At 43.2% G+C, this 288,358-nt stretch overlaps 6 protein-coding genes across 9 annotated transcripts; 4 read left to right on the forward strand and 2 right to left on the reverse strand.

The window, feature by feature from the left end:
- Window positions 1-12,234: 12,234 nt before the first annotated feature.
- Window positions 12,235-20,059, forward strand: LOC115201047 (pyruvate dehydrogenase (acetyl-transferring) kinase isozyme 2, mitochondrial-like). Of its 2 annotated transcripts, none has more exons than XR_003879674.1 (6): window positions 12,235-12,515; window positions 12,621-12,719; window positions 13,458-13,571; window positions 13,819-13,928; window positions 18,170-18,244; window positions 19,971-20,059. XR_003879674.1 is itself a non-coding variant. In XM_029764274.1 (6 exons), exons 2-5 carry the CDS (start codon window positions 12,684-12,686, stop codon window positions 18,212-18,214), a joined length of 261 nt encoding a protein of 86 aa, XP_029620134.1. In that variant the 5' UTR covers window positions 12,235-12,515; window positions 12,621-12,683; the 3' UTR covers window positions 18,215-18,244; window positions 19,971-20,059. The 2 variants fall into 2 exon arrangements, 1 of the variants encoding a protein (XP_029620134.1); XM_029764274.1 differs by having other exon boundaries at window positions 13,819-13,884.
- A 12,159-nt stretch (window positions 20,060-32,218) lies between these two features.
- LOC115201048 (unconventional myosin-Id) lies at window positions 32,219-170,887 on the forward strand. The gene is made up of 22 exons (XM_029764275.1): window positions 32,219-33,004; window positions 67,521-67,729; window positions 68,393-68,486; window positions 81,354-81,519; window positions 81,616-81,669; window positions 82,230-82,325; window positions 83,209-83,325; window positions 83,777-83,980; window positions 84,285-84,430; window positions 84,729-84,843; window positions 85,019-85,189; window positions 100,061-100,131; window positions 101,791-101,865; window positions 102,058-102,190; window positions 102,524-102,690; window positions 104,646-104,853; window positions 126,192-126,415; window positions 126,936-127,074; window positions 127,388-127,492; window positions 127,910-128,023; window positions 137,542-137,696; window positions 170,532-170,887. The coding sequence occupies exons 1-22, from the start codon at window positions 32,910-32,912 to the stop codon at window positions 170,686-170,688; spliced, it is 3,015 nt and encodes a 1,004-aa protein (XP_029620135.1). The 5' UTR covers window positions 32,219-32,909; the 3' UTR covers window positions 170,689-170,887.
- A 6,292-nt stretch (window positions 170,888-177,179) lies between these two features.
- Window positions 177,180-183,160, reverse strand: LOC115201049 (cyclin-dependent kinase 5 activator 1). The gene is made up of 2 exons (XM_029764276.1): window positions 182,838-183,160; window positions 177,180-180,692 (listed from the first exon to the last, which is right to left on the reverse strand). The coding sequence occupies exon 2, from the start codon at window positions 180,426-180,428 to the stop codon at window positions 179,520-179,522; it is 909 nt and encodes a 302-aa protein (XP_029620136.1). The 5' UTR covers window positions 180,429-180,692; window positions 182,838-183,160; the 3' UTR covers window positions 177,180-179,519.
- A 4,734-nt stretch (window positions 183,161-187,894) lies between these two features.
- On the forward strand, window positions 187,895-193,807 carry LOC115201051 (26S proteasome non-ATPase regulatory subunit 11B). The gene is made up of 13 exons (XM_029764277.1): window positions 187,895-188,061; window positions 188,899-189,000; window positions 189,287-189,483; window positions 189,666-189,723; window positions 190,069-190,263; window positions 190,625-190,769; window positions 190,884-190,944; window positions 191,058-191,120; window positions 191,295-191,420; window positions 191,511-191,546; window positions 191,718-191,769; window positions 191,900-192,042; window positions 192,170-193,807. The coding sequence occupies exons 1-12, from the start codon at window positions 187,971-187,973 to the stop codon at window positions 192,040-192,042; spliced, it is 1,269 nt and encodes a 422-aa protein (XP_029620137.1). The 5' UTR covers window positions 187,895-187,970; the 3' UTR covers window positions 192,170-193,807.
- A 3,644-nt stretch (window positions 193,808-197,451) lies between these two features.
- LOC115201052 (vesicle-fusing ATPase) lies at window positions 197,452-247,136 on the forward strand. The gene is made up of 22 exons (XM_029764278.1): window positions 197,452-197,583; window positions 217,808-217,893; window positions 218,415-218,514; window positions 220,990-221,029; window positions 222,418-222,584; window positions 222,901-223,008; window positions 223,299-223,374; window positions 227,623-227,778; window positions 231,351-231,550; window positions 233,789-233,954; window positions 234,890-234,964; window positions 235,246-235,433; window positions 236,219-236,314; window positions 236,647-236,803; window positions 240,057-240,190; window positions 240,280-240,346; window positions 241,981-242,060; window positions 243,156-243,290; window positions 243,455-243,568; window positions 245,386-245,441; window positions 245,549-245,614; window positions 245,735-247,136. Exons 1-21 carry the CDS (start codon window positions 197,572-197,574, stop codon window positions 245,568-245,570), a joined length of 2,235 nt encoding a protein of 744 aa, XP_029620138.1. The 5' UTR covers window positions 197,452-197,571; the 3' UTR covers window positions 245,571-245,614; window positions 245,735-247,136.
- Window positions 247,137-247,290: 154 nt separating this feature from the next.
- On the reverse strand, window positions 247,291-287,130 carry LOC115201053 (proto-oncogene Wnt-3). Of its 3 annotated transcripts, none has more exons than XM_029764279.1 (4): window positions 286,588-287,130; window positions 254,457-254,698; window positions 251,181-251,446; window positions 247,291-249,780 (listed from the first exon to the last, which is right to left on the reverse strand). In XM_029764279.1, the coding sequence occupies exons 1-4, from the start codon at window positions 286,665-286,667 to the stop codon at window positions 249,301-249,303; spliced, it is 1,068 nt and encodes a 355-aa protein (XP_029620139.1). In that variant the 5' UTR covers window positions 286,668-287,130; the 3' UTR covers window positions 247,291-249,300. The 3 variants fall into 3 exon arrangements, with proteins under 3 accessions (XP_029620139.1, XP_029620142.1, XP_029620141.1); XM_029764282.1 differs by lacking the exon at window positions 286,588-287,130 and adding an exon at window positions 263,236-263,353; XM_029764281.1 differs by lacking the exon at window positions 286,588-287,130 and adding an exon at window positions 261,450-261,548.
- Between the last annotated feature and the right edge of the window lie 1,228 nt (window positions 287,131-288,358).

The following is a 288,358-nucleotide window of genomic DNA, read 5'->3' on the forward strand; positions in this document are numbered from 1 at the left end:
ATATCATTGCAATGATAAACTTCATGGAACACCCATATACTTTTTTGAGTGTTTACATGTAAACTATTGGAACTAGCCGTTGAATATGTTTTTAACCTCTCTCGGGTATGTGGGACGATTTCGTCCCACCTACGTAACAGCTACTGAAATTCCAGTGGCGCGATTTTTGAATCGTTAGAAATACTATTACTTCAATTTCTCAAACATATGACTATTTTACAGCTATTTAAAGACAAGAATCTCGTTAATCTAACCCCACTGTCCGATTTCAAAAAGGCTTTACAACGAAAGCAAAACATTAGATTATGTCAGCAGAGTGCCCAGCCAGAAAAAATCATACAGCCATTTTTCAAGCTAGCATATCATGTCACATAAACCCAAACCACAGCTAAATGCAGCACTAACCTTTGATGATCTTCATCAGATGACACACCTAGGACATTGTGTTATACAATACATGCATGTCTGTTCAATCAAGTTCATATTTATATCAAAAAACAGCTTTTTGCATTAGCATGTGACGTTCAGAAAAAGCATAACCCCCGCAAACTTCCGGAGAATTTACTAACAGTTTGCTAAATTACTCACGATAAACGTTCACAAAAAGCATAACAATTATTTTAAGAATTATAGATACATTACTCCTCTATGCACTCGATATGTCCGATTTTAAAATAGCTTTTCGGATGAAGCACATTTTGCAATAATCTAAGTACATAGCCCGGCATTACAGGGCTAGCTATTTAGATACCCACCCAGGTCAGCCTCCACCAAAATCACATTTCCTATAAGAAAAATGTTCTTACCTTGCTTGTTCTTCATCAGAATACACTGCCAGGACTTCTACTTCAATAACAAATGTTGGTTTGGTCCCAAATAATCCATCGTTATATCCAAACAGCGACGTTTTGTTCCTGAGTTCTAGAATGCTTCTTCACGGTCTTGCGCATGGCGCATTGGCGTGTCAAAAATGTCTAAATATTCTATTACCGTACTTCGAAGCATGTCAACCGCTGTTTAAAACCAATTTTTATGCCATTCAACTCGTAGATTAGTGATAATATTCCGACCGGGAGTATGCATTGAGCCTAAACAGCCGAATAAAATTTCTCCTCAGAAGCGACTCATGCACGCGCATCATTCAAAGGTCCTCGGAGCAGCCACTTACAAAAGGTGATAATGTGTTTCAGCCTGAGGCTCCCTCGTAAACCTTCAGGTTTTTCGCGGGCTCTGAGAGCCTATTGGAGCCCTGGGAATTGTCACGTTACAGCTAAGATCCTTACTTTTCAATAAAAAGATGCAAGACGCACGACTCCTTGTCAGACAGGGTACTTCCTGCTTGAAACCTTGTCAGGTTTTTGCCTGCCATAGGAGTTCTGTTATACTCACAGACACCATTCAAACAGTTTTAGAAAATTCAGAGTGTTTTCTATCCAAACCTGAACAATAATATGCATATTCTAGCTTCTGAGTTGGTGTAGGAGGCAGTTAAAAATGGGAACATATTTTTTCCAAAATTCTCAATACTGCCCCCTAGCCCAGACAGGTTAAAACAGTAAGTTTGCACACATTTTCACCACTTTTCTACTAAAATGTTAAAGGATAAGTATATATGGCATCTTTGGGCATTTTATTATTTATGGAGATATGGCCATGTGAACTATGTCCAATACGCCCCAAGTAGCTGGTTGGTGGCTGTACAAAAGCCCTCAGAGTGGAGCAGCATACTACTAAGATGAACTTGATCAACCAAGTTGATTTTACCCATTGACTCTCTCTCAATACAACACACTTGTCACTAATTATCAGAACTGCCTACTAATTGGTTGATGATGTAACTGGAAACACTTATGCTCCTCTATCTTTTTGACTGCAAAACATAAAAATGTGCTATTTTCACATACAGTGCATTCGGAAAGTATTCAGCCCCGTTCCCTTTTTCCACATTTTGTTACCTTACAGCCTTACTCTAAAATTGAATAAATATTTTTTTTACTCACACAATTCCCCATTATGATAAAGTGAAAAACAGTTTTTAGACATTTTTGTAAAAAAAAATGAAAAGTAATAATAACTGAAAAACCTTATTGACATAAGTATTAAGACCCTTTCCTATGAGAAGCAAAATTGAGCTCAGGTGCATCCTGTTTCCATTGATCATCCTTGAGATGTTTCTAAAACTTGATTGGAGTCCACCTGTGGTAAATTCAATTGATTGGACATGATTTGGAAAGGCACACACCTGCCTATATAAGGTCCCTGTCACGACTTCCGCCAAAGTTGGTCCCTCTCCTTGTTCGGGCGGCGTTCGGCGGTCGAAGTCACCGACCTTCTAGCCATCGCTGATCCTCTTTTCATTTTCCTTTGGTTTTGTCTTGTCTTCCATCACACCTGGTTCAATCCCATCAATTACATGTTGTGTATTTAACCATCTGTTCCCCCTCATGTCCTTGTCGGTGATTGTTTATTGTAAGTGCTTGTGCATGTCTGTCCTCGTGTGCGTCGGGTTACCCTTCCCTGTGGCTTAGTTGGTAGAGCATGGTGTTTGCAACACCAGTATGGTGTGTGCAATGCCAGGGTTGTGGGTTCAATTCCCACGGGGGGCCAGTACAAAAAAAAAAATGCATGAAATTAAATGTATGCATTCACTACTGTAAGTCGCTCTGGATAAGAGCATCTGCTAAATGTAAATGTACCCATTATTTGATTGTTCTGTTTTCTGGTGGGTTTTTGTTATTAAACTGCACCGCTAGGAAACAGTTTTTGTTCTCCTGCGTCTGACTTCTCTGCCGCCAGTATGCACTCCTTACAGTCCCACAGTTGACAGTGCATGTCAGAGCATGCTGTGGGGCTGTTTTTCAGCAGCAGGGACTGGGAGACTTGGTAGGATTGAGTGAAAGATGAACAGAGTAAAGTACAGAGAGCTCCAGAGCTCTCAGGACCTCAGACTGGGGTGATGGTTCACCTTCCAACAAGACAACAACTCTAAGCACACAGCCAAGACAACGCAGGAGTGGCTTCGGGACATGTCACTGAATGTCCTTGAGTGGCCCGGCCAGAGCCCGGACTTGAACCCTATCGAACAGCTCTGGAGAGAAATGAAAATAGCTGTGCAGCGATGCTCCCCATCCAACATGACAGAGCTTGAGAAGATCTGCAGATAGGAATGGGAGAAAGTCCCCAAATACAGATGTGCCAACCTTGTATCGTCATACCCAAGAAGACATTGAGGCTGTAATCGCTGCCAAAGTTGCTTCAACAACGTACTGAGTAAAGGGTTTGCATACTTATGTACATTTTATATTTATTTTAAATGTTTTATACATTTGCACAATTTTTTTAACCTGTTTTTGCTTTGTCATTATGGGGTATTGTGTGTAGATTGATGAGGGAAAAAAAACATTTAATCAATTTTAGAATAAGGCTGTAATGTAACAAAATGTGGAAAAGGTGAAGGGGTCTGAATACTTTCCGAATGATGTTGGGGGGGTGCTGGAGATGATGAATATGAAGTTGAATATTTTCCTTATTTGAGATGCAGTATATTGGTTTAATAGACTCATCCTTATCACCTTTTATGTTACACAACCTGCTAATGCCTCTGCCTTTTTGCAGAACCACACAAATCCAACCACAAGTCCTTAATAAATACACTATATATACAAAAGTATTTGGACCCCCTTTCAAATTAGTGGACTCCAGCTATTTCATCCACAGCTGTTGCTGACAGGTGTATACAATCAAGCACACAGCCATTTAATCTCCATAGACAGACATTGGCAGTAGAATGGCCTTACTGTAGCGCTCAGTGACATTCAAAGTGCCACCATCATAGGATGCCACCATTCCAACAAGTTAGTTCGTATAATGTTTGATCTGCTAGAGCTGCCCTGGTCAACTGTAAGTGCTGTAATTGGGAAGTGGAAACGTCTAGGAGCAACGAGTGCTGAAGCGCGTAAAAATCGTCTGTCCTCGGTTGCAACACTCACTACCGAGTTCCACACTGCCTCTGGAAGCAACGTCAGCACAAGAACTGTTCGTTGGGAGCTTCATGAAATGGGTTTCCATGACCGAGAAGCTGCGCACAAGCTTAAGATCACCATGCGCAATGCCAAGTGTTGGCTGGAGTGGTGTAAAGCTTGCTGCCATTGGACTTTATAGCAGTGGAAACCCGTTTTCTGGAATGATGACTCACGCTTCACCATCTGGCAGTCCGACGGATGAATCTCAGTTTGGCGGATGCCAGGAGAATGCTACCTGCTCGAATGCATAGTGCCAACTGTACAGTTTGGAGGAGGAATAATTGTGTGGGCCTCTTTTTCATGGTTTGGGCTAGGCAGCTTAGTTCCAGTGAAGGGAAATCTTAACACTACAGCATACAATGACATTCTAGATGATCCTGTGACAACGGTTTGTGGAAGGCCCTTTCCTGTTTCAGCATGACAATGCCACTGTGCACAAAGCAAGGTCCATAGAGAAATAGTTTGTTGGGCCTCCCAAGTGGCACAGCGGTCTAAAGCACTGCATCGCAGTATTGAGGCATCACTACAAACTGGGGTTTGATCTCAGGCTGTGTCACAATCGGCCGTGACCGGGAGTCCCACAGGGCAGCGCACAATTGGCCCAGCGTCGTCTGGGTTAGGGGAGGGTTTGGCCTGGGCTCTTTTGTTGGCTCATCACCCTCTAGCTAGTTCTTGTGGTGGGTTTTGGAATGAGATGTTCGACAAGTAGGTGTCCACATCCTTTTGGTCACGTAGTGTATGTGAACTTTGGAACTGTCTCTGTCATCTGCTTATTGGAAACGACTGCAAGGTGGGAAATTGCCAAAAATACTTCTTTAGACATGCCCTAGTTGTGTGTGAAATTTGGTGGCTCTATCACAAAGTCCAAAAAGTTTTCACGCAGTCAAAATGACCTCAATGTGGACCCCATGAAGGTCTAAAGAGTTTTTCATTATGATAACTATTGTTTATATTATCTGTGGGGATGATTTATTGGGTAGGTAACATTATAAAGTCATTGTTATATTGTTTTCATTGATTTTACCAGATTTTCTTCAAACAGGAAATCCAGATGGCAAATATATTATTAAAATGGCTGCTCGGGTTGACTGACAGGCTTCCCAGACTGTCTCCAATCTTTAAAATGTTCCTTAAGTTATCTAGCGTTAGTGTACCAAGTTTTGTACTTGTATCCTAAAATGGAACAATTATTTCACCTATCTGCTGGACTAATCACTGAGCTCTCAACACTTTAATAAGTAATTTGCGTCATCTATTATAAGAAAACTACACTAGTATACCAAACAATAGGGACACCTTCCTACTATTAAATTGCACCCCCTTAATCTGTCAAAATAAAATGTATTTTTCAGATGATGATATACAGTATTTTACTCCTTGGTCTATTCCAATAATCCAATATCTTGCTATTCACATATTTCAAAAGACCATTATTTTAGTAGCTCATTGCTGCTGTCATCTGCAGAAGTTTATTTGGATAAGTTGATCATGAAAACCAACAGCCGTTAGTCATCTGACTCACAAGAGACCAGTGCTGTCTGGGCCGTAGCCTAGAAATTGCAATGTGCAAAATAACAGATGCGTTAAAAAACGATCTGGTCAGGCTTATTGTGAATTGATAATGTTTTGGTTGTGGTCTCAGGTGTGCTCATGTGTATCCTCATCAACAGTAGTCTCTCTCTCTCTCTCTCACACACACACACACACACACACACACACACACACACACACACACACACACACACACACACACACACACACACACACACACACACACACACACACACACACACACCCACAGTCTTTCTTTCTCTCTCTCTTTCACAAACACACACACATGGCCACAGTCTTTCTGTCTCTGTCTCTCTCTCACACGGCCACAGTCTTTATCTCTCTCTCTCTCTCTTTCTCTCTCTCTCTCTCTCTCTCTCTCTCACTCCCTCCCTCCCTCCATCCTTTGTACCCCCATCCCCCAAAAACAACAAGCAAAAAAACGTATATGACCACTGACAGACAGCAGATTCTGTACTGTTGTTCACCTTCCTAATTACACTTATGAATTGTTCACAAGTAGCACTTCAACGATGCACTCTGTTTAGGGCATAGCACAACATGATGTTGGCATGTCAGTAATGCCCTCTAAAGGTGAATGTTGGAGCGGTCCCCCACACAGCCTCATCCATCCACAATGCAACAGGAACTGATTGATCTCATTAAGTGGCTAAGTGGTGCTTTGGTCCATTTGGAGTAGTGGTTGTTCAGTTGTGCTAAGTAGGCCATCAGCTCCTCCAGTCAGGGGTCACTAAACGACCTGTTATTTACAATGGGGACTGCAGCCTGGAATGCAGCCAGGACTATTTTAATTGTACCTTTATTTAACTAGGCAAGTCAGTTAAGAACAAATTCTTATTTTACAATGACGGCCTACCCCGGCCAAACCCTGAATTACTATGCAAGAATATATTAGCCATTAGGTACTAGTAATTACATCGTTACTCATAAGAGCAAGGGTTGTAGATTAGAACATAAAGCTGGATGATGTTCTTATGATCACCACATGGGGGTGTATAATCATAAGGGGAAGTGCTTTACATGGCCTTTTCACGAGTGACTAAGACTACATTTTTAACAACACAACTGTATTTAGGCATTGACCATGAGTTAGTAAACTGCTGCCAAAATGAATACAGAAAAGTTCTACAGGCATAGGTGTGGCAGAATAATTTCACCAGCCGTGACTTGGCTGAATCTCGTGCACCATTCATAGTTATTGAATCACACTCAAGCATGTATGTTTTCCAAATGTAGCTATCTAGATAGTCATTTGATTTGTCTCAAAAGTTAAGTTAAAGCTGCGCAGTCCTTCAAAAGTTGTCGATTCATCTCTATTAGTCTTTTATTGTGCCTAGAGCCATGTCTTCTATCCTCTGAGTGAGTTACTCTATGAATAGTTCAACAAGTGTGTATAGTTAGGCAGTTGATTCTCTTTACAAAACAGTTATAACAATGTTACAATCATCAGTATTTCAACATGTGCATATAGCTAGTTAGGCAGTTTATTTTTTTTATCAGTGGCGACCCGTCATTCAGGGTTTTGATCCCCACATTTTTATATGTGTCACATATCACTTTACAAACAATGTAAAATATATATATCTATTATTGAGTTAATAAAGCCGCATACAAATATGGTCTCTTTTTTGCTTTCTTGAGTAAGGCAGCTCCAAAATGCAAGTGCTTCAGCCCAGCTCAGTGCTTTCTGTGGTTTTGGGGCAAGCCAGCCGAAAATATGGAGCATTGCGTCGTGATACAGTAGCTTTGATTGGACTGATCATGTCAACATCATACTTTCAAAATCTTAGCTAGCAGTCATCATCATGAATCAAGTTGACAATCTACTGGCAAATCCGTTTTAATCCTTGTCATATGAAGATAAATATTGAAGAGAAATTATAGATAAAACGTATCGGTGTTCATTGGCCACTGAACATAAACATGACACAACAAGTTGAAAATCGCAAATTCAACAATGAGTGGTTTGGAAGGAATCAGTGACAGTGGCTAGTTGCAAGCATTGCAAAGCAATCACTAGCCTGCTATTCAGTGGAGTGGCTGTGTGGTCCCAAATCTGGGATTAAGTGTCTCTTTACCAAGTTTAAAATGATAAACATTCAACATTGACCATGCTGTCAATGAAGCATGATTAGTGCCGTGCTCAAAACAACTGTTAACTCAGAACTGCAAAACTTGACTTCAGTGAGTTCAAGACAACTGGGAAGTTGGGAATAAATGAGAGCCGACTGGGTAAATACGTTTTGAATGGTCATCCAACTCGGAATTGTAAATCCGGCCTCTTTCTAGAGGTACGACCTGACGATCAATGACATCATCATGATTTTACCTTGTTTTTTTCTGAGTTCCCAGGTGTTTTGAAAGCACCATAAATCCAGAGAATGGCAGACTTTGATGACAACATTTGCCCACAAAGGACCGCCGTGCCACCTTCCTGTTCAAGTGAGCACAGCGCAACACAACAACTCCAAAAATATCTTGCATGCTACTGGATAAATGATGTAATATGCCAGGGAGATATGTATAATGTAGCTAAGAAAGTAATACTAAGTGTATGTTGTGTAGTAAGATGTTAGTAGATTAGCCCATGTGCCTCACCCTAATAATTTGGGATTGGAGATGCTTAATGTGAGTATGGAAGGAGAGTTTACAGTCTGGCCAGACACCTAGGTATTTATAGTTGTCCACATATTCTAAGTCAGAACTGTCCAGAGTAGTGATGCTAGTCGGGCGGGAGGGTGCAGGCAGTGATCGGTTGAAGAGCATGCATTTTGTTTTACTAGCATTTAAGAGCAGTTGGAGACCACGGAAGGAGTGTTGTATGGTGTCGAAGCTCATTTGGAGGTTTGTTAACACAGTGTCCAAAGAAGGGCAAGATGTATACAGAATGGTGTCATCTGTGTAGAGGTGGATCAAAGAATCACCCACAGCAAGAGCGAAATCATTGATATATACAGAGAAAGGAGTCGGCCTGAGAATTGAACCCTGTGGCACCCCCATAGAGACTGCCAGAGGTTCCGGACAACAGGCCCTCCGATTTGACACACTGAACTCTGTCTGAGAAGTAGTTAGTGAACCAGGTGAGGCAGTCATAAGAGAAACCAAGGCTGTTGAGTCTGCCGATAAGAATGTGGTGATTGACAGAGTCGAAAGCCTTGGCCAGGTCGATGAAGATGGCTGCACAGTTCTGTCTTTTATCGATGGCAGTTATGATATCATTTAGGACCTTGAGCGTGGCTGAGGTGTACCCGTGACCAGCTCGGAAACCAGATTACATAGCAGAGAAGGTACGGTGGGATTCGAAATGGTCGGTGATCTGTTTGTTAACTTGGCTTTCGAAGACTTTAGAAAGGCAGGGCAGTATGGATATAGGTCTGTAACAGTTTGGGTCTTGAGTGTCTCCCCCTTTGAAGAGGGGGATGACCGCGGCCGCTTTCCAATCTTTAGGAATCTCAGACGATACGAAAGAGAGATTGAACAGACTAGTAATAGGGGTTGTAACAATGGCGGTGGATAATTTTAGGAAGAGAGGGTCCAAATTGTCTAGCCCAGCTGATTTGTAGGGATCCAGACTTTGCAGCTCTTTCAGAACATCAGCTGTCTGGATTTGGGTGAAGGAGAAGCGGGGGGGGGGGGGGGCTGTCACGTTCTGACCAGTAAAGGGGTTATTTGTTATTGTTGTTTGGTCCGGACGTGTTAGGGGGGTATTTGTTTTAAGTTGTTTGGGGTTTGTTAGTATATGTGTTTATGTAGAGGGGTGTTTGGTTAGAGTATTCCGGGGTTTTTGGGTTATGTTCTATATTTCGTATTTCTATGCTCAGTCTATGTTGTGTATTTCTTTGTTGGCCTGGTATGGCTCTCAATCAGGAACAGCTGGACATCGTTGTTGCTGATTGAGAGTCATACTTAGGTAGCCTGTTTTCACCTGTCCCTTTGTGGGAAGTTGTTGTTTGCGTAGCTGTGTGTGTAGCCTGTAATCCTGTTCGTGCGATCGTTTTCTTGTTTTGTTTATTTTGTGTTCAATAAAAGTCACTATGAGCACTTGACCCACTGCGCCTTGGTCCACTACGTTCGACGGACATTACAGGGGCTTGGGCCAGTTGCTACGTGGGGTGAAGAGCAGTTGGCCGGGGTTGGGGTAGCCAGGTGGAAAGTATGGCCAGCCATGCTGAAATTCTCGATTATCGTGGATTTATCAGTGGTGACAGTGTTTCCTAGTCTCAGAGCAGTGGGCAGCTGGTCCAGAATGGCATGAGCTGCTGGTCCAGGATGGCATGAGCTACTGGACCCACTATGCTTGTACAGAGTGATGCACAAGGTCCGTGAAAACTCCTGCCTTTTTAGGGAGTTTTTCCTAGCCACCTTGCTTCTACATCTGTGTTGCTTGCTGTTTGGGGGTTTTAGGCTGGTTTTCTGTATAAGCAGTTTGTGACATCTGCTGATGTAAAAGGTCTTTATAAATACATTTGATTTCATTTCATTTGAAGAGAAAGGAGGTGCCTGATGAAAGCTGTGGTTTATTTGATGTTCACATCAGGTACACTAGATGTAAGAAGCCATTCTCATGTGGCAAAATGTATTAAAACAACAATTTGTTTGTATTTGCAGTCAACTATTTGTACTCGTGTATTTTTTGTAAAACTGACAGCAATCTCATAAGAGAACAGTCTGTATCTGTAATCTGCAGGCGACAGGTAGCATACATACATAAAATGTTCTCTTACAGAAACATATGATGAAGAACAGCAGGGTGCTCAAGACAAAGGAGATGATTGTGGACTACAGGAAAAAGAGAATCAACGGGCCTGTAGTGGAGCAGGTTGAGAGCTTCAAGTTCCTTGGTGTCCACATCACCAACAAACTAACATGGTCCAAGCACACCAAGACAGTCGTGAAGAGGGCACGACAAACCCTATTCCCCCTCAGGAGTCTGAAAAGATTTGGCATGGGTCCTCAGATCCTCAAAAGGTTCTACAGCTGCACCATTGAGAGCATCCTGAATGGTTGCATCGCTGCCTAGTACGGCAACTGCTCGGCCTCTGACCGCAAGGCACTACAGAGGGTAGTGCAAACGGCCCAGTACATCACTGGGGCCAAGACTCCTGCCATCCAGGACCTCTATACCAGGCGGTGTCAGAGGAAGGCCGTAAAAAATGGCAAGCGGTACCGGAGCGCCAAGTGTAGGTCCAAGAGGCTTCTAAACAGCTTCAACCCCTAAGCCATATGACTCCTGAACATCTAATCAAATGACTACCCAGACTATTTGCATTGCCCCCCCCCTTTTACACCGCTGCTACTCTCTGTTGTTATCATCTAAACATAGTTACTTTAATAACTCTACCTACATATACCTACATATGTACATATTCCCTCAACTAACCGTTACCCCCGCACATTGACTCTGTACGGGTACCCCCCTGTATATAGTCTCGCTATTGTTATTTTACTGCTGCTCTTTAAGTACTTCTTACTTTTATTTCTTATTCTTATCCGTATTTTTAAAAACTCCATTGTTGGTTAGGGGCTCGTAAGTAAGCACTTCACTGTAAGGTCTACACCTGTTGTATTCGGCACATGTGACTAATAAAATTTGATTTGATTTGCTCTGGATGTTCTTTACCATTCGAGCGGCTAGATGTTCTTTACCATTCGGCCATCAGATTTGCCACCAATGCTCCTTATAGGACATATCACTGCACTCTATAATCTGTAAACTAGCATCTCTGTTTACCCAACGCAAGACCCACTGGTTAATGCTTATTAATAAAACCCTCTTAGGCCTCACTCCCCCCTATCTGAGATACCTACTGCAACCCTCATCCTCCACATACAACACCCATTCTACCAGTCACATTCTGTTAAAGGTCCCCAAAGCACACACATACCTTGGTCGCTCCTCTATTCAATTTGCTGCAGCTAGCAACTCGAACGAGCTTAAAAAAACATTCAAATTGGACAGTTTTATCTCCATCTCTACATTCAAAGACTCAATCATGGACACACTTACTGACACTTGGCTGCTTCGCGTGATGTATTGTTGTCTCTATCTTTTTGCCCTTTGTGTTGATGTCTGAACCTAACAATGTTTGTACCCTGTTTGTGCTGCTACCATGTTGTGCTGCTGCCATGTTGTATTGCTAACGTGTTGTTTTCATGTTGAGTTGCTTCCATGCTGTGCTGTCATGTGTTGCTGCCATGCTGTGTTGTTGTCTTAGATCTCTCTTTATGTAGTGTTGTGGTATCAGGAGACAAAGGGCTGTGAGACAAGGATTTAACTCTGGACACATGAAAGGTGGAATGTATACAGAGGGTACGGGGCAACAGAAGACAAACAGCAGTGGGGCTAATGACCTTGGAGATGGGAAAAGGGCAGATAAACTGGGGGGAGAGTTTGCGAGATTCCTCCCGGAGGGGCAGATCCCAGGTGGATAGCCATACATTCTTCCCGAGTTGATACCGGGGAGCCGGGGTCTGGTGGCAATCCGCTTGTCATCGATACCTGGAGGTGGTCTTGAGGAGGGCCGACCGGGCTCTCCTCCATGTGCGACAACAGCGGTGGACAAACATCTGGGCTGAAGGTATGCCGACCTCTTCTTCTTGCTCAGGGAAGAGCGGGGGCTGATACCCCAGGGAACACTCAAAGGGTGAAAGGCCCGTGGCAGAGCAGGGAAGGGTGTTGCGAGCGTATTCGACCAGCACAAGCTACTGGTTCCAGGTGGTGGGATTGGTGGAGTGTAGGCAGCGCAGAGGAGTTTCTAGGTCATGGTTGGCTCGCTCTGACTGGCCGCTGGACTGGGGGTGGAACCCGGAGAACAAGCTGGCTGACAACCCAATGAGGGTGCAGAACGCCTTCAAGAACCGGGACTAGAACCGTAGGGCCCACCTAACTTGCCTGGAATTGAGGCACTTGGCGGTGCAGAGGTATTCCAGCATTGTCTATGTGCCCTCCTATCTTGACCACATGTTTGAGCTTTTCAACGTATGGCACATTTTTAATCTGACCATGTCTATTGGTTCATTTTCCAGAACGCCATAAGGGCCACAATTGAGAACCATGAAGTCAGCAACAGTCTACCACCCATTCAAGTCATGGTGGCCATTGGAGGAGAGGACCTGTCAATTAAGGTATGGTATATCCTTATTTAAACCTGTTGTGTAAGAGTTGACCCTTACTCATTCTGTGTTTAATGTTAAACCAAGCCGCTAATCCCTGATAAGATTAACACGATTCGGCTTGCTTTGCATTCCATACTCAGAGCCCATAACCTAGTATTGCAGTAACTTGATCTCAGCACTGCTTGTTCTTTTGGAGATCTGACGGTGCACCTGGCAGTGACATAATACAATACAGGGGAAACTGAGGGGCCTTGTTGTCCGGTTACCTTGACGATATGCAGAATAAATGACTTGGCTTGGCCTATCGTCAGGCAGGCCGTTGAATTTGAGCCAATGGCACAAGGGGCACCCACATGTCTTCCTTGCAGCATCTCTGTCATTTTATGACTGACCATTCCTCCAATGCCGGCTACATGTACTCTACGGCCCCCACGCCAGAGATGGGCAAGCACTCGCAGACACCATTAGTGAGTGTCTACACTCTTTGCCAAGTCTATTTCATAGACCAGGGTCGTATTCAGAAGGGTGCAACGTACTGAACATCGCAGATAGAAATGGCAAGAAATAGAGCTGACATGATTCCTTACTCTACATGTCAGAGAGGCATGTCTGTCTCAGTTCTGCACAATATATTTCTATCCAAAACATTGAGCCCAGCCCAGTCTTCCAAGTGTTTTCACTCACCCCCATGTTTATCAGAGTATTGAAGCAGCCATGGTTTAACCCTATTGTGTGTCACATCTCCAGGCTGGCTTTGGTTACTGCCTGCCCATCTCCCGCCTCTACGCTCAATACTTCCAGGAAGACCTGCAGCTCTACTCTATGGAGGGATACAGCACTGACACTGTCATCCACATGAAGGTCAGCTACTGTACATCATTTACATTTGACATTTTGTCATTTAACAGACGCTCTCATCCAGAGCAACTTACAGGAGCATACTAAGACAATGGGACTTATGTAATTCTCATAGAAATCATCTTGCTATGGATTCATTTCTGGAAACTCTGAAATACCCAAACACTCAAATTGTGTCATTTCACAATTGTGTATTTCTCCAGATGATTAAAACACAATGCAATCCAACCCAATCTCCTTCCCTCCACAGGCCTTGTCCACAGACTCTGTGGAGAGGCTCCCGGTGTACAACAAGACGGCTCTGAGGCACTACAAGGTGAGCCAGGAGGCAGACGACTGGCGTGCAGTAGCGGTGCGTGGGTAAAATCACTAATGAAGCAAGAAAAAAAGGCCATATTACAACCTTTGTGTTATTTGCTCTATAACCTCTTAGTTCAAATGCCTTGCGACTGTGATATATAGGCCTGAGGCCTGAGGCTGAGATAATAACAAGACACAGTGGCAGAATAAATTCAACCACACCTTTGTTTCATCACAAAAGTGGAGAGCAACCTCTGTCCGGTGAAGTCCACAAAGCATATTGCATGTAACAAACAGTTACATAACCTAGAGCATGGTTAGGTTAGTTAATGTTTTCGACATTTTCGGACCACTAAACAACTATTGATTTAGAACCACGGAGAGTTACCGCAAGTCACAAAGAAAACAGGAGCCGCCTCCACTATTCCAGCACCATTTCAACTTCAACATTTCAACATCATCAAATCACTCTGTCATTCAGTACACACTTACATGTTTTGCTGTCCTAGGCTACCTGACTAAAAATCTTGCTCGCTAGCATAATTTCCTTTTGTGGGCAACGTTATCTAGTTAACATTAGCCTTCTACATCTAGCTACATATTGAACTCCCATCCTTTCAGGCCAGGGGTGTCACGTCCTGACCAGTAAAGGGGTTATTTGTTATTATAGTTTGGTCAGGACGTGGCAGGGGGTATTTGTTTAGAGTGTTTCGGGGTTTTTGGTCTATGTTCTAGGTTAGTGTTTTTCTATGTTCAGTCTAGTTTTCTACTTATATGTTTAGGGTTTGTTGATTGACCTTCAATTGGAGGCAGCTGTTCCTCGTTGCCTCTGATTGAAGGTCCTATGTATAGGGGTGTTTGTGCTATGGGGGTTTGTGGGTAGTTGTCTCCTGTTTTGTGTCTGTGCACCTGACAGGACTGTTTAGTGGCGTTTGTTGTTTTGTATACGTGTTTCTTTTGTTTTTCCTTCTTTTAATAATAATAAAGAAGATGAGTATACATGTTCCCGCTGCACCTTGGTCTAATCCTTACGACACCCGTGACAAGGTGCACAATGCATGAATTTATGGTTAGATTGGAATCGGCATTAAAATCATTGGTCAAAACGGAGATTTAAGTAAAACCACAAGTCCAAATCCTTATCTCCATCCATGGTTAATTTAGGAAAGGGACGATTTTAGCTAGCTGGCTAGCCACCGGAGTACAACAGCACAACGAGATGCACAACGAGTTTCTGTCGGTGACATATGCTCTCAATGCGATGTGATTGGAGTGAAGCCAAGACCATTCATAGTTGAGCTCACTCAGTTTAGCTCAACGCTGATTGGCTATATTTTATTATTTTTTATTATCAAGGGAGTCCAAATGCTCGCTGGCTTCCCTTGCATTCAATGCTACGGGCAGCAACAATGTCATATTATTTTGGACCAGACAGTATCAGATAGATAGCCTACACATAGAGACAGAAGGGTGCTGTTTCGCTCACTTGGATGCCTTCTCTGGTGAGATTCATTCAGCCTTTTGCGAATTGAAGGAAAATTATGAAACACAGAGAGACGAAAGATAAATGATTTTCTTTTTTTTTCTTGACATCCATGAACACATGCCACTGCTGGCGTGTGCCCAGTAGAGAACCCCTGGACCTGACCAATTACAGGGTAGCCAAATGAGGATGATGGCGATGCCACCCTGGTTTTGACTGAGGCCTGCCAATCTGTATGCTAACCCCCTTCCCCCAGCAGCAAAGGCAGACAGCTGGATGATGATAATGTGTTATCCATCCAGGTTTTGCCGTTAGCACGTATTCTGCTGTCCTAACAATGATGCCTGCTCTTCATGTTTGGCTTTTAGAGTGTAGATTGGGGACATACGGAAGAATGAAGAGTGAAAAGGCGTAATGGCACTTTAAAAAAGGAAAAAAATCTATAATCTTTGTCCACCTCATGAGGGTCTTTATGGGAGTGTCAGATGTTGATAAAATGCACCCAGGGCCCACATCGGAGGGTGTCGGGTGAGGAGGCCTCAAAATCACGCTTCATTTTGGGGGGAGAGATGTGGCAAAGTGGGTCTGAAGACCCAGACATTGTGCCCAGTACATTACTGAGTCGGTGTAGTGTGACAGTGGAAGAGTGGGAATATGTAACACCAGGGTAGCGTTCATTACGGCATAATACATAGAACGTTCAGGTAGAAACATGTGTAGAATAGCCATGCTTTTTCTATTATGTCGACTAGAGAATCATGGCATCTCTATATATTACATTACTATCTGCAATATTCAGAACATGGCGTCCTTCTGAAAGTGACCCAAGTCGAAAAGACAAGGCAATGACCTCTCTACGAGGCTCTTTATGTACTGTTAATGGAGATGAGGTGTAGATGTTTAGGTTGTTAGAAGTCAGATGAACCAATAATTGAATGTCCTGGTGGGCATTAGATCTCCTCTCTGAATCACTGACTGCCAGAAAATGTCACCTCAGCCTTAGGTGCTCAAAGAAAAAATGTCCACAATCATCAGTCGTGATAAGTTTATTTACTGGAAACATGTTAATTATTAACAATGTAGTATTCAATCTATGAGAAGGGTGCTATTTACTAACTAGTGTTATTGAATGCAGTCTATTTCATTGATTCTAAAATAATATTGTTAAGTACTGTTCTACAATGTGTCTTGATGGCTGCATGAGTGTTGGTCCTGATGCCTATATTGAAATCATCACTTCATACTTCAATATGTAGTATTATTGAGTTGAAATAAAAGTGATCGGCAGACAGCCAGGTTGTGGTTGTCCTGAGTTGGTCCAATGCCAAGTATGGGAGAGGTGGCCGCTACAGTGGGCCCAGAATAAACAAGTGGCTGGGAAAAATCATAGGGTTCAGTGACTCTCTCTCACAGCCATGGCTACTTTCAGAGTCCGTACACAGGACTATTAATAGATTCCCTCTGTTAACTTTTATAATGCTGTGTCCTATGTGTAGCATGTACCAACCTGCATTGCTGCCATCTATGTTTAGCATTAACACTGCATTACCATACACATTATCCCCAAAGTGATGCTCATTTGACATAGCAGACACATTTACCAGCATAGGGATTTCTTATTGAGGAAGCCCATTGCCTGTCTTGACCAAATGGAATCAAGGGTGGCATAGTCAAGTGAGGCTTATTTTATAGTTAGTCTCATATTGCTTGTGCCCTCAGCCAGCCTGTCCATATAAGGCAATCAAACCTCTGTTTACATACAGCATTCCAAACTAATGGACCCTCTGCAATTTCAGATACCGCCTGCATGTATGTGTGACATTTCTGTGTGTGGGGGGATTTAGCAGACACTTTTATCTAAAGCAACTTACAGTCATGCGTGTGTACATTTTTTGTATGGGTGGTCCCAGGAATCGAACCCACTGTCCTGGCATTGCAAGCACCAAAGCAGCATGCTCTACCAACTGAGCTACAGAGGACCAGGTCTTTAATAGCATTACGTTCAAACAGTGTTGTTCAACCGTAGAGTCTCAATGTGTGTTATTTCTGTACATTTCTTTTGTATGTTTTTAGCTTTGCCAGTCAAGTCATCTTATCAGTGGCATCATGAAACAAGTAAGCTACCAAATGGGGATGCATATTTGATAGGTAAAGCTGTATTGCCACTATGCCCTCAAACATCATATGCAGCTGCATCCCTCAGTCTAGCAAAGCATAGGAAGTCCCTTTTTTCTCAGGTATTACAGTGCTGAGTGAATTGCTAACATTTCAACATGTAAAAACTGGACATTTTAAATACAGAGGAGAGGAAATGTGAAATAGTACCACTTGTAACACTCGCACTAACGCGATCTATGTTTTAAGTATCAATGTGTTTAACACATGTTTTGCCCACATATGATTGAATGGAAAATGCTGGTAGTGTTTTTAGATTCATACTGCGGCCTATGTTGCTGCTCTTAATTGTGCCGATGCTGGCAAAACATTGTGCCCAGCCCATAGCTTCAGCCAATCATATCTTGCATGTGGTTTTCACATGCGCTGCCTACCCCATTACCTGCTTACCTAAGGAACATCTCTCAAACCTAACCCAAAAAGATTAACCTTTTCCTTCGAATACTCATTGCTGATTTTACCTTTCAGATCGGTGTATCAGGTTTATTTCATTTAATGAACAGCATCATATTTGTGGCTATATATTGATCTATTATATTGATCTTATATTGGTAGTATCTGTTTTGTTCTGATTCAATTTCAATTTAGCCCCATTAGAAGAAGTTTAAACTGTCCTTGTTGATTGTTTGTCTGTTTTCACCAGATGGTTGCCTTAGCTGTGGCTGTGTTTGCTATGTTATCATCCTGAGCAGTGGGCTCAATAAAGAATGCCAGTTCTGTGAGTATCATTTACTCCAAGTGATGTTCAAAAGGATTTCAAATTGCGCTTTGGTATATACAGTTGAAGTCAGAAGTTTACATACACCTTAGCCAAATACATTTAAACTCAGTTTTTCACAATTCCTGACATTTAATCCTAGTAAAAATGCAATATCATAGGTCAGTTAGGATCACCACTTTATTTTAAGAATGTGAAATGTCAAAATAATAGTAACTGTTTAACTTGGGTCAAACGTTTTGGGTAGCCTGCCACAAGATTCCCACAATAAGTTGGGTGAATTTTGGCCCATTCCTCCTGACAGAGCTGGTGTAACTGAGTCAGGTTTGTAGGCCTCCTTGCTCGCACACGCTTTTTCAGTTCTGCCCACAAATATTCTATAGGATTGAGGTCAGGGCTTTGTGATGGCCACTCCAATACCTTGAATTTGTTGTCCTTAAGCCATTTTGCCACAACTTTGGAAGTATGCTTGGGGTCATTGTCCATTTGGAAGACCCATTTGCGACCAAGCTTAACTTCCTGACTGATGTCTTGAGATGTTGCTTCAATATATCCACATAATTGTCCTGTCTCATGATGCCATCTATTTTGTGAAGTGCACCAGTCCCTCCAGCAGCAAAGCACCCCCACAACATGATGCTGCCACCCCCATGCTTCACGGTTGGGATGGTGTTCTTCGGCTTGCAAGCCTCCCCCTTTTTCCTCCAAACAACGATGGTCATTATGGCCAAACAGTTCTATTTTTGTTTCATCAGACCAGAGGACATTTCTCCAAAAAGTAAGATCCATGTGCAGTTGCAAACCGTAGTCTGGATTTTTTATGGCGGTTTTGGAGCAGTGGATTCTTCCTTGCTGAGTGGCCTTTCAGGTTATGTCAATATAGGACTCGTTTTACTGTGGATATAGATACCTTTGTACCTGTTTCCTCCAGCATCTTCACGAGGTCCTTTGCTGTTGTTCTGGGATTGATTTGCACTTTTTGCACCAAAGTACGTTCATCTCTAGGAGACAGAACGCGTCTCCTTCCTGAGTGGTATGACGGCTGCATGGTGTTTATACTTGCGTACTGTTGTTTGTACAGATGGACGTGGTACCTTCAGGCGTTTGGAAATTGCTCCCAAGGATGAACCAGACTTGTGGAGGTCTACATTCTTTTTAGCTGATTTCTTTAGATTTCCCCATGATGTCAAGCAAAGAGGCACTGAGTTTGAAGGTAGGCCTTGAAATACATCCACAGGTACACCTCCAATTGACTCAAATGATGTCAATTAGCCTATCAGAAGCTTCTAAAGCCATGACATCATTTTCTGGAATTTTCCAAGTTGTTTAAAGGCACAGCCAACTTAGTGTATGTAAACTTCTGACCCACTGGAATTGTGATGAAGTGAATTATAAGTGAAATAAGCAGTCTGTAAACAATTGCTGGAAAAACTATTTGTGTCATGCACAAACTAGATGTCCTAACCGACTTGCCAAAACTATAGTTTGTTAACAAGAAATTTGTGGAGTTTTAATGACTCCAGCCTAAGTGTATGTAAACTTTCGACTTCAACTGTAGAACTGTTATACATTGTGTATTAGATACTTCCTTATTTTTTCTAATGTTAACTTTGGATGGAAGTTCCAAACACTCCTATGTATATTTATAATGAGACTGGCACCCTGCTATAAAACTTACAGAGGTTTGCTGAATGAACAACACAAAGAAATTCTCTTAATCTTCCAGGTTGAGTTTAAGATTTTGAAGTTTGAGGATCAACCTTTGGCGATGCAATTTGCTGCTGTCTACAAGGTAATGCAATTTTTTTTGGGGGGGGGAAATATAAATAACATGTTAAAACATTTTTTTAATCTAATGTAAGAATCAATCTTCGCTAGCCCCATACAATAATGCAATGTAACAAGATTCATTAGTTATTCATTGGTTATTTAAAGTGGAACTGACAGCGTTTTAACTACTTTGCAGATATGGAACAAACAGACAATCATATTAGTCAAAAATATCAAATTCCCAGTTTATGCTACAAAACAAACTTTTTAAGAGGTTTTAAAAATAGGTTATATTTGACATTATAAACTGGGTGATTAGAGCCCTGAATGCAGATTGGCTGACAGCTGTGGTATATCAGGGGTATGACAAAACATGTATTTTTACTGCTCTCATTACATTGATAAACAGTCTATAATAGCAATAAGACACCTTGGGGGTTTGTGGTTTATGGCCACCATATAAACTTACATCAGTAAAGAAATACAATTTCTATGCTAAATAACATGTATTTATTAACTGAAGGGAAGATTATATAATTACTGTCACACCCTGATCTGTTTCACCTGTCTTTGTGCTTGTCTCCACCCCTCCTCCAGGTGTCGCCCATCTTCCCCATTTATACCTGTGTTCTCTGTTTGTCTGTTGCCAGTTAGTTTTGTTTCGTTAAACCTACCAGCGTTTGTTCCCCTGCTCCTGTCTGTTCTTGCGCCTGTTTTCTAGTCCTTCCAGGTTTTGACCGTTCTGCCTGCACTGACCCTGAGCCTGCCTGCCGTTCTAAACCTTGCCCCACCTCACTGGATTATTGACCCCTGCCTGCCCTGACACTGAGACTGCCGTTCTGGACCTTTTGCACCCTCTCAGGATTACTGACCTCTGCCTGCCTGCCTGCCTTTGACCTGTCGTTTGCCTGCCCCTGTACTAGAAATACATTTTGTTTCTTTGACACTGTCTGCATCTAGGTCATACCTGATAATTAGAAAATGAACACAAACAAACAATAAATCATTTTCCTCAAACTCCCACGTCTGTCCGGTGCACACTAGCACCAGTCTGAGGTCCTTCTACACCTGCTCTACACCTGCACCTCCAGAGGAGTCAGGTCTGGTTGCTGCCCAGTGAAGGTATTCAGCCATGTTGGTTCCGACCTGTCTATTACAGAATACGCATATAGGATGCTTGTGCGAACATTTTTTCTCCCAAGTCGGTACATTGGTGGTGGGAGCAGCATCGGAATGCCACCTTTTTTTTAATATCTGGCGGAGAAAGTCATAAGGTTTAGTAGAAAGTCAAAATGGATAAACTTCAACTGTATCTACAATACAAAATGTTTGATACCACCATACAACAATATCACAATGCCTGTGTATGTATGTGTCAGTATCTTTGTATGTGTCTCTTCACAGTCCCCGTTGTTCCATAAGGTGTATTTTACCTGTTTTTTATCTGATTCTACTGCTTGCATCAGTTACCTGATGTGGAATAGAGTTCCATGTAGTCATGGCTCTATGTAGTACTGTGTGCCTCCAATAGTCTGTTCTGGACTTGGGGACTGTGAAGAGACCTCTGGTGGCATGTCTTGTGGGGTATACATGTCAACATCTCTTACAAAAACAAGTAGTGATGAAGTCAATCTCTCTTCCACTTTGAGCCATGAGAGACTGACATGCATGTCATTAATGTTAACTCTCCTCTTTGTGGCACCTGACCACACGACTGAACAGTAGTCCAGGTGCAACAAAACTAGGCACTGTATGACTTGCCTTGTTGATAATGTTGTTAAGATGGCAGAGCAGCGCTTTATTATGGAAAGACTTCTCCCCATCTTAGCTACTGTTGTATCAATATGTTTTGACCATGACAGTTTACAATCCAGGTTAACTCCAAGCAGTTTAGTCACCTCAACTTGCTCAATTTATACATTATTCATTACGAGATGCAGTTGAGGTTTAGGGTTTAGTGAATGATTTGTCCCAAATACAATGATTTTAGTTTTGGAAATATTTCGGACTAATTGATTCCTTGCTACCCATTCCAAAACTAACTGCAGCTCTTTGTTAAGTGTTGCTGTCATTTCAGTTGCTGTAGTAGCTGACGTGTATAGTATTGAGTCATGGCTTTACTCAAAGCCAGTGGCATGTCATTAGTAAAGATTGAAAAAAGTAAGGGGCCTAAACAGCTACCCTGGGGAATTCCTGATTCTACCTGGATTTTGTTTGAAAGGCTTCCATTAAATAACACCCTCTGTGTTCTGTTATACAAGTGACTCTTTATCCACATTATAGCAGGGGGTGTAAAGCCATAACACATTTGTTTTTCCAGAAGCAGACTTTGATTGATAATGTCAAAAGCTGCATTGAAGTCTAACAAGACAGCCCCCAGAATCATTGTATCATCAATTTCTCTCAGCCAATGATCAGTAATTTGTGTAAGTGCTGTGCTTGTTGAGTGTCCGTCCCTATAAGCAGGATGAAAGTCTGTTGTCAATTTGTTTACTGTGAAATAGCATTGTATCTGGTCAAACATCATTTTTTCCAGACGTTTACTAAGGGTTGGTAACAGGCTGATTGGTCGGATATTTGAGCCAGTAAAGGGGGCATTACTATTCTTGGGTAGCAGAATTACTTTAGCTTCCCTCCAGGCCTGAGGGCACACACTTTCTAGTAGGCTTAAATTGAATATGTGACAAATAGGAGTGGCAATATTGTCCGCTATTATCCTCAGTAATTTTCCATCCAGATTGTCAGACCCAACTAAATTGAGATGGTTTGGGATGATTCTGACCGCAGAGTGAAAGAAAAGTAGCCAACAAGTGCTCAGCATATGTGGGAACGCCTTCAAGACTGTTGGGAAAGCATTCCAGGTGAAGCTGGTTGAGAGAATGCCAAGAGTGTGCAAAGCTGTCGTCAAGGTAAAGGGTGTCTATTTGAAGAATCTCAAATATAAAATATATTTTTTTTGTTACTACATGATTCCATATGTGTTATTTCATAGTTTTGATATCTTCCCTATTATTCTACAATGTAGAAAATAGTGAAAATAAAGAAAAAGCCTTGAATGAGTAGGTGTTCTAAAACTTTTGAACGGTAGTGAACTTGGATGTGTAGTGTCAGCGTTTGTTGCTGGCATGTCACACCTAAGTTTGTTTTTCCTGCCAATGAAAAGGTAATTAAAGTAGTTGGGAATATCAGTCGCTTTTGTGATGAATGAGCCATCGGATTCAATGAATGATGGAGCAGAGTTAGCCTTTTTTCCCCAAATGTCATTTAAGGTGCTCCTAAGCTTTTTACTATCATTCTTTGTATCATTGATTTTTGTTTCATAGTATAGTTTATTTTTATTTAGTTTAGTAACATTATTTCTTAATTTGAAGTTTGTTTGCCAATCAGTTGGGCTGCCAGATTTATTTGCCATATCTTTTCCCTCATCCCTCTCAAACATACAATATTTCAATTCCTCATCAGTCCAAGGGGATTTACAGTCATTTTCTTAATGGGTGCATTCTTATTATTAACTGGAATAAGCAATTTCATAAATGTGTCAAGTGCAGCGTCTGGTTGCTCCTCATTACACACCACAGACCAGCAAATATTCTTAACATCATCAACATATGAATCACTACAAAACTTATTGTATGACCTCTTAGACACTATATTAGGCCCAGCGGTTGGAATTTTGGTTTTCCTAGATATGGCTACTATATTGTGATCACTACATCCTATGGATTTGGATACTGCTTTACATTTTTCCAGCATTAGTAAAGATGTGATCAATACATGTTGATGATTTCATTCCTGTGCTGTTTGTAAATACCCTGGTGGGTTGCCTGACAACCTGAACCAAGTTGCAGACACTGGTTAAAGTTTGACGTTTTTTTTTCTTGATTGGGCAGCTTGATGAGAGCCAGTCAATATTTAAATCACCCAGAAAATATACTTCTCGGTTGATATCACGTACATTATCAAGCATTTCACACATGTTATCCAGAAACTGACTGTTAGCACTTGGTGGTCTACAGCAGCTACCCACAAGAATGGCCTTAAGGTGAGGCAGATTAACCTGTAGCCATATTACTTCTACAGTATTTAACATGAGACCGTCTCTAAGCTTTACAGGAATGTGGTTCTGGCCACAACACCGCCACCGTTGGCATTTCTGTCTTTTCAGTAGATGATATAACCATGTATTGCCACCACTGTATCATCAAAGGTATTATCTAAGTGAGTTTCAGAGATAGTCAGAATATGAATGTCATCTGTTACAAGCAAGTTATTGATTTCATGGACCTTGTTTCTCAGGCTGCATATGTTAATATGGACAATTCTTTTGCACTTTTCTGGGTTGCTTGATTGTTTTTAATGCTTATCAGAAGTAGACTTGCTCATGTTATTTATATTGTAGCTGATAGTGCAGGGTGAGCTGCACAAAGTGGTGTTCCTACTAGGGCACACCGCCTCAGTGCTAACAGTATAACTGTAGTTCATAGGCTCATGATTACTGCATACAATTGCTATAGGATCAACAGAGGTATTCAGGGCAATTAGGGGGACATAATTTAAGTTACTTACATTGTCAGCCAACACCTCTAGGATAATGTACATTTCATGTAGCATTATGATGACTCATAACAATGGTTGGGATTAACTGAGCTGGTCTTGCGTCATTGATATATCATTGTTTCAACACAGCCTTGAAATGCGTGGACAGAGTCGAGGAGCCAAGATGATTTGGATGGACTCCGTCATTCCTGTAGAGTATCTTCTGTTTCCAGAAGGTGTCAAAGTTATCTATAAAAGTTATTCCAGCAGAGCTACGGTAATCTTTTAGCCAGATGTGTAATGCCAGCAGTCTGCGGAATCTTTCACACCCGCGGCCCAACGATGGTACTGGACCTGAAATGATTGGCAATGTTTTGGAGTCTTTAAATACTAAAATCAGTGTCTTTAAAATACATTTTCAGATGTTCCGAGCTAGCCCTCCTGATGTCGTTTGACCCCACATGGACTACAACAGCATCAGCTCCCGGCATCTGCCGTAGAACAGTCGAAAGCAGCCTTGTGATGTCCTGTACTCGTGCTCCTGGGTAGCACAGGGTTTTTGCACTGGGAACCGAGATGTTTCTCACCATAGAGCTGCCGATGATGACAGCTGGTGATGTTGAATGGGCCGGTCTCTCAGGCAACCTCACGGTCTGATGAGGGTGGGAGCTCTGAGGATCTGAACCCGAGGTAGAAGCCACCGGAGAGGGAGACAGAACAGAGGACTAAGATGCCTCCGGATCCGATCTCGAATGGAAAGCCCCATTTGAGACTGCTGTGTTTCCCTCTGTACGTATTATAACAACCTGTGTGTTACTGTCAAACCTTTTAGTTTCAGGAGATCCAGGGCAAGAAGTATAGGCAAGAAATATATGACTTTTAAAAGGTGACTACTTTTTGTAGATTAAATGTTTGTAAATAGTAGTAGTCTGCAGTCTTTTAGTAAAATGGCTACCATGGCCCACAGTAGCCAAATCTGTGGGGGCTCCATATCTAAATCTTTTGAGGGTACATACATTTACTTTTGTGCCAAATTTGGTGTGTTCATCTCAAAATAGGACATCTGCACTATAAATTGTATTACTGTCTATGGCCATTTCATAAGATGACTGCCACGCCCCCAAAGAGCCACATTTTTTACATTAATATTTTATTAATTTAGAGGACGCTCTTATCCAGAGAAACTTACAGTGGTGATTGTATACATCTTCATATATGTTTTCATACTGGTCCTCCGTGGGAATCAAACCCACAACCCTGGCATTGCAAGTGCCATGCTCTACCAACTGAGCCACACAAACCTGGGGTGGCTCCATATCTACATCTTCTCAGGGTCCATAAACATACCTCTGTTCCAAATGTATTAGGGACCTTAACCCTAATTGCTCTTCTAAGTTACTTTAGTGTCTGCTAAATAGACTAAACTGTAAACATTTTACATGAATCTATCGCCGTGCCAAATTCTGTGCGAATTTATCACAAAATGCACAATTGTTCCAGATATTTCTGTCAGCTTGATGAAAAGATTTGGGGCTATGCACAGACCTTTTTGGGGGCATTTTATTTGTATTCATTTATTTAACCTTTATTTAACTAGGCAAGTCAGTTAAGAACAAATTCTTATTTACAATGACGGCCTACCAAAAGGCAAAAAGCCTCCTGCTGGGACGGGGGCCTGGGATAAAAAAAAACAAAAAAACAATATAAATAGAAGACAAAACATAGGGCACCCCCGAAAATTTTACCAAAACTGTGGTCACATTGTTGCGAAATAATTCAAAAAAAGGGGAAAGCGGCACAATCTTAGAATCTGATGAGTAAAGTATAGCAAAAGTATTTTGAAACGGAATAAGTACTGCACTTATTTAACAATAACCAACACAGTTCCAGTCAAGATAGAACATTGTAAGAAATACTGTAGGCTTCCATTACTATATCCAACCCAACTCCGAATGTTGCCTGTCATTACAACTATAAATGGTGATGCATTTTCAAAACACAAGATAAGGCTACAGAATAAACAATGTTTTACAGCTGCATTTGGAGCTGAATGTCATGTTAGCAGCCAATATCAACTAGGAATACAGTATATTATGTCACTTCTCAGGAGTCCAGAGCAAGCAAAATCATATGGGCTACTTGTAGTGGAATATTCCTCCTATAGTTGGGAGATGACTTAGAGTATTTGGGGGGGGGGGGGGGGGTAAATTTAGCCACACTGATACTCTTAGTCATCTCCCAACTATTCCCCTATCTCCACCCCCTCTCTCTGATTAGCTGGCTGATTATATTTTTTGTGGAAAAAATTATATCAGACAAACAGACTAATTTATACTAGCTGCATGGCTAGCTGGCTAAGATCAAGATCAGGCTAGATAGATTTATTATTATTATCATTACTATTATATAGTACACATTTCTCTCTAACTTTTGACATGCAAAAGTTATGGAATATTATTTATCTGAAGACATCAAATGTTTTGTGAGGAAAACTTTTTGTAAAATACATACATGTATCAGATGATGATGAAATTGTTGACTGTAAGATGTGTTGTCCACTGTAAATATATTCCTGACTGGAAAAATGTACTAGGATCAAAGGTTCCTATCAAATTCCATGACAAATGAATATGTGTCATTTTTTACCCGGCATAATGCAAACTTGGGGTAGTAATGCAAAAACTCCTTTTACTCAATTATTTAAAAAGGAGAACTAACAACTAATAACAACAAGGTAACTAATGTAAAACATACTGTGCCCTTAAAACCTATATAGGTTCATTAAGAACTTTTGTGAAAGAGTACAGTTTGAAAGATATGGCAAATGAAAATCAAACCAGGATGGACATCAGAAATAGATGAGAGAGGTTGAGGGTAGAGGAAGGACAGGAGTAAAAACAAACAAAATAGAACTATTTTAAAATAGACTGTGTCCATAAAAGGCATATAGTATGTATAAGCTGGAAATACAGGCCTAAGTGTGGTTGTTCACTAGTTTGCTCCAATTGGTAGGGGTGTAGTGTAATAAAGGAAAAAATATATTTTAAAAAATATATGTATTTATATGTATGTACAGTTAAAGTCGGAAGTTTACATACACCTTAGCCAAATACATTTAAACTCCGTTTTTCACAATTCCAGACATTTAATCCAAGTAAGAATTCCCTGTCTTAGGTCACTTAGGATCACCCATTTATTTTTAGAATGTGAAATGTCAAAATAATAGTGGAGTGAATGATTTCTTTCAGCTTTTATTTCTTTCATCACATTCCCAGTGCGTCAGAAGTTTACATACACTCAATTAGTATTTGGTAGCATTGCCTTTAACTTGGGTCAAACATTTTGGATAGCCTTCCATAAGCTTCCCACAATAAGTTGGGTGAATTTTGGCCCATTCCTCCTGACAGAGCTGGTGTAACTGAGTCAGGTTTGTAGGCCTCCTTGCTCGCACACGTTTTTTCAGTTCTGCCCACACATTTTCTATAGGATTGAGATCAGGGCTTTGTGATGGCCACTCCAATACCTTGACATTGTTGTCCTTAAGCCATTTTGCCACAACTTTGGAAGTATGCTTGGGGTCATTGTCCATTTGGAAGACCCATTTGCGACCAAGTTTTAACTTCCTGACTGATGTCTTGAGATGTTGCTTCAATATATCCACATAATTTTCCTGTCTCATGATGCCATCTATTTTGTGAAGTGCACCAGTCCCTCCTGCAGCAAAGCACCCCCACAATATGATTCTGCCACCCCCGTGCTTCACGGTTGAATTGGTGTTCTTTGGCTTGCAAGCCTCCCCCTTTTTCCTCCAAACACAACGATGGTCATTATGGACAAACAGTTCTATTTTTGTTTCATCAGACCTGAGGACATTTCTCCAAAAAGTACGATCTTTCCCCATGTGCATTTGCAAACCGTAGTCTGGCTTTTTTATGGCAGTTTTGGAGCAGTGGCTTCTTCCTTGCTGAGCGGCCTTTCAGATTATGTCGATATAGGACTCGTTTTACTGTGGATATAGATACGTTTGTACCTGTTTCCTCCAGCATCTTCACAAGGTCCTTTGCTGTTGTTCTGGATTGATTTGCACTTTTCGCACCAAAGTACGTTCATCTCTAGGAGACAGAACGCGTCTCCATCCTGAGCGGTATGATGGCTGCGTGGTCCCATGGTGTTTATACTTGCGTACTATTGTTTGTACAGATGAACGTGGTACCTTCAGGCATTTGGAAATTGCTCCCAAGAATGAAGCAGACTTGTGGAGGTCTACAATTCTTTTTCTGAGGTCTTGGCTGATTTCTTTAGATTTTCCCATGATGTCAAGCAAAGAGGCACTGAGTTTGAAGGTAGGCCTTGAAATACATCCACAGATACACCTCCAATTGACTCAAATTATGTCAATTAGCCTATCAGAAGCTTCTAAAGCCATGATGTCATTTTCTGGAATTTTCCAAGCTGTTTAAAGGCACAGTCAACTTAGTGTTTGTAAACTTCTGACCCACTGGAATTGTGATACAGGGAGTTATAAGTGAAATAATCTCTCTGTAAACAATTGTTGGAAAAACTACTTGTGTCATGCACAAAGTGCAATGTATGTATGTGTGTAAGTATGTATGTATGTATGTATGTATGTATGTATGTATGTATGTATGTATGTATGTATGTATGTATGTATGTATGTATGTATGTATGTATCTATGTATCTATGTATCTATGTATGTAAGTATGTATGTATGTGTATATATCTGCAATATTAAAGCTGATCTACCCCCTAAAAAAAATTTAAAAAAGGAGAAATGAAAACGGTGATTAATGAACATTAAAAACAAGATAAATACTTAATTAATTACATGTATTTTATTGTTGTAGCAAAAAGAAAGGTCAGTTTGACGAGTGCAATGTAGTGAATTCCATAGGAAATACATACGGGTCATATTTGACCCACATAAAGTATGAAAACTTGGGGGAGTGATGCAAAAACTATTTTTACTTCAAAAATAACAAATTACAAAACTAAACTATGATGTCAAAGACACATTATTTAAGGAATTCCTGGAATATTAGATGCTGAAATTTCAAAGGATTTGTTTTCTGGCCAAACAGATGGAAAAGGGGTCTTAAACATCTACCAGAAAAAGTCTTAAAAGGTATTAGAAATACATCAAAACACAATAATATTGAAGTAAAGTCCCCTGCAAACTACACTGAACAAAAATATAAATGCAACATGTTTCATGAGCTGAAATAAAAGATCCCAGAAATGTTCCAGTTGCATAAAAAGCTTATTTCTCTAAAATGTTCTGCACAAATTTGGGCCATGTGAAATCCCATAGATTAGGGCCTAATGAATTTATTTCAATTCAATGATTTCCTCCTATAAATTGTAACTCAATAAAATCTTTGAAATTGTTGCATGTTGTGTTTATATTTTTGTCCAGTATAATATCAACACATATTTAGTTTTGAAGAAATTATTTGCCCTCAAAGTGTAAGAAACATTGCCTTGTGCCTTGTAATCCCATTACAAAACCCCACATCTTTAAGATATTTTCTAATTTCTCTCCCTCATGAGGAAGGAGGATACTGAAAGTTCACAGTAGTAACAAGTAGAGGTAGACCTACCAATTTGTTATAGTATTTTTACTGATATCAAGTTTGTTTATAAATAACTATGTGATTAAAGCTCTTAATTCTGTAACCAAATCGGTAAAGGAATTACTATAATTTAATTAGCTACAATGGGAAATCGTAGTAGTCATAAACCACAGTTGGGTCAGCTGCTACTGTCCTCCAACTGGCATACTGTTATATTCAGCTCATAACTGTTTTTTTTCCTTATTTTGTCATCTGGTGGTCAAAGTGAGACTGTGAAAACAGTCTGGACTCTCTCTCTCTCTCTCTCTCTCTCTCTCTCTCTCTCTCTCTCTCTCTCTCTCTCTCTCTCTCTCTCTCTCTCTCTCTCTCTCTCTCTCTCTCTCTCTCTCTCTCTCCTCTCTCTCTCTCTCTCTCTCTCTCTCTCTCTCTCTCTCTCTCTCTCTCTCTCTCTCTCTCTCTCTCTCTCTCTCTCTCTCTCTCTCTCTCTCTCTCTCTCTCTCTCTCTCTCTCTCTCTCTCTCTCTCTCTCTCTCTCTCTCTCTCTCTCTCTCTCTCTCTCTCTCTCCACTTCATGTCACCTCTCCTGGCTATTACTGACACCTACCACCATGATACCTACCCTTTCCATTTACTGTAACAAGAATCCTCACCCACTGAGCACCGACCGGCACCGGACATCCATGGATGTTAAAAAGTACTTGAAATTTGGCCAGTCCTCCCTGGCCGACCCATTTATAGACGTCTATGTTTCATAAGTTTGGACAGAAAAGTACAGTATAGCACAGTACTGCACAGAACAGTACAGTAAAGAAAAGTACAGTACAGTAGAGCACACCACAGTAGAGTATTATGTACCGTATTATACTGTACTGAACATATCTACTTTACTGTACCCTACTGTACTGTAAGGAACTCTACTCTGTGCTGTGCTGTGCTGTACTGTACTGTACTGTGATGTCCAAACTTGTGAAACATAGACGTCTATGATTATTTCAAATTTGGTCTGGTCCGGAACAACCAAATGTGGTCTTGTTTGGGAGCAGAGATCAATACAATAATAGCCAGTGTGTAGAATAATAACCAAATATGTAAAATAAGGATATTGCATATTTCTACCTTTGTGTACTTATTCAGGATACATCACCATAAAGAGAATAATATTCATAGCCATAGTTATGCATTTTTGTATAGTACAGATCAGGGACCCATGATGTAATTCTGTTCCCGTAATTCTGGTACCCGATGTAAATCCACTTCGACTACTCTAGTACAATATCCAAACAATATGTGTCATGTCAAAGCTGACACCCCATTCTTTCTGCAGACATCTTTTAATCTTAATTCAAAGCTGTGGTTGTACAAAAAAAACTGAGGGAGATTTCACCCAAATTCTGTTACCAAACTTTGCATTTGCACAGTTATTCCAGTAAATGTGTTTTTGTGAAGATTTCTGTGTGAAGTAGTCCTTGTGCATAGAGTTGGTTTGTTAAACTTCGAAATCAAGGTTTTTTTTTTTTGGCAAACATTTTAAAGTGAACAATCTGATTCAAAGCGTAATTCCTTCCAGTGAAACTGCCGAGAGGCAAAAGGCATCAGCGAAAATACTTCCCGCCTGTGACGTTCAGAGTAAAATGATGTGTTAGTTGATACTGTATGTCAGTGAGACAGGCCTTCTGCATTTGAATATGATTACAGTACAGTAGTAAGATATTATAAATGAATACCTCTCTGAAACACAAGATGGCATACTAGCGTATACAGTTGCCATTAGTAGGCAGATTGCAGCAGCATCGGTGAAGTGATAAACCAGATTGTACAGCAGCGTCAGCTGTCTCTCATAAACCTAATCTATTCAGTTTATTTTGGAAGTGTTCAGTAGGCCTAAAGTGTTTTTGTCATATGTTCATCCTCATCATATATATGATATGGTCAGTTTGTGGTCCAAATTCTGTGACAGGGAGTTGAGTTAGTTTAACAATTTCTAACCTGTTATATCTTTATTAGGCTATGTCTTTTTACATCTTATTCTTTTTTTGACACACACAAACTACCCAATGTCACACATGGTAGGCCTGCATGTAAGATGCATTGTAGGCTATGAATGTTTCCTTATATGGTATAATTACAGGGCATCATTTGAGGCCCTGACCATACCCGAACTCGTCAAAATGACTCGCCATCCCCGAGTAATGTATTAAACTGTTCATTATTGGTCTTGGGGGATCTGTGTGATATTTTCAAACTTACACACGCGACAAGTTCAGAAGGAGGAGCGTCAGGAGGAGGGTAGGATTATATTCGTATGTATAAAGTCGAGACGAGAAATTCAAGGAAAGGGCTCTAATGGATAGGCGTTAGTGTAACCATACTTTTTCGCCGAAAGCAACAAGTCTGTCTGGATGTGAATGCATATTCTGGAATAACCATTACTTTTTCAAACCGGGTAGAGTATTGAGATCAAATAATTAGATATACGTTTTGCTGTTGGTTTAGTTTGGCTGTTTTGTGTCGTTTCCTAGCATGCTTATTTGTTCAGCTTACTCAAAATGAGTAAAAAAAATAACAATGTATGAACGCGTACTGCTTTTTTAAATGAACGAAGACAATGCTCGTCGATCATTCAGCGCTTGAATCGGTGGACTGACTAGCTCACCATCGTTTACCTGGTGTCGCGGAGGAGCACTCCGCTTCAAAACAGTGAAGTTGTCTTTTACAACAACAACAAATATTTTTCCCTGACCCGAATTTTTTGGGGACCAAAATACAACATGGCAGAACACGAGAGTCTGGAGTTTGGAAAGGCTGACTTTGTTCTTCTGGACAGCGTTTCTTTGGAGGAATTCATGGCTAACCTAAAGCTCAGGTAGGCAGTGGCGTCAATGAGACTATATATATATATATATAGGCGCAGCCTAGCCTACTGTAGTCTACTGTAAGGACCAGCGTGGTTCATTAAAAATCATGTTACCTTGTATGAAGTATGCTTTTGATAGCATTAAGCCTAAATAATTATACTTGTTATATTTTTATTATATTGGACCCTTGAGTTTAGGACTGAGACTGACTAATGTATGAGTGGTTTCCAAGCACCGGAGGTGCTTGAGTGCTTGCTGCTCATTTTGACAGGTCAGAGTTACAATGTTATTTAGAGATACATTATTACAAAGAACTGTTTCACTTGCAGTGCAACATTCTTACACCACACCTTACAAGAAAATGGTATGCGTTGTTTAGGTTTAGCTTGCTTTGTCAGACTGCCGGTACCACAGCCCTTAAGCTACTATTGAATGACTGTGTAATTGGAATGGAATTCGAATTCCATTATGGAGTGCACATCTAGCAGAGCAACTTTTCTTTGTCATAGATGTCCCAGTTATTCATTGTCATTTCACTGATGGAACAGGGAACAGCAGTTTTATTTCTTGGCCTTTACTACAGGAATGTCGTATCATGTGAGAACTATTCCTCATGTTTTGTTTGCATACATTATTATTTTGGCCATTCATCCACTGCAGGTCAGACAGCACAATGGGCATTGTTTTCCTATTGGAACCTGTTCTGACAGGACACTGAGATGCATTCCTCTGAGATGTTGTCTTTGTCAGACTGGTAATTCTATGAGCCATGCTGTGTGTGAGTGGGGCTCCACCCAGAGAATCACAGTGCTCCCATTGAAAAAGCATCATCTGAACAAACAGATCGCCCTAGGCTATTTTGCATCATGAGTGGTTTCAGTGGGTTGATGCCAAGTATGGTATGTAGTTTGGGAAGGTGAATGTGAGAGAGATTTGAAGTCACTCACTGCCCTGGCCCTCTGTGCTTGTCCTCTGCTGCAGCTGCATGCAACTTTGCATGTGGTTTCTGACACCCCCATCTAATGTCAGGGTGGGGACGTGTGGATGGGAGGCTTTTTTTATGTAAATGTAGGCCTATTCCTGTTTGACTTTAATATGGACATTTGATTCTAGTAGAATTCTCCCAAATGCTTTTCTGACAATACAGTGAAATGAGTCTGAACAATTGCAGGGTCGTTCCACCTCCAAAAACACAAGAAAGAGGATTTCGACACCCACCATCTCAGATTGTTCTGAAATCGTTTTTGTTGTTAGAAACAGGTAAAATTAGCATTACTTCAACATTATTTTGTTGAAATGTAATTTGAGCTCTAAGAAACTAATTGCACCCAAATTGGCTATTTTCATTTATGGGATTCATATAATATTCAATAAATATAGTAACAAACATTTGATTTGGACCACACTTTTTTTTCTAACAATGACTTAGACATAAGGAATCCAAAGAAATGGTCGAAGTCGAACCACAACAAAGTCCCACACCAATCCCACCCCAACAAAAAGTATATGGTGTCAGTTTGTCTGTGTCTGACAAGTAGTATGGAGCTGAGGCTCGGAGTATTGTTTCTTCATCCAATATAACTTATTCTTTTGTGACTTATTTTTCCCCTGTTCAGAGAAATTAGTCATTGAAGTTGTTAGGTATATGTCCCATCCAGATATTGCCAATTTTCTTTGTCCCCCCCCCCCCCCCCACGTCAATGTAAAGGAATAAACAGTCTATGGACAACTCAATGATGTTACTAATAGATTATTATTTTTTTTTGGGGGGGGGGGGGGGTTCTCGTCAGACACAGAACTGATGCTATATCCATGTGCAGCGTTTTACCATTTCTTTGAATTCCTCATATCTTACTCATTGTTAGAAAAAAGTTTCTGGCAAATCGGTTGTTAGGTTGTATAATGAATGAATATTATATGTATGAGTCATATAAATTAAAATGGGCAATTTGGGTGCAATCAGTTAGCTTCATTTCTCAGAGATCAAATTATATTTCAGCGAAATAATGTTGCTAACAACAACAAAAAAACAATAAAAAAAAATCTGAGATGGTGGGTGACATGGCTTGCTGAAATTACCCTGTAGTCTGTTTTCCTGAGCACCTCTTGCCTACATCTGAGAGGAAGAGGCGAAGCGAGAGGTTTCTATATTTTTTATTTTTGTATGCATGTCAATGAGAGCGTGTTGCATTTGGTCAACACTAATGTTGCTACATGAGGCTTATCTGATCAAATAGAAGTTTCGTAATGGTTAGGTTGTTACGAATGCTCTGATATAAGTGGACACACGTGGCATTTTGTCAACTTAAAAAACCCAGACTTTATATCAGTGTTTTGCCTGTTGTCATAGAGATAGATAGAGGACTCATGGATACAACCCTTTTTAGCATGGACATTGCCATTGAGGGCTTCCACCATGGGTGGGGATTCCTATGATTTGGGAGCAGTCAGCCAATGAATATTAAAATGTACTGCTTTATAATTCTCAATGGTGCTGTCACAGACACAAAGATGAGTCCTCTATCTATCTCTATGGCCTGTTCTTTACACACGTATCTGCCCTCTCATTGGCTAGAGTGATCTCACCTGATCTCGCCTCCTTCTGCCTGTCTTCCATCTTTGAGGACATTGTTAGAGCGGTCACTCGAATATCTTGTCAATAAAATAGAAACTTTTACTACATCAAAGTGCAACTCACACTTATTGCTGACAACCATTTCAATTAAGGACACCTTGAGCTGTTTGATATATAGGAGTAATAGCAATGGGCTGAATATTAGTTTACATGGCCACGTTTTAGACTTTTAGGCTTATGGAAAGTATTTATAATGTTATGGTAATGGCTGAGAACCAGACTTCAGGATCTAGTTTCCTGAATATTAGGAATGTAGCTTACCAACAGACCTTCTTTTCTAGGTGGCCTCTCCAATTTTTGTATCTGCACAAATAAACAAATAACTTGACATCCTGTAATGGGTCTCATGTAATAACTAAGAAAGTGTTAAACAAATCAAAATATATTTTATATTCTTCCAAGTAGCCACCCTTTGCCTTGATGACAGCTTTGCACACCCTTGGCATTCTCTCAACCAGTTTCAGCTGGAATGCTATTCCAACAGTCTTGACGGGTTTCCCACATATGCTGAGCACTTTTCCTTCACTCTGGTGTCCTACTCATCCCAAACCATCTCAATTGGGTTGAAGTCGGGTGATTGTGGAGGCAAGGTCATGTGTTGCAGCACTCATCATCCTTCTTGGTCAAATAGCCCTTACACAGCCTGGAGGTGTGTTGGGTTATTGTCCTGTTGAAAAACAAATGATAGTCCCACTAAGAGCAAACCAGATGAGAGGGCGTATCGCTGCAGAATGCTGTGGTAACCATGCTGGTTAAGTGTGCCTTGAATTCTAAATAAATCACAGACAGTGTCACCAGCAAAGCACCCCCACACCATCACACCGCATCCTCCATGCTTCACGGTGGGAACTACACATACAGAGATCATCCGTTCACCTACTCTCACAAAGACACGGTGGTTGGAACCAAAAATCTCAAATTTGGACTCATCAAACCAAGGACAGATTTAAACCGGTCTAATGTCAGCTGCTCGTGTTTTTCTCGGTCCGCGCAAGTCTCTTCTTCTTATTGGTGTCCTTTTTAGTAGTGGTTTCTTTGCAGCAATTCAGCCATGAAGGCTTGATTCACGCAGTCTCCTCTGAACAGTTGATGTTGAGATGTGTCTGTTACTTGGACTCTGTGAAGCATTTATTTGTGCTGCAATTTCTGAGGCTGGTAACTGTAATGAACTTATCCTCTGCAGCAGAGGTAACTCTGGGTCTTCCTTTCTTGTGGCGGTCCTCATGAGAGCCAGTTTCATCATAACGCTTTTTGGTTCCACATTGACTGACCTTCGTGTCTTTAAGTAATGATGGACTGTCATTTCTCTTTGCTTATTTGAGCTGTTCTTGCCATAATATGGACTTGGCTTTTTTACCAAATAGGGCTATCTTCTGTATACCCCCCCCCCCCCCCCCCCCGACCATGTCACAACACAACTGATTGGCTCAAACGCATAAAGAAGGAAAGAAATTCCACAAATGAACTTTTATCAAGGCACACCTGTTAATTGAAATGCATTCCAGGTGACTACCCCATGAAGCTAGTTGAGAGAATGCAAAGTGTGTGCCAAGCTGTCATCAAGGCAAAGGGTGGCTGCTTTGAAGAATCTTAAATCTAAAATATATTTTGATTTGTTTAACACTTTTTTGGTTACTACATGATTCCATATGTGTTATGTCATAGTTTTGATGTCTTCACTATTATTCCACAATGTTGAAAATAGTAACAAATAAAGAAAAAACATTAAATGAGTAGGGGTCTCCAAAGTTTTTACTCGTACTGTATATACTGACCAAAAATATAAACGCAACATGCAACAATTTCAACGATTTTACTGTTCATATAAAGAAATCAGTCAATTGAAATAAATGCAGTAGGCCCTAATCTATGGATTTCCTCGACTCACCTGTACCCCCGCACATTGACTCAGTACCGGTACCCCTTGTAAACTCAGCAAAAAAAGAAACGTCCTCACTGTCAACTACGTTTATACACGTGTAAATATTTGTATGAACATAACACGATTCAACAACTGAGACATCAACTGAACAAGTTCCATAAACATGTGACTAACAGAAATGTAATAAAGTGTCCCTGAACAAAGGTGGGGTCAAAAAGTATCAGTCAGTATCTGGTGTGGCCACCAGCTGCATTAAATACTGCAGTGCATCTCATCCTCATGGACTGCACCAGATTTGCCAGTTCTTGTTGTGAGATGTTGCCCCACTCTTCCACCAAGAAACCTGCAAGTTCTTGGACATTTCGGGGGGGAATGGCCCTAGCCCTCACCCTCTGATCCAACAGGTCCTAGATGTGCTCAATGGGATTCAGATCCGGGCTCTTCGTTGGCCATGGCAGAACACTGACATTCCTGCCTTGCAGGAAATCCCGCACAGAACGAGCAGTATGGCTGGTGGCATTGCCATGCTGGAGGGTCATGTCAGGATGAGCCTGCAGGAAGGGTACCACATGAGGGAGGAGGATGTCTTCCCCATAACGCACAGCGTTGAGATTGCCTGCAATGACAACAAGCTTTGTCCGATAATGCTGTGACACACCGCCCCAGACCATGATGGACCCTCCAACTCCGAATCGATCCCACTCCAGAGTACAGGCCTCGGTGTAACGTTCATTCCTTCGACAATAAACGCGAATCTGACCATCAACCCTGGTGAGACAAAACCGCGACTATTCAGTGAAGAGCCTGTCTGGTCCAAGCCTGTCTGGTCCAGCGATGGTGGGTTTGTGCCCATAGGTGGCGTTGTTGCCGGTGATGTCTGGTGAGGACCTGCCTTACAACAGGCCTACAAGCCCTCAGTCCAGCCTCTCTCAGCCTATTGCGGACAGTCTGAGCATTGATGGAGGGATTGTGCGTTCCTGGTGTAACTCAGGCAGTTGTTGTTGCCATCCTGTGCCTGTCCCGCAGGTGTGATGTTCGTAGGTACCGTTCCTGTGCAGGTGTTACACGTAGTCTGCCACTGCGTGGACGATCAGCTGTCCTTCCTGTCTCCCTGTTTCACTGTCTTAGTCGTCACACAGTACGGACATTGCAATTCATTGCCCTGGCCACATCTGCAGTCCTCATGCCTCCTTGCAGCATGCCTAAAGCACATTCACGGAGATGAGCAGGGACCCTGGGCATCTTTCTTTTGGTGTTTTTCAGAGTCTGTAGAAAGGCCTCTTTAGTGTCCTAAGTTTTCATAACTGTGACCTTAATTGCCTACCGTCTGTAAGCTGTTAGTGTCTTAACGACCATTCCACAGGTGCATGTTCATTAATTGTTTATGGTTCATTAAACAAGCATGGGAAACAGTGTTTAAACCCTTTACAATGAAGATCTGTGAAGGCATTTTACGAATTACCTTTGAAAGACAGGGTCATGAAAAAGGGAAGTTTCTTTTTTTGCTGAATTTATATAGCCTTGTTATTATGTGAACTTATTCGATTAAAAAAAAAAAATTGTTTAGTTTATTTAGTAAATATTTTAAATATATTTCTTGAACTGTATTGTTTATTTTTTTTGTTTATTTAGTAAATATTTTATTAAATATATTTATTGAACTGTATTGTTGGTTAAGGGCTTGTAAGTAAGCATTTTACGGTAAGGTCTACACCTGTTGTATTCGGCGCATTTCACATGACTGGACAGCGGTGCAGCCATGGGTGGGCCTGGGAGGGCATAGGCCCACCCACTTGAGAGCCAGGCCCGCCCGCTGGGGATTCAGGCCTAGCCAATCATAATGAGTTTCCCCTCAAAAGGGCTTTATTGCAGACAGAAATACTCCTCAGTTTCATTAGATGTCCAGATCGCTGATTGCAGATGATCCCGCAGGTGAAGAAGCCATATGTGGAGGTCCTGGGCTGGTTTCATAGGGTCTGCGGTTGTGAGGCCGGTTGAAAGTACTGCCAAATTCTCTAAAACGACGTTGGAGGCGGTTTATGGTATAGAAATTAACATTAAATTCTCTGGCGACATCACTGGTGGACATTCCTGTAGCTAGCATACCAATTGCATGCTCCCTCAAAACTTGAGACATCTGTGGCATTGTGTTGTGTGACAAAACTGCACATTGTAGAGTGGCCTTTTATTGTCCCCAGCACAAGGTGCACCTGTGTAATGATCATGCTGTTTAATCAGCTTCTTGATATGCCACACCTGTCAGGTGGCTGGACTATATTGGCAAATGAGAAATGCTCACTAACAGGGATGTAAACAAATTTGTACACAAACTTTGAGCGAAATAAGCTTTTTCTGCATTTGGAAAATGTCTGGGATCTTTTATTTAATTTCATGAAACATTAGACCAACTCTTTACATGTTGCATTAATATTTTTGTTCAGTATATGGCTGCAAATATTGGCACATCTTAATAATGCACTAAATCGCAGATGTGGTACATTATTGTTCCCATGTTATTACACATCATTAAATACATTGAGCGAAAAAATAGACTGTAGCCTACAATTAGGAAAATATAACTCAATTGAATCAATCAATCAATCAAATGTATTTATAAATCCCCTTTTACATCAGCAGATGCAACAAAGTGTTGTACAGAAACCCAGCCTAAAACCCCAAACAGCAAGCATTGCAGATGTAGAAGCACAGTGGCTAGGAAAAACTGCCTAGGAAGAAACCTAGGGAGGAACCAGGCTCGGGGTGGCCGATCCTCTTCTGGCTGTTCCGGGTGGAGATTATAAGAGTACATGGCCATTAAGGCCAGATTGTTCTTCAAGATGTTCATAGATGACCAGCAGGGCTGTAGGAGTAAATGACAATTGGCTTTTTGAGAGAGCAGATGCTGTAGAGAGAGTATCGAAAACAACAGATCCGGTACAAGGTAGCACTTCTGGTGAACAGGTCAGGGTTCAATAGCCGCAGGCAGAACAGTTGAAACTGGAGCAGCAGCACGACCAGGTGGACTGGTGACAGCGAGGAGTCATCAGGCCAGGTAGTCCTGAGGCATGGTCTTAGGACTCTCTCCCTCCGGTAGGGGAGGGAGAGAGAATTAGAGGGAGCATACTTCAATTCACACAGGACAACAGATAAGACAGGAGAATATAACAGACTGACCCTAGCCCACCGGCACAGGGGCACTATCGCAGCATAGATACTGGAGGCTGAGACAGGGGTGGGTCAGGGGACACTATGGCCCCATTCGACACTGTGGCCCCATCCCCCCGTACAGGGTCAACCAGGCAGGATATAACCCCACCCACTTTGCCAAAGTACAGCCCCCACATCCCTAGAGGGATATCTTCATACCACCAACTTACTACCCTGAGCCCAGGCTGAGTATAGCCCACGAAGATCTCGTCCACCACAGAAGCCCGAGGGGGTGCAAAACCAGACAGGAAGATCACGTCTGACTCAAGTGACGCACCGCTCCTAGGTACGACATGGAAGAGCACTAGTAAGCCCATGTAATCGGGTCAGAGGCAGAGAATCCCAGTGGAGCCGGCCAGGCAGAGAGAGCAAGGGCAGTTCTTTGCTCCAGTGCCTTTATGTTCACCTTCGCACCCCTGGGCCAGACTGCACTCAATCATAGGATCTTCTGAAGAGATGAGTCTTCAGTAAAGACTTAAAGGTCGACCGAGTCTACTTCTCTCACGTGGATAGGCAGACCATTCCATGACAATTGAGTTCTATAGGAGAAAGCCCTGCCTCCAGCTGTTTGCTTAGAAATTCTAGGGACAATAAGGAGGCCTGCGTCTTGTGACCATAGCGTACTTATAGCAATGTACGGCAGGACCAAATCAAAGCGATAGGTAGGAGGAAGCCCATGTAATGCTTTGTAAGTTCTAAGTAATACCTTGAAATCAGCCCTAGCCTTAACAGGAAGCCAGTGTAGAGGGGCAAGCACTGGAGTAATATGATCAAATTGTTTGATCAAATTGTTTGGTTCTAGTCAAAATTCTAGCAGCCGTGTTTAGCTCTAAGTTTATTTTATGCTTTATTTGGGTAGCCGGAGAATAGAGCATTGCAGTAGTCTAATCTAGAATTGACAAAAACATGTCTGCATCATTTTTGTACAAAATGTTTACAAAGATGGTGGAAAAAGCTGTCCTTGAAATATTCTTCATATGTTCGTCAAAAGAGAGATCAGTGTCAAGAGTAACGCCGAGGTCCTTCAGTTTTATTTGAGACGACTGTACATCCATCAAGATTAATTGTCAGATCCAACAACAGATCTCTTTGTTTTTTGGGACCTAGAACTAGCATGAAACACAGGCTTCCAGGTAAAACATTTTAGGGCTTCAACATCTTTCATCGAAATGTACAGCTGTGTGTCGTCCGCATAGCAGTGAAAGTTGATGGGTTTTTCCGAATGACATCACTAAGAGGTGGAATACATAGTGAAAACAATAGTGGTCCTAAAAACGGAATCCTGATTTGTCAAAGGACAAACCATCCACGGAGACAAACGGATATCTTTCCGACAGATAAGATCTAAACCAGGCAAGAACTTGTCCGTGTAGACCAGTTAGGGTTTCCAATCTCTCCAAAAGAATGTGGTGATCGATGGTGTCAAAAGCAGCACTAAGGTCAAGGAGCACGTGGACAGAGGCAGAGCCTTGGTCTGACGCCATTAAAAGGTAATTTACCACCTTCATGAGTGCAGTCTCAGTGCTATGATGGGGTCTAAAACCAGACTGATGCGTTTAGTATACGTTAGTTGTCTTCAGGAAGGCAGTGAGTTGCTGCGCAACAGCTTTTACATTTTTTTTATGAATGGGAGATTCGATATATCCAAGATGGCGTAGCAGTTCAGACGTCCATTACCCTCCTCTTGTCGTGTCCCGTGTATATATATATTTACATATTTTTTCTTCACTTATCTTTTTACATTTTTTATTCTAAAAAACTCAACCTCAAAGCACTCTCCTGCAACCCGCCTCACCAAGTTAAAAAATAAATAATTATTTACCTCATCTGAATTCCACAACAGAAGCTAGCCAGAGGTTAGCCATTCTCACTGGCTAACATTGAAGTTCAGCTAGCCACGGTTAGCTGTCCTCAGCTATCCATTAGCTCGAAAAGCTATCGCCAGTTTTTGTACAGTGCGACCCAGGGCATACCGGACCTATTCTCTCTCCTTTCCCCGATTTCTACCGCAGGCTCTGGACATTTACACCTGGATCTTGCAGCTAGCTAGCTGCTATCTGAGTGACTATTGGCAACGTCGGTCACGGAATTAACACACATTATTACGGAGCTAGCCAGCTAGCCAGCTGAAGAGTTCCGTCAGCCACTCCTGGGCTAGTCCTGAGCTAGCCAGCTGAAGTGTCTCCTGGGCTACAACTCACCTATCCTGACCCGTTTTACTGCCGATGCGGAGCCCCATCGGATCTTCACGACTGGACCACCGACGTTATCTGCCCGAGGGAGTTATCCAACTGGCCCCTCCGTCGCGACGTAACCTGATCGCCCATCTGCGGCCAGCTAATCGTTAGCTGTCTTTTCGGCTGCGATCTGAATAGGTCTATCGGACACCTTTCTTGGGCCACTATAACTAACTATTTTGCCAACTTGGACAGGTCCCCCCTTCCACACGGAACCCCACTAACCCACAGACGGAAACGCACGAGGTGGCTAAAAACAGACCTCCCTCCCATCTTCCACCAGCTTGCTACCTATGGCCCGGCTAGCTGTCTGAATCTCACTGGACCCTTTGATCACTCGGCTAAGCATGCCTCTCCTTAATGTCAATATGCATTGTCCATTGCTGTTCTGGTTAGTGTTTATTGGCTTATTTCACTGTAGAGCCCCTAGCCCTGCTCATTATACCTTATCCAACCTCTCAGTTCCTCCACCCACACATGCTATGACATCTTCTGGTTTCAATGATGTTTCTAGAGACAATATCTCTCTCATAATCACTAAATGCCTAGGTTTACTTCCTCTGTACTCACATCCCACCATACCTTTGTCTGTACATTATACCTTGAAGCTATTTTATCGCCCCCAGAAACCTGCTCCTTTTTCTCTCTATTCTGGACGTCACAGACGACCAATTCTTATAGCTTTTAGCCATACCCTCATACTTATTCTTCTCTGCTCCTCTGGGGATGTAGAGGTGAATCCAGGCCCTGCAGTGCCTGGCTCCGCTCCTACTCCCCAGGCACTCTCTTTTGATGACTTCTGTAACCGTAATAACCTTGGATTCATGCATGTTAACATTAGAAGCCTCCTCCCTAAGTTTGTTTTAGTCACTGCTTTAGCACACTCTGCCAACCCGGATGTATTAGCTGTGTCTGAATCTTGGCTTAGGAAGTCCACCAAAAACTCTGAAATCTTCATCCCTAACTACAACGTTTTCAGACAAGATAGAACGACCAAAGGGGGCGGTGTTGCAATCTACTGCAGAGATAGCCTGCAGAGTTCTGTCCTGCTATCCAGGTCTGTACCCAAACAATTTGAACTTCTACTTTTAAAAATCCACCTCTCCAAAAACAAGTCTCTCACCGTTGCCGCCTGCTATAGACCCCCCTCGGCCCCTAGCTGTGCTCTGGACACCATATGTGAACTGATTGCCCCCCATCTATCTTCAGAGCTCGTGCTACTAGGTGACGTAAACTGGGACATGCTTAACACCCCAGCCATCCTACAATCCAAGCTTGATGCCCTCAATCTCACACAAATTATTAATGAACCCACCAGGTACAACCCCAAAGCCGCAAACACTGGCACCCTCATAGATATCATCCTAACCAACGTGCCCTCTAAATACACCTCTGCTGTTTTCAACCAAGATCTCAGCGATCACTGCCTCATTGCCTGCACCCGTAATGGGTCAGCGGTCAAACGACCTCCACTCATCACTGTCAAACGCTCCCTGAAACATTTCAACGAGCAAGCCTTTCTAATCCACCTGGCCCTGGTATCCTGGAAGGATATTGACCTCATCCCGTCAGTAGAGGATGCCTGGTTATTTTTTAAAAATGCCTTCCTCTCCATCTTAAATAAGCATGCCCCTTTCAAGAAATTTAGAACCAGGAACAGATATAGCCTTTGGTTCTCCCCAGACCTGACTGCCCTTAACCAACACAAAAATATCCTGTGGCGTTCTGCATTAGCATCGAACTGCCCCCGCGATATGCAACTTTTTAGGGAAGTTAGAAACCAATACACACAGGCAGTTTGAAACGCCAAGGCTAGCTTTTTCAAACAGAAATTTGCTTCGTGCAACTCCAACTCTAAAAAGTTCTGGGACATTGTAAAGTCCATGGAGAATAAGAACACCTCCTCCCAACTGCCCACTGCACTGAGGATAGGAAACTCTGTCACCACCGATAAGCCCACTATAATTCAGAATTTCAATAAGCATTTTTCTACGGCTGGCCATGCTTTCCACCTAACTACCCCTACTGCATTCAACAGCACTGCACCCCCCACAGCTACTCGCCCAAGCCTCCCCCATTTCTCCTTCTCCCAAATCCATTCAGCTGATGTTCTGAAAGAGCTGCAAAATCTGGACCCCTACAAATCAGCTGGGCTTGACAATCTGGACCCTTTCTTTCTAAAATTATCTGCCGAAATTATTGCAACCCCTATTACTAGCCTGTTCAACCTCTCTTTCGTGTCGTCTGAGATTCCCATAGATTGGAAAGCAGCTGCTGTCATCCCCCTCTTCAAAGGAGGTGACACTCTTGACCCAAATTGCTACAGACCTATATCCATCCTACCCTGCCTTTCTAAGGTCTTTGAAAGCCAAGTCAACAAACAGATTACCGACCATTTCGAATCCCACTGCACTCTCCGCTATGCAATCTGGTTTCAGAGCTGGTCATGGGTGCACCTCAGCCACGCTCAAGGTCCTAAACAACATCGTAACCGCCATCGATAAGAAACAATACTGTGCTGCCGTATTCATTGACCTGGCCAAAGCTTTTGACTCTGTTAATCACCACATCCTCATCGGCAGACTCAGTAGCCTTGGTTTCTCAAACGATTGCGTCGCCTGGTTCACCAACTACTTCTCTGACAGAGTTCAGTGTGTCAAATCGGAGGGCCTACTGTCTGGGCCTCTGGCAGTCTCTATGGGGGTACCACAGGGTTCAATTCTTGGGCCAACTCTTTTCTCTGTATACATAAATGATGTCGCTCTTGCTGCTGGTGAATCTCTGATCCACCTCTACGCAGACGACACCATTCTGTATACTTCTGGCCCTTCTTTGGACACTGTGTTAACAACCCTCCAGACGAGCTTCAATGCCATTCAACTCTCCTTCCGTGGTCTCCAACTGCTCCTAAACACAAGTAAAACTAAATGCATGCTCTTCAACCGATCGCTGCCTGCACCTGCCCGCCTGTCCAGCATCACTTCTCTGGACGGTTCTAACTTAGAATTTGTGGACAACTACAAATACCTAGGTGTCTGGTTAGACTGTAAACTCTCCTTCCAGACTCACATCAATCATCTCCAATCCAAAGTGAAATCTAGAATTGGCTTCCTATTTCGCAACAAAGCATCCTTCACTCATGCTGCCAAACATACCCTCGTAAAACTGACCATCCTACCAATCCTCGACTTCGGCGATGTCATTTACAAAATAGCCTCCAATACCCTACTCAACAAGCTGGATGCAGTCTATCACAGTGCCATCCGTTTTGTCACCAAAGCCCCATATACCACCCACCACTGCGACCTGTACGCTCTCGTTGGCTGGCCTTCGCTTCATAATCGTCGCCAAACACATTGGCTCCAGGTCATCTACAAGACCCTGCTAGGTAAAGTCCCTCCTTATCTCCGCTCACTGGTCACCATAGCAGCACCCACCTGTAGCACGCGCTCCAGCAGGTATATCTCTCTTGTCACCCCTAAAGCCAACTCCTCCTTTGGTCGTCTCTCCTTCCAGTTCTCAGCTGCCAATGACTGGAACGAACTACAAAAATCTCTGAAACTGGAAACACTTATCTCCCTCACTAGCTTTAAGCACCAGCTGTCAGAGCAGCTCACAGATCTCTGCACCTGTACATAGCCCATCTTTAATTTAGCCCAAACTACTACCTCTTCCCCTACTGTATTTGTTTATTTTATTTATTTTGCTCCTTTGCACCATATTATTTATATTTTAACTTTGAACTTTCTTCAAACTACAAATCTACCATTCCAGTGTTTTTCTTGCCATACTTTATTTACTTTGCCACCATGGCATTTTTTGCCTTTACCTCCCTTATCTCACATCATTTGCTCACATTGTATATAGTCTTATTTTTTTCTACTGCATCATTGATTGTATGTTGTTTTACTCCATGTGTAACTCTGTGTTTTTGTATGTTGTCGAACTGCTTTGCTTTATCTTGGCCAGGTCGCAATTGTAAATGAGAACTTGTTCTCAACTTGCCTACCTGGTTAAATAAAGGTGAAATAAAATAAAAAATAAAAAAAATATGCTGATAGTTTTTTATATTTTCTGGGTCAAGGTTTGGCTTTTTCAAGAGAGGCTTTATTTCTGCCACTTTTAGTGAATTTGGTACACATCCGGTGGATAGGGAGCCATTTATTATGTTCAACATACGAGGGCCAAGCACAGGAAGTAGCTCTTTCAGTAGTTTAATTGGATTAGGGTCCAGTATGCAGCTTGATGGTTTAGAGGCCATTACTATTTTCATGAATGTGTCAAGAGATGCAGGATTAAAAAACTTGAGTGTTTCCATTGATCCTAGGTCCTGACAGACTCCGGACAACTGAACTTTGGAGAAATACGCAGATTCAAAGAGGAGTCCGTAATTTGCTTTCTAATGAATGAACATGGAATTGATTTCAATATTATTTAAATATAGGCTTAGCCTATACTATAGGCTATTTATATTTTAATGCAGTCATCTCGGTTTTCATTTGAAGCAACTTTTATCCTTCGCTTGTTTGTAACAATTGCAAATACATTGGCAACTATGTACATTGCATTTGAATGGTATTCAGACCCCTTCACTTTTCCACATTTTGTTACATTACAGCCTCATTCTAAATTGATCAAAATTTCCTTATCAATCTACACACAATAGCCCATAATGACAAAGCAAAAACAGTTTTTTTGTTGTTGAAATTTCTGCAAGTGTGTGTGTGTGTATATATATATATATATATATATATATATATATATATATGAAATCAGACCCTTTGCTGTGAGACTCGAAATTGAGCTCAGGTGCATCCTGTTTCCATTGATCATCCTTGAGATGTTTCTACAACTTGATTGGAGTCCACCTGTGGTACATTCAATTGATTGGACATGATTTGGAAAGACACACACCTGTCTATATAAGGTCCCACAGTTGACAGTGCATGTCAGAGCAAAAACCAGGAATTGGGAATTGTCCCAATTGTCTGTAGAGCTCAGAGACAGGATTGTGTTGAGGCACAGATCTGGGGAGGGGTACCAGAACATTTATGCAGTTTTTAAGGTCCCCAAGAACAATAGTGGTCTCCATCATTCTTAAATGGAAGAGGTTTGGAACCACCAAGACAGAGCTGGCCAAACTGAGCAATCGGGGGAGAAAGGCCTTTGTCAGGGAGGTGACCAGGAACCCGATGGTCACTCTGAAAGAGCTGCAGAGTTTCTCTGTGGATGGGAGAACCTTCCAGAAGGACAACCATCTCCGCAGTACTTGACCAATCAGGCCTTTATGGTAGAGTGGCCAGACGGAAGCCACTACTCAGTAAAAGGCACATGACAGCCCGCTTGGAGTTTGCCAAAAGGTACCTAAAGGATTCTCAGACCATGGAAAAACAAGATTATTTGGTATGATTATACCAAGATTGGACTCTTTGGCCCGAATGCCAAGCGTCATGTCTGGAGGAAACCTGGCCAATACCATCCCTATGGTGGTCGTAGGTGTGGGGATATTTTTCAGCGGCAGGGACTGGGAGACTAGTCAAGATCGAGGGAAAGATGAATGGAGCAAAGTATAGAGAGATCCTTGATGAAAACCTGCTCCAGAGCGCTCAGGACCTCAGACTGGGGAGAAGCTTCACCTTCCAACAGGTCAACGACCCTAAGCACACAGCCAAGACAATGCAGGAGTGGCTTTGCGACAAGTCTCTGAATGTCCTTGAGTGGCCCAGCCGGAGCCCGGACTTGAACCCGATTGACCATCTCTGGAGAGACCTGAAAATAGCTGTGCAGCGACGCTCCCCATCCAACCTGACAGAGCTTGAGAGGATCTGCAGAGAATGGGAGAAACTCCCCAAATGCAGGTGTGCCAAGCTTGTAGCGTCATACTCAAGAAGACTCCAGGCTGTTATCGTTGCCAAAGGTGCTTCAACAATGTACTGAGTAAAGGGTCTGAATACTTATGTAAATGTGATTTCCGTTTTTCATTTATAATACATTTGCAAAAACTTCTAAAACCCTTTTTTTTGCTTTGTCATTTATAGGGTATTGTGTTTAGATTGATGGGAAAACCAATTTTATCCATTTTAGGATAAGGCTGTAACGTAACAAAATGTTGAAAAAGGTCTGAATACTTTCGGAGTGCACTGTATTTGTAGTCAACTTCCTTGTGAAGTTATCGGCGGTCACATAGAGACAGATGTTTATTTGATTCAATGTTTATCGGAGATCTTCTGTATGTAGGTAAAAAAAACGCATCTAACGATGGAGGCAATGTTCTAGGAGTGGTGCAACTTAAGTAATAATGGTTGTGGGGAAACAGCTGGGATATTTAATTATGCCCCTACGAAGGTTCTAATGATGAAACCCGGGCCCAGACTGCTTGTCCAGTTGACATTTACTTTGTTTGACTTGAAGTCGAGCAGTCTGGCCTCAGAGAGCACAGTGCCAAGGAACTTCCTAAATATATCCCCAGCAGATGCCCAATCTCTTTGTGGAAACGTTTTGTATGGAAACTGAAATTCCAGTAAAGGTCCTGGGAATTCTGCTTCAACGGACCAGTCAGCAGATAAGAGGCCGAATGTAAGCGAATCATGGCAGATTCTGGAACATCCTTATCTACACATCTCTGGTGGTGTAGCCCACTCAGTGTTTCCCCCATATTCATTTAGCACTAAATTGTTGCCCCCAAAAACACAATTTAACATAAAAACGTTTTCAGTGTAACCTCAAATGACTTTAAACAGATATAAAGTATTGTCACGGTTGTCGTCGGTGAAGGAGGACCAAAACGCAGCAGGTACGTGTATGCTCATCTTGATTTTTAATTACTCTCAAAAAATGAACATACAAAAATAACAAAGAAACGAACGGACGAACAACTACAAACAGTCTGGCCAAGCAAAGCTCAACACAGAACAATCACCCACAAATACCAAACACAAACACACCCTACTATATGGGACTCTCAATCAAAGGCAGATAGACAACACCTGCCTTCAACTGAGAGTCCCAACCCCAATTAACCAAACATAGACATACACTTACTAGACTCCACATAGAAATACTTAAACATAAACCAAAACCCGGAATTACTAAATCAACCACCCTTTTAACAAAAACACACCACCCTGAACCACATAAAACAAATACCCTCTGCCACGCCCTGACCAAACTACAAAAACAATTAACCGTATACTGGCCAGGACGTGACAAGTATGTAGAAAAAATAATGGAGCTATAAGATAAATAACTAACAATAACCAGAATAAAACTTTGACAGTCAGGGAATATTTTAAAATGAATTGATTTTGTTATAATGTTTGAGTCACTCAGATGGCGTATGCCGCGTTCTTATGCTATGGCAAAATGTGTAGAGTTGCAGGAAATTCGTTTTTAAAACTGCAACAAAAAAAAGTCTGAGGACAAGCGGAGGTCCTCTAAAATATTTGGTCGGATTTGGCGTCGTTGGCCACACCCACTACCACGCTATATGGAACTTTGGCAGTGTTGTTTTGGCTGACGCTGGGTCTGCAGGAAACCTTTTTGGCAAACCGCTGCCATTAAATGTCATTATTTTCCAAAACAATTGGGAGGCATTTTTTTATTCTTCCTGACAGGAGTCCCTGATACTGCAGATTAAATAGCTGATAACCACTCCACCATGTCAGCAGTTAAGACTGTTCTCTTCTCTCACTGACTCTCAAACCTACATCCTCATTCTAGATCTAGAGACATTCCTTGGAAAATGTGTACTTTTTTGTGTGAAAAACACTTATAACTAGCGTGATAGTGACCTTGCCCATCACCCCCAGTGGTGTTGGGTCGGTTAGACTAGGATGCACGTTTCTTTTGCCAGCCTTATCTGATGGTTTCCACCTAATCAAAACATGAAGATGGTGGTGACCCTTGTTGGGGACATCATGACTTAGTGACTACAGTATTTTTTTGTTTAGTATTCAAAGCTAATCTTATTCTATCTTTGTTCCAATTGGTTTGACCTTTGAACTCTTCTAAGAGGAGTTTGGGGGATTGGAACAGGAAGGAGCCAAGAATATGGAGCCTGGAGGAGGGCAAAGGAAGCAGGAAAGCTGCCTCTTCGCATTGGCATTTCTCTTTAACTGGCTTCACATTTAAATGCTTCCTGCATCTCCTCTCTAAGTCTGAATATTGGCTGACAGGTCACAATGTCTTGAGATTTAAAGTCATACTGAAGTTATGATGACAAGATTTAAAATAAGAATAATACTCAGAAGACAAATAATAAGATGAGAAATAGGCTCATATGATTTTCATCTACACTACACACAACTGGTGCTCCACTTCCTGCTCAGAGTGGGACTGCATCTGCATGAAAGCACCTCCCAATTCCTCAGGGAGAGTTGTTAGAGGCATCCCTGGCTAGGAAAGGCTTTCTCTGTGAAATTGTGTGTGTAAGACTGTGTCTGGCCTATAGAGCCCAAATGTTATGTACTTGTAGAGTATATCGCAGGGATTTTTCTGCTAAAGAAATACTTGGGCAGACCGAGCCTTGAAAGCGGTTTTTTCCGGGATGCCTTCAGTGTAAATTTAACCACGCCCCCTGCCACACCAACACCTAAGCCCCTTGTTGATCCAGAAAAAAAACTGTATTGTTCCAAACACAATTTTTTTTAAATGAACAAAATAAAAAAAGGTTGTTTTGAGATATTCATACATTTTTTTTTTGATTGTTGAATAAAACTACACACAAACTACCATTGAGCCCCACTGTAACCCAGTATCTGCTATGTATCCTAAGTATTTAACCACTATTAAAGTGCAGGACAAATAGGGCCTGGCAGCTTCTCCCGTTTTCAGGCGTATAAACGCTCATTTGTTGCCGTAACAGCAGATTGAATCGTCGAAGAGATTGAGGTACACCAAACATAGCAACCCGACTCCGTCCATGTGACTCTTTCCCTGCAGAGCAATCACTGGGATTAAAGTCTCCACGGTTTGGGTGCAGTGAGCAGAAGCAGACGGGATAGGTGAAAGGTTCTACTTCCTCTTTCCATGATACAGGATCGGCCTAATATACAACACCACACTGTCTCTTCTAGTATAGAGGAGAGTTTATAGGAGTCAGAAAAGCTATCTATTGTGGAATACATTGCCTTCGACCAAATCAAACCAAATTTTACAACAGGTGTAGACCTTACAGTGAAATGCTTACTTACGAGCCCCTAACCAACAATGCAGTTTAAAAAAAATCAAAATAAGATAAGAAATAAAAGTAACAAGTAATTAAAGAGCAGCAGTAAAATAACTATAGCGAGGCTATATACAGGGGGTACCGGTTCAGAGTCAATGTGCGAGTGCACTGGTTATTTGAGGTAATATGTACATGTAGGTAGAATTATTAAAGTGACTATGCATAGATGATAACAACAGAGAGTAGCAGCGGTGTAAAAGAGGAGGAGGGTGGGGGGGAAATGCAAATAGTCTGGGTAGCCATTTGATTAGATGTTCGGGAGTCTTATGGCTTGGGGGTAGACCATGTTCGATTGGAGTTAATGCAGTATGGTAGCACTTGGCCAAGGGTCTTTCTTGTGCCAGATCTTGCATATTTCTCAGCCTTTGTTCTTCCCCTGATAAAAACAAACTCCAGGAGAACACGTTGTCCTGACAGACATTGCTGAACCCTGGAGCTAAAAAAAGAAAATTGGCGATAACACGCCACATAGCCTCCAGGAATGTTAGAGCCTAAACCCTCATATTAAAGTTTTTTTTCCCCTTAGTGGTAGTCACTATTTAAAGACACAGAACTCGTCCCGTTTCTCTGCTTCTCACTTGCCGTTGCCCAGCTGAAAGTTCCTCTTGCCAAGAACAGCGAAGAAGGTGGATGGATGTTGATGAAAGCAGATGACTAGAAGGAAACTTCGACAATGTCACCCCACAAGATCATTGCAAATGTACAGGCAACTACCAAAATAAAGGAAACACCAACATAAAGGGTTTTTAATAGGGTGTTGGGCCACCTCGAGCCAGAACGACTTCAATGCACCGTGGCATAGATTCTACAAGTGTCTGGAACTCTACTGGAGGGATGCGACACCATTCTTCCATGACAAATTCCATAATTTTGTGGACGGTGGCGACAAACCGTCTCAGGCAATGCTCCAGAATCTTCCTTAAGTGTTCAATTGGGTTGAGATCTGGTGATTGAGACAGCTACGGCACAGTTGTCATGCTCATCAAACCATTCAGTGACCACTTGTGTCCTGTGGATAGGGGCAATGTCATTCTATGGGGCATATCCATTGGGAGACAAAATAATGTCTTCCCAGCATTTTTATACATGACCCTAAGCACGATGGGATGTTAATTGCTTCTACACAGGATCGACACCTGTGTAGAAGCACCTGCTTTCAATATACTTTGTATCCCTCATTTACCGAGTGTTTCGATTATTTTGGCAGTTACCTGTAGGATGGTAGCTGTATGCTCTTACGCCGAGTCCGACGCAATCCTCAACATTTTAGCAGCAAACTGTATTCGTCAGAGTTTCTGAACTAGACTACTGCCAGACATCTCTACTCCATTCCTCTTTTTCAGCACAATTTGGTAGTATTTTAGACCCCTCCCTAGCCTAGCATACAGTACTCCCCCTCCCTATTTCCTTGACTTTTGCTTCCTCAGTACCTCAGTATTCCCTACAGCATTATTTTCTAAAGCTGAAAGAGGTAGGACCAGCACATGGATAGCCTTTTCTGAAAAATGTCTCCTTCCTTTTTCTCTCTCACTCTCCAGCATTGAAAAGGCCAGTCTTGCCACAAGAATTTCCATACAACCCCCCTGTAATCTGAAACACATTACCGCCCGTACATAAACAGGGCTGTGCTTTTGGAGCCGTTCCCCTCCTAAAATAAGTCCCGCCAGGCTTCGCAGAGTCACAGACGTCTCATTTGTGGACTGTGTGCGTTGGCAGGCGGACGCTGGCCGTCCAGCGCCATGTTTGTGGTCCTTCTAATGCCTCCTCCCTCTTCCCCACTCTTTCGTTCAATTTTTCTCTCGTCATATCCCTCATACAGTTTATTGCTTTTCTCTCTCCATCTTTCTCTCTTTTTTCCCTTGCAATTCCTCCTGGGCCGCCCCCCCATTATGTTGCCCACTTCTTGATATTAGTCTATAATACAGTAGGATCATAATGTAACCCATCTTATGTATAGAGTGTGTACTAGTCATTCAGTAGATCGGTCTGTCTGGCATATGCTTACTGCCCAGGGCAGTGTGTCCAAGCTCTGGGAAGACCTTGATTGAATCTATCAAGATTTAAATCAGATTAGGCTTCCAACTAAGGTTGTTTGGCTCATGCTTTAACAAGGTGAACCACATCCTCCGTTACATCAACTTTCTGCTGAAAGATCCCGGAAACTAATTTACTTACAGTGGGGGGAAAAAGTATTTGATCTCCTGCTGATTTTGTACGTTTGCCCACTGATAAAGAAAGGATCAGTCTACAATTTTAATGGTAGGTTTATTTGAACAGTGAGAGACAGAATAACAACAAAAATATCCAGAAAAACGCATGTCAAAAATGTTATAAATTGATTTGCATTTTAATGAGGGAAATAAGTATTTGACCCCCTCTCAATGAGAAAGATTTCTGGCTCCCAGGTGTCTTTTATACAGGTAACGAGCTGAGATTAGGAGCACACTCTTAAAGGGAGTGCTCCTAACCGCAGCTTGTTACCTGTAAAAAAGACACCTGTCCACAGAAGCAATCAATCAATCAGATTCCAAACTCTCCACCATGGCCAAGACCAAAGAGCTCTCCAAGGATGTCAGGGACAAGATTGTAGACCTACACAAGGCTGGAATGGGCTACAAGACCATCGCCAAGCAGCTTGGTGAGAAGGTGACAACAGTTGGTGCGATTATTTGCAAATGGAAGAAACACAAAAGGACTATCAATATCCCTTGGCCTGGGGCTCCATGCAAGATCTCACCTCGTGGGGTTGCAATGATCATGAGAACGGTGAGGAATCAGCCCAGAACTACACGGGAGGATCTTGTCAATGATCTCAAGGCAGCTGGGACCATAATCACCAAGAAAACAATTGGTAACACACTACGCCATGAAGGACTGAAATCCTGCAGCGCCCGCAAGGTCCCCCTGCTCAAGAATACATATACATGCCCGTCTGAAGTTTGCCAATGAACATCTGAATGACTCAGAGGACAACTGGGTGAAAGTGTTGTGGTCAGATGAGACCAAAATGGAGTTCTTTGGCATCAACTCAACTCGCCATGTTTGGAGGAGGAGGAATGCTGCCTATGACCCCAAGTACACCATCTCCACCGTCAAACATGGAGGTGGAAACATTATGCTTTGGGGGTGTTTTTCTGCTAAGGGGACAGGACAACTTCACCGCATCAAAGGGACGATGGACGGGGCCATGTACCGTCAAATCTTGGGTGAGAACCTCCTTCCCTCAGCCAGGGCATTGAAAATGGGTCGTGGATGGGTATTCCAGCATGACAATGACCCAAAACACATGGCCAAGGCAACAAAGAAGTGGCTCAAGAAGAAGCACATTAAGGTCCTGGAGTGGCCTAGCCAGTCTCCAGACCTTAATCCCATAGAAAATCTGTGGAGGGAGCTGAAGGTTCGAGTTGCCAAACGTCAGCCTCGAAACCTTAATGACTTGGAGAAGGTCTGCAAAGACGAGTGGGACAAAATCCCTCCTGAGATGTGTGCAAACCTGGTGGCCAACTACAAGAAACGTCTGACCTCTGTGATTGCCAACAAGGGTTTTGCCACCAAGTACTAAGTCATGTTTTGCAGAGGGGTCAAATACTTATTTCCCTCATTAAAATGCAAATCATTTTATAACATTTTTGACATGTGTTTTTCTGGATTATTTTGTTGTTATTCTGTCTCTCACTGTTCAAATAAACCTACCATTAAAATTATAGACTGATCATTTATTTGTAAGTGGGCAAACGTACAAAATCAGCAGAGGATCAAATACTTTTTTTCCCCCACTGTACAGACACAATGACACATGTTGCATACATGTGGATAGTGATAAGAATGACACTTTTGAATGAATGATTTAAGGTGGTTGGTAGGAATCCCGTGTGTCATGTCATCCAGGAATCCTTTAAGTGTGAGTCAAACTGTAATTCCGCTGTGTGTTTGTAGTGGCTGGGGCGGACTGAGGTCATGTCATTCTCCAGTTCTTTTTGTTCCCTTTGTTCACCTGTTGGCTTTGTTCCCTGAGGCACTGTGAGGGATCTGGCTTTCACAGCCAGGTCTGAGATCAGTTCACAGCACTAGCATGACTCACTTCACACACCTCTGACTGGCCACCTAGCCACTCTTTATCATCATCTCTCTCTCTCGCTCCCCCCTCTCTCTCTCTCTGTTTCAACCCCAATAAAAATGTCCACTAATTATAATCCACACAATAATTCCCATTTCCTGTTGCTGCAGGATTATTTTCTTGCTGTGAGAAACTGGTCAAATTAAGATTCTGCATCTGTAACTTCTCCCTTTTCTCTTTATCTCCCTCGCTCCTTTTCTGTCTGTTTTTGTGCTTTTCCCTGCCCTCTTTTTACCCGTGACAGAAATCAGAGTGCTTTCCTGAAATAGCCTGCTGAGTAATGTCTGAGTCTATTTTGGATGGCCTTGTCTTTCTTTCTCTCTCTCTCTATCTCTCTCTCTCCAGCGGCCTGTCGTCATCCTCCTATGTGCTGGTTGCTGTGCCTTTACATTAGTGACTGGACTGGCCAACGTGTTAAAGTGCAAACGGGTTCCGCATTGGGCCGGCAGACAGGCCCAACAGCCAGCCAGCCATCCAGACTCCCATCCCCTCTCTGAAGTCTCTTTATTGACTTCTTGAAACTTAATCTGACTAAAACGAATCTTTTCTTCTCTCGCTGAGCTCCCCTAGCTCAGGATTGGCCTAGGAAGTAGCTGTGATCTTCTCCGTCAGGGTAGTAATAAAGGTCCGAGGCACAAAGGAACACTAGTGTCAGCCACCCGATCTCCTGCCAAGCTGTTTTACACCTGCCTCCCATTTGCCTAAGTATTCAGAGGCGGGCCAATGAAAGTGAAGTGCATGGGAACACATGCTAGTCATGCTAGGCGAAAACTCATGCGCTATTATGAAACATAAATCTGCAGATGTGCTGTCATTAGAGCAGAGGGAAGGGAGGTAGTGAGCTCACCCAGTCAGCCTTGCTCCAGCTGTGCTCCAGTAGCTACGCTACAGTACAGAGGAGGAATCCAGATCCACTCCTACAGTATATGCTTATAAAGATTGATTTGTCTGTGGGCCAAGGGCTGGGAGTGTTAAGTGTTTGAAGGCCCCTGGTCTTCCACAGCCAGGCAGACAGGCTGGAGTGGGAGCTATGAGCTGCTGTTTAGCACTAAGCAGGGTTTACAAAGCAGCGGAAAATCTCCTAATGCAGTCCCCAGATGTTTGACGAGCTGAAGGAGGAGGCCCATAGATGCATGTAGAAAGAGTGGGAGGGATTGATGCTAGGATTGCTTCATTCAGGTGTAATGGCCAGTAGGCCATCCAATAACATAACATTTTATATCAGATATACAGTAGTATGTACTTTGACTTGAAATTGTGGTTCAGATTATCAAAGTCTTTGGCGATGTCTAGATCTTGGATTTGTCAATTGATGCCTGTGACTAAATATTTGTTTTATATTTAGGACTTGACCAGTAATGAGTGTTTTGAAGTGAATATCTCTTCAATTTAATCAAACACTTCCAGAACTATGACTTCTTATACAATTGCATTGGCTGAAATCACCCAAAATGGCCTCAAATAACCCTTAACTACCAGTAGAAAAACTTTACTTATCCCTGAATCACCAGTTTCCATTTCTCTCATGAACTGCCCCATAAAAGTGTGAGAAAACCATAATCCCTGAATGGTCGTACCCAGCATGCACTGGGCCAGATAAGCTGTAAATCATGCTATCAGTCTAAACAGAGACAGCAGAATGCTGCTTGATGGTATAGTCACGGAGAGAGAGAAAAGTGAAACAGCCGGATATTATCCAAGTCTTAATTCCTGGAAGTCCCCAACAATTTTAAGCACTGATAACAGCCAGCCAGCACGTGTTGTTGGATCTCTAGATACAATTTTTGGCTAACACAGTGTCTGGCTGTGTCTAGAAACAACCCCTAGCCCTTTTACCCCTAGGCATCGTCTGTAGATAAAGAAATGATTGAATAGATCAGGGATGGGTAACTGGCAGCCCCCCTTTAGTAGGCCTGTGCATCAATTCCCCCTCCCCCACTTGTTTTCTTTGGGAGGGGGGTTGTGCATCAGAAGTTTTTCTCTTGTTATGTCAGTCACTGACAGTCACTAAATTCAGCCCCATGTCAGCTAAAACATGTTAGATTGGTAAGTATGGCTGTAACGTTAGACTTATTCCTACTGAACCGTTCGGTATGTGGAAATCGGTTCAGTCTGCACTGTGAACCCGAATGAATATTAAAAATAATAATAATAAAAAAACACTAGGCCTATAGGCTATGCCTACGCTGCATTGTATGCCATTACCTCATGAGTAAATCTGAGCTGAAAAAACATTCTAGGCTATTCTGTTGAAACAACCACAGCCTATGTGCGCATTCTAATTTTAACTGGCGGATTTCAAATTATTATTTTGTGAGGCGAACTCAAGTCCTTTTGTTCACCTGACCTAGAATTCCTTACATCAAATGCCGACCGCATTATCTACCAAGAGAATTGTCTTCGATTATAGTCACCGCCATGTATATCCCCCCCAAGCAGATACCTCGACGGCCCTGAAAGAACTTCACTGGACTCTATGTAAACTGGAAACCATATATCCTGAGGCTGCATTTATTGTAGCTGGGGATTTTAACAAAGCTAATCTGAGAACAAGGCTTTCTAAATTCTATCAGCATATCGAATGCGCGACACGAGCCGGTAGCATTCTGGACCATTGCTACTCTAACTTCCGCGATGCATACAAAGCCCTCCCTCCCTTCGGCAAATCTGACCAAGACACCATTTTGTTGCTCCCAGCCTATAGACAGAAACTAAAACAGGACACGCCCATGCTCAGGTCTATCCAATGCTGGTCTGACCAATTTGGATTCCACGCTTCAAGATTGCTTCGATCATGTGGACTGGGATATGTTCTGGGTAGCCTCAGACAACAATACGCTGACTCTGAGAGCGAGTTTATTAGCAAGTGCAACGGTGATGTTGTACCCACAGTGACTATTAAAACCTTCCCTAACCAGAAACCGTGTATTGATGGCAGCATTCACGCAAAACTGAAAGCGCGAAACACCGCTTTTAATCATGGCAAGGCGACTGGAAACATAACCGAATACAAATTCTCTCCATAAGGCAATCAAACAATCAAAGCATCAGTATAGAGACAAAGTAGAGTCGCAATTCAACAGCTCAACATGAGACGTACGTGGCAGGGTCTACAGTCAATCACGGATTAGAAAACGAAAACCAGCCCCGTCGCGGACTTCGTCGTCTTGCTCCCAGACAAATTAAACAACTTCTTTGCTCACTTTGAGGACAATACAGTGCCACTGCCAATTAAACAACTTCTTTGCTCACTTTGAGGACAATACAGTGCCACTGGCCTGCTACCAAAGCCTGTGGGCTCTCCTTCACCGTGGTCAACGTGAGCGAAACATTTAAACGTGTTAAGTCTTGCAAGGCTACCGGCCCAGACGGCATCCCTAGCTGCGCAGACCAGCTGGCTGGTGTGTTTACGGACATATTCAATCAATCTATATCCCAGTCTGCTGTGCCCACATGCTTCAAGATGGCCACCATTGTTCCTGTTCCCAAGAAAGCTAAGGTAACTGAACTAAATGACTATCGCCCCGTAGCACTCACTTCTGTCATCATGAAGTGCTTTGAGAGACTAGTCAAGGATCATATCGACTCCACCCTACCTGATACTTTAGATCCACTCCAATTTGCTTACCGCCCCAATAGGTCCACAGACGACGCAATCGCCATCGCACTGCACACTGCCCTATCCCTTCTGGACAAGAGGAATACCTATGTAAGAAGGCTGTTCATTGACTACAGCTCAGCATTTAACACCATAGTACCCTCCTAACTTGTCACTAAGCACGAGACTCTGGGTCTCGACCCCGCCCTGTGCAAATGGTTCCTGGACTTTCTGACGGGCCGCCTCCAGGTGGTGAGGGTAGGAAACAACATCTCCACCCTGCTGATCCTCAACACTGGGGCCCCACAAGGGTGCATTCTCAGCCCTCTTCTGTACTCCCTGCTCACCCATAACTGCGTGGCCATGCACGCCTCCAACTCAATCATCAAGTTTGCAGACGACACTACTGTGGTAGGCTTGATTACCAACAACGACGAGATGGCCTACAGGGAGGAGGTGAGGGCCCTCGGAGTGTGGTGTCAGGAAAATAACCTCTCACTCAACGTCAACAAAACAAAGGAGATGATCGTGGACTTCAGGAAACAGCAGAGGGAGCATTCCCCCCATCCACATCGACGGGACAGTAGTGGAGAAGGTGGAAAGTTTTAAATTCCTCAGCGTACACATCACGGACAAACTGAAATGGTCCACGTACACAGGCAGTGTGGTGAAGAAGGCGCCTCAGCGCCTCTTCAACCTCAGGAGGTTGAAGAAATTTGGCTTGTCACCTAAAACACTCACAAACTTTTACAGATGCACAATCGAGAGCATCCTGTGGGGCTGTATCACTGCCTGGTACGGCAACTGCTCTGCCCACAACAGCAAGGCTCTCCAGAGAGTAGTGCGGTCTGCCCAATGCATCACCAAGGGAAAACTACCTGTCCTCCATGACACCTACAGCACCCAATGTCACAGGGAGGACAAAAAGATCATCAAGGACAACAACCACCCGAGCCACTGCCTGTTCATCCCGTTATCATCCAGAAGGCGAGGTCAGTACAAGTTCATCAAAGCTGGGACCGAGAGACTAAACTGCTTCTATCTCAAGGCCATCAGACTGTTAAACAGTCATCACTAACACAGAGAGGCTGCAGCCAACATACAGACTCATCTCTGGCCACTATAATACATTTAATAAATTGATTTAATAAAGGTATCACTAGTCGTTGTGAATTTGTTAGATTACTTGTTAGATATACTGCACTGTCGGAACTAGAAGCACAAGCATTTTGCTACACTCGCATTAAAGTCTGCTAACCATGTGTATGTGGCCAATAAAATTTGATTTGTAGATGGCGAGTGGTGGGGCGAGTGGTCGGATCGATAAACCACAATTGGAGGATCTTCCATTATCGTTTAAATCTCCTGTTTGGGAACATTTTAGCTTCAGAGTGGATTGCATTGGCGATGGACAGAGATTTGTGGATAAAACATTAATAGTATGTTCTCCACTGCTCAATGAGAATAGCCCAGATCTCCTAACTTGGAGCATGTTAGGAGATGATCTAATCAGCGGAAGATGGAATTAAAGTGATGTAATAAAAAGTTAAATGGGAAGTACAGTGCATTCAGAAAGTATTCAGACCCCTTCACTTTTCCCATATTTTCTTACGTTACAGCCTTATTCTAAAATGTATCAAATCGTGTTTTTTTTCTCCCTCATCAATCTACACACAATACAAAGCAAAAAAAAAATTTTAGAAAGAAAGAAAAAATCTATCACATTTACATAAGTATTCAGACCCTTTACTCAGTACTTTGTTGAAGCACCTTTGGCAGCGATTACAGCCTTGAGTCTTCTTGGGTATGACGCTACAAGCGTGGCACACGTGTATTTGTGGAGTTTCTCCCATTCTCTGCAGATCCTCTCAAGCTCTGTCAAGTTGGATGGGGAGCGTCGCTGCACTGCTATTTTCAGGTCTCTCCAGAGATGTTTGATCGGGTTCAAGTCTGGGCTCCTGCTGGGCCACTCAAGGACATTCAGAGACTTGTACCGAAGCCACTCCTGCGTTGTCTTGGCTGTGTGCTTAGGGTCGTTGTCCTGTTGAAAGGTGAACCTTCGCCCCCAGTCTGAGGTCCTGAGCACTCTGGAGCAGATTTTCATCAAGGATCTCTCTGTACTTTGTTCATCTTTCCCTGAGGAGTATTTCTGTCTGTAATAAAGCCCTTTTTGTGGTGAAAAACTAATTCTGATTGGCTGCCAAGTGGGTGGGCCTTTGCCCTCCAAGGCACACCCATGGCTGCACCCCTGCCCAGTCATGTGAAATCCATAGATTAGGGCCTAATGAATGTATTTCAATTGACTGATTTCCTTATGAACTGTAACTCAGTAAAATCCTTGAAATTGTGGCGTTTTTGTTCAGTATAGCGATGACAAGCTAGAAGTTAGTATTCTAGCGTGAGAAGGCTTATGTTTGGTTGCTTTCCCTCCCTCCTCCTTGCTCCCGTGTCACTCGCTCACGGTACACACACCTCAAGGCTCCTCCTCCGCCTACTTTCCCTCGTGCTGTATCAGCTCTGGTTAATAAAGTAGCTTATAAAATTACTTCTCTGCTGCTTCCCTCACTCAGATCCGACCATGTCTAATACGGAACTGGTCGTCCTCGGGTCCGTTCGGAACGTGTCTCTATATTGAAAAATGTATTTATGCATATTTGTCCAGCTGGGAAAGCCCCAGGTCCATTTCGGAACAGGGCCACTTTTTTAAAAAACTTATATTTAGCCAAATAAACAGAAATTAATTAAAGTAACTGTTGGCATTTCATTTTCCCGCTGTACCGTAACCGAACCGTGAACCCAAAACCCCAATACGTACTGAACCGTGGGTTTGTTGAACTGTTACACCCCTATTGGTAAGTTAGTCTAGCGGCCAGCTCTCTAAACTTGTAGTAATCATGGTCAAATTACTGACCGGGGGGGGGCCCATTGATTTTGTTAGTCACTCTCACTCCGATATCATATTAAAAACTAACATTTCTCTCCACCCTAGAATTGCAGGAAATTAGCTCAACCAAATTTTGCTTAGGGCTGACTGTGGGTGTGGGTATGGATGTGGGTATGACTGTGGCTATGCAAAACCGCGAGCCACTGCGGCCCCTCATGATGAGTTCCGATTTATAATTTTTTTTTGTAGACCCCAACTCCATCAGTGTGTGTGGCATTGGGATGGTTATACGGACAGGATGAACTGACAGTCACAGTGTAGTAGACATTAACAAACAAGTTCCGAGCCAAGGGCAGGTCTTGAGATTGATTGTTTGTGGTCTAGCTTGTGGTGTAGCCCGTTTCTGTTTTGTACTGTATAAGGAGGCCCAGTCCCTATCACCTCTCTGACATGCAGTCAGTCACTTAAAATAGAGTTAACCAGTGTAAAAAGAAGAGAGCAGTAGAGGTCAAGTGAAAGCGACAGTCCCAAACTTTTGGCCACACCTTACTCTCGAGTCCTGAAATCTCTTTCTCTCCCTCTCCGACCTCTCTTTCTCAATTCAAGGTCTTTATTGGCATGGGAAGCATATGTTAACATTGCCAAAGCAAGTGAAGTAGATAATAAACAATACAAATTTACAGTAAACATTACACTCAAAGAAGTTCCAAAAATAATGAAGACATCTCAAATGTCATATGTGTATATATACAGTGTGTCTCTCTCGCTCTCTGCTCTCTCACTCTCTCTCTGGTCTCGCCCTCCCCCCCCGCCCCCTTTCTGCTCCGGGCCCAGTTGTGAGGGGAAGTGTATCTGACTGGCACGGTCCACAGCCTTGATCTCTTTCCAGCAGGACCCCTCCTTAGAGCTGCCGGGAAACGGAAGGAAAGGGAGGAGAAGGAGGGGAGGGGTTACCATAGAACCCTCCCACCCACCTCCAATTATTCTGAAGACCATAGCCCGGGACCCAAAGGCCCACAACGTTTCCCAACCTCCCAGAAACATCCACACAATGTTTAGCCTACACTCCCACTCCAGTCTGTTTATCTTTTTAGCCATCTCTCCGTTTTACTGAAATTCCCCAGAATGAGAACACACACTCCCACAGATGTCTCTCATCATAATACACACACAATTGAATCTGTTTTTGGACTGATGCCCTCTGATACCAACTACAGATTATGATGGAATAGGACGTTAATCATAATGTCTGTTTATAAAAGCCAGATATTGGGAAAACACTAGGTCATAGCTGGGATTTTACCAGACACTGTCTGTATTGTTGAAACTGGGTGGGACGTTGTTTTCCATGAATAATAATTTAGTTTAGTTGTACCGCAAACAGATGAGGATATTTCTTTGCCTATCATAGTTTTTTTTTCTGTTCCATATAGGTTATTATTGGGTGTGGATGGAAACCAAACCACAATGACAAAATTACACTCCCTAGTGACGTTCTCGATAACACTGAAATTCGGACAATATTTTCCCACGTCCCATCTGAAAGCTGGGCCTACAGTAACCTATTACGTAGATTCACCTTCAATTATTATGCTGTCAAGTAGTTGATTTTTCCTTCCAACTGAGATCACAGATAGATCACATCCAACTGGTAGTTCATTGTATACGTTCCCCCAGAAGCCATTGGACACGTGCACTTTAAATGGGCAGCCCTCTTTGTTGGCACAGGGTATGTAGGGAGGAGGAGGCCTATCTGTGCTTCTTAGACAAAGACCCCCAATTGACATCTGAACAATGGAGCAGGCAGTGCACACAGCAGCATTCCGCCCTGGAGGATGGCACAATGGCTCTTTCTCCAGTGCCAGTTCAAAGCCAGGGCAATTGGTTTTGCAGCAAAGGAGGGTAAAAAATAAAAAAATAAAAAAACGACATCGAACATATAAAATCCACATGGATCACAATGACACATACAGTTACAGAGTACAATGTGCTGGCACATCAAGTCACAGGGCTGACTCGCACCAGGGGAGGTGCCAGCATGCCAGGCTGCCAGCCTGCCCACCACTTCAACAGGCCCTGCCTGGGGGACACAATGCCACCCTGGGCACACGAGCACAGTGTCTTGGTGTCACCCATGCCCAGTGGTGCGTGGGATTGATGACATGAGAGCTGACACATAGCTGGGTGCAGAAGAATGAGCTAACCACCGCCTGTTGACCTGTCAGAGACTTAGCGGTGGCGTGCTTGTTTGTGGAAGTGGCTAATTGTAGTTTCTGTGTGTACTCTGTGTAGTTTTAAAGAAGCTCTTCATTTGTTCTCTGTTCTCATTTGAATATCTAAAGCCATCCTCTGCTCTCTCCGTTTTGTACAGTTCTAAAACAACCCGGGTTTATATGTTGTGGCTCTGCTCAACTGCTCTGTCAATGTTTTGTAGATCGCTCTGCTCTGTTTATCTTTTAGATATGGGCAGTATCTAACATCACCAATGCAGTTGCTTTGTCGGAGTCAGAATCAAACCGAGAACATTATGCTGAACCGCTATGTGATCATTTCACTGACGTTAAAGATTGTGGACAGAGATTAGCGAGCTAAAAATTCCACGTTCATTGAATGCCAAGGTTTCCAGGGACTCAAGGACATGGATAACCAGGGCTGTAGTAAAGTTTGATGTTGTTGTAAGATCGTTATAACCACTAACCGGGTCGTTATAACACTGTAAAAGAGGATCTGTCCTCAATGGCTGACCATGGCTAAAACAGGTTAAATCAAGTAAGTGCATCAATGCAGAGGGTCACTCTCAGGACAAGCAGTGATTCTGAAGGTGTATAGTAGATATGCTGTATTATATTGTTAGTGTAGGCCTCTGGAACCCAGGGACACCAGGTGGAACCCTGGGGCCGGAGCAGAGGTAGGCCTGACTGGGGTGGAGCTGAGAAGAAAGGCCCTATTCTTCTGTGTAGGGGGGAAGAAACCCTGGTCCACTCAGAGAAGGAAGGAAGTGAGGCAGGCTGCCTGAGGGCATAGAGAGAGAAGGCCCAGGTCAAGTCTCTCTCTCTCTCGTCTGCATAGCTCACTGCTCGAAGATCAGTGTGGCTCCTTGAGTGTAGGATTTAGAGTTGGGGCCCCACCATTCCTTTTGAGCACCTGGTCCCGTCCCATCTCAAAACCACCACCGACGCCCTCCTTGCCAAGAGGTCTATGGACGACCTCTTGGGCCTTCGCTACATCCTCCAACACCTCGACAACCCAAGGACATATATAAGGATATTGTTTGTGGACTTTAGCTCAACACGATCCTTCCGAACCTGCTACAGCACAAACTCACCCAGCTGATCGTTTCTGACTCCATCAGGATACAGCGCATTAAGATGGTGGGGGGGAAACATATTTCAGCACGGGGGCGCCGTGACGTTGCATGCTTTCCACCCTCTACTCACTCTACGCCAATGACTGCACCTCCAATGACACAGCTGTCAAACTACTCCGACGGCGACAGGTCCAAGTAACGTGGTGGCCTGGCGCAGTCAACAACATGGAACTTAGCACAGTCAAAACCGGGGAGATGGTGGTTGACTTCTGGAAATGACAAATCTGGTATCGGTTCTACACGTCCATCTCACCTCTTCTATCACTGTTTGGGTCTGCGTCTGACCGTTGCAGGGGCAAACTGCAGCGCTACGTCCAGTCTGAGGAGAAGGTCATCAGCTGTCACCTGCCCGCCTCCAGGACAAGGAAGTGTGCAGGTCAGATCATCGCTGACCCCGCCCACCCCGGACACCCCGTCTTCCAAAGACTCCGCTCTGGCAGACGGTTTAGGTCAATCATGACAAAAAGTAGCCCTCCAACTGAATAGTTTCCTCCCCCCGTGCTGTGGCCCTCATCAACCGGCCATCGGGCTCATTGGGATGAAGTGACTTTGCATTGGGCTGAACACTGCACCTTGCCATCAATGGCCTCTAATACTAATAACTGCACTATACTGCATTTGCACTATGTACACCTCTGCACAACACTGAATATGCACTGGATACATTCACCGTGGCAGCATCCCTCTCTCTGCTTAGATACAGTATATCCCCCTCTCTAAATGGTATATTCCCACTGCAATCAGTCTAAACTCCATAGTTTTATGTTTACTGTACCGATATATATCCAATATATATTCTGTATGATGTCTATGTGGAATACAGACGCGTGTCTATGTGGAATACAGACACGTGTCTATGTGGAATAGAGACGCGTGTCTATGTATTCCGTTTCTGTATTGTCTATTGCTGGCAGCACCTTCACACTAAAGCAAATTCTGGTTGTGTGTAAATGTACATGGTGAAAATAGTTGATTCTCACAGTGTACCAGACACATGGTCCTACTATATGTAACTTCTAGGCGATATGTTAACCCCACACGCACGCATCCCTCTAGGCTGCAGACCCCTATAGAACGCTATCAGTGTCTGACGTAAAGCGTTGTAGTGTTGAAGGGGGGATTGACGTCTAGAGAGGAATGCAAACATGACCTGGTATAGCCTGAGTCTCTGCTGCTTTTTGGTGCTAAAATGTTACTTTGGACTGTACTACTGAACTGTATTTGTGGTGCTGTTATTACGGTATGTTTTAAATAAGTGCCTTTTTTCTAAATAGTGTCCCTGTCCTGTAACAGTCGTATGACTCGGCGGTATGGCATCATGTTGTCAGGTGACGGTGAGTTCCCTGTGCTCTTTCTCCCGTGTGGCTGCAGGTTTGAGAAGGGCCGTATCTACACCTACATCGGCGAGGTGGTGGTGTCGGTTAACCCTTACCGCGCCATGAACATCTACGGCCGAGACACCATCGAGCAGTACAAGGGCCGGGAGCTGTACGAGCGACCGCCGCATCTCTTCGCCATTGCAGACGCAGCCTACAAAGCCATGAAGAGGAGGAACAAGGACACCTGTATTGTCATCTCAGGTAACGGGGGGAGCCCTCTAAACGGCCAACCAAATCACAAAGTTATTTGTCTAGTGAATAAATTCCAGCATATAAATACATAGTTAACATATTATAAGCCCTATAATAGGACATTCATAAGGGCTCATACATGCTTATAAGAAGTAATAGACGTGCATATAACACTGGTTCAGGTCAAGTCATGTCTTCCTGGATGCCAACTTAGATTTTGTTTGAAAATGTAGCTTTAAAGTTCAAACTTAATGTTCTCTCAAAATATCTTTGTAATGTCTGACTTTTGCTCTAATGTTTTCTGGCTGGAGTAATGTGAGATTGTCATTTAGGTGGAGAGTATTTTGGGGGAAATCGATATGACCCTATTTAGTTGAAAATAGCAGGGTCAACGTTGCCTTTTTTCTAAGAAAACAAGCAAAGTAACCACAAGCTGTGACGGCATGGTGAAGCTATTCGGTTGATAAAGCGCCACTTAGTGGTGAAGAGAGGAATATTCTGTCTCGAATGGCTCAAAACCCAAAACTCACCTCAAAAAAGCCCATGATATTGGAGATCCCATTTTAGAGGTTCCAATTGAATTCAAATCTGAAATGTCACATACACTGCAGTACAAAGCTATAGCAAATTATGGCACTATATAACAAAAATAATTATGTTTTTCCATTGCAGGGGAGAGTGGAGCCGGAAAGACGGAAGCCAGCAAATATATCATGCAATACATCGCTGCTATAACAAACCCCGGCCAAAGAGCTGAGGTCGAAAGGTGAGAAATGATTGCCATTAAGTTGCCATTTTAACCTTCTCAGAATGTCCCTTTTTTAAATCTGCATTATGTAACTTTTTGGGCGACCTGACCAAATTCGCATAGGAATGTGACCCACCACCTCAATTTGGTCTTATGAAAGCAAAATTTAAAATTGTGTTTTTTACATTGGATAAAAGTAGAGCTAGAAAATGACATATCATACACTGTAGCTGAGGAATAATGGAAAAGGAATTATGCTTTGGAAGTTGCTAAACTTGTAATCCCACTTTTGAGAAAATGGCCCTTGACTGTTTCGGTACACCTACTGGAGAGCTCTTCTTTGTCTACACCCATTCAGCATAATTTCACACCCTCTTAATCCTTAGCTCCACCCATCTCTTTAAGGATTCACATGTGAGGCCATGTACTAAACAGAGTGAGCTAAACAATTAACCATAATCCTAACCCATACTACAAGCAATACAAACTGATTGTCATAGCTAGCCACCATGCATGAATCTGCAGGTAGTTAAAGACACTACCGGTCAAACGTTTTAGAACATCTACTCATTCAAGGGTTTATCTTTATTTGTACTATTTTCTACATTGTAGAATATTAGTGAAGACATCAAAATTATGAAATAACACATATGGAATCATGTAGTCACCAAAAAAGTGTTAACCTGTTTGGGATAGGGGGCAGTATTTTCACGGCCGGATAAAAAACGTACCCGATTTAATCTGGTTACTACTCCTGCCCACAAACTAGAATATGCATATAATTATTAGATTGGGATAGAAAACACTCTAAAGTTTCTAAAACTGTTTGAATGGTGTCTGTGAGTATAACAGAACTCATATGGCAGGCCAAAACCTGAGAAGATTCCATCCATGCATCTCTAACGAAAATACAGCATCTCTGCTGTAACGTGACATTTTCTAAGGCTTCCATTGGCTCTCAGAAGGCGCCAGAAAGTGGAATGACGTCTCTGGGTGAAAAACAGCAGGAGTTTTTGTGAGTGGTCAGGCAGGGAACAATGACACTGGAGATGCGTGTCCACGAGACGACTCCATTTTTTTCTTTCAGTCTTTGAATGAATACAACGTCGCCCGGTTGGAATATTATCGCTATTTTACGAGAAAAATAGCATAAAAATTGATTTTAAACCGCGTTTGACATGCTTCGAAGTACGGTAATGGAATATTTAGAATTTTTTTGTCATGAAATGCGCTCGCACGTCACCCTTCGGATAGTGACTTGAACGCACGAACAAAACGGCGGTATTTGAATATAACTATGGATTATTTGGAACCAAAACAACATTTGTTGTTGAAGTAGAAGTCCTGGGAGTGCATTCTGATGAAGAACAGCAAAGGTAATCACATTTTTCTTATAGTAAATCTGAGTTTGGTGATGGCCAAACTTGGTGGGTGTCAAATTAGCTAGCCATGATGGCCGGGCTATGTACTCAGAATATTGCAAAATGTGCTTTCGGCGAAAAGCTATTTTAAAATCTGACACCGCGATTGCATAAAGGAGTTCTGTATCTATAATTCTTAAAATAATTGTTATGTTTTTTGTCAACGTTTATCGTGAGTAATTTATCGTGAGTAATTTAGTAAATTCACCGGAAGTTTGCGGTATGCTAGTTCTGAACATCACATGCTAATGTAAAAAGCTGGTTTTTTATATAAATATGAACTTGATTGAACAAAACATGCATGTATTGTATAATATAATGTCCTAGGAGTGTCATCTGATGAAGATCATCAAAGGTTAGTGCTGCATTTCGCTGTGGTTTTGGTTTTTGTGACATATATGCTTGCTTTGAAAATGGCTGTGTGATTATTTTGGCAGGGTACTCTCCTGACATAATCTAATGTTTTGCTTTTGCTGTAAAGCCTTTTTGAAATCGGACAATGTGGTTAGATTAACGAGAGTCTTGTCTTTAAAATGCTGTAAAATAGTCATATGTTTGAGGAATTGAAGTTATAGCATTTTTGAGGTATTTGTATTTCGCACCACGCTATACTATTGGATATTGGTGAGGCGTTCCGCTAGCGGAACGTCTGTCCCTAACAGGTTTTAAACAAATCTAATATATTTTATATTTGAGATTCTTCAAATAGCCACCCTTTGCCTTGATGACAGCAAGGATTATCCACACATACTTAGCAGCTCATGTTATAGACAGAAGCATGCTACATGGCAGACCAATCCGAACTCATCTCTCGGCATGTCCAGCCCACCCATTATCTCAGCCAATCATGGCTAGCGGGAAGGTTCCTGACTTTTTCCATGGCTAAACCAACTAGGCTCATAATAAACATTTTCAAAAATGTATTTACAGATGGCATACAAGTTTGTTATTAAGGCACATGAAAGTTCACATGTTTACGTTCAAATGCATCTCCTGTGACGTACACCTAGCTTCTTGAAACAGGTCACATGTGTTATAGATCTGTCATTCTCATTGAAAGCAAGTCTGAGAAGCAGTAGATCTGAAAATAATTGAAATTGGTTTTGAAGTTGCATTGGTATTCACTGCAATGTTGTAGTTCCCAGGGTATGTCAATTCTGATTAGCCAATAGGCTTTCATGATTTTGTAGGAGTTTCATATTATTAGTTCAGCGCAAGACTACCCACCTCGCCTCTTCTGCCAAATTCAAAACCAAGGCAGCCCTGAAGATGAGAGATTTGTTTTCACACGGCTAGCAGCTAGCAAGCTTTCTTTTGTTATCCTCTCTAGGGTAGGGGGCAGTATTTTCACATCCGGATAAAAAACGTACCTGATTTAATCTGATTATTACTACTGCCCAGAAACTAGAATATGCATATAATTGTTTGATTTGGATAGAAAACACCCTATAGTTTCTAAAACTGTTTGAATGGTGTCTGTGAGTATAACAGAACTCATATGGCAGGCCAAAACCTGAGAAGATTCTGTACAGGAAGTGCCCTCTCTGACCATTTTTTGGCCTTCTATACTCTCTTTATCGAAAACAGAGGATCTCTGCTGTAACGTGACACTTTCTAAGGCTCCCATAGGCTCTCAGAAGGCGCCAGAATGTTGAATGATGGCTTTGCAGTGTCTGGCTGAAAAACAGTAGCGCATTTGGATAGTGGTCGATCTGAGAACAATGAGACGGGTGCGTGCGTGCACGTGAAGAGGCCATTTTACATTTTCAGTCTTTGAACGAAAAAGACGTCTCCCGGTCGGAATATTATCGCTATTTTACGAGAAAAATCGCATAAAAATTTATTTTAAACAGCGTTTGACATGCTTCGAAGTACGGTAATGGAATATTTTTACATTTTTTGTCACGATACGCGTCCGCGAGTCAACGTTCGGATAGTGTCTTGAACGCAAGAACAAAACAGAGGATATTTGAACATGACTATGGATTATTTTGAACCAAAACAACATTTGTGGATGAAGTAGAAGTCCTGGGAGTGCATTCTGACGAAGAACAGCACAGGTAATCCAATTTTTCTTATAGTAAATCTGAGTTTGGTGAGTGCCAAACTTGGTGGGTGTCAAATTAGCTAGCCCGTGATGGCGAGCTATCTACTCAGAATATTGCAAAATGTGCTTTTGCCGAAAAGCTATTTTAAAATCTGACACCGCGATTGCATAAAGGAGTTCTGTATCTATAATTCTTAAAATAATTGTTATGTTTTTTGTGAACGTTTATCATGAGTAATTTAGTAAATTCACCGGACGTTTTCGGTATGTTTGCTAGTTCTGAACGTCACATGCTAATGTAAAAAGCTGTTTTTTGATATAAATATGAACTTGATTGAACAAAACATGCATGTATTGTATAACATAATGTCCTAGGAGTGTCATCTGATGAAGATCATCAAAGGTTAGTGCTGCATTTCGCTGTGGTTTTGGTTTTTGTGACATTATATGCTAGCTTGAAAAATGGGTGTGTGATTATTTCTGGCTGGGTACTCTCCTGACATAATCTAATGTTTTGCTTTCGTTGTAAAGCCTTTTTGAAATCGGACAATGTGGTTAGATTAACGAGAGTCTTGTCTTTAAAATGGTGTAAAATATTCATATGTTTGAAAAATTGAAGTAATAGCATTTCTAAGGTATTTGAATATCGCGCCTCTCGATTCCACTGGCTGTTGACTAGGTGGGACGATTTCGTCCCACATACCCTAGAGAGGTTATTTAAAAGGGTGCAAAAATGTAATCAGCAAGAAAAATAAAGCAATTGTCTGCTCGTTTATTGCGTCTTGGACAAGGGAATATGGATGTGTTTTACTGAAGGACTGGACTGTTTTCTCTCTCTGTTGTAAAACTGTTTGTCGGACATCAAGTGCATGGCGTCATTTTGAAACCGAGACATGAGAAAAACTCCAAGGATGAGGCGGACAAGCCTGAAGGAATCAAGAGGGCTGTGTCCAGTTATGAAAAGCAAACCAGTGGGTTTACAAATCTACATGCAGTCAAAAATCAAGCTACAGAGGGGAGCTATAAAGTTGGGCAGTGCATTGCTAAACATGGACAACCATTTACTAATGGGGAATATATCAAGGAGGCTTTCCTCAGTAGTTTGCAGGTTTTATTTGATGGATTGCCTAACAAAGACACAATCATCTCAAAGAAAGACATGCCTGTGTCTGCCAGAAATGTTGAAAGGCTCGTTACCGAGATAGTTGAAAATGTAATGGAGCGGCAAACTGCAGAGTTAAGATGCACCTGTGTTTAGTGTGGCTCTTGATGAGAGTGTGGATGTGAATGACATTCCACGTCTGGCAGTTGTTGCAAGATACTGTGACTCAGAGCAGGTACGTGAGGAGCTGCTTTGTCTCAAACTGTAACGGCTGTCGTATAGAGGGGACCAAGGCGCAGCGTGTTGAGTGCTCATAATTACGTTTATTTAAACTCAGAACACTAAAGAAAATAACAAAGAGAAAACGAACAGCTAACAGTTCTGTCAGGTACTGAAGTCTACACAGAACACAACTAAACAGAATTTAACTGCCCACAAACACACTAGAAAAAACCCCAACATAAATATGATCTCCAATTAGTGTCAGGGATTTCGTCGTCGCCAGACGATATGGCGAAATAATCGTCGGAAAAGGAGGACCAATATGCAGCAGGATTGTGTTGGCTCATCTTGAACATTTATTAAACTCCAAAATGAACATACAAAATAACAAAACGAACTCACGATATACCGACAATCTTCTCAGGCTCACATACGCTAGACAAGAAACAATCTCCCACAAATGACAAACACACCCTAATATATGGGACTCTCAATCAAAGGCAAAGAGAAAACACCTGCCTTCAATTGAGAGTCCCAACCCCAATTAACCAACCATAGAAACACACTCACTAGACTACACATAGAAATACATAAACCAAAAACCCCGGAAATACTAAATCAAACGCCCTTCTACCAAAACACCACCCCGAACCACATAAAACAAATACCCACTGCCACGTCCTGACCAAACTACAATACCAATTAACCCTTATACTGGCCAGGACGTGACATAGAGACAACGCGAACCAGCTGCCTCTAATTGGAGATCATCCCAAAAACCTCCAACATAGAAATAGAATACTAGAACAAAACATAGAAAACATAGACAAACCACGCAAAACACCCCCTGTCATGCCCTGACCTACTCTACTATAGAAAATGACATCTTACTAGGGTCAGGACGTGACACAAACCTATGCATGGTACTACTAAAGGGGAAGATGTAGCAAAAGCCTTCACAGATCATTTTGAGAAGAGAGGTGTCGATTATTAAAAACATATTCGCTATTTCAACTGACCGTGCCCCCGCTATGGTGGGGAAACATAAAGGATTTGCAAAGCTGACTGAAGATAAGATTGGCCACCCTGTGGTTAAATGTCACTGTATCATTCACCAAGTTAATCTGTGTTCCAAGATCAAGCCCGTGGTGCTAAGGGACAGCGCCTCTGTTTAGCGAGCTATGGAATTCTTCCGTTTGTGGGCAATTAGATATTCAATAGACACAATTAGTTGTAATGCACATATGGAAATCATTACTGGCACGCAGATCTTTAGAAATGGTAGGATAAATTGTAAATTGACACACCACACCAAAAAGTATGCCGACCCCATGCTCTACACTGTACTTTCTTGTTTTGCCACATAAACTGAAATTAGGCAAACTATTAGAATTTGAAAATGCGTCTTTTCCGGACGTTGAAATCAGGTTAATTTTTGGTTCTGAAAGAATCCGGTGTGCTAGCTCTGGAATAGATCGATTACATTGAACGACCTGGGATCCCCTTGGAGAGATTTGAGAACCACTACTTCACTATACTGTACTGTGCTGTCTGAGCTTGGGAAACATAGATGTCTATGATTGGTTCAGATTTGGTCCAGTCTGGACCGGACCAAATCTGAACCAATCATAGACATCTATGTTTGGACCAACTCAAGGCCAGTCCCTATTTCTATCCTTCCCGTTCTCAAGTTTTGTTTTTGCGTCTTTTACTTTAGGTTTTGTACACCAGCTTCAAATAGCTGAAAATACAACATTTTTGGTTATGGAAATATATTTCACAGCGGTTTAGATGGTACAATGATTCTCTATACTATAATTTCTTGTTTTGCCACCAAAAACAGAAATTAGGCGAACTATTCGAATTTTAGCAACCAGGAAATGGCGAAGTGATTTCTGTATAGTGCACCTTTAACAATCTGGGAATGCAGAAGTAACCAGAAATGATGGCCTGGGAGTGATACAACTGTAGGTAAAGGTATTGACCACCATATCAACAGTAGAATGCACTGGGAGTGTGCAAGTGTGAGAGAAAAAGAGAGCTTTGCCACAGGAATTTAGCACGTCATTGTGTTGAATATCTTTATAGGCCTTATTTGCTAAGGTACACATGCAGTTTCAATGTAAACAGCAAGCAAGGGCACCGCATGTCTTCCATATGAACAGTATCTCATATCAGGTCTTGACTAGTTATAATTTATAACTACAGTGACCCGAAGAGCAAATCTCTTGTATGCTTTGGTTGAAGCTCAATGTTAAATTCAAAATCTCCTTACCATCATATCTAAGCCAATTCTGGACATTTTTTTTATATTTATTTTCCGGGCATTGAAAATGTGTATTTTCCGAATGTTGAAATCGGGTTAATTTTCGGTTCTGAATGAATGTTTAAAATACTTTCTCAACTTTTTTTTTACTGTAATGTACTGCACTCTGCTATGCTTTACTCTTTTTACTGCAGTGGTTCTGAAACCTCTCCTTGGGGACCTCCAGACGTTTCAAGTTTTAATGTCACATGCACAAGTACAGTAAAATGTCTTTCTTGCAAACTCAAAACCAAACAATGCAATAATCAATAACAATGTATTACTAAAAAAAACACACAAGAAATACTGTATTAAATACACAATTAAGCATGCTATATACAGGAAATACTTTTAAAAGTCAGTTCCAATACCATATTTACAATGTGCAGGGATACTAGAGTGATGGAGGTAGATATGTACAGCTGAAGTTGGAAGTTTACATACACTTAGGTTGGAGTCATTAACTTGTTTTTCATCCACTCCACACATTTCTTGTTAACAAACTATAGTTTTGGCAAGTCGGTCAGGACATCTACTTTGTGCATGACACAAGTCATTTTTCCAACAATTGTTTACAGACAGATTATTTCACTTATAATTCACTGTATCACAATTCCAGTGGATCAGAAGTTTACATACATTAAGTTGACTGCGCCTATAAACAGGTTGGAAAATTCCAGAAATTATTTCATGTCTTTAGAAGCTTCTGATAGGCTGATTGACATCATTTGAGTCAATTGGAGGTGTACCTGTGGATGTATTTCAAGGTCTTCAAACTCAGTGCCTCTTTGCTTGACATCTTGGGGAAATCTAAAGAAATCAGCCACGACCTCAGAAAAAAAGAGTGTAGACCTCCACAAGTCTGGTTCATCCTTGGGAGCAATTTCCAAACACATGAAGGTACCACGTTCATCTGTACAAACAATAGTACACAAGTATAAACACCATGGGACCACGCAGCCGTCATACCGCTAAGGAAAGGAGACGCGTTCTGTCTCCTAGAGATGAACGTACTTTGGTGAGGAAAGTCCAAATCAATCCCAGAACAACAGTAAAGGACCTTGTGAAGATGCTGGATGAAACGGGTACAAAAGTATCTATATCCACAGTAAAACGAGTCCTATATCGACATAACCTGAAAGGCCGCTCAGCAAGGAAGAAGTCACTGCTCCAAAACCGCCATAAAAAAATCCAGACTACAGTTTGCAACTGCACATGGGAACAAAGATCGTACTTTTTTGAGAAATGTCCTCCGGTCTGATGAAACAAAAATAGAACTGTGTGGCCATAATGACCATCGTTGTGTTTGGAGGAAAAGGGGGATGCTTGCAAGCCGAAGAACACCATCCCAACTGTGAAGCACGGGGGTGGCAGCATCATGTTGTGGGGGTGCTTTGCTGCAGGCGGGACTGGTGCACTTCACAAAATAGATGGCATCATGAGGATGGAACATTATGTGGATATATCGAAGCAACACCTCAAGACATTAGTCAGGAAGTTAAAGCTTGGTCGCAAACCCTAACCCAAACCAAACCCTAACCCTAACCCAAATGAACAATAACCCCAAGCATACTTACCAAGTTGTGGCAAAATGGCTTAAATACAACTAAGTCAAGGTATTGGAGTGGCCATCACAAAGCCCTGACCTCAATCCTATAGAAAATGTGTGGGCAGAACTGAAAAAGCATGTGCGAGCAAGGAGGCCTACAAACCTGACTCAGTTACACCAGCTCTGTCAGGAGCAATTCACCCAACTTATTGTGGGAAGCTTATGGAAGGCTATCCAAAACGTTTGACCCAAGTTAAACAGTTTAAAGGCAATGCTACCAAATACTTATTGAATGTATGTAAACTTTTGACCCATTGGTAATGTGATGAAAGAAATAAAAGCTGAAATAAATCATTCTCTCTACTATTATTCAGACATTTCACATTCTTAAAATGAAGTTGTGATCCTAACTGACCTAACACAGGGAATTTTCACTAGGATTAAATGTCAGGAATTGTGAAAAACTGAGTTTAAATGTATATGGTTAAGGTGTTTGTAAACTTCCGACTTCAGCTGTATATGGGTAAGGTGACAAGGCAATAAGATATAAGATACACCTAGTAGCAGCAGCTTGTATGTGTGCAGGTGTGTAGAGTCATTTGCAATGTATGTGCATATTATGTGTGAGCGAGAAAATGGAATGTGCGTTTGTGTGTGTTGGATTGACAGTATGTATGAGTGTGTAGGGCCCTGTGAGTGTCCATAGAGACAGAGCAAAAATTGAAATAAAAGGTCAATAATGATTAAGTTTAAGTCAGATAGACCGTGTAGCTATTTTGTTAGCTATTTATCAGTTGTATTACTTGGGGATAGAAGCTGTTCAAGAGCCTGTTGGTGTCAGACTTGATGCACCGGTAACTCTTGCCATGCGGCAGCAGAGAAAATTGTCTATGGCTTGGGTGGTTGGCATCTTTAATGATTTTCCGGGCCATGTTTTCATACCGCCTGATATAGAGGTCCTGGATAGCAGGGATCTCAGCAGCAGTGATGTACTGGGCTGTCCGCGCATCCCTCTGTAGCGCCATGCGATCGAGGGTGGTACTATTGCCATACCAAGCAGTGATGCAGCCAGTCAAAATGTGTAACATGCACAAGATAAAGAAGGTGTAAACGGTACAGTAAAATGTTTACTTGTATAGTGGCGTCTTTTGTTTGCTAAACAATGAACCATAATTCCAACTCATAACATTACTACCCTGCATGTATATACAGTGTATTCGGAAAGCATTCAGACCCCTCAACTTTTTCCACATTTTGTTACGTTACTTTTTTAATCCTCAATCTACACACAATACCCCATAATGACAAAGCAAAGACATTTTTCAATTTTTTTTGCAAATATCTTGAAAATAAAAAAACGTATCACATTTACATAAGTATTCAGACCCTTTACTCAGTACTTTGTTGAAGCACCTTTGGCAGCGATTACAGCCTCAAGTCTTCTTGGGTATGACGCTACAAGCCTGGCACACATGTATTTGGGGCATTTCTCCCATTCTTCTCTGGAGATCTTCTCAAGCTCTGTCAGGTTGGATGGGGAGCATTGCTGCACAGCTATGTTCAATTCTCTCCAGAGATGTTCAAGTCCGGGCTCTGGCTGGGCCACTCAAGGACATTCAGACACTTGTCCCGAAGACACTCCTATGTTGTCTTGGCTGTGTGCTTAGGGTCGTTGTCCTGTTGGAAGGCGAACCTTCATCCCAGTCAGGTCCTGAGTGCTCTGGAGCAGGATTTTATCATGGACCTCTCTGTACTTTGCTTCATTCATCTTTCCCTCGATCCTGACTAGTCTCCCAGTCCCTGCCACTGAAAAACATCCCCACAGCATGATGCTGACACCACCTTGCTTTCCCGTAGGCATGATGCCAGGTTTCCTCCAGACGTGACGCTTGGCATGCAGGCCAAAGAGTTCAGTCTTGGTTTAATCAGACCAGAGAATATTGTTTCTCATAGTCTGACACTCCTTTAGGTGCCTTTTGGCAGATTCCAAGCAGGCTGCATGTGCATTTTACTGAGGAGTGGCTTCCATCTGGCCACTCTACCACAAAGGCCTGATTGGTGGCGTGCTGCAGAGATGGTTGTCCTTCTTTAAAGTTGTATGTGGTACAAATCACATTATTGTTAGATCACCTCCTCTAAGAGTATGAATTACAGTGAGGGGAAAAAGTATTTGATCCCCTGCTGATTTTGTACGTTTGCCCACTGACAAAGAAATGATCAGTCTATCATTTTAATGGTAGGTTTATTTGAACAGTGAGAGACAGAATAACAACAAAAATATCCAGAAAAACCCATGTCAAAAATGTTATAAATTGATTTGCATTTTAATGAGGGAAATAAGTATTCCAAACTCTCCACCATGGCCAAGACCAAAGAGCTCTCCAAGGATGTCAGGGACAAGATTGTAAAATTATAGACCGATCATTTCTTTGTCAGTGGGCAAACGTACAAAATCAGCAGGGGATCAAATACTTTTTTTCCCTCACTGTAGGCTGTTTGAGAAGGTTTGAATCCGTAGCAACCCGCATACACATTATTTGAAGTAAAATAGACAGTGGACCATTATACATTTTTTTATTTTATTTTACTTTATGATGATGATTTGAGAGCTATACTGTTTGATAAAATTTTGCAAAGAAAACCGGAACTATTCTGGATTAGAGATGAATAAAAACTTGAATGGCTATTTAGGAAAGATGTATTCCTGGTTGCATACGTTATCTCCAAAGCTTGGAAGATGCGACAAGATAAGTTGTATACTACAAATAGTTTTACTTGTATTTCTCAATTGTTTTTCCCTGCCGTATGAATGTATGTTTATTTGAACATACGTATTTTATTTTGCTACAGCAAATACAGTGTCTTAAAAGCCCATGTGGGCTGGGAATCCTGAAGATGCACGACACTATAATAATGAAATCAATCATCGCTTCTATAGTCGGTCAAAGCTGTCTGCTGGAAAACCTTGGTAGAGCATGGGTGGAGTAGGCATTGTGGTGCTCGTGAATTTACTTTATTTTCCAGCTTCAGACCATTGTCTACATCTCATTTAAAATGTACTTCGTTGTTTTTAATACACATATGGCTGGCACGCAACACTTGTAAGAAAGTCCCACAAATAGGGCTGTTTTTTTTTTATCCAGGCAAGTCAGTTAAGAACAAATTCTTATTTACAATGACGGCCTAGGAACAGTGGGTTAACTGCCTTGCTCAGGGGTAGAACAACATATTTTGACCTTTTCAGCTCAGTGATTCGATCTAGCAACCTTTCGGTTACTGTCCCAATGCTCTAACCACTAGGGTACCTGTCGCCCCTGTTTATGGCATTTTGGTGCTGAATATATTGCGCCTGACCCACTACGTATTCCCTGTAGCCATTTAACTAAGAAACTGTATTTTTATGTTTTTTTAAAGTCAATACTAACCCCCAACTCTCACAGTTCTGCCCTATCAGTCAGGAAACGCTACAGTCTGTATGGAGCTCAGATTTATGCGAGAGCCACAGCAGGCTGTGTCACGTGTGTGTGTGTGTGTGGGCCATGGCAGGCATGCAGCACAGTGTATGGGTGAGGAGCCTGTGTTCTGACATCGACACTACACAGCATCAATCATCAGTGCCAAAGCAGTCTGTGTGTTAAGTAGAGTTGTGGTATACTTCTGCGAAAGAACTTGCCGAGAAAATACATTTCAAACGACTATAAACATGTCCAGACCCAGATGGGCCCCATAAATGACAGACAACTCTAGGATTTGAGTGAGTAATGACTGTACAACTGAATCAATGTGAAATGAATCACTTCAATCTTAAAGCTGAGAGCCACATAAGGTGAAACAGCGCCACTGGTCACCCCAGGCGCATTTGTTTTTGTTTTGTTTATGAAATGGAGCAGAGGAGCACCCAGCATTGTGGTAAAAGAATCATAGTACCTACTCTGCTTTTCTATTGCATGTGCAAGGTTGTCAGAGGGGGGGAAAAAAACAGTGTTCGTTGTTAGAAGGAACATCTTTTGTTGTTGTAATATCGCAATCGGACGTGGCAGTTTTCACCGCTATGGATTCCAGCTGCAACTCTAGCTCACACTACTGTATTCATTCCGATCATTCGCTATAGGCCACCTTATTGTTTGTTTATCTCTATGGGCTAAGGATCAGCTGAGCTAGGCCTAGTATCAGGTAATAGGAGCCAGGGGAGCTGTTAGTAGTACTTTAAAAAGATGTGTTGCCTCTCTCTCTCTCCAGGGTGAAAAACATGCTGCTGAAATCCAACTGCGTCCTGGAGGCCTTCGGCAATGCCAAGACCAAACGCAACGACAACTCCAGTCGCTTCGGCAAGTACATGGACATCAATTTCGACTTCAAGGGAGATCCCATCGGGGGCCACATCAACAACTATCTGCTGGAGAAGGTAGGGGGCACTGGGGAGCAGTGAGATCACCTGTTATAAATAAATGGTCAATTATGTTTCACTCTGTCTGACTCAAACCATCTGTTTCTCTTACAGTCCAGAGTCATCTTCCAGCAGGAGGGGGAGAGAAGCTTCCACTCATTCTACCAGGTGTGTGTGTGTGTGTGTGTGTGTTGTGGTGTGTGTGTGTGTGTGTGTGTGGGAGTATAGATGTGTGTGTGTGTTACATGCCAGACTGATGCCACCATAAGCTGGTATACAGACCAGATGGGCCGTGGGTCTGTGACTGTGTTGATCATACAGGCTTTGTGATATCATAGGTGTTACAACTCTATGCTGCCATTTAGAAATATCCATACTTTCACCTGATTTAACTCCTCAAATACACATTCATCTTTCTCACTCCATAAACTCCCCCATTCTCAAGGTACTTCACCCTACATTGGTCAGGACACAATGTAGAGTTTCTTTAACTTTGCTCCATATTACTGTGGAGTTACATACTGTATGACTCACCGCAGCATTTGAAATCAAATGGTTTAGAATGTAAATACTGAACAATACTGAACAGTCTTCGACATGTCACTACTGACTCTGTCTTCCTTCTCTCTCTCTCGCGCTCTCTCTCTCGCGCTCTCTCTCTCTCGCGCTCTCTCTCTCTCGCGCTCTCTCTCTCGCGCTCTCTCACTCTCTTTCTTTGTTCTCTTCAGATGGTTAAAGGGGGCTCCGAGTCCCTCTTGCGTTCCCTCCACGTCTCGAAGGACCCCACAGCCTACAGCTACATCAAAGTAGGAGGCCAGGTCAAGGTAGGTTACCACAGAAGTATATCCGCTTTGACCCTTTGTATAAACAACCACAAAATGTCACTTTATTTCTCAAGTTCTAGACCGTGAACGTCACTAATGCTGAGTTTATTTGGTAACACTGTTTATTTTTACAGGCATAAATAAAACGCAAGCCCATGCTCAGCAGATGTGCACGGTTGTTTGAATTTCTGACCACGTGAGCAGCTATGTTTACAACTGATGCTTTCGTGTTGCATAACAAAATGTGCAGCTATTGCATGAATTCAAAGTAATATATTATGTACGAACATCCAAAGGGTGCCAATGATGTCATGGTTTTGAGTGTCCGTCCCTCTAAAACAAGCCTTTGTGAAATTTCTGGGAGCCGTATAATTCCAGCTGTTAACACCCCGCCAGCAAGCATCTCTGTTCTGCTGTCTCTGCACTTGAAGTTTAATAAGTAGGAACAAAACAAAGTTGTATAACAGCAAACAGCGTGAAGTCATGGAACAGAGCAAGGCCAAAACAGCTGAAGTAGTTTGTGCATGGTGTGCAATGCTCCCATTTTAATAGAAACAGTCCTCGGCTGATGCTCACACCATCCTGTCTTAAAGACATTTGTGGTCATCTTGTCGTTCCTACTTTATGACTTTGGCTGCTGGGAGGAGGAACATGTCAGGAATGAACTCATACTTGCCAAAGTGAGGAAGTGGTGTACAGTATTTGGCTGGTGTTACAGACTAGTGAAAAGTATATGTCAAGGAAATAATTTTTGGAATAAGTTTTACTTCAAAATGGACAAAATGTTGAACGTGTTTTGTGTGAAGGGAACAGAAACGTTCCTGTTGTTTCCAATTTGATTGTCTTACTCATCCATTTCGTCCCTTCTTTCTCCCCATCACAGTCGTCCATTAACGATGGTGCTGATTTCAAAGCTGTGGCGGACGCCATGAAGGTGATCGGCTTCACACCAGATGAAATCCAGACTGTTTACAAGGTCCTGGCCACTATCTTGCACCTGGTAATACCCCATATTGACTCCTAACTCCTGGCCTTCCAGCAGGGTTAGCATAGGTTAAAATGAAACAGGGTAAAAGGGTATACTCAGCAATATGACAACATCATATACTGAGGGGTGTCTCCCTGTCGTGTGACCAGTGTCCCTTTTAAAATGGAACAGGCTTGAATGAAACGGCATTGAATTGAAACAGTCCTGCCCTTATTTGTCCTATTCCATTTACATTTTAGTCATTTAGCAGACGCTCTTATCCAGAGCGACTTACAGTAGTGAATGCATACATTGCATTATTTTTTTATTATACTGGTTGCCCATGGGAATCGAACCCACAACCCTGGCGTTGCAAACACCATGCTCTACCATCTGAGCCACACGGGACCTACCCTACACCACTACCCTTAGATCCAATGCTATCACTGTGTTCCTGTATTTATCTCCATGTGACCTCTCCCAGGGGAACCTGACATTTGGTGTGGACGGCGACACAACGCTGATTGAGAACTCCAAGGTGGTGGCGGTGATCGGGGACCTGCTGGCCACTAAGGAGGAGAATGTGGAAAAGGCCCTGCTCTACCGCACCGTTGCCACCGGCCGTGACGTCATCGACAAGCAGCACACGACCCAGGAGGCCAGTTACGGCCGGGATGCCTTGGCCAAGGTAGCTACTGCTAGTACGCTACGTTAACCGATTCACAGTTAACTGTCAAAATGCTGACTCTTAGCTAAGCTAGCTAATGCTAACTCTCAATGAAAGTGCTAACCCTCAAAAAGGGTTTGTGAAATGGGCCCCAATGTTAGACGTGGTAGGCGTAACCAAGTTTTAAAGTACCCAAGGTATTATTATGAAGGCTTCTGGGTAAAATAGCAGCCAGTGTAGGTAGCTGACCTATAGTACCCTGCTGTCTCTCATATGATCTTTATCTACTGTTGTCTGCCTTGGTGTTGGGGCGTGTGACCCACAGGCTATGTACGAAAGAATGTTCTGTTGGATCGTGGGAAGGATCAATGATGTCATCGAAGTGAAGAACTATGACGCCAAAGTCCACGGGAAGAACACAGTCATCGGAGTGCTGGACATCTACGGCTTTGAGATCTTTCAGAACAACAGGTTAGGAGACGTTACCGCTAGAAATATTGAATGTATTTCAGCGTAGAATGCCTACTTGAGTAAGTCTCTACATCAATATGAAATATACTGATTTTAAACACAATGTCTCTGTCATGACACTTGTATGTAACACAAGTATAAAACCGGGGTCACAGCCATTCGCTCACCCTCTCCTCTGTCTGTCTGTCTGTCTGTCTGTCTGTCTGTCTGTCTGTCTGTCTGTCTGTCTGTCTGTCTGTCTGTCTGTCTGTCTGTCTGTCTGTCTGTCTGTCTGTCTGTCTGTCTGTCTGTCTGACAGCTTTGAGCAGTTCTGTATCAACTATTGCAATGAGAAACTGCAGCAGCTCTTCATTCAGCTTGTGCTGAGGCAGGAACAGGAAGAGTACCAGCGCGAGGGAATCCCCTGGAAACACGTAAGGCCACATCTTGGTTCCACTCCACTCATGTCTTGTATTGCCTCCAACAGCATGGTCAATTTGCGTCAAGTCATTCTCCTTCAGTTGATTATGACTATTAGGATCGTCTTACTCCCTGTGCTGGTTGTAATGATATACTGATCCCCTGTTTTCTCTCTGTGCCTGGGCATAGATTGACTACTTCAACAACCAGATCATTGTGGACCTGGTGGAGCTGCAACACAAGGGCATCTTCTCTGTGCTGGACGAGGCCTGTATGAATGTGGGCAAAGTCACCGATGAGGTCTTCTTACAGGGACTCAACAGCAAGCTGGCCAAGCACGCCCACTACACTAGCCGCAAGGTATGTTTGAAAACAATTGGAAATAATTTTCAATTCATGAATTGAATTTCAATTCATTGACTGAATTGAAAGTGGAATTTACCTTAACAATGTGGACACATGGATACTTTCAAGGCTTGTTCCCAGCGATTACCTAAGTAATTCTATTAGCCCAACAACCAGTGGTTTTAAAACATAAGACAAGACTGAGGACTGTATACTTTGGCTAGTTTAAATGATCAGCTCCATCAAATGCTGTTTAAAGGTCCAATGCAGCCGTTTTTATCTCAATATGAAATAATTTCTGTGTAACATTAAGTGCAATACTATGATTGTTTTCAATTAAAATGGTCAAAAAGAAACATAAATAGCTTCTTAGCAAAGAGTAATTTCTCAGGCAAAAATATTGCTATGATTGTCTGGGAGTGGTCTGAACGGAGAGAGGGAAAACTGAATATTGGCAGAGATGTTTGAAACTTTTTCTTATTGGTCTATTAACTAATTTACTGCATGGTGATGTCACCAGGTTGGCCAAAACTCAATCCCACCAAAACAGGCAACAATTCAGGCTTTCTTTTCAACAACTATTACACTAAAATGGCATTATCATAATTTTCACAATTTCACAGTATTATTCCAACCTCATAGTGTGGAAATATATATATATATATATATATATATATATATATAAAACATTACACTGGGCCTTTAAAGTCGAATTGGCATTAAAAACATTGTAGACCACCAGAATAAGCTGACATGTGGAATTATTTTAAGAAGGTCATAACAAGGATAATTTAGATATTCCATTTTTTATTTTAAGACCCCTTGAATTATAAAACTATTTATATAAAAAATGATTTGATGAAGCTTTGAATTTGGCCCTACAGCTATTAGTCCATACAAACACATTAAATAACAGATTCACTACATGGAACAACAGATAGTCCGGAAAAAAATCTAAAGGAAGTTTGTTCTGAAATGTCTGTCCTATACCTGAGCAATATAAGAAAGATCAGGAAACCATTTTTTATTTTTTTTATTTTAAACATGTATTTAACCCCTTATTTTTGGCACTTAACTATCTCCATATATACTGTACTTAAAATGTGTTTTAAATAACTGGTACTGGGGGACCAGACGAGTCTTGTGAGGCTTGTGGTCATCCTAGAGCAAAACAACCGACATGTTTGTAAGAGTCTCACCTTTCCACAGAGGGGTCATAGTAGTGTGTAGCCCAAACTGTTCGGATGCTACAGACAGAAGTTGGCAGATCAGCTGTACCGATGTCAGACGAGTCGCGTTCGGATGCTACAGACAATTTAGTGAGAAGACAGATTTTTCAGGGTGTCCCATGGTCTAACAAACATCGCTCTAGCTCTGTCACCTTTCACCGCAGACACAGAAGTGCAACATCAGGGGCTGCAGTGGATTGAGACGCATCCCCCACAAAAAAAGTATATATATATCTATATCTCTATATCTCTATATCTCTATCTGTAGCATAAACTGATGGATTTTGATGGGGATTGTTTTTATTATGCCAATTAGATTTCCGCGGGGCAGGAGAAAACCACTCTAGGTTGTTTAACAGGTTAGATGACTGCATTTTACAGGGTAGTATTTCACTCAGTGGACCACAAGAGGGCAACAGGCCCTCGTTTCTCTATCTAACTCGACACTTTGCTCCCGGTGATGTCACTGGCAGCCAATGAGAGTCAATGGAGCTGGCGTCTTGCTGCGCTGGCATGGGTGTTAGAGGGTAGGAGAAGAGAATGGAAGAGACTGAGGATCATAGCAAGAGAAACAGATATTCAGGTAAAGAGGAGGGGAGGGAGATGGTGCACGGTAAAGATGGAGGCCGTGTCAACTGACATCCAGGTTGTTTTCCCCCCAACATCTTAGAATCAGTGTTATGTGTCATCATCCTGGCTGTTGCTGACTTGTACCCTGTAAAGATTGTTCTTCAGGCAATGCTGCTAGCCAAGGTCTCATTCAGTCCAGTGGGTGATGGTATACAGTGTCTTCGGGAAAGTATTCAGACCCCTTAACTTTTTACACATTTTGTTAAGTTACAGCCTTATTCTAAAATGTATTAAATAGTTTTTTCCCCCCCTAACCAATCTACACACAATAACCCATAATGACAAAGAAAAAATAGTTTTTTAGAAAATTGTGAACATTTATTACAATAAAAATAAACTAAATATCAGATTTACATAAGTATTCAGACCCTTTACTTAGTACTTTGTTGATGCACCTTTGGCAGCGATTACAGCATCAAGTCTTCTTGGGTATGACACTACTAGCTTGGCACACCTCTATTTTGGGCTCTGGCTGGGCTACTCAAGGATATTGAGACTTCTCCCATAGCCACTCCTGCGTTGTCTTGACTGTGTGCTTAGGGTCGTTGTCCTGTTGGAAGGTGAACCTTCGTCCCAGTCTGAGGTCCTGAGCGCTCTGGAGCAGGTTTTCAACAAGGATATCTTTGTACTTTGCTCCGTTCATCTTTGCGTGCGGAAAATGTGGGAAAAGTCAAGGGGACTTGACTGCATCCCCCCTCAGGTGAATAAAGCGATTACATATATACTTCATAGACCAAGTCATAGATTATCTTGAGGACTGGCAGGCAGGTGGTTATCATACTATGTTTATTTTATTTTTATTTATTTTACCGTTATTTTACCAGGTAAGTTGACTGAGAACACATTCTCATTTACAGCAACGACCTGGGGAATAGTTTCAGGGGAGAGGAGGGGGATGAATGAGCCAATTGTAAGCTGGGGATGATTAGGTGGCCGTGATGGTATGAGTGCCAGATTGGGAATTTAGCCAGGACACCGGGGTTAACACCCCTACTCTTACGATAAGTGCAATGGGATCTTTAATGACCTCAGAGTCAGGACACCCGTTTAACGTCCCATCCGAAAGACGGCACCCTACACAGGGCAGTGTCCCCAATCACTGCCCTGGGGTATTGGGATATTTTTTAGACCAGAGGAAAGAGCGCCTCCTACTGGCCCTCCAATACCACTTCCAGCAGCATCTGGTCCCCCATCCAGGGACTGACCAGGACCAACCCTGCTTAGCATCAGAAGCAAGCCAGCAGTTGGATGCAGGGTGGTATGCTGCTGGCGATGTGTGCGCGTGTGTGTGCACTGGCCTCTGCAGAGATAACACACCTAGCGCTACACAGAGTCCCCATAGACTCCAGCGGAGAAGATTGACAGGCAGAGAACGAGAGAATAAAAAAATGGAACCTTTATTTAACTAGAGAAGGGGGAAAAAAAGTAGATTTGAATGCTGCTGCCACGTTAGTATGATGATGTGGATGTCTGTTCGCATAGCGTACTTACGCTATCATCTACAATCTGGTTAGACACAGTAACTAAGCTCTGTAACAATACAGGAACTTCTACTTAAAGACGCTTGACTCCTGATATTGTTATCAGTAAAAAAAAGAAAAAATCCACTCAAATGTTACTTTTAAAAGTTGGATTTATTGCGGAAGCATGACGTTATTGCAGCAGCGTAGCAGAGAATGCTCCGAGGCTCATCCCTGGTGCATTGGAGGGACACATTCTTTGGATTTACAGATTCTCCTCACCTCACGCCCCGTACTCTAGAAGCAGCTCTGATTGGAAAGTTTTGAAATGTTCATGGCTGCCAGGTTCAAAGTGACTCACAGACTCTGCGGGCCTGAAATACCTTTTTTTTTTAACATTGCAGTTCTTGTCGGGAATCTTCCAAAGTGAGTGTGGGAGTTGGAAGTGTGAAAGGGAATGGGGAGGGGAGGTAAAGATGGGATGAGGAAGAGATTGAGCGAGACCGAGCGAGGGAGTGAAAAAGGCAAAATGAGGGATGTGTGAGAGAGAGCGGGGGAGTGAGGAAAAAGGGAGGAGAGTGCGAGAAGCAGCGCTGTCATATTCGATTAGCCTGTAATAGGAGTTGCACTGTCTGTCAGCACTAATGTCCTCACCCTCTTTATATAAAGGACAAGTCCTGGAGCTGCTAGACACCAAGGTTTCTCTGTGTTCTCCTGGCTGACTGTCGCCCTGTATAAACTCTCACAACACACATAGACACCGTTGGCAAAGACCTCACACTCCAGATCAGAGAGAGAGAGAGAGAGGGTGGAAACGAAGCAGCGTCTTGATCAGTGGCGGCGTCTTCAGGCGCGTCTTGGCTTCAAAAACTCCTCCAGATCTGGTTGTTGTGTTATTGCTCTGAGTGTCTGATGAAAACATCCCTTTTTAAAAAATCCCTGTTATTGGTTTTCCAGTCCTGTTAGGGCTGTTAGATATTAATCAAGGGGTTGTTTGAAGCGGTGGAGCTGGGTTGTTGTTGTCGTCAGACCTCTCACTTAGATAAAACTACTGGAGGTAATTGATACTGTACATAATGGGACTGTTGTGGAGGGGGGGCGGTTGTGTCTTGCCTCTTCATAGTGTGAGACAGGAGTGGTCACTGACAACTGTATAATAGAACTTTTGAAGACACGTTTAAACAGGACTGCAGTTGTTCTTGCTCGATTAAAGTTAAGGAAACACTTCCCTGCTTCTTCGAGAACTCCCTGTTGTCGATACCAATACACGAATCTCTCCTCTCTGACTCATATGCCTTCTCTTCTGCACTTTATGAGGTTGTACCCCTGTAATACCACGTCTGAAGGCTGGTTTTAAGGGCTACTTTTCTACCACCTTTGCATGGGTCCTGGTCCTCTGCCGCATGTAGGACTTGTTGTCGTCTGCTTTCCTTCTCCGGGTCGCTTTGATCCTCCCAGATGTTTTTTTTTTTTTTTACTCCGTTAACTCTTTGCTGACACAAGCCTTCCTGCTGAGAGCGGTCGTCATGGCAGCCTGTACCCACCCCTCCCTTGCTCTCTCTCCCTCTATCGCTCCCTCTTCTCCCTCTATCGCTCCCTCTCCCTCTTCACCACCTCTCTCTTTCTCGCTCTCTCTCTCTCCGTACTATCACGCAGACACACACACATACACACACACTCACAATCTGTCTCCTCTCCCTCCGTGCCCCCTTTCTCTTTACTGTCTACCCTCTGATCCTACTATTTGCAGTCTCTGCACATGCCCTGTACAGTCGCAGCATAGGATGCTGTGTGTTTGTGTGCGTGTCTTTGCGTGTCTGTGTGTGTATGTGCCTGTATGCTTGCGAATGCATGCAGCGGCAGGCTGCCCCTAAGTGATTACCCTTTCATGCACCATGTGGTGGAGATGCTAATAGCGGGGTCCTGCTGTTCATTAGCTCTAATGTATTTACATTACAATACAACACAAGGACAGGGGGGGACAGGAAAGAGGTACGTCTAGAGTGGTCTCATGCATGTCTACGAGAGACCTTCAAACAAGCGCTTCCGGTTCCAACACATAGGCTTTTCACCTTCTGAATGCAGCATATTCTTGATGTCACGTTTTGAACTTCTCCTCGAAGTGGGTGCTTAGTCTCTGTTGATGTTTCTGTTTTTAGAGAATGCGGTAATGATAATATGAATGCGGGTCTAGAGAGGTTGTGTAGGGAGAGAGTAAATACCATGGTGCAGTGGGCGTGCAACAGCACCATTCATCTCCCTGGGTCCTGATTGGCTCCTGTGGTGAGTGAATGACAGGTTTGGAGCAAGTCAATTGGCCCGCGTGGCGCGTGTGCCCTGCAGGTGCCAGCTTAGTTAGCAGGCGGGACTGCGAGGCCCTGGTGGCGAACAGGATGGCGGGTGGAGGTGGCAGAGGAGAGGCGCTGGAGGGAGGGCAAGGTTTGGGCAGGAGGACGAGGGACAGCAGGTGCTAGGGTGATCAGAGGGGTTTCTGCTATAAAGCTGTTCACATTTACACGAGGCTATTGGCCTCATGTGACAAGAGTTGCGCAGAAAATTGGAGTTGGACAGATATGAATGGCCAACATGATCACATACGTTTTAAATCAAAGAATGTTCAGTGCTCTTGTGGACAGGTGCGGTGTCTTCTTCAAAAGAATGAATGTGGAACTATAAGACCCAAGAGCGCCGTGGCCGAAAGGCAAGGGAACTAATGCCAAAAATCTTCTCCATTCTCATTTCTCCCTCTCTCGCTCTGTCTCCCCTCGTAACTCTCTCGTTACCTCTTTTTCCCCCGTCACCTCATCCCAAATGTAGCTCTGTCCTTCTCTTTAATTTCCCTTTCTCTTTATTTTCTCCCTCTCTCTAAAGCCCCCCCTCTTTCTCATCTGAAATAGGCATTAGACTGGATAAAGAGTGAGGCAGACACGGACAGACACGTGGCAATAATGCTCCTTTGCACCCCATTATTTCTATTTCTACTTTGCACTTTCTTCCACTACAAATCTACCATTCCAGTGTTTTACTTGCTATATTGTATTTACTTCGCCACCATGGCTTTTTTTGCCTTTACCTCCCTTATCTCACCTCATTTGCTCACATTGTATATAGACTTATTTTTCTACTGTATTATTGACTGTATGTTTGTTTTACTTCATGTGTAACTCTGTTGTTGTATGTGTCGAACTGCTTTGCTTTATCTTGGCCAGGTCGCAATTGTAAATGAGAACTTGTTCTCAACTTGCCTACCTGGTTAAATAAAGGTGAAATAAATAAAATAAATAAAAATAGTATAGCTGGTAGTGTCTGTGGAGGGGGACGTATTGTCGTAGATGAGGACAAGATGGCTTCCAGTGGCCTCCGTCTGTCTAGCTGCCAGGATCGCTGTCTGTTTGGTCTGGCTGGCTGCACTGGGCCCTTCATGGATCAATTCCCTATCACAGTTCGACTGAAGTATTTCTGCTATGGCCGTTCCCATTCATTTCCAAGGCTTTGAATAGGAATTTGAATGCGTTCACACAGATTTACACAGTATAGAGATTTGTGTATTTTCCTCCACGGTTTTTGGCCTGTCAGGCGTTCTCGTTAGCAACATCCTCATTCCGGTCTTCAGGGACTTTCCCTTCTCTCTTCTTCCTGTGGTGTGTGTGTGTGTGTGTGTGTGTGTGTGTGTGTGTGTGTGTGTGTGTGTGTGTGTGTGTGTGTGTGTGTGTGTGTGTGTGTGTGTGTGTGTGAGCTCTCCGCTCGATGACTCATCCGCTTCGGCACTCTCTTCTCTCTGTTTCTCCTAACATCTTGGCTGTCCCTCTTTTATATAACACTCTGGCTGTCCCAATGGCTCTGGCTGTCCCAGGAGGCTCTGTATCATTGTACTCCGCTATACAGCCTGCAACCTCCTCGTCCTTCTAGCTCTAATCATATTGCTAATCATTTCTGCCTTGTATTTGAATGAGACTGGATGCCTCTCTCTCTGATGTCAGTGAACTATTTGATGGATGTCACTGCAGTAGTGGCGCTAATATCATGCTACTCGCTTGCCTTGTATGTCGCCATGCCACAGGTCTGCCTAGGGCGTCCTCTCTCTGTCACCAGACACACAAGTTGGTCTACCGTCGCACACCGATATACCACTGACACGGTCACACACATTAACACAAAGGTGCACACACGTGGATGGATGGATATACAGACACAAACAAACAGGTACACACACATACAGTCGGGTATTCACGCATGCCCACAGACAGGGAAATGACAGGTGGCAGAGGACTGCGGCAGACCTCTCTAAAGTTCCCGGCATGTTCCTTTTCTCTCCTCTCTGCACTCCACCACTGGCCTACATACAGCTAGCCACATCAGTTCCTGCGTCACCCCACACGGCTCATTCATATTTCACGTGCACAGATTGCCCCCTTCTCTCTCTGTCTCTCTAGCTCACACTCCAGTGGGAGAGAATAGCATGTATCCCACCTGACTGTGCTGGTGTTTTAGCAACCTTGTTTTCTGCACCAGTGGCTCTGCTGCTTCTCTCCCTCTCTAATGGGGATACAGTACAGGACGTTATATCTGGGGAAGCAGCTTCTCTGTCTCTAATGGGGATACAGTAGGTTATATCTGGGGAAGCAGCTTGTCTCCCTCTAATGGGGATACAGTAGGTTATATCTGGGGAAGCAGCTTCTTTGTCTCTCTAATGGGGACACAGTAGGTTATATCTGGGGAAGCAGCTTCTCTCTCTCTAATGGGGATACAGTAGGTTATATCTGGGGAAGCAGCTTCTCTCTCTCTCTCTAATGGATACAGTAGGTTATATCTGGGGAAGCAGCTTCTCTCTCTCTCTAATGGATACAGTAGGTTATATCTGGGGAAGCAGCTTCTCTCTCTAATGGGGACACAGTAGGTTATATCTGGGGAAGCAGCTTCTCTCTCTAATGGGGATACAGTAGGTTATATCTGGGGAAGCAGCTTCTCTCTCTAATGGGGACACAGTAGGTTATATCTGGGGAAGCATCTTCTCCCTCTCTAATGGGGACACAGTAGGTTATATCTGGGGAAGCAGCTTCTCTCTCTCTCTAATGGGGACACAGTAGGTTATATCTGGGGAAGCAGCTTCTCTCTCTCTAATGGGGACACAGTAGGTTATATCTGGGGAAGCAGCTTCTCCCTCTCTAATGGGGACACAGTAGGTTATATCTGGGGAAGCAGCTTCTCTCTCTAATGGGGACACAGTAGGTTATATCTGGGGAAAAAGCTTCTCTCTCTAATGGGGGTACAGTAGGTTATATCTGGGGAAGCAGCTTCTCTGTCTCTCTAATGGGGGTACAGTAGGTTATATCTGGGGAAGCAGCTTCTCTCTCTCTAATGGGGATACAGTAGGTTATATCTGGGGAAGCAGCTTCTCTCTCTCTAATGGGGATACAGTAGGTTATATCTGGGGAAGCAGCTTCTCTCTCTCTAATGGGGATACAGTAGGTTATATCTGGGGAAGCAGCTTCTCTGTCTCTCTAATGGGGTACAGTAGGTTATATCTGGGGAAGCAGCTTCTCTCTCTCTAATGGGGGTACAGTAGGTTATATCTGGGGAAGCAGCTTCTCTGTCTCTCTAATGGGGATACAGTAGGTTATATCTGGGGAAGCAGCTTCTCTGTCTCTCTAATGGATACAGTAGGTTATATCTGGGGAAGCAGCTTCTCTGTCTCTCTAATGGGGATACAGTAGGTTATATCTGGGGAAGCAGCTTCTCTGTCTCTAATGGGGATACAGTAGATTATATCTGGGGAAGCAGCTTCTCTCTCTCTAATGGGGGTACAGGACGTTATATCTGGGGAAGCAGCTTCTCTATCTCTAATGTGGGTACAGTAGGTTATATCTGGGGAAGCAGCTTCTCTGTCTCTCTAATGGGGATACAGTAGGTTATATCTGGGGAAGCAGCTTCTCTGTCTCTCTAATGGGGGTACAGTAGGTTATATCTGGGGAAGAAGCTTCGCTCTCTCTAATGGGGACACAGTAGGTTATATCTGGGGAAGCAGCTTCTCTGTCTCTCTAATCGGGATACAGTATGTTATATCTGGGGAAGCAGCTTCTCTGTCTCTAATAGGGATACAGTAGGTTATATCTGGGGAAGCAGCTTCTCTCTCTCTAATGGGGGTACAGGACGTTATATCTGGGGAAGCAGCTTCTCTGTCTCTCTAATGGATACAGTAGGTTATATCTGGGGAAGCAGCTTCTCTGTCTCTCTAATGGGGATACAGTAGGTTATATCTGGGGAAGCAGCTTCTCTGTCTCTCTAATGGATACAGTAGGTTATATCTGGGGAAGCAGCTTCTCTCTCTCTAATGGGGATACAGTAGATTATATCTGGGGAAGCAGCTTCTCTGTCTCTCTTATGGATACAGTAGGTTATATCTGGGGAAGCAGCTTCTCTCTCTAATGGGGGTACTGTAGGTTATATCTGGGGAAGCAGCTTCTCTGTCTCTCTAATGGATACAGTAGGTTATATCTGGGGAAGCAGCTTATCTCTCTCTCTAATGGATACAGTAGGTTATATCTGGGGAAGCAGCTTCTCTGTCTCTCTAATGGGGACACAGTAGGTTATATCTGGGGAAGCAGCTTCTCTCTCTAATGGGGATACAGTAGGTTATATCTGGGGAAGCAGCTTCTCTCTCTCTAATGGGGATACAGTAGGTTATATCTGGGGAAGCAGCTTCTCTGTCTCTCTAATGGGGACACAGTAGGTTATATCTGGGGAAGCAGCCTCTCTCTCTCTAATGGGGTACAGGACGTTATATCTGGGGAAGCAGCTTCTCTCTCTCTAATGGGGGTACAGTAGGTTATATCTGGGGAAGCAGCTTCTCTGTCTCTCTAATGGGGATACAGTAGGTTATATCTGGGGAAGCAGCTTCTCTGTCTCTCTAATGGATACAGTAGGTTATATCTGGGGAAGCAGCTTCTCTGTCTCTCTATTGGGGATACAGTAGGTTATATCTGGGGAAGCAGCTTCTCTGTCTCTAATGGGGATACAGTAGGTTATATCTGGGGAAGCAGCTTCTCTCTCTCTAATGGGGGTACAGGACGTTATATCTGGGGAAGCAGCTTATCTCGCTCTAATGGGGGTACAGTAGGTTATATCTGGGGAAGCAGCTTCACTCTCTCTAATGGGGGTACAGTAGGTTATATCTGGGGAAGCAGCTCCTCTGTCTCTCTAATGGGGATACAGTAGGTTATATCTGGGGAAGCAGCTTCTCTGTCTCTCTAATGGGGGTACAGTAGGTTATATCTGGGGAAGCAGCTTCGCTCTCTCTAATGGGGACACAGTAGGTTATATCTGGGGAAGCAGCTTCTCTGTCTCTCTAATGGGGATACAGTAGGTTATATCTGGGGAAGCAGCTTCGCTCTCTCTAATGGGGACACAGTAGGTTATATCTGGGGAAGCAGCTTCTCTGTCTCTCTAATGGGGATACAGTAGGTTATATCTGGGGAAGCAGCTTCTCTGTCTCTCTAATGGGGATACAGTAGGTTATATCTGGGGAAGCAGCTTCTCTCTCTCTAATGGGGGTACAGGACGTTATATCTGGGGAAGCAGCTTCTCTCTCTCTAATGGGGGTACAGTAGGTTATATCTGGGGAAGCAGCTTCTCTCTCTCTCTAATGGGGGTACAGTAGGTTAAATCTGGGGAAGCAGCTTCTCTCTCTCTCTAATGGGGATACAGTAGGTTATATCTGGGGAAGCAGCTTCTCTGTCTCTCTAATGGGGGTACAGTAGGTTATATCTGGGGAAGCAGCTTCTCTCTCTCTAATGGGGACACAGTAGGTTATATCTGGGGAAGCAGCTTCTCTGTCTCTCTAATGGATACAGTAGGTTATATCTGGGGAAGCAGCTTCTCTGTCTCTCTAATGGGGATACAGTAGGTTATATCTGGGGAAGCAGCTTCTCTGTCTTTCTAATGGATACAGTAGGTTATATCTGGGGAAGCAGCTTCTCTCTCTCTAATGGGGATACAGTAGATTATATCTGGGGAAGCAGCTTCTCTGTCTCTCTAATGGATACAGTAGGTTATATCTGGGGAAGCAGATTCTCTCTCTCTAATGGGGATACAGTTGGTTATATCTGGGGAAGCAGCTTCTCTGTCTCTCTAATGGGGTACAGTAGGTTATATCTGGGGAAGCAGCTTCTCTCTCTCTAATGGGGGTACAGTAGGTTATATCTGGGGAAGCAGCTTCTCTGTCTCTCTAATGGGGATACAGTAGGTTATATCTGGGGAAGCAGCTTCTCTGTCTCTCTAATGGATACAGTAGGTTATATCTGGGGAAGCAGCTTCTCTGTCTCTCTAATGGGGATACAGTAGGTTATATCTGGGGAAGCAGCTTCTCTCTCTCTAATGGGGGTACAGGACGTTATATCTGGGGAAGCAGCTTCTCTGTCTCTCTAATGGATACAGTAGGTTATATCTGGGGAAGCAGCTTCTCTGTCTCTCTAATGGGGATACAGTAGGTTATATCTGGGGAAGCAGCTTCTCTGTCTCTCTAATGGATACAGTAGGTTATATCTGGGGAAGCAGCTTCTCTCTCTCTAATGGGGATACAGTAGATTATATCTGGGGAAGCAGCTTCTCTGTCTCTCTTATGGATACAGTAGGTTATATCTGGGGAAGCAGCTTCACTCTCTCTAATGGGGGTACAGTAGGTTATATCTGGGGAAGCAGCTTCTCTGTCTCTCTAATGGGGATACAGTAGGTTATATCTGGGGAAGCAGCTTCTCTGTCTCTCTAATGGGGGTACAGTAGGTTATATCTGGGGAAGCAGCTTCGCTCTCTCTAATGGGGACACAGTAGGTTATATCTGGGGAAGCAGCTTCTCTGTCTCTCTAATGGGGATACAGTAGGTTATATCTGGGGAAGCAGCTTCGCTCTCTCTAATGGGGACACAGTAGGTTATATCTGGGGAAGCAGCTTCTCTGTCTCTCTAATGGGGATACAGTAGGTTATATCTGGGGAAGCAGCTTCTCTGTCTCTAATGGGGATACAGTAGGTTATATCTGGGGAAGCAGCTTCTCTCTCTCTAATGGGGGTACAGGACGTTATATCTGGGGAAGCAGCTTCTCTCTCTCTAATGGGGGTACAGTAGGTTATATCTGGGGAAGCAGCTTCTCTCTCTCTCTAATGGGGGTACAGTAGGTTATATCTGGGGAAGCAGCTTCTCTCTCTCTCTAATGGGGATACAGTAGGTTATATCTGGGGAAGCAGCTTCTCTGTCTCTCTAATGGGGGTACAGTAGGTTATATCTGGGGAAGCAGCTTCTCTCTCTCTAATGGGGACACAGTAGGTTATATCTGGGGAAGCAGCTTCTCTGTCTCTCTAATGGATACAGTAGGTTATATCTGGGGAAGCAGCTTCTCTGTCTCTCTAATGGGGATACAGTAGGTTATATCTGGGGAAGCAGCTTCTCTGTCTTTCTAATGGATACAGTAGGTTATATCTGGGGAAGCAGCTTCTCTCTCTCTAATGGGGATACAGTAGATTATATCTGGGGAAGCAGCTTCTCTGTCTCTCTAATGGATACAGTAGGTTATATCTGGGGAAGCAGATTCTCTCTCTAATGGGGGTACTGTAGGTTGTATCTGGGGAAGCAGCTTCTCTGTCTCTCTAATGGATACAGTAGGTTATATCTGGGGAAGCAGCTTATCTCTCTCTCTAATGGATACAGTAGGTAATATCTGGGGAAGCAGCTTCTCTGTCTCTCTAATGGGGACACAGTAGGTTATATCTGGGGAAGCAGCTTCTCTCTCTAATGGGGATACAGTAGGTTATATCTGGGGAAGCAGCTTATCTCTCTCTCTAATGGGGATACAGTAGGTTATATCTGGGGAAGCAGCTTCTCTCTCTCTAATGGGGACACAGTAGGTTATATCTTGGGAAGCAGCTTCTCTCTCTCTAATGGGGACACAGTAGGTTATATCTGGGGAAGCAGCTTCTCTCTCTCTAATGGGGATACAGTAGGTTATATCTGATGAAGCAGCTTCTCTCTCTAATGGGGGTACTGTAGGTTATATCTGGGGAAGCAGCTTCTCTGTCTCTAATGGATACAGTAGGTTATATCTGGGGAAGCATCTTCTCTCTCTAATGGGGATACAGTAGGTTATATCTGGGGAAGCAGCTTCTCTCTCTCTAATGGGGATACAGTAGGTTATATCTGGGGAAGCAGCTTCTCTCTCTAATGGGGATACAGTAGGTTATATCTGGGGAAGCAGCTTCTCTCTCTCTAATGGGGATACAGTAGGTTATATCTGGGGAAGCAGCTTCTCTCTCTCTAATGGGGACACAGTAGGTTATATCTGGGGAAGCAGCTTCTATCTCTCTAATGGGGATACAGTAGGTTATATCTGGGGAAGCAGCTTCTCTCTCTCTAATGGGGGTACAGTAGGTTATATCTGGGGAAGCAGCTTCTCTCTCTCTCTAATGGGGGTACAGTAGGTTATATCTGGGGAAGCAGCTTCTCTCTCTCTCTAATGGGGATACAGTAGGTTATATCTGGGGAAGCAGCTTCTCTGTCTCTCTAATGGATACAGTAGGTTATATCTGGGTAAGCAGCTTCTCTCTCTAATGGGGACACAGTAGGTTATATCTGGGGAAGCAGCTTCTCTCTCTCTAATGGGGATACAGTAGGTTATATCTGGGGAAGCAGCTTCTCTCTCTCTAATGGGGGTACAGTAGGTTATATCTGGGGAAGCAGCTTCTCTCTCTCTAATGGGGGTACAGTAGGTTATATCTGGGGAAGCAGCTTCTCTGTCTCTCTAATGGGGGTACTGCAGGTTATATCTGGAGAAGCAGCTTCTCTCTCTCTAATGGGGATACAGTAGGTTATATCTGGGGAAGCAGCTTCTCTCTCTCTAATGGGGACACAGTAGGTTATATCTGGGGAAGCAGCTTCTCTCTCTCTAATGGGGATACAGTAGGTTATATCTGGGGAAGCAGCTTCTCTCTCTAATGGGGATACAGTAGGTTATATCTGGGGAAGCAGCTTCTCTCTCTCTAATGGGGACACAGTAGGTTATATCTGGGGAAGCAGCTTCTCTCTCTCTAATGGGGGTACAGTAGGTTATATCTGGGGAAGCAGCTTCTCTGTCTCTCTAATGTGGGTACTGTAGGTTATATCTGGGGAAGCAGCTTCTCTCTCTCTAATGGGGATACAGTAGGTTATATCTGGGGAAGCAGCTTCTCTCTCTCTAATGGGGACACAGTAGGTTATATCTGGGGAAGCAGCTTCTCTCTCTCTAATGGGGATACAGTAGGTTATATCTGGGGAAGCAGCTTCTCTGTCTCTCTAATTGGGATACAGCAGGTTAATTCTGGGGAAGATGCTTTCCAGTAAAGAAAAATAGAGCATAGCACATCTGAAAATAGATACCCTTGATATTACAGACTAAAGTGGCCCATTTGTTTTAGCTCCTTTGCATAGGAGCTATTAGATTACTAGGCAGAGTCAAGTAAACTCACCTCCATGGCTATGTGAATGTATTCCTCCCTACTTCCCCAGGTTTGTTACTCAATTTCTTTCTCTCTCTCTCCATCCACAGCTCTCCCCGACAGACAAGAGTTTGGAGTTTGACAGAGATTTCCGTATCCGGCACTATGCAGGGGATGTCGTGTAAGTAACTGTATACAGTGGTGTACAGTGCTGTATGGCACCACCCTTTGCTATAAGTCATAGTGGTGGCAGAAGTGACATCATTACATTTCACTTTGTTGTTTAAATACCGTTGTTGGTTTCAATTTTCTGGGCTCTGTTATTTACTTAACAAATAAGGAATACTCAAAATGTGCACTTATTTTAATCAAAATACAGCTGTAGACAGAAGTCAAAGATCAAACATACAAATTATGTCTCTCCCGAGTTCTGCAAAATAGGAAAAGTCCAAGTTGCTTTAAATATGCTTGCAGTCAACCCATAGTGATGTAACTGTCTACGTCAACACCTTCTACTCATGAGACCAAGCCCATGCATATACAGTTATACAAACTTGCAGGAGAGAACAATAGTTTGTGTTTTCTAAGGGCTCAGCAGTAATTTTGCACTCCCCAAGTTGCTTTTATAGTGGGATGTCTGACTTGTCTCTTATCTCTTTCACTCCCCTGCAGGATTCTGTGTCTATGAATCTCTTTTAGCCTTGAAGCGCTTTCTCACAGACACCCTGTTTAGACTGCAATAACTCACACAGCTCTCAGACCATTTCTTGTAAGAGGCAAAGACTAGAAAATAACTAGGGAACAATATTAAACCTTATAATGAATATATATATATATTGCTAATCTGTAGTCCAGGACCCTATAAATGTAGTGGGGGAGGGGTCTTATAGCCCTACCCCTTCTATTAATGCAACATAAGCATAATCAATTATTATAATACATCAAACATTTGGTGCAGCCCCTGTCATGACCCTAAGGTGACCCCATCACCCTCATCATTACAAAAACATGAGATCATCAAACCCTATCATCAACCAAATCACCAGCTGTGTATGCTACAGTATGCAAGTCATCCTCAACGCCTGCATGTCTGTCCTGCCCAGCATCTTCTAGCTACATCCCCATGGTTAATATCGTTTTATTTTTATTTAACCTTTGTTTTATCAGGGAGTCATACTGAGACCAAAGTCTCTTTCACAGAACCCTGAATTACATGAATTAAAGAAAATACACACATCAATTATATGGCTTTAAAGATGAGATGAGAGCGGTATAAATACCATGGACTGTGACATCCACTCTGCCTGCAGCCTAGCCTAACTGGTTCAGGGAGTACTCAAACTTGAGACCTCCTGCGTTCCGAATGGCACCCTATTCCCTATATAGGGCACAAGTGTTGACCAGGGTCCATAGGGCTCTGGTCAATGGGTCCTGGTCAAAAGTAGTGCACTATATAGGCAATAGGGTTCCATTTGAGATACAGCCTGAGACTGTGGAGTCAGGCCTTTAATGGGCCAGTTTACTCCTGGGTCTTACTGATGGCTCCTACACTCCCACTGTTTTTCTGGAAACAGAGGATTTGTTCTCTAATTCTTCTGTGATTCATCCATTGTCATAATTTCTGAGAAGGGTTTAGGAGACGCTGTTGTCATTTTTAAGCACGGTATTTGGTGCTGTATGTTGTCTTAGTGTCTTAAAAAGATGATCAAAGTGTGTGTGTGTGTGTGTGTGTGTGTGTGTGTGTGTGTGTGTGTGTGTGTGTGTGTGTGTGTGTGTGTGTGTGTGTGTGTGTGTGTGTGTGTGTGTGTGTGTGTGTGTGTGTGTGTGTGTGCTACTGCAGGTACTCTGTGGTTGGCTTCATCGACAAGAACAAGGACACTCTCTTCCAGGACTTCAAAAGGCTACTGTACAACAGGTTAAAGTCAACACACACCTGCTATCCCCTCTCCACCTCGTCTTCACCTCGTCTCGCCCTCCTCCCTAACTCATGACCCCACTGTAGCCTTCTATGATGCACTGATAACCAATTTTTCCTCCCCTCTTTTTTTTCCGCTCCTCTCTTTCTCCCTCTCTTTTCCTCTTCCCCTCTCCTCCTCTCTCTCCGTAGCTCCAACCCAGTGCTGAAGATGATGTGGCCGGAGGGCAAGCTGAGTATCACTGAGGTCACCAAACGACCCCTAACGGCCGCCACCCTCTTTAAGAACTCCATGATCGCATTGGTGGAGAACCTGGCATGCAAGGTGAGGGGTGTGGCCACCGCCGGGCAACTATTTCATTGGCCAACAACAACATGACATTTTTTTGTTGAGAACATGTACTACTGACTTGACAGATCGAGTGCATCTCAATAGTCTAAAGGGGGTTTTCTCTCCTCATCTCGCCTCCTCCAAAATTACACAAATGTGAACTCACGGGATGTAAAAAAAAAAACATGTTGGATATCCTATAGGAATTAGCTTTCACCTGTCCAGTTGTTCCACATCTGTGCAAATAGAGGATAGGAGACTGAGGGGGGGCTGTGTCTCCTCGCTGTGTCTCCTCACTGTGGTCCCTCTGGTGGTTTGTGTGTACAGGAGCCCTACTATGTGCGCTGCATCAAGCCCAACGACGTCAAGTCGCCCCTGCTGTTCGAGCACGAGCGTTGTCGCCACCAGGTCGAGTACCTGGGCCTACTGGAGAACGTTCGTGTGCGCCGCGCCGGATTCGCCAACCGCCAGGAGTACCCCCGCTTCCTCCAGAGGTACGAGCTTCCACCTCATCTCCGGGTAGAAGGAGAATCAGGTCCCGCATTCAAAATGCATCTCAGAGTAGTGGTGCTTTAGGATCAACTCCCTCCTTTCCATATAGTCTTATTCATTATGATATAAAAGGCCTGATCCCCATCCTATAGCAGCATTCCTAGTCTGATGGGGACATTTTCCCAGAGCAAAATCATTGTGCAAAGTTCCAAAAATGCATTAAAACTCTTTATAATCTCGCAGTGGGATTTAATTTGAAGATTTTCTTAAACAATTCCCTCTTTGTGAATACGAGCCCCCTCCAACACAATGTTGGACACAAATACAGTTTCTTGGTAAACTAGTCTAAAGAAGGCCAGTTTTATTGCTTCTTTAATCAGAACAACAGTTTTCAGCTGTGCTAACATTTTTGCAAAAGGGTTTTCTAATGATCAATTAGCCTTTTAAAATGATCAACTTGGATTAGCTAACACAACCTGCCATTGGAACACAGGAGTGATGGTTGCTGATAATGGGCCTCTGTAAGCCTATGTAGATATTCTATTAAAAAATCTGCTGTTTCCAGCTACAATACTCATTTACAACATTAACAATGTCTACACTGTATTTCTGATCGATTTTATGTTATTTTAATAGACAAATAAATGTGCTTCTCTTTCAAAAACAAGGACATTTCTAATTGACCCGAAACTTTTGAACGTTAGTGTACATCAGTACTCTTACTAACACAAACTCGTGACTAAATGAATAGACCGGGGCTGGCCTTGAGTTTGATAAAGCAGAATCGAGTCACTACTGGACTAAATCATAGAGAGCTTTGCAGAGGAGAGGAGGGCCTTAGCATCATCATATCACCTTGTGATGAGCGCTATGCGACACCAATGTCACTGACGTTGCTGCAAGTCTCTCGCATCAGATTAGACTAGACGACACCGTAGACAACTAAATGCGATTCTGTCTCTCAATCATACATACGTGCGCACACACACACACACACACACACACACACACACACACACACACACACACACACACACACACACACACACACACACACACACACACACACACATACTCATGTTACATAATAAATTATGACAAAATATAGCAAGATATGACATTTCTTCTAAAAGTGTGTTATAACACATCTGGGAAACAGAGGAAGGTTCACATTTTGTACAAAGGGAGGATTTTTAATAGGATTTATTTTGGACTCTTGGCAGTTTAAATTAGGATTTAGTCCAAAACTGCGCTCGCACACAAGCTCCAAATGGTCCCAAACAAATGCAAATACACGCGCAAACACACCCTTTTTTTTTTTTATCCCTCGCCCCTAATTCATTCACAGCTGTCTCGCTCCCCACTGCCCTGCCCTTCCTCGGTCAAATGAGATGAGGTAATCGCTGTGGTAGTTAGCGGTGATAGTTTTGCGTAACGCACTTCTCCTCTGACTCTGTCCCTCATTTCCTTCACTGATGAATTTGGACTGTGTATTACATCATGCTTTGGCAGTAAAATGCCAGTGAATAACTAATGTAGGAATCGGTTGACGGGCCTGCTAGCAGTGTTTTGACCTCTCTCGGCAGTCCAATAATATCTTGCCACAGTGTCCTGTAATGTTGCCAATCTTTCTGTTTTCTCATGTATTTTGCTGGGCAGTTTTTATGTGAGTCACTGGCAAAGAACCAATCACTTCAACAAAGTGGATGTTTTGTAAAAGAAGAAGAGTGATGCAGACACAATTGGGAATTGAAGTCACAGTCATTTAGTCCAATGTGACGCACAGTTAACACACAGTTTGCAGTGTTTTTGGGCCCATGCAGCAATAAACCCAATTATTACGGCATTGCACGCACCATGCTCTGAACTATCAGAACCACGCTGGTTAGCGATGGTGCTAAAGTGTTTTTAGGCCCACTAATATTGGACCCTCTCTGCCTCCATTTTGCCCCCTCAGGTACAAGATGATCTCGGAGTTCACGTGGCCCAATCACGACCTCCCGTCGGACAAAGAGGCAGTGAAGAGGCTGGTGCAGGGCTGCGGCTTCGAGCACGACGTGGCCTACGGCAAGACCAAGGTGTTCGTCCGCACGCCACGCACCCTCTTCTGCCTGGAGGAGCAGAGGGACGAAATGGTTGGGAGAATAGTCCTCTTCCTTCAGAAGGTCAGTGTCAATGTCGTCACCTTTGACCCTCGGCCTGGTCTCCATCGCAACGGCCCTATGTCGAGTGTAAACATTGTATAGGTGTGTCTCCAGGTAAATCTGTTTAAAAAAAAATTAAAATCGACGTAAAAAAAACCTGCTTTAAATTCAATAGCGGACACGTATTATATTCAATATCCTATTGACAATGAGAAATGAAATGCCACTACTGTCACTAACATAATTCTATCAGGGAGATTGATTACTAGTCAAAGCTACCCATTCTCCAGTAAACTCATTATCTTGTTTCTTCAACACTCATTGTGTTCTCATTTAAATCCACTCTCTTTGCTTTTCATATGAATAACCAACTCTCGAGACTTGATATGCCACTGTGCGCTGAGATATTTTCTGAGCCTAAAATAACGCTGCGTTATTATAGCGTTAGCTCTCTCTCCCTCTCTGGGTTCTATCTGCCCGTACAAACCCAGCTCAGTAAATGAGCTAGAGGAGAAAAAAAGAGCAGAGGTCCACACATCCGCACTGCAGACTTCTGGGAAGCCGCCGGCATTCCTGCACAGTAAAAGAACAAACAAACTCTGGGACTGAGAACATAATGTTCACATAACCCTAAAGCCATTCAACCCTTATTATTGACCCCTTATAATAGTTGAAATATATTACAAATATACCACAGCTCCTGAGGTGCTATGGAAGCATTCAGAGGATTGAAAACGAGATATGGATCTTAATATAAACCATTAGCTATGTAACAGTGTGAATATGCTGGAGCCATAGGGAAAATCTATTTCGTATATATGTGCACCTTTTATCATAATGACAGTTTTATGACATTGATACAGACCAGAATGTAATCCCATGTTACTGCTCCATTACGACCGATTCTCCATTTAATGTTCTCTATGCTTTATGATTGGGATATGGATATTAGCTTTTCTACATCTTCCTCCCTTGATTGGCTGGTAAAGAAAGTCATGTGATTGTGTTGTGCACGAGAACGCGCCACTGACTTTCAGACGCCTCAGGTAAGAATGATGGCATGTGTCATAACATGTACCATTACACACCCATTAAGCCAGACTAGCCTAAGACGTACTCTATAATACTTCTGTATAGATGGAGGATTTTTTTTTTTTTTAGAGTGTAGTGTAGAATGCGGCCCTGTCATTTTGCTGTCAAAGCTAGCTGACCTTCTCAAAAGGTAATGCCCCCTCTGACTGACAGATACAGAGATCAAAACGTCCATTTGTCAGCATCTGACTGCTCTGTTTCATGTTTCCTTCTTCCGGTTTGGGATTTGAACCCCTATTTTATTCATTCACCTGGGAGCCACTCATACGATTGGTGACAGAATGAAGATTGACGGCTATACATTTACCGGCCATGTGATTGCTACTCAAATCGCTAGGAGTACAACTACGTTCCTTCCCGTTCACAACACCTTTCATTCGGACAGCTCTCTCCAAGGACTGGGCTGCAATATAACTGCCCGCAGACATCAAAGGGTTAAACCAACCAAATTGCTTCGATGTGGGATTGATTGTTTGGCCTCTGTATTGCTCTACAGGGCCCCGGTTGGGCTGCCCGGCAGACGAGCTCGACGTGTGTTCCTATTCGCTCTTAGGACTATCTCAAAGGATGTCGCCACTTTGATAACCAAGCACAAAGACGAGAGATGAATTCCAGATGTTCGACCCAAACAAGCATCGTGCGAAATAGAGGTTTTGGGGTTGAAGGAATGGTATAGGGCTCGCTCTGTCAAAAAGAAGAAGCACGCAGGACCACACACACACACTCCCGTTCACCACCCTCCACAAATAAGCAAAATAGACCTCTAACGACCTCTAGTGTATTTGACTCTATTTTCCACCCTGCCCCCTACACACACAGCTCATCGTCTGTGCCAAGCAATCCCCTTATCAGCAGCTGGCACACCACTGTGGCTTATGCCAACGGGCCCCACCATGCCAGGGGTGGCAGAACCCATGTCAGTACCTCAAGCTCTCTTCCCCTCCCCCTATGAGCCTCCTTCCCCAGACAACCACAATACCCTGTCATTGTCTGCATCCTACACATTAAGGAGTGAGGGATCCCATATATTACATTTGAGGTGCCCTTCTCCATACTTGGTTCTAGTACACAACGTGGCCTTTCACCCTACCGCCCCTTCGCCCCTCCTTGCAGCCTGACTCCCTCCCTCCCAGCATCCCCCCCCCCTCGAAGCCGTTCCGCTCTGGCTCTCTTCTCCTCCCCGAGGAAGCGGATAGAACTCTGGACTCGCCACTGACTGACTGCACTACATCCCGCAATTAGTTGTCCATATCTGCTCCACTGGACACTCCCTAGTGTGGACTGTGCAGTCAGTTGAACACACAACCATGCATCCAAACCACAATCAGAGCCTTATCCTCAGGAAGGAGCAATAGTCCCAATCTGAACCAACCTAAAGGGGATTAAATACTACAATCCAACACAAATACAGACTTCATGAATGATTCATAAGCTTCCCCCCTTCTTTTTAATGAGTATTTCATAAATGGAAGCCCAGCCATCCACATCGGTGTCTGTCAGGTCTGAGAGAGAGAGAGAGAGAGAGAGAGAGAGAGAGAGAGAGAGAGAGAGAGAGTTAAAGCGGCAATCCGCAGCTAAAACAATAAGAAAGCGTACTCATCGCTCCATAAAAATCTGATGGACGGGGCTAGAGAAATGCAACCATTCTCAAATTCCATAGACAGAGCTATGGATGCAAGGACTGACCCTCCATGATTTCAAAATGATTGTTTTTAACCAGGTTTTGTTTACATTTACTTTGTTTACAAACATATGGAGTAAAACAAGCTTATATTTTGGGTTCTGATGGGATACGACAGTCGAGCAACCCTCATGAGGCATTTATAAGTTATATTCTTCAAGAATCTATGGGTATATATCATTCATTTATAAGTCCAAAAATGGATGTTGCAACTGCAGATTGCCCCTTTAATTGCTGTTGTTTACATGTGTCTGGGCGACTGTGGGTTTATCAGTGAGACTGTAGGCTAGGCTAGCATTCGTCTTCTAGGCTAATGCTAGGCTATCTGCCTACTGGGCCAGAACTGATCCCCCTTCTATCTGCACGCTTCAGCAGTACGTAACCTGATCCTAATTCATCTGATGTAGGCATTATTAAAATAGCGTGTGAAGTGTTCTGTTACTTATGGTACATTTTACAAATGCATGGCACCTGCAAAACACCTACAATAGCCATCTCCCAAAATGGTCAATCTTCCAGACAAAATCAAAGGGAAACACGTTTCTCTTCTCACTCCTTTTTATCAGTGACTTTGGCTTCGCTTAGGGAGATGCTGTACCTGCACCCTCTGTTGTTGTGGAAGACTTTGATGATGAAGTGTCTCTTGATTAAACTGAGGGATTTTTCCCTTCCCGTCTCTCGGAGCTCGTCTGTGTTCACATCTTGTGTTCTTTGATGCTCTTTGTTTACCACTGTGCTGTCAACTATGCTCAGTAACCGTTTGAGTATTCTCTTAATGCAATTTCACACTGCCTCAACAACCTCCTAACAACTTCCCACTGTTAAAGAATGAAACACATTCAGGCACGTGTCCTTTGAATTCACTATCACTTATTTTTTTAATATTTGAGATACAATGCAACATAAATTAATACCGGCTTATATTTTATTCATAAATCCTGGTCTCTGCTTCCGAGAGTTGGTAATGTAATTGATTCTCACCAGAACAAAACGTTGCAGGCTATTTGAGTATAATAATTCACACTTGGATTCACTGCACTAACAACAAGAAGAGAAAGTAGTGCCGGGCGTTTTACACTCAAAACAATCCACTGACCTGACAGCAATGCATCTCCTCGACAGTGTGGAAGGATATGGGTAGACAGGGGGCTCTCGCCATGGCAACCAAGGTTTGGCTCCCAGCCAAGGTGCACTGTTTTCCTCTGATATGACCTTCACTTGCCATTCTCTCTACTTCCTCATAGAATCGCCCCTTTTCTTTCTATCCTCTGACATGTCTATTCATGTATAATGCAGTATGTTATAATTAACAGACCTGACTGTAAGATCCAAACATTAATTTCTAAAGGTTTATTTGTTTCAGTTAGTGGCTGACAATCCGTCCATGGAGGCAACCCAAATTGATAACAAATTCCAATGATTTCCATCAATATTTCTATCGATCAACATGACAAAGAGTATCCATAACTATTCTATTTTAACCTCACTTCAGTTCCCATATTCCTATTGTTAAAAATCCACACAATACATGAACCAAATGATGGAACATAATGGACATGCATAGAGGATGTTAGTCTAGAGAGGGTTTTATGAGCAAGCCACTGGCTGCTACCTTGAGCATGTGGTGATGGTGTAGTTGTTCACCCGAGCGCTGGATTGATTTATCCTAAAAACCCATTGGCCCAGTGTCTCGGCCCAGTGTCCCCAGTGCTTGCCTGAGGTGTGTGTGTGTGTGTGTGTGTGGTGCCCTTGATAAATTGTGTCACACACTCTGCTTGATGCTGTCTCCGCCCACCTCGGTGTATTGAGCATTTCACTGGATAACCAAATGTCCCTGGAGGACAAGGAAATAGTTGCACTCAGCATTTGATTGCAGTCAAGTGTGTCGCCCCGCCGGTCTTTCCATGTTTGATTTGTTTTGTGGATGACATGAAGGATATTTTGTTTAGCGTGTTTAGTCAGAGACTATAAATGGTATTGCCAACCCTTGCTTGTTTTACAGATGGATTGATGGCCTCTTTTTTTAGGCCTAAAGCAGTTGCAGCACTTAGTCTAGCCTATAGTGTATGGTTTACTATATTTTGTATTTATTTCTTTTACCTTTATTCTACTAGGCAAGTCAGTTAAGAACAGATTCTTATTTACAATGACGGCCAAACCCTAACCCGGACGACGCTGGGCAAATTGTGCGCCGCCCTATGTGACTCCCAATCACGGCCGGTTGTGATACGGCCTGGAATCGAACCAGGGTCTGTAGTGACGCCTCTAGCACTGAGATGCAGTGCCTTAGACCTGCTGCGCCACTCGGGAGCAAAGGTATACAGTATATCAATGAATATATTTAATCTTTGTTCTTCACATGTTCTGCATCTAAACCAAAGTCTTTCAAACTCCCTACACATCCAGCCATTGTCATGGTACAGGATATTCATTTAATCATCCACTCGCTGTTTATTATCTACGTATAGTCACTTTACCCCTACAAATTACCGCAACTAATCTGTACCCTTGCACATTGACACGGTACCAGTTCCCCCTGTATATAGCCTCATTATTGTTATTTTGTTACTTTTATATATATATATATATATATATATATATATATATATATATATATACTGCTGCCACTCGCTGTTTATTATCTATGTTACTTTTATTTATATATATATTTTACTTTTAGTTTATTTAGTAAATATTTTCTTAAAACTGCATTGTTGTTTAAGGGCTTGTAAGTAAGCATTTCACGGTGAAATGCTTACTTACAAGTCCTTAACCAACAATGCAGTTTTAAGAAAATATTTACTAAATAAACTAAAAGTAAAATATATATATATATATATATATACTGCTCAAAAAAATAAAGGGAACACTAAAATAACACATCCTAGATCTGAATGAATGAAATAATCTTATTAAATACTTTTTTCTTTACATAGTTGAATGTGCTGACAACAAAATCACACAAAAATAATCAATGGAAATCCAATTTATCAACCCATGGAGGTCTGGATTTGGAGTCACACTCAAAATTAAAGTGGAAAACCACACTACAGGCTGATCCAACTTTGATGTAATGTCCTTAAAACAAGTCAAAATGAGGCTCAGTAGTGTGTGCCTGTATGACCTCCCTACAACGCCTGGGCATGCTCCTGATGAGGTGGCGGATGGTCTCCTGAGGGATCTCCTCCCAGACCTGGACTAAAGCATCCGCCAACTCCTGGACAGTCTGTGGTGCAACGTGGCGTTGGTGGATGGAGCGAGACATGGTGTCCCAGATGTGCTCAATTGGATTCAGGTCTGGGGAACGGGCGGGCCAGTCCATAGCATCAATGCCTTCCTCTTGCAGGAACTGCTGACACACTCCAGCCACATGAGGTCTAGCATTGTCTTGCATTAGGAGGAACCCAGGGCCAACCGCACCAGCATAGGGTCTCACAAGGGGTCTGAGGATCTCGTCTCGGTACCTAATGGCAGTCAGGCTACCTCTGGCGAGCACATGGAGGGCTGTGCGGCCCCCCAAAGAAATGCCACCCCACACCATGACTGACCCACCGCCAAACCGGTCATGCTGGAAGATGTTGCAGGCAGCAGAACGTTCTCCACGGCGTCTCCAGACTCTGTCACGTCTGTCACATGTGCTCAGTGTGAACCTGCTTTCATCTGTGAAGAGCACAGGGCACCAGTGGCGAATTTGCCAATCTTGGTGTTCTCTGGCAAATGCCAAACGTCCTGCACGGTGTTGGGCTGTAAGCACAACCCCCACCTGTGGACGTCGGGCCCTCATACCACCCTCATGGAGTCTGTTTCTGACCGTTTGAGCAGACACATGCACATTTGTGGCCTGCTGGAGGTCATTTTGCAGGGCTCTGGCAGTGCTCCTCCTGCTCCTCCTTGCACAAAGGCGGAGGTAGCGGTCCTGCTGCTGGGTTGTTGCCCTCCTACGGCCTCCTCCACGTCTCCTGATGTACTGGCCTGTCTCCTGGTAGCGCCTCCATGCTCTGGACACTACATTTACATTTACATTTAAGTCATTTAGCAGACGCTCTTATCCAGAGCGACTTACAAATTGGTGCATTCACCTTATGATATCCAGTGGAACAACCACTTTACAATAGTGCATCTAAATCTTTTAAGGGGGGGGGGGGGGTTAGAAGGATTACTTTATCCTATCCCAGGTATTCCTTAAAGAGGTGGGGTTTCAGGTGTCTCCGGAAGGTGGTGATTGACTCCGCTGTCCTGGCGTTGTGAGGGAGCTTGTTCCACCATTGGGGTGCCAGAGCAGCGAACAGTTTGGACTGGGCTGAGTGGGAACCGTGCTTCCTCAGAGGTAGGGGGGCCAGCAGGCCAGAGGTGGATGAACGCAGTGCCCTTGTTTGGGTGTAGGGCCTGATCAGAGCCTGAAGGTATGGAGGTGCCATTCCCCTCACAGCTCCGTAGGCAAGCACCATGGTCTTGTAGCGGATGCGAGCTTCAACTGGAAGCCAGTGGAGAGAGCGGAGGAGCGGGGTGACGTGAGAGAACTACGCTGACAGACACAGCAAACCTTCTTGCCATAGCTCGTATTGATGTGCCATCCTGGATGAGCTGCACTACCTGAGCCACTTGTGTGGGTTGTAGACTCCGTCTCATGCTACCACTAGAGTGAAAGCACCGCCAGCATTCAAAAGTGACCAAAACATCAGCCAGGAAGCATAGGAACTGAGAAGTGGTCTGTGGTCACCACCTGCAGAACAATTCCTTTATTGGGGGTGTCTTGCTAATTGCCTATAATTTCCACCTGTTGTCTATTCCATTTGCACAACAGCATGCAAAATGTATTGTCAATCAGTGTTGCTTCCTAAGTGGACAGTTTGATTTCACAGAAGTGTGATTGACTTGGAGTTACATTGTGTTGTTTAAGTGTTCCCTTTATTCTTTTGAGCAGTGTATATATATATTTTTTACTTTTAGTTTATATATATATAAAAGTAACATAGATAATATGCATAGATAATAAACAGCGAGTGGCAGCAGTGTAAAAACAATTCATGTCAATTAATTAGAATCCACATAATAATTCACATTTCCTGTTGATGCAGGATTATTTTCCTGCTGTGGCAGGATCCTACATCTGTATGTGATTTGTGCTGGCCGGGCTCTCTCTACCCAAAATGCATTTCAAAGTGTCCTAATAAAGCCGTACCAATCTGTCCCACTTTGTCTGCCCGAGACGCCCCCAATTTGGCTTTGACGAGCTCGTAAATCTGGATCCCCAGAGCCATGGGAGCCTGTGGTTAGTACGACTCCATGATTGAGGGAGGGAGTCTGTTAAAGGGTGATCAGATAGCTTTATTGGAGAGGAGGGAGTTTCGGCCTTGTTATTGACCTGATTTACCCACGCTCCCCTGGGTGTCGTCTCCTCTCCTCTCTCCACCTTCCCACTCGTGATAATTCTACACCGTCTGCACCTCTGTGTTTTAAGCACAGCCAAGCAACAGTGTGTGTGGGAGATAGCCATGGGCATTTGAAATAATTGTACTATTTGAATAATATCATGATCATTTAGGATATATGGATAGTCGACATGTTTTATTTAAACTTTGTTTAAACTTGGATACTTGTTTTCTGCGCAGTAAGCAAGGCGGGGGATGGGCAGAGGCCGGTGGTGTGTGTGACCATAGAAATAGAATGAATAGAATGGTATTTGAACGTCCCTATCCCTGGCAATTTGACTGGTAAACTCATGGGAACACGATGCAATAATTTCCATGGTAATGTAGAATGTTCATTCAAATGATGTTAACCAGAGTCAAATACAGTGAGCTACAAAAGTATTCATAGGTTTCACCTCCGTTACTCGGTCGCGTCATGCCATTATTATGAACGTTCTAAAGCCGCGTTTTAACGGCGGCGCCATAGTGGTGCCCTAAAGTGGTGATAAACCTAGTCATTCTGGATGGAGGCTAATTACTGTTTCGTCTAAATTACACTATATTGCCTGGAAATACGATGACATTGCTAAAGTAGTCAAATATTTAGTAGGAAACTACTTTGCCAGCATTATAATTTCATCAAATTTACTTTAGACAGTTGGCAATGTTGTCATTAACTAACAAAGTTCGTCAAAAATAGCTAGCAATGCCAACGTTAGCTAGCTAAAATGAATGTAATCGTATTTCCAAGCCACTGTAATGCATTTTTTATGAAATCTTCATCAGTGCTCATTGACGATGCTCAGTTAGGCATCAGTCCAAAACGAATGTTCAAATAATATTTTGACGAATTGGAACTTTGACAATTTTTGTTGTTGTTTTGCTCTGTACTCTAGCACTTTGGATTTGAAATTATACAATGACTACGAGGTTAAAGTGCAGTCAGTCAGCTATAATTTGTGGGTATTTTCATCCATATTGGGTGAACTGTTTAGAAATTACAGCACATTTTGTACATAGTCTCCCCATTTTAGGGGACCAAAATGATTGGGACAAATTCACTTACAGTTTATGTGTATTAAAGTAGTCAAAATTGTAGTACTTGGTCCCATATTCCAAGCACGCAATGATTACATCAAGCTTGTGACTACAAACCTGCTGGATGCATTTGCTGTTTGTTTTGGTTGTGTTTCAGATTATTTTGTGCCCAATAGAAATTAAGGGTAATTAATGTATTGTCATTCTGGAGTCACTTTTATTGTTAATGAGAATAGAATATGTTTCTAAACAATTCTACATTAATGTGGATGCTACCATGATTACAGATAGTCCTGACTGAATCGTCAATAATGATGAGTGAGAAAGTTACAGATGCACAAATATCATAACCGAGGTCCAGATCTGGGGAAGGGTACCAAAACATTTATGCAGCATTGAAGGTCCCCAAGAACACAGTAGCCTCCATCATTCTTAAATGGTAGAAGCTTGGAACCACCAAGACTCTTCCTAGAGCTGGCTGCCCGGCCAAACGGAGCAATCGGGGGACAAGGGCCTTCGTCAGGGAGGTGACCAAGAGCCCGATGGTCACTCTGACAGAGCTCCAGAGTTCCTCTATGGAAATGGGAGAACCTTCCAGAAGGACAACCATCTCTGCAGCACTCCACCAATCAGGCCTTTATGGTAGAGTGGACAGACGGAAGCCACTCCCCAGTAAAAGACACATGACAGCCCGCTTGGTGTTTACCAAAAGGCAGCTAAAGGACTCTCAGACCATGAGAAACAAGATTATCTGGTCTGATGAAACCTTGATTTATCTATTTGGCCTGAATGCTAAGCGTCACATCTGCAGGAAACCTGACACCATTCCTACGGTGAAGCATGGTGGTGGCAACATCATGCTGTGGGAATGTTTTTCAGTGGCAGGGACTGGGAGACTATTCAGGATCGAGGGAAAGATGAATGGAGCAAAGTACAGAGAGATCCTTGATGAAAACCTGCTCCAGAGTGCTCAGGACCTCAGACTGGAGCAAAGGTTCACCTTCCAACAGGACAATGACCCTAAGTACACAGCCAAGACAATGCAAGTGTGGCTTCGGGAACAAGTCTCTGAATGTCCTTTAGTGGCCCAGCCAGAGCCCGGATTTGAACCCAATCGAACATCTCTGGAGAGACTGGAGAGACCTGAAAATAGCTGTGCAGCGACTCTCTCCATTCAACAGGACAGAGCTTGAGAGGATCTGCAGAGAAGAATGGGAGAAACTCCCCAAATACACGTGCCAATCTTGTAGCGTCATGCCCAAGAAGACTTGAGGCTGTAATCACTGCCAAAGGTGCTTCAACAAAGTACTGAGTAAAGGGTCTGAATACTTATGTAAATGTGATATTTCTTTTTTTTGTCTAAAAACCTGTTTTTGCTTTGTCATTATGAGTTATTGTGTGCAGATTGATGAGGGGAGACAATTTAATCAATTTTAGAATAAGGCTGTAATGTAACAAAATGTGGAAAAAGTCAAGGGGTCTGAATACTTTCCGAATGCACTGTATATACTGAACAAAAATATAAACGCAACGTGCAACAATTTCAAAGATTTTGCTGAGTTACAGTTCATATAAGGAAATCAGTCAATTGAAATAAATTCATGAGGCCCTAATCTATGGATTTCACATGACTGGGCAGGGGCATACTCCTCAGCACCCCGCCCTCCCCCCTCTGACGATCCCGCAGGTGAAAAGCCGGATGTGGAGGTCCTGGGCTGGCGTGGTTACACATGGTCTGCAGTTGTCAGGCTAGTTGGACGTACTGCCAAATTCTCTAAAACGACGTTGGAGGCAGCTTATGGTAGAGAAATGAACGTACAATTATCTGGCAACAGCTCTGGTGGACTTTCCTGCAGTTAGCATGCCAATTGCACGCTCCCTCAAAACTTGAGACAAATTTGCCATTGTGTTGTGTGACAAAACTGCACATTTTTAAAGTGGCCTTTTATTGTCCTCAGCACAAGGTCCACCTGTGTAATGATCACGCTGTTTAATCAGCTTCTTGATATGCCACACCTGTCAGGTGGATGGATTATCTTGACAAAATATAAAATGCTCACTGACAGGGATGTAAACAAATTTGGGCACGACATTTGAGAGAAATTATCTTTTTGTGTGTATGGAAAGTTTCTGTGCTCTTTTATTTCAGCACATGAAACATGGGACCAGCACTTTACATGTTGCATTTATATTTTTGTTCAGTGTAGGATCAGATCTATGGGATCAATATCATGCCAAATGTATTCACAAATGTAAATCACCAATCCACAAATGTAAATCGTTTTCCACAAATGTAAATCGTTTTCCATAAATGCAATTCACTATCCACAAACAAACACCTTTTGATTTGTATTTGTAAATCGATATATTGCATTATATATCTTTTTTTATAACTGCAGATATGCAGGTCATTTCCAAGGGCCATAAGTAAAATGACTGCCATAAAGAAAGCGATTTGTAGTCGGAGAAAAAAAGTTGATCCCATAAAAGTTGACTCCATTGATGCTGTTGACCCGGATCACTGGTTGCTGCGGAAAAGGAGGCGGTCAAAGGGGGTGAGTGTAACCGGTGTGAAACGGCTAGCTAGTTGATGCGCGCTAATAGCGTTTCAATAGGTGACGTCACTCGCTCTGAGACCTTGAAGTAAACTCAGCAAAAAAAGAAACGTCCCTTTTTCAGGACCCTGTCTTTCAAAGATAATTCGTAAAAATCGCAATAACTTCACAGATCTTCATTGTAAAGGGTTTAAACACTTGCTTGTTCAATGAACCATCAACAATTAATGAACATGCACCAGTGGAACGGTCGTTAAGACACTAACAGCTTACAAATTGTAGGCAATTAAGGTCACAGTTATGAAAACTTAGGACACTAAAGAGGCCTTTCTACTGACTCTGAAAAACACCAAAAGATAGATGCCCAGGGTCCCTGCTCATCTGCGTGAACGTGCCTTAGGCGTGCTGCAAGGAGGCATGAGGCCTGCAGATATGGCCAGGGCAATAAATTGCAATGTCCGTACTGTGAGACGCCTAAGACAGTGCTACAGGGAGACAGGATGGACAGCTGATCGTCCACGCAGTGGCAGACCACGTGTAACAACACCTGCACAGGATCGGTACATCCGAACATCACACCGACGGGACAGGTACAGGATGGCAACAACTGCCCGAGTTACACCAGGAACGCACAATCGCTCCATCAGTGCTCAGACTGTCCACAATAGGCTGAGAGAGGCTGGACTGCGGGCTTGTAGGCCTGTTGTAAGGCAGGTCCTCACCAGACATCACTGGCAAGAATGTCGCCTATGGGCACAAACCCTCCGCCGCTGTACCAGACAGGACTGGCAAAAAGTGCTCTTCACTGACGAGTCACGGTTTTGTCTCACCTGGGGTGATGGTCGGATTTGCGTTTATCGTCGAAGGAATGAGCGTTACACCGAGGCCTGTACTCTGGAGCAGGATCGATTTGGAGGTGGAGGGTCCGTCATGGTCTGGGGCGGTGTGTCACAGCATCATCGGATTGAGCTTGTTGTCATTGCAGACAATCTCAACGCTGTGTGTTACAGGGAAGACATCCTCCTCCCTCATGTGGTACCCTTCCTGCAGGCTCATCCTGACATGACCCTCCAGCATGACAATGCCATCATGCACAGAACGAGCAGTATGGCTGATTTCCTGCAAGACAGGAATGTCAGTGTTCTGCCATGGCCAGCGAAAAGCCCGGATCTCAATCCCATTGAGCACGTCTGGGAGCTGTTGGATCGGAGTGTGAGGGCTAGGGCCATTCCCCCCAGAAATGTCCGGGAACTTGCAGGTGCCTTGGTGGAAGAGTGGGGTAACATCTCACAGCAAGAACTGGCAAATCTGGTGCAGTCCATGAGGAGGAGGTGCACTGCAGTACTTAGTATCTGGTGTGGCCACCTGCTGTAGTGACTGTTACTTTTTGTTGTTGGTTTTTTGACGCCCCCCCTTTCTTCAGGGACACAGTATTCAATTTCTGTTAGTCACATGTCTGTGGAACTTGTTCAGTTTATGTCTCAGTTGTTGAATCTTGTTATGTTCATACAAATATTTACACGTTAAGTTTGCTGAAAATAAACGCAGTTGACAGCGAGAGGACGTTTCTTTTTTTTTGCCGAGTTTAGTTGTTTCCATTGTTCTGCAAGGTCCGCGGCTTTTGTGGAGCGATGGGTAACGATGCTTCTAGTGTGACTGTTTTCGATGTGTGCAGAGGGTCCCTGGTTCAAGCCCAGGTTGGGTCGAGGGACGGAGGCAATACTGTTGCTAAGTCTGATCCTACACCTAACCTCTTCCTTTTGCATGCCTCTCCTGGGGAAACGGTTATAGGTACCAGGAATATTTATGTCTGTGCAACATGAGACAGCGGATGGATTACAATCATTTACAATGTATGACATATCCTTCACATTTAGTGGCGCTATTACATTGGCCAGCTAATTCAACTATTTGTGTGATGAACGGGTGTACACCGCAATAGTGTTGCAAATATAGAGTAATCTAGGGCTTTCAATTATTTAAGTTGGACATACTATGGTTACACATATGGTTAACATATTATGGTTACCATACTATAATTTCTGCAGCCTTGAAAGTCAGGCATCAACATGGCCGAACGAGAGGCTGCCATCGATTTTATAGAAATCGCTTTCTATGGGTACCAACCTTTTTTCTATGAATACAAATGGCTTTCTACGTGTGCAAACTTTTTTTTTTATACGTGTGAGAACTTGTCTTTTTATTGTTGTCAAATTGCTGCCAAAAGTCAGATGACCTAAGCACTTCCAAATATGGAGTTGCAGGTTTGCCATATCTGTCATCTTTGCGCATATCTCTCCTATGTGCAAATCTTTATGGCAGTCATTTACTTAAGGCTCTTGGAAATGACCTGCATATCTGCAATTATTTAAAAAAAATTGAATGCAGTATATCGATATACAAATCAAAAGGTGTTTGTTTGTGGATAGCGATTTACATTTGTGGATAGCGATTTACATTTGTGGAAAGGGATTTACATTTGTGAATACATTTGGCATGATATTTATCCCATACAGATCAGCATTGAACATCAGGATGCACAACTGCAGATGTTTTGACTTCTAGAGCCTTCCTCAGGCAGCGTGAAAGCTGATCTGCTCCTATATGTATTATTTTGTAAATATTTTCTGTTAATAGTTCACTGAAGTTTATTGTAACGTACTGGCCGCCTACTTGTCTTTATTTCTTGGTTTTCCTTTGTGTTTCCAAGCCAAATCCGAGTTGTATTGAGGTAGGCTAACGTTACCCAGCTAGACAGCTAGCTAGTTATGCTTGCTAACGTCAGCTATGCTAGCGATGAGGGTGATAATGACTATCAAAATATACATACCCAGATACATAACTGGCAGTCTGGGGTCTAGCTACCGGTACACTCCCCACCACTGGGGATCAACTAACTCCAACCACCTATTTCACGTGATAGGGTATGCAAACCAGTTGTTGGCTGTGCATCCTTCTGGAAGCACGCATTGCATGGTCGATCCGTGTATGGCTTTTCCGTCTCAAACAGCCGTATGAAATCAGGTTGGGAGCTTCTTTTGAACACGAGTCGTTAACTCCATCCGACCACCTCGTAGTCTCTGTTTAAAATCAAAGTAAAGAAGGTAACTGAGGGTCCAATAGCCCTACAGTATATTGCTCACGATCACTTAAGCACATTTTGGGAATCTGAAAAACCAACCCCAGAATATATTCAGGTCCCTTAAGCGATATATTTAATACTCCATCTCCATTTTAATACATTATACGACAATATCTCATGCGCCTGCTTAAAACACACTTCCGTTCCTCAAACGTTTGATGAAATCGGAATTTGAATGGGGTCATCTTCTAACACTGTTAGCTAGCGGGGACCATCGGAGTTGGAAATTATTCCATTCACCATCATCCCTGCCACATGGGAGGGTAGTAGTTCATTACTGCACACTGTAGCAAAATGTCTTGTAACAGAAAACAAGTGTTTCTTATTGGACAAGTTCAGGTAGTACCTCCCAGTTTTCAGTCATTTTTGCTTCATTTGGTGCCTAATGAATACAACCCAGGGGTTGGTGGGAGTGATGGATGTGTGATTACACTGTGCATATTTCTATTTCTCATTTTAGTCATTTAGCAGATGCTCTTATCCAGAGCGATTTACAGTAGTGAGTGCACATATTTTCATATGTCTCTCTTCTCTCTTCCCTCCATTATTTATGAGTCAGCTAAGGCAGCGAAATGGAGGGGCAAGAGGAGTTTGAGGTCACCAGTGAGGGACAGTTCATTCTTGGCTGTCCTTCATTTATCTCTGTGTGATTGATCCACTAGACTAGAGGTGGCCTCTGAATGGACCGTAGTGTTACTGCAGCTGTGGTGAATCTTTAAAGTAGATTAGATTCATTAGATTTTGGATACTTAGGACCTCTTTTTGGCATTGTATTCTGTGTATTTGTACTTTGTAGGTTAAATGAACAAAAGCAAACAGGCAGAAATCAATGTTGTTTAGCTACAGTTGAAGTCGGAAGTTTACATACACCTTAACCAAATACATTTAAACTCAGTTTTTCACACTTCCTGATATTTAATCCTAGTAAAAATTTGCTGTGTTAGGTCAGTTAGGATCACCACTGTATTTTAAGAATCTGAAATGTCAGAGTAATAGTAGAGAGATTGGTTTATTTCAGCTTTTATTTATTCCATCACATTCCCAGTGGGTCAGAAGTTTACATACACTCAATTAGTATTTGGTAGCATTGCCTTTTACATTTTTTAACTTGGGTCAAATGTTTTGGGTAGCCTTCCAGAAGCTTCCCACAATAATTTGGGTGGATTTTGGCCCATTCCTCCTGACAGATCTGGTATAACTGAGTCAGGTTTGTAGGCCTCCTTGCTTGCACACGCTTTTTCAGTTCTGCCAACAAATGTTCTATAGGATTGAGATCAGGACTTTGTGATGGCCACTCCAATACCTTGACGTTGTTGTCCTTAAGCCATTTTGCCACAACTTTGGAAGTATGCTTGGGTTCATTGTCCATTTGGAAGACCCATTTGCGACCAAGCTTTAACTTCCTGACTGATGTCTTGAGATGTTGCTTCAATATATCCACATAATTTTCCATCCTCATGATGCCATCGAATTTGTGAAGTGAACCAATCCCTCCTGCAGCAAAGCACCCCCACAACATGATGCTGCCACCCCGTGTTTCACGGTTGGGATGGTGTTCTCCGGCTTGCACCCCCTCATAGCCTGGTTCCTCTGATCTAGAAGTGACAAAAGCATGGATACATTTTTCTGATTTTTGCAATGTTACGTAGATGGAAAAAAGCTGTCCTTGAAAGAGTCTTGATATGTTCGTCAAAAGAGAGATCAGGGTCCAGAGTAACGCAGAGGTCCTTCACAGTTTGATTTGAGATGACTGTACAACCATCAAGATTAGATTCAGATTCAACAGAAGATCTCTTTGTTTCTTGGGACCTAGAACAAGCATCTCTGAGTTTAAAAGTAGAACATTTGCAGCCATCCACTTCCTTATGTCTGAAACGCAGGCTTCCAGCCGAGGGCAATTTTGGGACTTCACCATGTTTCATCGAAATGTACAGCTGTGTGCCATCCGCATAGCAGTGAAAGTTAACATTATGTTTCCCAATGACATCACCAAGAGGTGAAATTTATAGTGAAAACAATAGTGGTCCTAAAACGGAACCTTGAAGAACACCGACATTTACAGTTGATTTGTCAGAGGACAAACCATCCAGAGACAAACTGATATCTTTCCGACAGATGAGATCTAAACCAGGCCAGAACTTGTTCGTGTAGACCAATTTGGGTTTCCAATCTGTCCAAAAGAATGTGGTGATCATTGGTATCAAAAGCAGCACTAAGGTCTAGGAGCACGAGGACAGATACAGAGCCTCGGTCTGACGCCATTTAAAAAGTAATTTACCTCCTTCACAAGTGCGGTCTCAGTGCTATGATGGGGTCTAAAACCAGACTAAAGCATTTCGTAAACATTGTTTGTCTTCAGGAAGGCAGTGAGTTGCTGCGCAACAGCTTTTTCACATTTCTTTTGAGAGGAATGGTCGATTCGATATAGGCCGATTTTTAGTTTTTTAAATATTTTCTGGGTCAAGGTTTGGCTTTTTCAAGAGAGGCTTTATTACTGCCACTATTAGTGAGTTTGGTACACATCCGGTGGATAGAGAGATGTTTATTATGTTCAACATAGGAGGGCCAAGCACAGGAAGCAGCTCTTTCAGTAGTTTAGTTGGAATAGGGTCCAGTATGCAGCTTGACGGTTTAGAGGCCATGATTATTTTCACCATTGTGTCAAGAGATATAGTACTAAAACACTTGAGTGTCTCCCTTGATCCTAGGTCCTGGCAGAGTTGTGCAGACTCAGGACAACTGAGCTTTGGAGAAATACGCAGATTTAAAGAGGAGTCCGCAATTTGCTTTCTAATGATCATGATCTTTTCCTCAAAGAAGTTCATGAATTTATCACAGCTGAAGTGAAATCTATCCTCTCTTGGGGAATGCTGCTTTTTAGTTAGCTTAGCGACAGTATCAAAAAGACGTTTTGGATTGTTCTTATTTTCCTCAATTAAGTTGGAAAAATACTCGATACTGCACGGTACTGTCTTTCCAAGCTAGTCGGAAGACTTCCAGTTTGGTGTGGCGCCATTTCCGTTCCAATTTTCTGGAAGCTTGCTTCAGAGCTCAGGTATTTTCTGTATACCAGGGAACTAGTTTCTTATGACAAATGTTTTTTGTTTTTAGGTGTGCGACTGCATCTAGGGTATTGCGCAAGGTTAAATTGAGTTCCTCAGTTAGGTGGTTAACTGATTTTTGTACTCTGACGTCCTTGGGTAGGTGGAGGGAGTCTGGAAGGGCATCTAGGAATCTTTGGGTTGTGCGAGAATTTATAGCACGACTTTTGATGATCCTTGGTTGGGGTCTGAGCAGATTATTTGTTGTGATTGCAAACGTAATAAAATGGTGGTCCGATAGTCCAGGATTATGAGGACAAACATTAAGATCCACAACATTTATTCCACGGGACAAAACTAGGTCCAGAGTATGACTGTGGCAGTGAGTAGGTCCGGAGACATGTTGGACCAAACCCACTGAGTCGATGATGGCTCCGAAAGCCTTTTGGAGTGGGTCTGTGGACTTTTCCATGTGAATATTAAAGTCACCAAAAATGTGAATATTATCTGCCATGACTACAAGGTCCGATAGGAACTCAGTGAGGAACTCTGTATATGGCCCAGGAGGCCTGTAAACAGTAGCTATAAAAATTGATTGCGTAGGCTGCATAGATTTCATGACTAGAAGCTCAAAAGACGAAAACGTTGGGGGGGTTTGTAAATTGAAATTTGCTTTCATAAATGTTAGTAACACATCCGCCTTTGCGGGATGCGTGGGGAATATGGTCACTAGTGTAACCAGGAGGTGAGGCCTCAATTAACACAGTAAATTCATCAGGCTTAAGCCATGTTTCAGTCAGACCAATCACATCAAGATTATGATCAGTGATTAGTTCATTGACTATAACTGCCTTGGAAGAGAGGGATCTAACATTAAGTAGCCCTATTTTGAGATATGAGGTATCACAATCTCTTTCAATAATGGCAGGAATGGAGGACTAAACACCGCCATATTTAGTTTTTCCTAACCTAGGTCGAGGCACAGACACGTTCTCAATGGGGATAGCTGAGCTAACTACACTGACTGTGCTAGTGGCAGACTCCACTAAGCTGGCAGGCTGGCTAACAGCCTGCTACCTGGCCTGCACCCTATCTCATTGTGGAGCTAGGGGAGTTAGAGCCCTGTCTATGTTCGTAGATAAGATGAGAGCACCCCTCTAGCTAGGATGGAGTCCGTCACTCTTCAACAGGCCAGGCTTGGTCCTATTTGTGGGTGAGTCCCAGAAAGAGGGCCAATTATCTACAAATTCTATCTTTTGGGAGGGGCAGAAAACAGTTTTCAACCAGCGATTGAGTTGTGAGACTCTGCTGTAGAGCTCATCACTCCCCCTAACTGGGAGGGGGCCAGAGACCATTCCTCGATGCCGACACATCTTTCTAGCAGATTTACACGCTGAAGCTTCGGCGTCTCAGACCCCGTAACGGGAGGAGTAGAGGCCAGAGAAGGCTCGGCCTCTGACTCCGACTCGCTGCTTAGTGGGGAGAACAGGTTGAAAGTTTGTCGGCTGAATGAGCGACACCGGTTGAGCATTCCTACAGCATTTCCCTCCAGAAGCCAGGAGAAAGTTGTCCGGCTGCGGGGACTTTGCGAGGGGATTTATACTACTATCTGTACTTACTTGAGGCACAGACGCTGTTTCATCCTTTCCTATGTAACTGATGTGAAATGGCTAGCTAGTTAGTGGGGTGCGCGCTTAATAGCGTTTCAATCGGTGACGTCACTCGCTCTGAGACCTTGAAGTAGTTGTTCCCTTTGCTCTGCAAGGGCCATGGCTTTTGTGGAGCGATGGGTAACGATGCTTCGTGGGGGGCAGTTGTATATGTGTGCAGAGGGTCCCTGGTTCGAGCCCAGGTAGGGTGTCTGAAGCTGGGCTTGCAGCACAGCTATCCTTGCCGTAAGGCGATTGTTTTCCTGTATATTATGAGTACAGCGACTGCAATTAGAAGGTATCATGTTAATGTTACTACTTAGCTTCGGCTGGTGGAGGTCCTGACAAACCACGTCCAGATAAAGCGTCCGGAGTGGAAAAAGTTGAATGAAAAAAAAAAGTAGAGCGAGGGGAAAAACTAAAAATATAAACAGTAATTAAAAAGTAAAAACCGTAAAGTTGTCAGGTAGCAACTACACTTTTCATCAGTGTAGTTAGCAACAAAATGCACAGCAGCACGCAAACAGATCAGAAGCTTCTAAAGCCATGACATCATTTTCTGGAATTTTCCAAGCTGTTTAAAAGGCACAGTCAATTTAGTGTATGTAAACTTCTGACCCACTGGAATTGTGAATTATAAGTGAAATAATCTGTCCGTAAACAATTGTTGGAAAAATGACTTGTGTCATGCACAAAGTAGATGTCCTAACCGACTTGCCAAAACTATAGTTTGTGAACAAGAAATTTGTGGAGTGGTTGAAAAACAAGTTTTAATGACTCCAACCTAAGTGTATGTAAACTTCCAACTTCAACTGTATATTTTATAACCACATAATCAACCTCCCCAGGTGAAACACTTCCCCAATATTTAATATGCTAATGTCAGAGACCGTTTTTCAAATCAACCACCGCCAAAAATACATACATTAAGGAATAAATTATTCATGATCTGCAGAATTGTAGCATATTAGAATTCATGTACTGTGTGACTAAGACTGATGCGCCACCATTGATATATAGTATATGAATTATATGACTGTAACACTATTGAGTTGTGCTTGAGTGTCAACATAAAACACAATTGAGACTGTCAGCACTGTACAGGGTCTGTGTTTGTTGTTTACAGTAAGTTAAATAGACTGGTATGGGTCTATGAATCAATATGAAGTAAAAGGGAGCATATGGCAGTGGTTTTAGTGAGGAAGGAGCAGAAGAGATGTCTCCCTAGGGTCCCACTACCATTTATTATTCATGTTTTATGGGGGGTGTTCCGGAGCGGTTGATAGGAGGAGGGGGTGTAAATGAAGTTTAGTTACGCCGGCTCAGGGCATTCTTTTCAATGAGAGTCCAACACACATGCTGTGCAGATTTACAGTAACATTTTATGATGTGAATCTTTGTTTTGGTTTTCTTGCTTCAGATCATAAAAACGTACATACAAGTTATTTTAGGCATTCTTTTCAATAAGACTCCAACATACACGCTGTTCCGATTAACAGTTACTAACATGAATGTGTCATTGAATTATGTGAGTCTTTGGTTTGCCTTGCTCGAGTTTATGCGTTTAAACGTACCGTATCTCATTTGAAGAGTGTCTGAGAAAACGTTGGTCTAATATAGGCTGTCTTCATTTATATGTTTCGTACTCTGTACATACATCCTGTTCAACTAATAGTTGTTATTGGGAGGTACAGTATCCATAGAGGTTTACTCATTTCCACTGTGTTAACCTATCCATTCTCTTCACCAGGTATGGCGCGGTACCATAGCCAGGATGCGATACCGGCGCATGCGAGCCGCCCTCATCATCCTGCGGGCCTACCGGCACTACAAGGTCAAGTCCTACATCAAGGACATCAACCGCAAATTCAAGAACGTGCGCTCCATGAAGGACCATGGCAAGCACGTCAAGTGGCCCACGCCGCCCAAAGTCCTGCGGAAGTTTGAAGAGGCGCTGCGGAGCATCTACAACAGGTAAACAAAGTGGCGCGCGCACACACACACACACACACACACACACACACACACACACACACACACACATAAAGGGGTTGTAGTATGAGTAATCCCACCTCTGTTCGGATAAAACATCAACCCTTGAACACGATGCACTGTAAGCCCTTTCATCAGTGTAGTACGAATTGTGTGGACTGGGTACAGTTTTCTACTCCAACTGGTTTCCTTTAAAGGTTTTTACCCATGTGTCTTCCAGCCTCAGGTCTGTGGTGGACATCGATTTTTTTTTTCCCCCGTCAAAGCCTCATTCAATACTTTCATCCGGAGAAAGTGAAATTTCACACTTGATGCTTTGAAAGCACAGTTTAAAGGCAGGATGTTTCATGTCAGAGAGAGTGCAGCCCCCAAAAATCCCTGTTATGCAGTATCATCACGTCAGAAATAGCCAATCATGTTATCAAGGCCATAGATTCTACAGTGTCAAAGTCGATATCTTGGCTCCATTGCTATTCCTGTGGGTGTTTCCATGCTGCTCTAGGTGGTGGGCGTGGACTCTGATCAAAGACCTTACTCCAGAGGAGAAGCTGCAGATCAGGGCCAAGGTGGCCACCCTGGAGGCCCTCAAGGGCCAGAGACCTGACCTGGGGCTGCAAAGGACCTGGGAGGGCAACTACCTGGTGAGTTGGATTGGCTAGGGGGGTTCTGACACTAGCTCTGAGCTCCTCAAAGGGAGAGGTTAGCGGTTGATGTGTGTGTTTCTGATGTTGTTTTTAATTTGAATGTAGTTGTAAATGTGTGTGCGTTTTTTGTCGGTGGTGCAGTAGTGGGGGTGGGGGGGGGGGGTGCGTAAGTGTGCGACGTGTGTGTGTGCGTTGTTGAACTGAAATGTAATGGAAAGAGGTTTGTCTTTGTAGAGGAGTTGATCGTCATGTCTCTCTCTCTCTCTCTCTCTCTCTCTCTCTCTGTGTGTTTGTGTGTGTGTGTTTTCAGAAGCGAGACAGTCCTGACACAGCGTCCTCCTTCACCTTGGTGTCCTGTGAGTTGCAGCGTAAGGACAAGTTCATGAGAGTGCTCTTCTCCTGCAATGTGCGCAAGGTACAGTAGGGTTGGGGACTATTACCTAACCCAAACCCTATACCACACACGCGGACACATACCCCATACAAAGAATAGAGAATACGATCACACCCTACACACACGGGCAGACTGGGACTAGAAATCGGCCCTGACATTTTTAACACACCAGACAATTATTTTCCTTGAGGCCCCAGATAATTATAATTTTGCGGGAAAAAAAATACAATAAAATGTTAGACAGGCCCACTGGTCCAAAAATGGACCAGCCATCTGGCATTTGCCCGACATGCCAGATGGCCAGTCTGCCCCTGCACACACACACACACATTCTCACCCAACTGTCCCTGAGTTTAGCCAACTCCCAGTTGTGTGTGTTGGCTGTGTGTGCGTGGGGTCTCCTGTGGGGAGACTGATAAGGGTCTTTGTGTTTCCCAGATCAACCGTTTCCACAAGGCAGAGGACCGGGCCGTCCTCATCACAGACCGCCACCTGTACAAGATGGACCCCCTGAAGCAGTACAAGCCTATGAAGAGCATCCCCCTCTACAATGTAAGAGCACCTCCCCTGTGTGGTTAATATAGTGTATTGTGTAGTTGAAATGAATGGAAATCTTACTTGCTGTGGCTCTAAACAGTCTAAAGGGTCTCTCAAAATCATTCTCAATTGATAATTGATTAATAGCATGGTTTGTGGAACAGGAAATGAAACACTATGCAGAGATAATGGAATAATTGCCCTTTTCACGTCTCCGTAGACTGATTTAAAGGAGATGAAATGGAATTTTGTTTTGTTTGAAATAATCGTAATTGTTATCAACTCTCGTCTTAGAGATGATCTTATCATACTACAGACGGAGACTGTTACTTGTCGCTAAGGCAACAAGGTTTAAATGTACAACTCTTCCCATCCTTTATCCACTGCATTAATGTTGTGTTAAAAAAAAACATTCTCACTGATTTGGTGGACGATAAGGTACACAGATCCTATGATCCTTGTTTCCCGGGGTTAAGTCCTCTGGGTTCTTTTTAGATTTACAGCAGAGTGTCCCTGCTATTTATTATATATATATTTTTTTCATGGCTTTTCATCACAACTCTGTTTATGTAACCTACAGTACACCTGAATTTGAACCTCTGTTCTCATTTTCAAGTAAGAGCCAAAGTGCGTCCCAAAGTATAATCTCTAGTATTGCAGTACAGGCAGATACTTCCAGCGGCTTATACCTTGAAAGTTGACCTCATGGATAAAGAGCAGAAAGGGGTAAAGAAAGGGAGGAAGTGTGTGCGTGGGGTGAGATGAGGCGGGGGTGAAGGAGAGATGGGGCGGGGGTGAAGGAGAGGCTGAGGAGTGAGAGAGGTAGTGGTAGCGAGGCAGAGGAGGGAAGAAAGGGAGAAGGTAGAAAGAGAGAAAAAAGAGAGAGAGAGCTGAGATAGAAAAGGTATCCATTCATCTTTGGCCAGATATTCCCTCCCTGTTCTTTTGATAAGGAACCACAGTGTTCAATCTGACAAACTGTCAGGAAAGAATTATAGGACGAACACCCCGGTCTTATCGTTGCATCTGTAATGGAAATGAGAAATGGAAAAGCAGGGCTAGGAGAAGAATAGAGCTGCCTGAAGGGCTATTGGCTATTGTTTACACACACATACACACACACACACACACACACACACACACATACACACACAGACACACAGACACACACACACACACACACACACACACACACACACACACACACATACACACACACACACACACACACACACACACATACACACACACACACACACACACACACACACACACACACACACACACACACACACACACACACACACACACACACACACACACACACACACACACACACACACACACAAGAGAGCCTGGAGAGGGAAAGCTGCTTGTTGGACACTCAGACTAATGCAGAAGGTAACCAGACAGTATCATCAGTATTGTTAAATGGTACAGACTGGGAGATATAGACTGAGTGTACAAAACATTAGGAACTCTTTCCATGACATAGACTGATCAGGTCAAAGCTATGATCCTTTATTTATGTCACTTGTTAAATCCACTTCAATCAGTGTAGATGAAGGGAGGAGACAGGTTAAAGAAGTATTTTTAAGCCTTGCGACAATTGAGACATGGATTGTGTGTGTGTGTCATTGAGGGTAAATGGGCAAGAGAAAAAAATGTAAGTGACTTTGAACGGGGTATGGTAGTAGGTGCCAGGCGCACCGGTTTGAGTTTGTCAAGAACTGCAACGTTGCTGGGTTTCCTGTGTGTCAAGAATTTCACTGTGGCTCAGTTGGTAGAGCATGGTGTTTGCAACGCCAGCATGGTGTGTGCAATGCCGGGGTTGTGGGTTCGATTCCCACGGGGGGCCAGTACAGTAAGTCGCTCTGGATAAGAGTGCCTGCTAAATGACTAAAATGAAAAAATGTAAAATGTAATGGTCCACCACCCAAAGGACATCCAGCCAAGTTGGCACAACTGTGGGAAGCATTGGAGTCAACATGGGCCATCATCCCTGTGGAACGCTTTAGACACCTTGTAGAGTTATTGCCCCGGTGAATTGAGGCTGTTCTGAGGGCAAAAGGGTATGCTAAGAAGGGTGTTCCTAATGTTTTGTACACTCACTGTATAACAAGATGTACGCAGAGGGGTAGAGAATGACATAACACACAATACAGATAGTATAGAACATTGTGTATAGTTACATGTATGACATCATGTATTGTAACTAACACACACAACATATTACATGTGTGCCATTGTCACGATGTGGCCCTTTGGGCTGTATATCGTGGCTCCCCCCTCTCTCACTCTCTCTCTCCCACCACAAGTTGTATGACTTTACGATAGGTCATAAATTCCTGGCAGAGACTCTCTCCCCTGGTCATGCAGAAAGACAAGGGAAATAAACCTATGGAACAAAGAGCTTCTCTTTGTTCAACTCCTAATCCCCAAAATTGGAGGACTAAACAATATTTATAATTTTCAGAATGGGGGAATGGTCCGTGGGTATTTAAAGAACAATCCTGTTGAAGTTGTTTTATTTTGTGACATCAGGAAGGACGGTAAGCACAGAATAACGGTAGCTTTGGAAGTGTACATTTCTCAGTTATTAGCTTTCTACCTGAATGTTGTGTAAAATATATGATTAAATATGAAACTATTTGTGAGAAGATGTCATGTTGGCCTTCTAAATTAGATACTTGTTTAGTTATAAAGTTTTAACTAGTCAATGGCCACACCGCCGTGAGCCCAGACATTACGTCGGCATCATGGACCGCCCTTTTCTCAAAGTGTATAAAACCCACTCCTGACGAAATTTACAGGAGACCAGTCAGTGTGTAGCGGTGGCTTACATGGCTGACAAATGGTTTAAAACTACAAGACCAGAAAACCAGACCGCGTGTAGTGTTGGCTGGAAATGGTTAAACTCTGAGACTATCGATCACTACAGAATAAGAGCAAGGAAGGACATTGTGACTTCTGGGGAAGTTAACCAGAGACTCTCTGATGAACTGAATTCCAACAGAGAAGACAACAACGACATACGGGCATAAATGATTTCAATGTCTGTATGTAGGCAGCAGCCTCTCTGTGTTAGTGATGGCTGTTTAACAGTCTGATGGCCTTGAAATAGGGGTGAGAGAACTGGTCGAGGTGAGAGAGTCGATGGAGACGTATCGTTGCTAGGGGAGACGGTGAGGCATGAAAAGGAGCCATTGATTACTGGAAGGTCGGATGGAGGGGAAAGGCAGTTACCGCCTGTTGATTAGCGAGCCAGCAACGTTGCTGCCCTACTAAACCTTGGCTACCCTTGTGCTTATTTACTACCCCTGCAGGAACCAAAGGCATTGATTCCATCCCAAATGGCACCCTATTCCCTATATAGTCCATAGGGCTCTGGTCAAAAGTAGTGCACTATGTAGGGAATAGGATGCCATTTGAGACGCAACCTCTATACCAGACACCATCCTTTGCTATCTACCTCTGCCGCTGTCATGCCAACTTCGCAATAGGCGTAGTTGTCATGGCGATTGTGCGGGAGGGCAGATCAGCTGATGTCTGGTATTGTTCAGGCATGTTCACAAATCGCCTGGCTGCTACATGTGTGCTGTCCACTTTACAATAAAGCTTATTGGTCTTTCCTCTCAGTCACTCTATTTCACTGTTTCTATTCCTGAACCCATCTTACTCTCTCTCTCCATTTCTCCAACCATGCATTCTTTCCCTCCTTGATTCCTTCTCTCCTAGATAGAATATGACTTATTTGTCATAGAGTACAGGAAAGTAGTGCAGTGTATGGATCCATTAATTTAGAGGTGCTAAATGGGAATGTAATGTGTTAGTAAAGATTGATTGCAGGCTGACTGCTGACCCCACAAGAGGCAAGTTGCCAAAGCTTGTCTCATGGACACATGGATGTACCCTTTACCTCCTCCTCCTTTCCTCTCGCTCTATCTTTGTTTTGCAGTCTATTTCTTTCTCTCTCTCTCTCTTTTTCTGTCTCTCTCTCTCTCTCTTTCTGTCTCTCTCTCTCTTTTTCTGTCTCTCTCTCTCTTTTTCTGTCTCTCTCTCTCTTTTCTGTCTCTCTCTCTCTTTTTCTGTCTCTCTCTCTCTTTTTCTTCTCTCTCTCTCTTTTTTCTGTTCTCTCTCTCTCTTTTTCTGTCTCTCTCTCTCTCGTTTTCTGTCTCTTCTCTGCTTTCTTGTCTCTACTCTCTCATTTTCTGTCTCTCTCTCTCTTTTCTGTCTCTCTCTCTCTTTTTCTGTCTCTCTCTCTCTTTTTCTGTCTCTCTCTCTCTCTCTCTTTTTCTCTCTCTCTCTCTCTTTTTCTGTCTCTCTCTCTCTCTCTTTCTGTCTCTCTCTCTCTTTTTCTGTCTCTCTCTCTTTTTCTGTCTCTCTCTCTCTTTTTCTGTCTCTCTCTCTCTTTTTCTGTCTCTCTCTCTCTTTTCTGTCTCTCTCTCTCTTTTTCTGTCTCTCTCTCTCTCTTTTTCTGTCTCTCTCTCTCTTTTTCTCTCTCTCTCTCTCTTTTTCTGTCTCTCTCTCTCTCTTTTTCTGTCTCTCTCTCTCTCTTTTCTGTCTCTCTCTCTCTTTTTCTGTCTCTCTCTCTCTTTTTCTGTCTCTCTCTCTCTTTTTCTGTCTCTCTCTCTCTCTCTTTTTCTGTCTCTCTATCCCTCTCTTCATCTCTCTCTCTATCTCTTTTCAATTTGCTTGTCAGAAAAAAGTCTGCCAAGCCCTCTCCCGCTAGAATGAACGATATACGTCTTTTGATAGGAGGTCAGGTGCCTGTCAGTCACAAAGTGAGCGATGACCGGGAAACACTACTGGTACGCAGAGGGGTAGAGAATGACATAACACACAATACAGACAGTATGGAACTCCCCTCCCGCTATGGTTGCAGTCAAAATTCTTTACACAGAGGGAGAGAGCTTGAATTCGCACGTCCCATATAATGTGGTAACAATCCACTAAGCCAATTTTTTTTCTGGCATGTTCATTTATTTTCTTTCGTTTGCAGGTTCCGACATTAACGATGGCCTGCTGGCCCGGGGCCTGTAAAAACATGTGTCGGTCGGGCCAGTGGATGTTGTCAGTCTTGCCCAATAGGGCCAGTAACTTTTCAGCACATTTTTGCATTCCAATTCAACATTTACCTGCTCTGTCGCAGTCTACCATTGAAAACCGTTGAAGACTACGCTCGTAAATGTCAAGCCATTTGTATTTGAGTAATATAATTGGCCATTTATTCAAGAACCACCACGCTCCCGCGAGTCACAACGTCTCGAGCAGTACATGAGTTGATGCCATCACACAGCGCACGCGAGTTTGAGATGTCCAGAGTAAAAAAAGTGGCCATCAATCTACTAGCTTATTTATTTTATGGAAAGTGATTTACAAAATGAACATATTAGCAATATGCTGACTACTGTTGATAGTCTGCAAAAAGAAAGCTATACAAATACACCTAGCTTTCGTATTGGCTAGCCTACTGTATCCATGTTATATCTCTTTTGGAACTTTTGTCTTAAAGGGGCAGAGTCCTATTTTCAAATATTCTCAAAATGACATACTTTAGAAGCAAAATTGAATGCAATTAATACAATGCAATTATTTCCATGACATAATTTTAAAGCAATTTTGGACTGGCCGTTCTACATACACTGAAAAAATATAGAAACACAACATGTACAGTGAGCTGAAATAAAAGATCCCAGAAATGTTCCAGACACACAAAAGCGTATTTCTCTCAGATTTTGTGCACATATTTGTTTGCATCCCTGTTAGTGAACATTTGTCCTTTGCCAAGATAATCTTTCCACCTGACAGGTGTGGCATATCAGGAAGCTGATTAAACAGCATGATCATTACAAAGGTGCACCTTGTGCTGGGGACAATAAAAGGCCACTATGCGATGTACAGTTTTTTCACACAACACAATACCACAGATGTCTCAAGTTTTGAGGGAGCCCACAATTGCCATGCTGAGTGCAGAAATGTTCACCAGAGCTGTTGCCAGAGAATTTAATGTTAATTTCTCTACCATTAGCCACCTCCAACACCGTTTTAGAGAATTTAGCAGTACATCCAAACGGCCTCACAAATGCAGACCATGTGTAACCACGCCAGCCCAGGACCTCCAAATCCGGCCTTATCACCCGCAGAATCATCTGAGACCAGCCACCCGGTCAGCTGATGAAACTGTGGGTTTGCACAACCAAATAATTTCTTCATAAATCATCTCAGGGAATTCTCATCTTTGTGCTTGTGATCCTCACCAGGTTCTTGACCTGACTGCAGTTCGGTGTTGTGACCCGACTGCAGTTCGGTGTCGTAACCGACTTCAGTGGGCAAATGCTCACCTTCTATGGCCACTGGCATGCTGGATGAATCTCAGTTTCAACTGTACTGGGCAGATGGCAGACACAAGTATGATGTCGTGTGGGCAAGTGGTTTGCTGATGTCAACGTGTGCCCCATTGTGGCGGTGGGGTTATGCTATGGGCAGGCATAAGCTATGGACATCGAACACAATTGCATTTTATTGATGGCAATTTGAATGCACAGAGATACCATAACCAGATCCTGAGGCCCATTGTCGTGCCATGCATCCGCCGCCATCACCTCATGTTTCAGCATGATAATGCATGGCCCCATGTCACAAGGATCTGTACACAATTCCTGGAAGCTGAAAATTGCCCAGTTCTTCCATGTCCTGCATACTCACCAGACATGTCACAGCTTCGCACAGCCATTGAAGAGGAGTGGAACAACATTCCACAGGCCACAATCAACAACCTGATCAAATGTATGTGAAGGAGATGTGTCGTGCTGCATGAGGCAAATGGTGGTCACACCAGATAGTGACTGGTTTTCTGATCAACGCCCTTATAATTTTTAAAGGTATCTGCATCTATCTGTATCTGTATAAATGCATCTATCTGTATTCCCAGTCGTGAAATGCATAGGTTAGGATTCATTTCAAAGATATTGAAATATGTGACTCACTGTCGACTTCCAAATTGCCTCTGGAAGCGACGTCAGCACAATAACTGTTCGTCGGGAGGTTCATGAAATGGGTTTCCATGGCCGAGCAGCCGCACAAAAGCCTAAGATCACCATGCGCAATGCCAAGCGTTGGCTGTAGTGGTGTAAAGCTCTCCACCATTGGACTCTGAAACAGTGGAAATGCGTTCTCTGGAGTGAGGAATTTGGGTTTGGCGGAAGCCAGGAGAACGCCACATGCCCCAATGCATAGTGCCAACTGTAAAGTTTTGTGGAGGAGGAATAATGGTCTGGGGCTGTTTTTCATGGTTCGGGCTAGGCCCCTTAGTTCCAGTGAAGGGAAATCGTTACACTAGAGCATACAATGACATTCTAGACGATTCTGTGCTTCCAAATAGGTGTTAACAGTTTGGAGAAGGCTCTTTCCTGTTTTAGCATGGCAATGCCCCCGTGCACAAAGCGAGGTCCATCCAGAAATGATTAGTTGAGATCGGTGTGGAAGAACTTGACTGGCCTGCACAGAGCCCTGACCTCAACCCCATCAAACACCTTTGGGATGAATTGGAACGCCGACTGCAAGCCAGGCCTAATCGCCCAACATCAATGCCCGACCTCACTAATGCTCTTGTGGCTCAATGGAAGCAAGTCCCTGCAGCAATGTTCCATCATCTAGTGGAAAGCCTTCCCAGAAGAGTGGAGGCTGTTATAGCAGCAAAAGGAGTGACCTATTCCCTATTAATGCCCATGATTTTGGAATGAGATGTTCAACGAGCCCCTGTCCACATACTTTTGGCCAAGTAGTGTAGGTCTACAGGTTTAATCAAAGTGTTGACACTGGAGTAGTCATCTGCTGTTTTCTTCAATCATACTTGTATTGCATATAGCTGAGAAAATGCCTCTTAAAAGGAAGCTTGAGACCTTTGGAAGTCGACAGACCCATACAGGATTCTTTTAAAAGTGCAGTCAAAATTAAAAATGTTCCCTGTGTTTTACAGTATATCATATTTTACAACAGCTGATTAAACTAACACTGTAAAAGTGTGGGAAAAATGTGATCAGTGTTATTTCCTTGCTCATTCAAAATACAATCTAGCATTAGAATGTACCGGAGGCCAACAAAATAGAGCTTGTTCTGCAAAAATGCCTTAACCTGGAACCCCCTGGCCCAGGGGAGCCTGGCTGGCTACTTTTTCTATTTGGCTGGCTACTCCAACTCCATGTGCTTGTGGAAAACACTGGGATTCGTCTGTGTTACGTAACGACAGACTCGTCTCCCTCAAGAATAGACCAGAGGTGTACCGAACAGGACACTCGCTGCAGTACCATCCGTATCGCTATGACAACTTGAACACTCATTAAAAAGAAACAAGGCTTGTTTCGATCAGTTAACCCATTCATGTACTGTAAATGTAACCTACTCCTCGTAAAATGCTTTCATGAACACAAGCATGTGGTGTTGGGGTATACCTGTTGAAATCATTTCTAACCACGGGGCTCATTTCGCATTATGTTTTTTTAGCTATTGGTAAAGCAGCTAGCTGTTGTTCACACCTCGATGCGTGGTGGCGGTGTCACATTTCCTTAATCTGATGGAGATGGAATAATGATAATTTTCTCCCAGTATGGTGCCCCTGCAGTTCTGGGCTGAGGGGATAATGTGTCTGACTCCCCTGGCTGTTTCCATGGTCTACACTGTGCTCAATGGTCCCTGGACTCGCGGGGGTAGGGGGTAGGAAAAAGGGAAGGAATAGAAAAAGAGTAATTCCAAGCAGATGCACAACATAAACTCTACTTCTCATTATCTTCCTTAGAGATGTTATGTTCGGTTAAAAAAAATAAAAATAATAAAAATAACATTATCAGGACCATTAACCCTTGAAGCAGACAAACATTACACACAGAACCTTGGGGTTTTACTTATCCATTGCAGTCTGTGTGAAGGACTAGGGCTGGGAATTGCCAGGGACCTCAAGATACGATATTATCACGATACTTAGGTGCCAATACGATATGTATTGCGATTCAATAGTGTGATTGTATTGCGTTTTTATCTTCCAAACATATTGCTCACCATATGTCTGCTGCAGAGGGACAAGAGAGGGCATGAGAAAATGAGTTTTGATCAGTTATGGAAATAAAAGTGCTGAAAACAAATTTCAAAAGATGGAGAACAAGCTATGAGTTTTGGTGCAGGTACACCAACTAGCACAAAAATAAGATTGCGATGTTGTCAAGACAATACAATATATCGTCAAAAATAATATCCCAATATGTAACTGTATCAAGTTTTTCCCCATCACTATATAGGACCATGTCAGAATTCCCCTGGTCCCTTTCCTTAGCAAGTAAATGACGGGTGACGTATTACAGTTTTGATTCAGTGTGAGAACCCCTAGTTTATTGCTGTGTCCATTGAGCCGTGCTAACTCAAACTCCCGTGGTGTTTGTCTGTATGTGTGTGCTCGTGCGCGTGTGTATGCTTGTCTGTGTGTGTGCTTGCCCGTGTGCGTGTCTGCGCGTGTCCTCTCTCTCTCTCTGTCCTCCCAGGTGACGGGGGTGAGTGTGTCCCCAGGTAAGGATCAGCTGGTGGTGTTCCACACTAAGGACAGCAGGGACCTGGTGGTGTGTCTACAGGGCATGGTGCCTGCTGGGGACAGCCGCATCGGAGAGCTGGTGGGCACCCTTCTCAGCCACTTCAAAAGGTAACCAGTGTGTGTGTGTGTGTGGCATGCATGTGTTTGTGTCTGCCTTTCTGTCTGTCTGTGTTGGACGGTCGGTCAGTGGGTAAGTCCGTGGGTGAGTCGGGCAGGTCTTTCTACTTCTCTTTCTATCTGCCTGCCTGCATCCTTCTCTGTCTTTACATGTGTGCGATGTTGTGTGTCTGTCTACAGTAAAATATACTGTATGTATGTGCTGGGAGCAAACTATGCAGTACCTCTCCTCTAAGCAAGGTCCAGTACCTCCTTGTGTGGTGCATTCTCCCAGAAGCGCATGGTGCAGACAGAGATTATCGTACAGACCAGCTGTGTCTCTCCCACATATTGCAGAGAGAAGTTCATTATTACTTACTGTCCCTTTGGTCAACCCCTGGAAAAACTACACAGGTAGCGGATTGGAACCGATATACTGCCCCATCTGATAGGGTACTGTACATATAAAATGATAGCATACTGTCCTGCTTTTAAAATGATCTTTAAGTGGATATAGGAGAATGGAGAAAATGGGCAAGGCATCACTGTGATCATATTACTGCTCTTTAAGTTGGGGCTTGTGTGATAATTCAGTAATGTATGATGGATCATTTGCGACATACATTATATTTAAGCTGATCTCTCGTGGAAAGATCCTGCGCGTAAACCGAGAGAATCTGCCGGGACTGAATGGGATGTGAGGATTAGAGCAGCGGTAGTTCCAGTGTTTGTGTGTTTCCTCACTGGTTATTTGGAGAAAATCCCGGTTTTCGCAGGTGTTTGCATCTTTTGAATTTCAGAAGGGGAGGGGACATTCGGCCCGTGACTTTGAAAAGAGAGAGGGTGGAGCTCCTCGTGCCACTTCTCTTAACATTTACGGACTCAGGACTTAATCGAGCAGCTGACCAATTACGTGAACTTTAGTTCTGGGTTAACTAAGATTATATTTGAGCCATGCTGCTTTATTCTATCCTTGGTCTAGTCTGAAACTGGTCTGATCTGTGAGTGAATGTGCCTGAACACGGCCCTGCTTCGATGCTATCATGTCTCATTGTATACAGTGACAGATGGCAAGGGTCCCTCTTAATGACTCTCCATGTGCATCCTATAGAAGCCCATTCATCACATTGAAACATGGGCACAAGAAAAGGCCACGCTGAGATACACCTGTGTGTGTGTGTGTGTGTGTGTGTGTGTGTGTGTGTGTGTGTGTGTGTGTGTGTGTGTGTGTGTGTGTGTGTGTGTGTGCGCGTGTGTGTGCGTGTGTCAGTAGATGTAGATTTAACCTTTATCTCCGCTTGAGAATGGTGCACAGCTCACACAATGAAGAGCACCGTAGCAGTTTACACCACACACAGGGACCTAGAGTCAATGGCTGGCTTTTTATCCTCCAAATGTACAGCATTAGAAAAACGGTGTGACCGTGCCATTGAGCCTAAGCCCCATTCCAAATAACTCCGTCTCTGCTTAGGTTCCAACTTACAAAATGGCATCTTATTTTCCCGGGGGTTTTCCAAATTTGTCCCCTCAAAAGTCTGCTTTTTAGATTGAATTTGCGACTCGACAAGTTTCTAAAAAAAATAGGATAGTAGGAGCCTTGTCAAAAGGCATCAGGGCCAAATCTGTTGAGAGTTAAAACAGACACTGCGAATTCTGCTCCACGTTAACCCTCTTATCCGCTGTGATGCGCCACAGTTGTTTAGAAACTCACAAATAGTCCAGAGGCTTTTATGTCCCCATGGCCTCACTTCCTCCCTCACTATTTTCCTTCTTCTTTCTCAAACTTTTCCCCTTTTTTTATCATTCCCCTATTGTCATCCCTCTTCTTTGTAACTCCCTCTCTCTCTCTTTGTACCATCTACCTCTTCCTCCCACCTATTTCCCTATATCTGTTTCTCTTCCCCACTCTCCAGCTCTGTCTTTCACTCTCTCTCTTGTTCTTTCTCTTTCTTTCTCTGTCCCCACCAATCTCTGTCATTCTCTTTCCCCCACCCCTCTGCCCCCTCATCTCTTCTGCCCCCTCCCTCTACTCCATCCCTCCCCCTCCTCTCTCCTCCTTCCTTCCTCTCTCTCCCCCCTCCCTCCATCTCAGAAGAGGAGAGATGCAATATTTAAGATGTGCTGCTCCACTGTGAAAGCTTGCATGGGTTCTAGTCTATATTTAGCCCAGACCTCTGCTGTATTGACGTGCACCCCACGCAGCTCGCACCAGGCAGCCACTGCTACTGCAGCACACCACACCACACACTCTTCACTCCTGGGACAGAGGGGGGAGAGACACTCTATATCTGTCACACACACATGCGCTCACATACACAGATGTGGATAGCACACACACACAAACACATACATACAAACACAGATATAATTTTTGATCAGCAACTCATTAGTCGAATTAGGGTCGTTGTCCTTTTGGAAGGTGAACCTTAGCCCCCAGTCTGAGGTCCTGACCATTTTGGAGCAGGTTTTCATCAAGGATCTCTCTGTACTTTATTCCATTAATCTTTATCTCGATCCTGACTAGTCTTCCAGTCCCTGCTGCTGAAAAACATCCCCACAGCATGATGCTGCCACCACCGTGCTTCACCATAGGGATGGTGCCAGGTTTCCTCCAGACATGACGCTTGGCATTCAGGCCAAAGAGTTCAATCTTGGTTTCATCAGACCAGAGAATCTTGATTCTCATGGTCTGAGAGTCCTTTAGGTGCCTTTTGGCAAACTCCAAATGGGCTGTCATGTGACTTTTACTGAGGAGTGGCTTCCGTCTGGCCACTCTACCATAAAGGCCTGATTGGTGGAGTGCTGCAAAGATGGTTGTCCTTCTGGAAGGTTCTCCCAGCTCCACAGAGGAACTCTAGAGCTCTGTCAGAGTGACCATCAGGTTCTTGGTCACCTCCCTGACCAAGGCTCTTCTCCCTCGATTGCTCAGTTTGGCCGGGCAGCCAGCTCTAGGAAGGGTCTTGGTGGTTACAAACTTCTTCCATTTAAGAATGATAGAGGCCACTGTGCTCTTCTGAAAAAAAATCCTGTTTTCACTTTGTCATTATAGGGTATTGTGTGGAGATTGATGAGGGGGAAAAAATATTGAATCCATTTTAGAATAAGGCTGTAACATAACAAAATGTGGAAAAGGGGAAGGGGTCTGAATACTTTCCGTATGCACTGTACAGTGGCATCAGTAATATTCATATCCCTTGACTTATTACAGTTACAGTTTGAATTTAAAATATTTTTTTTCTCACCCATCTACACACATTATCCCATAATGATAAACTGATAATGATAAAAGTTTTTTTTTTGTACAAATTTATTGAAAATGAAATACAGAAATAAATAATTTACATAAGTATTCACAACGTAAATCTACGCCCCAGTCTAAGGTTGTTTGCACTCTGAAACAGGTTGTCATCAAGGATTTGCCTGTATTTGGCTCCATTTATTGTATCCTCTATCCTTACCAGTCTCCCAGCCCCTGCCGCTGAAAAGCATCCCCATAGCAAGATGGTGACACCAACATGCTATGGGGTATTGTGTGTAGATGGATGAGAAAAAAATGTTTTTATCCATTTTGAAATCAGTCAGTAACACAACAAAATGTGCAATATAGTCAAGTGGTATGAATACTTTCTGAAGACACTGTACATTACGTTTACATAATATTCAGCTTAATGTTACCTGATAATTATTTCTCACTGGATCTAACACATACCTTGGTTCACACCCATCATAAAAATAGCCTCCATGTTAGTTATTCAGCGGAGACTTAATTTCTCTCTGGAATTATAACTGTGAAGGTAAATAAGTAACTCAGCCAAAAAGCAGCAATGCACAAACTCAGTATCCATTTCAAATCTATTTTAACCCTACTTACAGTACATGGGAACTTTTGTCTTTGTTGCCGTTTCGAAACTATAAATAGCGCTTCAGTGGAAACCAATCGAATGAGAAAATTCGAATGTGAGTTGTGTAAGTGTTCTAGATTGTTGTGTAACGCTGTGTTTTGATCTACTGGGATCTCAGTGAATACTGAATGTCCAGACAGTATTGACAGGGGCGATGGAGAGGGAGAGACTCTTATGTAGAGCCAAAAAGCATATGATGTGTGTGTGATGTTATTCTGGGCTCAGCCTAACCCTATGATGAGAAAGAAGGCATCAGAAGACACCAGTTTGTGGACATACCTACCTCCTCCTTCATTTATGTTTTCTCTTCCTTTGTCCTCTCTCTCCCTCTCTGCCGTGTCACTTCCTTGTTATGTGTTGCACACACTGGAGGTTGGCCCGGATTTGGCAGGGCAGCAGGGTTATGTGATCAGTTCAGAGAGAGAGAGAGACAGAGATACACGCATGTCTGTAAGTCGCTTTGGATAAAAGCTTCTGCGAAATGGCATACATTATTATATTATGTGTTGCTTCTCAGCTATGTGGCAGATCCCCGATTTTGCTCTGATACGTCCTCTGCTCCCATGGTGCATTGGGCTGTCCTCCTCATTGTCTGACCCCATGAAATCAGGGTTCTGTCCTCTTCTATTTAACTCCAGTATGAAACCTCTCTGTCAGTGCCAGTACATCAACATTTGAAATCGTTTTCTAAAGAATTGCATTTCTGAGCCACAGCAGCCGGCTGATCGAGCCGCTGTCCCTCTCCATCTTTGAAGGATGCGTGCGCTCAAAGACTTGATGTATTTCTTGTTTGTTTTTTGCTTTTCAAGCCCTTTTGAGATTCTTATGAAAAGCATTATAGAAATGTAATAAATGATTATTCATTATTATTGTCCCTTTTTTTTAATTCTGTGAAACCGATTTTTTAGATTTTGAAGCTCAGCGTTAATAGAGGAATCCGTGAGAAGATAAGTCGGGATCTGTTTTTCTTTCCGGAGAAAGACGATCCATTTAAGTTTGTGTTACAGTACAAGGGAAGCGTGAGGAATATTCAAATTGAAAGTGCTGCTCTGCGTGAACAAATGTGCCGTACTGCACTTTCCTGTGTAATTGGAGATGGCATCATCATCATCATTAAAGACACTAAAACAGAGAGACAGAGGCGGTGTGTGTGTGTGCTGCTAGCTGGTGATTTTCTCTCCCAATGCCATCAAGGTCACCCTTTATGCTGAATCCAATATTTCAGACTTGAAGAAGTCATTCTCCCCTCCCATCTCATCTTCTCCTTTATCTCTATATCCCTCCCTCTCACTTCCCCCTCCCTCTAACACCCTAACTCTCCAGCTCCCCCCCCCCCCTTGTTTTTCAGCTCTCACTCTGCCCTCCCCTTTTCTCCTCTTTCCTTCCTCCTCCTCTCCCTCCGTCCCTGTGCAGTGCTGCAGATGCAGTTGCCATAGCGACCAGCCAATCCATGTTTGTCTGATATTTAGTCCAATAATAACACTGCTGCCTGAGAATACTAACGACTCATCTCCTCTGGGGAGAGAGAGAGAGAGAGAGGGTGGGAGATGGATGGAGAGAGATGGAGAGAAGAAGAAAAACTGTGTGAGAGGGGTAAACAGAAGCTGTAGGAAAGGAGAGGGGAAAGGAGAAACAAGGGGGTGGAGAGTATTTTTAAAGCTCATCTTGTTTTAGCCGTGAATGAATCCGTCCCCATCGTTATACACTATGGATTGGATAGTATTCCTGTCATGTAAAACTATGCAGAGCACCAATTCCAGTCATCCATGCAAACGCTAATTTGCCATCCAAAAACATATGCAAAAATTGTTTTTGCTCCTCCTGCGTAAATGTTATGCAACATGTAATTCCCCAATATGTGTGTGTGTGTATTGTCACATACTCTTACATGTGGCTACAGTCCCCAAACACACATGCTCACCTATACATACACACTCAATTATTTTCTAGATTAACACACACACACACACACACACACACACACACACACACACACACACACACACACACACACTGTTTAAGCTGGACAGTAGAGAGTCCTGCTCTGTTTGGTTTATTTCCTTACCCTGCGGCCTGGTGGGGGTTGGTTGGTGGAGTGATGGAAGAGGAGGGGTTTAGACTGAGTGTGTGTGTGTGTGTGTGTGTGTGTGTTATGACTGAGTGTGCGAATGTGTTTGAGAGCTGGATCTGACCTACTTTCCCTCTGTGTCGATCCCTGCATCCCTGTGGTGCTCTCTGCCTGCCTGCGCGCCTGCCAACCAACCACTGGGAGATGCAGTGAGGTACAGGTAACGAGGGCTCTGCCATGCACATAGAGCAGTGCTGCAGCCCAAGACATCGCCTCCCCTGACTTCCCTTCCATACCTCCAGCCTTTCCACCTACCCCCACACAGAGCATGTTACTTATTATGCCATCTTGCTGCTCTCACTGGTCATAATGCGAGCCACCTACTCTCTGTCTCTGTATCCTTGTAGAGTAAACCAAGATGTAGCCCCCTGCTTGACCCTTACCCTCTACTTGTTTTCCTCATACTCCTTGGCCCCCCTCTTCACCTCCATCACCCCTCTCTCTCATCCCTCTCTTCTCCCCATTTGTCTTTTCTCCTGTCATCTCCAGCTTGGGCCTGATCAACATTATTATCTTGGTTCAATACAACCTAGTCCCCTAGCCCAATGTCTCTCGAACCCATGAAGCATTGATAAACTGGAATGAAAGGACTCGTCATTGACGTATTGATTTGATGGGATGACAAATTATGAGCTACTGTATGTGTCTTTAAAAGTGAGCGGTCGCCCCATGTGTAATTGTCACGTCCTGACCCTTGTAAGAGGTAATTTTCCATAGTAGAGTGGTCAGGGCGTGACAGGTGGGTGTTTTGGGTGGTTTTGGTTTTCTGTTTCTATGTGGGTTTTTCTAGATTTCTATTTCTATGTTTTTGTTTTCTATGTTTTGGCCAGGTATGGTTTCCAATCAGAGGCAGCTGTCTATCGTTGTCTCTGATTGGAAGCCATACTTAGGCAGCCTGTATTTCAGGTGTGGGTAGTTGTTTTCCGTTTAGTCAAGTGTACCTGACGGAACTGTTGGCTGTTGTTCTTTGGTTAAGTGTTTCATTAAAGAAAAGTATGAGCACTCTACACGCTGCGCCTTGGTCCCCTTTATACGACCCCTGTTACAGTAATGAATAACTTCTATATTTAGATAACCTTTATTTAACTAGTCAAGTCAGTTAAGAACAAATTCTTATTTACAATGACGGCCTACCCCGGCCAAATGAAATCAAGCCAAATCAAACTTTATTTGTCACATGCGCCGAATACAACAAGTGTAGACTTTAATGTGAAATGCTTACTTACAAGCCCTTAACCAACAGTGCCGTTCAAGAAGAAGAAAATATTTACCAAGTAGGCTAAAATAAAAAAGTAATAATAAAAAGTAACACAATAACGAGGCTATATGCAGGGGGCACCGGTACCCAGTCAGTGTGCGAGGGTACAGGCTAGTTGAGGTAATCTGTACATGTAGGTGGGGGCGAAGTGACTATGCATAGATAACAAACAGTGAGTAGCAGCGGTGTACGGGGGTGGGGGGGTGGTGTCAATGTAAATTGTCCGGTGGCGATTTATATGAATTGTTCAGCTGTTGAGGAGCTGTTGAGGAGCCTTTTGGTCCTAGACTTGGACGACGCTGGGCCAATTGTGCGCCGCTCTATGGAACTCCCAATCACGGCCGGTTATGATACAGCATGTAATCGAACCAGGGTCTGTAGTGACACCTCTAGCGCTGAGATGCAATGCCTTAGACCGCTGCTTTTCCTTCTCTCTGCTTGGCTCATCCTCAACAACCTATTGATTTCCGTAATGGTCCTTTAGCCAAGTCCAACCACCCTTGTGATTATACTGGCTGCTTCAGAAGACAAGAGAGAGACCAGGGGTGCTGGTTCATTGACGAGCAGACACGGTCGGCTATGAGTGTCACGATAGGCCTATTGAACAGAATGGAGAGAAAAGAAACTGGAGGAGGGAAGAGCCAAGCATGATTGTTTAAGACTGAAGGAGCCTCCTGCTGTGAAGCCATTGTGGCTCCAGCAGTGTTAAGACTCAGCCATCTGTGTACTACTATCAATGGTCCCTCAGGGAAAGTGCTCCCTTGCTTTGTCCACCACTGGCACACATCACCATCACTGACCCTATGATCCTTTAAAGAGAGGATCACAACACAGATCACAGCACAGGGAGGATGTGTGTGTGTGTGTGTCTTTGTCTAGGATGAATACTCTCTACTACCCTTGGTAATAATAGTCTCTTTACCCTAATGGAAGTAGAGTTGGGCTCACATTACTATGCGTTAAACCTGTGGCCGCTACACGTGTTCTGTTAACACTCACATTATCAATCCTATCGGTACGCATGTTGATATATGGTATACCAAGGTATTTAGAAATACCAACAGAATGATTTTCAATTCCATATATATTTTTTTTAAATGCGGGGGTTGGGGAACCCGGCCTTGCGGGTGCTGTGGGAGTGCGTTCTACACTGCTTATAACTAACTATAAGTTAATTTATTTGGCAGCTCTTAGATATCTCCAGCTCAGGGCTCCAGCTATGCATTTGGTTTTCTAACTTGCTAGCTAATCGGCTACCTTACTAGATCAACCTACTTGGTTACAGCAGAGACAATCAATCCCCTCCGTGATCAAGATCCCTGCTGCCTAAATTTGTGTTGTGCGATTAAAAATGTGTGTGCACTGCCGGTAACACCATGAGGTACAGGAACGGGATGGAAATCTGGATACCATCTAACCCTAAAGGAAGTCGTATGGAAGTGTATTGTTAGTACAGTTAGTCACTCCTGTTCAATTACTATTATAAGAGTAATTATAATATAAGAGTATTATAAGTACTCTTATAATTCATACCATATACTCATAAGCACATAATATACAGTAATATACACATAATCTCTTCTTTTTTTACGGTTCCCTTTTTCTTCTAAAGTACATTTTTGTATACTTAGGTGCAGCAGGACAAATCAAATGTTATTTGTCGCATGTGCCGAAAAGTAGACCTTAGAGTGAAATGCTTACTTACAAGCCCTTAACCAACAATGCAGTTTTAAGAAAAATAACTGTTTAGTAAAAAATAGATAAGTAAAACATTTAAAAAATATTGAATATTCAAAAAAAGTAACAAATAATCCAAGAGCAGCAGTAAAATAACAATAGCGAGGCTATATGCAGGGGGTACAGGTACAGGGTCAATGTGCGGGGGCACCGGTTAGTCGAGGTAATATGTACAGTGGGGGAAAAAAGTATTTGATCCCCTGTTGATTTTGTACGTTTGCCCACTGATAAAGAAAGGATCAGTCTATAATTTTAATGGTAGGTTTATTTCAACAGTGAGAGACAGAATAACCAAAAAAAATATCCACGCCACATTGGGTGAGGCGGGTTGCAGGAGAGTATTTAGAAGTTGAGGTTTAGGAAAATATTTAAAAAAGATATGCGAAGAAAAATATGTAAAAATATATACAAGGGACAGGACAAAGACAAAGACGTCTGACTGCTACGCCATCTTGGATTATGAACTTAACCCCTGGTTATATCGTTTTATAGATACACCTATAGATACACCTCTCCTGAATCGAACCACGTTGTTCGATTTCAAAAAGGCTTTACAGCAAAAGCAAAACATTAGATTATGTTAGAGGAGTATATCGTAAAAGTAGCCACATAGCCATTTTCCGACCAACCACATGCATCACAATTAACCAAAAAACAAGATTTTTTTCTCATCCATCTACACACAATACCCCATAGCATGTTGGTGTCACCATCTTGCTATGGGGATGCTTTTCAGCGGCAGGGGCTGGGAGACTGGTAAGGATAGAGGGAACAATGAATGGAGCCAAATACAGGCAAATCCTTGATGACAACCTGTTTCAGAGTGCAAACAACCTTAGACTGGGGCGTAGATTTACGTTGTGAATAGTTATGTAAATTATTTATTTCTGTATTTCATTTTCAATAAATTTGTACAAAAAAAAAACTTTTATCATTATCAGTTTATCATTATGGGATAATGTGTGTAGATGGGTGAGAAATTTTTTTTTTTAAATTCAAACTGTAACAACATGTGAAATAAGTCAAGGGATATGAATATTACTGATGCCACTGTACAGTGCATACGGAAAGTATTCAGACCCCTTCCCCTTTTCCACATTTTGTTATGTTACAGCCTTATTCTAAAATGGATTCAATATTTTTCCCCCTCATCAATCTCCACACAGTACCCTATAATGACAAAGTGAAAACAGGATTTTTTTTCAGAAGAGCACAGTGGCCTCCATCATTCTTAAATGGAAGAAGTTTGGAACCACCAAGACCCTTCCTAGAGCTGGCTGCCCGGCCAAACTGAGCAATCGAGGGAGAAGAGCCTTGGTCACAGAAAATGCATGTCAAAAATGTTATAAATTGATTTGCATTTTAATGAGGGAAATAAGTGGGTCATTTTGAGGATCTGAGGACCCATGCCAAATCTTTTCAGTCTCCTGAGGGGGATTAGGCTTTGTCGTGCCCTCTTCACGACTAACTGGGTGTGTTTAGACCATGATAGTTTGTTGGTGATGTGGACACCAAGGAACTTGAAGCTCTCAACCTGCTCCACTGCAGCCCCGTCGATGGGAATGGGGCATACTCGGTCCTCCTTTTCCTGTAGTCCACGATAATCTCCTTTGTCTTGATCACGTTGAGGGAGAGGTTGTTGTCCTGGCACCACACGGCCAGGTCTCTGACCTCCCAATAGGCTGTCTCGCCGTTGTCAGTGATGAGACCTACCACTGTTGTGTCATCAGCAAACTTTTTTTCACCTTTATTTAACCAGGTAGGCTAGTTGAGAACAAGTTCTCATTTGCAACTGCGACCTGGCCAAGATAAAGCATAGCAATTCGACACATACAACAACACAGAGTTACACATGGAATAAACAAAACATACAGTCAATAATACAGTAGAACAAAAGAAAACAAAAATTCTATATACATATAAATAGGCCATGGTGGCGAAGTAATTACAATATAGCAATTAAACACTGGAATGGTAGATGTGCAGAAGATGAATGTGCAAGTAGAGATACTGAGGTGAAAAGGAGCAAGATAAATAAATACAGTATGGGGATGAGGTGGGTAGATAGATGGGCTGTTTACAGATGGGCTATGTGCAGTGATCTGTGAGCTGCTCTGACAACTGGTGCTTAAAGCTAGTGAGGGAGATATGAGTCTCCAGCTTCAGAGATTTTTGCAGTTCGTTCCAGTCTTTGGCAGCAGAGAACTGGAAGGAAAGACGACCAAAGGAGGAATTGGCTTTGGGGGTGACCATTGAGATATACCTGCTGGACCGTGTGCTACAAGTGGGTGCTGCTATGGTGACCAGTGAGCTGAGATAAGGCGGGGCTTTACCTAGCAGAGACTCGTAGATAACCTGTAGCCAGTGGGTTTGGCGACGAGTATGAAGCGAGGGCCAACCAACGAGAGTGTACAGGTCGCAATGGTGGGTAGTGGATGGGGCTTTGGTGACAAAACGGATGGCACTGTGATAGACTGCATCCAGTTTGTTGAGTAGAGTGTTGGAGGCTATTTTATAGATGACATCACCAAAGTCGAGGAGCGGTAGGATGGTCAGTTTTACGAGGGTATGTTTGGCAGCATGAGTGAAGGATGCTTTGTTGCGATATAGGAAGCCGATTCTAGATTTAATTTTGGATTGGAGATGCTTAATGTGAGTCTGGAAGGAGAGTTTACAGTCTAACCAGACACCCAGGTATTTGTAGTTGTCCACGTATTCTAAGTCAGAGCCGTCCAGAGTAGTGATGCTGGACCGGCGAGCAGGTGCGGGCAGTGATCGATTGAATAGCATGCATTTAGTTTTACTTGCGTTTAAGAGCAGTTGGAGGCCACGGAAGGAGAGTTGTATGGCATTGAAGCTCGTCTAGAGGTTAGTTAATACAGTGTCCAAAGAGGGTCCAGAAGTATACAGAATGGTGTCGTCTGCGTAGAGGTGGATCATAGAATCACCAGCAGCAAGAGCAACATCATTGATGTATACAGAGAAGAGAGTCGGCCCGAGAATTGAACCCTGTGGCACACCCATAGAGACTGCCAGAGGTCCGGACAACAGGCCCTCCGATTTGACACACTGAACTCTATCAGAGAAGTAGTTGGTAAACCAGGCGAGGCAATCATTTGAGAAACCAAGGCTGTCGAGTCTGCCAATAAGAATGTGGTGATTGACAGAGCCGAAAGCCTTGGCCAGGTCGATGAATAAGGCTGTACAGTCATGTCTCTTATCGATGGCGGTTATGATGTCATTTAGGACCTTGAGCGTGGCTGAGGTGCACCCATGACCAGCTCTGAAACCAGATTGCATAGCGGAGAAGGTACGGTGGGATTCGAAATGGTCAGTAATCTGTTTGTTAACTTGGCTTTCGAAGACCTTAGAAAGACAGGATAGGATAGATATAGGTCTGTAGCAGTTTGGGTCTACAGTGTCACCCCCTTTGACGAGGGGGATTACCGCGGCAGCTTTCCAATCTTTGGGAATCTGAGACGATACAAAAGAGAGGTTGAACAGGCTAGTAATAGGGGTTGCAACAATTTCGGCAGATCATTTTAGAGAGGGTCCAGATTGTCTAGCCCGGCTGATTTGTATGGGTCCAGATTTTGCAGCTCTTTCAGAATATCAGCTATCTGGATTTGGGTGAAGGAGAAATGGTGGGGGCATTGGCGGGTTGCTGTGGAGGGTGCCGGGCAGTTAACCGGGGTAGGGGTAGCCAGGTGGAAAGCATGGCCAGCCGTAGAGAAATGCTTATTGAAATTCTCAATTATAGTGGATTTATCGGTGGTAACAGTGTTTCCTAGCCTCAGAGCAGGGGGCAGCTGGGAGGAGGTGCCCTTATTCTCCATGGACTTTACAGTGTCCCAGAACTTTTTTGAGTTAGTACTACAGGATGCAAATTTCTGTTTGAAAAAGCTAGCCTTAGCTTTTTGAGTGGGGCATGCTTATTTAAGACGGTGAGGAAGGCACTTTTAAAGAATAGCCAGGCATCATCTACTGATGGGATGAGGTCAATGTCATTCCAGGATACCCACGGCCAGGTCGATAAGAAAGGCCTGCTCGCAGAAGTGTTTTAGGGAGCGTTTGACAGTGATGAGGGGTGGTCGTTTGGTCGCAGACCCATTACAGATGCAGGCAATGAGGCAGTGATTGCTGAGATCTTGATTGAAAACAGCAGAGGTGTACTTGGAGGGCAAGTTAGTTAGGATGACATCTATGAGGTTGCCCGTGTTTACGGATTTGGGGTTGTACCTGGTAGGTTCATTGATAATTTGTGTGAGATTGAGGGCATCAAGCTTAGATTGTAGGATGGTCGGGGTGTTAAGCATGTCCCAGTTTAGGTCACCTAGTAGCACGAGCTCAGAAGATAGATGGGGGCAATCAATTCACATATGGTATCGAGGGCAATCCTGGGGGCAGAGGGAGGTCTATAGCAAGCGGCAACAGTGAGAGACTTGTTTCTGGAAAGGTGAATTTTTAGAACTAGAAGCTCGAATTGTTTGGGTACTGACTTGGATAGTAATACAGAACTCTGCAGGCTATCTTTGCAGTAGATTGCAACACTGCCCCCTTTGGCAGTGCTATCTTGCCGGAAAATGTTATAGTTAGCGAGGGAGTTCAGAGTTTTTGGTGGTTTTCCTAAGCCAGGATTCAGACACGGCTAAGACATTCGGGTTGGCAGTGTGCTAAAGCATTGAGTAAAACAAACTTAGGGAGTAGGCTTTTAATGTTAACATGCATGAAACCAAGGCTTTTACGGTTACAGAAGTCAACAAATGAGAGCACCTGGGGAGTGGGAGTGGAGCTAGGCACTGCAGGACCTGGATTAATCTCCACATCACCAGAGGAGAAGTAGGATAAGGGGACGGCTAAAAGCTATACGAACTGGCCGTCTAGCACGTTCAGAACAGAGAGTAAAAGGAGCAGATTTCTGGGCACGATAGCATAGATTCAAGCCATAGTGTACAGACAAGGTAGGATGTGAGTATATTGGAGATAAACCTAGGCATTGCGTAATGATGAGAGCGATATAGTCTCTAGAGACATTTAAACCAGGTGATGTCATTGCATATGTAGGAGGTGGAACAACATGATTGGTTAAGGCATATTGAGCAGGACTAGAGGCTCTACAGTGAAATAAGACAGTAATCACTAACCAGGACAGTAATGGATGAGGAATATTGATATTAGAGAGAGGCATGCGTAGCCAAGTGAACATATGGGTCCAGTGAGTGGTTGGGCTGACTGGGGACACGGCGATTCAGACAGTTAGCAGGCCGATGCTAACAAGCTAACAGTTAGTTGGCCGGGGCTAAACAAGCTAGCAGTTAGCAGACCGGGGCTGGCAAGCTAGCAGTTAGCAGACCGGGTTAGCAAGCAAGCAGTTGGCAGACCGGGGCTAGCAGTTAGCAGACCGGGGCAGGCAAGTTAGCCTTTAGGGGACGTCACGATGGGGGTAAGTCTGTTTTTCCCTCTTTGTGCGGTGACGTCGATAGACCAGTCGTGAAATTAGTAGGGTTCCAAGTAGCTCTAGGTAGCTAGTAGGCCGCGGTTAGCAGAATGGGCCTTCAGCGAACGTCGCGCCTGAGGGGCCTGTTGGAATCCTCGGGCAGATTATGTCGGTATTCCAGTCGTAGAGGATCGGCGGGGTTCCGTGCCCCGTACCGGCAGTAGAAGGGGTCCGGATAATGTAGCCCAGGAGTGGGCTTCGGTGGTAGCACAGGAGCCCTGGCCGGGCTAGCTTCAGGCTAATTGGTGCTTGCTCCGGGATGGAGACACTAGCCAGGAGTTGTCACCCGGGATTGCAGTTAGCTAGTTGCGAAGATCCAGATGAAAATGTTCAGAGTTTGCGGTAGGAATCCGGGGATATGGGGGGAAAAAATTAAATAATAATAATAGGTCCATTATGCTCTGGTTTGAGTCACGTTGTTCGAATGAGAGCTTTTCGAGCTAAAGGTTAGCTGATGACCGCTAGCAATGGTTTGCTGACTGATAGCTAGTAGGTAGTTAGCTGGCTAGCTTCAGTTGAGGGATTCCAGATCCGAAGTAAATAGAAATGATTTAGAAAAAAACAGATCCACGCCACATTGGGTGAGGCGGGTTGCAGGAGAGTATTTAGAAGTTGAGGTTTAGGAAAATATTTAAAAAAGATATGCGAAGAAAAATATGTAAAAATATATACAAGGGACAGGACAAAGACAAAGACGTCTGACTGCTACGCCATCTTGGATTATGAACTTAACCCCTGGTTATATCGTTTTATAGATACACCTCTCCTGAATCGAACCACGTTGTTCGATTTCAAAAAGGCTTTACAGCAAAAGCAAAACATTAGATTATGTTAGAGGAGTATATCGTAAAAGTAGCCACATAGCCATTTTCCGACCAACCACATGCATCACAATTAACCAAAAAACAGCTAAATGCAGCACTAACCTTTGACAATCTTCATCAGATGACACACCTAGGACATCATGTTACACAATACATGCATTCTTTTGTTCGATAAAGTTCATATTTATATATAAAAACAGCATTTTACATCGGCGCGTGACTGACTAACTATTTTCCCTCAAATGCATCCGGTGAATCAGCGCTACAATTTACTAAATTACTATTCGAAAACATTTTTAAAATGTAATATTGTCATTCTAAGATTTATAGATGAATATCTCTTGAAAGCACCTGTAATGCCAGATTTAAAAATAACTTTACTGGATAATCACACTTTGCGATAAAAGGGGATGCGATACTCAGAAAAATAGGCTACCGTTACAGGTCAGCGCCATCTTGGAACAATCGCATATCAAATTTACTCTTGTATACTATTGTCAATAATCCCTTACCTTTGATTATCTTTATCAGAAAGCACTTCCAGGAATCCCAGGTCCACAACAAATGTATTTTTTTGTTGGAAAAAGTTAATCCTTTACGTCCCAATAGCTTGTTCTTGTTAGCGCGTTCTGAAGGCTGCTCCAAAACTTCCGTCGGCTGCGGGACTTCTCTCTCAACAAAATGCATTTTTTTAAAATTTAGGTTCGTTCAAACATGTCAAACGTTGTATAACATAAATCTTTAGGGCCTTTTTCAACCAGAGCTCCAATAAGATTCAAGGGGGACGATTGCATTGTGTTTCAAAACGTTTCGAAAGGGGAGGGTAGCCAGGGGCGCCGGCGTCATAATGGTGATGGCCCTCTCCGTGTGACCACGTTCCACTGCGTCTCATTCATTCAGTTTTCACAGTAGAAGGCTCAAATCACTTTGTAAAGACTGGGGACATCTAGTGGAAGCAATAGGAAGTGCTCAATTAACCATTGCTCACGGTGTGATTTATAGGCAAGGTCCTGAAGTTGAGTCCGCAATTCAGAATTCCACATCCTGTTACGATCGGTCTCGGGGTTTTGACTGCCATATGTGTTCTGTTATACTCACAGACACCATTCAAACAGTTTTAGAAACTTTAGGGTGTTTTCTATCCACAAGTATTAATTATATGCATATCCTAGCTTCTGAGTTTGAGTAGGAGGCTGTTTAAAATGGGCACACATTTTTTTCAAAAATCGCTGTAGCGCCCCCTATCCTAGGCGACCGTCAAGAGGTTAATGATGGTGTTGGAGTTGTGCCTGGCCATGCAGTCATGAGTGAACAGGGAGTACAGGAGGGGACTGAGCACTCACCTTTGAGGGGCCCACGTGCTGAGGATCAGTTTGGCGGATCTGTTGTTACCTACCCTTACCACCTAGGGAGGGCCTGACAGGAAGTCCAGGATCCAGTTGCAGAGGGAGGGGTTTAGTCCCAGGGTCCTTAGCTTATTGATGAGCTTTGAGGGCAGTATGGTGTTGAACGTTGGTGTTCCTTTTGTCTAGGTGGGAAAGGACAGTGTGGAGTGCAATAGAGATTGCATCATCTGTGGATCTGGTGGGGCGGTATGCAAATTGGAGTGGGTCTAGCATTTCTGGGATAATGGTGTTGATGTGAGCCATGACCAGCCATTCAAAGCACTTCATGGATACAGATGTGAGTGCTACGGGTCGCTAGTCATTTAGGCAGGTTACCTTTAGTGTTCTTGGGCACAGGGACTATGGTGGTCTACTTGAAACATGTTGGTCTTACAGACTCAGTCAGGGACAGGTTGAACATTTCAGTGAAGACACTTGCCAGTTGGTCAGTGCATTCTCGGAGTACACGTCCTGGTTATCCGTCTGGCCCTGCGGCCTTGTGAATGTTGACCTATTTAAAGGTCTTACTCACATTGGCTTCGGAGAGCGTGATCACACAGTCGTCTGGAACAGCTGGTGCTCTCATGCATGTTTCAGTGTTACTTGCCTCGAAGTGAGCATAAAAGTAATTTAGCTCGTCTGGTAGGCTCATGTTACTTGGCAGCTAGCGCCTGTGCTTTCCTTTGTAGTCTGTAATAGTTTGCAAGCCCTGCCACATCCAACGAGCGTCGGAGCCAGTGTAGTACGATTCAATCTGTATTGACGCTTTGCCTGTTTCATGGTTCGTATGAGGGCATAGCGGGATTTCTTATAAGTGTCCGGGTTAGAGTCCCATTCCTTGAAAGCGGCAGCTCTACCCTTTTGCTCAATGCGGATGTTGCCTGTAATCCATGGCTTCTGGTTGGGGTATGTACGTACAGTCACTGTTGGGACGACGTCATCAATGTTGATGAAGCCAGTGACTGATGTGGTGTACTCCTCAATGCCATTGGAAGAATCCCAGAACATACAGTGGGGAGAACAAGTATTTGATACACTGCCAATTTTGCAGGTTTTCCTACTTACAAAGCATTTAGAGGTCTGTAATTTTTATCATAGGTACACTTCAACTGTGAGAGAAGGAATCTAAAACAAAAATCCAGAAAATCCCATTGTATGATTTTTAAGTAATTAATTTGCATTTTATTCAACGGATTTAAGTTTCCCTGCATTAAAGTCCCCGGACACTAGGAGCGCCACCTCTGGGTGAGCATTTTCCTGCTTGCTTATGGCCGTATACAGCTTATTGAGTGCGGTCTTAATGCCAGCATTGGTTTGTGCTGTTAAATAGACAGAAAACTCTCTTGGTAAATAGTGTGGTCTACAGCTTATCATGAGATACTCTTCCTTAGATTTCGTGCACCAGCTGTTTACAAATATACATAGACCGCCACCCCTTGTCTTACCAGAGGCTACTGTTCTATCCTCACGAAAAAGCTTAAAACCCGCCAGCTGTATGTTATTCATGTCGTCATTCAGCCACGATTTTGTGAAACATAAGATATTACAGTTTTTAATGTCCTGTTGGTAGGATATACGTACTGGTAGTTTTTCAATTTTATTATCCAATGATTGTACGTTGGCTAATAAGACCGATGGTCAAGGCAGATTACCCACTCGCCGTCAGATCCTTACAAGGCACCCAGACCTACCACCCGATATCTCTGTCTCTTTCTCCTGCGAATGACGGAGATGAGGGCCTTGTCGGGTGTCTGGAGTAAATCCTTTACGTCCGACTCATTAAAGAAAAAATCTTCTTCCGGTACGGGTTGAGTAATCTCTGTCCTGATATCTACAAGCTTTTTTCGGTCATAAGAGACGGTGGTAGAAACATTATGTACAAAATAAGTTACAAATAACGCGTAAAAACACACAATAGCGCAATTGGTTAGGGGATCGTAAAACGGCAGCCATCTCCGTAAAACGGCAGCCATTATCAACCCAAACACACCTGAAAAAAGCCTGTAATGATTCAAGAAGAATTGCTGGACTGTTCTGGATCTGAATCTCATCCAAAACCTATGGTGAGATCTGAAAACAGCAGTTGGTTGAAAAACATTGAAAAAGTTGGCCAAATTGCCAGTAGAAAGGTGCAACAAGCTCATTGGTGGTGTCACGACTTCCACCGAAGTCGGCTCCTCTCCTTGTTCGGGCTGCATTCGGCGATCGACGTCACCGGCTTTCTAGCCATCGCTGCTCCATTTCTCATATTCCATAGGTTTTGCCTTGTTCCATTACACACCTGGTTATCTCTGTTCCCCTCCATTGTCTTTGTGTGTAATTGTTTGTTTGTTATGTGGATTATTGTCAGGCGCTTTACTTTTGCTATGTTCCATGTTTTTGGCACGTTATTGTTTTTATGTGCTGTCATTTTTGGAACGGAATTAAAGTGCGCCTGTTCACTAAACTCTGCTCTCCTGCACCTGACTTCACCTCCCGTACACACCCTTGACAGATGGCTACAATAAGCATTTGTATTCAGTTATCTTGGCTGTGCAACCAAAAGCTGTGCAACCAAGTACTCGCTCCAGGCGGCCAATATTCTTGTTATTGCCATTTGTCTTTATTTTCTCAATTCAAATTGTAAACTTAGGTTGTTGAAAATCCAATAACGACGTGTGGTGACCCAACGTTTTTTATTTTTTTTCAACTTATTTTATAAGAAATAGGGAACAATTTTTTTTAAAGTGCAAGGGTGTCAATATATTTGGCCTCAACTATCAGTGTTAATTTCATCAACCAAAATAGTGACTCAAATATTCATTAAATAACACATTTTTGGTGGCAATTGTCAAGACTCTAAGTGACTAAATAAACCCAGAAAAAACTGCAACAAACAGAAACATGTTTTTCATTTCAGTTGACTAAAACGAGACGAGGCGAAATTATCTCTGAGACTAAAATCTGCCTACTAAATGGACTGGACAAGTGTTTTTGGAGAAATTGAGAGCTTTTCTGTGATAAGCACAACTAATATTAGCAGCAGAGATCTGCAGCACTGTTCTGTTCAGCAGTGAGAAGGATATGCCACATCCAGCACACACAGCCTACATCAGCTGGTGAACTGCGGGAGCAAGCGATAAGTGTGGGCAGACTGGCTCCCTTCGGTTCTGCCTCCAATTATACAGATCGTGCAGGCAACTCTTGCTTCCCCGTAGCTAACCAGTCACCACCAGCCTTCTCGTTAACTACCCTTTGCCTGGTTAAGAAACACATGCTGCTTTCCGAAATTTTAAACAATGCAGTATCGAGTTTAATAGTAAAACAAGAGTCTAGCTTTGTTTTTCTCTCCCTTGAGTATGGAAAAGTAGACTGTCTTTGAATTTGGCGTCTCGCTCAAGTTCCCATTTTCCCAACTGCATTTCATAGCCAGGCTCTGTAGCCAATGTAGCCAAGTCTCCTGCTTTTCCTCAGATAAAACGGCTTGAGAGATTACCGTTAAAAAGATATGACCCATAATGCCGGCACTATGTTTTTTCTTTCTGTAGTGCATTGGCAGGCCGCATTTTACATTCAAAAGCATATCGCAGGGCGTTCTAAAACTAGGCTACTTGCAGACTGGACTGTTAACCATTTGTTTAGGCTACACCTTGTTCAGTCATGTTGCCTCATTAGCTAGCTATAGGGCACGTTCAGCAGGACACATTTTGGAAAGAAATATGCTATGCAGAACAAACATGAATCTCTGACATGTTGAATAAGGAATAACGTTGGATCTATTCATGGCATATCTATCTGCAACTTTCGAGAATGTTTTGCAACTGAACGTGGCCCTGGTAACGTTGCCAGGAGCCTATATGTTAACATTTTGACTAAATGAGTTCAGATTGGTCTGCCATATAGAAGCCTTCTGACTATTTGAGCTCATCAGTCTGTGTTGGTAATCCTGTCAAACGCGGCTTTTAAAAAAATGTATTTTGTAGTGGAGCTGCATAAGTGTTCCTCTCCACTTTCTGGAGGATCACGTTTTGAAATCAGTGGAATTAGAGAATGATAGCTAAAGAGGTGGAGAAAACACCTGTCTCCGGATTACATCTTCAAACTAAGGGCAACTGTGGTATGGCATTCCTGACAGGGAGAAGCGTCCATCATGCATGATGATGTATACAGGTAAAATAGTCTAGCGTTAGCTAGCTACATTTTCAGATATTGCGTGTTTCTAATTTTACAGAAAGTGGTTTCATTTCAAGCTAAAGTGTACTGTTTGCTAGCTAGTGGTATTCATGCAGGGTAGTAATGACATGATTTGGCAATGTGTTCATTGTTGTTTAACTAGCTAAAATTAGCTGGCTGGCTCGTTATCTAATGTTACGTGACGTGTGTGATCTTAAACGTTGTTTACATAGCTAGGTTCATTTGTATCCCAGAGACGTTTGCTTTTCTACTTAGAGCCTAATGTTAGCTAGCTAACATTGAACCTGGTTGGTTAGCTCCCAGGTCTGTGGCATTGTTGGCACTGTTCATTGTTGTTTAACTAGCTAACGTTAGCTGCCTGGCTCGTTAGCTAATGTTACATGACGTGTGTACAACACCTGTTGATTATGGCCAAACAAACGTCTGCAAAAAAGCGTAATGAAATTGTTGCTAGCAGAGCTGGTTAGGCTCTTTTCATGTTATCCAATCATCGGCCAGTCAAGTGTTCTCTCCGAGAGCGAAACGAGATGGGTGGGGCTAAAGACTAAGACGGTGTGAACGATGCTGAATGGGTGTAGACAAAGAAGAGCCTTTCACTAGATACCAAAACATTCGAAGTCCATTTTCTCAAAAGTGAGTTTACAAGTTGATCAACTTTAAAAGCATAATTACTTTCCCATTGTTCCTCAAATGCAGTGTACGATATACCATTTTGTAGCTCTGAGTCAATACTTTTATCCAATGTAAAAAACACAATTTAAAATTTTGCTGCATAAGACCGAATCCAGGGGGTGAGTCACAAATTTGTTTACATCCCTGTTAGTGAGCATTTTATCCTTTGTCAAGATAATCCATCCACCTGACAAGTGTGGAATATCAATAAGCTGATTAAACAGCATGATCATTACACAGGTGCAATAAAAGGCCACTCTAAAATGTGCAGTTTTGTCACGCAACGCAATGCCACAGATGTCTCAAGTTTTGAGTGAGTGTACAATTGGCATGCTGACTGTAGGAATGTCCACCAGAGCTTTTGCCAGAGAATTGTATGTTAATTTCTCTACCATAAGCCACCTCCAACGTCGTTTTAGAGAATTTGCCAGTACGCCCAACCGGCCAGATAATTTGTATATATTGTTATATACATGTTTGTTTGTCATATTTCTGCTGTTGGGAAGAGAATCATATTATTCAGAAAGGTATGTTGGTAGGACAAGGCTATGTATGTTTGTGCACATGGCAGTCAGTGATTTATGTTTACTATAGGTTAATGAGGCAATACAAATGTGCTGTGACTGGCTCACTGTTTTCGTCATTTTGACAGTAAGTAGACTAAATCATTATTCAAGTGACAAAAATGTGATTAATACTTAATGATATTTTAGAGAAAATGACTAGATTAAATCCAAACATAACACTGCTGAATACACCCTTATTGTCAATTGTCAGTGAAGGGTTGGAATGAACACCTGCATAATACCTGTGTCCTTCAGGAGGAGGATAGGAGTGGAGTGGAGTATAGAGGTGAGGTGAGGAGTGGAGAGGAAGGGCGGCAGGTAGCCTAGTGGTTAGAGCGTTGGGCCAGTAACCGAAAGTTTGCTAGATGGAATCCCCCAGCTGACAAGGTGAAAATCTGTCGTTCGGCCCCTGAACAAGGCAGTTAACCAACTGTTCCTAGGCCATCATTGTAAATAAGAATTTGTTCTTAACTGACTTGCCTAGTTAAATAAAGGTTAAATAAAAAAATATAAAAAATTCTGTACCAGCTTGAAGAACCTCCACTATCATGACACATGGTGTAGAGATACATTATAGTATCTCTATAACTAAGAAAGGGACTTCTAGTATTATTGTCCTGTCCTTTTGACCCACCCTTCTCTCCACTGCTACAGTACATTAGGCGCTGAGCTAGGCTACACTATGGAGGCTTTTGGCTGTGATCAATGCTCTCCTTGGCAGTCGCACTTCATGGCTCCTGTGTGGCTGTTCTGTGTGTGTGTGTGTGTGTGTGTGTGTGTGTGTGTGTGTGTGTGTGTGTGTGTGTGTGTGTGTGTGTGTGTATGTCTCTCTCCCTCTTTCTCTAGCTTTCTCTCTCCCTCTTTCTTCATCTAAACCTCTTTTTAAACCTCTCAGATTGATTTTGTTCTTCCTCCTCTCCTCTCTAAGTTCAGCGGGGAATGTCTTTGATCAATAGACTTTTTGCTGCTAAGCCGTTTTCCCCAACATTTTTAGATGACCTACTTAGTAATCTCCCCAGTTAGAGTATATAGCTCTTCTTTTCATAAAAAAAAGAAGAAAGAGACAGAGAGGAAGAGAGGAATAAGGAAGATATCCGCAGGCGGATTTGCCGCACTCTCACAGCTTAATAAATATTGGAGGCGAAAGCCGGCTTCTGTAATGATTTGGTCAATAATAGCCTGGGATTAGGGTGGTTTTGAAGGGTAGCCGTTGCTGCATTTGAGCAGGTTTTAACTTGGGAGGGGTTCTTTGCCTCCTGGTGTTGTATTACATGTGGTTTACAGTCTAGTCTTCAGGTTCAATATTTATTATTTAATTTTTAATTTCACCTTTATTTAACCAGGTAGCTCATTTACAACTGTGACCTGGCCAAGATAAAGCAAAGCAGTGCGACAACAACAACACCACAGAGTTACACATGGGGTAAACAAACGTACAGTCAATAACACAATAGAAAAGTCTATGTACAATGTGTGCAAATGTAGTAAGATTAGGGCGGTAAGGCAATAAATAGGCCATAGAGGTGAAATAATTACAATTTAGCATTAACACTGGAGTGATAGATGTGCAGATGATGATGTGTAAGTAGAGATACTGGGGTGCAAAAGAGCAAAAAATAACAATATGGGGATGAGGTAGTTGGGTGTGCTATTTACAGATGGGCTGTATACAGGTACAGTGATTGGTAAGCTGCTCTGACAGCTGATGCTTAAAATTAGAGAGGGAGATATGTTTCCAGCTTCAGTGATTTTTGCAATTCGTTACAGTCATTGGCAGCAGAGAACTGGAAGGAAAGACGGCCAAAGGAGTTGTTGGCTTTGGGGATGACCAGTGAAATATACCTGCTGGAGCGCGTGCTATGTGTGGGTGTTGCTATGGTGACCAGTGAGCTGAGATAAGGTGGGGCTTTACCTAGCAAAGACTTATAGATGACCTGGAGCCAGTGGGTTTGGCAAGGAATATGTAGCGAGGGCCAGCCAACGAGAGCATACAGATCGCAGTGGTGGGTAGTATATGGGGCTTTGGTGACAAAATGGATGGCACTGTGATAGACTACATCCAATTTGCTGAGTAGAGTGTTGGAGGATTATTTTGTAAATGACATTGCCGAAGTTGAAGATCGGTAGGATAGTCCGTTTTACATTTTAATTTCTGTTTGAAAAAGCTAGCCTTGGCTTTCCTAACTGACTGTGTATATTGGTTCCTGACTTCCCTGAAAAGTTGCATATCGCGGGGGCTATTCGGTGCTAATGCAGTACGCCACAGGATGTTTTTGTGCTGGGGCAGTCAAGTCTGGGGTGAACCAAGGGCTATATCTCTTCTTAGTTCTACATTTTTTTTAATGGGGCATGCTTATTTAAGGCGAGGAAAGCATTTTTAAAGAGCAACCAGGCATCCTCTATTGACGGGATGAAGTCAATATCCTTCCAGGATACCTGGGCCAGGTCGATTAGAAAGGCCTGCTCGCTGAAGTGTTTAAGGGAGCGTTTGACAGTGATAGGGTTGGTCATTTGACCGCGGACCCATTACGGACGCAGGCAATGAGGCAGTGATCGCCGAGATCCTGGTTGAAGACAGCAGAGGTGTATTTAGAGGGCAAGTTGGTCAGGATGATATCTATGAGGGTGCCCATGGTTACGGATTTAGGGTTGTACTTGGTAGGTTCCTTGATAATTTGTCTGAGATTGAGGGCATCTAGCTTAGATTGTAGGACGGTCGGGTGTTAAGCATATCCCAGTTTAGATCACCTAACAGTACGAACTCTGAAGATAGATGGGTGGGCAATCAATTCACATATGGTATCCAGGGCACAGCTGGGGGCTGAGGAAGGTCTATAACAAGCGGCAACAGTGAGAGTCTTATTTCTGGAAAGGTGGATTTTTAGAAGTAGAAGCTCGAATTGTTTGGGCACAGACCTGGATAGTATGACAGAACTCTGCAGACTATCTCTGCAGTAGATTGCAACGCCGCCCCCTTTGGCAGTTCTATCTTGTCGGAAAATGTTGTAGTTGGGGATGGAAATGTCAGAATTTTTGGTGGCCTTCCTAAGCCAGGATTCAGACACGACTAGGACATCAGGGTTGGCAGAGTGTGCTAAACCAGAGAATAAAACAAACTTAGGGAGGAGGCTTTTAATGTTAACATGCATGAAACCAAGGCTTTTACGGTTACAGAAGTCAACAAATGAGAGCGCCTATGGAATAGCTGTGGTGCTGGGGGCTTCAGGGCCTGGATTAACCAGGGTATGGCTAAAGGCTATAAGATCTGGTCGTCTAGTGCGTTGGGAACAGAGAATAAAAGGAGCAGATTTCTGGGCGTGGTAGAATAGATTCAGGGGATAATGTACAGACAAGGGTATGGTAGGATGTGAGTACAGTGGAGGTAAACCTAGGCATTGAGTGACGATGAGAGCGGTTGCATCTCTGGAGGCACCAGTTAAGCCAGGTGAGGTCTCCGCATGTGTGGCGGGTGGGACAAAAGAGCTATCTAAGGCATTTAGGGCGGGGCTGGGGGTTCTACAGTGAAATAAAACAAAAATAACTAACCTAAACGGCAGTAGACAAGGCATATTGACATTAGGGAGAGGCATGTGCAGCCGAGTGATCATAGGGTTCAATGAGCAGCAATAGATGAGTCAGGGAGCCGTTTGGTAGTCGCTACTACACTAGGCGAGCTGGAGACACGGCGATTCAGAAAGCTAGCGGGCCAGGGCCAGCAGATGTGTCTTCGGCCTGCTGAAACCACCATTTTCATCTTTTCTCATCTATTCCTTCTCTCCTCTTCCCCCTTCTTTTGTATATCATCTCCTATCTCATCCTGTCTCGCCTCCTTGGCGGGGAGGTTTGTTTGCTTGTGTTCTGGAAGACGGGATTGGGGGTTGGCCGCAAGACATGTGTGTTGAATTTGGGAGGGGAGTTGGCTATCTATCAGACATGAATGGACCATTGGTCCGTCTCTACACTCTACTGACCTCAGCCCCTCCCCCTCACACAGTAGTAACCGGCAGAAACACCTGAACATGCTGTCCACATATATACACACACGCACACACAATCTCAGTATTGATCAGAGGAAGCTGGCAGGTTTTTATTTTAGAACTGCTGTTAAGGAAAGCAGGGGCAGAGATCTGACAAACAAGCAGTGGGAGCTCTTCTCCCTCTCCCATCCACATAAACAGAACCTTGTGGAGACCCTCCCTCAGGCTCGGGTGTGGTGTGTGCTTGTGCGTGCGTGCGTGCGTGCACTGTGGGCATGTGATGATCTTGGCACAGAACCTGTGCTCTTGTTGATCATCTGGCCCATCCTTGCGCCGTCTGTCTGCCACAAACACTCTATTCACATGCACTGCCCATATTTGCAATAATCTGCCAGTATTTGCGTCATACTACTACAAAACCTATCTGTCATTCGAAAGAGACTAAGTCCCTTAGGTCTAAATGTAACCTATATTATAACCTTATGTTGAGCACAAGTCCCGAGTCTTCTGCAAGTCAGGATGGCTTTGCTGAGTGACTTTACCTGTATATCTTAAGTATGGGAATTTCTCATACATTTTGCAGGAGGCAGGAGAGCTTGGCTCCATGATGAAAAAAAGACCTTTAAAAGGATGAGTCAATGGTGTTGCCTGGATGCAGATAGATTGCCATGTCGATTTCCCGACCTCTCTTCCTCTTCCTCCTCTCTATCCTCGGAGAGGCTGGGGTAGATGGGGCAGAAGATCTCTAGCGAAGAAAATACACTGTTACTGCGAAAGAGAGTAGGAAATAATAGATTTTCTAGTAGGAGAGTAGAGGCAGTGGTGTCTGAGTCTCTCCCTGGGGAGATGGCTTGACTAAGACTGGTCACTCAATATTGGATTGAGTACGTTTACATGCACACTAATAATTCGGTATCAAACCGATAAGGGCAGTAGGCAGATTATGCAATAGTCATGTAAACAATTCACTCTAAATTTACTCAATTTATCTTAATCTTATCTCAAAATTGAAGTACGCATACGCTGATTAATACACCTGGCATTCTGAGCAGTCTTTCAAATGATTAGGACATGTAAACACCTTAATCGATGCCCAGTGGTGTATTTGATCTGTGCATGAGCTAGCACCAGCCGATCGAGCCTCCCTCTTTAGCGCGAGTGAAGTGTGTTCGGAACAACTGAATGTATGCGTCTTAGAAGTAGTTTTCACACTTTATGTCCGAACTCAGAATCAAATATTCTTCCCAAGAATAACATGTTCGCTGTGGTAGAATGTTTATTTTGATTGTTATTTTCCAGCATTTATCAGAGTGCCATCAGGTAGCCTGATTTCAGATGTGTCCATGTAAACAGAATGATTAGGGAAATCATTCTTCTTGCAAATCATGTACTTTTTAATCAAACTATTTTATTAATCTGACTTTCCACAATAATCGCATTATTCGGTGCATGTAACCGTCCACAAATGACCATTTTTTTTCACAGCATTTTCGTGTGTACCAGGGATTTTACAAGGGATATTACATTTTTTAAACGTTTCTTAGTATTTACCACTTATAAAGGTGTCCAATACATTGTCTGTATATTCTATGCACAACGTCTGTCTGTGCATACTATGTGTATTTGTAAGCTTAACCCTGCTTGTCCTTCAAGTGAGCTGATAGCAGCCCCGTGGCTATGCTATCCTCTGAGACAGACAGACAGACGAGAGACATTTATCAGAGCTGCCGTCCTATTGGCTGTCAGTGCTGCCATGACAGATGGAGAGGTTCACATGGTTGCCGTGGTAACTCTGCACCGCCGCAGCCCTCATCGCTGGGCTACAGTAATGTATGTATAATGCAGACGAAGAAGTCTGGCATGGGTAGTTTGAGTTGATTGTTGTTGCTTGTGAGGCGTTGTTGCGAAACTAGACGTGTCAAGGTCACGCTGATTAATTTCTCTGGATTTAATACCACTGACTGAGTGGATGCTTTGGCTCCGGACGTTTCCGCGAATCACCAAGGGTGTTTTAATTAATTATGTATTTTGACAAACGGTGCGAGCGGCGGTTGTTAACAGTGCCTAGCGAGAAATGGTTTCAGGGTGAGAGGCAAGCATTTCTCTCTCCCTCTCTTTCAATGAGCTGTAGTTCTCTCTCTAGCACAGTAGCTCTAACTACAGTGCATTCGGAAAGTATTCAGTCCTCTTGACTTTTTCCACATTTTGTTGCGTTACAGCTTTATTTTAAAATGGATTGAATCGTTTTCTTTCCCGCATCAATCTACACACAATACCCCATCATTGTTATTTAAAAAAAACTGAAATATCACATTTACAGTGAGGGGGAAAAAGTATTTGATTCCCTGCTGATTTTGTACGTTTGACCACTTACAAAGAAATGATCAGTCTATAATTTTAATGGTAGGTTTATTTGAACAGTGAGAGAGAATAACAACAAAATAATCCAGAAAAACGCATGTCAAAAATGTTATAAATTGATTTGCATTTTAATGAGGGAAATAAGTATTTGACCCCTCTGCAAAACATGACTTAGTACTTGGTGGCAAAACCCTTGTTGGCAATCAGAGGTCAGACGTTTCTTGTAGTTGGCCACCAGGTTTGCACACATCTCAGGAGGGATTTTGTTCCACTCCTCTTTGCAGATCTTCTCCAAGTCATTAAGGTTTCGAGGCTGATGTTTGGCAACTCGAACCGTCAGCTCCCTCCACAGATTTTCTATGGGATTAAGGTCTGGAGACTGGCTTGACCACTCCAGGACCTTAATGTGCTTCTTCTTGAGCCACTCCTTTGTTGCCTTGGCCGTGTGTTTGGGGTCATTGTCATGCTGGAATACCCATCCACGACCCATTTTCAATGCCCTGGCTGAGGGAAGGAGGTTCTCACCCAAGATTTGACAGTACATAGCCCCGTCCATCGTCCCTTTGATGCGGTGAAGTTGTCCTGTCCCCTTACCAGAAAAACACCCCCAAAGCATAATGTTTCCTCTTCCATGTTTGACGGTGGGGATGGTGTTCTTGGGGTCAGAGGCAGCATTCCTCCTCCTCCAAACACGGCGAGTTGAGTTGATGCCAAATAGCTCCACTTTGGTCTCATCTGACCACAACACTTTCACCCAGTTGTCCTCTGAATCATTCAGATGTTCATTGGCAAACTTCAGACGGGCATGTATATGTGCTTTCTTGAGCAGGGGGACCTTGCGGGCACTGCAGGATTTCGGTCCTTCACGGGCGTAGTGTGTTACCAATTGTTTTCTTGGTGACTATGGTCCCAGCTGCCTTGAGATCATTGACAAGATCCTCCTGTGTAGTTCTGGGCTGATTCCTCACCGTTCTCATGATCATTGCAACTCCACGAGGTGAGATCTTGCATGGAGCCCCACGTCGAGGGAGATTGACAGTTCTTTTGTGTTTCTTCCATTTGCAAATAATCACACCAACTGTTGTCACCTTCTCACCAAGCTGCTTGACGATGGTCTTGTAGCCCATTCCAGCCTTGTGTAGGTCTACAATCTTGTCCCTGACATCCTTGGAGAGCTCTTTGGTCTTGGCCATGGTGGAGAGTTTGGAATCTGATTGATTGATTGCTTTTGTGGACAGGTGTCTTTTTATACAGGTAACAAGCTGAGATTAGGAGCACTCCCTTTAAGAGTGTGCTCTTAATCTCAGCTCGTTGCCTGTATAAAAGACACCTGGGAGCCAGAACTCTTTCTGATTGAGAGGGGGTCAAATACTTATTTCCCTCATTAAAATGCAAATCATTTTATAACATTTTTGACATGCGTTTTTCTGGATTTTGTTGTTGTTCTGTCTCTCACTGTTCAAATAAACCTACCATTCAAATTATAGACTGATAATTTCTTTGTCAGTGGGCAAACGTACAAAACCAACAGGGGATCAAATAATTTTTTCCCTCACTGTACATAAGAATTTAGACCCTTTACTCAGTACTTTGTTGTAGCACCTTTGGCAGCGAATACAACCTTGAGTCTTCTTGGGTATGACTCTACAAGCTTGGCACACCTGTATTTGGGGAGTTTCTCCCATTCTTCTCTGCAGATCCTCTCAAGCTCTGTCCGGTTGGAGGGGGAGCGTCGCTGCACAGCTATTTTCAGGTCTCCCCAGAGCTGTTCGATCAGGTTCAAGTCCGGGCTCTGGCTGGGCCACTCAAGGACAGTCAGAGACTTGTCCCAAAGCCACTTCTGCGTTGTCTTGGTTGTGTGTTTAGGGTCGTTGTTGGAAGGTGAACCTTCGCCCCAGTCTGAGGTCCTGAGTGCTCTGGAGCAGGTTTTCATCAAGGATCTCTCTGTACATTGCTATGTTCATCTTTCCCTCGATCCAGACTAGTCTCCCAGTCCCTGCCGCTGAAAACATCCCCATAGCATGATGCTGCCATCACCATACTTCACCGTAGGGATGGTGCCAGGTTTCCTCCAGATGTGACGCTTGGCATTGAGGCCAAAGAGTTCAACCTAGATTTCATCAGACCAGGTCGCAATTTTAAATGAGAACTTGTTCTCAACTTGCCTACCTGGTTAAATAAAGGTCAAATAAATAAAAAATAAAGACCAGAGAATCTTGTTTCTCATGGTCTGAGAGTCCTTTAGGTGGCTTTGGGCAAACTCCAAACTCCACCTTACTGAGGAGTGGCTTCCGTCTGACCACTCTATCATAAAGGCCTGATTGGTGGAGTGCTGCAGATATGGTTGTCCTTCTGGAAGGTTCTCTCATCTCCACAGAGGAACTCTGGAGCTCTGTCAGAGTGACCATCGGGTTCTTGGTCACCTTCCTGCCCAAGGCCCTTCTCCCCCGATTGCTTAGTTTGGCCGGGCGGCCAGCTCTAGGAAGAGTCTTGGTGGTTCCAAACTTCTTCCATTTAAGAATGATGGAGGCCACTGTGTTTTGGGGGACCTTCAATGCTGCAGAATCTTTTGGTACCCTTCCCCAGATCTGTGCCTCGACACAATCCTGTCTCGGAGCTCTACGGACAATTCCTTCAACCTAATGGCTTGGTTTTTGCTCTGACATGCACTGTAAACTGTGGGACCTTATATAGACAGGTGAGTGCCTTTCCAAATCATGTCCAATCAATTGAATTTACCCCAGATGGACACCAATCAAGTTGTAGAAACATCTCAAGGATTATCAATGGGAACAGGATGCACCTGAGCTCAATTTCGAGTCTCATAGCAAAGGGTCTGAAAACGTATGTAAATAAGATTCTTATTTTTAATACATTTGCAAGCATTTCTCAAAACATGTTTTCACTTTGTCATTATGGGGTATTGTGTGTAGATTGATGAGTAAAAAATGTAATTTTATCAATTTTAGACTAATGCTGTAACGTAACAAATGTGTAAAAAGTCTTAAACACACTTTAAAACACACACTTTTCAACACCCTTTTTTTGCAGACACTCACACCCTGACTCCCTCACAAATAACTTTTTCTTCCTCAACAAATTTTTGATTTGCCTCATTGATGATCTTAAAGAGGGAATAGTGCAAAATGGCCATTCAGACAGAAAACCCCTAACTAGATGTGACAAGCACTAAAAGCCAATCGGCTGGTGAGCCATACCAACAGTACAGGCACATGGATCGTTCCTGGGGTATATGCTACAATGTTCTATAGTATATATCTATGCCCATTAGCATCAAGCTTTAGGTCTTTTCCATGTTATGACGACGCATATCCACAACAGTGAAGGATGCGCAGTCAATTGAAGGTGAACCATGTCAATGTTTTTGGTGTAAAAATCCCTTTAGCAATTACTACATATCATACACCATACTTTCTCTCTCTCTGTTAAAATGGATGTACCAGCTGTAAGGTATGTACGATACATGCTTAACAAGGTGCATCAAAGCTGGGACCGAGAGACTGAAAAACAGATTCTATCTCAAGGTCATCAGACTTAAACATCCATCACTAGCACAGAGGCTGCTGCCTACATACAGACTTGAAATCATTGGCCACTTTAATAAATGGATCATTAGTCACATTAAATAATGCCATTTTAATAATGTTTACATATCTTACATTACTCATCTCATATGTATATACTGTATGTTATACCGTCTATTGCATCTTGCCTATGCCGCTTGGTCATTGCTCATCCATATATTTATATGTACATATTCTTATTCCATCCGTTTAGACTTGTGTGTATTAGGTAGTTGTTGTGGAATTGTTAGATTACTTGTTAGATCTTTTTTTTATTTTTTTTATTTACATTTTATTTAATCTCTTTTTCAAGAGAGACCTGGTCCAATAGCAGGAGGGGGAACAAAGTTTCAAACAAAACAATTTCCATACCCTAACACAACATTAAACAAAACTATGGACACACATACGGTACAACAATTACATATTACGTAAAAAAACACAAATGTCTTGACTAAAAAACAGCTGTCCTAAAGACAATTACACTATTTTATGATATTTACATCGACCAAGTGTTTAAAATCCACCAACGAGACTAGATCATCAAATGTTAAAATGTTCAGGAGAGAATTCCAGGACCACGGAGCTGAGTAACTAAAACGATTTCTACCATGACCTGTTCTAATTCTTGGTACTGTTAAATATTACTGCACTGTCGAAACTAGAAGCACAAGCATTTCACTACACTCGCATTAACATCTGCTAACCATGTGTATGGGACCAATACAATTTGATTTGATTTGACACGTTTTTCTTTTTATCTCTCTTTCTCCCTCTCTGCAGTGAGAAGAGGAAGCTGCAGGTGAATATCGCCAGTCCCATCCAGTGCAGTATGAATGGCAGGAAGTGCACTGTCATTGTGGAGCCCAAGATCAACCAATCGCAGCCAGACTTCACCAAGAGCCGCTCCGGTTATATCCTGGCAGTGCCTGGAAACTAAAAGGGCCACTCGGGGGCCACTCAGTCTGTGACAAGGACAAGTGACGATAAGGTGTCAAATGAGGAATATGTGAATCATAACTCTGTTTGTATAGAGCTCAATTGTGAACTAGATGGCATGATATGATACATGGGAGGGTTGAACTCTCAGAATGAAAGCCATGCCAAATTTGTAACTTTGAATAGATATTTATTTGACGTAACTCAATGTTTTTCAATAGGACATGTAAGATGTTTAATACATACACATGTTTTTAGTTAATTAGACAGACTCACACACATGCACAACATTAATTCACCAAAGAGTAGATTTTTTTTCCCCTCACTTTTCGATATCATGTTGACTTCACATGTACAACTGAGCTGTTTTGTCGGGGCATCGATCATTTTATGTTACGCTAGCTTTCGTTTATCATGATTGGTATCACATTATCCAGCATATCGTTTGAATAGAATATCTTGTTCAGCAATGTATATTCTCACGGCTACAGTGCCTTCAGAAAGTATTCATACCCCTTGACTTATTCCACATTATGTTGTGTTACAGCCTGAATTCAAAAATTGATTAAATAGATTTGTTTTCTCACCCATCTACACAAAATACCCCCATAATAAAAACATTTGAAATTTTAGCAAATGTATTGAAAATGAAATACAGAAATCAAATTTTACATAGGTATTCACACCTCTGAGTCAAGGCATGTTAGAATCACCTTTGGAAGTGATTACAGCTGTGAGTCTTTCTGGGTAAGTCTCTAAGAGCTTTGCACACCTGGATTGTACAATATTTGCACATTATTGTTTAAAAAATTCTTCAAGCTCTGTCAAGTTGGTTGTTTATCATTGCTAGACAGCCATTTTCAAGTCTTGCCATAGATTGTAAAGCTGATTTAAGTCAAAACTGTAACTAGGCAACTCCAGCGAATATTTGGCCTTGTGTTTTAGGTTTTCCTCTAGGATTTTGCCTGTGCTTAGCTCTATTCTGTTTATTTTTACCCTAAATAAACATCCTATTCCTTGCCAACGACAAGCATACCCATAACATGATGCAGCCACCACTATGCTTGAAAAAAATGGTGCTCAGTGATGAGTTGTGTTGGATTTGCCCTAATAATAATGCTTTGTATTCAGGACATAAAGTTTTTCTTTGCCACATTTTTTGCTGTTTTAAGATAGTGCCTTATTGCAAACAGGATGCATGTTTTGGAATATTTTTAATCTGTACAGACTTCCTTCTTTTCACTCTGTCATTTAGGTTAATGTTGTGGAGTAACTACGATGTTGTAAGACTGCCATTAAACTGTTTTAAAGTCACCATTGGCCTCATGGTGAACTCCCCGAGCGGTGTCCTTCCTCTCCGGCAACTGAGTTAGGGTTAGGAAGGACGCCTGTATCTTTGTAGTGACTGGGTGTATTGATAAACCATCCAAAGTGTAATTAATAACTTCACCATGCTCAAAGGGATATTCAATGTCAACATTGTTATTGCACACAGAATGTGTCCATGCAACTTATTATGTGTCTTGTTAAGCACATTTTTACTCCTGAACTTATTTAGGCTTGCCATAAAAAGGGGTTGAATACTTATTGACTTGAGAATTTTGAGTTTTTCATTTTTTATTAAAGTGTAAAAAAAAAAGTTAAAACATCATTATAATTTGACATTATGGGGTATTGTGTGTAGGTCAGTGACACAAAGTCTAAATGTAATCAGGCTGTAACACAACAAAATGTGGAAAAGTCTAGGGGTGTGAAAGCACTGTATGTTTTCATTATTTGTATCTAAAATGGATATTTGATGGAAAGATGTTTAACACAACCCTTGTTTTAGACTACAGATGGACCACAGCCAGTCCTACATACACACATTTTCCATTCCTTTTGTATTTCGGAACAAGAATGGGAGAGAATGTTGTCCTATGTACTTTAATGACGGAACAGTGTCAGAGGCAGAGATGAGAAGTGTGTCGTTCTTAAGTTAGTTTGTCACAGCGTGTTGAGTGGGATATGTTGAGCATATCCTGAACCTGAACGCCACGACATGCTCTGAGAGGAGCTTTAAAATATATATTTTAACCTCTTATTTCTATGCATATACTGTACAGATGTAGCATCATGTTATGGGTATGCTTGTCACTGGCAGGGACTGGGGAGTTTGTCAGGATGAAAATAAATATGAAAGGAGCAAAGCCCAGATAAAAGTTAGAGGAAACCCTGCCTCATTCTTCTGAATACCTAACCCTGGGATAATTTTATTTTTCAGCGGGACAATTGCACAAATGTTAATGCCAAAGACACACCAGAATGGCTTTCCAATAGGTGTTGAGTGTTCCTGAATGATCCAGTCTGTCATGACTTATATCGGCTTGAAAATAAGAGACTAGGCTGACAAAAACAATGGATATATGTTGCCCTAAGAGTTGTGTGAAGTTGATAGAATCTTATTCCAAATGTTTTACAGCTGTAATAGCTGCCAAAGGTTATTACACAAAGGCTTAACTCTCCGGTGTGAAGATATACGCAATCAAGACATCTTTGTGTTTTATATTTTATTTATTCAGACGATTTTCTATCATTTTCTTTGACTTTGGAAATGTGCAGTAGGTTGTGTAAATCAGTAGTAAAAAAAAACATTTAATTAATTGTTTTATTTAATTTTATGGCAGCAAAATGTGAAGACTGTGCAAGGGGTGTGTAGTCTTTCACTAGGGACTGTATCTCTCTGTCAGTTGGCATCATTTTCAGTTAAAATCTCCAATCAGTTTCAGAATTGCTGCCGAGTGCTAATTGCTTTGCAAATTGGCCAGGAAAATCGGTACATAATTAGTTAATTAGCGTGTCTCTCATCTCAACTAAAGAAATCTTCCTTTACCTTGCAGCAATGGCGTATGATGACCTTGTTCTGTTGCTTGATAAGGCACTTCAGACCAGAAAATGGCTGCAACCTGCTGGAAAATGTCCCTCTATTGGGGGAAAGTTGTAGGCTATGTATTGTGGATAGTATCTCTAATGGCAGGTGTTTTAATATGTGGTTAGTCCTCAGGGCTGCCTGTAAAACTTGCTTATTATAACTCACCCCATATCCTCTGACTGTTTGTGACTGTCTGTCACATCCCACTGAATTAGGTTTCTCTCGCTCTTCTGTCTCCCGACATGCCTGTCTTGTAAGGAAGGATACTTTTATCTGAGAACAAAAGCCCGGCTTGGCTGCCTCCTCTCCTCCCCTCTATTCTCTCTCCTCTCTCTATCACTCTATCTCCTCCTTCGCTCCATCACATCTCTTGGCACTCTGCCCGGGTGGGTAGACTGACACTGCAGGGCCAATGAGGAGTTTATTCTGAACCCCCCCCCCTACCCTGTTAGAGAGAGAGAGAGAGAGAGAGATATGATGCCCACTCTCCTCACTACTACATAAATAAGGCTAAATAAGGATTCTAATGGTTCACTGTCGTTCTGGGATGCAGCATGGAGACTGTTAATATCCTGAGTCATCTACTGTACATTCAGTACACATGGATAAAAAGTAGTCAGGTGAAAATAATTTACCTGTGCCATCACATTCTTTCAGCTTTACCCTTCAGTTTGTGATCTGTGTCTAGAAGGTGTTGTGCCCGCCGAATTCTTGTCCCTCCTTGGTTTGTGTTGGGCTTGACTTTTCTTATCCAAAGCTTAACCTACAGTACGGTAAATCCCCTTGATTGTTTGGTTTTTTGCTAGCCGGATAGCACTCTAGTGCCTTCAGAAAGGGAACCCAGTCTATAACATTTCATTGAGTTTCTTCTGTCTTCTGTTGGTAACCATTTTGATTACAATTGTAAGATGTGTACCCAATTCTCAGCAATTGTTTTCATTTTAGTGCAAAGATATCTGCAAATTGAGAATTGGGTAAAGTTGATAACATGTTGGAACATTGTTGTAATCTAGGGGGTGGTAACGTTGAGTTTCTGTAATGAGTATATATATATATATTCTAATTTCCTTCAATATATTCAATACACCATATATATATATCTATAGATACATTTGCTGATCAAACTATTTGCCTAATTTAATATTTTGTGTATTTATGTAATATATATCTATATATAGATATATATTATTGATAATGAATGAGAGTGTTTGGACCAAATCTGAAGGGTTAGGGTTAAATATACAAGGACCCACAGTGATTGTTATTTGATTGAATCATTTAATTAATAAACGTATTTGTTCCAGTGGAATGAACTTAATCTTTAGTTGATTTAGGACATTTGATACTGCTCAACGTGTGTGTGTGAATTTGTGTTTACAACCAGGAAAACGCATGCTTCAACAAGGTCTGCTGGTATGTAGGCTAGTCTGTGATGTTTTCTCCTTCTCCCAGCTGTTGTCTCTGTGCTGTCAGAAATATGGGGGAACCAAACCACACTAATCCGCATACTAACCTAGCAGCTGTTTCCCAGGATGCTAATCCGGCTGCTAACCTAGCAGCTGTTTCCCAGAATGCTAATCCGCCTGCTAACCTAGCAGCTGTTTCCCAGGATGCTAATCCGCCTGCTAACCTAGCAGCTGTTTCCCAGGATGCTAATCCGCCTGCTAACCTAGCTGCTGTTTCCCAGGATGCTAATCCGCCTGCTAACCTACCAGCTGTTTCCCAGGATGCTAATCCGCCTGCTAACCTAGCTGCTGTTTCCCAGGATGCTAATCCGCCGGCTAGCCTGGCAGCTGTTTCCCAGGATGCTAATCCGCCTGCTAACCTGGCAGCTGTTTCCCAGGATGCTAATCCGCCTGCTAACCTAGCAGCTGTTTCCCAGGATGCTAATCCGCCTGCTAACCTGGCAGCTGTTTCCCACGATGCTAATCCGCCTGCTAACCTAGCAGCTGTTTCCCAGGATGCTAATCCGCCGGCTAACCTGGCAGCTGTTTCCCAGGATGCTACTCCGCCTGCTAACCTGGTAGCTGTTTCCCAGGATGCTAATCCGCCTGCTAACCTAGCAGCTGTTTCCCAGGATGCTAATCCGCCTGCTAACCTGGCAGCTGTTTCCCAGGATGACGTCCCGACAGCTAAAGCCTCCTGCAGTCAGGTCAGGATGACGGCATCACCACTTCCCTGTCAATGAGAGCTATCTCAGAGGCATCACTAGCCTCCTGATGGACTAGTGGGTGGGAGGTGTGGGAGAGCAGGTTAGAGACTAAGTCAGCAGTTGTGTTATATTTCATACTCTTTGATTATATCGTCTTTGAGTTACCCCATATGGCCAATGGAAATCAAATGGAGGCAGATTGAATGGTCATTGACTTTGATACTATGATTAAAAAATACTGTATTATTTATGTCTCATAATCTTACAGTATGTAACTAGATTGATTCTCCTCTAAATTGGGGATATATGTCATTTTAATCTTCAAATTATTATTTAATGGATTTAATTCCACGGATTAGTCTGTTTTTAAATTCATAACCCTGGCAACTCTTAAATGATATACGGGCCATTGTGGGGTCTTGTAAACAAATAGTGACAAGTATGTGATATCATTGAAGGGTTCAACTGCAGATGAAGACACCACTCATTTGTGCATCATGAGCAATCAGTGCATTTTATTTTCCATCACAGTACAAAAATAAATTAAAGTAAGCAGAAACAAACTGGAAAAGGTTCAATTACAGCAAAGGCTTTTTCAAAATAACTAGTAGCCTATCAGTGTAGAGTATCCTCTTTTTCCACTTCCTATTGGTCATAAGAAAACAAACTTCACACATTCTTCTGTACAAATAAATTCTCTCACACACACACTCACTTATGCAGTCAATGAAATACCCTTTTGAAGTTCTTTAACACTGTTTCTTTTTTGTTCTACAAAGTACGCAACAAGATACAGAAAAAGAAGTCAACAGAAATGTTCTAACTATCACGTCTTTTTTCTCTCTCTTTTTGTAAGGTTTTTCAAGTCTTTTTCAAACAACTACTCAGTGATACAATTGAAAAAAATGGCACATTTAGTGAGTTGGGGCGAGAGAGTCAAGATTCCCCTACTTTTAACCCTTGACCCCATATGCCCTGCCTTTCCCCCAGAGCAGTAGCCTGTCCAAAGTGCGTGTCCCCCCCCTATTGCACTACACAACACACAACAACCCATTTCCCATTGCATTTCATCTCCCCATGACAAGGAACAATGCCACGGTACTGCTCCACAATACGTGTCCACTTGCACCAGTCATTTTTCTCTTTGACTCCAACTGATACAGCAGAGGAGAGAGATGATCATATCAACCAACAGTCCCTAAGAACAACCTTCTTCACATGAGAGAAGAGAATAGCCTTTTTTTCAGCGTCAATTATTTCTTTTTTTTAAACAACAAAAAAGTATTGTCCGCATATGACTGTCAACCATTTAGCATTTCCAGAAAGAAATTTGAGAAACAACTATGAAACAAAGCATGCATCATTTCTCACTGTTGCGATGATGAAAAGCATATACTCGTTATCAAAGTTATTATTTTGATTTGTTCGATTTAAAAAAAAAAAAATCCCCAAGGTCCAGTTTAGTATATGTATACTATTGACAACTTATTCCTGTTAAAACTGTGGATTCAATTCCACTTCTCTCTTACAACATATACTGTAGCAGTGGTTGACAGAAACACCTACCACCTCCCTTTCGTATTAGTTATTGGAGATGGAGGTGCTATCATTCTACCAGTTTCTAGCCTTTACAGTTATTCAATGGAAATGATAGCCATGTACCTTGACTGCTCCATTTGCTCTCACGTAGATGTAGTCATGGCTGTCATGGTGTTCCTATTGCCCTCTATGCTCATCCATTTCTCGGAGTGGCTTCAGCTGATTTGAAACCCTGATTATCTCCATGGAGGTCAACTTGGATATAACCTACAGTATAACCTAATCTCATCTCCTCCCCAGCTGAAAAAAATGGTCTTAGATTTGATTAATATTGGCATTGAGAGATTATTCCAGGGGAGACTACCTGTCACATTCTCTGATGTGTCACTTAGTGGTTCTGAGTGAAGTGGCCTGCCATTGGCTGATGGTTATGTTGTCTTGTTGATATGTGGAGCTGGGTGGTGTGTTGGGTTTGAGATTGCTCTGTGTCTAGGGTTCTAGGGTCTTCGTCTTTACTCAAGGTCTCTCTGATGTGGTAGTTACTTTGGCGATGGTCAGACTTTTTATTGGTTTTTAATCTAGGGTCAATCTATAGCTTATTCCCTGCAACATTCATTTGCAACGACCATCAATCTTCATTCCCACCAAAGATAAGCTCACCAGTTACTCACAAAACCCGTTCTTTCATATCCGGTTCTTTTAAACAGACCAATTTATCATTCATTCGTGATCTTTTGATTACAAGGGATGTGGCAAGATAACAGATAAATTAAGTTTCAATGAGTTATTAGATGGAAATCCACCCAATCACTCAACATGTGGGACATCTTTGATGTGTTTTCAGACCTACAGGATTTTCATCAAAGATATGGCACTAGCTAAACATTTGTTAAAGCTAAATGTCTTGTAGCAGAATATGGACCTTCATCCCAAAGTGTTTTTAGATACAACCTTTAGACAAAAATACAAAATTATTCCTTGGTAAACAAATAGCCTATTTTAGCAAGCATAGCTAAATAAACTAGTTTTCACTTTTCTCACAGCATTCTCTAATGCAGATGCAGTTGGTTTAATTACAGATCAAATGGAAAAAAGTAAAGTAATTATTGTCCTCGGAAATTCAAGAAAAATTGCATGGCACACGTGCATTAGTTTATTATTTCTAAGTAAAAATTAAAAGCTTTTTAAGAAAATCAATAAATAAGCCACCCTGGGCTTGAGCATTTGAAGAGGTTTTTTTTTCTGAGATGAAAATAAAGTAGGTCTTAACACGTAGTGTGATAATCAAGCCTTGTGTTTGATGTTGTATTTCCTCATGTCCTATTGTCTTCTGGTAAAAAAAAAGCCCACAATGCAATTCATGTCTGTTGTCAAGTCCTTCTGAAACAATCTTTCTCCACCAAACCCCTCTCGCCAAGTCACAAACAATAAAGCCACACCAACATGAATCCAGGTTCCGTGCCCCCACTTTTCCATTCAGATCAGATACTGTTTGCACTGCAGCAGAACTGTCGAGTCCATATCCTTCCTTGCAGTGGGGGTACATGGGTTTTCACTTCGCAGTCTAAAGAGCCAGCGTTGCAGCTTGTCTGTTGATGTGAACACTAGCCCAGTCACGCAAGGGTCCTTTACCATCCTGTTGTAGGCAGTGCATCTCAGACAGTCAGAACAAACAGCAGGTGGTTGGTAGGGTGCTGCAGCCTCAGTCCTCTCCACATTCATAGCTGTAGATTTGTGTTCCTTTTCTATTGTTTGTTTTTTTCCATTGTCGGTTTTGTATTTTTCAATGTATTTATACGTGTACGTAAGCAGAGAATGTACCCGAGTCTGGCATTTTTGTTAGGTGTCAAAAGTGAAGTGAAAATGCAATTCTCTTTCCTTCGAAAAATATTAGTTTGGTCTTCAGAAAACTTGAGATAAATAGGATTTTTACCATAAAATGTAGTAGTTTTTTTTCATCAAACTGTGCTCCTATGTCCCTCTTTCAGTGAACTGTTGTACTGTTAGCTCTCAAACATGCTTATAATCTAAAACTTTTTGGCTATATCTGAGCCAAATTAACCCTAAAAATGAATATCTTCCCATCAAAGCTTCCCCACTCCCCTCTTCCTACTCCCTCAACCAATCCCCCTCCCCCATTTTTAAATAGCAAACTGGAGTAGGCCCCTCCTCTCCCCTGGTTTCCCTCTCCTCCCCTGGTTTTCCTCCCCTTCCCTGAGCCCCGGGACCCTCACCGGTCCAGACCAATGAGCAAGCGGTTCCTCTCCTCCTCCTTCTGGCTTTCGTTCTTTAGGTCGGCAAACACCTGGGTGAAATAGTGCGGGTCCGAGTTGATCTGGAGCATCTTAGCGCTCATCAGGTTGATTATGGACAGGCAGCGGTCCCAGAAGGTCTCCTTGGAGCTCTCCACCAGGAAGGGCTTAAGCGGGTAGGAGATTTCATTGCCCATGTATGAGTAGGACAGGTAAAGGCAGGTTAGCAGCACGGCCTGCAACTCGTGCTCGTTGGCCACCTCGGAGGAGACCACGTCGCGGCACAGCATGTAGACAAACACCACGTTGGCCGGGGTGATGAACCCCTGATCTTGCCAACCCTGAAGAAGCAGCGAGCGGTCCACGCTCCGCAGCCACAACACCGGGTCAGTGGGGGGCAGGTGTTTCAGTCGGTAGCAGCGCCGGCACAGGAACTCACCCAGGCAGCGCAGGAGCTCGCTGGTGGAGGCCTGGACGATAACCCTCTTGGGCGTGCCGGGGGCTGCATTAGAGTTGGTCAGCGGGGCCTTCTTGACTGACGAGGCGGCATTGTTGGAGCTCTTGACGGGGGTCGGGGTGCTCTGGTCCTGAGCGAAGGTGGACAGGTTGGCGCAGGACTGAGACTTCTTCAGGTTCTCGTTGTTGAGATGGGTTACATTGTTCTGGTAAGTGGCGTTGGGCTGCACCTTCTTTGAGCTTTTTTTCTTGGCCGACACAGCCACGATCCGCTTCCATGGCAGAACGTTGATGAGCGAGTGACGCTTCAGGTTCTTGTCTTTGGCGTTCTTGCTGTTTTGAACGGCCGCGTAGTGGCCCACTGTGGCTGGCCCATCTTCGAAGAGGGCCGCCTTCCTGTAGCTGGGCGAGAGAGACAGCACGGTTCCCATGGTGACTGAGTAGCAATATCCAGGGGCGTTAGCCTCTCTGGGTTAGTGGATGACCGACCAGAGAGAACGGCGGGAGGTCCTGAGGATCTCAATGCTTCTGAGCTGGGAGACCCTGGCTACAAGCGTCAGTTCCTCTCAGGCATCTAATGCCACGGTAGGTCCTTATAGTACTGACAGGAAGGTACGTACTGGATGGATCAGGAGTCGGTCTGAGCAGATTCTCTCTGTGCACTTGGCTCTCCTTCTCAGCTAGGTGAAAATTGCCTGTGGAAAACAAAATGGTTCAATGTTAGCTAAATTAAATGCATGGCTTCAGTAGCTATTATCTACATTTTACCACTTTCATTGTGTGTTCATAAATGTGAGCAATATACAATGTATTTGATGTTGAGAATGAAATAGGCCTATCTTGATTGTGATAATTATAAATAAATGCAAAGATATTTCAATATTTCCTTGCTAATTGAAGATAATTATGGATTATTTGGCTGCAAGCATTGTTTGGCTACATTCTGTTTTGGTTGTGTACGTCGGCTGCTGTCCAAGGTCCTGAAATCGACTGTCTGTGTCGTCCTTAATCTATGTCATAAAATGCGATGCCGTGAAGGCTATTGTGTTGAGATATCTTGGTTGGCTCTAATAATTCACAGGAATTTCCATAACATTCAGATATGCTTTCATAAGCATGGACCCCCTCCCAGGCAAACCGGCAACCCAGGGACCCCCATAATACGTTAGCAAATAAATAAATAATCACGTCTTATCAGGTAAATGATAATGGCAAGGAGAAGTAATCCACATTTTGAAATTAATAGACTTACCCACATAATTGGAAGAGGAAGTGTAAACTCTAACATAGCCTATTAGCTAGAATAGGGGGTGATTGGAGAATTCAGATTTTTTTTTAAACACCTGAAACAACTTTTTCCTGCAATCTAGAGCCATAATAATTATGCCTAATTCTAGTAATTTAATTTAGTAATGAATTTTACATCTGAACATTTTAAAAACAGGACAAATCTGAGGGGGCATGTGCCCCTGTGCCCCCTATGGGCATGACACCTCTGGCACTGGAAGCTTAATCGCTGGTGCTTTTTCAAAGCCTATGTCAGATACTCCAGTAAGTGTCATTTGCTCAATATTAGGATTTGAGAAATAAAGAAATCATTAGAAGATATTTTACTATTTTCTACTATAGATATGTAATTCAAAATGTGTTTATTCTGTTGTTGATAGAGATATTCATAAAAACAATATGACCCTTAGCGGGCAGCGGGCCCTCGGTGGAATACGCCTGGTGTATACAGTAGAGTTTATATCGACAAGTGCTCGGTGGTCCAGTTTGAATGATCTAATTAGCTGTATTGTTTTGACTTGGTAAATGAAAAACAGACGGGTGAATCTAGGCATGTACCCTCGAATATTATGGTGCCTTCAAAGCACTCAGCAGTTCTGACAGCAAATAACAACAAGTTGGATTAGCAACTACACTGCTTGCTTGTCGACTATCCTCATGGTAAACCAAAGTAAACACATCCGAAGGGCCCCTATGCCTTTAATAAAAGAAATCAAACAACCGTCCAATTTATTCAACTTTTATGTCGGTCTCTACACATCCAATTCCTCTTGAATTATACATGGCCATGCTTTAATTCGATCGAAGCCTAACGAATGATGGATGTAACCATACTCATACAGTAGTACCTTCTTTTAAAATGGAAGCCTGAAATGTAAACACCTTTATGTGAAGGTCACATTTGCTATAGGCTACGAAATCATTGAAAATTGAAAGCGATGTTTGTAAAATGATATAAACGAATTATTGCTATGCACTGTTTCATAACTTTTGCATCTATTGGCTAGCCTAATAATAATAGTATATTGCTAAGGAGTCATGTGCGCTGAGAAACATTTCAATGAGATAAGATTAAGCCATAACCAAAACAACAACAAAAAAGTGATTGAGACTCAAAGATTTCAAGCAGATTTCAAGCAGGCTAGTCGATTTGTCAGAAAATCCCAAATATGTTTGGCTATTTTACTTGTTAATTGAAATATAAAGACAGTTTGTCTAGCTGCAAGCTTTGGTTTCAAGGCTGTTACATGTGGTTGTGTAGATAGGCTGCTGTCCATGGTTCTGAAATCGAGCGTCTGCGTCCTAATAAAGGCGCAAACTCGACGCTGAGTAATATGGAATTCCAACAAACCATTTTGACTTGACTCCTCATTATGGTGCATAGGGGTAGCCTCATGAAAATAAATATAGGATACTTCAAAATCTAGCAGTTTAGCCTATTTTCCCAAGTGATGTTGCCTATTCTCACATTTTGATGTTTACCATTTATAATTCAGTAGGTTATCATTCGAAATAGGCTACAATATTAGATAAATTATACAATCATTACTTACACTGTGATAGTTGTCCTCCAGTAAATGAAAAAATAATGGCACTGCAGTGATGGCTTCCTAAACAGTAGCAGCCAATTCATTTGATATTGTGCACATCAAGGTGAAAGCTCATAAACCATCTTGGAAAATGCAGATAAAAAAACATAACACAGTACAATCCAAGGAAAGAAAAGGCATTAATCAAGCAAAAGCATCCGCGCGCCTTGACGCATCCTAGTTATCGCCCGTCTCTGGTGCGCAGCCGATGGTAGGCAACTGTGGAATGGATGTTGATATGAAGATGTGCTATTGGTCCTCACCGCGAGATGCGCTTTCAAGGGTTGCAGTGCACTCCCACTGGCTCCCTGGTGTAAAAAGGGAGAAAGGCAGTGGCCGAGCTCTGTCCGTGGTGCTGTAATTTGCAACTCCGTCCAATCACAACAAAGCTGCACAATGCGCTCAATACTCAAATCCATTTCTTGAAAAACAGTGAATGGATTTTAGCATGTAGCCCAGCTGTTTTAATTACACAAGAAAAGTAGCCAATAAATAAATAAATATCCACAGTTATGAAAGCTATTTTTATTTATCAATAACCTACATTTTAGATCACATCTAGGTTGTCAAAATGAGTCGCATAAATCTAAATGTAGGGATAGCCTGATATAGCAAGGCAGCAACACATTTTTATTTGACATTTTGCAGGATGAAATCTCTTGAGATGCACCATCTCGTTTTAAGAGTGTCCAACTTATCATTGTTCAGACCTAGTAAGGGTATATTCATCTCCTTTTCACTTTTTTTCCATGAACAGACCACTTTGAATTAAATTGTGTAGGCCCAGTGGTGTAGTGGTGCCTGGAGAAGGGGGTGTACTCCAATGTTGCCAGAAATTTCTCAAATGGCCCACCCCGCAAAGGAAAGGCGCCCTGTGTGAAAAATTACTTGAGAATAGTGACATACACTCTGAAATTGGTCTTTCACAGTCAGGCCAACCAAAGCTGTACTGGGCAAGTGCTGAGTAGGCTGTGTAGGCTGTGTCAAATTCAGTTTTCAGTTTTTTCCAGATTTTCACTCTCAAAGTCACACCTTTTTAATAGAAGAACAACCAAATGTGATGTTCTAAATCGATAACAATGCTTTAAACACACCAGGAGATCACTTTTGAGATCTGGGGGAAGAAAAAAAACCGGGAAAAAAGCCCCAAAGAAATTTCTATTTTTGAGTTTAGTTACCCCTTAATTCAAGTGAGCAGGCACCAAGTACTGTTGTAGTGGTATTTCTGTAGCACATGAGAAGGAGTTTGCAAAACAAATGGCCACTGGATTGATGCAAATAATCATGATATCATTCTGCCAGGTAGGTATAGGCTACTTTGTCGCTAGTTAACATTTAATTGAGAAGGTTTTTGGGAAAGCCTTTCCATCTACCAGAAGATGGTTAGGCCCATCATTAGCTTAGCAAGGCTATATTTTTCCTGTTTGAAACCTGTACATTTTACTTCATATTATTATAAAGTCACCTAGTAAAATACTACTTGAGTAAAAGTAAAAAAGTATTTGGTTTTAAATACACTTAAGTATCAAAAGTAAATGTAATTGCTAAAAAATACTTAGGTGTTAAAAGTAAAATAATAATTTCAAATTCCTTATTTAAATATATAGATGTTTTAATCTAATAATTTACAGTATTTAACTAGGCAAGTCAGGGAAGTCAAATTCTTATCTACCAAAAGGCAAAAGGCCTCCTGCGGGGACAGGGGCTAGGATTAAAAATATAAACAAAAAATAAATATAGGACAAAACACACATCACGACAAGAGAGACAACACAACACCACATAAAGAGAGACCTAAGACAACAACACAGCAAGGCAGCAACACAACATCACAACAACATGGTAGCAACACAACATGGTAGCAGCACAAAACATGGTACAAACATTATTGGGCACAGACAACAGCACAGACAACAGCACAAAGGGCAAGAAGGTAGAGACAACAATACATCATGCAAAGCAGCCACAACTGTCAGTAAGGCTGTCAATGATTGAGTCTTTGAATGAAGAGATGGAGATAAAACGGTCCAGTTTGAGTGTTTGTTGCAGCTCGTTCTAGTTGCTATCTGCAGCGAACTGAAAAGAGGAGCGACCCAGGGATGTGTGTGCTTTGGGGACCTTTAACAGAATGTGACTGGCAGAACGGGTGTTGTATGTGGAGGATGAGGGCTGCAGTAGATATCTCAGATAGGGGGGAGTGAGGCCTAAGAGGGTTTTATAAATAAACATCAACCAGTGGGTCTTGCGACGGGTATACAGAGATGACCAGTTTACAGAGGAGTATAGAGCGCAGTGATGTGTCCTATAAGAAGCGTTGGTGGCAAATCTGTTGGCCGAATGGTAAAGAATATCTAGCCGCTCGAGTGCACCCTTACCTTATAAATTATGTCTGCATAATCTAACATGGGTAGGATGATCATCTGAATCAGGGTTAGTTTGGCAGCTGGGGTGAAAGAGGTGAGATTACGATAGAGGAAACCATGTCTAGATTTAACTTTAGCCTGCAGATGTGATATGTGCTGAGAGAAGGACAGTGTACCGTCTAGCCATACTCCCAAGTACTTATATGAGGTGACTATCTCAAGCCCTAAACCCTCAGGAGGTAGTAACCACACCTGTGGGGAGAGTGGCATTCTTCTTACCAAACCACATGACATTTGTTTTGGAGATGTTCAGAGCAAGGTTAAGGGTAGAGAAAGCTTGTTGGACACTAAGAAAGCTTTGTTGAAGAGCATTTAACACAAAATCCAGGGAGGGGCCAGCTGAGTATAAGACTATCATCTGCATATAAATGGATGAGAGCGCTTCCTACTGCCTGAGCTATGTTGTTGATGTAAATTGAGCATAACGTGGCGCTTAGGATCGAGCCTTGGGGTACTTCCTTGGTGACATGCAGTGGCTGAGACAGCAGATTTTCTGACTTTATACTGCACTCTTTGAGAGGTAGTTAGCAAACCAGTTCAAAGACCCCTCAGAGACACCAATACTCCTTACAATACTCCCACAAGAATGGAATGGTCTACCGTATCAAAATCTTTGGCCAAGTCAATAAAAACAGCAGCACAACATTGCTTAGAATCAAGGGCAATGGCGACATCGTTGAGGACCTTTAAGGTTGCAGTGGCACACCCATAACCTGAGCAGAAACCAGATTGCATACCAGAGAGAATACTATAGACATCAAGATAGCCAGTCAGTTGATTATTGACAAGTTATTCCAACACTTTTGATAAACAGGGCAAAATAAAAATAGGCCTATAACAGTTAGGATCAGCTTGATCTCCCCCTTTAAATAAAGGACACACCGTCGCTGCCTTCCAAGCAATGGGAAGCTCCCCAGAGAGAAGACACAGGTTAAAAAGGTCAGAGATAGGCTTGGCGATGATAGAGGCAGCAACCTTCAAGAAGAAAGGGTCTAAACCATCTAACCCAGATGTTTTTTGGGGTCAAGTTTCAGGAGCTTCTTTAGCACCTCAGACTCAGTGACTGCCTGCAGGGAGAAACTTTGTAGCGGGGCAGGGGGAAAAGAGGGAGAAGCATCGGGGATAGTCGCATTAGAAGGAGTGAGAGATGAGGAAATGTTGGATGGGCAAGGAGACATGGCTGAGTCAAATAGGAATCCTGACTTAACGAAGTGGTGATTAAAGAGCTCAGCCATGTGCTTCTTGTCAGTAACAACCACATCAAATTAAGGGACATGGGCAGATGTGAGGAGGAGGGTTATTCTCCAGGTCTTTAACCGTTTTCCATAACTTCTTGGGGTTAGACCCAGAGAGAGAGAGAGAACTAATCCTTAAAGTAACTAACTTTGGCCTTCCAGATAGCCTGAGTGCACTTATTTCTCATTTGCCTAAACGAGAGCCAGTCAGCCTGAGTATGCGTGTACTGAGCCTTTCGCCAAATGCAATGCTTGAGGTGGAGTAACTCTGCAAAATCACGGTCGAACCAGGGGCTGAACCTGTTTTTTAATTCTCATGTTCTTTATGAGGGCGTGTTTAACAATACCACTGAAAATATCAAAAAAGAAGGTCCAAGCGTCTTCGAAAGAGGGGATCAAGCTAATTCGATAAGATTTTACAGAGGCCAGTTCATGAAGGAAGGCTTACTCATTAAAGTTTTTTAGCAAGCTTCTATGACAAATCAGGACAGGTCGTTTCACTGAGCAGCCATTACGAATGCAGGCTGTAAAACAGTGATCACTAAGGTCTTTACAGAAAACACCAGACTGATACCTATCAGGATTATTTGTGAGGATAACATCGAGAGTAGCCTTTTCTGGGTGTTAATTAAGCAAACCAGAAGGCACAATTTCCTTTTTTATTTAAGGATAGCCAGGGGCACACTCCAACACTCAGACATAATTTACAAACAAAGCATTTGTGTTTAGTGAGTCCGCCAGATGACCAGGGATTTTCTCTTGATAAGTGCATGAATTTGACAATTTTCCTGTCTTGCTAGACATTCAAAATATAACGAGTACTTTTGGGAGTCAGGAGAAATGTATGGAGTAAAAAGTACATTATTTTCTTTAGGAATGTAGTGAAGTAAAAGTAAAAATTGTCCAAAATATAAAATAAAGTAAAGTACAGATACCCCCCAAAAATGACTTAAGTAGTACTTTAAGTATTTTTACTTAAGTACTTTACACCACTGATTATGAGGCATGTCTTACCTTGCTTCAAAGTAGCCTATAGCCCAAATTCCACCATAGAAACTTGGACGCAATTATTTATAGACATCCTCATATGCGTTTTCCTTTTCTATTAGTTTTCTTTCAATTTTCTTTCATTGTCTAGCAGCCAAAATTGGGATTAAGAAATGAGTGTATAGCGTACCCTCGCAACACAACTGTGTAGGCCTACACTAAATGCCGAGTGAAATTGTCATGACATTCTGCTCCTACAATTTATTTGATTGGGTGAGTCAGCACAGCAAAATATAATCTACTGTTTACTATAAATACTGAACTACAATCCCCAGAACGTATATTTGGCTCCCTCTCTGGTGATGTAGCTGCGTAGTCCTTTACGTATTTCCTTATGGCACTGTTGATTGTTGTAGGCAGGCAGCTTTTGAATCGGTAGCTAGCTAGCTAAGATGGCGGCTGCGGCAGTGGTTGAGTTTCAGAGAGCTCAGTCTCTCATTAGCACGGATCGTAACGCCTCTATTGATATTCTACATTCTATCGGTAAGTAATGATTGTGGGCGTTTAGACGAGAACGACTCGTATTGTTGTTGTATTTATGCACGATTTAAGTCACCGCAAAGTCCGTTTTATACACTGACAAGAGCCGGTTTGTGTGCGGTGCTGACTCACTGTGGAATCGTTGGGTTGCTTGCTAGATAGCTAGCAAGGTGGTCGTTGGATGACTAGCTAGCTGTAGTAGGCCATGATGATCTGGAAAGCCCAGACTGACTGCAAAGACGTTAGCTTGCTACTTATTATGTTTTTATGCAACATGTTTTGTAACTAACAGTTTTCACAATACAATTCAAAGTCGCTAGTTAACGTTAGGTAGCTAGCTAGTGTTGTTGGCTGGCTAGCTAGCCTTGTAATAAAAGCTAGTTAGCCAACTATAGTAACCAGTTAGCTAACTAGCTACTTCAATGAACTTGATCATTGAATTAGTCTTAGTTAGGTATGTAATTTTGGTGTAGACAATGTAGCTACTGTTAGACGCTCTAAAATGAGTTACTACGTTAGCTTGCTTACGTTGCCAAATGACCAGTGAGATCAAATCCACTTTTCTTCATTAGCTATCGTTAGGTAGCTAATTAACTACCAAACTGTTGTTGACAGTTCTGTAGCTAGCTTTGTAGCATGCTATTCCCTGTGTTGTAGTTGTCATCAAATTGCATTAGTCACAGGGCCCCAGTTAGCTGTTGACTTGCAACCCTAGTAGACCCAGATAAGCAGTAACTAAGACAGACAAGGAACATAGTAGTTAGCTAGGACTAGGAGATATACATTGTCAGTGTATGAAAAGATACAGCCAATCTGTGCATTATTTTCCTTGTCGAACAGTGAGGAGAGATATCCAGGACAGTGATGAAGAAGCCGTTCGGGTTAAAGAACAAAGCATCTTGGAGCTGGGGTCACTCCTGGCCAAAACAGGACAGGCTGCAGGTGAGACTTGACACAAACACCATATCTGGTCTATTAGCCTGGCTGCTGAACTAGACTAACTTGGGAGTGTGTAATCCATTAACTGCACAATGATTCACTGTATGTGCCATTGCTTAACTGTTCTGTAGTACCCAATAACAGATTCTTTCCAGTTGTGAAGCTAACATCACTATTTTGACAGACACAACACAACCTTGGATAGATAGGCTTATTGGGTAGACAAGATGTGCTTACTGTTGTCATTCATTTAGCCCTAATCTCTGCTGTGGTCATTCCTCTACCCCAGAGTTGGGGGGTCTGCTGAAGTTTGTGCGGCCATTCCTCATCTCCATCAGTAAGGCTAAGGCAGCCCGGCTGGTCCGCTCCCTGCTGGACCTCTTCCTAGACATGGAGGCAGCTACAGGCCAGGAGGTGGAGCTGTGTCTGGAATGCATCGAGTGGGCCAAGGTGGAGAAGAGGACCTTCCTCAGGCAGGCTCTTGAGGTAAGCTGACCCCCTTCACCTAGAAGACGAGCTGTTGTAGACGCTTTAGTTTGAAGACCATATGTAATTTAGTCTCTCTCAACACATTTCTCCATCCATCCCAGAGTGATATCATTCATATTTTTACACTATGATGTGTTTCAATAGCAATCAATGACACATTTCTCTTCCCCTCTCCCCAGGCCCGTCTGATCTCGCTCTATTTTGACACCAAAAGATACCAGGAGGCCTTGGCGCTTGGTGAGTAACAGTTCTATCTCTATGGACTGACAATATTATCCCTGCTCCATGAGCTCAGCATCTGTCTGAGCGTGGAGGGCTAAGCATTGGATATGTTCACCCATAGCTGTGTCCAAAGCTATGTAGCATGACTTAGTATCCCATTCACCCCGTCTCCTGGACGCCTTATAATGAGCTGTCAAACAGGTCGAGACTCATGACATTGAGTTGATCTTTAATATTCCACAACACACCAAGATTGTGAGCCACACCGGTATACTAAATATGTGTTAACTAGAAGGCACTTTAGATAAGTGTCAGCTAAATTACTATATGACCATTGTAGTATGTTTCTCTGGTGTTCAGGCACCCAGCTGCTCCATGAGCTGAAGAAGATGGATGACAAGGCGCTGCTGGTGGAGGTGCAGCTGCAGGAGAGCAAGACGTACCACGCGCTCAGCAACCTGCCCAAGGCTCGTGCCGCTCTCACCTCAGCCCGCACCACGGCCAACGGCATCTACTGTCCCCCCAAGCTGCAAGCCGCCCTGGACATGATGTCAGGTCAGTCCCAGTGAACGAGCCTCCATCCATAGCCCCCTACAGTTTCTAAGCCATTGAGGAACACTAATGGCAGCTTATGTTGTTATTTTGTCAGAAACAACAGAATGTTATACAACAGAATAGAATTCACTCTGAGCTCTTTTGTTCTACCAATAAAATAATCAATGAAGCTGTAAATTCCTCAGTAAAATGGCCTATGTTCACTGTGTATTCATTTACCAGGGATTTCAGTGAGTCAATGTCTTACACATTTGTAACACCCAGAATTAGTTTACTGACCCAAATTTAAGAAGAGCTGTGTGTTGAGGTGGCGAAGTGCCATGCTTAGTGTGGATGACTGACCATGCTTCCTCCCCTGCAGGGATTGTCCACGCAGCTTCGGAGAAAGACTGGAAGACTGCCTACTCCTACTTCTTTGAGGCCTTTGAGGGCTACGACTCCATCGACCACCCTAAAGCCATTACCGGTCTCAAATACATGCTGCTCTGCAAGATCATGCTCAGCCTGTAAGTGATACTACCTCCTAGCTGTGTCGCAGTGATATGAAGCATACAGGTATGGCTTGGGGTAGCGTTGATGTGTTCTGACTTGGTTGACCCTCTGGTGCTGGTCTCTTTCAGACCAGAAGAGGTGCAGTCCCTGATCAGCGGTAAACTGGCCCTGCGGCATGCAGGCCGACAGGTAAGAACCCGCCATTTGCGCATGTGGGGGTGGTTTTTCTCAACTTGCATTGTGTAACAAGTTTTGAAATTGGTTGGTACCTGGCTGACCATAGTCTCTACCTCCCTTTGCAGACAGATGCACTGAAATGCGTCGCACAAGCCAGCAAGAACAGATCATTAGCAGACTTTGAAAAGGTAACAAATTCCTTTAGCCCTCATTGTTGGTGCAATGGTTTTTTTTTTTGTCTTTCTGAGGACCTCTATTGTGACGGGCCCATTTGTATCCTCCCTTGTCTCACCTTCCCTCTCCTCCCCACTAAGCCTCTTTCTTTTCTCCCTCTCCTCCTATTTCCCCCCCTCCATCTCTAGGCCCTTACAGAATACAAAGCAGAGTTGAGGGACGACCCCATCATCAGAACCCACCTGGCCACGCTGTATGACAACCTGCTGGAAGGGAACCTTATCCGTGTCATCGAACCCTTCTCCAGAGTACAGGTATGTACATCTGGGGACGGTAAATATAGCTTGATGTTGGATTTCTAACTAACCACTCATATAATCCTTTATGGTGTTTTTCTCTTCCAGATTGAACACATATCAGGTCTCATCAAACTGTCAAAGGTAGAGGTTTCTGCTTTGCTACCTTCATTTCTTTGGTATTTGAGAAGGGGGGGGGGGGGGAAATCAGCAAGCATTTAGTCCTGTGATATAATATTCACACATCTTATGAATCCTATATGCCTTGATGTATTGTCAGTAATCAGTGGATACGTTCTCCCCCCCCACCCTTAGGCGGATGTCGAGAGGAAATTGTCACAGATGATCCTGGACAAGAAGTTTCATGGTAAATCAATTGTCTACTTGCTTGGTACATGTCTGGTATAAACTACCGTATCCATACCTCTAATTGTATTAGGCTTCTTCTGTTCAGTGAAATGTAATTTAGTCTAAATTGCCTGTATGACTCATTATAGGGATCCTTGACCAAGGCGAGGGCGTCTTGATCATATTTGACGAGCCACCAGTTGACAAGACTTATGGAGCGGCCTTGGAGACTATTCAGAACATGAGCAAAGTTGTGGACTCGCTTTACAACAAAGCGAAGAAGCTAACATAGGTGGGGCTCTTCAAGAGCGACACATGTTCTGTCAGATTGCATAACTCACTGCATCCTTCCAAACAGGAAAGGATGAGTTTTCAAACCACTGTGCTTACTGTAGATTTTGTGCATTTTTCATCCTCAGAACAAATGGCGGGACCACAGCAGCACAGTGGCGCGTGTGTGTGACCAGAGTAACGTTTTAAAGAGGGGACATGGGAGAGCGACCAAAAAAGTCAACAGGATTCCCGGTTCCCCCTCAACGGACAATTCCATCACCCCTCTAATTCTCATTATTTTATTTTTTTTGATGTTCTTTCAGGATTCTGTTAAAATCTCAACGGCCACAGCAGGCCATCAGGGAATATTGTACAACCACAATAAAAGTTTAAGAGAAATACATGTTTATCTCCTGTAGAATAAAGATTGGGCTTACAAAGCCTACAGCTGACTCCGTTGCCACAGGAAAAGGTGCAATATCGAGTGCCACCAACACTGCTTCTTTTACAGGCCCGGGACAAGGCTTTTGGTCAAGGTGGTTTCTTCATTTCTTTCTGTTCATATCTTTCTGAAGCAGATGGGGGTTTTAGCTAGTTGAAGGTAGGTTAAACATTGGGATGTCCCAGCAGTTAAATTTGCATGTTGACATATCTCTTGAGTCTTGTCCTGGAGGAAGAACTCTGCAATTTCCCCTTAGATGTGCCAGCTGGGAAGTCAAAAGGGGCTATACTGTAGGTATTCATGAAAACAGAAATTAGCTTTTTAGTCATAATTTAGGGTTAGCAGTGTGGTTGGGTTTAAAGTCTGATTTTTATGCCTAGCTGTGCCTGCTAGTGACCACTGCAGAGCTGCCTCCAGAACAAGATTCATTATGACAAATGCTAACCTGTGTTAAATTTAGTCAAAATAGCTCCCTCTAACTCTTGCTGTGCTCATCATATTCATGCCAAGAGTCAGTCAATTTCCCCTTCATGATATTTCAAATGGTTGTCAACATCACTTTATTTGGATTGTGTTTTGTTTTTAACTAAAATAAATCTGACACTTTTGTCCCCTTCATACAGTACATCGTGCAGAATGGATGCCATTTCGCACCACTAGTGGCCTCTTTTGTCCCTCTACTTTGCCTCAACGTTTGGCTACATTTATATAATTTAGGGGTGCAGAAGTGGAGATGTATTGATTGCCTCTGAGCGTCTGTCTGATCCCGAGTGACCGATTATCCATTGTTAGATCCTGGTATGCTAATAACCAAACAACAATTTGTATGGTTTAGATTTTTTTTCATTTGTCATTTTCAGAAATAAACATTTTTGTATTTTTAAGGATTTGTCTGCCTCTTGGAAAATATCACTGACCCTGGCAAAGTTCAATTGGGCCATTTTAGCCCTCTGATGTGCTCTTGTGCTGAGGTAATTTGGGTAGGATGTTGGGTGTTCCTTGTTAGACAAGTGACTTCAGTTGATTTGGACGCCAGTGTAGAAATAAAGGTCTAATAGACGAAGGCCTGCAAAGTAAATGTCTGCTGGGACTAGTAGCTTCAACTGGGTGGGGAAGAATGAACGTCTCCAGTTGCTTACTGGGTGAAAGTAAAGAAGGTCAAATCAAAGGGAAGATGTGTGGGAAGAATCCCTGTCAACTCTGGGATTGCCATGTTGTGAACTGCAATTGGAGGGTTATGAATACTTTGGCATTGTGTATTGTCTTTTCTCCTGTTGGGCAACTATTCCTGTGTTGGAAAATAGCCTCGTTCCATCAAAGGGCATTAAACCATAATTTCAATGACATCTTTGGATTGTTTTTTACAGAAGGCAATGTAAATATTTTATGAACCTGTTGGTGTAATGAAACGTAGTCATTGAGTTAAAAAAGGAAGGATCTGTATTCTGACATGGTGTTTATGCACTATGTAAGGCCATTATATTCCGTTTTAGCCCAGTCTTGGTTCAGAGGGTGCATCATTGCAGAGTTCATGACTTCTGCACCAGAGTTCTCCAATATTGTGCCATAAACCACTGAACTGACTTTCCCTCATTTTTTTTGTCAGTGAAGCATTTGAGTTTTTCAGTATGTTAACAAGAAGCAGTCACTAAACATTAGTGGGAGTCCCATTTCAAGAATGTCCACATCTACATATATCTGTTAGGTAGGGCCAAATGTGTAAAACCATTCATTTTGGGACAAAGTTTGAGGTGAATAGATGCAATACGCAGTACCAGTCAAAAGGTTGGATACAGCTACTCATTGAAGGGTTTTTATGTTTTATTATTTTCTACATTGTAGAATTATAGTGAAGACATCAAATAACACATGGAATCATTTAAGCAAAAAAGTGTTAAACAAATCAAAATAAATGTTATATTTGAGATTCTTCAAAGTAGCCAACTTTTGCCTTGATGACACCTTGGCACACTCTTGGCATTCTCTCAACCAGTTTCACCTGGAATGCTTTTCCAACAGTCTTGAAGGAGTTCCCACAAATGTTGAGCACTTTTTGGCTGCTTTTCCTTCACTCTGCGGTCCAATCCACCTCACACCATCTCCTTTTGGTTGAGGCCATGTGATTGTGGAGGCCAGGTCATCTGATGCAGCACTCCATCACAGCCTGGAGGTGTGTTTTGGGTCATTGTCCTGTTGAAAAACAAATTATAGTCCCACTAAGCGCAAACCAGATGGGAAGGCGTATCGCTGTAGAATGCTGTGGTAGCCATGCTGGTTAAGTGTGCCATGAATTCTACATAAATCACTGACAGTTTCACCAGCAAAGCACCATCACACCTCCACGGTGGGAACCACACATGCAGAGATCATCCGTTCATCTACTCTGCCTCTCACAAAGACACTGCGGTTGAAACCAAAAATCTTACATTTGGTCTCATCAGACCAAAGGACAAATTTCTACCGGTGTAATGTCCATTGCTCGTGTTTCTTGGCCCAAGCAATTCTCTTCTTCTTATTGGTGTCTGTTACTTGAACTCTGTGAAGCATTTATTTGGGCTGCAATCTGAGATGCAGTTAACTCTACTGAACTTATCCTCTGCAGCAGAGGTAACTCTGGGTCTTTCCTGTGGCGGTCCTCATGAGAGACAGTTTCATCATAGTGCTTGATGGTTTTTGCGACTGCACTTGAAGAAACTTTCAAAGTTCTTGAAATGTTCCGGATTGACTCACCTTCCTGTCTTAAAGTAATGATGGACTGTCATTTCTCTTTGCTTATTTGAGCTGTTCTTGCCATAATATCGACTTGGTCTTTTACCTAATAGGGCTATCTTCTGTATACCACCCCTACCTTGTCACAACAGAACTGATTGGCTCAAATGCATTAAGAAGGAAAGAAATTCAACAAATTAGGGTGACTACTTTGAAGAATCTCAAATATAAAATATTTTTAGATTTGTTTAACACTTTTGGTTACTACATGATTCCATATGTGCTATTTCATACTGATGATGTCTTCACTATTATTCTACAATGTAGAGCATAGTAAAAATAAAGAAAAACCCTTGAACAAGTAGGTGTGTCCAAACTTTTGACTGGTACTGTAAATCTACAGGTAACTTCCAAAATGAAAGAAACACCAACATAAAGTCTTTTAGTAGGGCGTTTGACCACCACGAGCAGCCAGAACAGCATAAATGCGCCTTGGCATAGATTCTACAAGTATCTGGAACTCTATTGTAGGGATGCAACATTATTCTTCCATGAGAAATTCCATAAACTGTTGTTTTGTTGATGGTGGTGGAAAATGCAGAATCTTCCATAAGTGTTCAATTGGGTTGAGATCTGGTGACACACCCACGCAGTCACACACACTGCTGTCTGATGTCAGAGACATTGAACCACTCAACCAGGGCTCTCCAACCCTGTTCCTGGAGAGCTACCCTCTTTTAGGTTTTCGCTCCAACACCAGTTGTAACTAACCTGATTCAGCTTATCAACCAGCACATTTTTAGAATCAGGTGAGCTAGATTAGGGTTGGAGCAAAAACCTACAGGACTGTAGCTATCCAGGAACAGGGTTGGAAAGCCCTGCACTGGACACTTCCCTACATAGCTCATTCTAATATTTCTACTGCTGTACTTTAGTATTTAGTTACTGTTAATACACACCGCATATATATTTATATCCTGGATTCTTGACATAACTCACCAATATATATAATGCTGTACACAGTGCTTTCATTGGGCTGAAATAGGTGCCAGTACTCATTTTGGGTGATGGTACTGTTTATGGTGCAGGAGCTCCACAATCATTTTCTAGCAGTAGAAAAATGGAGGTGCTGGTACTCAGCTCCGGTGAGCTGCTGCCCAAGTCAAGCACTGGCTGTACATATTCGTAGTATACCTTTTGTAGATTCTTCCGGTGTACATACATATAGATTGCCCTTTGGTTACCGCTAAGAGTGCTATTTGGGTTAATTGGATTCTGTACTTTTTTAAAACATTTTAACAATTTGTGTAATTGACATTTTACTGCATTGTTAGAAGTTAATAACGTTAGCCTTTTGACCACACCCACTATAACCTCTGCTAAATGTGACCAATACACTTTGATTTGATACACATACCCTTTAAACTCCCTATGCTCCTTTGAGGCCCCTCTTTCAAAGTAACTGAGATCTCTTCAAGCCATGGTAGCCAAAATAATGGGCAACTGGTCATTTTTATACATGACCCTAAGCATGATGGGATGTTAATTGCTTAATTAACTTAAGAACCACACCTACTTTCAATATACTTTGTATCCCTCATTTACTCAAGTGTTTTCTTTATTTTGGCTGTAGGTATGACGTTGAGCAGAAACATGATGGACCTATTTCATTTGAGTGTTTACAGAAATACAGTGTCCACCAATATTTCACCAAAAGCAACTTGTATATTTAGATTTTATAATTTTTTATTGATATTTCACAGGTTTGAAATACGGTTCTTGCTGACTAACAATTACCGAGTATATCTGATGTTCAAATAAATTCAAATAAATATGTTTTCAAAAGTGTTTGCGTTCTCTTTTCTGTTTAGTGTTTTTATGATCAGCCTATTTGCAATAAAGTATTCACTTTTCCATTTGACTTTATAAAATAATCTCTCTGACCATTTGTATACTAGCAAACTTGGAAATTCACATATTGAGAATAGGCATATAAAAGTAATCCTGATAATGTACAATACATATATTTTTGTTTATGAGTGTGTTAAAAACAACTACTTATGCTCACAATATTGAAGCAGTTTATTAAATCTTTTGATTGTGCAGTTTCCGAAATATGTCTTATTAATAACCTATGTACACACCTGGGATAAATTTACCTGCGGAGTGCATATTTTTTGCTGTCCCGCTGGCAAAAATTTCCAACGTTATTTGAGTAATCTGTAGTTTGTCCAAATATTTCATCGCCAACGTGTGCGTGATGACATCACTTCGTAAGTCACGGCGATCCCGCCCACTTAGCCTGTGTAGCATTAGTGGAGTTCAACGATTGTGCTGTTAGCCGTGCTGGGAACATTTACTCTGAATTGTATTTGAAAAACGACAACAAACAGCAATATGGCCGGCCGGGTGAGTTTCCTTTAAATAAATGGCTTTAGGTAAATATATTTAGACAATGCTGTGTTTTAAGGATGTTTCAGCTACTATTATCTACCGTTAGCTAGCTACCTCCAACACACACACACTACTAGCCTGTGTGGCAGAGTACGTCATTCAAACCTCAGCCCGGAAGACGAGTATCTTAGGGTTAGTGTCCACTGCAAGCCATGTAATATCAAGCTAGCTACACAATACACTCAAATAGTATCTCTCTATGCTGTATCTCTAGTCAGTCTCGACCAGGAAACTTCATAGTGATAGTAGTTTGCTAATAAAGCCAGCGCAGTATGAAAGGATACAGCTAGGCGAAACAAGTTACATCTCTACTGGGAGCAAGGTTTGACAGCTGGCTAATTTGTTGACTAGCTTTCAATACCAGCCTAGCTAGACACACACACTCGTACCACCAGGGAAGTGAAATTAAAATGTCTGACTGCTGGGAAAGAGGCACAACAACAGATAACCAAGTCCTTTTTAGTCCAAATATAATTTAACATTAGCTAGAGCTTTCCACTTTCAAGATACTTTAACAATGAGGACTGGCTAGGTATCCACTGGCTGACAGTGGCACTGTAGTACAGATGAAAGGGGTTTCATTCATCTTTGACTGTACTGTGTGAAATCTGTGGATGACACAATGTTATGAATTAACTGGGGGCCCCTATAATGCAAAGGCTGTAGCTGACAAGCAGTCATGCTCACGTCTAGGGGTAGTTCTTCCTATAAGTATTTTGTGTACATTTTAGAACGTTTGAGTTGATTACATTTGGATAGAATGTGAGGAATTCCCTTAAAGGTAGACTCAGCGATGATGACACACTACAGGTCAAAAGTTTTAGAACAGAGTTTTTCTTTATTTGTACTATTTTATACATTGTAGAATAATGGTGAAGACATCAACACTATCAAATAAAACAAATGGAATCATGCAGTAACCAAAAAAGTGTTAAACAAATCAAAATATATTTTATATGATTCTTCAAATAGCCACCCTTTGCCTTGATGACAGCTTTGCACACTCTTGGCATTCTCTAAACCAGCTTCATGAGGTAGTCACCTGGAATGCATTTCAATTAACAGGTGTGCTGCCTTAAGTTAATTTGTGGAATTTCTTCCCTTCTTAATGTGTTTGAGCCAATCAGTTGTGTTGTGACAAGGTCAGGGGGTATACAGAAGATGGCCCTATTTGGTAAAAGACCAAGTCCATATTATGGCAAAAACAGCTCAAATAAGCAAACAGAAATGACAGTCCATCATTACTTTAAGACATGAATGTCAGTCAATACGGAACATTCCAAGAACTTTGAAAGTTTCTTCAAGTGTTGTTGCAAAAGCCATCAAGCTCTATGATGAAATTGTCTCTCATGAGGACCACCACAGGAAAGGAAGACCCAGAGTTATCTCTGCTGAAGTTCAATAGAGTTACCAGCCTCAGAAATTGCAGCCCAAATAAATCCTTTTTCAGAGTTCAAGTAACAGACACATCTCAACATCAACTGTTCAGAGGAGACTGTGTGAATCAGGCCTTCATGGTTGAATTTTTGCGAAGAAACCACTACTAAAGGACACCAATAAGAAGAAGAGACTTGCTTGGGCCAAGAAACACGAGCAATGTACATTAGACCGGTGGAAATTTGTCCTTTGGTCTGGATTCCAAATTGGAGATTTTTGGTTCCAACCGCAGTGTCTTTGTGAGACGTGGTGTGGGTGAACAGATTATCTCTGCATGTGTATTTCCCACTATAAAGCATGGAGGTGTTATGGTGTGGGGGTCCTTTGCTGGTGACACTGTCTGTGATTTATTTAGACTTCAAGGCACACTTAACCAGCATGGCTACCACATCATTCTTCAATGATTACACCATCCCATCTGGTTTGGGCTTAGTGGGACTATCATTTATTTTTCAACAGGACAATGACCCATCACACCTCCAGGCTGTGTAAGGGCTATTTGACCAAGGAGAGTGATGGAGTGCTGCATCAGATGACTTGGCCTCCACAACCCCCTGACCTAAACTAAATTGAGATGGTTTGGGATGAGTCGAACTGCAGAGTGAAGGAAAAACAGCCAACAAGTGCTGAGCATATATGTGAACTCCTTCAAGACTGTTGGAAAAGCATTCCAGGTGAAGCTGGTTGAGAGAATGCCAAGAGTGTGCAAAGTTGTCATCAAGATAAAGTTTGGCTATTTGAAGAATATCAAATATAAAATCTATTTTGATTTGTTTAACACTTATTTGGTAACTAACATGATTCCATATGTGTTGTTTCATAGTTTTGATGTCTTCACTATTATAATACAATGTAGAAAATAGTAAAATAAAGAAACCCTTGAATGAGTAGGTGTTTTCACATTTTTGACTGGAAGTGTAGATGCAGAAAGTAAACAGCATAGTAGATCAATTTCCCCTAACAACTAAAGCACTAACCCGTGCACATGCGCAGATACCGTGTGACTGTGTGAGAGCAAAGTCTTGCGTCTCACTCATCACGAGCAGCACCACAGATAATCTCATTTTATTGAGTCTACCTTTAAACACATTCTGCAACTTAAAACAGCTGCTTAGCTAAAACTGTGGTCGCAGTGTTCCACAAATCATTAGAAAGTATTTGCCTTAGAGTGGAAAAGCTCCAGAGATTTGCTCCGGTCAGCCCAGTATCCAACTCAGTTTTCCATGATGTTCATTAGCGTCATTGGATTAGTTTAACATTAGTATCTCTGATGTTGGTAAACAGGGCAGCTCAAATGTACTCAAAACCTATGCTTTTTTTCTGGCTACTTTTGCACCAAAGTGGTTTCCCAGAAAATCACTGACTGTAAGCATTACATTTTATTTTGTTTTCAGTAATACCATCCTAAAAATATAAAAGATCGAGTCTGTATTTGGGGAAACAGCGCCGCTGTTCACCCCAGCGCCTTTGTTATTTTTTGGGGAGGGTTGTTGAAATGGAGGAGAGAAGTGTGTGTGTGTGTGTCCCTTCACAAAAAGGGTGTTATTATTAAAAGAAATTATAGCGGCCCTTGTGTGCACATCCAGTAATACCGTATACCCCGGTATGGTACAGTATGATGGGATTAAAATCTGTATACTCCCCAACTCTACCGAACATATCCTTTTCACATCGACAGGGTGTAGTGGAGCGGGTTGAAAGAATCCTTGGTGTCCACAACACTAAGGATCTATCATGGTCCAAACACACCAACACAATTGTGAAGAGGTCACAACAACGCCTCTTCCCCCTCAGGAGTCTACACCCAGTGTTTCCCCTATATTAATTTAGTGGTGGGACGCCACAGTTAATGGCTGCCATTTAATGGGCTTCTTACCAATTGTGCTATTCTGTGTGTGTTTTCATGTTTGTAACTTTTATTTGTACATAATGTTTCTGCCACTGTCTCTTATGACTGAAAAGAACTTCTGGACATCACAACAGCGATTACTCACCTCTGACTAAACAAAGATGTTTTATTTAATGAATCGGAGGTGAAAAATGCCTGGTCCTCCTGGACCAGGCCCAAATCACCATCATTGGCATGAATAGGAGATGCCGATACAGGGGGTGCATATCCGGGTGCTTGGTAAGAATGCTCTGACGCTCGTCGCATGTGGCAGGGCATGCAAACTATTACTGATTACAAAGGGAAACCCAGCCGCGAGCTGCCCAGTGACGCGAGCCTACCAGACGAGCTAAATGCCTTTTTATGCTCGCTTTGAGGAAAGCAACACTGAAGCATGCGTAAGAGCACCAGCTGTTCTGGACGACTGTGTGATCACGCTCTCCATAGCCGACGTGAGTAAGACCTTTAAACAGGTCAACATTCACAACGCTGCAGGGCCAGATGGATTACCAGGGCGCATACTCGGAGCATGCGCTGACTAACTAGCAAATGTCTTCATTGACATTTTCAACCTCTCTCTGGCTCAGTCTGTAATACCTACAATGTTTCAAGCAGACCACCATTGTCTCTGTGCTCAAGAACGGCAAGGTAACCTGCCTAAAGGACTACCGCCCCGTAGCACTCACGTCTGTAGCCATGAAGTGCTTTGAAAGGCTGGTCATGGCTCACGTCAACACCATCATTTCAGAAACCCTAGACCCGCTTCAATTTGCATACCGCCCCAACAGATCTACAGATGATGTAATCTCCATTACACTGCCCATTCCCACCTGAACAAAAGGATAACAGACAGCATTCTCACGTAGGTTGACTACAGTTCAGTGTTCAACACCATAGTGCCCTCAAAGCTCATCACTAAGCTCAAAACACTCCACAAATTTCTGGTTAACAAACTATAGTTTTGGTAAGTCGGTTAGGACGTCCAAGTAATTTTTCCAACAATTGTTTACAGACAGATTATTTCATTTATAATTCACTGTATTACAATTCCAGTGAGTCAGAAGTTTACATACACTAAGTTGACTGTGCCTTTAAACAACTTGGAAAATTCCAGAAAATGATGTCATGGCTTTAGAAGCTTCTGATAGGCTAATTGACATCATTTGAGTCAATTGGAGTTGTACCTGTGGATGTATTTCAAGGCCTAACTTCGAACTCCGTGCCTCTTTGCTTGACCTCATGGGAAAATCAAAAGAAATCAGCCAAGACCTCAGAAAATAAATTGTAGACCTCCACAAGTCTGGTTCATCCTTGGGAGCAATTTCCAAATGCCTGAAGGTACCACATGTACAAACAATAGTACGCAAGTATAAACACCATGGGACCATGCAGCCATCATACCGCTCAGGAAGGAGACGCGTTCTGTCTCCTAGAGATGAACGTACTTTGGTGCAAATCAATCCCAGAACAGCAGCAAAGGACCTTGTGAAGATGCTGGAGGAAACCGTTTTGTACCCGTCTACAGTTGAAGTCGGAAGTTTACATACACCTTAGCCAAATACATTTAAACTCAGTTTTTCACAATTCCTGACATTTAACCCTTGAAAAAATTCCCTGTCTTAGGTCAGTTAGGATCACCACTTTATTTTAACAATGTGAAATGTCAATAATGGTGCTTTTATTTCTTTCATCACATTCCCAGTGGGTCAGAAATGTACATACACTCAATTAGTATTTGGTAGCATTGCCTTTAAATTGTTTAACTTGTGTCATGTTTTGGGTAGCCTTCTACAAGCTTCCCACAATAAGTTGGGTGAATTTTGGCCCATTCCCCCTGACAGAGCTGGTGTAACTGAGTCAGGTTTGTAGGCCTCCTTGCTCGCACACGCTTTTTCAGTTCTGCCCACAGATTTTCTATAGGATTGAGGACAGGGCTTTGTGATGGCGACTCTAATACCTTAGCCATTTTTCCACAACTTTGGAAGTATACTTGGGGTCATTGTCCATTTGGAAGACCCATTTGCGACCAAGCTTTAACTTCCTGACTCATGTCTTGAGATGTTGCTTCAATATATCCACATAATTTTCCTCCCTCATGATGCCATGTGTCTTGTGAAGTGCACCAGTCCCTCTTGCAGCAAAGCACCCCCACAACAAAGCACCGCACCTGTGCTTCGCTGTTGGGATGGTGTTCTTCGGCTTGCAAGCCTCCCCCTTTTTTCTCCAAACACAACGATGGTCATTATGGCCAAAAGTTATATTTTTGTTTCATCAGACCAGGGAACATTTCTCTAAAATGTACGATCTTTGCCCCCATGTGCAGTTGCAAACCGTAGGCTGGCTTTTTTATGGCGGTTTTGGAGCAGTGGCTTCTTCCTTGCTGAGCGGCCTTTTAGGTTATGTCGATATAGGACTCGTTTTACTGTGGATATAGATACTTTTGTACCTGTTTCCTCCAGCATCTTCACAAGGTCCTTTGCTGTTGTTCTGGGATTGATTTGCACTTTTTGCACCAAAGTATGTTCATCTCTAGGAGACAGAACACGTCTCCTTCCTATGCGGTATGACTGCTGTGTGGTCCCATGGTGTTTATACTTGTGTACTATTGTTTGTACAGATGCACCTGGTACCTTCAGGCGTTTGGAAATTGCTCCCAAGGATGAACCAGACTTGTGGAGGTCTACAATTATTTTTTTCTGGGGTCTTTGCTGATTGCTTTTAAACAAGTTTTGTTTAGCTAATAAAATGAAAACATTCCATCAAACTACTTTTGGGTACCTTGTTAACATTTCCAACATGATATCCATGTCTTAAACACGGCTACGTTTCGGAAATGGCAAAGAAAACGTGTAATCTGCTTGACACATTAAAGTGACTTACCTTACAGATCACAAAGTCAGAATTTCCACTCCATTCATATGAAAATCCTTTTGATTCATACACTGGCTTTTCTTTCTGTTGTGTTTTTATTTTATACCTGCCCTTCCCTTATCTACATTGAAATAATATAATTTCAGTAGTCCTCTATTATGATGGATTTTTTTTTAAATATCTCGCATAGCTCATTAGTACACCCCTGGTTGAACACATATGTATCTATTGTAGGTCCTAGGATACAACAAAAAATAATGTGGATACCACCAAAGGATACCTTACAATAATGAACACCTTGTGAAACGGCTGTGAAAACCAACCTGGCATTATTTAAGATTAAGACAAACTTTGGTATTTTTTGGTACAGTTGTCTTTTCTTTTTTTTTTGTACACTGACATGGCAATTAATACAATTTAAGACTAATATATACTGAATTATGGTGTGTGGAATATTGAGGAGGTGGTTGCTGTGTGGGTGGGAGGTTCTGCCTCTCACTTGTTCTCAGCAGGCAGCCAGTCTTGGAAGGGGGACTTGAAGAGGGAGACTGCAAAGTCCAGGCACTACTGCTCTCTTTGTTCAGAGTCTTTGCAATGCCAGTGTTTTTAGTTAATCTGTGTATCTCACATTATGTGCCCAGTATGATAGAGCAAGAACATTTCTTAGCAGATAATGACAACATGACAATAACAGTAGCTGTAGATGATGTAATGAAAAGTTGGAGGGTGGTTGGTAATGGAGGACATCAGGTGGATCAATATGCCAAATGTATTGTGAACTCACAGCATGCATTTTGTATTCGTGTATCATGATTTGTACAAATAAGTACCAATCCACAATTGTGAATCACCAATCCACAAACAAACACCTTTTTGATTTGTTTTTCTAAATTGATATATAGAATTGATTTAGAACTGCAGATGTTCAGGTTATTTCCAAGGACCTTAAGTAAAATGACTGCCGGGAAGACACAAATTATCACGAGTAGAAAGCGATTTGTAGTCGTAGAAAAAATTGATGATCCCATTGATGCTGTTGACCCGGATCACTGGTAGCTGCGGAAAAGGAGGCACTCAAAGGGGAGTGAGTGTAACTGGTGTGAAATGGCTAGTTAGTTAGTGGTGCGCGCTAATAGCATTTCAGTCTGACGTGTACTCGCTCTGAGACCTTGAAGTAGTTGTTTCCTTTGCTCTGCAAGGACCGCGGCTTTTGTGGAGCGATGGGTAACGATGCTTCGAGGGTGACTGTCTGTGTGCAGAGGGTCCCTGGTTCAAGCCCAGGTTGGGGCGAGGGACGGAGGCAGTACTGTTACAAAGTCTGTATGATATATCCTTCATATATAGTGGCGCTATCACACGGGCCAGCTAATTCAACTATTTGTGTGATGAACGGGTGTACACCGCAATAGTGTTGCAAATATAGAGTAATCTAGGGCTTTCAATTATTTAAGTTGGACATACTATGGTTACGTATATGATTTAACATATGGTTACCATACTATAATTTCTGCAGCCCTACAGGCATCAACATGGCCCAACGAGAGGCTGCCAGCAATTTTATAGAAATCGCATTCTATGAATAGAAACTTTTTTTCTACGACTACAAATCGCTTTCTACTGTGCTAACTTTTTTCCTACGTGTGAGAAATTCTTGTCTTTTTCTTGTCATCAAATCCCTGCCGAAAGTCAGGTGACCTAAGCGCTTCCAAAGTAGAGATATGCAACTCCATATATGTGCAAATCTTTATGGCAGTCATTTTACCCAAGGCTCTTGGAAGTGACCTGCATATCTGCAGTTCAAATTTTTTTTGGAATGCAATATATCGATTTACAAATCAAAAGGTGTTTATTTGTGGGTTGCGATTTACAATTGTGGATTGCTGATTTATTTGTACAAATCATGATACATGAATACAAAATGCATGCTGTGAGTTCACAATACATTTGGCATGATATTGATCCCATAGATTCACGTCTGGGTGTTGGCAGAACCCAAAGGTCCTGGAGAACAGGAGCAGAGTTAAAGGGAACAGGGTATGAGACAGAGACAAGCAAACACACAGGTTACACTTTTTACAGGGAGAAAATTTGATGGATTAGTGCAGTGCAGTGTTTATAAATGAGAGATATGTACTTTTAACACTTTTGGAAGGTATAGCCTACCTAAAGCTGTCCATCATTGCCTTGGAGGTGGCCTTGCCAGTCTCTTCCTTGATGGGTATCATACAAAACGAAAATCTATTTTTGGTTCCAAGCACCCTTTTTAATGGGTTACAGAAGGGAGTTTAGAGTTAAGCACGCACTCTTCCTTTACTGACCTTAATGGGTATTGCCTCCACCCACCCACTTGGAAAATTGATCAGTCGCCGTCAGACACCAGCAGTTGCCGTTCCTGGATTTCGCGAAGGCTCCGATGAAATCCACCCCTAACATTTTAAAGTGTTAGTGTCATACATTATGTATCCGTATCTGTGTCATACATTATGCAGATTTTCATATTTGTAAACATACTGACATACACACTATAATATTGAACTCTGCTTTGGTCAAATACAGTAACCATTACAAAACAACTTATCAGGGCAAAATTTGAATTGGGACACTTACCGATCATGTGCCATGGTGAAACAACTTTGATGGGCTTCAACACCGGCGCCACAGTCTTTGCCCTCTCAAACTTCTGGCAGGCTAGACAGGGTACTGACCTTTTTTTTTTAAGCAAAAAGTGACAAATTGAAACATTTTGTGCACTCTGACATTCATTTAAATCATAATTTCAGATATAATAGAATGCGATTGATAAACAAAAGATTACTTCACTTGCCCAGCTGTCCACCTCCTTGACAATTCCCTGTCAGAAGAAGCGTAGGTTGATTTTTGGCAATCATGCACTTCACTCCGAAATGGCCAGCGTGCATCTTGGTCAGCACGGCCTCCTCCTTAGAAGAAATCACCCTCCTGTGTGGCTGGCCATCCTCCCCTCGTAGGTACATATGATTGCCTAACAAGTTGGGAGAGAAGAGTTGAAATAAGTTTTACATTTGCACTTCTGTCTCTTCTCTCTCACTCTCACACACACACTCTCTCTCTCTCTCTCTCTCTCTCTCTCTCTCTCTCTCTCTCTCTCTCTCTCTCTCTCTCTCTCTCTCTCTCTTTCTCTTTTTCTCTCTTTCTCTTTTTCTCTCTCTCTCTCTTTCTCTCTCTCTCTCTCTTTTTCTCTCTCTCTCTTTTTTTTCTCTCTCTCTCTCTTTTTCTCTCTCTCTCTTTTTTTCTCTCTCTCTCTCTCTTTTTCTCTCTCTCTCTCTCTTTTTTTCTCTCTCTCTCTCTCTTTTTCTCTCTTTCTCTCTCTTTCTCTCTCTCTCGAATCCTTTCTCACCCCCCTTGTCTGTCTAGCGAAAACAGAGTTAAGGGCATTTGGAATTACCATAGTTGCTTAGACCTATCCATTTGATTGATCAGTTTTACCTCAATATGACCGACATGTCAGTCGAGGCAGCTGAGGGAAGAATGGTTCATAGTAATGGTTGTTATGGAGTCAATGGAATGGTATCAACCACACCACGTGTTTGATACCATTTCATTGACTCCATAGATTTATGAGCCATCCTCCACTCAGCAGCCTCCACTGAACTATATGAATAGCTAGCAACATGTAAATGACCAACTAGCTAGATTGTTGTACATAGCTAAATCTGTCCAGTTATCATCTTAACGTTACCCTGAATTGAGATTTTTCTCTGAATGTTGCGCCTCTTGTCGAGATCAGTGGTGCCTTCATAGTACAGTCGTGGCCAAAAGTTTTGAATGACACAAATATTACTTTTCACAAAGTCTGCTGCCTCAGTTTGTATGATGGCAATTTGCATATACTCCAGAATGTTATGAAGAGTGATCAGATGAATTGCAAAGTCCCTCTTTGCCATGCAAATTAACTGAATCCCCCCCAAAACATTTCCACTGCATTTCAGCCCTGCCACAAAAGGACCAGCTGACATCATGTCAGTGGTTCTCTCGTTAACACAGGTGTGAGCGTTGACAAGGACAAGGCTGGAGATCACTGTCATGCTGATTTGAGTTTGAAAAACAGACTGGAAGCTTCAAAAGGAGGGTGGTGCTTGGAATCATTGTTCTTCCTCTGTCAAACATGGTTACCTGCAAGGAAACACGTGCCATCATCATTTCTTTGCACAAAAAGGGCTTCACAGGCAAGGATATTGCTGCCAGTAAGATTGCACCTGAATCAACCATTTATCGCATCATCAAGAACTTCAAGGAGAGCGGTTCAGTTGTTGTGAAGAAGGCTTCAGGGCGCCCAAGAAAGTCCAGCAAGCGCCAGGACCGTCTCCTAAAGTTGATTCAGCTGCGGGATCGGGGCAACACCAGTACAGAGATTGCTCAGGAATGGCAGTAGGCAGGTGTGAGTACATCTGCACGCACAGTGAGGCGAAGACTTTGGAGGATGGCCTGGTGTCAAGAAGGGCAGCAATGAAGCCACTTCTCTCCAGGAAAAACATCAGGGACAGACTGATATTCTGCAAAAGGTACAGGGATTGGACTGCTGAGGACTGTTTTTGGAGAGTCATTTTTAGGTCATATATTTTGATAGAACTCAGCGAATCCCATTGTGACGTGGGGGGGGTCACTTTTTGGCATGACAGGCCCCCATTTGATTTTGTTATAATGTTTGAGTCACTCGGACAACCTAAGAACACAGTATAAGCTATTGCAGGAAATCACCCGCAGAAAAATAATTGGCATGATAAAATCCGACTGTAGCTGGCTCACTGTCAGTTTAAGCTAGAGATATTTGCATGGGCTGCATCTCAATCCACTGCATCCGCCGATGTCGCTCTTCCACATCTGTGGTGAAAGGTGGCAGAACTAGTGTCTCAGACTGAGACATCCCATAATTTGGTCTCACAAAAATGATCCCCACAATCGTCGGTACATCCGATCTGCCGACTTCTGTCTGAACAGTTTGGGATACACACTAATATATGACCCCTCTATGGAAAGGTGAGTCTCACGAACATGAAAACGTACAGTGCATTTGGAAAGTATTCAGACCCTTTGACTTTTTCCTCATTTTGTTACATTACAGCCTTATTCTAAAATTTATGAATTTTTTTTTTTTTCCCCCTCAATCTACACACAATCCTCATTGACAAAGCAAAAACAGGTTTGTAGAAATGTTTGTGAAAATAAATGGAAATTTGACATTTACATAAGTATTCAGACTCTTTACTCAGTACATTGTTAAAGCGCGTTTGGCAGCGATTACAGCCTTGAGTCTTCTTGGGTATGACGCGACAAGCTTGGCACACCTGTATTTGGGGCGTTTCTCCCTTTCTTCTCTGCAGATCCTCTCAAGCTCTGTCCTGTTGGATGGGGAGTGTCGCTGCACAGCTATTTTCAGGTCTCTCCAGAGAAGTTCAATCAGGTTCAAGTCCGGGCTCTGGCTGGGCCACTCAAGGACATTCAGAGACTTGTCCTGAAACCACTCCTGCGTTATCTTGGCTGCGTGCTTAGGGTCATTGTCCTGTGAACCTTCGCCCCAGTCTGAGGTCCTGAGCTCTCTGGAGCAGGTTTTCATCAAGGATCTCTCTGTACTTTGCTCCGTTCATCTTTCCCTCAATCTTGACTACTCTCCCAGTCCCTGCCACTGAGAAACATCCCCACAGCATGATGCTACCACCATCATGCTTCACCGTAGGGATAGTGCCAGGTTTCCTCAAGACACGACGTCTAGCATACAGGCCAAAGAGTTCAGTCTTGGTTTCATCAAACCAGAGAATCTTGTTTCTCATGGTCTGAGAGTCCTTTAGTTACCTTTTGGCAAACTCCAAGCGGGCTGTTATGTGCCTTTTACTGAGTGGCGGCTTCTGTCTGGCTACTCTACCATAAAGGACTGATTGGTGGTGTGCCGCAGAGATGGTTGTCCTTCTGAAAGGTTCTCCCATCTCCGTAGAGAAGCTCTGTCAGTGACATTCGGGTTCTTGGTCACCTCCCTGACCAGGGCCCTTCTCCCCCGATTGCTCAGTTTGGCCAGGTGGTGGTTGGTGGTTCCAGTTGGTGGTTCCAGACTTCTTCCATTTAAAAATGGAGGCCACTGGGTTCCTGGGGACCTTCAATTAAATGTTTTGGTACCCTTCCCCAGATCTGTGCCTTTACACAATCGTGTCTCAGAGTTCCTTGGACAATTCCTTCAACCACATGGTTTGGTTTTTGCTCTGACATGCACTGTCAACTGTGGGACCTGCTATACTTAGGCCCCTATTGCAATTGCATGTCTCTCTCAAGCTATATGCTCAAGCTTTCTATAGGTCGTTGTTAATAAAACGTCACAATAACTTGCAGAGTGTTCGTTTTGCCTGCTGCGGGTCAAGGAGACCCCCCCCCCCAGCTCCAATAAAACCACCGACAGCAATGTGCTGTTTTCAAGGGATCTATTTGGTTGTAATATCATCACCTCTTGAAGACTACAGTCAGAACTACCCATTTCTGATTATTCCATGCAAAACAATTGCACACATTTAGCTCTATCATCAGAGTTGTACAGCAAATAACTGCATGCTTTTCAAGATCAGTAAACATCAACTGATCATGTCATTTCAGATACGTGAAGGTCCCGATATCTCTCAATATTGGCCACAGTTAATTGGATATTTGAGTGCTGTAAAAGTGAACAATACCTGACAAGTATGAGTGGTTTAGGTTAATGTCCCATCCTGTGTGGTCTATGCCTGTTAAGCAGCAGATTGGCACATTTTGCCAATGTACAGTCGTGGCCAAAAGTTTTGAGGAAGACACATACATTTTCACAAAGTCTGCTGCCTCAGTGTCTTTAGATATTTTGTCAGATGTTACTATGGAATACTGAAGTATAATTACAAGCATTTCAAGTGTCAAAGGCTTTTATTGACAATTACATGAAGTTGATGCAAAGAGTCAATATTTGCAGTGTTGACCCTTCTTTTTCAAGACCTCTGCAATCCGGCCTGGCATGCTGTCAATTTAACTTCTGAGCCACATCCTGACTGATGGCAGTCCATTCTTGCATAATCAATGCTTGGAGTTTGTCAGAATTTGTGGGGTTTTGTTTGTCCACCCGCCTCTTGAGGATTGACCACAAGTTCTCAATGGGATTAAGGTCTGGGAGTTTCCTGGCCATGGACCCAAAATATCGATGTTTTGTTCCCCGAGCCACTTAGTTATCACTTTTGCCTTATGGCAAGGTGCTCCATCATGCTGGAAAAGGCATTGTTCGTCCCCAAACTGTTCCTGGATGGTTGGGAGAAGTTGCTCTCGGAGGATGTGTTGGTACCATTCTTTATTCATGGCTGTGTTCTTAGGCAAAATTGTGAGTGAGCCTACTCCCTTGGCTGAGAAGCAACCCCACACATCAATAGTCTCAGGATGCTTTACTGTTGGCATGACACTGGACTGATGGTAGCGCTCACCTTCTCCGGACAAGCTTTTTTCGTTATGCCCCAAACAATTGGAAAGGGGATTCATCAGAGAAAATGACTTTACCCCAGTCCTCAGCAGTCCAATCCCTGTACCTTTTGCAGAATATCAGTCTGTTCCTGATGTTTTTCCTAGAGAGAAGTGGCTTCTTTTCTGCCCTTCTTGACACCAGGCCATCCTCCAAAGTCTTCGCCTCATTGTGCGTGCAGATGCACTCACACCTGCCTTCTGCCATTCCTGAGCAATCTCTGTACTGGTGGTGCCCTTATCCAGCAGCTGAATCAACTTTAGGAGACGGTCCTGGCATTTGCTGGACTTTCTTGGGCGCCCTGAAGCCTTCTTCACAACAATTGAACCGCTCTCCTTGAAGTTCTTGATGATCCGATAAATGGTTGATTTAGGTGCAGTATCCTTGCCTGTGAAGCCCTTTTTGTGCAAAGCAATGATGACGGCACGTGTTTCCTTGCAGGTAACCATGGCTGACAGAGGAAGAACAATAATTCCAAGCACCACCCTCCTTTTGAACCTTCCAGTCTGTTATTTGAACTCAATCAGCATGACAGAGTGATCTCCAGCCTTGTCCTTCTCAACACTCACACCTGTGTTAACGAGAGAATCACTGACATGATGTCAGCTGGTCCTTTTGTGGCAGGGCTGAAATGCAGTGGAAATGTTTTTGGGGATTCAGTTAATTTGCATAGCAAAGAGGGACTTTGCAATTAATCTGATCACTCTTCATAACATTCTGGAGTATATGCAAATTGCCATCATACAAACTGAGGCAGCAGAATTTGTGAAAATTAATATTTGTCATTCAAGTCTTTTGACCACGACTGTACTGTTAGCTGATAATGTTTACTTTGCAAGCTACCGTTACAAACTATGTACATAGGGGTAAGTAGACCTAATGTACTTTTTTCCCTCTTCAACCAATGTAGGCCTACCTTGTGACGTTAACTAACATTTTTCCCCTTTTCAACATTGTTTAATCTCGATTGCTGCTGGCAGACATGATAGGCTAGCTACATTGATTGATTGAACCACATCAAATTGGATAGCTAATGTAAGCTAATAACAGATCACGTCAATATGGCTAGTTAACTTGTTAACTTTCAGTGGATAAACTAGATGGCTATATCCAAATATTGTTTGATGTGCTTGCAATCTATAGTGTCAACGACAGTAGTCTGACTGAAAACTTTATCAGGATGAGCACTTGTCAATTTTCAAGCCTAGTCTCTTAGCCTAATGAAACATGTTGTTTGCTTACAATGCCGTGCAATGAAGGGCAGCTATTGGTTGATGGATAGAAATACAAAAAAAACTATACATTGAATATCCCCTTGAGCATGGTGAAGTTATAAATTACACTTTGGATAGTGTATCAGTATATACAGGCGTCCTTCCTAACTCAGTTGCCGGAGATGAAGGAAACTGCACATGGATTTCACCATGAGGCCAATGGTGACTTTAAAACAGTTACAGAGTTTAATGGCTATGATAGGAGAACTGAGGATGGGTCGGCAACATTGTAGTTACACCACAGTACTAACCTAAATGACAGTGAAAAGGAAGCCTGTACAGAATAAAAATATTCCAAAACATGCATCCTGTTTGCAACAAGGAACTAAACTAATTCAAAAACCTGGTTCAGTCAGTTTTCCTCCAGACACTGGGAGATGAATTCACCTTTCAGCAGGACAATAACCTAAAACACAAGGCCAAATCTACACTGGAGTGGCTTACCAAGAAGACAGTGAATGTTCCTGAGTGGCCGAGTTATAGTTTTGACTTGGCAAGACCTGCAAATGGTTGTCTAGTAATGCCCAACAACCAATTTGACAGAGCTTGAAGAATTTAGAGAAGAATATTGAACAAATGTTGCACAACCCAGGTGTGGAAAGCGCTATAGACTTACGCAGAAAGACGTACAGCTGTCATCACTGCTAAAGGTGCTTCTACAAAGTATTGCCTCAGGGGTGTGAATACTTATGTAAATGAGATATTTCTGTATTTAATACATTTGCAAAAATGTATAAAAACAGGTTTTCACTTTGTCATTATGGGCTATAGTGTGTAGATGGGTGAGGGGGGGGGATAATTGTAAAACAACAAGATGGCTGTAAAACAACAAGATGTGGAATAAGTCAAGGTGTGTGAATATTTTCTGAAGTCACTATATGTCTGCTTGTTCTCATGTTGTCTTTTTGGTCTCGTCTCCTTCGCTCTTTCTGCTGTGACTATGCACCGTCCCACACACACACACACCAAGCCCCTCTCCCTGCCACTCACAACAAAGATGAGGGATCACTTTTTCCTCAAGCAGTTTTAACTCACGGTTTACATTTTGAGGTTTGGTCCAACAGAATCGGTCATATCGTCTGCATTCCCATGTAGATTGTTCTCAATAATTTGTTCTTAACGGACGTAGGGGTAAAGTGACTGGTCAACAGGATAGATAATAGACCGTAGCAGCATCGTGTGTGTGTGTGTGTGTGTGTGTGTACGTACGCATAGAGTTAGTGCAAAAATGGGGCAATGCAGGTAATCCGGGTAGCCATTCGATTAGCTGGCTACTCACTAGCATGTGGGCTTGAGAGGTCGTTTATGAAACCTGTGTTTAATTTTCTATAATGCCTGCTACAAGAAGTTGGACATTATTAGTGAATGTACATTATGCATGGTTCTGGTTAAATTAGTAACAAAAAACTGCATTTTCATAGACACACTTGAAAGACAGATCAGTGATTTATTGCAACAAAAAAACAGGTTAAACTATTTTGATAATGGTTGTGGAAGGCTTATATTTAGCCTAGGTATAATGTCACTAGCTCTGAAGTCATTTGATTGTTTGCTGACTGTTTGAAATGCAGTGTATTTTACCATTAATTGCACGACGAAGCTTATTTATAGAAATCATTCAATTGAGAGGTCCACTGAGTGTACAAAACATTAGGAACATCTTCCTAATATTAAGTTGCACCCCCTTTTGCCTTCGGAACAGCCTCAGTTCATCGGGGTATGGACTCTACAAGGTGTCGAAAGCGTTCCACAGGGATGCTGGCCCATGTTGACTCTAATGCTTCTCACAGTTGTGTCAAGTTGGTATTATGTCCTTTGGGTGGTGGACTATTCTTGATACACATGGGAAATGGTTGAGTGTGGAAAAACCCAGCAGCATTGCAGTTCTTGCCACACTCAAACCGGTGCACCTACGACTATCTCTCGTTCAAAGGCACTTAAATATTTTGCCTTGCCCATTCACCCTCTGAATGGCACACACAATCCATGTCTCATTTGTCTCAAGTCTTAAAAAGTTTCTTTAACCTGTCTTCTACCCTTCATCTACCTGATTTTTAAGTGGATTTAACAGGTGGCATGAATAAGGGATCATAGCGTTCACCTGGATTCACCTGTTTTAGTATGTGCCATTTGAAAGAGCATGTTCCAGTTTACACTGTGAATCGCTATGAAAAAAAATCTAGATGATTTTTAGGCCATATCACTCAGCAGAAGTTGGAGAGTGGAGGCATGGGTATTTGAAGTCTTCAAAATAATGTTTTCTGGAGATGTATAACATGTTACACTTGTAGCTCTTTGCAGTATGAGAGGCTATGGCTTGTATAAATCACCATCATCCCTGTGGAGAACTTATACAGTCGTATGAAAAGTTTGGGCACCCCTGACAATTTCCATGATTTCCATTTATAAATAATTGGGTGTTTTGGATCAGCAATTTCATTTTGATCTATCAAATAACTGATGGACACAGTAATATTTCAGTAGTGAAATGAGGTTTATTGGATTAACAGAAAATGTGCAATATGCATCAAAACAAAATTAGACAGGTGCATAAATTTGGGCACCCCAATAGAAAAATCACATCAATATTTAGTAGAGCCTCCTTTTGCTAAAATAACAGCCTTTAGACGCTTCCTATAGCCTCTAATGAGTTTGTGGATTCTGGATGAAGGTATTTTGGACCATTCCTCCTTACAAAACATCTCCAGTTCAGTTAGGTTTGATGGTTGCCGAGCATGGACAGCCCGCTTCAAATCATCCCACAGATTCTCAATGATATTCAGGTCTGGGGACTGGGATGGCCATTCCAGAACATTGTACTTGTTCCTCTGCATAAATCCCCGGGTAGATTTTGAGCAGTGTTTTGGGTCGTTGTCTTGTTGAAATATCCAGCCCCGGCGTAACTTCAACTTTGTGACTGATTCTTCAACATTATTCCCAAGAATCTGCTGATATTGAGTGGAATCCATGTGACCCTCAACTTTAACAAGATTCCCAGTACCGGCACTGGCTACACAGCCCCACAGCATGATGGAACCCCCACCAAATTTTACTGTGGGTAGCAAGTGTTTTTCTTGGAACGCTGTGTTCTTTTGCCGCCATGCATAACGTCCCTTGTTATGACCAAATAACTCAATCTCTGTTTCATCAGTCCACAGCACCTTATTCCAAAATGAAGCTGGCTTGTCCAAATGTGCGTTTGCATACCTCAAGCGACTCTGTTTGTGGCGTGTGTGCAGAAAAGGCTTCTTCCGCATCACTCTCCCATACAGCTTCTCCTTGTGCAAAGTGCGCTGAATTGTTGAACGATGCACAGTGACACCATCTGCAGCAAGATGAGGTTGTAGGTCTTTGGAGGTGGTCTGTGGGTTGTTTTTGACCGTTCTCACCATCCTTTGCCTCTCCAATATTTTACTTGGCCTGCCACTTCTGGCCTTAACAAGAACTGTGCCTGTGGCCTTCCATTTCCTCACTATGTTCCTCACAGTGGACACTGACAGCTTACATCTCTGCGATAGCTTTTTGTAGCCTTCCTCTAAACCATAATGTTGAACAATCTTTGTTTTCAGGTCATTTGAGAGTTGTTTTGAGGCCCCCATGTTGCCACTCTTCAGAGGAGAGTCAAAGAGAACAACAACTTGCAATTGGCCACCTTAAATACCTTTTCTCATGATTGGATGAACTTGTCTATGAAGTTCAAGGCTTAATGAGCTCACCAAACCAATTGTGTGTTCCAATTAATCAGTGCTAAGTAGTTACAGGTATTCAAATCAACAGAATGACAAGGGTGCCCAAATTTTTGCATAGCCTATTTTTCACATCTGATTTAATTTCATACAACTTAATATTGCTACACTAAAAATCTTTGTCTGGACAATACCCCAGAACTCAGCTTTTATTAGAAAATGAATGGCATGCCACTGTGATCATTTTCTGTGACGACAGAGTAAATTATTATGCAGCCTCAGAGGGGTGCCCAAACTTTTTCATATGACTGTAGCTGTGATTATATTACAAGGTTACTATCAACCGTTATGAGAAAGTTGCGTAGGCCTGGAAAATAGCCTGAAGTCCGAGGTGTCACGTTGCTAGATTTTACCATAGCTCCCCAAAGAAGTAGCTAGGATTAATGACTTATTCTCAGGAAGATGCAAAACAACAACCCCGGCCCAGACAGTTGATTTCTTTCTTGAAATTTGCAATAGTTTGAATTACACTGTTGGTTTAAACAGAATCCCTCAAGGGAGAACTTTAGCATACACTTTATGAAATGGGGTTAATTTTTTGTTTTATTTTTGGTTAACAACCCCGAGTTGTTTTGCATCTGTATGAGGCTTGTCAACCATCCTACATGTCTTTACTACGCACAAAGCCCTATTCCTCACTGTTTTCTCTTTTCAGTTTCCACCAATATATTTTCAATGCTTCCCTCCCTCTTCTGGGGATATGTATGAATGGATAGCCTATAGCAGGAAAAGCTTTTCCATCCAATCACATTAGCTGGAGTGGAGGGACAAGCCCATTCGCTGCCTAGGCTAAATTGAATTTGTCTAAAAACCCACATACTCGCAAATAGCCAATATGGGAAGTTTGGCACACAGGCAAAAAAATAATATGTTTATTTGAAAAGAAGCGATCTGGTTAAGAAGAGCATAGGTTGACAATCTACATGGGAAAGTTAGGCCTAGGCTACATGTGGGACAAACTGTTTGTTTGCTATACGCCTCAAAATACACGTATTAAATTGTTTTTATTGAACCTGTAACTAGGCAAGTCAGTTAATAACAAATTCTTATTTGCAATGACGGCCTACACCGGCCAAACCCGGATGACGCTGGGCCAGTTGTGCGCAGCCCTATGGGACTCCCAATTACGACCGGTTGCGATACAGCCTGGTTTCGAACCAGGGTGCCTCTAGTGAAGACCTCTAGTGCTGAGATGCAGTGCCTTAGACCGCTGCGCCACTGTGGAGCAATGTTGAGGAAATGACGCAGGTCCTTTCTACTTAACTGGATTGAAGCAAACCTTTAGTAGTACATTCTTTTCAAGTAGCTGACTAAAAGGCGCAGGCCATGTGATACCACAGCCAAGGGATGTGAAAGAAGACATTTTTTCATTACACCATATCAATTGCAATTGGTATGTCACTGGGACATGTGTACCTTTTTTTTGAAAGGTTATTGAGTCTCCTGTTTCTGTTATTCTCCTTGCCAGACTATGCAAGCGGCGCGATGCCCAACAGACGAACTGTCACTTACCAACTGCGCAGTCGTGAGTGAGAAGGACCCACCGTTTGAACAGTAAGTAATGTGTGTGTGTGACCACTATATGGTTGTATGCTGTTTTGTTCATGTACGTGTGTTTTGATCCCCAGCCCTGAGGTGCCTCTGCCACATCAAAGGCCTGTGTGTGTGTGTGTGTGTGTGTGTGTGTGTGTGTGGCGGTAGATCACAGTGGATCACTGGGGCTCAGCTCTCTAGCCACGGTGCCAAAAGCCCCAGGGCCGTCACATTCTCTGTCTGTGGCTGCTCTGATTTCGTTCTCTATCACCAAATAATGTTGTGCTGTCTTTTCATCTCTGGCCTTGCACCTGTCCCTCTGGGGCAGGTGTGGGTCTCACCAAAGCTCTTACCTGGTGAAAGAAGTAACCCACCCCAGCAGAAAAATGTCACCATGGAACATATGGTCTCGCTGTGTGTCTCTGTCGGGTCTTGACCCACTAAAGGGGATTCAGAAATTCTTTCTATCATGCTTGCTATCCATGTAAACATACATATTATAGTTTTCTCTGTATGATATGATAGTCCTCTTCTCTATGCAGTCACGTGACCGTGAGAACCACGCCGACCCACAAGTTTGTGTTCACAGTGAAGACCCACCAGAGTGTGGTCCCCGGGACCATCGCCTTCAGTCTGCCACAGGTAGGAGCCACCATCATGGCCTTCATAAAATAGGCTACACACACTGTGTTCAAAGCTATCCTTACTTGATTGATAAATGATAAATTCACCAAGTCTAACCCACATCTTTTAGAGCGTTTATAACTAAAGTCATAATTTAATCGGTGATAAAGTTGGTTTCTACAAGTGCAGCGCAGTAAAACATGTGTGGATGTAGTTGACACCATCTGAGCTTCTTAAGCTGAGCCCATCTTCTGACTGTATTTGACTTTAGCTGTCTGGCTACTATGGCCTGTCTGTCTGCATGCTCCTCCTCCTCTCTGTTGTCTTCTATCATGTCTGTCGCTGCTTTTGACCCTTGCCTGTCTCCGCCTGCTCTTTCTCCTTCTATAAACTCTGCAGCCACAGCCGGCACACAGGTACTACAGCAACTTCCTCCTCGGCCGGTCTTATTTCACAACTAGATTGGAGTATGAACAGAAGCAGTTGTAAATAGGACGGTAGAGATATTTAGAAGGGTGTAGCAATGCGCTACACGATAACTCTTGACTGGACATGTGTCAATTGCCTAATGCTCCGTACAGTATCCTAGAGCTTCAGCCGAAGTCATGTAAAATAGGTGACACGTGGGTTCAACGATCAGTCAAAAACCCTTAGCCCAGTCCGGGCGGTTTTTGACCGTTGTGGGACTGATGTTCTTCTTGAAAGATGTTGTAAAATAAGACCGTGTTTAAGAGGAACGTTAGCCTACATCACTGTCTTTGTCAGAACACCCTAGTTATTACTGATGCTTCATTGGAGTGGTACTGTCTATTAGTTGCCAACATACAGTACCAGTCAAAAGTTTGGACACACCTACTCATTCAATGGTTTTTCTTTATTTTTGACTATTTTCTACATTGTGGAATAATAGTGAAGACATAAACTAACACATATGGAATCATGTAGTAATCAAAATATATTTGAGATTATTCAAAGTTGGCACCTTAATTACAGCTTTGCACACTCTTGGTATTCTCTCAACCAGCTTCACCTGGAATGCTTTTCCAACAGTCTTGAAGGAGTTTCCACATATGCTGAGCACTTGTTGGCTGCTTTTCCTTCACTCTGCGATCCAACTCATCCCAAACCTTCTTAATTGGGTTGAGGTCGGGTGATTGTGGAGGCCAGCTCATCTGATGCAGCACTCAATCACTCTCATTCTTGGTCAAATAGCCCTTACACACCCTGGAGGTGTGTTGGGTCATTGTCCTGTTGAAAAACAAATGATAGTCCCACTAAGTGCAAACCAGATGGGAGGGTGTATTGCTGCAGAATGCTGTGGTTGCAGTGCTTGTTAAGTGTGTCATGAATTCTAAATAAATCACTGACAGTGTCACCAGCAAAGCACCATCACACCACCTCTATGCTTCACGGTGGGAACCACACATGCGGAGATCATCCGTTCACCTACTCTGCGTCACAAAGACACAGTGGTTGGAACCAAAAATCGCAAATTTGGACTCCAGACCAAAGGACAGATTTCCACCAGTCTAATGTCCATTGCTCATGTTTCTTGACCCAAGCAAGTCTCTTCTTCTTAATGGTGTCCTTTAGTAGTGGTTTCTTTGCGTCAATTCGACCATGAAGGCCTGATTCACGCCGTCTCCTCTGAACAGTTGATGTTGAGATGTCTGTTACTTGAACTCTGTGAAGCATTTATTTGGGCTGCAATTTCTGAGGCTGGTAACTCTAATGAACTTATCCTCTGCAGCAGAGGTAACTCTGGGTCTTCCTTTCCTGTGGCGGTCCTCATTAGAGCCAGTTTCATCATAGAGCTTGATGGTTTTTGCAACTGCACTTGAAGAAACTTTAAAAGTCCTTGAAATGTTCTGGATTGACTGACCTTCATGTCTTAAAGTAATGATGGACTGTCATTTCTCTTTGCTTATTTGAGCTGTTCTTGCCATAATATGGACTTGGTCTTTTACCAAATAGGGCTATCTTCTGTATACCACCCCTACCTTGTCACAAAACATCTTATTAGCTCAAACACATTAAGAAGGAAAGAAATTCCACAAATTAACTTTTAAGAAGGCACACCTGTTAATTGAAATGCGTTCCAGGTGACTACCTCATGAAGCTGGTTGAGAGGATGCCAAGAGTGCAAAGCTGTGAAGCTGTCAAGGCAAAGAGTGGCTACTTTGAAGAATATCAAATATATTTTGGTTACTGTATGATTCCATATGTGTGATTTCATAATTTTGATTTCTTCACTATTATTTTACAATGTAGAACATAGTAAAAATAAAGAACCCTTGAATGAGTAGGTGACCAAACGTTTGACTGGTACTGTATGTTAGAATGTCTTTTTCCTGAGCCTGTTTGTACCTTGTTGCTGGGCAACTGGATTCTATAAATAGTGATGCCCTTTTTCTATTGTCTTTGTTTGCATAGTTAATACAAAGGAAATGTGTGAACTGTACACTGACTAGGAAACATTACTTGTTTTTCCAGAGAAAATGGGCAGGCCTCTCCATTGGTCAGGATGTGGAAGGTAAGACTGAAACATGATGATATTGATCTGTGAGGTGAATGCAGGAAGACAATGTGCAGTCTCTCTCTGAATTCTTCTCATTGATTGCCATTGTATAACTGCTGTCCTATCATTAGCCACCAGATGGGGCCGCAGGTAGCCTAGTGGTTAGAGCATTGGGCCAGTATCCGAAAGGTTGCTCGATCGAATCCCTTACTGACAAGGTAAAAATCTGTCGTTCTGCCCCTGAACAAGGCAATTAACCCACTGTTCCTAGGTAGTCATTGTAAATAAGGTTTAAATAAAAAATAAAAACAAATGGCTAGCTATGGTCCGTATCTTCAATAAAAGCTCGGTCTCGACAATAAAACCCCCAACATCTCTGGCCACACATATAGATGTGATCTATGTGGACGCGGTGAGGGGGTGGTGGAGGGGAAATGATTGATCTAGCACATGGATCGCTTCAGAGATCGTGGTGGGGATAGGCTTCTTCACAGCGGTCTTGAAGCTCGGCCAGGTTATCAAAGCCCTAGCCAGTATACGCCCGTTGTCTGATGATATCTATAGCGACGATGCTTACGGTAATAGCCTAAGTCCTATAGCTCTGCCTTACATCCTTCACAACAGCTCTGCTCCGTGAAGCGCAGGAAGCACCAATGCTCTGATTTCTGCGGTGGCCGCATGGCACTAAATGTTATACGGCCACTGCGGATGGCGGATTGACCACGCAGAGCCTTTTTTTATCCTGGTGGTCCAGATCTGTTTAGTACTTTGGCCAACTCCTTTCTGTGTCCGTTCTTTGTCAAGCCAAACATGTATGGATGACAACAATGATGGTTGGCTACAACACATGTAGTATGGGACCAGACTCGCTCTGCCTAGGATAACAACATAATATTAGTCAAAATATGCCCCTCTGAAAGCGTTATTAGCAAAGTGTCGCTATGCAAAGAGACCCTGATCTGGAATAGAGCTGGTAATTGGCTAATTTGCATAATTACGGTACTGCTTAGGTGGCTGTGAACAGATGTTGAGAGAACAGCTAGTTCCTTCATCAAATTCAGCCCTGTGTTGCGGACTGCGCTCGCTCAGGTGTAAGGTCCTGGACAACAGAGGCCTATTTGAACTCGCTGTAACGTGAACGGCACACTGTAACACATGGTCATTTTATTATGGAACCAAGTGATTCAATATGCAACATCCATTAAAAAACAAGGATGCTAAAGGTGTTTGTCCTTGATTAGGTTGTTCATGGAATATGCTGCAAAGTGAATAGCACTATTGAGCAAGGTACTACAAATGAACACCAATCAGACTACTTGAAAATGAAAACTGAGCAAAGGGGTGAAAAGCTGCTGGCAACTCTTCTGCTATCCGTTTCCTTTCTCTGCTCGGTGTCCATGTAGTGACCAACTACAACTTTGACAAGTCCAAGCAGTGTGTGGGCACCATGATGGTGGAGATTGATTTCCTGCAGAAGAAGAATGTGGACAGCAGCCAATACGACTCAGACAAGATGGCTGCAGAGTTCATCCAGCACTTCAACAGCCAGGCCTTCAGTGCGGGCCAGCAGGTACGGGAACTGTAGCCTACAGAAGGACGCTGGGATGACAGGGTGGGGTTAACCATTGCAAATTGGTTGAGGATGAGGCAAAACTGACTGTGGATCATTATCAAGGGCTGACTTTGTCGTAGTCTTGTCTTTAGGTTGAGGGGTAGCATAGAGCGAACGTCTCCTCAAATGATTTAATAGCCCAAACATTTTTGTTGTGTTCTTAGATTGTGACAACTTGCCACAGCTTTGTATACGTGTTCTGCATGCTGATGGCGCTTTACGTTATTCTAACCTTCTAACATTGTCCGCTCTTCCTCTTTCTTGATGTCTCTAGCTGGTGTTTAGTTTCTGTGACAAGCTGTTTGGCCTGCTGATAAAAGACATTGACGCCATGGACCCCAGCATCCTCAAGGGAGAAGCAGGCTCTGGGAAGAAGCACAAGGTACCTAGAGCACCAATCAACCTACCTCAGGACCTCGATAATCACCATTAGATATACCATTTATATATTATTAATACACTTTACGTTACATGGTAATATTCATACACTTGAACTAGTCATAGTTACACTAATAATCTAGTTACACTAGCTATACAGTAGTTATAGTTTATATAACATGGTGAAGTCACACCCAAGGTGCTTGATGGTAAGGTAAATTATCGTGAAAAACTGGCGCAATTCTCTGTCCATTATCTACTCACTCCTGTCTTCTGTCTCTGTGGTCTATACAGATTGACATTGGCTTGTTGCTGGGAAACAGCCAGGTGGTTTTTGAGAAGGCAGGGAGCTCTTCTCTTACCCTCATTGGTAAGTGTCGTCCCTGGCTCGCTCCGATGCAGAAAGCGTCACACATGGCCAGTTATCTTGTATTACGTGCCTACAGCACATCGATTTTAGTCTCAATCCATTACAGTATGTGTAAATCAGGGTCATGTATATCTGACAAGTTGATGCGCTCAAATCGTGTTCCTCAGCATAATCACATTTTAAATTACTAAGGCTTTAGATTTGCGTAATTAACTAAAGTGGGTTTGCTTACAAGGCTAAACTAAGTGACATTCGGCCTCAATAAACCAGATGCTAAACCACCCTGACTGACTTTATACATTTGTGGCATGTGCTTGTTGTTACCCAATACCACCACAAGGTGGCACCCTGTCCACAGTTTTAGTTTGGTTTTCATCTTGCTCTCAGAAGTTTTGAGTGATGAAATTCTAGATGGCCCTAGAGAGGAAAGTGTCATTTTTTTTTCAATGTTAAGTACTTTTCTTTGTCATTGATGGAATATTTAGTTAATACATTAAAAGCTTTACACCGTTACCCCGTCTATGAGCTAAGAGTTGCCCCTAGTGCCAGGTTTCAAATCAAATTGTATTTGTCACATGCGCCGAATTCAACAGGTGAATGAAATGAAATACTTACTTACATGAAATGCTTACTTACAAGCCCTTATCCAACAATGCAGTTCAAGAAATAGAGTTAAGAAAATGTTTACTAAATAAAGTAAAACAAATTATGAAAAAGTAACACAAGAAAATTACATAACAATAATGATGCTATATACAGGGGGTACCGAGTCAATTTGCGGGCGTACAGGTTAGTGAAGGTAATTTGTAAAGTGACTATGCATAGATAATAAGCAGCGAGTAGCAGCAGTGTAAAAACAAAGGGGGGAGGTCAATGTAAATAGTCCAGGTGGCCATTTTATTAATTGTTCAGCAGTCTTATGCCTTCGGGGTAGAAGCTGTTAAGGAGGCTTTTGGACCTAGACTTGGTGCTCCGGTACCGCTGGCCGTGCGGTAGAAGAAAGAACAGTCTATGACTTGGGTGACTAGAGTCTTTGACAATTTTTTTGGGCCTTCATCTACACCGCCTAGTATATAGATCCTGGATGGCAGGAAGCTTGGCCCCAGTGATGTACTGGGCCGTTCCCACTACCCTCTGTAGCGCCTTACAGTCAGATGCCGAGCAGTTGCCATACCAGGCGGTGATGCAACCAGTCAGGATGCTCTCGATGTTGCAGAACCTTTTGAGGATCTGGGGACCAATGGCAAATCTTTTCAGTCTCCTGAGGGGGGGAAAAGTGTTGTCGTGCCCTATTCACAACTGTCTTGGTGTGTTTAGACCATGCTAGTTTGTTGATGTGGACACCAAGGAACTTGAAACTCTCTACCTGCTCCACTACAGACCCGTTGATGTTAATGGGGGCCTGTTCGGCCCTCCTTTTCTTATAGTCCACAATCAGCTCCTTTATCTTGCTCACATTGAGGGAGAGGTTGTTGTCTTGGCACCACACTGCCAGGTCTCTGACCTCCTCCTTATATGCTGTCTCATCGTTGTCGGTGATCAGGCCTACCACTGTTGTCGTCAGCAAACTTAATGATGGTGTTGGAGTCGTGCTTGGCCACGCAGTCGTTGAACAGGGAGTACAGGAGGGGACTGAGCACGCACCCCTGAGGGGCCCCAGTGTTGGGGAACAGTGTGGCAGATGTTGTTGCCTACCCTGACCACCTGGGGGCCGGCCCGTCAGGAAGTCCAGGATCCAGTTGCAGAGGGAGGTGTTTAGTCCCAGGATCCTTAGCTTAGTGATGAGCTTTGAGGGCACTATGGTGTTGATCGCTGAGCTGTTGTCAATTAACAGCATTCTCACATAGGTGTTCCTTTTTTCCAGGTGGGAAAGGGCAGTGTGGAGTAAGAATGAGATTGCATCATCTGTGAATCTGTTAGGGCACTATGTGAATTGGAGTGGGTCTAGGGTTTCCATCATGATGGTGTTGAGTTGAGCCATAACCAGCCTTTCAAAGCACTTCATGGCTACTGAAGTGAGTGCTACGGGGTGGTAATCATTTAGGCATGTTACCTTCGCTTTCTTGGCCACAGAGACTATGGTGGTCTGTTTGAAACATGTAGGTATTACAGACTCGGTCAGGGAGAGGAAAATGTCAGTGAAGACACTTGCCAGTTGGTCCGTTCATGCTTTTGAGTACACGTCCTGGTAATCCGTCTGAGCCATGACCAGCCTTTCAACTGTAATTCGCTTTGGATAAAAGCATCTGCTAAATGCCATTTTATTATTATTATAATAATATATTACATTTTTCCCTCTGTATGTACAGTGCCTTTGGAAAGAATTCAAACCCCTTTCACATTTTGTTACGTTACAGCCTTATTATAAAAGGGATTAAATAAATAAAAAATCCTCAGCAATCTACACACAATACCCCATAATGACAAAGTGAAAACAGGTTTTTAGAAATGCGGGTAGAGGAACAATGGTGGCCATCTTGATGCATGTGGGGACAGCAGACTGTCATAGGGAGAGATTGAATATGTCCGTAAACACTCCAGCCAGCTGGTCTGCACATGTAGTGTGTATTCTGAAAGTATTCAGACCCCTTCCCCTTTTCCACATTTTGTTACGTTACAGCCTTATTCTAAAATCGATTTAACAAAAAAATTGTCCTCAATCTGCACACAATACCCCCTAACAGCAAAGCGAAAACATGGTTTTTAGAAATTTCTGCAAATGTATTAAAAAGAAAAACATACCTTATTTACATAATTATTCAGACCCTTTGTTGTGAGACTCGAAATTGACCTAAGGGAGCATCCTGTTTCCATTGATCATCCTTGAGATGTTTGTTCAACTTGATTGGAGTCCACCTGTGGTAAATTCAATTGATTGGACATGATTTTGAAATGCACACACCTGTCTATTTAAAGTCCCACAGTTGACAGTGGATGTCAGCGCAAAAACCAAGCCATGACGTCGAAGGAATTGTCCGTACAGCTCCAGGACAGGATTGTGTTGAGGCACAGATCTGGGGAAGGGTACCAAAAAATGTCTGCAGCATTCCCCATGAACACAGTGGCCGTTACTCTTAAATGGAAAAAGTTTGGAACCACCAAGACTTCCTGGAGCTGGCTACCTGGCCAAGCTAAGCAATTGGGGGAGAAGGTCCTTGGTCAGGGAGGTGACCAAGAACCCGATGGTCACTCTGACAGAGCTCCAGAGTTCCTCTGTGGAGATGGGAGAACCTTCCAGAAGGACAACCATCTCTGTAGCACTTCACCAATCAGGCCTTTCATGGTAGAGTGGCCAGACGGAAGCCACTCCTCAGTAAAAGGCACATGACAGCCGGCTTGGAGTTTGTCAAAAGGCACCTAAAAGACTCCGACCGTGAGAAACAAGATTCTCTGGTCTGATGAAAACAAGATTGAAATATTGTTTTAAAATTGATTTAACCTTTAGGCAAGTCAAACCCTCCCCTAATCCGGACGACGCTGGGCCAATTGTGCGCCGCCCTATGGCCTGAATGCCAAGCGTCACGTCTGGAGGAAACCTGGCACCATCCCTATGGTGAAGCATGGTGGTGTTAGCATTATGCTGTGGGGATGTTTCTCAGCGGCAGGGACTGGGAGAATAGTCAGGATCGAGGCAAAGATGAATGGAGCAAAGTACAGAGAGATCCTGCTCCAGAGCTCTCAGGACCTCAGACTGGGGCCACCAGGTTCATCTTTCAACAGGACAACTTCCCTAAGCACATAGCCAAGACAATGCAGCAGTGGCTTCAGGACAAGTCTCTGAATGTACTTGAGTGGCCCAGCCAGAGCCCGGACTTGAACCCGATCTAACATCTCTGGAGAGACCTGAAAAATAGCTGTGCAGCAACGCTCCCCATCCAACCTGACAGAGCTTGAGAGGATCTGCAGAGAAGAATGGGAGAAACTCCCCAAATACAGGTGTGTCATACCCAAGAAGACTCAAGGCTGTAATCATTGCCAAAGGTGTTTCGACAAAGTACTGAGTAAAGGGTCTGAATACTTATGTAAATGTGATATTTACGTTTTTGAAATTAGTGAACATTCATAAAAATAAACTGTTTTTGCCTTGTCATTTTGGGATAGTGTGTGGTGTGGATTAATGAGTTGAGAAAACAATTTAAATCAATTTTAGAATAGGGCTGTAACAAAATGTGAAAAAAGTCTATGGGCTGAATACTTCCCGAATGCACTGTATGTTTGTTTGTAACTGTGTCTATGTGTCCCCTACAGGGAAGTCTAAGACCAGAGAGTCTCGCCAGTCTATCATCAACCCAGACTGGAACTTTGAGCGCATGGGCATCGGTGGCCTGGACAAAGAGTTCTCCGACATCTTCCGTAGGGCCTTCGCCTCCCGAGTCTTCCCTCCAGACATTGTGGAGCAGATGGGTGAGCTTCTTCTCTATCCTTCTCTCGGTCTCTGCCTCTCTTTTGCGTTCTTTCTTTCGCACTCTCTTCCTCTCGCTCTTTCACACTCAGTCTTTCTTTCGCACTCTTCCTCTCTCTTGCTGTCTTTCTCTTCATCCATCACCACAGAAGTTTCTCTTTCTCGACTTTCACTCAATCCATCTTATTCACTCGTACTTTCACATGCCTGTTGTCTTACACACTTGTTTTTTTCACTCTCTTTCTAGTACTTTCCTTCTCTCATTCTTTTTATAGCTCACACTATGTGTATTTGTCTCTCACCGCATCCCCCCGGTAACCACTTTTCGAGGTCCCAGGGAGCCTGTGTTCCAGCCTAGCGTTAGACAGACCGAACCATTAGCCACTGTGAGGAGGGGAGGGGGGGCAGCCTGCCAAAACAAATCACTCAATCAGTCTCTGGAAGGAACACCATGACATGAATAAGCCTCTGTGTTCAAATGGCATTGATTCTCAGACCAGTACTGCACATTGTGACAAACACGTCAGACTATTTTCTGGGGAAAGCCTCTAACAAATGGACCCAATGGGAATACTATTATTGGACTGACACTGAGTAGTGTCAATCTCTTCTCTTTGTTTGACAATACTACTGCACCCTAGACTGAAACTAGTTATTGGAAAATAAGAGGTGTCCTCTCAGGATGCCGCTCAGGATGCCGCTCTGTCGTGAGTGAGTGAGTTATGACACAGGCACTCCCCCGCCCATTACACTGGTAAATAGTTGTTTGACACGTCTCGGATTACAATGTTGATTCCCATCGCTAAATGATGGCTCGTAGTGAAAGCAAGTTAGGTGCTCTTCTGCGCACACACACGCAAACACACACACTCTCTCTTAATCACACACTCACAGAGCCCCAGTCCTATCCTCATGGCGTCCAGTGTGAGTTTGAGAGGAGCTGATACGTCGAGATTTTGGCAGCGAGGACCTTTATCTACTTCCCCACAGTCAGATGAACTCGTGGATACCATTTTTATGTCTTTGTCCCCAGTATGTCGAAAGTTAGTGGTGCAGTGCCTTAAGAAAGCAGTCTTACCCTTTGACTTATTCCACATTTTGTTGTTACAGCCTGAATTCAAAATTGATTTTTGAATTGATTTTTCAATTCAGCCTGATTTGATTTTTCTCACCTATCCACACACAATACCCCATAATGACAAAGTGGACACATGTTTGCAAATGTATTAAAAATGAAATTCAGAAATATCTCAGTTGAGTCAATACTTTGTAGAAGCGGCGATTTACAGCTTTGAGTTGTCTTGGGTATGTCTCTATCAGCTTTGCACATCTGGATTTGGGGATTTTCTCCCATTCTTCATTGCAGACTTATTCAAGCTGTGTTAAGTTATATGGGGAGTAGCGATGAACGGCAATCTTCAAGTCTTTCCACAGATTTTCAATAGGATTCAAGTCTGAGCTTTGGCTGGGCCACTCAAGGACTTTCACATTCTTGTTCTGAAGCCTTTCCAGCATTGCTTTGGCTGTTTGCTTGGGGTCATTGTCCTGTTGGAACGTAAATCTTCACCCCAGTCTTAGGTCGTTTGCGCTCTGAAGCAGGTTCTCTCAAAGGATTTGCCTGTATTTGGCTCCATTCATTGTTCCCTCTATCCTTACCAGTCTCCCAGCCCCTGCTGCCGAAAAGCATCCCCATAGCATGATGCTGCCACCACTGCGCTTCACGGTAGGGATGGTGTTTTCTCCAGACATGGTACTTTGCATTAAGGCCAAAGAGTTACATTTTTGTCTCATCAGACCACAGAATCTTTTGCCTTATGCTCGGAGTCTATCATGTGACTTTTTTTCAAACTCCAGTCGTGCTGTCGTGCCTTTTTATCTCAGGAGTGGCTTCCGTCTGGCCACTCTCCCATAAAGCCCAGATTGGTGACGTGCTGTAGAGACCGTTGTCCTGACAGGATCTCCCATCTCAGCCAAGGACCTCTGACAGAACTACAGGGTGGTCATTGGTCACCTCCCTGACCAAGGTCCTTCTTGCCCGGTTGCTTAGATCGGTCGGACGGCCAGCTCTAGGCAGAGTCTGGGTAGGAAAAATGTGTTCCATTTTCCAATGATGGCGACCACTGTGCACTTGGAAACTTTCAACACTCTAGAAATAGTTTTATACCCTTCCCCAGATATATGCCTCCTCACAATTCTATCTCTGTGATCTACAGACAGTTCCTTGGACTTCATAGTATATTTATGTAGAATTCAAGGCACACTTAACCAGCATGGCTACAGCATTCTGCACCGATATGCCATCCCATCTGGTTTTTACTTAGTGGGACGATCATTTGTTTTTCAACCGGCCAATGACCCAAAACACACCTCCAGGCTGTGTAAGGGCTATTTGACCAAGAAAAAGAGTGATGAAGGGCTGCATCAGATGACCTGGCCTCCACAATTGGGATGAGTTGGACTGCAGAGTGAAGGAAAAGCAGCCAACAAGTGCTCAGCATATGTAGGAACTCCTTCAAAATGGTTGGAAAAGCATTCCTCATGAAGCTGGTTGAGAGAATGCCAAGAGTGTGCAAAGCTGTGATTAAGACAAAGGTGCCAACTTTGAAGAATCTCAAATATATTTTGATTACTACATGATTCCATATGTGTTATTTCATAAAAGTGGTGTCCACAAGTTCATCTGACTCCGGGGAAGTAGATAAAGGGCTCCATGGCCAAAATCTTGAAGTATCTCTTTAAGCGGGACTGCTGGGTGCTACGGTGTGCAGGAGTTGGCCCCTGGCTGTGGCCAGCTGGATGGTCTAATGAGATGGCGAGCCCTGATAGACGAGAGTCTAATGGTGAGGGTGTAATTGGGGAGTGTCAGGGAGGGCAGGTGCTGATAGAGTTGATCCTAGGGGGGGGAAGTGTGTGTGTGTGTGTGTGGCCTCTCACTCCATGTCTCCCCAAGTTCTCGCAAAGGTCGGGCAGACAGCAAGGGGTCACACACACAAACACATAAATACTGCAATGCTTTACCTGGAGCCCCTCCTCACTACCCCTAACTGTCTTCCCTTCAGCAGGTCTAAATGGTAGGGCTGATGTTTATCTTTGGCCTCTCAATGAGTGTAGAGCAAATATCACTGAACAGGTGCAATAAGCTACGACAGGACCAACGCAGTCTGGTTTTCAATTGAGGCCCAAAACTGCTCCAAATTGGTTGGGTCCAATAACAAGACTTGATCTTTATGAGAAACACATCAGTCAACTTGTATTGCATCATAGCAGTAATTGCAGTAAATCTAGGCTTTTCCATCTTGTTTGTCCGCCTCATTTTCCCAAATTGAACCTGTGAAGTTTGAGTACCTTGGGGATTTTTCATACTCGGGTATCTATGTATGAATCAGAGATGAGATCAGACAACGACATAAAGGCAAAAGTCACCTCATACAATGCATTGTAGTTATAGCACATGGAAGTGTACTTAGGCTACTGTAACACTCTACGCTAAGGGCTTTTCTCACCAACTGATCGATTGTGACGCACCTAAACCATTCGATTTTCTAACATTATTGACGGCATCCCTCCCCTGCAGGTTGTAAGCATGTGAAGGGCATCTTGTTGTTCGGGCCTCCTGGCTGCGGTAAGACTCTGATGGCCAGGCAGATTGGGAAGATGCTGAACGCCCGCGAGCCCAAGGTGGTCAACGGCCCCGAGATCCTCAACAAGTACGTGGGAGAGTCCGAGGCCAACATCAGGAAGCTGTTTGCCGACGCAGAGGACGAGCAGAAGAGGGTGAGAGGGACACACATGAATACTCTGTAACATACATGAAAACTCTGTAAGAGCCATGCGCACACACACACACACCAGTAAATACACCCTGTACCTTCATTGCAATTATTCCTGTGGTTATCAAGCACAACATACCTGATAACAAGTCAATGAAATAGATGTCAGACTAAAATGATTCCTTTCCCCCGAAGCCAATATGCAGCCTACGCCACGAACCAAAGATAAGCATCACAAATCCACACAGAGAAGCAAATTTCTTCTGGAGAAGATTGATTTGCCCTTTTTAAGGAGGCATATTAGTAATAATAACGGTGGTAAAGTCATTGGGTTTCTCCATACCCGGGGGGGCAGTTGTGTATTGAGCACCCGTAGTGATGACGGTGTGACAGTGACTGCATCACTCTTCACCACCTAATGAGGTGCTGGGTTATCTCGAACCCTCCCCCTGCCCCCCTCTCTCACATAGCCCATAATAAGCCCAGCTCCTCACCTGCTTTGAATGCTACGTCTGGAGACTGACAGGGCCAGAGATGGACGGATAACCCCCACTCTGCTCTCGCTATCTCTAGTTTTTGGTCTCTCTCTTTCACTCTTTCTCACTTTTTCTCTGTTTGGGCAGACTCTGTCCCTCCATGCCAGAGCAGAGGGAGGATGAAGAGACTTTGAAAGGGTTTTGGTTTTCACTCGGGTCACACCAAGGAGAATTTAGCCCAGAACAGCCATGGGTGTGAGGGGTTGACATTCTACACTGAACAAAAATACAAACGCAACAATTTCAAAGATTTTACAGTTCATATAAGGACATCAGTCAGTTTAAATCAATTCCTTAGGCCCTAATGTATGGATTCCACATGACTGAGAATACAGAGATGCAGAAAAAAGTAGGGGCGTGGATCAGTATCTGGTGTGATCACCATTTGACTCATGCAGTGCGACATATCTCCTTTGCGTAGAGTTGATCAGGCTGTTGATTGTAGACTGTGGAATGTTGTCCCACTCCTCTTCAATGGATGTGCGTAGTTTCTGGATATTGGTTGGAACACGTTGTCGTAGACGTCGATCCAGAGCATCCCAAACGTGCTCAATGGGCGACATGTCTGGTGAGTATGCAGGCCATGGAAGAACTGGGACATTTTCAGCTTCCAGGAATGGTGTATAGATCCTTGCGAGATGGTGCATTATGTTGAAACATGGGGATGGAGGCGGATGCAAGGCACGACAATGGTCTCAGGATCTCGTCAGGTTATCTCTGTGCATTGAAATTACCATTGAATAAAATGCAATTGTGTTCATTGACCGTAGCTTATGCCTGCCCATACCATAACCCCACTATCACCGTGGGCCACTGTTCTTAACGTTGACATCAGAACACCGCTCACCCACACGACTCCATCTGCACAGTACAGTTGAAACCGGGATTCATCCGTGAAGAGCACACTTACCCAGCATGCCAATAGCTATCAATTTTTGCCCACTGAAGTCGGTTACAACGCCTAACTGCAGTCAGGTCAAGACCCTGGTGAGGATGACCAAACACGCAGATGAACTTCCTTGAGACGGCTTCTGACAGTTTTGTTCCGAAATTCTTCGGTTGTGCAAGCCAACAGTTTAACTGTCCGGGTGGATGGTCTCAGATGATCCCGCAGGTGAAGAAGCCGGATGTTGAGGTCCTGGGCTGGCGTGGTTACACGTAGTCTGAGGTTGTGACGCCGGTTGGGTGTACTGCCAAATTCTTTAAAACGACATTGAACAGGCTTATGGTAGAGAAATGAACATTCAATTGTATGGCAACAGCTCTGTTGGACATTCCTGCAGTCAGCATGCCAATTGCACGCTCCCTCAACTTGAGACATCTGTGACATTGTGTGACAAAACTGCCCATTTTAGAGTGTCCTTTTATTGTCCCCAGCACAAGTTGCACCTGTGTAATGATCATGGTGTTTAATCAGCTTCTTGACATGCCACACCTTTCAAGTGGATAGATTATCTTGGCAAAGGAGAAATGCTCACTAACAGGGATGTAAACAAATGTGTGCACAACATTTGAGAGAGATGTGCTTTTTGTGCGTATGGAAAATGTCTATCTTTTCATTCAGCTCATGAAACATGGGACCAACACTACATGTTGCGTTTATATTTTGGTTCAGTGTAGATACTGGCCCTATGTAGCGCTGCGTTGACTTTGTGAGGCCATTGGTATCCTCCCTCCTCCATTCACCCATATCTCTCCTCCAATAGCTGGGCGCCAACAGTGGGCTGCACATCATCATCTTTGACGAGATTGACGCCATCTGTAAGCAGCGTGGCAGCATGGCGGGCAGCACGGGCGTCCATGACACAGTGGTCAACCAACTGCTGTCCAAGATAGACGGAGTGGAGCAGCTCAACAATATCTTGGTCATAGGTACACACACACACACCTTCTGCAGGACTGCCAACAGAGTAGAATTATTTTTGCTGGGGGTAGCCCACGAGCGGTCTTTCAATCACCCGCGAGTGAACGCGCTTTTCAGATCAGAGCTCAGTCTCACATTTGTTGATATTCTTAGCTAGTTGGCGCATTATTAGCCAAATTGTAGATACGTATAGGTCAGCAATGGGGAGTTTCTGCTTCCTACAAGAGCACAGAACGTGTAGGCTACATTTCAAGCTGTTTTTGAAAAGCCAGTCAGGTAAAAAGCTTGTGTGTTAAAGGGGCAGTGTTGTATTTTGAGACGGGCTTGAATATGCAAATAAGCCAATAGGCAGAGGTATAAGCCTACATTGTGTAATTCTCTGTATGGTAATGATAATTTGTTGTATTTTGTAAAGTGGTTTCTTGCGTCGTACTACACAATACAATGCAATGCAATTTACAGTCACCTATTTGGCCCATGGTGTTACAGACCAAGTAAAAAATCCTGAGTTAATGTCAAGCCCTTCATGTAAAAAAATAAATAAATGTTTTTAAAAGTCTCATGCAATGCAGACCTGCATTGAACACAACATGTAGGCTACATCATAGAAATCAAAAGCTACTTCCATGTGAAAATGTTCTGGGATTTGCTCCGTTTTGTCGGTAGGTTTACATTATGCTCAAATGCTGCCGTCTGAAACTGTAAGGGTACAGCCTCAGTGTTCACTGTAAACGTGCGACAGAAGTTGCACAAAATTCTCACAAGGTTCAAGTTTCCTCTCACAAGACCCCAAATATGAGGGAACAAGACCCCAAAAATTTGAGGGAACATTGACACACACACACTTCTGACTGACAGGTCGAGTTGTGGTCTGAGAAGATCATTTGGGCTATGCCTTTCTCGTCCTCCCTCTCTTCCATCTCTCCATCTGTGCCCCACTCAGGTATGACCAACAGGCCTGACCTGATAGACGAGGCCTTGTTGAGACCAGGCAGGTTGGAGGTCAAAATGGAGATCGGTAAGAAATCAACACCACAAAGCATCCACTCTAACCAAGGACGTTGCTTAATTTCTTTTTGGTTAATTATTCAGGTTTTTAGGTTGTTTTCAGGAGGTTTATTTTCTTCTGTGAAGGACATTGTTATTCATAGATGTTGTACCTTTTTTTACATGACAAACAACACCCAGGCATTTCTACTTTTCCAGTTCTGTCCCCTGTGCAGTATGCAGTGACACGGTGAAGACAGCAGATAAACATTCAGATACAGAAGATGTTTCCCTTCTCTATTCCTCCCCCAGGTTTGCCTGATGAGAAGGGGCGTGTCCAGATCCTCAACATCCACACGGCTAAAATGCGTCAGTTCAACCTGCTGGGCAGCGACGTGGACGTCGGCGAGCTGGCCGCCGAGACCAAGAACTACAGTGGAGCCGAGCTGGAGGGGCTGGTCAGAGCTGCCCAGTCCACCGCCATGAACCGACACATCAAGGTCACTATCGCACATACGTGGTCATTTTTTCTTCTTCTCCTCAACATTAACTCTACAACCGACAATCGTTGTTTGTCAAGGGGCTGTAGGTACCGTAGGTATTGTGCAGTTAGTCATAAGATAATGTGCTTCCCTCAGAGTGGAAATGTCTGACAACTCTCGTCTGGGAGGAGGAGGAAGAGAACGAGTGACTAGGACAGAGAGAGGGAGCGACTGCTCCAGCCATTCCTCTGTCCATGTCATCGCCCTCCAATAGATGCCAAGAGTGTGGAGAGCTGCAGACCACTTAACAGACGTGCACCTTGCTTTACCTGGCCGTGTGTGTGTGAGAGAGACGGAGAGACTCCTCACCTGATAAAGCACTTAGGGCAGACACACTCCTGGACTCTCTAAGCCTCGCTTCCACAGACACACGATTCCACACTAACAGTACCCACTTCGCAGTGGGCTAAACGACAGTGTTTCAGTTGGTCGAGTCGACCAGGGAGGTGGACTGTTGTAAACGTCCACTTGACCAAGCTAGATCAGTGACACCTAGAAGTCCAAACCATCACGTCAGCATCATTACAGGACAAAATAAAGGTCGGTACTATACTATGAGTGGTTTGCTGGAAGAGCGTTAACTTATTTGAGGTCATTTTGTCGCCACTCCTCGACATCACAGTGCCATAAATCATCTAGGATCAGGGCTGAAGTTAGTCGAGCAGTTTGTTGATAGTTAGTTGAACATCTATTAACCATCTGTATTGGATCGTCCTAATGACATGTCCTCTGTCCCCTTGCAGGCCAGTGCCACGGTGGAGGTGGACCTAGAGAAGGCTGAGAATCTGAAGGTCCACAGAGACGACTTCCTGGCCTCGCTGGACAACGACATCAAACCTGTGCGTAGATCCCCTTCCTCCCTCGTCTCTCTATCATTCTCCATCCTTCTCTCTCTTTACCATTTGCCTACATCCAAGAGTCCTCTTCCAATGTTTGGGTAGACTTTCAACAGTTCTATCATCACATCGAGTAGATGGCAATGTCCATTGTCTACTATATGCAGGAAATTGGGCAATAAATCTTGGCTAGCATTTTGAGATGTATCTAAGAAGCAATTTTAATAAGGGATCCTTTTTAAGGCAATGGATTTAATGGGTCTGTCTCTCTCTCTCTCTCTCTCTCTCTCCCTCTCCCTCTCCCTCTCCCTCTCTCCCTCTCCTCCCCCGGCCAGGCTTTTGGTACCAACTCCGAGGACTATGCCAGCTACATCATGAATGGCATCATTAAGTGGGGCGACCCGGTGACAGCGGTGCTGGATGACGGGGAGCTGCTGGTGCAGCAGACCAAGAACAGCGACCGCACACCACTGGTGTCTGTGCTACTGGAAGGTAAGACTCACACACACACATACACAAATATAAGCAGATGTTCTTATCCTGAGCGACTTGGTGCGTTTATTTTAACTTCTTACATCTACACGTTCCGCTAGCGGAACGTCTGCTCCAATATCCAATGATGGGCGGGGCGCGAAATTCAAACTCCTCTAAATCCGAAAACTTACACTTTTCAAACATATGACTATGTTACAGCTATTTAAAGACAAGACTCTCCTTTATCTAACCAAACTGTCCGATTTCAAAAAGGCTTTACAGCGAAAGCAAAACATTAGATTATGTCAGCAGAGTACCCAGCCAGGAATAATCACACAGCCATTTTTCAAGCTAGCATATCATGTCACATAAACCCAAACCATATCTAAATGCAGCACTAACCTTTGATGATCTTCATCAGATGACACACCTAGGACATTGTGTTATACAATACATGCATGTCTGTTCAATCAAGTTCATATTTATATCAAAAACCAGCTTTTTACATTAGCATGTGACGTTCAGAACTAGCATTCCCACCGAACACTTCCGGTGATTTTACTAAATTACTCACGATAAACGTTCACAAAAAGCATAACAATTATTTTAAGAATTATAGATACAGAACTCCTCTATGCACTCGATATGTCCGATTTTAAAATAGCTTTTCGGATGAAGCACATTTTGCAATAATGTAAGTACATAGCCCGGCGTTACAGGGCTAGCTATTTAGACACCCACCCAGTGTAGCCTTCACCAAAATCACATTTCCTATAAGAAAAATGTTCTTACCTTGCTTGTTCTTCATCAGAATACACTGCCAGGACTTCTACTTCAATAACAAATGTAGGTTTGGTCCCAAATAATCCATCGTTATATCCAAACAGCGACGTTTTGTTCGTGCGTTCTAGACACTATCCCAACGCTAAATCTCGGCCACGAGCATGACGCAAAATATGACAAAAAATTTCGAAATATTCCATTACCGTACTTCGAAGCATGTCAACCGCTGTTTAAAACCAATATTTATGCAATTTATCTCGTAGAGAAGCGATAATATTCCGACCGGGAATCTGCCTGTCTGTAAACTGAGGAAAAAAACAAAAGCCGGGGGCGGGGCGTGTCACGCGCCTAAGGCTTAGTCCATTGACTGACCACTCAGCATTTGCTCTCGTGTGCTTCAGCCAGGGCTTTGAATGACATCATTCCTGTTTTTCCCGGGCTGTGAGACTCCATTGTTGACGTGAGAAGTGTCACGTGAGAGCAGAGATCCTTTGTAAACGACAGAGATAATAAAGAAGGGCAAGAAATGTTCAGACAGGGTACTTCCTGAACAGAAGCATCTCAGGTTTTTGCCTGCCATAGGAGTTCTGTTATACTCACAGACACCATTCAAACAGTTTCAGAAACTTTGGAGTGTTTTCTCCCCAAAGCTAATAATTATATGCATATTCCAGTTTCTGGGCAGGACTAATAATCAGATTAAATCGGGTACGTTTTTTATCCAGCCGTGAAATTACTGCCCCCTAGATGTAACAGGTTAAGGTAGCTAGTTACGTCCACCATATCTCATATTAATAATGTTATTTAATATGTAGAGCACATTTCCCACGCAATTAAGTGAAACGTACCTCAACAAAGCAAATATCGGCAAAGTCCGTGCTAGTAAGAAAATGCTGGGGTTAGTGCAAGACACAAAAAGATGAGCAAGGACACAAACAACTGATACTATTTTAGTCTATATATTTTTCTTTCCTTTACTCCTAAAAGGGACATTACCTTGAAATAACTCTCGTATAACTATGAACTATATTATTCAGATTTCCTTTAGTACAAATAAAATACCATCAAATTGTATTTGTCACATGCGCCGAATACAACCATACAGTGAAATGCTTACTTACAAGCCCTTAACCAACAATGCAGTTTTAAGTAAAAAATAAAAGTAACAAATAATTAAAGAGCCACAGTAAAATAACTATAGCGAGGCTATATACAGGGGGTACCGGTTCAGAGTCAATGGGCTCGGGCAACGGTTAGTTGAGGTAATATGTACATGTAGGTACCATTAAATTCCGAACTATAAGCCGCAACTTTTTTCCCATGCGTTGAACCTCGCGGCTTAAACAATGACGCGGCTAATATATTGATTTTTCCCGCTTTCAATAACAATTTTTTTTTTAAAAACACATTCTGTGACGTGCTCAGTTTTTTGGCGGCATGAAGCTTTCATTAGACCAATGGAATTGCCGAACGGGTTAAGGTCAAACGGTGACGAGAGCGACAATGAAAACGATCCAATATCGGATGAAGCAATTCTGAGGCTATTCAACTCCGACACCGAAGGAGATGACTTCATTGGTTTCAGTGCACAGGAGGAGGAAGATGGTGACCAATGACTTTCTTGGTAGGCTACTGTTTCCTGCAAATTTTATATTTTTTGTTACAAGCCGTGTTTCGTTAAAGCCTATTTATTTTTGTTACAAACCGTGTTTCGTTAAAGCCTATTTATTTTTGTTACAAGCCGTGTTTCGTTAAAGCCTGTGTAAAGTTCATTTGTTTCAATATACCGGTAGGCACCTGCGGCTTATAGACATGTGCGGCTTATTTATGTTCAAAATAATAAAAACATTTAAATTCAGTGGGTGCGGCTTATATTCAGGTGCGCTCAATAGTCCGGAAATTACGGTAGATTTAAGGTGACTATGCATAGATAATAAACAGAGCGTAGCGGAAGCGTAAAAGAGGGGGGGGCAATGCAAATACTCTGGGTAGCAATTTGATTAGCTGTTCAGAAGCCTTTTGGGCCTAGCTCCGTTACCGCTTGCCGTGCGGTAGCAGAGGGAACAGTCTATGACTAGTGGGGCTGGAGTCTTGGACAATTTTTAGGGCCTTCCTCTGACACCGCCTGGTATAAAGTTCCTGGATGGCAGGAAGCTTGGCCCCAGTGATGTACTGGGCCGTACGCACTACCCTCTGTAGTGCCTTGCGGTCGGAGGCCGAGCAGTTGCCATACCAGGCAGTGATGCAACCAGTCAGGATGCTCTCGATGGTCCAGCTGTAGAACCTTTTGTCAGTGGCGACACTTGCCAGTTGGTCAGCGCATGCTCGGAGTACACCTCCTAGTAATCTGTCTGGCCCTGCGGCCTTGTGAATGTTGACCCGTTTAAAGGTCTTACTCACGTCGGCTATGGGGAGTATGGGGTTTATATTTATTTATTTATTTATATATATTTATATATATTATAGTATGCTATGCTCTCTCACCTAGGTCCCCCCAACAGTGGAAAGACGGCTCTGGCAGCTAAGATCTCAGAGGAATCCCAGTTCCCCTTTATAAAGATCTGTTCTCCTGACAAGATGATTGGCCACTCCGAGATCGCTAAGTGCCAGGCCATCAAGAAGGTGAGGAAAGGGATACACACACGTGCACACACACACACACACTGTGCCAGTACCTGCGTCTTCACCCCTCTTAACCCTCTTTGTTCCAGATATTTGAAGATGCCTACAAGTCCCAGCTGAGCTGTGTAGTGGTAGATGACATTGAGCGCTTGCTGGGTAAGGTTCTGCTTGCATTGTGGTAACACCATTCTTCTTTTTTAAGTATCCTTTTAAGTTCAGGGTTATAACAGAGAACAAAATGCTCATAAAGCAAAAACACCATTCTCCTTCTGATAACCCTGCCATGACCAGCTAAAAACACCTTTCTCCTTCTGATAACCCTGCCCCATGACCAGCTAAAAACACCATTCTCCTTCTGATAACCCTGCCCCGTGACCAGCTAAAAACACCATTCTCCTTCTGATAACCCTGCCCCGTGACCAGCTAAAAACACCTTTCTCCTTCTGATAACCCTGCCCAGTGACCAGCTAAAAACACCTTTCTCCTTCTGATAACCCTGCCCCGTGACCAGCTAAAAACACCTTTCTCCTTCTGATAACCCTGCCCCGTGACCAGCTAAAAACACCTTTCTCCTTCTGATAACTCTGCCCCGTGACCAGCTAAAAACACCTTTCTCCTTCTGATAACCCTGCCCCGTGACCAGCTAGAAACACCTTTCTCCTTCTGATAACCCTGCCCCGTGACCAGCTAGAAACACCTTTCTCCTTCTGATAACCCTGCCCCGTGACCAGCTAGAAACACCTTTCTCCTTCTGATAACCCTGCCCCGTGACCAGCTAGAAACACCTTTCCCCTTCTGATAACCCTGCCCCGTGACCAGCTAGAAACACCTTTCCCCTTCTGATAACCCTGCCCCGTGACCAGCTAGAAACACCTTTCCCCTTCTGATAACCCTGCCCCGTGACCAGCTAGAAACACCTTTCCCCTTCTGATAACCCTGCCCCGTGACCAGCTAGAAACACCTTTCCCCTTCTGATAACCCTGCCCCGTGACCAGCTAGAAACACCTTTCCCCTTCTGATAACCCTGCCCCGTGACCAGCTAGAAACACCTTTCCCCTTCTGATAACCCTGCCCCGTGACCAGCTAGAAACACCTTTCCCCTTCTGATAACCCTGCCCCGTGACCAGCTAGAAACACCATTCCCCTTCTGATAACCCTGCCCCGTGACCAGCTAGAAACACCATTCCCCTTCTGATAACCCTGCCCCGTGACCAGCTAGAAACACCATTCCCCTTCTGATAACCCTGCCCCGTGACCAGCTAGAAACACCATTCCCCTTCTGATAACCCTGCCCCGTGACCAGCTAGAAACACCATTCCCCTTCTGATAACCCTGCCCCGTGACCAGCTAGAAACACCATTCCCCTTCTGATAACCCTGCCCCGTGAAGAGCTAGAAACACCATTCCCCTTCTGATAACCCTGCCCCGTGACCAGCTAAGAAGTGCAGTATGTACGTTTTATGAATCTACGATACTGTGGCAGGTGTCGAGAGCTGTGTGTAGCTTGAAAGTGTATAAGGTCGGTGCTGCTCATTGAAAATGTAATACTATTATAAATGAAATAGCTAGAGCTTCAATACAAGGGGTTATTGCACCGTTTCTGCAGAGGGTAGAACTCCTACAATGAAGATGGTCAAGTAAAGATCTATAAAATCAAGTTAGTTATTTGACCACATTTGGCATTTATATGCTGAAAAATATATTTAAGCATAATGATGTATTATACATTATTACATACATACGCAGCCTAAAAGAAATATGGGAGAATTTACGAGTGTCCTTGTTCTCAGACTATGTCCCGATTGGCCCTCGTTTCTCAAACCTGGTCCTTCAAGCTCTGCTGGTCCTCCTCAAGAAACCCCCTCCCAAGGTGAGTGTTCTGTGGGCTGCGGCTCTTCTTGAATGTGTGCGCGTGTGTGGTTACTCTTTAGCATTTGACATTTTCTGTGCTCATGCTCCAGTTGTTATTTTGACAGTGGCAGAAAGATGGCAGCAGATCATGCCTATGGTCCCAGTCGTTTCCATGCGGAGTGAATCAAAAAGTGTTTCCTAGTTGTGTGATCGTATATATAGCTTTACGACTGTGCGTGTTCATGTGAGCTTTGTCTCCTAAATATAGCCGCCAGGCCTCTATGGCATTTTAGGCGGTAGGGCCCTAGTCTAGGCTACGTTCAGCTGTAAATGTGTTTAATGTGTACGAGAGTGTTTTGGTCAGGCTGTTTTGTGCTGGGTGTGAATGGGAGCTGAGCTGTTTCTCCTGGATGTGTGTATGTAAGGGAATATATGGCAGTATAGATGTGTTTGTGATAATGTATTGGTCTGGGCAGGCTGTTATGCTTGGTGTGAATGGGAGCCGGGGCTGTTTCTCCAGGGTTGTAAAGCTCCAGGCCCAGCGGGGAGCCCGGGCTAGGGGAGGCCTGCCTCTCGAGGTGGGGGGGGAGAGACAACGGAAGAGAATGGGCTCTGTGAGAGAGCCGGGGGGACCTGGCAGCACCGCCGCCTGTGTGGCACCTCATCTGCATGCAGGGAAACACCCCCTCCGCACCATGGGGGGGCAGACGGCCCATAATCCCCCTCTCTCCTCTCCTCTGGCCCTGACTGAGCGACCAGGGCCTCTGGGGAAAGAAACAGGCCACTTCCCTGATTGAGTCAACTAGACTAGAGCAGCTAGGTAGATGTGGTCCACCACTGAGAGAGACACAGAGACTGAGCAGAAGCTTTATAAATAGGCACAAGGCTCATATACGGGAGTAGTTGAACCCACCTTACCCATACACATGTCCCCATACCTTTTTCTGTATTTTGATGCTGTGCAGCATGCTGTTGGATGAGGTTTTTATACACTTCCGCACGTCATTTAATATTTACATTTTTTTACAGGATGTCCTATCTGTCCCTGAGCTAAATATCCATCGTGTGTCTCTGTGTCATGTTCCCCCCCCCCCCCCCCCCCCCCCCAACACAGGGCCGTAAGCTGCTGATCATCGGCACCACCAGCAGGAAGGACGTGCTGCAGGAGATGGAGATGCTGGACGCCTTTAGTACCACCATCCACATCCCCAACATCTCTAGAGGAGAGCAGCTGGTCGAGGCCCTGGAGGTAGGCATAGACACACACACACGGACACACATGCGCAGACATGCACACACAGGCAACACACACGGGAATGTATGTGCCTCACTCTCCAGTTTTGAAGTCGGGATGGTGATAAGTAGCAATGCATTTGTCGTGAGTTTTTCAAACTGTTTTTCTGTCTGTTGTAGATGCTAGGTAGTTTCCAGGAGAAGGAGCGGGCAGACATTGCCAAGGCGGTGAAGGGCCAAGGGGTGTGGATCGGCATCAAGAAGCTGACGATGCTTATCGAAATGGCCGTGCAGGTGAGAGAGACGCACCCTGTTTAGTTGACATGTTTCAGCCCAGCACTAACCATCAAATAATCACCTCCTTCAATCTGGACCATGGTTAGTGGGTTCAGGTGTGTTACTGCTGTGCTGGAACAAAAGCCTGCACACACCCTTTAGCTCTCCCAGAGTGAGGAGTTGGAGAACCTTGGCCTAGACAACCGCAGTCTGGGGAGTGATGGATTCTCGTCTGGTTTCAGTCAAAACAAACCGCCATTAATTACGACCTTTTTAATTAAAACCAGTTTGGATTCAACAATGATTTGTGTGGTGAGCCCCAATAATGTCATCGCTGTACTTTCCCGACCGTTCTCCGCATACTTCCCCCGTCTTATGTGCTCACATGCTGTGAATTGTAGAGGAATGCTAGCCACACGCAAACACCACGTGGCGCCTGGGAAAGGTCTTATCTACTGTTGTGAGGGTTGTTACTCTCTTAGGCCCTGTCCAGAAACAACCCTACGGGCAATTCAAAAGAGAATTTATGTCAGGTTATTGCATAACCTTTCTTGCCCAATCCTACCTTTTCAAAACCTCTTTCCTCAATGGAAGGCATGAACACGAGGACCTTATTTGCCACCACTGGAAATGTACAGGTAACTGCCAAAATGTAAGGAAACACCAACATAAAGTGTCTTAATAGGGTGTTGGGCCACCAGAACAGCTTCAATGTGCCTTGGCATAGATTCTACAAGTGTCTGGAACACTTTTGGAAGGATGCGACATTGTTCTTCCACTAGAAAATAATTTGTTGTTTTGTTGATGGTGGTGGAAAATGCTTTCTCAGGCGCTGCTCCAGAATCTCCCATAAGTGTTCAATTGAGTTGAGATCTGGTGACTGACACAAACACTTTAAACCCCCTATGCTCCTTTGAGACCCCTCTTTACAAAGTCACTGAGATCTCTTCTAGCCGTGGTAACCCATAATAATGGGCAACTGGTAATTTTCATACATGGCCCAAAGCATGATGGGATGTTGATTGCTTAATTAAACACACCTGTGGAAGCACCTTCCTTTCAATATACTTTTATTTAACCAGGCAAGTTGGTTAAGAACAAATTCTTATTTACAATGACGGCCTACCCAGGCCAAACCCTAATGACGCTGGGCCAATTGTGCGCCGCCCTATGGGACTCCCAATCACAGCCGGTTGTGATACAACCTGTAATCGAACCAGAGTCTGTAGTGACGCCTTTAGTACTGAGATGCAGTGTCTTTAGAACGCTCTGCCTCTCGGGAGCCCAACTTTGTATCCCTAACTTCTCAAATCCCTAACTCCTCAAGTGTTTTCTTTATTTTGGCAGTTTATAACTTTTACATGTAATGTATGACTTTCCACTTCTTTCATGGAACACAGCTAATCGTGTTGAGGCCAGTCATATACATCTCATATCTAACCCATAGTCAAGATAACCGTAGTTGAGTACTACCATGCATTTTGCATTGTCTGTCTCTGTCTCTCTCTCTCTCTGTGAGCTGGTTCTCCCCCTCGGTTAGCCAGGCATAAGACCCACTCTCCATGCTGCGACTATTCAGATTGCCAGATGTATCACTCCCTCCTGTCGCCCTACAGTTGATCCACTCCCCTCCAAGCCCGCCCGCTCAAACCTTCCCAGCAAATTACAGACAGCCCTGCAGGCACCTGTGCTGTGCTGGCCCCAGGCCCACTGAGAAACCTCTGCAGTCTACTTTTAAACAAGTTGTTGGAACGGAGGTTATATAGAACATGTAGGCAAAGATGGGCACATGCCCAAAGAGCGCTAACAAGCATGTGTGTTTGTGTGTCTTCCAGATGGATCCTGAATACAGAGTTAGTAAGTTCCTTACCCTGCTGAGAGAACAGGCAGCGTAAGTAGAACACTCTTCTGTTCCCGTCCCCTCACACCACCTAGTTCTTGTTTGGTTCGTTGTTGGTTGACGGATTGAATGAATGTATGTCTCCTTGCTCCCCACAGGTTGGGTTCTGTACCCATCTAAGTCCATGGTGGAGCTGCATTGCCCAGCAGTAGCTGCCTCTCCCAGTAAGTACTTGAACAAAGCGTGGAGCATGGGGTGTGTTAGTGTAGGGTTGGAACCAGAAAATATGCAGATTCTTTCACTTCCTTCCTATTCTTCTAACTCCCTCTCACTTTTACCCTCAGTGGCTGAGGAGCGGAAGCCTGGGTGCTGTCCATCCCCAACGCTCCCTGTGTAATCTCTGTACCTCGTGTTTCCATGGCAACCCCGATTGACCCAGCCTCTTCCTCATCAACACGACCTCTCTGTGTGTGTAAATTTAAGTGAGAATTAAGCACTTGTTCTGTGTACAATTTTTATTTATGATTCATATTTCACACTATTCCCTATATAGTGCACTGCTTTTTGACCAGAGCTCTATAGGTCCTGGTCAAAATAAGTGCACTGAATAGGGTGCCATTAGAGACGCATCCAAAGTGTTGTGATCTGTGCTGCTAGCACTCCGTGGGATTTTATGTATAAAAAGCAAAAATAAGGTGGTTGTATGTTTATAACTCAGTAGGTATTAGATGAGGAAAGTGTAAGCACAAACGTGTATACGATGACCTATGACCTATTGTGTGTTCGATATTACGCGCCTAGATCTCGAATCATTCCAGGAAATGATGGTTCCAAGCCTTTACTCTTAGCTCTGCTCACTTTGGTTTTTATTATGTTTTCATTTTTGACTCTCTTTGTTTTATGAATAATTGTCATGGATACTTAATCATGTTATTAAATATTGATTAGATAGTAACTGGGAAAAAGTGATCCATTTTCAGACCAAGACCATTTTATAAGGGAACCCTCCCCCAACCACGCACGCCTGATGTTCCTGTTGAAATTGTTTCTGTATCATGCTGTTCTCTATGAATGACCTCTGGAGACCCTCTGTTGTGCCTTTGCCTGCTGGTGGATGGCTGTGCTGTTTCTTTGTGGACAAGAGGAGAGGGAGGATAAGTGGAGGTATACTAGGTTTAAAGCATATCGTTGTTACTCTTTGCCATTACTGGTGGTCCTCTCTCAGTATTTCTGCGGTGTGTGTGAGCAGTCGTTCAGCCTGCGTAGCTAACAGAAACAACATCTTATGCCAGAAAGTGTCTGCCTTATAGAACAGGAGAGATGTGGTTCTGTTTCAGGATGGCACTACACTCTTTTGACTGTTATAACCCATGGGCCTTATCTCTACCTCCTAGTCCTGATACAGAATAGAGTCTCAGTACACTTCGGTATAAAGGCTATATGCCCCCTAAAATACAAGAGAATGTCGACATTAGACATTATAGCACGCCTCCCTCCGTCCGTGTGCATGCCTAACACACTGCCATTTATATACAGAAGTACAGTATGCAGGTTTGTTTCAGATAAACACAATTCAAGTGTAAATGTATGGATATATCAACCAGATGCATACATTATTTGCAGTGACCAGCGTGCTTTTTTTTCACTAAATCTATTTGTAATGAAGTCTTGAACGCTGTAAAACTTATGACATGTTGCAATTGTATTATCGCAATAAAATTGGACACATGAACATTTCGTACAGTACTTTTCTAAGTGTGTGTGTGTATTATTGATTGATGATGCAGATGCACTTGTCGTTCACCTATAGATTTTATCAGGGAGAAAATGAACTTGATCGAGACAAATTGCAGACGTTTCAGAGTTCTATTCTAGAGCAGATTTTCGACATTAGAGTTTATAGTGAGGATCGGACTATTTATTAAGCATGGATAACTGTCTATCACAGTTTGGAGCACCATCGCAGCTTGCCCTTTAAAAATGAGTTCAAAAGTGTTATGTGCAATGTCTATATACGTGATTTGGTAAGGAAATGTAGAGGAATCGATACTTACAAACTGAAATGATTAGAAAAGAACCTCTGGCTAAGAAGCAAAAGCATGAGACAGTAATTTGTTCTTCAAATATATAATCTTAGTTCAGATATATACACATTGTATAATAAATAATATTTATAAAAACACAACATTTTCAGATTATAAAATAAAAAGGGAATTATTAACTTTAACCTTTGTACAAAACTTTGGATATAGCGGGCAGGAAAGGAAGGAACGACAAAGTGCCCTGTAGGGAGGGCTTTTTAGAGGGTGACGCAGTTGCTAAGCTACCGTATGTCACAGAGAGGAGCCTATACTACCTGGGTAAATTGTATTTTTGTTAAATATAATGAATAGGAAGCACGTAGGACTGTCAGAACATGTTGTGTGGAAACCTCTCACAGTTTATCCCACGTGCCTGCCATCCCTCCCCCCTAACCCTCATACCCCTGTCACTGGCAGTCAGCACAAACACACTTTCGCTCACATCAGCTGTATCCCAATAGGCTACGTAACCTTCTTACCCTTGTCTCCTCCATTTGTTTCCCACAGACACGTAGTCTCTGAACAAGTCTCCAACATATTGCTTCTATTGTTAAGACGTTTCACATCCAGTGGCAATTAAGGGAAGGAGATGAGGAAAGGGGGCTATTGAAGACTTGACACTTTCTGCTTTCTCCACTTGTCATCACATTTCACTGGTGAGTAGGGTTTAGCTTAGAGCAAGGACTTCACCGCACTATGAGGAACCTAATGAAATGGACCTTCGGTGTGTTAGATATAATTATCTCATTGTTGTAGTATGACCTGCTGTTAGTATAATTATTAATTAGCATTGGGCCTATTGCAAGTGCAAAATGACCTGGTGACGCATGAATTCAATGTTAATCCAATGAAGTACGATCTTTTAAACCTGAACCCTCTACCTGTTTGTTGTGAATGTTTTCTTCTATATGACATATTATAATTTCCTCAAATACTGTAAGGGAAATTCCAGAAAAGTATCTGATCTGAATGAGATCAACAAGAAGAATGCATTTGCTCTCATAAATAACAATTGCTAAGGTTTCACCTCTTCCAGACAGTTCGTGTACAGCTGAATAGTGCATACATGTACAGAAATGTCCGTGAGTGGAAACAAGCATGTTTGTTTCGAGCACATGTCCCTTCCTGCATACCACCTCCAGTCCCGGCCCATTGCTAAAATTTCAGAAATGTGGGGCTATAAAATCACGCTCTAGCACATCTTCCAGGCACCTCAGCTAGGTGACTGCTGCAGTTCAGTATCAATACAGGGGTTGGGAAAGTGGAGGTTTCATCAGCTCAGTAGCTTAGTTTAGGGCAGGGTCCAGTAACAGCCCACTCAGTAGTTAAAAGTGGTAGGTTCCTGGGCTGCCGCCGTGTGTTCAGTACTGTTTGGATTGAGGAGTGACGTTGGGGAACTGCTTTAGTTGACCAGCCAGGTGATTGACTGGTGAAATCAGGTGTTAGTTAAAAAGATGTCCATTCGATAGCAATGGTCTGGAAAGTCATCGGTTACTGCAATGATTTCACGTTCGGTACCACAGCCGTGTGTGTGGGGGGGAAATAAATAAAGAAGGGGTCATGGCCCAATACTGCAGGAATGGGAACTGGTCAAACTGACAGATTGTTCCAGTGGAAATGTGGCCATCCCATATGGAGGATGCAGGGCTTGGAAGAAGGATATGAGGGACATTTGTATTACAAGGGTCCAGAAGTATAGAGTTCCAGTACAGAAATGCCATTCCCCATTGGTGTCTGTCTGTACTTAAGTCTGTATGCATGCGATGACTGCAGTGTGTCTGCGATGGCCGCTGTGGTCCATCATTCTGTCCGAGCGAGCGCACAGGCTCTCACTTGCACGTGTGCACGTCGTAGACGCGCACACACTCCTGGCAGCTGACGTAGCAGCACCAGTGGAAGATGCAGTGGCACTTCTCCTTGCGCTTCTCAGTCCGAGTGTTGTGGCCCCTGCCACAGCAGAGCAGGTCGCAGCCCTCGATGCCGTGCGAGGACACATTGCAGGAGCGGTCGCGCGTGCCGAATGAGCCCGTCTCCGGGTTGGGCTCGCAGAAGTTGGGCGAGCCCTCGTAGTAGACCAGGTCGCGCTCCGTGGGGTGCTTGAAGAAGGCGTACTTGGCGCGCAGCGTCTCCACCCAGCCGCGCGACTCGCGGTGCTTCTCCACCACCATCTCCGAGGCGCTGTCGTACTTGTCCTTCAGGTAGTCGCCCAGCATGCGGAAGTCAGGCTGCGCCCACCAGCATGTTTTCACCTCGCAGCTGCCCGACAGGCCATGGCATTTACAGCGGAGGTGCATGTGGTCCAGGATGGTCTGAGAGAAAAAGAGTTAGAGGGAGAAGGAAACAGAGAGAGGAATTCACCACAGTGTACAGTAAATGTGATTGGTAGCTTGTCAATATAACACATTCTGTCTGATGGTGATTTGTTTAGTCTGGGTGTCAGTTTGTTTAGTCTAGGGGCATGTTTGTTTTGTCTATCGCCCTCATTGTTTAGTCTATCACCAGACAGCCCATTTTCGAACAACTATTCTTATCAATAACCTGACTAGTAACTACCGAGTACCGACCTGTAGGTTGAGAACAACATGCTACTTGGCTGGGTCTACAGGTGTGGCTCAGGCAGCTGTGAAACAGAGGCAGGCATTTGTAGCGTGCAGCCGCTAATTCATTCTGAAGTCACTGCATTTACGTCAGCAAAGCGGCTGGCTCTCCACCTTTGTTTAGATTTGTTTTGCTTTAATTCCCCAACTATATTTAGCTGCAGAATTCCCCCAGCTGCGGCGGAAGGCAGGTGTTTGTGGCACCTTTGGGCGAGAGGGGGCGGTGAGGGGTGGAAAGGTTCTTAGTTCTGACATCATGTCCTGGGCTTGTCAGGCCCCTGGCATCTCCCAGGGGCCCCGAGGTAAACAACGGAGCGTGAGAGGGCCAGGTGGGGCGGCTGGGATCAGGGTTGAGAGAGAGAAAGGGGTCCTGACTGGGCTGCCTGCCATTTTGCAGCTCCTGTGGTCTCCCTGCTCCTGTCTAGTCAGATCAAAGGACTGTCTTGTTGCCGTGTGGTCTCTCCAATTGCCCCTCAGCATGTCGGTGAGGAGTAGCTCACCAGATATTGCAGTGAGCAATGACAGCAGCGAGTGATGGTTTAAGTCCGAGCTGATTCCCTTCTCTTCCCCCTCACACTAACTCTGGTTATTTGTCTCTCAGGGAATTTCAGTTAGGATTGGAGGCATGAAAGGCAAGGGCATTTTTTTTTATACATCAGATAATTACCCAATCATTCAAGTTGAAGTGCTACTTTTCAGGCAGAAACTCGCAGAAATGTGGACTGAACTTAAGTCAAATACCAAAATCCTTCCTGTCATAGAATTAGTAACCTGGTACTGTAATGTTTACTGTGGATAATTCCATCCGATTGCCAAACAAGCAGATCTTTGTTCATTGTATTTTTGCTACTGTGCTTTTTATCTTTCTTTAGTTACAGGCCTGGGTGTGTTCAGGGTGTGTCCTGTATCATTATCTACTGATATATGTGTACTGAATGTACTTAAGTTTATACACTGCATCCCGCTTGGCTGTGTAGTAAACTGTGGTACATATGTGTATTTCCATTACGTGCATGGCTTTGTGTTACCAACAGTTGTATAGTTAACTGTATAGCATGTACTACCAATATATCCATTCTAGTTGTGCAGTACAGTAAATCCTCAGTGTTTACCGTGCGTCCTGCTTCGTTGTTGTGCCGATTCATAGCAGAGCGCGCGTCAGGGCGGTTCTCTCGGGCATCGGCAAACTCTCTGGACACCAGCACCCCGAACTCAGCGTCCTCGCTGCAGCCGCCCCACTTCCAGCCCTCCCCCGGGGGACCCTTGTGGTGGGAGTCACAGCCACACATGGTGGACGTGCCCTCGGCGCAGGACCGAGTCACAGCAAACGCCACCCCCGCTGAGGCGACGGCGTGGACAAACGCCGACTCTCTGGTCGCTAGAGAGAAAAAGATGAGAGTATATTAAATGAATCAATCTTTAGTGCCGCATCATAACGCAGCGAGTTTCACTGCTGCCAGCTTCAATACGGCAGGGTCAATGAAAAGGATACCGCAAGAATAAATACAAAAAAATCTGAGAAATGTCCGTGAGAGGAGTTAAAACAATAGGCTCTGATCAGTGTAGTAAACACGGTGAAATTCTCTTGACTCGCAACATAACTTCACCTACCTATGATTTTTGGAACACGTCGTGGTGATGGCTACAGTAGACATGTCCCCTGGCTGTGACATCAACCTATTGTGGCTGGTGTCAGTCGGGCCTAATGCTCAGTGAGATCTCGGTGACCTCCTGTCATCCCTGAGGTGTGCCGTTTTGCATCTGGGTAGTGTTTCAGGAATGTCGTCGTCCCCCCCTCTCCTCCCCCTCCCTCTGTCAGAGCCCACAGGGCCTCTGGGTAGAAACTGAGCAGGGCATCTGCTGTGTTTGTGCTGAGAGATGGACTTACGCCTCCTTTGAGCGCAACAGCTTATTATGTAACCAGACACCATTGTTTCGCAATCACAGCACACTTACTGTGGGCTCATCCATTTCTCTGCTGCACCACCTCAGACTGCACACACACAGGCAGGGACACACGCACGCACACACACGCACACACAAACCCGGAGGGTAAGGGGAGGGCCTACTCCGCAATGGATTCACTGTTAAATCTAGGGAGGCCTAGCCCCCCTAAAACTGACTGTAGTTAGTAGTGTTCTCTGCTACATACCTGCAGGGAAGTTAGTTACTCTGCGGCGTAAGCCGATCTACAAGTCTTTGTAGTGCTGATTTGCATTAAGCAGAGAGAATCATAATCGCAAAAGGTGTAGTCTGGGTTGCCAGGGGACATTTCATGCGTTCATAAAGTTAATTAGCGTTCACAGCCTTTCATGAGGTTACCCGTTTTTTGGTGGGGGGGGGATTTTAGCATTTTAAGTTACACATCCTTTGTTTGAATGAAACCTTCATGTGAACGGCTGAGTAGGGTCATAAGTTCATAATAGGGTGAGAGGTCATATGGCTGCTCTGATGGGAAATCCAGGGAAGTGGAAACGTATTAAAAGTCACTAGATTACCATTAACCATCACCTCTTATCTACATGAAAGCATGTCGCACATTATCTAATCAGTTAATACATCTTGTAAATATATAGTCACAAAACCATGACTAAAGGAATTGTCTCAAGTGTCCACAATCTACATCCCCCCCAGTGTGCTTCATTCTAAGTAAACAGCTATAAAGCAACATTTTTGTGCTAAAACCTGTGAATGTTTGTTTGATTGGATCACACACACCTCTGGTTGGGAGGCGACTGGGAGTCCCAGCTACCCTGGCAAGCCCTGCTGGGCTCTCCACAACAGGGGCCTGTGAGCTGTGGGCCCCTGGAGCTCTGGTTGTCAGCCAAGGCTAGCGCTGCTCCTGCTACCTGCTGGGCCCATCAATCCGCCTTTGTTTCCCTTGTGTCACACTGTATTACCCACACAAAGGGCCCAGCGACTCGCGCCCCCACAACTCCGCTCTGCCCAGAGCTGGCATTCCCTTAACCCCCCCCCCCACACCCTCCCTCTGCCACCACCCTGAAACACCATCCTCCAATACCACCACCACCTCCACGCTCCATTTCCCCCCATAGTGGTTAAGGTGGTGGTGGACTGGTATAGCCACCCTGGTCTGGGGCCCCTTCCCTCCTCGCCAACCCCTTGCCCGTCACTCCGACTCAGGCTGCCCCCCCCTCCCTCGCCAGCACCCCCTGCCTTCCTTCCACTTCACCCCAACGTGCCGGCCCGGGGTAGGTTGGGAGATTCCCTTTCAGCCTGTTTTCATGACAGAGTCAAAAGGGCGTGTGAATGGAGCGTCCGTGGGAGCCGGGCTGTGTGAGGCGCGCACCGGTCTTCATGCACAGTAGGGGTTGAGCTGAGCCCCCCCCCAGCCCTTTTCTATTGCCTGTAATCTCATTTGGCCTCCCCTCTCCCTTTTTATTTATTTTATTGAGGAGAGCGATGGAGGTTCACACTGCCCATTCCTGCCCAGATCCCTTCCACTCTGACACACAGGCTAATTCATTTCCAATCAGCAGCCTCACTCCACAACACAAAAAAAAAAACCATCTTCATCATTAGGGATTTCAAGGCCTACTCCGAGCACCCGCGGGTTCTGTTTCTGTGCGTTCTGTGTTTTTGCATCAGATTGTTTAAAGCAACCAGTCAGTGTTAATAAGACCGTTGATGATTAGTATTTAGTGTGAAAAGCCCGATAGATGATCTCCAGTGGGTCAACTGTAACAAATGCGTATCAAATTGAATCGTGCGAGCTCATCTTGAGAGATTCACAACACTGACTAACCTTCTTTCATCGTCTAAAAACGGCAACAAGGTTGGGAAACGCAGGAGGAGACACACAAACTCAGAAGACGCGATGTTGAAGGTAGAGCGATGGATGGACGTTGAGTAATCTGTCCCTCCTTGTATCGGCGCTCATTTCTCACTGCAGTAAGGAAAGGTGTATATTACTGTTATTCCCCTGCGAGTCATTTGTCAGCCGGAGCACAGGGGACAGGCAGTGCTCAGCTGCAGAGTAACGGGTTCTTCTATTCCTATGTCAGCTTGCTGTACTTTCCTCACACTTGTTTACATTCTTTGTTTCCCGTGTTCTCACTGACATGTCCTTTTTAATGTTTTTATCACCACTACGAGAAAAAGTAGAACCTGCAAACCCCCTAGAACCTGCAAACCCCTGCTGAAGTCAGATTATCTCATCTTTTACAGAGGAGTCCAATTTCATTCTTGTTGTACATCAATTCGTTTTTTGTATGTTTTATATGATACTTGGCTGTCATTCATATATCCCCCAAAGATATATAAATTATATCCCTCATAAATACCTCCATTAGCAGTATACAGGCATTGGGGAGAGGAGTATATTTGTATTCTTCAGACAAACAGTCCTGTTACAGTAAGAAGCCTACCTTTGTCCAGCACAGGGCCGAAGATGGCTAGGTTGTCCTTGATGGTGGTACAGTTCCAACGCCGGCCCCTGAACTGGTGCTGGCACTCCTGGATGCCCAGCTTCACTCCCTCAGCCACGCTGGGCATGATCTCGATGTAGTTGCGACAGAAGCGCAGCTGCTTGGGCACCAGGCCAGGGATGGAGCCGCACAGAATGGGTTGGGAGCCCAGAGACGAGTACTGCTGCCCCAGGGCTAGGGACCTGCAACACACAGAGAGAGGAGGGAGGGGGAGAAAGAGTACGTCACATACCACCCCAGCCAGACATAGTATCACTACCTAGCGCCTAACCTACGCAGTCTCCCACAGTCTCTCCATACAGCTTTCTAAAGGAGAATCTATCTATCTATAGGATCTGCTGCCATTGAGTAAAATAGAGTGCCCTCTCTGAACTCACTGCCTCAGTGACAGGGAGGGTTATACAGTATATGCCAGGGGAGGCCCCTCCACAGAGGCAGATTGTCCCAAAAAAGAGGATTGCCTCTCAACATACAAATGTAGCTTTTTATTGTCCCATTGGTTTAATATATTCTGTGCTCATAGATGGATCTGCAGCTGGTGGCGTTGATTTTAGTTTTTCTGTGGGGATTGGTTTTACTCGGTGAGTGTTATTGAATTTATGTGAGTGCTTAATGCAGTAGAATTGAGTGCTGCTACCCCCCCCCCCCCCCCCCCCCCCCCCAGTAACAGAAGCTAATAGCCCCTCTTCAGGGAAGGGATATGACCTATTCATATTGACTTTTCAAAGTGCTCCCTCTTGTTAGCCTCCAGAGACCCTGATGATTGGAAAGATAACACACACACTAACCTGTCTGTTTGTTTCTCCTTTGGGGAAGGCCCCATGTACAATCACAAGACACAAACACAACACACGCTCATTTCTTTGTTATTCCTTTGTGGTTTACCTATTGATGATATGTGATCTGTGTCTGTGTGATTTAAGATTGACTGGGTGTGTGGTGTTTGTGTGCAGTTCAGTGTGTGGTAATGGACATATGGCATTCCTAAAACTCCCTGTGCCTCACTATTGGGCTGGCATATAAACTCGGCAAAAAAAGAAACGTCCCTTAACTTCACAGATCTTCATAATAAAGGGTTTAAACACTGTTTCCCATGCTTGTTCAATGAACCATAAACAATTAATGAACATGCACCTGTGGAACGGTCGTTAAGACACTAACAGCTTACAGACGGTAGGCAATTAAGGTCACAGTTATGAAAACTTAGGACACTAAAGAGGCCTTTCTACTGACTCTGAAAAATACCAAAAGAAAGATGCCCAGGGTCCCTGCTCATCTGCGTGAACGTGCCTTAGGCATGCTGCAAGGAGGCATGAGAACTGCAGATGTGGCCAGGGCAATGAATTGCAATGTCCTGTGAGACGCCTAAGACAGCGCTACAGGGAGACAGGACGGACAGCTGATCGTCCTCTTAGTGGCAGACCACGTGTAAAAACACCTCCACAGGATCGGTACATCCGAACATCACACCTGCGGGACAGGTACAGGATGGCAACAACAAATGCCCAAGTTACACCAGGAACACACAATCCCTCCATCAGTGCTCAGATTGTCTGCAATAGGCTGAGAGAGGCTGGACTGAGGGCTTGTAGGCCTGTTGTAAGGTAGGTCCTCACCAGACATCACCGGCAACAACGTCGCCTATGGGCACAAACCCACCGTCGCTGGACCAGACAGGACTGGCAAAAGTGCACTTCACTGACGAGTCACGGTTTTATCTCACCAGGGGTGATGGTCGGATTCACGTTTATTGTTGAAGGAATGAGCGTTACACCGAGGCCTGTACTCTGGAGCGGGATTGATTTGGAGGTGGAGGGTCCGTCATGGTCTGGGGCGGTGTGTCACAGCATCATCAGACTGAGCTTGTTGTCATTGCAGGCAATCTCAACGCTGTGCGTTACAGGGAAGACATCCTCCTCCCTCATGTGGTACCCTTCCTGCAGGCTCATCCTGACATGACCCTCCAGCATGACAATGCCACCAGCTATACTGCTTGTTCTGTGAGTGATTTCCTGCAAGACAGGAATGTCAGTGTTCTGCCATGGCCAGCGAAGAGCCCGGATCTCAATCCCTTTGAGCACATCTGGGACCTGTTGGATTGGAGGGTGAGGGCTAGGGCCATTCCCCCCAGAAATGTCCGGGAACTTGCAGGTGCCTTGGTAGGGTAACATCTCACAGCAAGAACTGGCAAATCTGGTGCAGTCCATGAGGAGGAGATGCACTGCAGTACTTAATGCAGCTGGTGGCCACACCAGATACTGACTGTTACTTTTGATTTTGACCCCCCCTTTGTTCAGGGACATATCGTTCCATTTCTGTTAGTCACGTGTCTGTGCAACTTGTTCAGTTTATGTCTCAGTTGTTGAATCTTGTCATGTTCATTCAAATATTTACACAAGTTAAGTTTGCTGAAAATAAACGCAGTTGACAGTGAGAGGACATCTCTTTTTTTGCTGAGTTTAGATGTGCCTAAACATGGATTAATCACCACAACGAGACAGCCCAGATCAGCCAGGGATGCCAGAAACCATTATAGTTTCATTGAAGTAATTAATTTTAATTGCCAGATTTTTCTCCTAAGATAAGGGGGAGGTATGTCCATGTTTTAACATGCTTACTGTGATGACAAGCTCAAACAAAACTGCACGGCATCTTACAGAAGCTGTTATGTTTGCCATAAAGTAGTTATGGAATTTTGTAGTTTTATTGTTTATTTATTCACAAGTGTAAGCCACTTTCATAAACTCACAAACACGCCCTTACCTTACCTACAGATATAGAATCTTAACTTGAGGTTTTTCCTGCACACCAGGAAATGCAAACTTAGTAGTGTATTCAAGGTTAAGAAAATACAAATGAAAAATGTATCAACCCCTACAAAAAATGTCTATTAATTATAATCCACATAATAATTCACATTTATTGCGGTCTAAGGCACTGCATCGCAGTGCTAGAGGCATCACTACAGACCCGGGTTCGATCCAGGGCTGTATCACAACCGGTCATGATCGGGAGTCCCATAGGGCAGTCCCATAGGGCAGCGGACAATTGGCCCAGCATCGTCCTGGTTAGGGGAGGGTTTGGCCGGGGGAGCTTTACTTGGCTCATCGCGCTCTAGCGACTCCTTGTGGCGGGCCGGGTACCTGCAGGCTGACCTCGGTCATCAGTTGAACAGTGTTTCCTCCGACACATTGGTCCAGCTGGCTTCCGGGTTAAGCGAGCCGGTGTTAAGAAGCTCGGTTTGGTGGGTCATGTTTCGGAAGACGCATAACTCGACCTTCGCCTCCAGAGCCCGTTGGGGAGTTGCAGAGATGAGACAAGATCAAAATTGGGGGGTAAAATAAAAAATTATGTTTTATAATAATAATCATTCACATTTCCTGTTGCTGCAGGATTATTTTCCCGCTGTTGCAAACTGGCTCATATTAAGATCCTGCATCTGTATGCGATGTGGCGCAATCCCCCATGCACCACATCTGCATTGCTGTAGATTTTAAAGTGAGGCTCCAGTTTCAGGCAGATATTTTACAAATTCCAATTTATACAATATGTTACGAATTTGTAAGTGCTTAAGATCCCAGACTGCATCTTTACGTACTCTAAGCTAATTCAGAGACTGAACATTCACGATCCTTATCTGTTTTATGACATTGCTAAACTGCTTTTTTATCAGCATATATAGACATACATAGAGTGTGATACAGCTGGAACACAGCATTGGATTTTATGTGTGTAATTCCCTGGCCCATTTTAAGTACAACTGTGACTGTGTGTTTGAGTGTAAGATGAGAGCCAGCTAATGCACACGTGTGTGTGTGTATGTGTGTGTGTGTGTGTGTGTGTGTGTGTGTGTGTGTGTGTGTGTGTGTGTGTGTGTGTGTGTGTGTGTGTGTGTGTGAGAAGGTGAGCAAGAGAGATTGAGAGAGAATGTGTACTGTATGTGCTGTAAGACAGAGAATCCAGGGGCCCCAGACAGGGCCAGCGACACCACACTACACGGCAGCAGGATCAGCGAGACATGCCTTGCCAATGTAACTGCAGACACTCTGACACACTGCCGAGCCTGGGCTGTCTGAGTGCCGCTGGAGGCCTTGAGACAGGGAGACAGAAAGAGGTAGGCAGAGGGAGAGAGAAAGAGGGAGACAGAGAGAGAGAGGGAGAGGATCATAGGGGAACAATCGGTGCTGATCAGGTCAGAGCGCCACTCGGGATGACCTCAGGCCCCCCGCGGGGCGCAACCCTATCACGGCAGCCTCTGACTCTGACAGATTAGTGCGCCGCTGCACCCCACCCCACCCTGACACAAAAGCCATTGAAGTGAGAGGGGGAAAAAAATCCCCCCTCAGAAAAGTTCACAGCTCATGTGCGCTTTGCTTTCTCCCCCACCCCCCTCCCCCACCTCCCTCCTCCTCCTCCTGCCACACACTTTTGTTTTTTGATCTCCTTTGGAATACAGGTGAGCATTGTTACAGCAGGCTCCCATGTATCACTGCTTGCCAATGGGGCTTACCCACTGAGACAGCAGGCTGAATGGCTTGGCTATTAATGCAGCTGAGCTGAAGGAACATGTGAGGCCATCAACAGCCATCAACGCCTGGTCTGCCACATGTGGTACTAACTGACCTATAATGTTCAGAAAGCTCATGCAATTTCTGGACTTAATAAAGATGTGAGGCAAGACTGGTGACTATATCAAGGTCCCTTATAGTAAGCAGTCCTATTTCAAAATACAAAAATATGCCAGCCAAGTAAAGCTACAATAATTTCACCTGCATTCACCCAGGTTTCAGACCGCTAATTTACTTCATGTGCTTGGGGTTGTTCTTTTAAAACGCACCTGAAATATGTGTTCGTATTCACAAATACATATCCCAATGAGATCAACTGAATAGTTTCCTAACATTTCATGTTCCCTCGCACGAAAACTGACTTCTGACTGATTTGCTGGTAATTTGGGAGTAATCATTATTAACCTATCCATTTTCTTTCTCTTATCCGTTCATTTAAGGCCGTATTTGCTCGGGCGCGAGCAACAAAACGTATCAATTCATCTGCCAATCCCAGAAATCCCACTGAATTCAAGTGTTGCTGACTTCACTCTGTCTGGAGTGACTGAGTGACTAAGTAGCGTAATTACACAGTCTGCTAGCTGTGCTACTGCCCATTAATCACCCAGTCTGCCATGGGGCGGACCTGAGTGGACGCCCTGGCCCCTGTACGGAGTTGCCTGCAGTGTTGGAGCCAATCCCTGGCATGGCAATAGCAAATCGGCTCGCCTCCCCTCTCCCTGGTGTGTTTGCGGCAGTGGTGACGCACCAGTTTCGGAGGCAACGTGTGGACGTCTTGATGAAGTCAATTACTTAACCACACGGGGCTTTCTTGTGGACATAGCGTGTTTAGACTACATGCCGAGGCTCTGCGTGTCTGTCTTATTTTGTTTATAAAGGATGCGCCTCACTTTGTCTGTGACGGACACGGTTGAGATGAAAGCAAGGGGTGTCTTTGGCTAGGTGCTAATGAGAGTCATATACCTGAGGGGGAAGTCTGTGGGTGCCAGGTGTATCGCGCGCACACAGAGCGTTGTGCGTATATCACGCGGAGCCTGCCTGCTTCGCCTAGCTTCTTGGAAGCCAGGAACGACGTGTCTCAACCGAGTGGGAGAGGAGCACAGACACAGCAGGGCCTTAGCCGACAGAGGCAGAATGCCGGGGGAATCCGCTGTAGGGGAGTAGACAGAGGAGCAGAAACTGTGGGGCTTGGCAGGTGCATGCCTAGGCAGGTCTATGACTGCGGGGCCTCCTCTGGCCTTGGGGGGTTTATTGCTGCTGGTTGGGGGGGGTTCTCAGTATCAAAACCAACCTGATGTGAGCACATGGGCCACTGTAAACCACCGACACCAAGAAGAGGAAACAAAGGGATTCCACCACACACCGCAGAACAGTTGAAATTTGGACATATCTATGATGGATATTTTCACAGGGGGAAAAGCCTCTGTGAAGGTTGCGATTCCGCTCCGTATGTCTCCTACGAAGGTTTGCTCCAACACTCCCGTTTGTTGCTGAATAACCTTTGATTCAATCATTATGTGAGGTTGGAATACTTTGCAGCCATTTCCGTAGGAGGTCTACGCCACAGGGGTCAAAATGTTGTACTTGTCTAAGAGCAGACAGATGAACTTTCCCTTTGTGACAGGTACTCCGTGTCCAGAGGCACAGAAAACACTGCGCCCCTTCTGAACTAGCTAATGCATGACATCTGACCTCACTGCCTTGAGCTTGGTGGCCTGTCAGAGTGGGTTTGAAGTCTGTGACCAGCTAGAACTCCTATCCTATCATCACTTTGACCTCCCAATCACGTATTCAGCTCACCGCCAGTCAAGGATAATCACGTAACATGTGTAGCCCTTCTCATCTCCAATAGTATGAGACCAATGTCAACTGTAACATGTGCAATCACTCAGTGGTATTAGGCCTATAGGCTGACTTTGTAAAGTGAGTAGGCATATTCCTGAAAATGATGCCATTATGATAATGCTATTATATACCATGTCAACACCTTTCTTCTCTCAATACGCCTATTCTCTTTCATTTAAAGTTAGCCATGTGATAACTAGGCAGGATATCTAAATTCACCAATACTGTTAGTTCGTCACCCATCCATCCCTACTGCCATAATACGTCTATTCAATACAAGAACAGGACACTGAAAGGCGGGCCTACTATGTAATTTGGTGTTTTTTAATTGCTTCAGTCGTTATATTAGCAGCCTAGACACATTTTAATTAAGCCTACTTAGGATTTCCAAGAAAGCTTTATGTTTTTGTTGATAACGTCATAGCTCAACTCAGCATTTCGTTGTAGCCCTCCTCATGAGGAACACTTCAGATACTAGTGGTACAACTTGTGGTTGCTTGGTCCACTATTGCTTACTTACTTGTTGACGTAAATCGCCTGTCCCAACACATTTTTCACTCTGTAGGAAATGTCAGTCAACGAGTTAACCTAACGTCCATCGACATGGCGCCACATTTAGGTTAGGATGAACGTGACAGGTTAGGATCATTCGATCAAGTAAGTCGCTAGCGTTAGCCTACTTCGGCTTCTAAAGGTTTACCAAACCGATATCATATTAAATAGAATCACCACTAGCCTATGTGATATTTGAAAAACAAACCAAGAGCAAACCGACACGCGCTATCCAGACAGGACAGTACCGCACCCTAAACCTTACCTAACCTTAACCATTTTAAATGTCAACTTCAAGTGGGTAGGGAAGTCCCAAGGATCCTGGATAGTACACACCCTACCAAACCGGACAGATGGACTGCACATAACAGGGAAACAGCCGAGACAGGTACATGCTGTCCGTTTCCTCCCGCGCTTTTGTTACTGCTCTTAATCTTCTCCTCACATTTGGCCTACAAGAAAATATACCACAAATTGTAACCTTTCGCCTTGCAAGGTTATAATATAAGACGCGCAAGCAGTGTTACAGTGTTGGGGTCGATTCAGTTTTCAATTATTAGATCGACAATGAATTTAAGCTAACGCTCTCTGGCAAGGATAGGCCATTTGGCTCGGGGCTCGGTTAGGGGTTTTAAAACGTTTCTTACCCAGTGACCCCTGCCCAGGTAAACCGGCGACCAGGGAATGATAATTGTAAGTAGGCATAGAAGTCATCGGCATTGGTAGACAGTTTAATTATTTTAACCTCACAGTTCATTGGATGAGGAAATGTAAACTCCAAACACAGTCTATGAAGCTAGAAAGGTATCATGGAGGCGTAGAGAACATGTTCCTGTTGTAGGCCTTAAGCTACTTTTCTGCAATTCTACACTTTTGTCCATGGAGCTGAGCGAAAATGTTGCATTTTTGATGCACATTTCGAGCAATTCTACACACTTTGGCATGGAGCTGAGAGATAATTTAGAAGTTCTAATTTCCTGCAATTCTATGCATTTTGCTATTGCTAATGCTGTGTTCCTCTGCTCACACTTTATAACAAACTCAATGGGCATGTACCATGAATGTCTGTTTTTTTGTATTTAGTACTCTTCCTGACTGTCTCTTTTATTTGATTGTTAGTAATTAAAGATGGTTATTAAAAAATATTTATAGTTCAACATCTTTTCTGCATGCTTTCTATCTGGTTTTGGTTACTTAAATTGACACTGAAACTGTTTTTCCAATCCGAAAATGACCGCTTAGAAGGCCCACATAAGAATTATCTATACAGAAACCCCCCTGTAATTAGCTCCAATGACTGCAATGACCTCCATATTAAATTAATAGTTCGAGATTTTGGCAATGAAGCCCTTTATCTACATCTCCAGTTTCGGATGAACAGGAACAGCTAGCATGCTAACTGTTCCTGTAGACTTCCAGTCATTGCACTAACACTGGTTTGCATTGCCGCGTGAAACTAGCTCTAACTTCCTCCATACCGGACGCAGAGACACAAAAATGGTATCCATGATGGTATTCTGTTGCAGCTAGTGATATTCTTAAAAAATAAAATAATCATTTTTCACATAAAAAAAATCCCCACAAATCTTTTTTTTAAATAAACAAATACGTTGCGGACCCCGTGCTGTACCCCCGGACCCCTGTTTGAAAAGCCCAGGGCTAGGCTACTCACACACATGACGCTACACACATGCAACAGTAAAGACTTTTAATGAAGAGCAGAAACTATAGGCCTTACAAACTGACAAACTCACCTTAGCTTGAGTAAGGTGCAGGCAGCAAACAATATTTTCAGGAGGGGTAGCCTATTACTGTCTTCTGAGGTGACTGTGAGTATATTTAAAGTTGACTTTTTTTGTGCAATCTTGCATGTCCAATGTGTTATGGAAAATGCTATGTTTTCCTAGGAAGAGAGACAGAGTAAGAAAGAGGGAGAGGGGGAGAGGAATTAGAGAGAACCAGCCTGTCACAATCCATCCCTCTATGCATTACTCCTCAGGCACTGTTCATAGCTCCATGGAAAGTAGGGTGTGCGTACGTGCGTGGGCGCGCGTGTGGAAGAGAGAAGCAGAAGGGCGGAGAGGGGATTGCTCTGTTGCTACTTGTACTCAAAAGTCTCACTATCATGCCATGCATTTAGGTGCACACATGGCAAGATACCCTGTCTTAGTTATTGTACAGGTTCTTTTTTCTGCATAGAAAAGTAGGGGAGAGTGGGGTAAGTTAAGGGTTAGTTGAGCCACCCCTTGTTTCTAGGAAACAATACACCAAATGAATCAGGCGACCAAATAGTTAGGCAGAGCCTGTTAGGAACGAACAACATGGAAAAAGTGGGACGTAAGTTAGGTCCAAAAAAACGGATTTTCACAAAGTCAAATAAATGTATTGTGTTATAGTATTCATGATGCTTGTATCTAAATCAAGGTAGATAGTTGTAAGATTGTTTTATACATCAGTTGGTGTCTCTGTACACTACAATATGAGATCCGAAACCTAGCATGAAAGTGCATCCTTGTATCTGTGTGGGGTAATATAGTCAAAATGTTTGCTTTTGGGGTAAGTTGAGCCAATGGCCACCATACTCCATACATATTATGATTTACATTTTGTCAGAGTTATGCATAATATACATAGTATCTTTGCAATGTGTCACGCATTTGAACTCAAGATTGTGCATTTTTATTGTTACAGAGCAGACATCATCATGCCGCATGCATACAAATGTAAAACAAGCAGGGGTCTAGCCCCCCTTGAGGTTCTTAAGAGAGCAGCCAAGGAAGTGAGTCCATTCTAGCAGCAGTAAGGGATGAAACAATAGACTGAATGACACTGAAGAGGTACATTGACATAAAAGAAAAGGAACATGTACCTGTGCGAAAGAGAGGCTATGATAGAGTAGCAGAGGCACAGATGGTTTTATCTGATGACATGGAGTCTGAGTTTGCTAAACATATCAAGAATCTCACAGACCAGTTTCATGGGCTTAGTAGCCTCCAATGCAGAGAACTTGCCTACGAATTGGCACATCAAAACAACATCCCTGTCCCAGATAACTGGTCAAGAAATGGAAGGGTAAGTGATATTGAACAAAGAGATATATCTCTGAATTTAGGTATACATTTAAAATAGATGCAATATACCACACCCCAACTCCATGAATTAAACTTGGACCTATCCGCTGCCATCACCCACTGTCATAGGACAGGCCCTGTGCTCAATTTACCCCATACCCAGGGTATGTTGTGCCAAAAGACCACTATATTTCCATTGTTTGTTTTTTTATAAGATCTTTGAGAACTAACAATCACCAAAATGCATTTAGCATTATATAGCAAGTGTGCCCATTCTGGTATTTGCACATACACTCTAGCCAACAGCTTGCAAATACAGTGCGGGTGTAGCCTACATGATGAGATTATTATTTTTATTTATTTAACCTTCATTTAACTAGGCAAGTCAGTTAAGAACAAATTCTTATTTACAATGACGGCCTACCAAAAGGCAAATGGCCTCCTGTGGGGACGGGGGCTGGGATTAAAAATATAGGACAAAACACACATCACGACAAGAGAGACACCGCAACACTACATAAAGAGAGACCTAAGACAACAACATAGGATGGCAGCAACACATGACAACACAGCATGGTAGCAACACAACATGACAACAACATGGTAGAAACACAACGTGGCAGCAGCAGAACATGGTAGCAGCACAAAGCATGGTACAAACATTATTGGGCACAGACAACAACACAAAGGGTAAGAAGGTAGAAACAACAATACATTACGCGAAGCAGCCACAACTGTCAGTAAGAGTGTCCATGATTGAGTCTTTGAATGAAGAGATGGAGATAAAATGGTCCAGTTTGAGTGTTTGTTGCAGCTCGTTCCAGTCGCTAGCTACAGCAAACTGAAAAGAGGAGCAACCCAAGGACGTGTGTGCTTTGGGGACTTTTAACAGAATGTGACTGGCAGAACGGGTGTTGATTGTAGAGGATGAGGGCTGTAGTAGGTATCTCAGCTAGGGGGGAGTGAGGCCTAAGAGGGTTTTATAAATAAGCAACGGGTATACAGAGATGCAACGGGTATACAGAGATGACCAGTTTACAGAGGAGTATAGAGTGCAGTGATGTGTCCTATAAGGAGTATTATGAACAAAAGAGCGATATTCTTTTTATTTGTCAAGCAGCCAAGCATAGAGGATCATGTCACCAGAATAAGACACTATATATTCATTGGAAAAGAGCATCAAGGTCATTACTTTGCACTTTCACCAACCTGTGAAGTTCATCATAACTTACACTACATGGCCAAAAGTATATGGACACCTGCTTGTCGAACATCTCATTCCAAAATCATGTGCATTAATATGGAGTCGGTCCCCCCCTTTGCTGCTATAACAGCCTCCACTCTTCTGGGAAGGCTTTCCACTAGATGTTGGAACATTATTGCGGAGTCTTGCTTCCATTCAGCCACGAGTATTAGTGAGGTCGGACACTGATGTTGGACGATTAGGCCTGGCTCGCAGTCGGCGGTCAAATTCATCCCAAAGGTGTTTGATGGGGTTGAGGTCAGGGCTCTGTGCAGGACAGTCAAGTTCTTCCACACCAATCTGGACAAACCATTTCTGTGCATGGGGGCCTTGTCATGCTGAAACAGGAAAGGGCTTTTCCCAAACTTTTGCCACAAAGTTGGAAGCAAAGAATCGTCTAGAATGCTGTAGCGTTAAGATTTCCCTTCACTGGAACAAGGTGCGTAGCCAGAACCATTATTCCTCTTTCACCAAACTTTACAGTTGGCACTGTGCATTGGGGCAGGTAGCGTTCTCCTGGTTCGTCCGTTGGACCGCCAGATGGTGAAGCGCGATTCATCACTCCAGAGAACGCGTTTCCACTGACACATTTTGTGGCAGATTCCCCTGCTAACTCTCTGAACTAAAAATAAATATTTGGACACTGAAGTTGTTGCCTACTGTAGTAACTGAAATGTGGATACTGACTGCAGGCCTCCGCTAGCGCGTCGTGGAACACACCTTCCATGTTGTTTATTATCTGCCATAGAACGCGTAGTCCCTCGTTGATTATGCCTTACTTAACATGATTTTCAATGACTGTCTCATCTCTGTACCCCACACATACAATTATCTGTAAGGTCCCTCAGTCGAGCAGTACATTTCATGCGCAGATTCAACCACAAAGACAAGGGAGGTTTTGCAATGCCTCGCAAAGAAGGGCAGCTATTTGGTAGATGGTTAAAAATAAAAAGCAGACATTGAATATCCCTTTGACAATGGTGAAGTTATTAATTGCACTTGGGATGGTGTATCAATACACGCAGTCACTACAAAGATACAAGCATCCTTCCTAACTCATTTACCAGAGAGGAAGGAAACTGCTCAGGGATTTCACCATGAGGCCAATGGTGACTTTAAAACAGTTACAGAGTTTAATGGCTGTGATAGGAGAAAACTGAGGATGGGTCAACAACATTGTAGTTACTCCACAGTACTGACCTAATTGATAGAGGGAAAAGAAGGAAGACTTTACACAATAAAAATATTCAAAAATATGCATCCTGTTTGCAACAAGGCACGAAAGTAATACTGAAAGAAATGTGGCAAAGCAATTATCATTTTGTTTTTCAGGACAAAAAGTTATGTTTGGGGCAAATCCAATACAACACATTACTGAGTACCACTCTCCAAATTTTCAAGCATACTGGTGTTTGCATCATGTTATCTGTATGCTTGTAATCGTTAAGGACTGGGGAGTTTTTCAGGATAAAAAAATAAACAGGCAAAATCCTAGAGGAAAACCTGGTTCCATCTGCTTTCCACCATACACTAGGAGATGAATTCACCTATTCAGCAGGACAATAACCTAAAACACAAGGCTAAAATCTACACTGGAATTGCTTACCAAGAAGACGGTGAATGTTCCTGAGTGGCCGAGTAACAGTTTTAACTTCTGCTTGAAAATCTATGGCAAGACCTGCAAATGGTTGTCTAGCAATGCTGATCAACCAATTTGACAGAGCTTGAAGAGTTTTTAAAAGAATAACGGGAAAATGTTGCACAATCCAGGTGTGGAAAGCTCTTAGAGACTTACCTAGAAAGACTCACAGCTATAATCGCTGCCAAAGGGGCTTGTATTTCATTTTCAATTAATTTTCAAACATTCAAATCAAATGAAATTGTATTAGTCACATATTTAGCAGATGTTATTGCGGGTGTAGCGAAATGCTTGTGTTCCTAGCTCCAACAGCGCATTAATATCTAACAATTCACAACAATACACACAAACCTAAAAGTAAAATAATAGAATTAAGAAACATATAATATTTGGACGAGCAATGTCGGAGTGGCATTGACTAGACTAAAGTTTATACATATTAAATGACAAAAACAGTATGTAAACGTTGTTAAAGTTACTAGTGTTCCATTATCAAAGTGACTAGTGATTCCATGTCTATGTATATACGGCAGCAGCCACTAAGGTACAGGGTGGAGTAACCGGGTGGTACCCGGCTAGTGATGGCTATTTAACAGTCTGATGGCCTTGACATAGAAGCTGTTTTTCAGTCTCTCGGTCCCAGCTTTGATGCACCTGTACTGACTCTGCCTTCTGGATGATAGCGGGGTGAACTGGTTGTGGCTCGGGTGGTTGATGTCCTTGATGATCTTCTTGGCCTTCCTGTGACATCGGGTGCTGTAAGTGTCCTGGAGCGCAGGCAGTGTGCCCCCGGTGATGCGTTGGGCAGACCGCACCACCTTCTGGAGATCTCTGAGGTTACAGCCGGATTAGTTGTCATACCAGGCGGTGATACAGCCTCGACAGGATGCTCTCGATTGTGCATCTGTAAAAGTTTGTGAGGGTCTTAGGGGCCAAGCCGGATTTCTTCAGCCTCCTGAGGTTGAAGAGGAGCTGTTGCACCTTTTTCACCACACTGTCTCTGTGGGTGGACCATTTCAGATTGTAAGTGATGTGTATGCCGAGGAACTTGAAGCTTTTCACCTTCTCCACTGAGGTTCCGTTGATGTGGATGGGGGCGTGTTCCCTCTGCTGTCTCCTGAAGTCCCAATCAGTTTCTACGTTTTGCTGACATTGAGGGAGAGGTTGTTTTCCTGGCACCACTCTTCTAGGGCCCTCATCTCCTCCCTGTAGGCTGTCTCGTCATTGTTGGTAATCAGGCCCACTACTGTTGTGTCGTCAGCAACTTGATGATTGAGTTGGATGCTTGAGTGGCCACGCAGTCATGGGTGAAAAGGGGGTACAGGAGGGGGTTGAGTCCTGTGTTGAGGATCAGCATAGTGGGGGTGTTGTTTCCTACCTTTACCACCTGGGAGCTGCCCGTCAGGAAGTCCAGGATCCAGTTGCACAGGGCGGGCTTCAGACCCAGGGCCCCGAGCTTAATGATGAGCTTGGAGGTTACTACGGTGTTGAAGGCTGAGCTATAGTCAATGAACAACATTCTTACATAGTTATTCCTCCTGTCCAGATAGGATAGTGCAGTGTGCAGTGCGATGAAAATGGGTTCATCTGTGGATCTTTTGGGGCTGTATGCAAATTGAAGTGGGTCTAGGGTGTCAGGTAAGGTGGAGGTGATATGATCCTTAACTAGCCTCTCAAAGGGCGATAGGTATTTAGTTCAGTTACCTTTGCTTTCTTGGGTACAGGAACAATGGTGGACATCTTGAAGCAAGTGGGGACAGCAGACTGGGATAGGGAGAGATTGAATATATCCATAAACACTCCAGCCAGCTGGTCTGCGCATGCTCTGATGATGCGGCTAGGGATGCCTGAATGCTGACATTTATCCACGGTTTTTGGTTTGGGTAGGTTTTAATAGTCACAGTGGGAACAACATCCCCTATACACTTCCTGATGAACTCAGTCACCGTGTCCCTGTATACGTCAATGCCATTATGGGATACTGTGTGTAGATGGGTGAGAATATACATATATATTTTTAATACATTTTGAATTCAGGCTGTAACACAACAAAATGTTGAATAAGTCAAGGGGTATGAATTACTTTCTGAAGGCACTGTACACCTAGCTGGTTTTTCAATGCATCGGAAGGACAGAACGACAGCGTCGGGTAAGCTCAATGGGGGAAGTGTGTGTCTCCTTGTTAACAACATATATTTAATATCAGGGTTCTGCTCACCTGAGTCAGAATACCTCATGCTAAGCTATAGAACATGCAATTTACCAAGAGAGTTTTCATCTATATTTTTCGTGGCTGTCTATTTACTACCACAAATCTGTATAGGGCCATAAGCAATCAAGAAATGGCTCCTACTGAATGAAGGAACGCTAAAATCTGTCTTACCTCATTTCTACCAGCATGTCACTTGTGCAACTAGAGGGGAAAACTATAGATCACCTTGAATACACACAATCAAACATACACAGCTCTCCCTCACCCTCAATTTGGCAAATCTGACCATAACTCTATCCTCTTCGTTCCTGCTTACAAGCAAAAACTCAAACAGGAAGTACCAGTGACCCGCTCAATAGGGAAGTGGTCTGATGAAACGGATGCTAAGCTACAGGACTGTTTTGCTAGCACAGACTGGAATGTTTTGGGATTCATCCAATGGCATTGAACAGTTTACCACATCAGTCACTGGCTTCATTAATAAGCGCATCGACGACATCGTCCTCAGAAGCCATGGATTACAGGCAACATCTGCACTGAGCTAAAGGCTAAAGCTGCCACTTTCAAGGAGCGGGACACTAATCCGGACGCTTATAAGAAATCCTGCTAAGTCCTCCAACGATCTATCAAACAGGCAAAGTGTCTATACAGGACTATGATCGAATCCTACTACACAGGCTCTGAAGCTCGTCGGATGTGGAAGGGATTGCAAACTATGACGGTGTACAAAGGGAAACCCAGCTGTGAGATTCCCAGTGGAGTGACGCGAGCCTACCAAATGAGTTAAATGCCTTAAATGCTCACTTCGAGGCAAGCAACACTAAACCATGCATGAGAGCACCAGCTGTTCTGAACATCTGTGACCACGCTCTCTGTAGCCGATGTAAGAACTTTAAACAGGTTAACATTCACAAGGCAGCAGAGCCAGACAGATTACCAGGATGTGTACTCAGAGCATGCGTGGACCAGCTGGCAAGTGTCTTCAATTACATTTTCAACCTCTTCTTGACCCAGTCTGTAATACCTACACATTTCAAACTGACCAATATAGTCCCTGTGCCCAAGAACTCCAAGGTAACCTGTCTAAATGACTATCGCCCTGTAGCACACATCTGTAGCCATGAAATGCTTTGACACCCTAGACCCACTCCAATTCGCATACCACCCACACAGATCCACAGATGATTCAATCTCTATTGCACTACACACTGCCCTTTCTCACCTGGACAAGAGGAACACCTATGTGATAATTCTGTTCATTGACTACAGCTCAGCGTTCAACACCATAGTGCCCTCCAAGCTCATCACTAAGCTAAGGACACTGAGACTGAACATCTCCCTCTGCAACTGGATTCTGGACTTGCTGATGGGCCGCTCCCAGGTGGTGAGGGTAGGCAACAATGCATCTACCACGCTGACCCTCAACACAGGGGGACCCTAAGGGGTGCGTGCTTAGTCCCCTCCTGTATTCTCTTTTCATCCACGACTGCGTGGCCACGCATGACTCCAACACCATCATTACGTTTGGCGACGACACAACGGTGGTATGCCTGATCACCGACGACGATGAGACGGCCTATAGGGAGGAGGTCAGAGACCTGGCAGTGTGGTGCCAGGACAACAACCTCTCCCTCAAAGTCAGTGAGCACGACTCCATTCACATCGACATGGCTGTAGTGGAGTGGGTCGAGAGCTGTCCACATCAATAAGGATCTATCATGGTACACACCAACACAGTCGTGAAGAGGGCAATGCCTCTTCCCCCTCAGGAGGCTGAAAAGATTTGGCATGGGCACTCAGATCCTCAAAAAGTTCTATAGCGGCCTCCCGAGTGGCGCAGCGGTCTAATGAACTGCATTGCAGTGCTTGCGGTGTCACTACAGACCCGGGTCCGATCCTGACTGTGTCATAACCGGCCGTGACCAGTAATCCCATAGGGTGGCGCACAATTGGCCCATCGTCGTTTGAGTTAGGGGAGGGTTTGGCCAGGGGGGCTTTACTTGGCTCATCGCGCTCTAGCGACTCCTTGTGGCCGGCCGGGAGCCTGCAGGCTGACTTTGATCATCAGTTGAACAGTGTTTCCTCAGACACATTGGTGGGTCTGGCTTCCGGGTTAAGCGGCAGGTGTTAAGGAGCGCGGTTTGGCGGGTCATGTTTGGGAGGATGCATGACTCAACCTTCACCTCCCGAGCACGTTGGGGAGTTGCAGCGATGAGACAAGATCGCAATTGGATATCACGAAATTGGGGAGAAAAAGGGGGTAAAATACAAAAAATATAATAAAAAATAAACTGTAATAAGTTATACAGCTGCATCCTTGAGAGCATCTTGACTAACTGCATCACCACTAGGGGAGTGCGTACGGCCCAGTACATCATTGGGGCCGAGCTCCCTGCCATCCAGGACCTCTATATCAGGCGGTGTCAGAGGAAGGCCCTAAAAATTGGCAGACTCCAGCCACCAAAGTCATAGACTGTTCTCTCTGCTACCACATGTGAAGCAGTACTGATGCACCATAGCACGCTTTATAGACTGCTAAATAGTTAGTTACCCAGACTATCTGCATTGACCCTTTCTGCACTAACTTTTTTGACTTATCATCACATACTCTGCAACTACTGTTTATGAACTGTCACTTATTCCTAGTTATATGTACAGATCTACGTCAATTACCCCTGCTCGACTCAGTACTGGTACCCTGTGTATATAGCCAAGTTATCATTAGTCGTTGAGTATTTATTATTGTGTTTTACTTTTCTATTATTTCTATATTTTCTTTCTCTCTGCACTGTTGGGAGTAAGCATTTCACTGTTAGTCTACACCTGTTGTTTACAAAGCATGTGAGGAATAAAATGTAATTTGATTCGATTTTGTTATGTTTGAGTCATTCAAATGTAATAGTAGAGAGAATTATTTATTTCTGCTTTTACTTCTTTCATCACATTCCCAGTGGGTCAGAAGTTTACATACACTCAATTAGTATTTGGTACCATCCTTTAAATTGTTTAACTTGTGTCAAACGTTTCAGGTAGCCTTCCACAAGCTTCCCACAATAATGTTCTATAGGATGAGGTCAGGGCGTTGTGATGGCCTCTCCAATACTTTGACTTTGTTGTCCTTAAGCCATTTTGCCACAATTTTGGAAGTATGCTTGGGGCCATTGTCCATTTAAAAGACCCATTTGCGACCAAGCTTTAACTTCCTGACTGATGTTTTGAGATTTTGCTTCAATATATCCACATAATTTCCCTCCCTTATGATGCCATCTATCTTGAGAATTGCACCAGTCCCTCCTGCAGCAAAGCACCCCCACAACATGATGCTGCCTCCCCCGTGCTTCACAGTTGTGATGGTTTTCTTCGGCTTGCAAGCCTCCCCCTTTTTCCTCCAAACATAACGATAGTCATTATGGCCAAACAGTTCTATTTTTGTTTCATCAGACCAGAGGACATTTCTCAAAAAAGTACGATCTTTGTCCCCATGTGCAGTTGCAAACCGTAGTCTGGCTTTTTATGGCGGTTTTGGAGCAGTGGCTTCTTCCTTGATGAGCGGCCTTTCAGGTTATGTCGATATAGGACTCGATTTACTGTGGATATAGATACTTTTGTACCAGTTTCCTCTAGCATCTTCACAAGGTTCTTTGCTGTTGTTCTAGGATTGGTTTGCACTTTTTGCACCAAAGTACGTTCATCTCTAGGAGACAGAACGCTTCTCCTTTCTGAGCGGTATGACGGCTGCGTGGTTCCATGGTGTTGACACTTGCGTACTATTGTTTGTACAGATGAATGTGGTACCTTCAGGCGTTTGCTCCCAAGGATGAATCAGACTTGTGGAGGTCTACAATTCTTTTTCTGAGGTCAGCTGATTTCTTTTGATTTTCCCATGATGTCAAGCAAAGAGGCAGTGAGTTTGAAGGTAGGCCTTGAAATACATCCACAGGTACACCTCCAATTAACTCAAATGATGTCAATTAGCCTATCAGAAGCTTCTAAAGGCATGACATCATTTTCAGGAATTTTCCAAGCTGTTTAAAGGCACAGTCAACTTAGTGTATGTAAACTTCTGACCCACATAGATACAGTTCTCTGATAAAACAAAAACAGAATCCTGGTCCTCAGTTTCACTCAATAGATTCATTAAGTTCAGATGAACATTTTTAGGTCTAACAGTTCTCTAGCTACAAGTCTTTGTACAATTCACACCTTTATCAGTAAAGACCCATTCCTAAGACCCATAAGTGAAATAATCTGTCTGTAAACAATTGTTGGAAAAATTACTTGTGTCATGCACAAAGTAGATGTCCTAACCGACTTGCCAAAACTATAGGTTGTTAACAAGAAATTTGTGGAGTGGTTAAAAAACGAGTTTTACTGACTCCAACCTAAGTGTATGTAAACTTCCGACTTCAACTGTGGCTTTAAAACTGTAAATGTTTCTCTCCGTACCATGGCAAAATGTGTAGAATTGCAGGAAATGTGCATTAAAACAGCAACATTTTCTTTTCATTTACTTATCTTGATGTTCTTTTGCTGTTTGCAGGTGCACTATCCTTTTGACCCTATGCATCCACGTCCCATCTACTTTTTAACTCTTCGCAACTGCAGTGGCCAAAACAAGAACAAGTTTGTGTTCTGATATTGTGCCTGGCGGACCATGCACAAGCTCCACAACAGTCTGGACCTTCCCTTCCTGATCACAGGCTACACCAAGTTTGCCCCCGACTGGTGCTTCGGCCTCATTGAGCAGCACTTCAGAAAGACCAGAGTAAACACTGTCTGAGATTGCTGTTGTTGTGAAGGACAGCACTGTGACAGGGGTCAACATCCCACAGCTGGTTGGACTGGAGGATGGTACGGTGCTGGTGGAAAGCTATGGCTGGCAACAACACCTGACTCCGTACTGTTACCACAGTTCAAGCAGTACCAGCACTTCAGGTGAATATCATTTTCATTGCATTGTATGAGGTTATTCTTCTTATATAAACTTAAGAGGTGAATTGATGTTGTGCAAGGTTGTAATGTTTTCTCAATTTCCTGTTTTACAGTTTCGATGCTCTAGAGCCTGGTGTTGTTGTCGCTAAGGAGCGTTCGGACTCAGTTGGGACTAGGTTTCAGCTGCAGCGCAACGCTGACATCCTTCCTCCCATATATGGTCTGCCTGTACAAGCACCAGCTGCACTGGACATAGCTAAACAAATGTATGTTTTTGAAAAGATCAGGGAGTTTTACGACGAAGAGGCTATGGACATCACATGCCCTGCACCAAAGTCAAGGGCAGGACAGAAACAGGCTCTCCAAATATAGATTCACTTGTTCATGTGTGGTTCGGACGGACCAGTCATCAGCAGTATCTGCAGTGCCTCTATTCACATGACTCTCTCCTAACACACATGCCATATGTTGCTGCTACAATTTTTGTTGTTGAATCCTGCTGCTGCTCAGCCACTTTACCCCTGATTGTATGCATTTAACTACCTCATCTATCACTGATATCTTTATTGATATGGTTCTTGTACATACTGTATATTATTTTATTTATATTGACACTATCTGTTTCTGATATTGCTACTATGCAAGTAACCATTTGGCTGTACCGTTTACACCTTCTGTAGAGACCCATCCACTTAGCTAGATGTGGCTGGGGTTTATAGCATTTCTTTCACATGGCCCAGCAATTTACATTTACATTTACGTCATTTAGCGACTTACAAATTGGTGCATTCACCTTATGATATCCAGTGGAACAACCACTTTACAATAGTACATCTATATCTTTTTTTTTTGGGGGGGGGTTAGAAGGATTACTTTATCCTATCCCAGGTATTCCTTAAAGAGGTGGGGTTTCAGGTGTCTCCGGAAGGTGGTGATTGACTCCGCTGTCCTTTCATCGTGAGGGAGCTTGTTCCACCATTGGGGTGCCAGAGCAGCGAACAGTTTTGACTGGGCTGAGCGGGAACTGTGCTTCCTCAGAGGTAGGGAGGCGAGCAGGCCAGAGGTGGATGAACGCAGTGCCCTTCATTGGGTGTAATTTAGACAAGTGTGTCTGGGTAAGCGTCATCTAATATTTATACAATATTTTTATTTGGACACTTTCTGTTTACCTGGAATGTTTCCTTATTGTAGGCTACTACTACTTCTAGTCTTAAGCTTTACTAGACTACTCAATGTTTAGCACATGACCTCACATGTGAATCCTTAAAGAGATGGATGGGGCTAAAGCTTAAGAAGGTGTGAACAATGCTGAATGGGTGTAGACAAAGGAGAGCTCTCCAGTAGGTGCAGTACCAAAACATTCAAAGGCCATTTTCTCAAAAGTGAGTTTACAAACTTTCAAAGCAGAATTACTTTCCCATTGTTCCTCAAAAATGCAGCTACCATTTTGTAGCTCTCTCTATTTTTATCCCAAGTAAAAACACAATTTCAAATTTTGCTACATAAGACCGATTTCAGTCAGTCGGTCACATTTTGTCTCTGCAGCCAAGAGGAGGGCCTCCGAAAAATTTGGTCGGTTACCGCTTCGTTTTCCACGCCCACCATCACTCCCACCACCCTAAGCCCCATTTTGAAAATAAAACCCTTCTGTAGGGCCCAATCGCTATCTCATAATTCAACCGTATGTCTTGTGCAAATTACTGTATGATAAGTAGGCTTGTTGTAGCCTCAGCCACTGCATAATGCTTAAGTGTTGACAGGCTACTTCATAAAACACATAAAATATCAGAGAACAGCCTGCTGAAAATTTGCCAGATGACGATATGCCAACCTTTTGACTCAGATAACATTTCATTTTAAGGTGATGGCTGAGTGTACAGTACCTTGTTTGTTTGCATACAACACTCAGTCGCGTCTACCCAACACACAATGTGATGTAGGACAGAAGAAGTGGGATTCATTGAAGATTTCTCCACTACACTTTGACATAGGGATAGTTGTTGATGAATGCCAATCATTCTTGTGCATGTGTGAACAAGTTTGATTTGATTCATTCAATTAATCAAATCCAGTTAATGGCGTTAATTTATGTGCACATAGCATTACAGTCCCGTATGCATCCGATACTTGTCTTATCAAACAGAGATGAGAATCAGACTCCATAGAAAGTCCATAGACTCTTCTATCAAACTTTATTCTACATCAATATGTTGACATCAAAAGTTGTCGGATTTGCCTGGGGGGGGCTCTGCTAAATGAGGCCTCATGCACTCGGGATGAACACCAAAACATTGCCATCGGAATCTCAATTTGAATCCCACCACAGGAGAGACAAAGACACTCGGAAGAGAGTGTAAGTGGGCCACGGAAAAGTTGTCGGCTTTACCCCCAGGATGGGATTTTTCCTTGCGGAGGCTGGAATGCACAGCTCCTGTCTGTGTTATTGTGTTCAGTTTTTTCTTTGGTACACTTTTGATTTGTAGTCCAACAGCTCTGGGCTGATCAGATAAAAAATGACAGGACCCCTGAAAAATGTTCCAACCTGTTTTTGCCTTCTTCCCTTTCTCACTCTCTTCCTCACTCTTTCCTCTAACTCCTTAGACACTTTGAGAATGAGTGCAGAGCTGGGACAGGGAGCCCCTGCAGTCAGAACAGAGGAGATCAGGGAGCTGGGGTGTAAACTTGTGAACCTGCCTGTCAGGAAGCGACACTGAGTGAGTGAGAGCAGTGCAGCTTGCAGTTCGCTGGGGAGCAGACAGAACTCTCTGACTGACTGTGTTCAACACAGTGCAGCAGTGCCAGTCATAGTGGAAGTACCCACTGAGCACAAACTGGTTGAATCAACATTGTTTGAATGTAATTTGACAACATATTGTGATGTGGAGTCTACGTGGAAAATACATTGGATTTGAAAAAAGTCATCAATTGTTGTTTTGACGGTGAAATTTTAACCAAAGGATTATGTCATCATGGTAACACATTTCAACATAGACAAACCGTGTGTAAATGATGTTGAATTTCTACCTTTAAAACAACGTCAGCTCTTCAACGTTATATCCACTGTCAGAAAAAATACAATAGCCTGGGCAACACCTCCTACTGGAGAATTTATTTATCTACAGCTACCCATTGGTTTTAACCAAGCCCAACCCTGCTTAGCTATGATATTTGTCACTGACCAACGTGCTATCATGAGAATGATTGTTGAGAGATCGCCACTTAAAAACAAAATAGATTCTCTGTTGCTATCGAAGTCATTCCAAAGGGTAGGTTTAAAAGAGCAAATGAAATGGAACCATACTTTATCAATCATATATCATCAAGGATGCTATTTAGGCCTATATTTATACCATTTGGGAAGTCATCAACAGCTATTGTTTCAATTCAAGCCAGGATTCAACAAAAAATAGACAATACAATAGGGTTTCAAGCTCTTGTCGATTTCAAATGTAATGATATTTAGTGACGTTGTCCATCTGTGCCTCTGGCTTTAATTGCAGTTTGTCCACAAACAAATTCAATATATGTTGTATTCACATCTCGATCTTAACCAAAAATCTAAGTTAAAGAATAGGACTAAATCAAATCAAACTTTATTTGAAGTGCATTTAAAGTTTGATTTGATTTAGTCCTATTCATGAACTTAGATTTTTGGTGGAGATGGAGATGTGAATCCAACATATAAATTATTTTATTGAAGACAAACTGAAATTAAAGCCAGATTTAGTCAGCGGTACAGATTGAGCTATCCAAGCAGGAAATAAATCTTCTTCAAATATTTGGTGGTGTTGACAACCAAACAAAATTCAATATGACTTTTTAACTTTTGACAAGTTAACAAATGATGTCTCCAACGCAACCAAAAATAAAAGATATAGAATGGGATTAAGCCAGTAGGTCAGGAACTATCCAAGCAGTAGATGGGCCTACGTCTCCTTTAAAGCGGTAATATGTAACTTTTTGGGCGATCAGACCAAATTCACATAGAAATGTGAGTTATAGATCTGTCATTCTACTTGAAAACAAGTCTAAGAAGTGGTCCCGTGTGGCTCAGTTGGTAGAGCATGGTGTTTGCAATGCCAGGGTTGTGGGTTCGATTCCCACGGGGGACTAGTACGGAAAAAAAGAAATGTATGCACTCACTACTGTAAGTCCCTCTGGATAAGAGCATTTGCTAAATGACTAAAATGTAAAAAAATGGTAGATCTGTTCTATGTGTGTTATTTCTATACTTCACATCTGTTTTTTACATTGGGTTTTGTACACCAGCTTCAAACAGCTGAAAATACAATATTTTTGGTTATGGAAAATATATTTCACAGCGGTTTAGATGGTATAAAGATTCTCTACACTATACTTGCTTGTTTTGAACTATTCGAATTTTGTCAACCAGGAAATGGCATAGCGCTTTCTCCATAGTGTGCACCTTTAAATGTTGATTTTGGTTGCATTGTCAACCAAACACAATTCAATATTACTTTTGTAATACATTAAATAGCCTACAGTTAAGTATATCTTACAAACTAATGTAATATTCAACCTTAAAATGAGTAAAACATCATGGCCACATTTTGAGGTTACTGTAGCTATAAATGTCTTATGTAATCATATAAAGCATAAATGTTCATGTTAGCATGCATACATAGGTTGTCACAATTGCTGTAATAATCTGAGCAGAATCTTTAACTGCATTGATTACTTTCACCATGTTCTTTTAGGTGAATGACATTGATAACACAATAATCTGTTGTAGGCTATAAATAAACAAAATATCTGACATTGTATTCCCATTTGAACTTTGCTGTGCCTTTAAATGGTTGAAAATGCAGTGATATACATTGGGTGACAACTAAACCAAAAATCAGACATTGTTTTTCCATTGGTGGATAACACATTGGAAATTCAACTAACTTTTGACTATCATTTTGAGTGGGTGAATATAGTTTGCAATCTCATTGATCAACGTTTCAACCAAATAATACCCAATTATCCACGTTAAAATGACGTGGTATGCCCAGTGGCTAGTCCTTTCTCTCTCTCTATGTCAGTGTCAGAGCACAGACACGACGGAAATCGTTCAGAAAGAAAACATCATGGCTTATTTGATCAAAACATTTACAAAGTGTTTGTATGAACCATCCAAAGGATTGTTTCCAACCAGTAGTATTCGGAGACTGCTCTGGCTTTACCTATCCTAGTATTGTGAGACAGTGGTGATTGCCACGCAGCAACGGCATAATGCTTGTTGAATTATCTGGAATCTTGCGGTATGCATACATGTACAGGTAACTGCCAAAATAATGGAAACACTGTAGTAAATGAGGAATACAATGTATACTGAACAAAAATATAAACGCAACATGTAAAGTGTTGGTCCCATGTCCCATGAGCTGAAATAAAAGATCCCAGAAATGTTCCATACGCACAAAACACTTATTTCTCTCAAATTGGGTGCACAAATTTGTTTACATCCCTCTAGGTGAGCATTTCTCCTTTGCCAAGATAATCCATCCACCTGACAGGTGTGGCATATCAAGAAGCTGATTAAACAGCATGATCATTACACAGGTGCCAATGTTGTGCCATTCATCCGCCGCAATCACCTCATGTTTCAGCATGATAATTTGTAATTCTTTTTAACCTTTATTTAACTAGGCAAGTCAGTTAAGAACAAATTCTTATTTTCAATGACAGCCTAAGAACAGTGGGTTAACTGCCTTGTTCAGGGGCAGAACAACAGATTTGTACCTTGTCAGCTCAGGGATTCAGTTGCTAGCCCAACGCTCTAACCTGCCGCCCCAAATGCATGGCCCCATGTTGCAAGGATCTATACACAATTCCTGGAAGCTGCAAATGTCCCAGTTCTTCCATGGCCTGCATAATCACCAGACATTGAGCATGTTTGGGGATACTCTGGATCGATGTGTGTGACAGCATGTTCCAGTTCCCGCCAATATCCAGCAACTTCGCACAGCCATTGAAGAGGAGTGGGACAACATTCCACAGGCCACAATCAACAGCCTGATCAACTCTATACAAAGGAGATGTGTCACGCTGCATGAGGAAAATGGTGGTCACACCAGATACTGACTGATTTTCTGAATGGTTTGATGAGCATGAAAATGATGTGAACCATGTGCCATGGCCGTCTCAGAAACCAGATCTCAACCCATTCGAACACTTATGGGAGATTCGGGAACCGTGCCCCAGACTGCGTTTTCCACCATCATCAAATTATGGAATATCTTGTTGAAGAATGGTGTTGCATCCCTCCAATAGAGTTCCTGACACTTGTAGAATTTATTCCAAGGTGCATTGAAGCAGTTCTGGCTCATGGTGGCCCAAAGCCTATTAAAGGCCCAATGCAGCCGTTTTTATCTCAGTATCAAATGATTTCTGGGTAACAATTATGTACCTTACTGTGATTTGTTTTCAATTAAAATGGTCAATAACAAAAATAGCTTCTTAACAAGATGATAACTTTCTCAAGCAAGAGTTTTGCTAGGACTGTCTGAGTGGTGAGGGGAAAACTGAAAACGTAAAAATCCATCCCACCAAAACAGGCTGAAATTGCAAGTGGTCTTTTCAAACAGCTCTTACAGTAAAGGGCATTATCATAATTTTAACAATTTCAGTGATATTCCAACCTCATAGTGTGGAAATAGATATAAAAAACACGTTTTTGACTGCACTGGGCCTTTAAGACGCTTTATGTTGGTGTTTCCTTTATTTAGGTACTTACAAATATAACTACTACATACAGGCATGATGTAGGCCTAGTTCAAGTGGCACACGGCTTCCCTCTTTTCTCATTCTTTGGCTCAAAAACCACTATTCACCCTGCAGTGAAATTATTTCTACAAAGTTATGCTTTTATACAATGGAGTTGTAGCTTATATTGCCTTTGAATTTATCTCCATCTCTCTCTTTCTCTCACCCTCCCTCCCTTCTTCCTCCCTCCCTAGGTAATGGGATGACCTGGGAGATAACCTGGAAAGGTTTGACTAGCCTATATTTAGGGTGCACAGGTGTAACCAATGCTTCTTCGTCACCAGACACCAAGCCAGGCAGTGTGTCTTAAAAAATTAAGCTTGTTGTTTAAAGATTACTTGTTGTTCACAATTAGCTGCTGCCCAGCAGCAGATTTGTAAACAGGAGCTGGCAATTCTGGTCAATTAAGACTTATAAGGTGTGCGTGTGCTTGTGTGTGTGTGTGCGAGCGTGCGTGAGTGAGTGTGTTGATGTTTCAGTGTGAATGTGTTTGTTGCTTCCCTCTCCTTCTCTCTCTCCTCTCTCCTTCTCTCTCTCCTTCTCTCTATCTCTCAGTCCACGTGTTTGCCCCCATGGACCCCTGTGCCTCTGGGCGTTTGGGCCTATTTTCCTTTGAGGAACTGTCCTGACCTTTGTTTTAGTGCAGGTAATAGCCGTGAACTGTGGGACTTTGTCATTTCCTACACGACTATTTCATCACGTTCTTTGAGGATGGGCTGAGATTAGGAATTTCCTTTACTGCTTTGAACTACCAGCCTCCTTTGAACCTCTCTCCCAACCGGCTGGTTAGGCTAGATAATGTCATGCCAGTGGTTTGTTTTGTAGAGCTGGACAGTAAGGGTGTCAGGCCCCTTTTGTATCAACTGTATGTGAACACACTGAGATAACGTACATCGATTGCAATTCAAGCAGTTAGCTAGCTACTGTCGTTACCACTGTTGCAAAGGAGACAGAGCGCATTGTAATCCAAACTGGGGCACAAATAGGGAACCTCATCCACCTGCTCGACTGATGTAGGCTAGGCCAATATCACTGTACTGAATGGAGGTTAACCAAATGGGAAAAAATGTACATGGCACAGATCTCTGTCTGGTGAAGTCACTACACTCTCCTTAGATATTTCTCACAGGCATTAGGGATGTCTTTGACTCCTTGCTTATATGGCAGCCGCTGCCATTGATATGGAACCCTACCGGTCTTAAGAATAACATTCTTTAGGGCTTTCCCCTTTTCTTTCCCCTCCCCCCTCCCTTTGCACTGTTCAATATGATGCCTGAACATCCTTGATCTTTTCACACTAGGATTGCAGATGGAGGATTTTCTCGCACTAAGAATCATTATAGTGATCCTTTTGCCAAAGGGGGGTTGAGGGGAGAGGTAAGGGGGGGGGGTGTCACAGTCAGATAATAACATTCCAGAGACCCAGAGATGAACCCTAGAGCCCCATTTAAGCCACAAGGGTTGTCCAGCACATAGAGGGCAGGGGTGGCCATGACAGCGCAGGACAGGGGATGGGTAGGGTAGGCAAGAGAGGATTGACCTTTTCATTTACTCTGCTACCCACATGTCACAGAGGGGAAAAGTGTTCAGATTTCACAAATGTCTCTCTCTCACTCTACCTATACATGTTTGGTCCATTCTCAATGCCACTGCCCTTCTTCGACGTACTTTCTCTTCCTCAATCTGAAATTGCTTTATGTTTTATTTTCTTACGGTAAAACTTTGCTTTCACTACAAAGAGACATGGGAAGTACCACAAAGTATGACATGTTACATGGGAATATACGGTATGATATATCATATTTCTGCAATTTCCTGTGTTCTATGTATGCGGTATTGACCCATGTCTTGTATTTGGCTGTCACAATTGTAGCAAATGGATAGTTTTGGTGCTCCACATATCTCTACTCTGACCTACAGGAAGTGGCTTCCCCAAATCTGATGTGATTACGCTCACTAGGTCGGTGGGTGGCAGGTAGCCTAGCGGTTAGAGCGTTGGGCCAGTAAACAAAAGGTTGCTGGTTTAAATAAGCCAAATACCCAAGCTGACAAAGTGAAAAATCTGAGCAAGGCACTTATTCCTAATTTTCTCCAGGGGTGCTGTACTACTATGACAGACCCTGTAAAACAACACAATTCCCTGCACCTATCCAGTGTGTGACAATAAAACATTATTATTATTTTTGGCGCTAGCATAGGCCACACTGATCTGCTAAAAACGTCAATTCACCAGAAGTCACCAGAAACTCCGGCATCAAAAGCTAAAGCCACAACTCAGTCAGTTTACATAGTAACATACAGCTTCCATAGGTTACATCCTCTCTCTGGTTCCCCTCTGGAACAGTGGTCCAGATTACCAGAAGATTAAAGAGTATAATATTCTGTTGGATTTAAATGTTTAGTGGTTCTGCGGCGATGTTCTGGGGCTACACCACAAATCTCGGTTCCTCCAACGTTGGTATTTGAGGAGCTTCTAATGGGTAAAGACGTAGGTTTGGCTGACGTGGAGTGTCGGCATTCACTCATCATGGCCATTGTTTATAATATGAACATAAACAGAAATGGCTGAACCGGCTGACAGGTTGTCTTTAGCGCTTCCATTAAGGGATTACCTGTGTATATACCGATCGTTGACTGTATTTTAATGTGTGATGGGCTCATCCTAAACTACTTATGATTTGTCAAGATCTTTTTAAGTTGCTGTTGTCATACTAGCATGATGACAAACACCTAGGCCTATTGTCGGTACAGCGTAGAAAACAGAAGCTTGTATAGAATACCCTTTTTTTCCTCCAATCACTTTATTTATTTTAGTTGAGCTGCGCTATTGCACTATTTGATTTGGATGCAGGCATGCAAAAAATTCCCACGCGAAAATATCCTCTGCATTATACATCCCAGTATTGTAACGTGACCTACGACCTAGAGAGATCACATGGAAACAATACAGGGCTTTGCCACAATTTTTTCCAAAATACTTTTCTTTTAAAGATGAGACTCGTGCGATGTTCTATTTTTATGTACAGCATAAGAGGTGAGAAAAAGAGATACAAAGTAAAAAATAAAAAAAAATACATATTTTTCCAAAAGCCTCACATTTATATTAGAGATGGGCATCGGGTTCTACCGAGCCCTCTTGGAACATGCTGTTATGTTCTGTCTTTTATCTGCTTTTAAATCTTTCCAGATACTTATTTTCCTCTGTCTTATGAAACTATTCTAGCTACAGAACCAAACATTTTAGCATTTTCAAGGGGGGGTCTATTTAAGTGACATTCTTATAGGGAATCTATTTTCTTGGCAGTTCCAGCTCCTCTCCAAACCCCCTCATTAGCCAGCTATTTCACTCTACCTCATCCTCCGTGCATACGGTATGCAGTATGAGTTATTTATGCTCTTTTGTTTTCGACACCCCTTGTGATTGTGTGACTGACTGCCAGGCATGAAGCAGTCAAAACTCCTTCTCCCCTCCCTTCCCCAACTTGGCTGGAGAATTTATAACCAAGTCATCGCCCCTGAGACAGAAGCTGAGAGGAGCCCTGGCTCGCTGAAACTTATCACCCTCTCCCTTGACGCACCCCGTACCCATCTTGTTGTTTTGTTCCCTCTTGGATGTACTCGACACCGTGGGTGACGACAGTGACGGCGCTCTGTGACATCCATTCCTTAGCGTCTGCCCGGTCACCTGAAGCTACGCTTCTCCATTCTCCACCTCCCCCGCCTCCACTTCAAATGCGTTATCCAAATCAAAGGTGGTGAGCATTGTCTGGGCTGAACGTTACTCCGGTGTCATGTAAGCTCCTTGAGCAAAGAACAGCTGCAGGTAATTCAGACAGAGAATCCATGTTGTGTGGTGCTGAACCCAGAGAGTGGGTGTAAAGCCCTCATGCCATTAACACTTCAGCCCTTTGGCCTGTGTGTTTGGCAGCTCCCCTCTCTGTAAATGAAACCAGAAGATGCTGGCGGTTTGGACAGCACTGCTGTGGGACCACATGCTAACCGGGATACTAAAAGTGCACTGGCTCTGACAAGTATTGTGTCGGGAGCAAAAGAAGCTTTGTCATACGCCTACTCACAAATATATCCAAAATAAAAGCTTTATGTTACAAGAGAGCGAGGCCTATGAGGTCAGATGCATGTAGCTGAATTTGTAATGAGATTAACCTAAAAATTTCACGTGAGGGTGCCAAACAGGGTCCGGAATATTTCAACAAAGACACATAAAGCCCTACAGAGGCTAACCTGACGAGCCCATGACACTGACAAATCTCCCAGAAACATCAATATTGCGATACTAATTGAATGACAAAAGTGTATGCTTAATTATTGTTAATATTAAGCAGAGCAAAATTTATTAAAACCAATTATGTTTAAATTAAATCGGACGCTTGTGGCAGTCTTTCACAAATGGGTTGATTTTGTTGATTTTGAGAATTTCTAAACGCTGACTCTCTGACAGGGATTTTAGTCATTTCAAAGAGCATTGATGCTACTAAACAGTACACACTTCGGTTTGTGATAAGCTCCCTCGAAAACAAACCAATAAAGAACATTCAGCTAACAATGAAGAATTACACGGCACGATCGGGGGCCGGCAGCCTGAACGTAAAATATGGACCCACAATAGCAAACAAAAATGACGCTGACTTAAAAGGTCCTGATCGTACGACTCCAAATATCAAATAATAGCAGTTAATTTAACAAAATAAACTAAGTCCTTATAAAACTGGATTCACAAACTAAGGGGTTGTGGTTATATAAAATAAAGGATTTGGGGAGTTTTCATGAAGAGGTTCAATGTTGTCATTGTCCTTGGAGGATGGAGACGTTATCCAAACCAATAATTACACTAATTCCAACCGCTAAATAGAAAAGCTCCTATCAGCCTAACATCAATATTTGGAGACAATTTACCTAGACAAACCATCCATAAGCTCCTTTCAAAAATCCCTATAGAGATTGAATAAGTTTAATGCCCAAAAACTACAATTTCAACCTTAGCATCACAACATTTGTCTAATAAGATAAACGGACCAGAGTGTAGAGGGGGAAAGTACGGCCAGCCTTTTCCGTTGCACCAGAATTTGAGGTTAAGATTCTTTGGACTGGGCTGAAGAACATTTTTCCACGCAGTCAACTGAAAGTGCACTTTATTCTGCCCTCTTCAAATGATCATTGACCGAAAGTCTCCCTATAGCAGCTCTAGGATTTGATGCTGAAACTTTAGATTGTACTCACCACCAGATGGGATAACCTCCAAGCACCCGCCAGCTGGACAACCACACACACATCATATATCCAACCAGGAACAAATCCATGAGGTATGCCTTGTGGTGGTAGAGTGAAAATGGATCAATACATAGAATTTCCAATTGGGAATGAAGAACAGACTTCCTGGAGGAGAAGCTTTAGGAAAAGCTTGATTGTTGAGGGACGGGAAAATTGAAATCAAATTGAAGCAAAAAAAAACTGTTTTCCCCCTTCTTTGAGTCTGGACAGGAAAATGTGTCTGTCTCCTAGTAGTTAGGAGAGTAAGTGTCTCTCTCTCTCACACATATACAAACGCACACACACACACACACACACACACGCGCGCTCCTACCCGTCCTCTCCTTCCCTCCCTCTCTATGAGGTTCTTTCCTAAGGTAGATATGTTTTTCTCTCCACTTTTTTCTCTCCCTCAGGATGCCTCATCCACAGGCCCAATATTAAAGGGGGGAAAAAAGAAGACGAGCGAGGTTTGGAGATGTCAGCTGGCAAGCCAATCACAGAGGATGGCCTTAGGTTACGAGAAAAATTATTCGTTCCCATCCGTCAATCACACACCACCCCCTGGTAATGTGGAAAAGAAAGAAAGGAGAGAGAAAGAGGGAGGGTGAGAGGGAGGGAAAATGAGAAGAGGTGTAGGGAGGGACAGAGCAAAAAAGGTAGAGTTCTTCTTTATTCAATCTATTTCATCTATGATAATTCAAAGCAAGCACTCCCCAAAGTGGCTCAGGATAGGTGAAGGGGGTGTAAGGCCTGCCTCTTCATAGAGGCTTTGGGATTGGCGGCGGAGCGGAGGACATGCAGGGGGGAGGAAGTGTTGACTTCATTTTTAGGGGTTGTGCCCTGACTAATTGAGCCGGATATATATGCATACAGTGCTTCCACACCCTTTCTCTCTCAGGCACACGGGGAGACATTTACAGCGAATTGTATAAATTGTTGTCCTCCCACCCTGAAGAGAGGACATAAAAGGCGACACAATAAAGCCATAAAACGTGGTGGTTGGGCCAGGCACACAAGGCTATATTCTGTAATGGCCCAAAGGCGACACATTTTACATCAATACCATTGTCATTTTGATGGGCTGAGGGGCAGGCAGTAGTGGGTGAGAGAGGAGGGAGAAGAGGACATACCAGTAAAGGGACACTATTTCTAGAACTAACCGAAAGTCAATTTAGATGTTGGGCAAACCGATTTGATACAATGACAAACTGCACACTTTTTTTGAATCACGGGGTTAAATGCTATTTTATTTATATCAAGACATAGGGAAAAGTTAGATTTTCAACAATGGTGTATATTGGTCTACTGTACCACAATAGCAAAAACATAAATTAACCCATTAAAAGAGTGTTTACGGAAATTAAATGTTCATACATTTATTTTTTGTTTCCTCTATTGAGAGAAAAACGTCTTGGTCGGACAGCTTGTTATTGGAGTTTTGCTAGTGGTTTGCATCGTGTCTTTAGAGAGTAATGTCTAATGCTCTTAGTGGTTCCTCTACTATGTTATTAGGGTTCTGTGCTTTCAGATGGTGTTTTCTTTGTAATAGAAACACTGCACAATGCAGACATACATGACATAATGCAAAGCCTTCATCTGAGTCAAAACAAAATCAATATGAGTTATTTAAAGTACTTTACCGTGAAATGTATTCAACTATTATATTTCTTACCAGACACACAGCTATTCAGCCACTGAAGTAATCATACTTTTTGAGAAACTTCCCATTGGGCACAAA

Source organism: Salmo trutta, chromosome 10 (genome assembly GCF_901001165.1).
Source record: "Salmo trutta chromosome 10, fSalTru1.1, whole genome shotgun sequence".
In the NCBI taxonomy this organism is placed as follows: Eukaryota; Metazoa; Chordata; class Actinopteri; order Salmoniformes; family Salmonidae; genus Salmo; species Salmo trutta.

Bases quoted from the DNA above. Each gene is read 5' to 3' on its own strand.
- LOC115201047 (XM_029764274.1), top strand. From the start codon at position 12,684: ATGGTGGCCATTGGAGGAGAGGACCTGTCAATTAAG. The intron at 12,720-13,457 runs GTATGGTATATC...TCACATCTCCAG, and splicing joins GAGAGGACCTGTCAATTAAG to GCTGGCTTTGGTTACTGCCT. The intron at 13,572-13,818 runs GTCAGCTACTGT...TTCCCTCCACAG, and splicing joins ACACTGTCATCCACATGAAG to GCCTTGTCCACAGACTCTGT.
- LOC115201048 (XM_029764275.1), top strand. From the start codon at position 32,910: ATGGCAGAACACGAGAGTCTGGAGTTTGGAAAGGCTGACTTTGTTCTT. The intron at 33,005-67,520 runs GTAGGCAGTGGC...GTGTGGCTGCAG, and splicing joins ATGGCTAACCTAAAGCTCAG to GTTTGAGAAGGGCCGTATCT. The intron at 82,326-83,208 runs GTAGGTTACCAC...TCCCCATCACAG, and splicing joins AAGTAGGAGGCCAGGTCAAG to TCGTCCATTAACGATGGTGC.
- LOC115201049 (XM_029764276.1), bottom strand. From the start codon at position 180,428: ATGGGAACCGTGCTGTCTCTCTCGCCCAGCTACAGGAAGGCGGCCCTC.
- LOC115201051 (XM_029764277.1), top strand. From the start codon at position 187,971: ATGGCGGCTGCGGCAGTGGTTGAGTTTCAGAGAGCTCAGTCTCTCATT. The intron at 188,062-188,898 runs GTAAGTAATGAT...CTTGTCGAACAG, and splicing joins TGATATTCTACATTCTATCG to TGAGGAGAGATATCCAGGAC. The intron at 191,121-191,294 runs GTAACAAATTCC...CTCCATCTCTAG, and splicing joins CATTAGCAGACTTTGAAAAG to GCCCTTACAGAATACAAAGC.
- LOC115201052 (XM_029764278.1), top strand. The intron at 221,030-222,417 runs GTAAGACTGAAA...GTGTCCATGTAG, and splicing joins CATTGGTCAGGATGTGGAAG to TGACCAACTACAACTTTGAC. The intron at 236,315-236,646 runs GTGCGTAGATCC...TCCCCCGGCCAG, and splicing joins TGGACAACGACATCAAACCT to GCTTTTGGTACCAACTCCGA.
- LOC115201053 (XM_029764279.1), bottom strand. From the start codon at position 286,667: ATGGATTTGTTCCTGGTTGGATATATGATGTGTGTGTGGTTGTCCAGC. The intron at 251,447-254,456 runs GTAGGCTTCTTA...TTTTCTCTCTAG, and splicing joins CGGCCCTGTGCTGGACAAAG to CGACCAGAGAGTCGGCGTTT. The intron at 249,781-251,180 runs GTAAACACTGAG...TTTTTCTCTCAG, and splicing joins ACAACGAAGCAGGACGCACG to ACCATCCTGGACCACATGCA.